This window comes from Mustela erminea, chromosome 17 (genome assembly GCF_009829155.1).
Source record: "Mustela erminea isolate mMusErm1 chromosome 17, mMusErm1.Pri, whole genome shotgun sequence".
NCBI lineage: Eukaryota > Metazoa > Chordata > Mammalia > Carnivora > Mustelidae > Mustela > Mustela erminea.
The window spans coordinates 69,770,923-70,045,469 of NC_045630.1; the positions used below are offsets into that span (position 1 = coordinate 69,770,923).

The following is a 274,547-nucleotide window of genomic DNA, read 5'->3' on the forward strand; positions in this document are numbered from 1 at the left end:
GTCCTGCCTTATGACCTGCTGGCTGCAGCTGTGTGAGCGCCTCTTCCTCCTTGAAGCCTCCCACCTGTGGCCCACCGGGTCTGTCTGGGCCTCCTCCTGTCTTCTTGCCCTAGGAACGCGGTGATGTCCGCCCACTGGGGAGGGGGGCTGTAGTGCTGCCTCAGGCTGGCTTCTGAGTGTCTTATCTGCATGGGTGTCCGACTGGCCACGCTCGCGCCTGGAGAACCCACTCCTGCCTGTCCCACACTGGGGCAGGGTACCCAGCGGGATGGAACCCGCAGATGTTTGAAACCTTGATGAGTTGAGAAGGGGGCACCGTCACCGGAGTCCTGGTCAGGAAGGTGGGTTCTCGCCTAGTTGTTGGGGAACCTCTTTCTTCCCTCTGCAGGGTGGCTAGGTCGTGGCCTCGGGGGGCCTGTGGCTCTGGGGGGCTCTGCTCGAGCAGCAGGCTTGCCCCGGGTCCTGAGGGGCCCTGCCAGTGGCCGGTCCCGGAGCTTTGTGGGGCTGGGGCAGGTGGCTGGCATCCTGCATGTCCAGATATCGGAGGGCTATAAATAAAACTAGCAAACCGTCAAATGAAATCATGTTCCAACCCCTTACTTTGGCAAATATGCTTTTATAATGACAAAAGTGGAAAATAACTAACTCAGAGTTGGCAGAATACTAAAACCGATTGCATTTCATTCTGATTCTGCGTGTCCGGCCGTGCTGCTACGGGCCAGAGACGACTGCACAGGTAAGAAAGGCACATACTCTTCAGTGAGGGTATGATGTTCCACAATGTTTGTTTTTCTTGTCCTTACTTTAGCAAAAAAAAAAAAAATCACGAATTATATTGATTTGGTCAAGATTTTACCTAATTTGTGTGCTGTTGCTAACAATGATCTAAAAGAGGAGGAAAGTACAAAGAAAAAGTACAGAATATGAAATTTTTCATTACAATGTAAATTGACGTAAATTTAAAAGTTGAAATTAATTTCCATATTTTTTTTTTTAAGATTTTATTTATTTATTTGACAGAGATCACAAGTAGGCAGAGAGAGAAGAGGAAGCAGGCTCCCTGGTGAGCAGAGCCTGATGCGGGGCTCGATCCCAGGACCCTGGGATCATGACCTGAGCCGAAGGCAGAGGCTTTAACCCACTGAGCCACCCAGGTGCCCCATTTTCCATATATTTTCAAAGAAATTCCTTTTCTTTTAAAATAGTCATTTACTAAATAAAAGGCAAAATAGTAGCTTAAGTGAATTAATGTAGGAAACTTAAAGCAAAAAACAGAAATTTTTTTTTCGAGAGGGAGGAAGGGTTAGGGCGCGAGCGAGGGGGGCTGTGGAGTTGGGGGAAGAGCCGAGGGAGAGATAAAGTCCAGCGGATGCCCTGCTGGGCCTGGAGACTGACGGGGGCCTCGATCTCAGGACCCTGAGGTCATGACCGGAGCCGAAATCAAGAGTCAGAGGCCTAACCTGTGGGGCCACCCAGGCGCCCCAAAGCAGAACTTTTTAATAAAGTTGGTGATTTTAAGTCTTATGAAAATTTATTTTTTTTCAGTTTTTTCATGTTTTATGAGAATTTAAATCCTGAGATGCTTTTATCAAAGTGAAATTACGGCAGTTCTGATTCTCAGCGCTCGTCTGGGGGCCCGTGCGAATCCGTCTCCGGTTTTACGCTTTTATACCAGACCCCTGTACTTACCACGAGTTTGAAGGTTTTACTGGTTTACGTAGAATGAGTGTGTGGGTGGTGTGTGGACAGAGAGAGACTCCCCAGGGGACTCGCCGCGGGGTCTACCTCCCGACCCTGAGGTCGTGAGCCCAGCGGAAACCCGAGGAGGCAGAGCTTTAAGTACAAATTTAGGAGCCCTAGGAATGTTGCGGCTGAGGCGATGGTCTTGCACGGTGGGGACTGACCAGAGGAGCAGCAGGACGGCCCTGGGCCGCAGGGGACCCTCCCAAGTCTGTCCCTGTGGCTTCCTCCCGCCCACGCTCCCCCCCACCCCCTAAGTCACAGGTCCCTCCGGGCTGGTGGAGAGCTGGCAGCCGGAAGAGGACACGGGCAGGTGGCCCGGCCGTGCCCCAGCGGGAGGGTGCCTGTGTGTCTGTGGTTAGCACAACTGCCGCATGACCGTGTACGCGTCACGTGCGGCTCCCCTTGACCATGGAGGCACGGCCTTGTTTCTGGGGTCTCGTCTGGTCACGTGTGAACACACAGGAGGCCCTCGCATCCCGGCTTAAATTTCTTGTTCAGGTTCTGTGGGACCTCCCCATCCACACACGTGGACCTTCCCCTAACCCCCCTCTGCTCCCATTCCGGGCCCTCCTGCCAGCACGACCTCACGTTGGCCTGTCCTATTTCCTGACGACGAAATAGGGCGCAGAAACGCAAACCATGTGCAAGTCCAAAGCTAGAAGGCAGAGCCCCCCACGCCGAGCCCCCCAGAAATCTCCATCACTTGAGATCGAGTGTCTTCTCTCCCAGAAGCTTATGTGCATACGAGCACACTATCACTTCTTTTCAAAAATAAAAATAGGGTGGAGGACGTTACGTTGGTCTTGGAACTGGTTCTTTCTCCTTTAAGGAAATGCGGTAGACATCTTTGCCTGAAAATGCAAACAGGTCGACCGCATTTTTCTGCATGTCCTTTGCCACCGCCCTGCAGTCAGGCCCCGTCATGCACATTTGGGTTCTCTCCAAGTCTGCAAACAGTGAGTGTCCTTGTGTACGTGTCTCTTCACACACTTGTGGGACTTTCCCTGTAGGATAAATTCCCGGAAGGGGAAACGCTGGGTCGGAGGACACAACCCCTGCCCATTTTACATAGACACGAACTTTCCCTCTACAAGCGTTGTATGTGTGCGCCTGTGTACTCCGTCGGGGACCGTCTTGGAGCGCAGGGCGGGGACTTAGGGCAGGTTTGTCCGGTCCTGGCCAGTCTTGCCCGCGGGTCCCGCTCCTGGCTCCCTCCACACCCAACGCTCTCCGTTTGGAAACTCATCACCCGCACTGAGATTTTTGTTCGCTGGTTTTTGAATTTTTTGTTATTTTTTAGAGAGGGAGGGGCTTGGTGGGCTGTTTGGGGAGCTGGAGCTGCGGGCATGGCAGGTGGGCTGGGAGGGGCGGCTCCGGGAGCACTGCCAGGCCCGGGGCCGCAGCCCCACCGAGGAGGACGCGGCTGTCATCCTGAGAGCGCCGGGAAGCCCTCTGGGGTCGCAGCACGACCAGATCTGCATTTTCAGAGGACTTCTCTGGGCTGGATGGGGGGCGGTTTAAGGGCACAAGGGTGGCCATGGGCCAGGTAGGGGCGAGGGGTGGGACTTAGACCTACCCCGAGGGGTAGGGGGTCGGAGGGCCCAGGTGTGAGCTGCGGGGAGGCGGGGTCAGCAGGACCAGGACACGCAGGTGCGCTGGCTCAGGTGCTGGTCTCTGCCGGAGGGGGAGGCTGGGCGGGGGACTGCATGGGGGAGCACACCGGAGCCCGTGGGGGACAGAACGTGAGCTCCACAAGGAGGGCCACGCACTATTCACCCCGACTCGGGCGTGGGGCCCTGCTCCGCCGGCTGAAAGCCTGGTGCGCCCGAGAGCCCCATGTGTTCCTGCCCAGCCGGCCTCCACCCCCGACGGGAGTGGAGAGGTGCAGGGGAGCCGTGGGCGTGGGGCTGGGGCTGGGGTCCTGGCCGGTCCTTGGCTCTTACCCCTGAGCCAGCCGTGGGCTGCCCCGCTGCGCTCTGCCCATGGACTTGGCACGATGTCCCCGCGCTAACCCGCGACGTCCCTGGACCTCCCTGCGGGCCCGGGGCTCTGTTCGCCGTCGTGGAGTCACAGTGCACGGAAGGCTCGGCTCACCCACCCGTTCGCCCGCCCGCGCAGGGCTCTGTGGAGGGCCGGGGGTGTCACGGAACAGGACGGGCTGGTCCTGCCCCTTGAGATCACTTCACGTGCGTCCAGGCCCCGCGCCACCTTCAGAGCCCGTGGACGCTGCCGCTGGCGCAGTCTCCTCCAGCTGTGCCCGCTGAAGCCGACCAGTGCCTGAGGATCGTGAATGGGCCTCGCTCCTGCGAAGGGGGCCTGGTGTCCCTCTTAAAAGCGCCAGGCGGAGAATGGGTAGCCTGCTCCACTGTTGGTGGGAATGCACGCTGGTGCAGCCACTCTGGGAAACAGCATGGACGTTCCTCCAAAAATTGAAAATAGAGCTACCGTACGACCCAGCAATAGCACTACTGGGTATTTACCCTAAAGATACAAACATAGTGATCCGAAGGGGCACGTGTACCCGAATGTTAACAGCAGCAACGTCCACAATAGCCAAACTATGGAAAGAACCTAGATGTCCATCAACAGATGAACGGATAAAGAAGATGTGGTGTATGTATACAATGGAATACTATGCAGCCACCAAAAGAAACGAAATCTTGCCATTTGCAGTGATGTGGATGGAACTAGAGGGTTTTATGCTGAGCAAAATAAGTCCATCAGAGAAATACAATTATCATATGATCTCCCTGATATGAGGAAATTGAGAGGCAGAGTTGGGGGTTTGAGGGGTCAGGAAGGAAAAAATGAAATAAGATGGGATCGGGAGGGAGACAAACCATAGGATAGTCTTTTTTTTTTTTTTTTGAGATTATTTTTATATTTATTTGACAGCGAGAGAGAGATCACAAGTAGGCAGAGAGAGAGGAGAAAGCAGGCTCCCCGCTGAGCAGAGAGCCCGATGCGGGGCTCGATCCCAGGACCCTGAGACCATGACCTGAGCCGAAGGCAGAGGCTTTAACCCACTGAACCACCCAGGCGCCCCCCATAAGACACTTAATGCCACAAAACAAACAGGTTTGGGGGGGGAGGGGAGTATGGAGAGGAGCATGGTTGGGTGATGGACATGGGGGAGGGTGTGTGCTCTGGTGCGTGCTGTGAAGTGTGTAAACCTGGCGATTCACAGACCTGTACCCCTGGGGATAATAATACATTATATGTTTATTAAAAAAATGCACCAGGCGGGTGGGATTATTGCCGATGTGTTGTCGTTTGCTCTTGATCATACTGACGTGCTGGTGACATGAGATCTCGTGGGTCCGCGGCCTCCTTTCGTGAAGGAAGCAAAGCATGAAATCTCAGGTCACACCCTCGCTGCAACAGCCCCAACACCCGTGTGTGGGCCCGGGACCTCCGCTGTGCGAGGAAGACGGGGCAGAGCGAGGACTGAAGTCTGCTACGCGTTAACCATACTCAGGTGGCTGGACTATACATGCCTTTTCTGCTTCTTTATTGTTTTCTGGTTGCACATTTTTTAAAAAAGATTTTTTTAAATTTATTTATTTGACAAGCAGAGATCACAAGTAGGCAGAGAGAGAGGAGGAAGCAGGCTCCCCGCTGAGCAGAGAGCCCGACTTGGGGCTCGATGCCAGGACCCCGAGATCCTGACCTGAGCCGAAGGCAGCGGCTTCACCCCCTGAGCCACCCAGCGCCCCGGTTGTTGCACATTTTTATAACGAGCGAGCGAGCATTACTATGAAAATTCAGAAAAGTAAATGAAACACTGAAACCATCGGTGTTCGCAGACCCGTGTAGATCAGAAGAGCGTTGCCCCGGTGTGAGCGGAGCTCGGTGAGCCCTGGAGCCTGTCGTGCCGCGCGTGGAGCGACACGCACTCCGATGCGTGAGGGGCTGGGTGAGCGCGCGGTCTTCGGTTCAGGAGCTCTGGGGTTCGGTTTAGTTCTGGACGCGTTGAGAAGCTCACAATCTAGTCAGGGAATCAGACTGACTTATTCACTGATTCATTAGTTCACGTGTGTGTATGGAGTTGCCGTCTGGCCCTGGCGTCCCACATGCCGGGGACCACAAACACGACCGTCCATTGCCACATGATGCTTGGCACCGGAGAAATGCAAAGCAAACCCACCGTGAGGGGGAGAGCCTGAACCGGGGGGGGGGGCAGCGGCGGAGGGAGAAGCGGGCTCCCTGGGGCTCGATCCCAGGGTCCTGAGAGTATGACCCGCGCCAAACGCAGATGCGTAACAGACGAGCCCCCAGGTGCCCCCACAAGAGACTCACTAACTGTAGAAAACAAACGGAGGGCTGCTGGGGGTGGTGGTGGCGGGATGAGCTAACTGGGGGATGGGCATGAAGGGGGGCATGGGGCGGGATGAGGACTGGCTGTTGGAAGCAACTTATGAGTTACTGATCTCTGTCTCGGAAGCCAATAATAAGATATACGGCAATTGATTGCATTTAAATAAAAAACCCCGATCCCACGTGAGAAGTGCCTTGGTGAGTGTCTCTGCAAAGTGTTGAGGCCCGTGGTAGAGGAAGCAGCTGACCCTGTTTGGGGCTGTGGGATCAGGGAAGGCCTCACGGAGGAGGCTTACTTGAACAGGGCTTTGAGGGATGAGTAGGAGTTCTCTAGGCAGCTTGTAGAGGGATAGAACTCAATGCTGCGCTGGGCATTATTTTTGGAGATGCCTACATGTGCTGTGAGGGAAGACGGGATGAGTGCACTGTTTGTGGAGTGGACCTCATGCCGGCCAGAGCACAGAGAAGAAGGGCCAAAGGTCTGAGTGCACAAGCTCCACTAACCCCATGCATCCTGGCTGCTTCCTCCCTCCCCCTAACTGAGAGTCACACGTGTTCAAGGACCCCTTGGCCCTTCCGTACTGTCTGGTCCAGGAACTGGAAACATCTGGATCCTGCTGGCCTGGAACAACAGTGTGTGACCCCTGGATTTCTGTCCTCTGCGGCAAAAAGGTGACCCCTGGCTGGAAGTTCCCACGGTGACTGTCAGTGTTAACAAGAGTCCCTGAGAGGTGGTGGTGGGGTGGCTGTGTGCCAAGCCCTGTGCTTCTTTCCCCTCATCTCACGACCAGCCCCCTCGGGGCCCCCTGTCCTCTGGCGTCGCCCCCCCCCCCCCGCCCCGTCCTCTGGTCTTCTCTGCCTGTCTGCTCCCGCGCTACTTCTGCCAGCGCTGCCCTGTCTTCCTCTGGCTCCTGGCACCTTTCTCTTTCTCCTCTCCTGCCTGTCTCTGGGTCACCTCCTCAGCCTTCCCCAACTTGCCCCTGAGGGCATGTGCAGAGGGCAGGCTTGGCGGGCGCCCTGGACGTGTCTGGCTTCCGCACAAGCAGCTCTCCTGCAGGGGCCTGGGTCTGCGGTGTGAGACACAGCGGCCTCGCACACCCCTGTGGGAGCCGGAGCGTCTGCAGACAGATTCGGTCGCTCTCCGGCGGGAAACTGAAGACCCCGGCGCCGTGCAGCCGCTCCCGGCCCCCGCGTGGTCTTCACCCTCGCCTCCCGCGCATCTGCGGGACACGTCTCTAATAAGAGTTCTTCCCCAAATCTCTCTGATGAGTGGGACATGTGTGTCTTCTAGATAAGCCCACTCCCGACGGGGCCAGCGGTTCTCACTGCCGTGCAAGCCAGCGCCTCCCCCCTCCTCGTCTGGGTCACGAGGACTCTGAGCTGGTGCGGTCCTTGTGGTGGACACTGGGGAGCCGCCTGTGGGAAGAACCTCATTTCTAAAAAGAAATCCAAGACGAGGGGGTCTCTTTATTGTTTCTGGACTTCGAAGGGCGGTGGAGTCCAGGGGCCTCACCCCTGGAGAGGCCGCAGCGTCCTGTGATCATGAGGGAGTGGCCGGCGTGCTGAGGACAGTGGGGCCGAGTCGTGCCTCCGAATGAATGGCTCCCGGAACGGTCTGCCCCTCGAGTGCTTCGTGCGGGGTAATGAGTGTCCTTGTGTTTAAACCCTCTCAAGTTGGGTTTTCCTAGATGCAGATGTGGACAGAAGGTCCCAGACAGGCCCGCCGTGTTCCAGGGAAGCAGGAGTTCACAGGTGGAGGGCTGCGGTGGGGAAATGAGCTGTGGAATCCAGTGGGTCCCCTGGTCCACTGGAGCACCAGGCTCGCCGTCCCGTGCTGCGACAAGTCATGGACGGGTCCCTCAGCCTCTCTGAGCTGAAGCGTCCTTGGCTCCAAGTGTCAGGAGCCCCCAGAAACTCAGCAGTGGTCTGTCCCCTTCCCCCAACCGTGCGTTTTCCTTTCTGCTATTTTTTATTTTTTTTTATTTTTTATTTTTTATTTTTATTTTTATTTTTATTTTTAAAGATTTTATTTATTTATTTAACAGAGAGAGATCACAAGTAGGCAGAGAGGCAGGCAGAGAGAGAGAGGAGGAAGCAGGCTCCCTGCTGAGCAGAGAGCCCGATGCGGGACTCGATCCCGGGACCCCGAGATCATGACCTGAGCCAAAGGCAGCGGCTTAACCCACTGAGCCACCCAGGCGCCCTCTGCTATTTTTTAAAAAGGGACCAAGAGGGGCCAGGCACAGAGAGCTCTTTAAGGACACTTCAGCGCTGGGAAACGTTTCCTGCAGAGGCTGAGTCCCTTTCCCACCGTGGCTCCCAGTGCAAACCAGGGCTCTGGCGCCAGCAGCAGCTCTGAGGGGAGGCGGAGACGCCCGTTCGCGGTTCTCCATGGTGACGGGGGCCGTGGATGGGTGGAGACAGCTTTGAGTCACCGGCTTCTGCCGCCCCCACCATCGCTTCCCTGGGGCGGCTAACAAACGGCCACGTGGACGCGCGTCTCTCTTCCCTCTTCTGGGGCATCGCGCGGCAAAGCCGCTTCCAAATGGCCAAGGCCGGGGTGATGGCAGAGAAGCAAGGGCTCCACCGGTCCCCTGGCCAGGAGCGGCCGGGACCTGCCGGCCAGAGCGTGGCCTTGGGGCTGGGCTCCGCGGACCCTGGGTCAGTCTGGCCGCACTGCCTCCCGGCTCTGTTAAGAGGTCAAGGATGGGAAGGTACGGGGTCCTCCGGTGGGAATGGGCGCCAGAGACGCGGCTCCCTACCCCGCAGGTGGGCACAGCTAATGTCACGAATGCTCTAGGGCCTTTCCCTGAGCTGCTGTGTGTCCCTTGGGAACAAGGCACCTGCGCCCTCCCTCTCCTGAGTGGAGGCAGGACCGGGAATGCAGGCGCCAGTGGAGTCCAGAGCCTGGGGCTCCTGATCCAGGCCGCGGAGGCTCTCCTCACCCACTGACGCGCCTCTCCCTCCCGGAAGACGGTGGAGAAGCGGGAGAGAAGGGAAGGAACGTTCGCCGGGGCCGTGATGGTGGCTCCCCGCGCGCCGCCTCGTGCCGACAGCGCGTCTTTCCAGGGAGAGCCGGTCCAGCCCTGTGGAGGTGACCCCGGCTGCTTGCTTGTGTCTGGCAATCGATTCTGGACAATTCCTGCCTTGGTGCCGATAACACACAAATCAGTTTCCTGCAGCCCCAGACCTGGGGTCAGATCTCTCTGGATCTCTTGTGAACTCATCCTTTCTACCCCCGAAGGCCATCAGCCAAGATCGCGGGTCTGACGGCACTCGGCCTTGGTGAGGACCTGCAGACGTGCCCCTGGGGGAGCCAGGGTCGGGGGAGCCGCTCTGGGAAGGTTTCGGGGCTACCTTTCTTCTTCCCCTTCCCGGGCGTCCTGGCGGGTCCAGAAGCTTCTCTGATGGAAGTGGAGGCACCGGCCTTGCGAGCGCTCCGGGGCTTCCTCACGCCTGCTTCATCGCTACGTTTGCAGGAGGCAAAGGGCCTTGTGCCAAGAAAAGAGGCTCGGCCCTCCCGGAGGCCCCCAACGGCCGCAGGGAACCCGCATAACATCTGCTCTGGAAACACTTTCGGAAGCGAGCAGAGGAGGCGAACGCTCCTGGGCTGTAGGGACTCACTCCCCGTCAGAGTAAGGGCAGCTGCTGGGCATATTCTGAGACGGAGCCTCGGCCCATCCCCGTCCTGAAGCGGGACTTTCAAACGCCGGCAGGAGCAGGAACACAGCCAAGACGAGGGTGCTGGCTGTGAGGGGCCGAAGCTCAGGTGTTAAGTCTTGGGCAAGGCCACGGCCTCTCTGGGTCCCGGTGGCTCCTCACACGAGGGGGTCAACGAGAAGTGCCATGTGGAGGGTCACGGGGTCCCGAGCGCGGGCTGGATCTGGTTCTGAGCTGCAGAGTCCAGGTCTGGTGACAGGGTGACGGAGGGAGTGTCCCCCTGCTGCCCACACCCCCCTCCTCCTCGTCCGGTGACAGGCAGCCTGGACATCCCCAGGAAACACGTTCTGTCTTCCACTCACCCTCCAGCATCTCGGGGGGCCATGAGCAGATTCCCTGGGTGGGGGGCAGGGCTGGGTCTGGAAGGCCCCTCGCACTCACCGGGTCCCGTTACCCCCCACCCCACCGCTTGCTTGCTTTCCGTGCCTGAGCCCTCCCGACGGTTCCAGCGGCCGCCGCCCTGGTCAGATGCTCTCCGTGGCGTCAGGAAGTCTCAGGTCCAGCTGTGGTTCTGTCCAAAGGCGGTTCCTTTGCCCCCAGTAAACACCAGGCCGCAAGGGCCGGGGTCCTCCTGTCCGTACAGGACCCTCCACTCTCCAGCCCCAACACTTGTGACACAGACTGTCCTTGAGTGTCCTCGTGTCCGGGACAGGCGGTGCTTGTGCTCTTCCTGAGCGTGGGCTGGAGTTCTGCTCCTTACAAAGTCCGTGTTGGGGCGAGTCGGTGCTAGTGAGTGGGCCTAGCGGGCTGCCTTGCATCTGGGGTCTGGGGGCCTCCGGGGCCCTCTTTGCAAGGTTTGCTCTGGGACATCTGTGACAGTCTGGAGGGGGAACGGCTCTCTGTTTCGCTTCCCTGTATCTTATGGCAGGAATACAAACAGGAGAGTGATAAATGCGGGGATTTGGCAAGATCCTCGACCCCAGCCTCCGCCTGTCTGTACACGCACATACATGTGTGTCCGTACGTGTGCTCTGGAGTTTGGATGTGCCCTTACCTGCATCTGTGTCCATCTCCAGGGCCTTTTGGGATGGCGACGGGCTTCCCCGGTCTGTCCACGTTCTTCCTCTGGGGTTAATGCACACGGGGAGGGGGTTTGGATGGTGGTCAGGGTGAGGCAAAGCTACCTCTGTCCTCGTGGCTGCACCTGCGTGAGAAGGTCGCCGCAGCCACTGTGCATGCGTTCAACGCTTACAGGGCCCAGCATGCTTCCCCAGAGGCCCTTTCTTGAAAGGTCCCTTGTGGCTACCGGGACCCTGCAGGGGGAGGCCAGCCGCGCCCAGTGGCACGTGCGTGGCCTTTGGGTCAACACTGTGAAAGGAGGCTCCGCTTTGGACCATCCTGTCCAGTTGGAGTAGAGTCTGTGGACGGGTGGTGTCCTGGTCCAGGTGAGCTGGGCTGGTGTGCGGTGGGCAGCGGTGGGACCTTTCAGGGTGGACAGCCCAGCGGCTCCGCCAGAACTCCTGGAGGATGTGCAGGGAGTAGCTCCTGGCCTTGGGGCAGAGACGGCAGCGGACGCAGCGTGCTCAGGGCACACGGTGGAAGCTGAGTCCTCAGGTCCTTGTGGGGGGGAAGCCAGCCGTGCGGTGGCCATCGGGGGCCCCCTCCTCTGCGAGGGAAAAGAAGGGGTCGCGTGGCAGGTGCAGCCCGGAGCCCCTCCCACGGGGCCGCGGAGGGGCCCGGAGTCCTGCTGGGAATCTCCCCGAGCCCCCGCCGCTCTTCTGCCCGGGCGAGGGGCTGGCGAGGGGCTCCGGAAGCCGCGGCGGCTGCCCCCACCCCCTCCCCGCCGCCGGACCTCCACGCGCCCTCCCTCCGCTCCGCACTCCTGCCCGAGCGGTGCCCGCCGGCCGACCCGTCGCGTCGGACGCGGAGACCCTCGGGCTTTGCCTCGGCTCCGCCGCCCCGCGCAGGGCGAGTCGGTGCTGCATTTCGGGCGACTCCCGCCTGGCCGCGCCGCTTCGCTCAGCCCCTGCGACCCGCTTCTCCCGCCGCCGCCGGCCGGACCCGGGACTCCGGGCTCGGGCCGCGCGGGCTGCGGACCACCCCCGAGGAGGGACAGTGTCCGCAGCGGCCCCGGGGCTCCCACCGCACCGCGGGCGCGGGCCGGGCAGGGAGGCGAGCGGGGGGTCTGCCCTTTCGCATTATTCGCGACGAAGTGCGGGGCGCGGGGGCCGGCGGGCGGGGCGCGGGGGGGGTGCAGGGCGGGGGGCGGGGTTCTCCGGCCTCGTCCCGCCGCACCCGGGGTGGCCGCGGGGCTGATCTGGGCTAGGGTGACCCTTGGAAGTGTTCCCCCGGCTGGATCCTGGCACCAGCCGAGCCCCGGGCCCCGCGGAAGGAGGCGGAAAGTGTGGGCGGGCGGCTGGGTCTGGGGTCTCGGCGCCGCCCGGGGCTCCGGAGAGCGCGGCCGCGCGCGCCCGCCACCAGCAGAGGGCGCCACAGTCCTCGCGAACCCGCCCGGGCGGCCGGGCCCAGGTGGGGGCGGCGCGGCCGGGCCCCGGGGGCGGCGCGCGGCCGGGCGAGGCTCTCCTCTCGGAGCGGAGCGGAGCTGGGCCGTGAGACCCCCGGCCGCGCGGCAGGCTGGCGCCCACGGCGCGGGCTGGCTGGTTCCGGGGGCTCCGGCCCTCCCTGACCACTGCGGGGTGGTCAGCAGGGGTTGCCACGCTCGCTGCCTCCCTCTGTGCACCTGCGGGGGTGGGGCTGGCCGAGCTCAGGGGCGCGCTCTGGGTCTGTGAAACTGCTGGAGGCGATTTTTCTCTCTGAGCTTTTTGGGGGGGGGGGCGGGAGCCCACTCTACACCAGGCGCCGCTCCAGGCCCTGGGGATTCCGTGCTGAACCGAACGGACGCAAATCCCGCCCCTCCCCCGCCCTTGAGGCTGCATCTCCGCTGGGTGAGCAGAGCGGAGTGGGGCTGGCCGTGGGCCACCTGGCGAACCCAGGGCGGGCTGGCGACCTGCTCTCTCTGCGCACTCAGTGCCGGGTATGCGGGCCTTTGCCCCTTACCAGACTCCAGGGAGGAGGCCCAGCCGCTGAGCCCTGGCTGGGCAGGGACCTACGTGGGTCTTCCCTCAGCTTCCAGAAGCCCACAAGGTCCTCACCCTGACCCAGGTCCCGTGGGCAGCATTTCCTGGTTTGCAAATTAAGGGCACCCCTACTAGCTCCGGGTGGGCCTGGCAGAACCTCACAGTGAGGAAGGGTTGCGTACCCAGTTCCCACGCTTTCTTTCCCACGCACTATCAGCACCTTGCATTTGACCCTTGACCTGTCAAGTAAATGAACATGACATCCGGACTGACACATGCGGACAGAACCGCAAGTTTTCACAGCAGGAGAAGCCCTAAAAAGTATCTTGACTTTCCCAGACCAGTTGTGGAAGGAGGCGTGGACGGGCCCAGCTCCGTTGGCTCTGAGGGGCGCACCCACCTGCCTGTGGGTCGTCGGCAGGAACCAGAGGTGCCAGGCTTCCAGCCTAGGTGGTGCCTGGTGGCCCCACTCTGTCCTCAGGACGCACCCCACGCAGGGACAGCCTCACCAGCCTCTGCCAGATGGGCCCCCGCAGAGCTGCTCTGAAGCCTCCCCGGCTCTTCTGTCCAAGGGAGGGTCACGGAAGCTGAGCAGGGGAAGAGGCCCAGCCTTGGTGGTGGCGGGAGTAGGGGGACCCATGAGCAGGCAGACCTTCTGGCTTCGGGCTGGGCGTCTTGCCTCCTCTGAGAACAAGCCTCAGCTGGGTTTGCTCCTCTGTAGAAGGGGAATATGGGGCTGACCACTCTGGCTGGCTGAAGTCACACTCGCACACAGAGCCCGCCCCCACCCCCTGCAGGTGTGCACAGAGCCCACCCCCCATCCCCACCCCTACCCCCGCAGGTGCGCCAGGGGGTGGGCTGTGAGGCTGTGTGTCCCCATTATTGTCAGGCCCAGGCAAGGTTCCCGTTCTCCTTCACGCAAGCATCTCCTTCCGTCCATGTGCACGCTGGAGGGGCCTCAGCTCCCACAGGCGGCGGGGAGTTGCTGGGGCCGCCGTGGCTCCCTCACTCAGCCCGGCCTGGGGAAGGGTGGGTGGGCCTCAGAGGGGAGAGGCCTCCCCCAGGCTCTGATCACTTGGGGACTCAGACAGAAGAAGCACTGACAGGGGACTTTGCTGACCAGTGGGAAGGGGTGAGCCACATGTCTGGGGCCAGAGGGTGCCGAGCTCTCGCATCTCACGGCTTCAGTGTGCGGTCTGGGTGCGGGGTGTGGGGTGCGGTGCCATGTGTATGCGTGCGTTACAATTTGTGCCGTAAGCTTCGGTCACCCAGGGGCTCGTGGTGCAAATTAAAACACGCAGAGAAAAGACATGAGCACAGAGAACTCTAATGCAAGGCAGGAGGTGAAAAGTGTCTCCAGAAAGACAGGAGGAAAGTGTGAAGGGAATTCAGAAGAGGGAGATGGTGTCACACTGGGGGAAAGAACGAGGAGGCAGGGCCAAGAGGGCTTCGAGCGCTCGCCTTCAAGTCCGGTAGGACTGCATGCGGGGGTCAGGGAACGGCGGTCCTGGCAGCACAAGCGGGAAAAGTGGGAGTCAGGGGTCAGGGGGATTCAGGTTCAAATTTACGACTCACTGGTGACCCAAATGAGTCACTTAAATCTTTCTAAAATTTAGTTTACGGGTGAGAGCGTAAAGCATAGAGAGTAGATTTTGGTCTGCCTTTCAGGGCTGCTGGGGGTGGAGATGGGGTATTTTATGAGAAGATGCTGGGCAAACACTGGAATTCTTTTATTAGTAAAGCATTAATGGGGCGCCTGGGTGGTTCAGCTGGTTGGGGAGCTGGTTGGGCATCTGATCCTTGGTTTTGGCTCTGGTTGTGATCTGAGCCCTGAGGTCGCGCCTCACACTGGGCTCTGTGCTCAGTGGGGAGTCTGCTTGGGATTCTCTCCCTCTCTCTTCCCCTCCCTGTGCTTTCTCTCTCTCTTTCTGAAATAAATGAATAAATCTAAAAAAAAATCATTAATTGAGGGACGCCTGGGTGGCTCAGTGGGTTAAGCCTCTGCCTTCAGCTCGGGTCGTGATCTCAGGGTCCTGGGATCGAGCCCCACATCGGGCTGTTTGCTCAGCGGGGAGCCTGCTTCCCCCTCACTCTCTGCCTGCCTCTCTGCCTACTTGTGATCTCTTTGTCAAACAAATAAAATCTTAAAAAAATTGTTAATTGACCTAGTGACAAAGCTTCATAGTAATGACTGAGCCTGAATGGGCTAATGAGCTGTTCAGTTCAGAGCTGTCCCCAGGGTCTGAGGGAGGGCGTGGCTGACTTTATGATATTGTCTGTCCCTGGAAGGTTGAGGATATCCTTTAAATACACAACCCACTACTATCTAGCACTATATCTGAACTCTGTCCATCCCCCCACGCGCCCGCCCGTCCACATGGCCGTCAGCCAGCCACCCGCTCTTCACTTATCTAGCCATCCAGGAAACCTTTAATGAATACATCCATGGCCAGGCACCTGGCTTAGTTCTGGGGATACAGAAAAAACATGAGACCCTTCTCTGTGCTCCTCGAGTTCACCGTCTACTGGGAAAGATAGCCGTATAAACCACAAGTCGTTATTTTTCTTAAACCTATTTTCGGTCAGTTCTACTAATTAATTTTTTTTAATTGGAGTAACAATTTCCACAGATCACAGACTCTGGGACTTTAAGGTTAGTGATCACAGGTCTGGTCTCTTCTATTTCATTCATTTTACTGATGAGGAAACCGTGGCCATTATTTGTTGTGGGAAGTACTACAACTTCCTTTTCTTAGCCTGCACGTGACCTCTCCTGGGTTTTGATCTCAGTTCAGCTCAGTTAATCTGTATTAAGCATCTATTATGGATGGGCAAGAGCGGCCGATCCAGTGCTGGAGAAGACCTCATGCCTGTCCTCAAGAAGGTCACAGTCGAGCGGGAGAAGGACACACAAGGAGGGAACAGCTGGGCCGCTTGGGAAAGACAGGGACACAGGTGAGAACAGGGTGCGTAGATGGGGACGGAGGGCGTCTGGTCGGACTCGAGGAGCTCAGGGAGCCCTCCTAGAAGGAGGCCCTGTGAGTCGTCTCTTGAAGGGCAAAAGCGCTGTTCCCGATGAGGGCGTCGGGAAGGGCATGCCGGGCAGAAGGGCACAGAGCTTGCTGGAGGAGCTGGAAGGAGGTGGTGCTGCGGGGTGAAGAGGGACGTGGGAGGGGGGAAGTGCAGGGGACGGCGGGGACAAGTGGCAGCAGGCAGGTGTGCCGCTGGAGGCCACCGCCCATCTCTTCCTCACTGGGTTTCCGGAGCACCCTCACTCCCGTTCCCGCGCTCCCTGAGCTCGGAAGCCCCACTGTGCCCGCTTGCCTGCGTCTTTATACGGACACACACCGTCTGTCCTTCTCTGCTCTATTGTGCCTGACAGATACTGCTTTTTTTTTCTTTAACAAATGGAAAGTTTGTGGCAAGCCTGCATCGAGCAAGTCTATCGGTGCTGCTTTTCCAACAGGATTTGCTCCCTCTGTGTCTCTGTGTCATGTTTTGGCCATTTTTGCAATATTTCAAGCTTTCTCATTATTCTATTTGTTATGATGACCTGTGACGAGTGACTATGACTTGCCGAAGGCTCGGGTGATGGTTATCACTTTTTAGCAATAAGCTATTTTGGGGGAAGATTTTAAGTAACCTCTACCTCCAAGGTGGGGCTTGAACGTACAACCGTAAGATGGAGAGTTTCATGTTTTTCCGCCTGAGTCGGCCAGATGCCCAGCAATGGAGTATGTTCCGTTTGAGGTAAATATCTTGGTTTTTCAGACATCATGAGTTTTCACACTTAAGAGACTACATATCATGTAAACATAACTTTTATGTGCACTGGGGGTCCAAAAATCCTCTCTGGCTTGCTTTTTTTGCAATGCTCGCTTATTGCAGTGGTCTGGGACGGAGCCCATGAGGACTCTTGAGGGGGTCCTGGAGACCAAAGTGGCCTAAAGTGTTTGAAGGAAGAGCCCATCGCTCAAGGTGTGGTTCAAGACCCACCGCCTCCACGAAGCCGCTGCTGATGCCCTCCTGCCTTCAGGGAACTCTGCTGTCTGGACCACACATGGGGATCTCCGCTGTGGTTACCACCCCGTGGGAGTGTAGCTCGCCTCCGTCGTGAGCCCACAAGCCCCCGAGGGCTGACTACGTGAGTCGTACGGTACAGCTTACTTTCATAAATATCAGTAAGACTGAATACTACTGGTAAGGATTTCAGGGTGGATGGAAAGTGCTGGAGTCTTCGGGTTGGACAGATCTGAATTTAAGCCCGGCTCCGCCACGAGTTCTAGTTAGTCACTGTAGGCAAGTTTTAAAACCTGCCTAATTAATGCCTCGCTGTCCTCATCTGTAAAGTGGTTGATGGCTCCACCTCTTGGGTTCTGAAGACATGGTTATGGCTGGGAGCTCGGGGAGGTGCCGGGGCTTCCCGACCAGGAGGGTTTGGACAGGCAGCGGTGGACAGCGAGAAGAGCTGGCCAGGACGGAAGACCTGATGTGGTCGGTCCCCGGGGCTGAGCAGCCGCCGGCGCCGTCTGGTGGGATGGCCCGCTCATGCCGACCCGCGTCGAATCCTCCACACCCCGTGGCAGGGCTCTCATTTCGTCGAGCAGGACGCCGAAGATTAGGAGGGCGTCCGCCTGCCTGTGATCCCGTGGCCATGATGTGGCAGCGAGGACTCCAGCCCAGGCCCTCAAGCTCTGCTCTCGCCAGTCCAACAGGGCGGCTGCGTGGATGGCTTCTTCGTCTCAGTGTCGAGCTCCAGCCCACTTCCCAATGAGTCCGCTGTCCATCTTTGGCTCTGAACGCTTGCCCCCCCCCCCCCCCCCCGCCCCGGCTGTCCCTCACCCCCTGACAGCAGGACACACTCTCACGGTCCCTGTTTGGATCCAAGAGGCACATCCAGTAGAGCCAGAGGCAGGAGGCTGGCCCAGAAAGGTCAGCTGAGGCAAAAGGCCGGTCACGGTGGTGGAGTGGGCCCAGACCTGGAGTCTGTCTCTGAAAATTGATTTTTTTCACAGCCCAGATGCTGTATCTGGGACTGAGAACCAATACTAACAGCATGTTCTGTTACTAACAACATAGTAATGGTAATTTATTAGGAAATCATTAAGCCTGTGTGTGATTTGGAGCCTTGAACCGAACAGGTGCTTGCTCTGTTTGGGCATGGGGGGAGGGGAAAGGGGGAGGGCAGAGTATACTGGAGGGCGGGTGGGCTCTGGAGGGCCTGCACCGTGGGGAAGACAGGGGAGGTGGCAAGCTCGCGTCTGACCCTGGCTTGATGACTGGAGGGGCAGTGGGGGGCGCAGGAGGAGGAACACCTCGCTGGCAATGATAACAGGGATCAGGGTCATTGTGTGTGATTGTGACTATTCAGGCTTCTGGGGCTGTGACAGAGTACAAGTAATATTTAGTTCTTAGTCATCGAGGCCAGTAGGGGCCTGGAGAGGTGAGCCCCGCATGATGGGGTCCTCTGGCCTATTTGTGGGGGCTCCGCCCACTTGCTGTCACTGTTCCAGGGAGCAGCTCTAGCGACCCGCTGTGTGTGTGAGCGCGTGTGCGGGTGTGTGCGTGTGTGCGTACAGGGGCTTGCGGGTCAGTGCGTGTGTACCTACGGACACGTGTGCCTCTGTGTGTGTGGGCGACTCTCCTACTCTTTCCTCTTCCCAGTCAGGGAAGCCGCTGGACAGAGGAGTCCTTCCCCCTCCTAAAACCCCAGCTGTGCCTGGGGACTCCCATAATGACCCCTTCCTGGCTGATCCCTGAGTCCGCCGCGGTTAGGAGTGGGAATGCGTTCACCTGGTTCCATGTCTTCGGAACTCCCTTTGCACACAGCGGGCGCTTAATAAATACTCGGTGATGGCTCTGAGCCCGGGAAGCCAGCCGCTGTCCCCAGCTCTGACTCTCAGGGCCCCGCGGGGGGCAGGTGGGGGGCACTTCGGGCCTGACCCTCTGCTGACCCCAGGCCCCAGGAGCCGGCCCCTCCGCTGGGCCTGCTTCGGGAGGCCGGTTCTTCGTGCACGGCCGCTCTCGGTGCTCCCGCAGCGTCGCCGGCCGCGCGTCCTGGCGGGAAGGCCTGGGAGAGGGAACCGAGTGGCGCGTCACGCCCGCCCGGGTTCGTTCCCAGCGGGGCGCGGTGCCAGGCGACCTCTCCGTGCTCGCGTGGCTGTCCCTTCGGCTCTCGCGCGTGGAAGGACGATGACATCACTCGCGCGGAGCGGACGCGACGGCTGGGCACGACCAAGGCGCGCCCTGCACACTCACTGCGGCGTCCCGAAGGCGAGCGCCCGCCCCTGCGGCCGGGACGCGACCCCGGAGTAGCCGCTCCGCGCGTCTGCGCCCCGGGTGCGCGCTGGGAGCGCCAGGCCCAGCCCCGGGCGCTCGGGGTCCACCTGCCGCGCCCGCCGCGCGCCTTCCTGCCGGCCGCCCCCGCTCAGGGCACGCGGCTCCCCCCGTCGCGAGGCCCCGCGCCGCCTCTCAGCGCCCCGCGGGCGCGCACGTCCCTGTGGCCGCGGCCCGCGGGCTCCGGCCGCACCTGTCGCAGGAAGAAGGGCCGGCCCGGGGCGGGGGCGGCGGCGGGAACTACAGCTCCCAGCCCTCGCCGCGCGGCCCGGGGAGGGGGCCGCGGGCGGCAGGCCCCGCCTCCGGGGAGGGGCCCGCGCGGGGGCGGAGCCAGGAGGCGGGCGGGCGGGGGGGGGACGCGAGCCGAGCCAATGAGCGCCGCGGCCACGAAGTGGGCTTGGCTTGCCGAGCAGCGCCGGCCGCAGGAGGGGAGCAAAGCTGTTGAGCCCGCGAGGAGTGAGGCTGAGCCTGGCCCTGCGCGCTCCCCGAGGGCCACCTCCGGAGCCGGAGTTCCTTCTCCGCTGCTTCCCGCTCCAGGCCCCTCCTGCCCAGGGCAATGCATCCTTGAGTGGCGGCGTCTGGACCCCAGGCAGCCCCAGAGGACCGAAGCCAAAGAAAGAAGACGGGGGCCAAGACGCCCGGTGGGGGCTTGGATGCCTGGCTTTCTCTGAGGCCGTCTTCGGAGCGAGGGTGGCTTTGGGGTGGGGGCTTGTGCTGCAGGGAATCCAGCCAGGCCCCAAGATGGACACTTCTGGGCACTTCCATGACTCGGGGGTGGGGGACCTGGATGAAGACCCCAAGTGTCCCTGTCCATCGTCCGGGGACGAGCAGCAGCCGCCGCAGCCGGCAGCAGCCCCCCAGCAGCCCCCGGGACCCCTGGCGCCGCCTCAGCCCGCTCAGCTCCAGCAGCCGCCGCCGCCACCACCACCACATCCCTTGTCTCTGCTCGCCCAACTCCAGAGCCAGCCCGTCCAGCCCGGCCTGCTGCACTCCTCTCCCACGACGCTCAGGGGCCCCCCTTCGGCCAACTCCACCGCCGCCCTCCACCCTTCCTCCAGGCAGGGCAGCCAGCTCAATCTCAATGACCACTTGCTTGGCCACTCTCCAAGCTCCACAGCCACAAGTGGGCCTGCTGGAGGCGGCCGGCACCGGCAGGCCAGCCCCCTGGTGCACCGGCGGGACAGCAACCCCTTCACGGAGATCGCCATGAGCTCCTGCAAGTACAGCGGTGGGGTCATGAAGCCCCTCAGCCGGCTCAGCGCCTCCCGGAGGAACCTCATCGAGGCCGAGCCTGAAGGCCAGCCCCTCCAGCTCTTCAGCCCCAGCAACCCCCCCGAGATCGTCATCTCGTCCCGGGAGGACAACCGTGCCCACCAGACCCTGCTCCACCACCCCAACGCCACCCACAACCACCAGCACACCGGCACCACCCCCAGCAGCGCCACCTTCCCCAAAGCCAACAAGCGGAAAACCCAGAACATTGGCTATAAGCTGGGACACAGGAGGGCCCTGTTTGAAAAGAGGAAGCGGCTCAGTGACTATGCTCTGATTTTTGGGATGTTTGGAATTGTTGTTATGGTGATAGAGACCGAGCTCTCTTGGGGTTTGTACTCAAAGGTAGGGGCTGCGATTTCTCTTTATACCTTGAACAAAAGGGATATGTAGGTAGCAACAGAGAGAGAGAGAGAGAGATTGATGGAGGGGCGAGGCGGTGGTGGGAGAGGCGTTTGCTCAATTATATGGAACACGCGAACTTCCCATGGTTTTCCTTCTGAATCCCGGGAGAATTCATTCCTCGCTTTCTTGGGGGGGCTCCCCGCACACTGCCTGCTGCAGACTGTTAGGGAGGAGGAAGGACTCGCTTCTGAGACGTCGTTTTCGTCCCGGTTCCCTCGTACCGAGCAGAGCCCAGCGGCGTAACGCACCAATTAATTACCCTCTGCCTTGATGTGCCTGCCGGTTCCCCCTCTGCTCCCTGCCCTGCTCCATTTTCCCGAGGATAGAAGAGAAATAAATGTCTGGGTGGGGGGCGGGGACTTCTTCCTCTCCCTTCTCGCTCTGGCTTCTCCCTCTCTTCCCAAGTTTCTCTTTCCCCCCTTGTCCCTGACAGACTTCGGGCTAGATGGCAGAGCACCGGGGACCCAGGTCCCTTGGGGCAGGGGTGAAAAGGGGCAGAAGGACCCCCCCCCCAAGTCCTTTCCCTCAGGAAAGAGCCCTCAGCAGAGGCCGTTGCCTGTAAACAGCCGGCAAACCGGCTACAGGTGTCCCCAGCAGAGCAGGTGGGCGCCGCCTTGGCCTTGGCCCCGGGGAGCGCCTCTCCTTCAGATGGGCTGACAGGGCTTCCCCGAGCCCCGGGATCCGTGAGGCGGGGTGTGTGCACACCCGGCTGAGGCGCGCGGCTCAGAAATCACGGCCTCCAGGGGCGTGGGGGAGGGAGGCAGGTGGGTTTCCGCCAGGGCTCTGCCTGCTGGGGGCCCTGCTGTGCCGGCAGGCCGGAGGGCTTGGGGCGCCGGGCACTCGGGGGGCAAGTGGATTTCTTCCCGCTGTCCCCCTCACCCCCAGTGTGTCGTGGGGGAGGGCGTGTGTGCGTGCTTGCTTGTCCCTTGGATTTCTCTTATTGGTCATTTGGGCAGGGGGAGGCTGGGAGGGGTTCAGCTGTCGGAGGTTTCAAACAGAGCTCAGTTCAGGCTGGGCACAGCTGCTGCGGGGTTGCCACATTCCTCGTCGAAGCCCGGCCGCAGAGCCTGGGAGGTGCCGATCGGATTTCCCTCCTTCCCAGCCTCTCTCTCCCACAGGCACGGGCAGACCTGTCAGGCCACCTGAGTAGCCAGCACCAAGACGTCCTCGCACGCGGAGGGTCCCCCAGGGGCACGCTGCGGGGGGCGGGGGCTGCCCCAGTGGAGGGCGGCCCCTGGAAGCTGCCTGCATCCGAATAGTGCAAGGGTCGGAGCCCCTCGGAGAGCAGGAGTGAGTGGGGTTTCCCCGGGAATAGCAGCTCACTTAGTCATCCCGGAGCGGGCCTCTGAGCTGCTGCTCTCTCTCGGGGCTGCCTCTCCTGCGGGTGCTTGGGGGGGGGGGCGGGGAGGGGCTGCCGCCCTCGGCACTGCCCTGCCTACCCCCAGCCCCCCGTGGGGGCCGGGAGCCCTCCCTGAGGGAGACTGACGAAGGCCCAAGGGCAGGGGGGTGAGGGCAGAGGCAAAACCAGCCTCCCAGCCCCCCCCCCCGAGCTCTTAAGGGAATGGCTCTCGGCCTGGGGCACGTTGGTCTTCATGCCGTGGGGGGGCGGGTTTGCTGCCGGCAGGGGAGGGTCTGGAGCGGGCGCCTCCCTGAACGAGTGCCCGGGGAAAGGGCCTCACCCAGAGCCGGGGAAACCAGACTCTGGCGTGAAGGAGGGGGGAGGCGGGCCCAGGGGGCTGGGGCTCACCCGGTTCTAAGCTGCTGGCCATCACGGCCGTGTGCGGGGCTGGGACCGCCTGCCCTAGCGGAGTGCCCTGAGACAGTGTGGGCTGTGACCAGCAGGGCTCACGGGAACTACTGCCTTGCTCCCCAGCCTTCCCGTCTGCCCCTCTGTACACGGAGTCAATCTGGGACACGCGTTTTCAGGGTGCCTCCCGGGTCAGGCCGCGTGGACGCAGGATGCGAAAGGCGGCGAACCCTCGGCGCTCCCAGTCACGAACAGGATCTTTGTAAAGAGCCCAGGTGACGTCTGGGTCCCAGCCCGCTGCTCCCAGGGCTGTGATCTTGGACGAGCCACCGGGTAACTTCTGCGAGCGCGCCTCCCCAGCTGGCAACGGGACGGCTCCCACACGGGCCGTTGTCACTGTTATTAATAGTGGCGACGAGGGCGGCGTCTTTGGGCCCAGCTCTGGCTGCAGAGCTGAGTCTCCCCAGGCTGGAGCTCTCCCTCGGCCGTGGCGTGAGAAGTTGTGTCCTGTCAGGGAGAAGTTGTGAGAAGGGGCCAGGTCTTCTGTCTGCAGACGGCTCTAATCATGGCTCTGTTGCAGGGGATGGTACGTGTGTCCCCCGCCTCCCCGGCCTGTCACAGGCTCCACGTGGCCACAGGGCTCGGGTCAGGACAGAGGGCCGCGCGGCTGTCTGGCGGGCCCAGGGCTGGGCTGGGCAGCTGTGTCTGGAGCCGGAGAGCTCCAGGCGTCTGTCGGCTTTCCTGACCAGTGCGGCCGTCACACGGAGGGTGGCGCTTCCCACTCAGAGGCCCTTGGGAGAGGGACACGCGTCTTCACCGAGCGACGGGAGGCCGCTGGCCTGCGCGGGAGCTGCTGCTTGCCGGGGCTCTCTGTTTCCTTCCTCGGGGCTGCGTCCCCGGCGGATATCGGCTGCCGGGAGGAATTTGCCACGTGGCCCGGCGCCCTTGAGAAGGAGCAGGGCCTGCCTGGAGCGTGTTCCGAGGTCGTGGGGAAGGGGCCCCGTGTGAGGAGGTGAACTGGCCTTCCCGCAAGCCCCAGCTGACGGCGGGGAGCGGGCCAGGCCCAGAGATCCTGCTGGGAACTCTGAGTGATTTGAGCTCTGCTGCGTCTGTGCCAGTCGGAGTTCAGGCGCCGTGTCTTCGGGGCGTCCTGTGACCTTCCCGAGCTGGCGGGAGGCCTCGAACTCCCTGCTGTGCTCTGTCAGCTGGTTGGACGGAGAGCCGGGGCCAGGCCCTCTCCTCCCCGGGCCGTGCACCCCCTGCCCCAGCCTGCTTCTTGCTGTGGCTCGGCTGTGCCTCTGTCCAGCTGGCAAGTCCCGGGGGCCTGGTTCTCAGGGACCTCTGGGCTCAGGCGGCAGGGCCACCTCAGGGGAGGCCAGGAAATGCTGGTGCAGCGAGGCAGCTTGCCGTGTCCCCTGTTCGTGTCCAACCCCCAACCAGCCCCGGGCTCACCATCCAACTGGGTCTCACCTCCTCGGCCGAGCGGTCCTCTGCCTGGTCCTGCTGCTGGGCTTGCCCAGGCTGTGGGGCGGGGGGTGGGGCAGTGGGACCGTGCTCCCCAGATTGCCCTGTCCCCCGCCCCTGTGCCTGGCTCTCTGTCCTTCACAACACCTCGGGGCCCCCCCGGGAAAGGGCAGGTCCCTCTGCATGCCCAGGGGAGCTAGGTCTCCTGGACATTTACTGTTCAAAGAAAATGGGGTGCCTTAGGGCCAACATGTTGTGTGTCTTTGCTGACCTCACAGAGGTCAGGGAGTCCACACTCAGCCTCTAGCCAGAATGACTGAGTAGGTTTGCAGGTCCCAGGTCTCTGAGCCCCCGCCTTCCCCAGCCATGTGTTTGGTTCCCCCAAAGACCTTGCGTGCCAAAGGGCAGAGCAACAGGCCGGCTTGGCTGGGAGCACAGCCTGCACCTGCCAGGCCCAGGAGCCCCTTGGGATAGGCGGGTGGCTGTCAGGGAAGCCTGGCCCTTGGGAGGAGACGCCTCTGTGGTCTCGGGAATGTTGGCATCTGAAGGGGACAGACCCCTCCCCACCCCGAGTGGTGTCTGCAGGACAGGGCTGTGGGAGGTGGGAGGGTCTGAGCCCAGGCACAGGTTTTCCTCTGAGGTTGTGCTGACTGTCTGCCCGGGGAGGGCAGGAGCAGCTCTGAGAATATGGAAACGAGGTTCTGCCCCTGCCCAGGGTGGTGGCGACACTATTTACAGCCTTTGTGGCGGGCCCACTAATGAGTCAAACGTTTGTGACCACAGTGGGGACCGGGGTGGCGCGCACCTGTCCGTGGTGCGTCATCATGCCGTCTGTAGCCATCTGGGGAGGCTTTGGGGTGCTCACCGACACCCCTCCCTCCCGGCGGCGTCCCCTGCGCCCGGGCCTGGTGCTGTCGCTGGGTGAGGGTCTGTGGCACGGGCTTGCTGGGAAGCTGGCGGCCACCTCGCATGTCCCTTCCTGAGCTTTTGGGGGGGTCACAAGGCTGGACCAGGGTCCAGAGATCCGCTCTGAAACACAGAAGGTAAAGACACCTGAGCGGGAAGGAGCTGGTGTCCCCTGCACCAAGCGGCCGCGGCCTGCTGTTTGTGGCTGGTCCCGCGGCACCCTGGGGGACACCGCGGGTGACAGAGTGTGGCTGTGAGGGGCGTCTCGGCCAGTTTTTCTTTATTTTAAATCCCTGAACGGGAGAGCGAGAGACCGGGAAGGCAGCTACTCCTTTCTAAATGGCGAGGGAGGGTGACACCGTTCTCAGGGGCGCGGCCTGCTGAGCTGGAGGGCCCGGGCGGGTCTGAGGCGCTGCCCTGGAGCCCCGCGGCTGCCGGAGGGCTGGGGGCCAGCAGGGCCTGCAGGCGCCCCCGAGGCAGTGGGGGGCTCCTGAGTCCTAGCGGTGGGCGTGGCCACGGCCCCGTCCCCTGGCCCTGTGGTCCCCAGGCCCGGCTGCCGTGTGAGCCCGTGGGGTGCTGCGATGAGCACCCAGGCCTGTTCCCTTGCCGGCTGCTGCTGGAGAAGCTGCTCGTCCCTGCGGGGAGAGGCAGTCAAGGCTGAGGGGCTGCAGCGCCGTGACACGGAGCACTGGGCGGGGACGAAAGTTTCAGGGGAGGCAGGGACCTGGGGGGCACCCGTGTGGGGCCCTGGGGCAGCGTGGGTCTGGGCTGAGATGCGCGCAGGCCCACGTCCCACGGGGAGGCCTGCGGGTTCTGCCCTGGGGCCATGCCGGCCAGGCGGGGCTGGGGAAGGCGCAGGGCTCACCCGGGAACAGGAGCCCCCCCCGCCAAGGCCCCCAGCCCCGCCGTGGGCGGCTCTCCCTCCCCAGCACAGGTGGCCGGGCGCCTGCCGGGGCGACCTACCGGGCTCCACAGGTTGTGTGTGTGGCACGCCGTACCTCTGTGCCGGTGTTCCTCACGCCCCCGGCGGCCCTGGGGTCACTATTGACAGCGGCAGGCAGAAAACCGGGCTGCAGAGTGGGTTGTGGTCTGCGCCCGGGGCCCCTGAGCGGGGGCGATGGTTCTGGAGCCAGAGGCCAGGTTTCCAGCGCCTGCTTGTCTCCCTGTCCCCAGCCCTGCCACCGATCTCAGTGAGGGACTCGAGTGAGGGAACCGCTACAGGCTTCTCTGTCCCTGCGCTGGGGTTTCCCTCTCCAGCCTCCGGGCCCAGTTTCGTCCTTCCCTGGCACGAGGCTGTGTTTGGCTCTGTTCGCAACAGTGTTCAGGAAAGGCCCGTCTGCTCCCCCTCTTGCTTCCGACTCGCTTAGTGGCCATTGTCAGGACCCTTGGCCTCTCTGGGCCTCTGTTTCTTGGACTCAAGCATGAGGGCAGGGTTCTCCACCCACCTTCCAGCCCTTTCTGGTCTCAGTGCGTTTGCTCCGCTGCAAAGACCACAGCCTACTGTCCTCAACTTCTGTCGTCGGGGGCCAGGTTTGCACCCCGGTGCACCCATCCAGGCTGACCTCCGTGTCCGCTGGTGGCATTGGGGGTGCTGAGGAATGAGGCAGCACTTCAGGGTACTGGAGAGGCTCCCTGTGGACAGCGGGTGGTCCCCAGGATGAACTGGGCAGAGTGGAGGGAAGGGGGCTGGAGCCATCCTGCTGGGGCAGGGTACAGGGCGGGGAGGTAGGACAGGGACGCATGGGGACTTCCTGGGGCCAGGTGGCACCTGGAGCTTCTCTGCAGGGAGCAGCAGGGCAAGGGCACCGGGCGATGTAGTACTTCACTGACACCTGCAGTCGGCGGGAGCTCCGTGTCCGCACCGAAGACCTGAGGCTTTTCTCCGAGCTGGTGGCCCTGGCAGAGCCGGGCTACGGTGGCGGTCAAGGGCTTGGGCTCTGGGTTGGAGTTCGTGGCCTCTGATGGTGGGTCTCCAGGGAGCTTCCTGAGTTTGAAGCCCATCTGTCCCGTGTTCGGAGGGACTCCCAGCCCCCGCCTGCCGGTAGTGCCTGACGTGGAGTCAGGCACACACTGAGCCCTGCCCCCTGTGACTGCTGCGTCGACGAGCCTGGTGCCTAGAAGCTGCTCCTGTGAACCCGCAGGCTCCTGGAGGGCGCGGGGGTGGGCGGGGCACCCGTCACCCTCTGCACCATCAGCCACAGACGCGGGCTCTGGAGGAGGCGAGCATGCGCGGCCTGTGCCCCCTTCTCCTCCTTGGGTGACAGGCCACCCGTCGTGTTTCTGGACGGGTCCCCCTGGGTGCATCTGCACGAGCGAGGGGAGGCAGGATGTTTCTTCCACCTGGAAGGTGGAGCTGCGGTGGCCTGGCCTGGGCTTCTGGAGCCTTCCTGCCTCAGGGGATCCAGTTGTCCTGACCCACAGTCAGCAATCCGTGGCCTGGGCACAGCTAAGTGGGTGTGTCCGTGCAAACGGGACAGGTGGAGAGAACAAAAATAAGGCCATGGAGTCAGGCCAGAGCCTCCGAGTCCGGGAGGAAGGTCAGGGGACGCGCGATGACCGATGACCGAGGGCGGAGCAGAACGAGACGGGGTGCGTGGGACGCGCTGGGGAGGGACGGAGGGTGGCGGGGGGCCCACGAGGAGGCCGTCCTGGCACAGAAGCGGGGGGCCGAGGAGACACGGGGGCTTCCTCGCAGGTCTTAAGACGACAGGCTTTCGGGAGACTCGGGACAGGGAGTGCGGGGCTGCGGGAAGCGAGAGGACCGGCCTCTTCCCGGCTCCTGGCTGTGGGCCGCTGCTGGCTCCCCCCGCCGGGCATGCCAGGGCGCCAGGAGCCCCCCGGTGCGGGGGGGCATGCCGGGGGTCAGGGCCTGCCCTGTGAGGGGGACAGTTTTTGGGTTTTTTTTCCTTCCATGAGGGCCGCCTGGCCGCGAGGTAATGAGAGCCGGATTCCGAGCAGAGCCGTGGGGCCCTGGATGCGAGCCGCGCGGACGGCGTGAGGAATTCGCAGACTGGCGTCTGCTGCGTTCGAGTCAGCTCGGCGGGCATTTTCCTAAGGGACAGGCGTGATGTCAGCGTCAGATGGGCAGGAAAGCTGTGTTCCAGGCCCCTCCCGAGGGGCTGAGCCCCCACCGCACACCCCCGGGGAGCGCAGGGCCCGGCCTGCCAGCCGCGTCTCCGCGAACCGTGGTTTGCCGTTGGGCACTTACCGACTGGGACCCCCGCAGAAGTGGGGCCCGCCAGGGGCGGGGAAGGAGCCCGCTGGGCAGCGGGGGTCTGGTCTGACCCAGGCCCTCACCGCTGGGGGCCGTCAGGCCGGTGACGCCGGGTCCCCAAGCCTCGCTCTCCCGCTCGTGCGTGGAGGGAACGGCCTGCAGCAGCCGGGCGAGGGGCTCGTGGCTCCGGGGGCCGCACACCCCAGCTGCTGCCGCGCGGAGGCCTTCCTAGCGCCTTTGCCGGGCTTGGCACCTGCCGGCGTCCGCACGGGGATTTTGCAGAACTTTTCTCCTTTTAAAGAAGATTCCCGATTTTAACAGCCATTTCATCTCTCTTCTGGCTTCCCCGGGGTCGGGTGCTGGCTTGCTGGGCTGGGGGCCCGTGTGGCTCCCGTGCGTGGGCGCGTGTGGGAACGTGGGAACCGCTGACTTCGGCGATGTTGCCTCCCCCCGGGAGGAGGGCTGGGCTGAGCATGTCACTGTGCATCAGGCTCACGGTGGATGGGCTGAGGCCTGAGGGGGAGCAGGGGGCACAGCTGGCCAGGGGTGGATTCATACCTCTAAGCCGGTGGCCGAGTTCTGCAGACCCGCAGGGGTGAGGAAGGCAGGGCGGGCCATCCGCTTTACAGATCTCAAGGCCCAGAGAAGTGACTAGTCCAAGGCCACTCAGCATCGCAGGGCACAAGGGTGCAGGGGGTCTAAGTCGTAGTCCCGCCGAACTCCTGCAGGCGGCCGGCCCTGCTCGTGGCTCCGGGAGCGCACAGGTCCGCGCCGTTGAGGACTTGGTCAGCGTCAGGGTCTCGTCAGCAAGGTGGCCGCTGTCGGCCGCCTCTTCCTGAAACAGCTCCGGCTCTCGACACCGGCCCGGGGTCCGACCCTGACTGTACGATTTATCCGCGTGGCCCTGGGCAGTGGCCTCCTTGTCTGGAAAGTGGGACCATCATTCCTTCTGCTGAGGGGGCGATGGGGGACTCCGCGTGGCACGGACCAGGCCCTGGGGGCTCCTTGGCCCACATGGGTCTCCAAGGCTCGGCTTTTCTTCCCAGAGTCCAGTGGCCATGGGATTCCAGGGGACCTTTCAGCTGGTCCCGTGACTCTGGCCCCCACCCCGCCTGCTCTGGGCTGGACCGGGTGTGGGCACTGCCGGATGCCTCCCCTGCTGTGGTGGGTCTGGTGGTGCCGTGCTGGGTGGGGAGCGTTGGGCGCAGGAAACCAGGCCGGGCAGCGCTGTCCGATGGCGAGGGGAGGACCCCCTGGACCGAGGTGGCTTGGGCAGGGCCCAGGGCCGCTGCAGGGTGGAGGTGGGGCGGGGAGAGCCGCCCCTGTGGTGGGCTGGGTCGCGTCTGATGCCCCCGGCCTCAGCAGCTCAGGAGAACACGTTGCTCTCATAGAACAGAAGACTCCACCCTAGAAACGGCTCCCACGTGCGTCGCATTCAGGAAGGAAAACAGGGGCAGAGCGGGGAGGGGCGGGACACACCGAGACTCTTCTGTACGCCTCGTCTCCTCAGTCCCCACGATGGTCCCGATGGACAGACGACCCAGCTGAGCTCAGGGAACTTCCCAGAGCCACAGCCAAGAAGGAGCCGGCCCGTGATCTAAACCCGGAGTGCCCTTGGTGCCTGTGCTCTGTGTGGCCGCTTCCGGGCCTCAGCCCTTTCAAGCCCCAAAGCCATTTTCTCCTCCTAGGCGTCCACCCCGCCCACTGCACCCTATTACCCCGGCCCCCTCCTGGCCCTACCAGCCTCGCCCAGAGCTTCAGTGGGTGATTGGAGCTTGGTGGGAGGGAGGGCTGTCGACCGACAGGTTTGTTGACGCGCCGGGAACCCCGAGATGCTGGAGTACGAGCTGCGCTCCGGGGCTGAGGTCCCCCACGGAAGAGGGCGACAGGGACCAGGTGTCCTGCTTGGCTTTGGGGCCCAACACTTGCTGAGGCCTGGGCTCGCAGGCTGGTTGGGGAGGGACAGAAGCAGGTGCACGCGGCCTGGATCTGACCCCCAGCCTGAGGCTAGGTCTCCCACGTGGCCTCTCCCCCGCGGCCCCCATGTCCCTCCACATCTGTCATGCACCTGGGCCGTCTCCCAGATGGCTCTGCGGGTCCCACTCCCCGGGAGAGCCTGGCCTCGGGGGGGGCACAGCAGATCTGGCTTTGAACCCTGTGTCTGTCGCTTATGCGTGTGCGACGTGGGGCGAGTTGCCTTCATGCTTGTCTTCTGTCTCCTTGGGGGTTAATTGCGGCCCCACGTCTGGGGCAGTGTGGGGGTTAAACGGGACCCCACTGTGGGCAGAGCATGTGACGTGGTTGTTGGCCTGTGCTAAGCACCAGCAGAGATGTGGGTGCCGACGCAGGCCTTGGGCTGGGTTTGGGAGGCCTGGCTTCTGGCTTCTGGCCTCAGTTTTGTCATCTGGAAAATGGGAGAAGTGAGGTTGTGTACAGAACAGCTCCTCCAGGAGGGAGGTGAGGGCCAGATGGGGTCAGGAAGTGAGTTGGGGGGAGATGGCGGGGCGAGGTTTAGCCCCCAGTCCTGGGAGCAAAGCCTGCCAGATCACTGTGGCTGAGTGGGTTTTGTCACTCTTGGGAAACAGCTGAGAGAGACAGGCCCTTCTGGCCAGCCTCCCTCCCCACGGCCTGCTTCCCTGCAGGCCGGCCCTTGGCTCGAGGCCTGCTCCCTCCCGAGCTCTCCTAGCAGCAGGGATTTAATTACTATAATGCAAGTAGCCATGGCTGGAGGCCTTTTGGTGGCAGGGAAACAGATTTGTCTTCTCACTGGGAGAATAAAAATCGGTGGGAAGGAGAGGAAATGTACCTTCCCCAGTAGTGCCCACGGCGGCTTTCCTGGGGGTGTGGGGCAGGGCGGCATCTGAGGCAAGGACCTCGCTACTTGCTTTTACCTTCCCTGGTGAGACTGCACCTGGCTGCCTCTGTTTCCCCAGTGATCCCGGTAGCATCTCCACCAGCACCTACTGTGTGCCCGCCCTCCCCAGAGGAATCTTCAGCACCTACTGTGTGCCCGCCCTCCCCGGAGGAATCTCCAGCACCTACTGTGTGCCCGCCCTCCCCAGAGGAATCTCCAGCACCTACTGTGTGCCCGCCCTCCCCAGAGGAATCTCCAGCACCTACTGTGTGCCCGCCCTCCCCAGAGGAATCTCCAGCACCTACTGTGTGCCTGCCCTCCCCAGAGGAATCTCCAGCACCTACTGTGTGTCCGCCCTCCCCGGAGGAATCTCCAGCACCTACTGTGTGCCCGCCCTCCCCAGAGGAATCTCCAGCACCTACTGTGTGCCTGCCCTCCCCAGAGGAATCTCCAGCACCTACTGTGTGTCCGCCCTCCCCAGAGGAATCTCCGGCTACCGTTTGTTGAATGTCTAGCATGTGCCCGTTCCCCTGCAGGGATGGTGGAAAAAAACCACAGCCAGACGGAAGCCATGGCCTCCGGGAGCACCCGGGTCATGGCTAAAACGGACGCTGAACTCTGACACAGGCGCCCTGCTGGGAGGTGTTGAACGCGATCAAGGAAAGCAAAGCTAGAGGGGAAGGCACGGGAGAGTCGGGATTCTGAGCCGGTGTCCGAGAAGGCCTCCCCCAGGGGACGTCTGAGTGAGGGTCTTCCGGAGGTGAGGAAGCAGGACGGGGGGCCGGGAAGGCTGGGTGGGCCGGCTGCCCGCTAGCCTGCGCAGCTTCAGCCCTGCGGACGGGATGCCCAGCGCTGCCCAGGAGCCTGTTCACGTGGAACGGAAGAGAAACGGGAAGTCCCTGTCCGCGCTCCTTCTTACCGAACCCAGCAGAGCAGAGACCGCCGTTGCGACGAGTCACGAGTGGAGGGGACTGTGGACTGTTCGCCGCACTCTGTGCTTCATCTGAGTCTTTGAAGTGCAGCGTGTGCCCCCAGGACCTGCCCGCCGTCGGACCCTGACCCGGCCGTGGAATCCCAGATCCGTACTGGGGCTCAGAACTGACAGTGAGAGAAGTGGCCTCACACGCCCAAGCTGTTGCAAGTATATCTAAACGTTTTCCAATAAAAACATGGACTTCCAGTTTTTAAAAAGGATTTATTCATTTTAGAGAGAGAAGGAACGTGAGTGGGAAAGGGACAGAGAGAATCCCAAGCAGACATCCCACGGAGCACGGAGCCCAAGGTCACGACCTGAGCCAAAACCAAGAGTCAGATGCTTAACCGACTGGCACCCGACGGGTCCCCTATGATCAATATATTTTTTTAGATTTTATTTATTTATTTGAGAGAGAGAGCACACGAGTGGGGCAGAAGGCAGAGGGAGAGGGAGAAGCAGACTCCCCACTGAGCAGGGAGCCCGACGTGGGCTCGATCCCAGGACCCTGAGATCATGACGCGAGCCGAAGGCAGAGGCTCAACCCACTGAGCCCCCAGGCGCCCCCCAAACATCAGTTTTTAAATGTCCATGCTAGACATGAAATATATTTTAAAATCCTGCTGTAGTAGCTGCGTGGCATGGCCCAGTGGTCACATGGCCAAGGTCCACTGTGTTGGATGGTGGGGTCTCAGGGCTGCGAGGGTCTGCAAGGCCGACTCCCCAAGGGACGAGGGCCTGGGGGTGCATGGGGGGGCGCTGCAGTCTCCGTGGCGTGAGGTGAGGCAGACCGAGGCCTCTGAGTGGCATCACGAGGTCTGACTCACATTTTAACAGGACCCTCTGGCTGCTGAGTTGGGAACAGACAGGGGGTGGGGAAAAAGGAGCCCCAGTCCGGCAACCGGTGAGGGCCGTGGGGCCTGGCAGGCGGGCACAGGCTGACGGTGAGGTGTGCTGGGACCCTGGGAGTCCCGGGGTGGAGGTCATCCCTGGCCGGCTATGGGCTGCTCTGGTGCTGGGAGGGGGGCAGAGAAAGGAGGAGTCGGGAGGTCACCCAGCAAATGCAAGGATGGGGTGTCCGTGTGCCGGCATGGGGGCCGGGGAGAGACGGTGTTGGGGGAAGATTCCGGGGTTGGACTGAGGTCGAGGTGTGTCCGTGCGCAGCACGTGCCCCAGAGACAGTGGGAGGTCGGAGAGCAGGGCCCGGGGTGGGGGGCTCTGTCTGGGTCCCTGCCATGACGGCTGGCTCCCCACCCGTTCCCAAAAACCGTCTGTGGCACCCCGGGCCACGTTTAAGAACATTCACCTGCGTTCCCTCCAGCCCCACCACGCGCCCTCCTCGGAGGCCCCAGAGGACTTTCTGGGTCAGAGCCACATTTCAAGTCATGTTTTCCTGCTCTCGGCCGACCCCAGGTCCGTCTGGCGCGTCAGGAGGGTCCTCCGTGGCTGAGAGGTCCACTGGGAGGCCTGACTTCACACGCGCTCTCGGAAACAAGACGCACGTCCACGGGTCCGCATGTCTGACTTTCCCGCGCATCCACTCGTGGGCCTGGGGCAGGGGTGAGGGGAGGCGGCAGCATCTCCTCAGGACGGGCCCCACGCTCACCTGCCGTCCAGCCCAGTGTCCAGGGCTCTGGGGGGCTTGCGGGGAGCTGTCCCACCTGGCCCCTCACTGCCGGGAGGGGAGTCGGGAAGGGGACCACGAGTGGCCCTGAAGGCCTTCTCCATCGCCTGCCAATGCTGGGCCCTGGGCCTGGAGGGTGAGGTCTAGACCTGCCGGCCACAGGCGCTCTGTGGGGCAGACCCGGACTCTGGGCCTCGCTGGCTGGGGGACTCTGGTGGCTCGATGTTTGAGTCCGTTTGCCCGCTGGTGCAGGGCGGCTGGTGCCTGCCTTGGCGCGTGCTGAAGCCGTGTTGATGCGGGGTCCCCGCTAGGGACTAGATGCCTGGTGAGCACTGGCTCTGGGCACCTGCGCGTTCCCGTCCTCCTGCCCTGGCCAGGCCTGCACTGCCCCAAGGGAGGGGGTGGGGCGCGGCGCAGGAGGCCGTCTGCTCTGGCACAAGACAGGGAAGAGAGAACAGGGGGACCCGTCCTCCCCCTGTGATGCCCAGGACCCAACTCTGGGCCTCTAGATCAGGGCTTCTCAACTGGGGCAGTCTGCTTCCCCGAGGGGCACTCAACACTGTCAGCCAGCATCTCTGGTTGTCACAGTAGGAGAGGGATGTTGCTAGTGGGGCGGGGCCGGGGGTGCGGCCGAGAGTCACCAGGCCCCAAACGTCGCCCAGGTTGGGAGACCCTGCTTTGGGCGACACACACTCACAGGTTCTCGGGGTGAGTGAGAACCGCTCACGTCTTATGGGGGGCAGCGCGGCTCCCTAACCCAGTGCCCTAACCCGGCGCCCTGACCCTACGCCCCCGGCCTCGCTCACAGGCGGCCCTTGTGGCCATGGGCTCTGGGCCAGCAGCTGGAGGCCCAGGTCAAGGCTGGATTCTGCAGGGCATTTCCTTGTTCCTAGTGGCTGCGTCTGCCTCCCTGCAGGTCGGCTCTGGTCCGTCATCGGGACCGTGGTGTCTCCAGGGCCACTCAGGGCAGGAGGCGGGGGGGGTGGGTGGGGTGGGCATGGGGACAGTCACCCCAGCCCTAAGGGGACTGCTGGGGAGGGGAGCCCAGGACCCCCTCTGCCCCTGCCAGGCCACACGGCCTCCTCCCAGACCCGTGCATCGGGCCCCTTGTTTGGTGTTTCCTTAAACTGGCGGAACTGGTCCTTGTTCCTGCGCCGTGTGAGTGGGAGACAGAGCGGGGTGAGCGGGAGGTTTTCCTGGCAGGGGAGAGACATCGGAGTGCACCAGCCTGGGCACTGCCAGGATCCTTCTCGGGGGAGTGGGCCAGGATTCCCCAGGGGCTGCCGCAGGAAATCCGTGTTTGCTCGGAGCCCTGGGGACAGACAGGACCCACCGTGGGGAAGGGTCTCCACCTCCTGGGCGGACTTCTGCAGATGCCCCTTCTATGATGGGCACCAGCCTCAGAGTCGCTGGGGGGCACGGAGGCAGACAGCTCGTGGTTGGGGGGTGGCCGGCTCCCGGGGTGGGCCTCCTGGAGCAGGCGCAGCAGCGTGTTGAGGGCACACCTGGGACTCCTGGTGTCTGGAGCTTCTCAGGCCTCGCAGGGCGCGCTGGGCTGGGAGGGATGGTGAGGCTTTGTGAGGCCAAGGGGAGAGCGTTCCAAGCTGCAGGGACAGCCTGGCCGGGGCCCAGTGCGGACAGTGCCAGGTGTTCTCAGGGAGGGACGGAGGAGACAGGCTTTCCTGGAAGTGCTGGGCACCAGAGACTGGAAAAGGGCCCAGAAGCCGGTCACGGGCCCAGAGTCGGCACTCAGGTCTGAGGGCACGGAGCGTGGTGGGAGGCGCTGGAGGCGGGCGGTGTGGTCAAGCCACAGTAGGGGCGGCTCGTGGGGGGAACAGGGCGTCTGGCGGGATGGGGCTGGCGCCGTTTGCGGGGAGAGGTGAGGGGAGGCTCACGTGTGGGGCTTGGCGTCTCCGCGCCCCGGGGGCCAGGCTGTATGTGAGGCTGGAGGCCTGCTCTGCTCTGCTCGGAGCCTGGGCCCCCCTGGAGCCCAGAGCTGTGAGACCCCCCCATCCCGAGCTGCCGTCCCTGGGCTTGGGGCCCCACCCGACGCTCAGGAGGTGGGGCGCGGCCTCTCCTGCCTGGGAGGCGTCCTGGCGTCCGGCCGCCCGGAGCTGTGTGTGGGGCCCAGGGTTAGGCACCTGCACAGGGGGCTTGTGTGAACGCTTCAGGTAAGGGCACAGGCGGGCTGTCCTTCACTCAACAAATGGCCAAGAGGGGGTTTGGGGTCGATGACCTGGGCAGAAGCCTGGGTTCTCCAAAGGGCAGCATCTCCCATGCAGCAGGCACGTTGGCCCCGTGAGGCGAGGGCTGTGGTCCCCCCACTGGGCCGGGCCAGGGGGTCCGGGTGAATGTCCGTATGGGAATGAAGGGTGGCCGGGCGGGGAGTGTGTGGGGACCCCCGGGCCAAGCGTGGGCTCTACCTGCCATTCCCAGGATGGCTTTGACCTCGGGGTCTGCCTCAGTGTCCCCACGTGTACAGGCAGGGGTGAGGACAGCACTGGGTCTGTGGAGCTTGCCTCACGGTGCCACGGTGGGTCCAGATGGCCACAGGCGTCGGGGACGGACAGAGCTCTTCATTCACACGCACCTCTCCTGCCATAAGGGCAGCAAGCAGCAGGGCAGAGTCGCCCCTGAGGGCGGTCTTGGGGGTGTTGCGCAGGGAGGCGGAGTGCGAGGGGCCCGGGCACCGGCCGGCGGGGGCAGACACGAGGGACGTTGTCTGCGCAGAGTGGGGAAAAGTAGGTACAACCGAGGACGGGTACAGGTGAGTTGGCCTCTGGCTTGAGCCGCGGCCACTGTCCTGAGCCCCGTCAGTGATGACCTTCGCCCGTGTGGTGCGGAGGTCCTGCGGCCCCCAGTCCCCAGAAGCTCTGAGGTCCGTCCCATCGTCACGTGGGGAGGGGGACTTCCCAGGGAGCCTTCAGGACGGCAGCAGCTGGGGGCCTGGGGCCTAGAGACCCCCCGCAGGGAAGAGGGAACAGGGCAGGATAGGGGGGAGGCATGCGGGCCGTGGCTGCAGAGGCCTTGCCAGGCCCTTTGGAGGTGGGCACAGAGAGGGTGTGTCTCCCCGCCCTGCGGGACCGGCCCTTGGGGGTCGAGAAGAAAGCCCCCGGCCGGGGACCGGCAGGCTGCCCCTTGCCCCGCCGGGGGGCGGGGACGCAGGAGCCGGGCTGGACCCGAGGTTCTCCTCCTCCCGTGGGTAACGAGCCCAGGAGCATCAAAGCGAGCTTTTCCCGGCTTTCTTTGCCGTGATTTAAACCGGGTTGTGGGAGGCCCACGTGGAAGGATTGTGGAGCGTCTCTGTCTAGACTGGAAAGGCCCGGACGAGGGCGACAGTGGCCCCAGGACTGGCTGAGGTCCGGGGGCCCAGACGGTGAGCTTGGCCTCTTTCCCGCCGGAGGCTCGGAGGGCTCCGGCGCAGGGTGAGGTCGGGTCTGCTCTGGACCAGACACCTCCGGCCGTGCGGCGCCCGAAGCAGACGTGTGCATCAGACCGGACTCCGGGCACCTGCATGGACAGGCCCTGCGGGGAAGAGGGGGCCCTTGGGGCCGGGGGGCAAGCTGCCCCCTTCCAGATCTGCTCCCCAGGGCAGGTGCATCTGGTTCCATCTGGAGCCCGCGTGGACCCAGGCAGGTGGGCTCCGTGGCTCTCGGCGCCGAGAGCTCAGGCCCTTCCCGGAGGTGCCCACGGCAGGGTTGGCGGGATGTGGGCGCCTGGGCGGGGCTTCCTCGGGGTCACGTCCACTGAACCACAGGGCTAACTGCCAGAAGGGCGGTGTTGAGAAGGATTCTGAGGGGCAGTGTGAGCTTCATGGGGACACTGCTGCGATGGACGCGTGATGTCGTCCTGGGGCATGGGGAGGGGGCGCCCGTTCTCTCTGGGCCAGCCACTGTGCCCTCCCCGCTGGCCTGCTGACCCCCAGCCACCGTTCCTGCCCAGATGACCTTCCCTGGGAGTCCCCAGGGCACGGCATCCCCATCCCAGTGTCCGTGTGCCCCGGGTGCTGGGGCCAGTGCGGGCGAGAGCCCCTCACTCACTCCCCGGCTGTTCTCTGGCACCTCTGCGCATTGCCTCCCAGGGTCTCAGCCTCTGTGGCCAAGCAGCCCACCTTCTGCGTGTCCCTCCTGGCCCCTGGGGCCCTGGTCCACCTGAATACTGAGGGGAGGCGGGGGGCACGTGAGTTCCGATGCCTGGGGGTGGGCGAGCAGCTTCTTGTTCTGGACAAGGGGAGCGTCTGCGTGGAGGCTGCAGGGGTGAGCCCGGCCGGGGAGGGGGCGTCCAGCTCCTGGGAAGGCCGAGTGGCCTGTGCGGCTGCAGACGGGCTGGTGTCCCGCTCAGGTCCTCACAGAGCAGACGCCGCGCCCTGGGGGCCGGGGCTCACGCTGGGTGTGCGGACCGTGGAGACAAAACGGAGCTCATCGCTGTCATTTGCCGGCCCCCCCGCCCCCCGGCAGCGGCAGGCCCCGCGCCACCCCCCTGCCCCGCCCAAGCTGCTCAGTCCTGGCTCGCGGCACTTGGGGCAGCCCCACTGTGTGGGCCGCTGAGTGTGGGCTTGGGCCCGCTGTCGGCTGGTGGCCAGGCCTCCTGATCTTGACCCATTGCTGGCTTGGCTGACACAAGCCCAGACCCTTCTCTCTGGGCAGGTGGGCTCTGAGGCTCTCCGTGGGTCTTGGGGCCCCGCGGTGAAAACGGGTGGTGGGCGCGGTCAGCGGGATGTGTGAAGAGGGAGGTGTCCCCAGGAGCAAAGTCCCATGGGGAGTTAATTTTGGGAGGCCCAGGAAGGCTCATGGGGGTGGCCTGAATGGCCCCCGTGGGACCCAGTTGCCGTGTGGTACCTGGAAGAAGGCGGCGTGGGCTGCAGGTCAGTGGGTTGGGGCAGGCGAGGGTGATCCCAGGGGCTCGTCACCTTGCCCCCTCCTGGGCTCTGCTCCAGCCTGGCCAGGCCCCCCCCCCCCCGAGGCGGGGGGGGGGGTCTGTGGGTGCCCCTCTGCGTGTGGCCTCCGTTTGCCTGCGGGGGCGGGTGTGGTGTTCCTGGGCCCACGCAGACCCTAGAATGGGGGCTCTGAGGTTCAGAGGGGGACGCGATTGGCCCCAAGGCCCCCAGCCAGTGGCCAGCCGTGGGTTTCTGGGCTCAGCACCCCCGGGCGCGCCCCACATGCTCGTCCTGGTCTTCTCTAGAGCAGCGGCCGTGCGGACTCACACACGGGCACCTCTGAGTGTGACTCCCTCATCTCACCGCGCTCTCGGGGCCCTCTCGGGCCTCTGTAGTGGAGAGAACTGGAGTGGGGTTCTTGGAGGGGGCGGGGCAGGCCCAGCGCTGCCCACAGGGTCCCGGCCCCCGGGCTGCTTGGAGGGGTGCCGGGCGCGAGCACTGTGCCTGGTAGTTCAGACGCCCTGCGGGAGCCATCAGGGGCCCCATGCTGGACTCAGAGACGTGTGAGCCCGTGTGAGCCCGTGTGAGCCCGTGTGACTTCAGGCGAGTTCTCAGCTGCTCTGAGGGTCGGTTTCCTTATTAATGGGGGTGACAGTAGCACGCGCCTCCGTGGTACCAAATGCGGCTCCATTTTGGAGTCGCCGGTGGATCTTGAAGTGCACATGCCCGGCTTCCAGCCCTCCTGGTGGATGAGCCCAGGGCCACCTGGAAACTCCCCAGGGGACATGACGATTGGCAAAGTCTGTAGCGGCCACCACGGGTCTGGGGGTCGGAGGAGGGGGAGGGTCATTCGGTTGTCCGGCTCTGCTCAGTGTGGGGTCTGGAGGCACAGGAAGGGCTTGCCCTGAGGCCTGACCCTGGGGGCTCTCCTTGGCCCATCTTTACTCAGAAAGTCCCTCCTTAACCCTGGGGTCACTTAGCTGGGGTGCCCCCACAAGTCTCCTCCTGGTGGCTTTGGGGACGGGAGCGCTAGACCCCACGAGGTCCCAGGGAGGCAGAAGCCCAAGGTGCTGGCCTACAGTGCGCCTGGCCTGGGTGTGGTGGCCCGATCTCGGGGGCTCTGGGCAGGGTGTCTGTGGGGACGCAGCAGGGGAGGGGCTTGCGTGGAGGAGTGAGGGACCCCAGATCCCACAGGGGTCCCGGCCTGAGTGAGGGAGGAGGGGTTCCTGCCAGCCAGCCCCGGGTGGGGTGGGGGTCTTTCTCCTTCAGGCGGTTCCTTGTTCCTTGCCCTCTGAACCACGGAGATCGGATTTAGCAGATGGAGCCCAAGCGGGGAAGTGAGAAGGGGGTCCTTGGTCTCGTACCAGGTCCCTGCTCCGGGGAGGGGGCTGTGTAGCATCTGGCGAACCACAGACCACTTTTCTGCCTTCTCCTCCGTCCGCAAATCCTGCCCCGGCCAGTGCCTTTGACTCCTGTTCTTCTTGCCACCCCAAAACACAGGGAATCTTTTAATAGCACAGGCCCTTTGGATCTCTAACCAGGCAGTCACCAAATCCTACCCCAAGTGTACTCAGAATAGATGCTTTTAATAAAATATATTACCTTTAAGCCAGTGTAAACCCGTGAAATTTATACATTTCTTTTAGAGCATCTCTACAAATTTTACAATATTGAAATCACCACCCAGTGACCTTTTGGGAAACACTAGATAAATTACAAGAGACAAACAGAGAACAGGGAGGTCCGCTTTCTGGTGCTGCCCCTGCCTGGTTCTCAGGCTGAGCCTGGAGACCCCCGACTCCCCAAGCACCGTCCCCAGACTCTGGGCGGGCGCAGCTGTCCGCTCTGGATACGGCTCCCCGACTCCGTCGCTGTGCCTCTGCTCTCCACCCCCGAAACTAGTCCCCTGGTGGCTAGGGTCCCCGGAAATGCGCTCGGGAGGCCCGGACTGCTTTGGAAACACCCAGATGGTCTGCTGAGGGTCTGCCCCAGGCACACTGCAGGAGCCCCTCGGCCGTGACAGCCGAGCCTGGCTGAGCCCAGGGGCCCTGCTGTGTTCTCAGGGTTTCAGCCCGCCCACTCCGTGTGCTTCTCCTCCACCCACAGGTCAGGTCCTCTGCCCTCCTGCCCCTTGGGCACCTTTTTCCCTACCAGCTGGTGATGGTCGGGGGAAGCCCAGTGGGTGACCCCTCTTCCTAATTTGAGGGGGGAAAGCAGAATTTCGAAAGGAAATGGTCCATCAAACCGCGTCTCTGTGAGCCCCGAGGGGCCTTCCGGGGCCTCTCGGCTCTGCCCAAACACGGGAGCTGCTTCTCGTAATGCGGATGCACAGGCCGGGGACAGGGCAGGGGCGGGGTGTGACCTCACAGGCGACCGAGGCCCACCCGGCTGCTGTGCCATCACGGTCTGTGACCTGCCCCTCGGTCGGCTGAGGCACTGCCCGCGTCTCCCAGGCCCAGGTCTCCCGGGCCCCCCCCGCTGCGGTTTTCCCCGCACAGATACCTCCTCCCTTGAGCCCTGGTCATGGTGGCCGCTGCCACCCTTAGGCTCGGGGAGGGAGGGAGAGGAGAGGAAAATCGGGGGTTAGAGCGTCTCCTAACCTACCCAGGCCAGAGGCTGCTGGCCCTTCCGCAGGGGGAGCAGCTCTGTGAGGAAGGGAAGGAGACCTGTCCGAGCTGCCCACGGGCCACGCACGCCCTCGTTAATGAATTCCGCACACAGGAATGGAGTTTTTCGCTGAGCGAGGGGCGGGGGCACGAAGACCCCGTGAGAGGACGGACAGCGGGTCCCCGGGGCTCGTGGGGTCTGCCCCTCCACTCTTGCTCCCGGGGGGGACGCAGAGAGGAGGGGCCACGTGGGAGAGGGCGCTGCTGGGGGTCGCAGGCTCACAGCGGGGTCTTGAGGGCACCCGAGGAACGTGTGGGGCTGGAACGGGAAGGTCTGTGGTGTGAGTGAGGCCGGGGAGGGCAACAGGAGCCCCGTCACGCAGGGGCCTTGCTCAGGGGACCCACCAGGCGTGCAGGGCTCGGGCCTCCGGAGCGACCGTCCGGGTCTGGACCCAGCTGCTGGGTGACTTGGGCCCAGACCCCAGTGTGGACATTGTCCGTCCACCTCTGGCCACCTGAGCCGTGTCTGCTGGATGTCGCCGCGCACAGCTGGCGGCAGCTGGAGGGAGCAGGCAGAGTTCCCCAGGAAGGATGTGCCCTCTGACCCCCATGGCTCGCACTGCCTGGCCCTTTCCAGCCCGCGGAACGCCCTTCTGGCTCCCTCCAAGCCCAGGGCCCAGCTGGGCTTCTTCAGCGAGACCATCCGTCCGGCTGGGCGTCCCGGCTGCTGGCCCCTGGTGACACCAGCAGCTGGTCTGGGGAGGCGGCCCGGAAGCTGGGGCCACGTCATGTGTCTGGACGAGCCGTCCTGCCCCTGAGCTAATGGGTGAGGCTTTGCATGTTGCCCTCTGTGCTGGGGGCTCAGGGGCCCGGCGTCCGCTCCTGCCCGGGGCCCCAGCCCCTCGCCAGCGGTGCCGGGATGGCTGTGGGCGGGAGGTCAGGTTCTCGTCCAGGAGAACCGCTTCTCCCTCGGTCAGAGCTTCCCAGGGCGAGGAGCCGGGGTGGGGGCTGCCCCGGGTTCCGGTTTTCCTCGCCTGTGCTCACAGCTGTTACGTGTAAAGGCTTAAACAGCGTGTTCTAGGCAAGTGAGTATCCGTTGAGTCTGTGGGATGAGCAAAGTGTCGGTGGCTCCAGGCCGACCTCCCCCCAACGCCCGCCACCTCCTGCCAGTCCCACGTGCGCAGCCTGGATGGCCGGACCTGTGATGGGGTCGTTCCTCATGCTCTGCCCTCCTGTCACTTACTCGCTCGTCAAGTATTTACTGAGTATCAGGTCACGGGGACAGAACTAGGACAGCTCGGAGTCGGGGATGACCCCCCATGGGAGCCGAGGCGCTGCGGGGTCTCGGGGGCCCAGCACGGAGTGTGGTTCAGACCTGGAACTGCGAGCTGACAGTCGCCAACCCTGTCCCTGGGAAACAGGGGCACAGCGGTGGAGTGGCCGGGGCAAGGGGGCACGGCCGAGGGGACCCAGCCGGTGCCTGGACCGTCCTTGGTCCCTGCTATGGGTCCCAGCCACAGCCAGAGAGGACCCCTCAGAGGGACAGGCCCCGGGCGGGCTCGGCCCCACCCTGGCAGGCTGTGCCCAGGGCTGCTCCCACCCCCTGGTGGCACAGTTTCCCATCCGTAAACTGAGGCTTAGGGCTGGAGGAGGACCTCGGCCGTCTGCTCTGAGCCCACGTTCTGTGCCCAGCACAGGACACCGTCCATCTGGGGCAGGAGCTCCTCAAGCGAAGGTGCCCCCATCTCACACCGAGAAATTCCCCGAGGGGCTGCGGGCGTCCTGCTAGCTCCTCACTGGCCAGGCTCTCCCGGCTCAGCCCTGGGCGGAGGAGCTTGGGTCTCGTGTGGGTGCGTCCTGGTGTGGACATACTCTTTTTGGAGTTTCTGTCTTTGCTTTTCCTTCCTGTCAGTGAGGAAGGCTCCAGGTCCAGGACCGTCTGCGGGACAGACGCCTCGGCAGGCCCAGCGCCCGGTGCCCTCAGAAGCCATCCCCTCAGCCCGGGGCGGGCTGTCTGGCCACTGCAGCTCGAATGGCACGTCCCCGAGAACCCCCAGGCAGGCCGCATTCACGGGTCTGTGAAGAAGAGTGTTTGGGCAACACAGTGTTAGAAGATTTGGGGTCCCGAGCTGTGTGGCCCTGGGACACATGTCAGTTTTCCCATCTGTGAGCTGGGAATGGCTGTCCTTACATCCCAGAAGTCAACTAGAAAACCAGGCCCAAAAAATGCTTCGTAAGCAGGAAACCCTTCGCTGGTGTCTGGGACACAACCATCTAGTCGTGAACATGTCCTGATGTTCCACCATCGCCGCAAGTCCTCTGGGCTGAGAAGTTCTGGTCAGCGGGGAAGGCCCGCTAGGCCCGTGGTTGCCTACGACAGAGCCAACACGGGGAGGAGTGACAGACTGTCGTCGTGAAGGCGGGAGCAGCGACGCCGTGTCCACTAACGAGGCTTAATCCAGAATATGATGCTTGTCCACAAGCCTGGGGGCCGGGACCGTGGCAGAGGGGCTGCTCATGGCGGCCTGGAATGCCGCCGTGCCGCGGCTCAGGGCGGGCGTGGAAGCTGGGAGGCATGGGCCGCCGGGCCCTTAGGCCTCCCAGACCTGACAGAGGCTCCATGTCTGGGACGATGGTTCGATTCTCTGTCTGGACAGGGAGACTTCGGGGAGTAGCATGTTCGTGGCTACTATTCGTATTAATAATCATGCCAGGCAGCAGGTGCAAACTGTCCCCCCGCTGCCCACGGCTGCTGGGAGGCGTGGCCGTGCCATGCACAGACCGTGGGGTGCTCTCTGCCCACTCTTGGTCGGGAGAACTCCAGAGGGAAGAAAGGACTCTTCCTCTATGTCGGTGTGCTAAGGGTGAGGACGGAGCAGACGGTCCAGTTGTGGCCTGCGGTCTGGCTTCCCTGTGGTCAGCCCCACGCGGAGGCGGCCAGCGGGCTGGGGTCAAGGGCTCTGTGACCCGGCGGGGGAGAGCCGGCAGCTGTGGCTTCAGGCCAGTGGCTGCCAAGGGACCGCACGCACAGGGAGCAGGGGCCTCCGCACCCGAGGTTGGAATCAGGAGGCTCCTGCACTGCCCTTGGGAATCTCACCAGGTAGTGCAATCGCTCTGTGCCTCAGTTTCCCCATTTGTCAAGTGGGGAAGACAGCTCCTTGTTGTGAGGATTTGGTGAGATCCTATGTGGAAAGGGGGGACAATGAGTAGACTTGGGGTCTGGCAGGTCACGGGACTTGGGAGATCCTTGTGGAGTTTGCTCCTGCTGGCAGGGTCCCCAGAACAGCGCCTGCGGGAACCCTGGGCTCCTGCCGCAGAGTGGCTCTGCTGTGAGCCCACTCCGGGGGGGCGGTGAGCCCCTGCCAGGAGGTCGGGCTCGTCAAGTTCTTGCAGGACAGGAGCAGGTAAAATAAACGTGCCAAGGAACTGAGGTTCGCGACTCCCCTGGGTGTGGACACTGTCCTACCCGCGCTGCATGGGGCTGGGCCACATCCCAGGGACCCTCAGGCCAGGGACCCCAGGCAGAGCCTTGAAGCTCTGCACAGACAGGCACCCAGTCCGCCTCTTCTGGGCCCGCGGAGGAGCCAGCTCAGACAGGGGCAGGGGATGTGGCTCGCGGGAGGCCCGCTGCTGGAATGGGCGGCGCCTCTGGCCAAGGGTGGGCCAGAGTTTGGTGCCGGGTGGGAGAGGGGGCTTCGGGAAAGTGCCATGTGGCCTATTCACAGCCTGGGTTGGGTCTGCGTCGCTTCCTCGACATCGTCCAGCACCTGCAGACAACTGGGGGCCTGTGCCAGCGGCCACGAGGCCCGGAGCTGAGTTTCTGCAAAGCAGTTCTCCCGGTGCTGACCGGGGCCGGGGCCAGAGTACCCATTGTTCCATGCTGACTGTTTTTTTTCCCAGACCATTTCCCTTTGTTTGTGTTTAAGCTCTTCTATTTTTAAGCAAAAACAAGATGGAGAACGCACAGTAGGTCGGGGTTGTTCCCCCTGATTTGCTCTGAATTAACCACGGGAGAAGTGCCGCCCCCAGACCAGGCGGGGCCCCTTGGAGGGATGGCAGGGGGCTCAGATGGGGCCCGACGTCAGGCGGCCAGGACGGGACGGGGGGCAACGCTAGCCCAGCCTCAGAAGACTCAGGGCCAGATGAGCGTATTTTGCTACTGGTGTGTGGCCTGGAGCAGATCAGGAGAGAGCCCTTCTCTGCACCTCACTTCCTTGCTGAGTGGGAGAGTGGGGCTAGGTGACCTAGAGGGCCCCCTCCAGCTCAGTCTGTGCACCCGGGGTGGGACACTGCTGTGGGAGCGGGGAGGGGGTGCTGTCCTCAGCGTCCTGCTGCTGGCAGCCCGGCCGGGGGCACACAGGGGCGCACGGTGTGGGGGCGGAGTGCGGACAGGGCTGATTCTTACCTGGGACGCTCCGATCAGCCCCCAGAGACATCGTGCAGCCAGCCCCGCCGTGGTTTTCTCACCACGTGGGATTCCTGGGGATCTTGAGATTTTCAGCCCAAACATTGCCAGGCTCAGGGAACACTTTGCGCATGTGGCCGGGCTTGCCTCGGGCACCCGGCTGGGAGTGGGCAGTGGGGTCGTCGGATGAGGCCGGAAGTACCGAGATCCTAGCGTTGCTTCTGCCCCGGCCGGAGAGGTGGGACTGTGGGCAGAGGAGGGGAGGGAGGGACGGGGGTGGGCGGGGGTGGTCCGCAGCCCCCTGGCGTCTCCAAGACCAGCACGAGCTTTCCTCCCCCGGGGCGTAGCTTTCGTCTCAAGTCACTTGCATCTGAGGGCGAACTCCCCGGTTCGTGGCCATCGGCTGACCCAGGGCTCCCGCAGCTCTGTGAGCCGGGCTGCCCGTCCTGGGGCAGGTGGGAGGCGCTGGGCCAGGCTGGAGCCCCGTGTGTGCACACAACCTCCCGCAAGCGAAGTGATTTCCTTCCGTTTTATTGGTTTGGGTCCCGGTGGGCTTAAACAAGAGCACATGAAACGACTCTGAAGCCAGCCGTCGAGGAAGCGTGGTTATTTGTTCAAACATTCTAGAACACTTCAGAAGGCGGGGGCTTCTGCCAGCTGGAAGAACCGTGGGGGCACGGTCTTGGCAAGGGGAGCAGTGCTGTCTGTCCAGGGGTATGGGAAAGGAGGCAGTCCTCCCCAGGGTTCTGTCCCGCCTGGGGCAAAGCAAGGTCACGTGGTTCTCTGTGACTTGGGACCCTGAGGCTGTCGGGACTGACGCTCCCCAGAGCCTCAACTGGGATGCAGGTGTGCGTCAGCCCCCTCCGGAGAGGAGCAGTGGTGGGTGTGCACCTTGCACGGCGGGAGTGGGGGCGGTGCCCGCAGGCCAAGGGCTCTCACATTTCCCGGGCAGGGGCGGGCAGAAGACCGTCAGGAGTGTTTACTGGAGAAGGAGACGCAGCGGCCCGGGGAGAAACTGGGAGGTGATGTCCGAGACAGGGATCCGGCTGATGGAGAGTGTGAAAATTCAGCGTGGTTTTATTTTCAAAAGCAGAGAAGAGAGGGTGGGCAGGCTAGCACCCAGGTTCTAAGCCTTGTTTCGACCCCGGCTGGTGCTGCATGGGTGCTGAGCCAGCCTGTGCTCACTGCGTCCTCACACTGAGTGAAACCTGCGTGGCTGGCCGGTCTCCAAGGATGCCTCTGGACGTGGCGTTCTGTGCCTGGGGCAGGGTCCTGCTGATCCAGGACTCCGGTGCTGGTGTCTCCAATACTACTGTCAAAATGGGGCTTTGTTTGTTTCTTTACTGGGTGCAGAGCACCTGAGAAGACAGAATCCACGTCTTTGAGAAAGTCAGAGCCTTCCAAAGTAGTGATGGGGAGTGAGTTCCCTGTCCCTGGAGGTAATCAAGTAGACTGACCACATGCCAGGACTCTCACAGAGAGTCCTGTGTTATTTAACTTCATGGCTTTTGAGTTTCCTTTTTTAACAGGGTTTATTTATTCATTTATTTATTTAAGAGTTTGTTTATTTATTTGACACAGACACAGGGAGAGAGGGAACACAGGCAGGGGGAGTGGGAGAGGGAGAAGCAGGCTCCCAACGAGCAGGGAGCCGGATGCGGGGCTCGATCCCAGGACCCTGAGATCATGACCTGAGCCGAAGGCAGATGCGCAATGACGGAGGCCCCCAGGTGCCCCTTGAGCTTCCTTTTCACTCCAAGATTCTGGGGATCCACACACCTGGCTGGCAGTTTGTCCTGAGGCCTGGGGTGGTGCCCAGCTTTCTGGAATTGTCTTGTGCCTCTGGAGCAGCAGTTCCCATCCCTGTCCTGCATGTTAGAATCACTGAAGTTTTTCAGATGTCAGTACCCAGGAGTCAACTGCTCAGCCATGGCCCCAACATCCCTCAGTTCTAGAGCGGGCCTGGCTCCTGGGGCCCGGTGGCTTCTCTCGGGCCCCGCGCTGCCTGGAGAGCTTGGGGGATTGACCCCGGGTCTCACTCTGCCTTGGCGTGGAGGTCCCTCCTGGGGCTGTGGGGACGGACCCTTACACACCCACTGCCCAGCAAACATTTGTCGAGGGCTTCCCTTGGGGGCCAGCTGTCGGCTGCCTTCGGAAGGACCCCCCCCGTGCGGGGCCGGACCGGCACGAGGCAGGTGTGGGATGGAACGTTGCACTGACCCGCACGGAACCTTTGCCCGTGATGTGAGTGGGCAGGAAGGTGGACCATGGACCAGTGTGGGCTGGAGAACGCGCCCTGCCGGCCCCCGTCGGCTCAGACCTCACAGAGAAGACTGGCTCCCTCACTGGAGTCATGTCTGTGGCCTTGGGAGTGACCCGTCTGACTCAGGATTTTAGTCCCATCATCTCCCAAATGACCTTTTTCCTTCGTTGGGGCATCAGGCAGGGGAGAGCTGGGGCCGGGGGGGTCATCTCTTAACTGGTGTCTGGGCCGTCGTGCCGGCTTCACCAAGCGCCACGGTCCCTCTGCTCAGACCCGAATGTCCTTGTTCCTCAGCACCTGGTGTCCTCAGACGTCAAGCTCCATCTCCTTCTAGGGATGACTGAGTGGAGGCCACAGAGAAGTGCCCCAGGCCAACCTGACCTGGTGGGTGCTATTTTGGGACCGCGGCCCTCCCCACACTGGGCTAGCCCTGGCCATGCCTGTTGGGATGCGTCCCTCCCCCAGCCCTGACCTGAGGCTGCCCCTGGTCCGTCGTGCCGGAAGGGGACGGGAGGGCCGTGGTGAAATGAGGGGGCCTTGTCGGGGGGCAGGTGAGACAGGTCCATGCCACCAGGAAGGCAGGGCCTGGATCGTCCGCGGGCCAGACTCCGGCTCCCCCGGGGCCCTGCCTCCTCCTTGCTTGGGTGGCGAGTGAGGGAGTGGGCGTCCTGGGCCGGTCCAGAGACGCCCACTTGGAGGGTGGGCTGCTTGGAGGGTCCAGAGCAGGGGTCGCAGCACCTGGCTGTGTCTGCAAAGTCAGGACGCAAGTGGCTGTCTCCATTCAGAGTTAACACTTGGCTCGTCTTTGTTGACCTACGGTGTGCCTGGCGACACCCTAGGAGTGCATGAAGGGAGACCCCATCCTTCTGGGGCGCGCAGGCCAGCTCGCAGCGGTGGGCTGTTGGGCTCCTGTGGCCGTGGCTGTGGGCCACCCCACGGAGGTGCGCTCAGGGAGGATGTGGGGCACCAGTGGGCGGGTGGGTGTTCTGGGCACATCGCATCTGGGCCGGGAGCAGAGCTCCCTGAAACAGAGCCAGAATGCCCCAAGGACTGAGGACAGGGTGAGACGCTGTCTCCCGTTGGTTGCGGGTCCGGGCCCCGCTCCTGGCCCCCGCTCCTGGCCCCCGTCAGCTCACGGAGTCGCTGCTGGCATCTGGGCCGGAGGTGAGGGTGGCTGGCGCAGCCTCAGCTCTGTGCCCCTCGGGAACATCCCTCAGGTGCCCCAGACTCGGTGGGGGAGCGAGCCGGCTCAGAGCCTCTCCGTGGGGAAGGTGCTCTCAGCACTCCTCACTCACCTGCAGGGCGTAGGGTCAGGGTCAGGGTCAGGGTCAAGGGCCCCTTGTCACCGAGAGGGCCGCCTGCAGGCCTCTTCCGTCCCCCTGGGCTTCTTGCCTGTTTCTGAGCATCCTAGCCCGGCTTCTCTGGGCCCTCCCCACCTGCCCCGTCCCCGGCCTGGTGGGATCCCGGCTCAGCGGGTTGGGGTGGAGGGATGGGGAGCCCCTGGCGTTTTACAGGTGCCCGGCGCAGGGCCTGGCCATGGCTGAGCGCTCAGGAAACACTTGCAGGGTGGACGGAGGAGTGAAGGAATGTTTGGGCCCCGCAGACAGCCGGTGCGGGGGAGCGTCGTGGTGCCTGTCGCAGCCTCGAGTCGCTGTCCCGGGAGGTGCGCCGGGGCCGGACGGAGGGGCCTGAGCTTGGCCAGGAGCCCCGCGGGGCACCGCCATGAAGGACGGAGAGTGGGCAGAAGGAGAGGTCCTGGGGCAGGGGCGGGAGAGCCGAGGGAGGGGCAGGGGTGCAGAGCGCGGCACCCAGGAACCCAGGCTTCCTGCGCCCCAGGGCTGGTTTCGACGTGCGCCGCGTTCCGGAGCGTGTCTGACCGGGACAGCCGGTCCAGAGCTGGAGGTCACGCCGGCGCCGAGCGGCCGTCGGTTTACAGCCTCTCCGTGAGGCTGAGGGAAAGGTGACCTTCTAGACGAGAACCTTTCTGCAGCTACGGTTTCCGGGGTGGAGGGAGGCGTGCAGAGCTTCGTCCGGCACATGCCAGTGTTAGATGACGTCCCCCGCCCCGGGGTCCTGGCTGGTGACAGAAACCACGGGGCGACCACCGACGCAGGAACACGCACGCACGCTTGGGGGGCGTCTGCTCGGCTGGGGGGTCCCCTGCACGCTCTTCCCTTGGTGAGCCTCAGGTCCGTCCCCCGGGACTCCAATTTTCGCTTGTTTTCAAGTGTCGCAAACAGTCAAACACATTTAGGACTCCAGCGTCTCTGGGAAGATCTGCCGTCGCCACTACCATCGTGCCCCGTGTTTGGAGGCCACGAGGCTGGGCAGAGACGGGGGACACACAGTCCCCCACCCTCCGCAGTGCCGTGGGCCAGCCGGAGTCCTCGGCAAAAGGTCACAGCGTGTGGAGGGCTCGCCGGTGGGTAGGGGCCCCCCACGGGAAGGCGGCGCCCCTCCCCCCGAAGTCTCGTCTGAAGCCCCGATGGGTGGCCGATGGGTGGCTGTCATCAGTCTCCGTGAGGACGGCGGAGCGGTCTCGGGCAGCGGGGAGGACCGGTCTGTGGAAAGTCCGGTCGATGGCTGAAATCTGGGCTAGTTGTGTGACCTTGGCGAAGTCACCTTGTCTCCTGACTCTCGACACAACGGAGATGTCATGGCCTGGTCTGTGGGGGCACCCGGCGCGCGGTGGGCGGAGGGCAAAGTTCCAGAAGCACTCGTCAAGCCCCTGTTGTGCGCGGCGCTCTCGGGGCGGCAGGCTCCCCCCGGCTGGCTGCAGGGTGGCTCGCGACGGCCCGTGCGCCCCGACGCTCTGTATCGTGCGATGCTGTAGTCTCAGTCGTTTTCAGGTTAAAAAAAGTGAAACAATTAAAAATAAGGGGAAGGACCATCTATGCGGCTTTGGTGTCAGGGTTTTTCACCGGGTATCACAGGCTTTTCCTCTTCACGTACTCTTGACAGAAATGGTTTTAAGTGGCTACCTGGTGGCCCATCGCTGGCCACTCTCGAATGTACGTGACCACTCTGACAGCGCTGGGCATTTAAGAATAAATGGCTTTTAAAAGGATTCATCTGCAGGGATGTTTCTCCGTGTTCCTCTGTGCTGGGGTCACCGCTCCGTCGTCAAGAGCCCCGAGACGCCGAGGAGAGGGCTGGCACTCGTGGGGACCCCCTCCCAGCCTAGCAGCCCCTCGGCCCGTCTGGTGGGAGCCTGTGGGGCAAAGCGAGTGGCCGGTGCCCTATGGGGTGGGCGCAGCTGACTTGCCCACGACTGCCCCCCAAGAACGGTATCGATTTCAAGCTTCGCTCAAGTTGAGGCAGCAAAGACAAGACAGAAATTCCACGTTTTAGCAACTGGACCACATTTCTAGTCCAGCCAGACTTTGGCATGTTTTCCAGCTACTAAAAAGTGTTGAGAGTTTATTTTTCATGGACACGTGGCAGAGAATGCCGGGGTCTGCAGGGAGGAGAGGGTCCCGCGGCTCCGGGACAAAGCTCGTCCCCCGTGGGGCTGGAGCTGACCAGAACCAAGGAGCGGGTGGAAGGCGCCTCGCATGTGAGGGCTTTGAGTTCTAGAACAAAAGGAAGAGGCCCAGAGGGGCGGTCCTCTAAAAATGATGGGAATAGACTCGGATTCAGATTTTAGTTCATTTCTGCCAAAAGAAATAAATTAGATGTTGAAATGTGCAGCTGATCCCGAGGCCTTCCCAGGGGAGGCGTGACGCTCCCCAGAAGCCTTCTGAGCCCTTGGAGGGAGAAGCTCAGGCCGTTTCCGGCTCACGAGCAGGCAGAGCTGGCCCCGTTGTCCCTGTCGGGATGATCGCCTCGTCCCGAAGCGGCCGGGTCAGGGCTGTGTTCAGCCCTCAGTAGGTCGGACCTCGAGGCTTGGGTGGTGTTTCCAGCACCCAGTCCTGCTCTCAGAGATGGGAACCCTCCCCAGGGCGTCCTGAGGCCCTGTCCATGTGTGTGCACAGAGCCAGCGGCCGCCAGCTCTGCACTGCGGTGTGGACCACAGAGCCTCCGTGGAAGCTGGCTGAGGTGTAGACGGTCCTCGGGGCAGTGTGGATGGAGGGCTCCTGGTTGGGGAGCCTGCGCGGCGCCCAGACTGGGGCCTGTGCAAGACCAGATCGGCGGAAGCTTCCGGCTGATCACCCCCTAGTCCCGCAGGGCTCCAGCAGTGAGAAGGGCTGAACCGTCCGAGGGAGGAGGCAGGAGGGAAGGCACGGTTGCGTTCATTCTCCTCGGGTCCCCAGCACAAAGCGGGGCCCAGCCAGCCACTGTACCAGATGCCTGCAGGGGGGCGACAGACCCAGGGAGAGCTTCCTGCTGTCTCGGCCTGCGGGGGGTGGGCTGGGGAGCACGGGGCCACCGCGGGTCCGGGGCCTCTCCGACCCCCGAGCTTGCCCAGCTGGACGCCACCACCTAACCCTGCAGACCCGAGCCGCTGTCCCTCTGCCTTTGAGCGCGTCCAGGGTGGTCTGTCCCCTCCGGCCGTGGTGCCCTCCCCAGCCCTGTGGGGCCTCACTTGGCCGTTCACCGTCTCCTAGCTGGGAGACGCCTCCACGACCAGGGCTGCCCTTCGGATCTGCTCCCGTGGGTCCCACCTCGCTCCCGCTTGTTTCTCATTGCAAAAGGGCCGGGAGTCTGAGGGCAGGGCTCTGGGTGCGAGTCAGAAACCTTGGCTTTGAGCCCGGGCCCAAGCCACTCACCCCTGGAGCCGCCTCCTGTAACGTCCAGTTGGGACAGAGGCCAAAGGCCATTGTGAGCACGGATGAGAGCAGCCATGTGCCGCCGCCTTGCACAGCAGAAGCTGCCTCGTAGAGCCGCTGGCCGCGGGCGCGGGGCCGTTGCTGCCAGGCTGCGCGTCTCAGGACTGAGCCCTCGGACCTGCTGCCTGGCCCACCGGCTGCTCTGCTCAGGTGGTGTCCCCATCTTCCCGGGGGACCGGGGTCGTCCCTACCTCCTGGCTTCCCAATGTCCAGCAGGGCGCTGCGCCCCAGCCTGGCCAGCTGACCCTGCTGGGCACAGGTCTGGAGACTTTACATCTCCAAACATGCCTTGTTCTTCCCAGCGGCCCTGGGAGGCAGGGTCTCACGTTACCCCCAACCGACACAGGGGACCGTTGGGGCAGAGCGAGGAGGAGCGGACAGCGTGAGGTCACACAGCTGGCAAGGGGCCGTGTCCGAGCCTGTGTGGCCCGGCGCTGGAAGAGGCAGTGAACACAGGGGCCCACCCCGGCCTGCCCCACCCCCTGCAGGGAGACCCGTCTTGGCTCCCCAGCAGCCCCTCTGCCACCCGTGCCTCCCTCCCTGCTCCTGACCTCACCTGGTGGGGAGAACACCTGCAGGACATTCTAATTCACGCGGACACCCCGCGTGGTCAGAGCCGGAAGGAGCCCAGGAGTCCTCTGGTTCAGGCTCAGAGGGGAGGGAGGCCCAGGCTGGCCCAGAGACTGACTCCCTGACTGTGAAAAGCAGGGCAAGCAGGAGTCATGATCGCACGACTTAGGCGCACCGAGGCAGACTTCCAAACGCCTGCGAACTGAGCCCCAGGAATGGAAACAGGCTTGAGGCTGGGAGGGGGGATGCTCATCCCGAGGGACCCCTGGGCCGGGCCCCTGAGCCCCTCTCCCTTTGCAGAGCCCCGTGGCTGGCTCCTTCCTGACTGTCCTAATTCTCTTTCCGTTTCTCCCGCAGGACTCCATGTTTTCGTTGGCCCTGAAATGCCTTATCAGTCTGTCCACCGTCATCCTCCTGGGCCTGATCATTGCCTACCACACGCGGGAGGTCCAGGTACGTGCCGCCTCCCCCCGCCCCGAGGGCGTCGGGACATCAGGGCCCTTCCCTTCCAGGTTGGACCCTCACGAGAGAGGGAACTGGGGTTGCCCTGGGCCTTCAGAACGCTTGTGACGGCATCTTCATTTGGGGATCCCAGAGGCAAACATGGCCTCAGATCTGGGAGGCTGCCCCGGTCAGGACCCTCACCAGGCAGTGTGAGAGCCCCGTACTTTTTCTGTCTCTTGCCGGACAGTTCCAGGGCTTGAACCACCAACCTCCCGACCCGACCGAGTCAACCCCATCCCATGTCCCCATACACGCACACACACGCATGTGCACACGTGCACGGCCCCAGATTCCAGCAGCACTCTGCGTGTCTCAGTGGTGTGGCCTTTATGCCGCTGGACCCTGAAGGCTGGGGGGATGTCGCTTTCTCAGTGGAATGCGAGTCTGATGTGGGTAAGGGGCCGCTGTTTCTCACTGCTCAGAAGTGACTCGGCCCCCAGAGAAGTACCGGTTGGGCCTCTGGGTGCACATCCAGGCCGGAGACAGGCAGCCTCTCTGGGCCGGCGCCGGAGGCAGGACTGAGGAAATCTGCAGCAACTTCTCAGGACCCCGGCCCCCGCCGCCAGGCCCCTCCGCTGCAGGCTGGGTCGTTCTAGAACTCCAGATGCTTTTCCTCTCATGCATGGGAGTCTGGACAGGATCCCCGTCCCAGGGCTGGGGGAGCGCCGCCAGCTCCACATCTGGGCTGCGGGCGACAGACGGACAAAGACCAGAGCTCACCGTCAGAAAACCTGGGCTGAGTCCCGGCTGGGACCTCGTCCCACAGCGAGTCCTTGGCCAGCCATGACCTTTCTCCGTCTGTCTGGAACACCTTTTGCAGAGGACAGGACAAGGAGTGCTCTGTGAGCCGGAAACGCCATGCAAATCTCGTCCCTGTTGTTGTGGGGCTTCTCAGATGGGGCCGGCTGCTCGGGCAGATGCTCTCAGAGGTGTCCGTGGCCCCGGGTTGGCTGGCCGGGCTCCCGGCTGTGGATGACCCGAGGACACAGGTCTGGAAGCCGCACCTCTCCGGGCTCACAGGCGCTCAGACAGAACGTGTGCACTAGGGCTGCGTCTGCACACCACCACGGTCTGTCAGGGGCTCGGAGCTGCGTGGAGCTGGGGGCCTTTGACCCTGACCGCTGTCCAGTCAGCCCCCCGCAGAGGCCACAACAGGCCGGAGGGCCCAGGTTCTCCCCTGGCCCAAACCAGCTGTGGGGCCCAGGGATTCCCTTGACCCCTCTGAACCGCGTTGTCATCTGGAGGGAGGCCATTTGCTACCTATCGACCTGGCCTGTGTGGCAGGTATCACCCAGGCCCAAGAGGAAAGCCAGAATCCCGGAGCTCAACGGGGACCCCCGCTTGAGGGAGGGGGGCGGGGAGCAGGCAGCAGCCTCTGCCCTACGCTGCGGTTCCCACTCCAGACGCCCCATCCTCTGATTCCTGTGGGGTCTGTGTTCCCAGCTCGGGCTGCAGCCACGGCCTCAGCGCTGGCCCAGCCCAGCCCGGCCCAGGGCCCACGGCTCACTCGGCGCCCTCTCCGCTTTGCCCAAATTACGGGCAGTAGGGGGACGCTGTTCTGGGCACTTATTTCGGCCTGGACCTCACAGTTTGGAGAAACAAATTGAAACCGGTGGCACTGAGTCCTGGCTCGGACACCTCGGCCTGCATGACCTGGGTTCAGTGACAGCTTCTTGGGCCTCAGTTTCCCCATGTGAGGTATGGGTGTACCCTTACCCACTTTGCTGGACCCTGAGGGGGGTACCAGTGGAGTCCAGGGTAGGTGTTTATGAACTGGAAGCTGCTGGTCTTCCTGTGACCTCTTTCTGTGCCCCCCCCCAGGTGGATGACCCTCCCCCCTGCGGCCCCGCCTCGGCCCGGATTGCCTGGGCTCTCAGCCGCCAGAGCTGTGCCCCGTGGTCCCGGGCCCACCCGCCAGGTCACAAGGGGAGTCACCAGTCCCTGGCTCCCTCTGTCCCCTTGCCTTTCCAGTGAAATGATTTGTGCGTGGGGCTGGACCTTCTCGTGCCCGAGGGACGCGGGCGGGTTTGGGTCCCGGCAGTCGGCACGGAGGCAGCCGGCTCCTGCGGGCTCCCGAGGACGCACCCTGCCCGACCACACTGCAGTTGCCTGTCTGGGTCTTTCTCCCCAGACTTAGGGATGGTGATGTCACGAGTCTTTGCCTGTCCAGGGGCCCATGGTGGCTGACAGAGCAGGGGTCTGTGGCGTCTGAGTGAAAGGGCCCTAGATTCCGAGCACGTGGGACTCTTCCTCGGCCTGTGGTCTTGGGCTTCGGTGTCCCCATCTGTTAAACGGGACCCTAAGCGTCCTCCTTCTGTATTGCTCTGGTTTAGGTCTGGGCGCAGCAGCCGCTGGGGGAGGGCAGCGCTGGGAACACTGCAGGGGTGAGGCAGTGCGGGGAGGCCTCTGGGCCACAGGAAGCAGGGCGTGTGGCCCGGCTCCTCAGAGGGGCAGGGCTAGGGGCCTGTGTGAAGGGCGCCCACCACGTCCGTTGGCCGCACCAGCTGCGGGGGACGTGGCTCGGACACATGACCCTGTGGGCACGGCCCGCCCTGCCCTGGACATTCGCATCCGGACCTGGCCCTGGCGCGTGGGAGGCTGGGGTGCCTCCTGGACTCGTTCCCCTCCTGTCAGTCCGGATGGCTTGTGTCTTCGAGGGAGAATTCTGGAACCGGGTAGCTCTTAACCCAACTCTGGCTCCCTGTCATGGAGCCTCGGGCTTGGAAGGCCCACCGAGGGGGCTCTCTGCTGGCGAAGGGTGGCTCTCCGTGATGGGCCGCGCGGGTTCTTGGAAAGTCTGCTCTCCACCGGGGGGAAGAGGGCCTTGCGGGAACATCTGTTCGGCCCCGAGCAGGGGGAGTGGGGGCCTGGGGCTCCCACAGGGCAGCTCTGTCGTTGGAAGACGGCTGCCCCATTTCTCCTCAGGTTCTTCTGCTTGGCTTTCGGGGGCAGGGAGCGTTCAGAGCCTCAGGCATCTGTAACCTCAGGCCAGGAAAGATGTGCACACATGAAAACAAGGCGTTTCATTTATTTACCAAAACTCCGACAATAGCGCTCTCCCTGGGGGAGCCCCGGCCGGTCCGGCATCACCCCCCAGCCCCCCGCAGCGCCTGTCCCCGCCCTGGGGCTGCAGCGCTGCCGTTAGAGGCCACTGGCGCCCACGCACCAGACTCCTTCTTGTCCCCGCTCTCGCACTGGCCTCCCACGCAGTGGGGTCCACGCTGTGCCGCATCTGGCACAGGAGCCCAGTGTCGGCGCTGGGAACCCCGCAATCACCTTTGCTCCCGAAGTCGTGACCGCCCTTGAGCGAAGCCATGGCTCCCGCTACGGTCTCTGGCTCCACCCGGAAGGCAGGCGGAGGGTCGCAGGGAATGGGGACAGTGGGGCAGCCGGGTGTGGGTTCAATCAGGCTCTTTGTCACATTGTCGTGTCTCTGGTGGCCTTAAGGGAGTTACTTAACCCCTCTTAGCTGATTTCCTTTCTGCAAAATGGGGCTGATAATAGTGTCCACAACGAAGGGTTGTCGTGTGTTAGAGTTTGTGCAAAACAAACCAAGGCCTGGAGAGGGAAACAGCAGCGCGCCCCGCTGTCTCCAGGACAAGGTCGTCGGCGAGAGGACGTGGATCCAGGGAGGACGGAGCCCCAGCGGGAAGCTGTGTGCCCCGCTTGGTGATGACCTAACCCGGCAAGACGAGAGCCAGGGCAGGAAGGACTGTGCATGAGGAGTCGAGCAGAGAAACTGCCCAGACTTGGTCACCGGCTGGGATGGAGGTGCTGTCTGCAGCGGGGGAGGAGTCTTCCTGCGGCTCAGGTAGCTCAGGGGCTGGCAGTGCCATTCAGACTGAAGCCCCAGGAGGAGCCAGGAGCTGGAGGTGGGCGTGATCACCAGGTCTGTTTGCGGAGTCTGAGGTCTGGCAGGGGAGGGCAGGGAGGAACACAGCTGTCTCCAGGCCTGGGCTGCAGAGGCCCCCAGTGCGGGGAGCGGGGGCGGTGCTTGAGAGGAGGGACACGGCAGACCCCCCGAGGAGAAGGAACCGTCAGGGAGGCCCGAGGAGACCCGGAGGTCGAGGAGGTCGAGTTGCTGGGGACATGGGTCATGGGCTTTGGGCCGGGGCAGGGTCCCTGTGCCCCTCCTCCACTGGGCAGGGCAGTCGCAGGGCAGTGGCGGAGTGAGACGAGTCTCGGAGCTAACTTGTTGGGTTGCAGGAAGCCGGAGTGGCAGCTGGACGCACTGCTAAGGGACGGGTGTCTGGTCCGCTTCTACAGGGACTGCGTGTGTCGGTCCGCTGCCAGGAAGGGGCCAGTCGGGACGGGAGGAAATGATGGGCAGCGTTCTGGTCCAGGAGCCGGCAGGGGTCGGGGGCTTGCTCTCGTGGGGAGGAGCCTGCAGGAAGGGGGGTGGGAGAAGCTGAGTGGGGGGGGCTTTCCGCCCCGGGGAGGAGGTGCCCCGGCTGGGAGTCTGGGGCCGGGGTGGGGGGCAGCTCCCCCATTCTGGAGGGAGGGGCAGAGCCTTGGTGAAGCCACAGGGCGGGAAGCTGCAGGGCCCAGAGCAGGGGCAGAAAATTCACGCGTCCAGCCCGGCGTGCGCTGGAGCCTCAGAGGCGGTTACTCTGCCCGTGGTTGCGGGTCCCGTCCGAAGTCCAAGGACTGAGGCCGCCACTCTTGCTTGGGGGTGCGATCTCCTCCAGACCTTCCAGAGGCTTCTAGCCTGCTTTGGACCCGAGGAACACAAGGACGGGGGCGAGATGGGGCCTCCAGCTGCTGGGTCGGGACACAGACCTGTGCGGTGGGACACTTGGGATCTGGCAAGTGTGTCTCAGCGGGTGTTTCCATTAAATGCCAGTAAGCTCTCGGCTTCAAATTGTAGGACATACATTATGTTCAAGAGAATGTCCCCTCACAGAGGAGCTCGCCTCCCGTGGCGTGTCAGGACCACAGGCCTGAGCGCCCTCCTGTGTGTGTCACAGGCCGTGCAGGGACACCGCCCTCTGGGCTGCGGGAGGCCTTCCTGGCCCAGATGCTTCGAGGCCCCATGCAGGATGAGTTGGTGGTATCTCCCGCTGGGGAACAGGAGGACAGTCCAGGCGAAGTCTGGCTCCAGACCCTCACCCTCACTCTCTCGGTGGAAGAAGGCCCCCCCTGAACTCACCCCCAACTCCCAGGACTACCTGGTCAGATGCTGGGAATCCAGAAATAATTCAGGCCATTCCCTGCCTTTGGAGGCCGCTTGTCCTAGACCTTGACACACAGGGACCAGCCTAAGAAGTGCCATCACATGAGATATGTGTGACTCTGTGTGGTCACAGAGGGCAAGGTCGCAGGGAGATGAGGCTTTGGGTGAGTCCCATGTTCATCGGGAGCAGAGACCGGCCTGGAGCATTCAGGGCAGCGGCAAACGAAGAGAAGGGAGGCATGTCTGTCCTCCAGGGGACACGGCGGGCGCCTAACCACAGTGCGTTGTGGTCTCTGTCCTCGAAGGCCTCTGGGGGACATTTCCTAGGGGTGGGTGTCTCTGGCTGGCTGGCTGATGGATTTCACTTGCCTTCACTGGCTCCAAGATGGGCCAGTGGCCCAGGCACTCCCTGAGACTCCGAGACCTCCAGGACTGCCCCCCGCCACCCTGGACCGTGGGTGAGGAGCTAGGTTGTCGCTGGCTCCGACCCCTCCGTCAAGTGTCGCCCCGTTTAGTGCCGGCACCCGCTCCCTGCGGTGAGTCCGTGCAGAGGGGACGACGTGACTCACTGTTGTGTCCCGGAGCCGGAGCGCCTCCCAGAGCAGGTGTCCAGTGAGAACAAGGAAAGGAATGAGGGTAGGCAGGCGGACGCCTCCCCCTCATCCAGGAGAGCCAGGAGCCTCTGTGTGGCCAACTGGCCCCGTGGCCACAGCCCTGTTCTGGCCTCTGCGGCTGCGTGGCTCGGGGCCTGGGTCTGTGAGCCCGCCAGCCCTGTGGGGCGTCCTTCCCAACCACCGTCACTGGTCCCTCCTCAACCCTGTGCCGCCGGCCACTGATTGCCATGGTGACCACACTGGCCTGGCAGTCTCCATGTGACATTTTAGGTTTATTTGCTAAATCTTTAAACCTTTGGGTTTAACCCTTCCTGCCCCAAAGAGGGCTTCCCTGCCCTGTGGCCCTCCCGGAGCCCACGGGGCCCGCCTGTGTTGTCTCAGACACCGCTACTGACTTTCTGTCATGTCACCTAGAAATGTTGCTCTGTCTCGGTGCCTCAACAGGGCGCGTGCAGTGTCTGTCAGCAGGTTCGAAACTGTGGCCCTGGCAGAGCTTCGGTGACTCCAGCAGAGGCCTCTCGCCGGCTCCTCCAGAAGCTTCCTTAGCTCCGGGAACCCTCGTGGGGCCCTGACGAGGCCCCTCGTGGGGCCCTCCGGGAGCCTGACACGGAGGGGGTGTCCTCTGCCTTTGAACCCTCGTGGGGCCCTGTCTCTGTGTGGGGCTATCCGGGTGGCCTTGCCCTTCTCCGGCCCCCCTGGCCTCTGTCCAGGAAGGGAGCTAACTCTCGCCCGAACAGCCTCCAACCTGAGACGGGGAACATCGCAGACCGTTCTTTGGCTCGAACATCTTAGAGTCTGAAGGGACTCCTGGTACGTCTCTTACAACTAGGAACCGGCCCGACATCTAAAAGCTTTTAGGACAATTAGAGTCAGTGACCGGCCTCCCTTCCCAGTGCCAACTCCCGGTCGCCTTCTCTGAGGATGGACGTCCAATTGCCCAAGGCCCCGGGGCCCAGTGCCCAGCGACACGGCACATTTCGTGTCCCTGTGGGCCTGTGTGGGCCGCCCTTTCCCAGGGTTAATCTGTCCCATTTAGTGTCATCATTGCTACTGTCATTGCTACTGGGCCCCCAAGGTTCCCTGGCCTGTGTCTTCTTCTAGCTGCCCCGTGGCTGTCCCTGCTGTGCTGGTCACTGCGTGGGACATCGTGGGGATGCCATGATTCTAAAGACAGCCAGCTCTCCGTGGATTGGGGGAGTGTCTCGTGTTCTGGACGGTTGTCATGCCGTTGGACCGCCGAGAAGATTGTGAGTGTTCTAGTGTCCCCAGAAAAAAGATGGTAAAATCACCACTGGTCGAATTCTCCAACACCCAGTCATTGGAGAAGACGAGCCGGGCCTGGTTTATCTCTGAATTAAAGAAGTCAGGACAGCTGAGTCGAGCAGAGCCCTCTTGCCCTGACCGTGGTACAGACACCGGCCTGGGGGGTGGTGGTGGGGTGCCAGGGCTGTGGTCCGTGGCCCCATCGTGAGTCTGTCCCTTCAGCATGTGGTGAACCACACAGAACACAACCTCCGACATTTTTACAGAGTGGACAGCCTCGTCCGTGAGTCCCGCACACGACGGTGCAGCTGACCCCGCCGTCCACCCCCAGAGCTGGCTTTGTCTTTTCCTATGTAACCTTACGCCACCATGGCCCATGGGCGTGGGCGCCCCCCCAAGGCCCCCGCTCCCACCAGCTTGGCGTGCGCAGACATGAACCTGCCTCCCCTGTCCCCACTCACGGCCCTGCCGTGCCCTGACCCCCAGGTTAGATCGGGAAAGTGGTTTGTAATGTCACAGATGCCTGTGGCGTCCCCTCTGCTTGCTGATCTCGTGTGTGCCGGCTGTGCCCCTGGGACCGCAGGAAGGCCTCCTCACGGTGCCGGGAGGTGGGTTCTGTTACCGTCCCTGGGTGGGGGAAGCCACCTGAGGCCTAGAGGCGAGCGACAGGCCCCGCGTTCTGTGGCGGGGAGGGGGAGGGCCGGAGCCGGGTCAGCCCTGCCCAGCCCTGTGAAGCCTCAGCGCCTCGGGGACAGAGCTCCAGCCATGGACCGTGTCTCCTGTCTCCGCTCCCACAGGGCCCAAAGGCAGCCCGGAATTTGGGCTGAGCCAGGAGGACTGTCCAAAAATGGGCACAGGTCACCATGGCAGAGCCCAGGTGGATGGTGACCAGAATAGACCAGGCAGCAGCTCCTTGTCCCTCTGCCCCGGCCGCCCCTCGAGCAGGGACCCCAGCCTCTGCTCAGCTCCACGGGTCCCCTCTGCCTGTTAGAAGCCCCTTCCTTCTAGTTTCCCTGGGGTCCTCCCCTTGGGTCCAAGGCCAGCCGCAAGAGGAGGCCGGGCATGTTCAGGACAGCAGTAGCTGTGTGACTTGGGGCCTGGCGTGCCGTCCGATGCACCCCTGCCACGATGCAGCCTTCCTGGCTGGCTGGCCAGGCCCCCTCCTGGCTCTTGTTCTTCCCTGCCCTGCCTTCCCAGGGCCCGAGAGCCGAGGCCTGCCTGGAGTGCAGCTGGCCTTCCCCTTAGACGCTGAGCCTCAGCCTGTCGGTGGCCTGGGCTGGGGACCAGGCTTCAGTGGCTTCCTCTTTCCCCCCCGTACCTCCTTGTCCTTCTGGCTGTCCTGTGGTAAGGGTCAGCAGCCTCACCCGCTAGCCTCCCCGGTTGGACTTGCCAGGGTCTTCTCCTCCCCAGATGAAACGTCCCCGACCTCCCCGGCATGGTTCGCAGCAGCCCTGTCTGCCTTGCCCCCCTGCTCCCCGCTCAGCCCACTTGGTCTGCACCTGCCAAGGCCTGCGAGCCGGTCAGTACGGAGCGCCATGCACCTGCTTTCGTGCTCTGTTCCCGCAGCCAAGGACAGTCGGCTCCCTTGCCTTGCTTCCAGCTTGGTTGTGAGCTCGGAATCTCGTGCTTATGAAAACGCGCCTGTCGCAGAGCTGCCAGGCCACCGGCTCCGCGTCCCTGACCCCGGCTCCCACCCTTGCTTGCATAGCTGGCGTTTTGGGGGAAAACTCGTCTTTGGTTTGCCTGTTCGGCAGCCCCCCACTTGCTCAGCTTGTCCGTCTCGCCTGTCCGGGTCCTGTCTGTGTGCTGGGGGTCCTCCTGCGCTTGACATGATCGTTTCATCCAAACCGTGGATAGAAACCTGGGGCCAGAAACGGCATCTGGGGAGAGACTCTTCCTGTCAGTGGGTTAGAGACAGGAGGAATGGACAGACAGGAATTCAAGGATTTGCGGATCTTTCTTGTCCCAAGCGTTTTGTGGCCTCTGCTTCGGCTGTGGCTTTGTGCTCCCCGCAAGCCCACCCTCCCAGAAGAAGATCTGCTCTGCATTCCCGGAGCCACACTCCCTGCCGGGGAGGAGCTGTGAGCCGTGGGGTGGCCACCGCCGCCGGTGGACCCGCCTGCCTGCAGGATAGGGTCAGCACCGCGCCGCCCCAACGAGGCTTCACAACACCATGTTTCCACGACAGTCCCGAAGCCGCTCCCGGCCACAGCCACCAGCCCGGCATGACTGCTGACCTGTGGTCTGCAGGCCGCAGCCCCACGCCGGCATCCGCGGCCGGCCACGGCACGGCCACCCGTTCTGACCGGGCGCAGGGCGGCCGCGGTCACTGGGCTGGGCTCTGCGAGGCCGCTCCGAGGGGCTGTGTTCGGCGTCGCCTCCTCGGGCCCCGCCCTGCCCTGGCCTCAGTTCCCACCTTCGTGCAGCTGGGGCGAGGCTCCTCCTGGCCCTCTCTGTTGCCTCTTGCTGGAATGTGCTAGAAACCTTGTTGGTTTGAGAGCAAAGAGAAATGATCACCACTGTGTGTGGAACTGGGGGAGGGGGTGGGCAGGGCACTGTTTGTCTTCCTGCTGCTGTTAGAAATAGCAACCGTCGTCTGCCGCCTGGAGGCCCGGACAAAAGGTGATTACTTCATTTGATTCTGAGCTATTGAAGGTCTGTTCTGAGCCGGGCACTGCAGGGACAGTAAGGTCCCTGCCCTAAACGGGCTTGGGATCGAACGGGGAGATAAGGCTCGAGTCCCACCACCGCCTTGGCCCGAGCGCTGGGGTGACGCAGGCGGCAGGTGTGGTGGGCACGGCACGGACCCCCGGGTGCCGGGCAGGCCGGTTGGGATGGGCCTCCAGGGCTGGGCAGAGCTCCTGGGCTCAGGTGGGACGAGGGGGCTTTAGGGAAGGGGTGTGCTCGGGCAGGGGTAGAGCAGGGAGTGGGGGACGGATGCCACACGGCCGTGGTGAGAAGGGGGGGCTCGGGGGCTGGCGAGCAGACTGGGGGCAGCCCGTCACCCACACGTAGAGAGGCACAGCCCCGTCCGCCAGAAGGGGCTCAGGGCTGGGGAAGCTCATGCCCAGCCACACAAGCACAGCGTTTTTGGGTGACTGGGAGGCCTCACTCGCAATGCTGAGACCCGTGGGGATGGGAAGAGACCCCAGCCCCAAGCCAGCACCAGTGCCGACCCACAGCCCAGCACAGGTCAGAGGAAGTGGTGACGGGTCTCCCTCCTTGGGAGGTCATTAGGGAGACAGAGGCAGATCCCCGGCACCCTCTGGCTCCCCAGTGAGAGCCCCGGGAAGCACATCTGCCGGCCCCAGGGTCCCCCCGGCAGCTCAGGACCTCACTGGGAGTCGGGGCCTCTCGGAGCCTGTGCCGTCGGATCCTTGCAGATGTGGCGCGGGAACGGAGCAGGTGGGGCTTTACCAGAGGCTCAGGGGTTTTACAGTTTTGCTCTTCCCTGAGAATACACCGTTCCATGCGGCCTGGAGACCGAGTGGCCCAAGGCAGGGTGCCTGCGTCCTTGTGTTGTCCGCGGCGCTCCAACCATAGGCTTGGGGAGGCGTGCTGGCCACAAGGCCACTCTCCCACAGCGTGGCGGGTTGGGCTCCTTTCCGCGCGGGGTCAGTGACCTCACCCAGCCTGGTGCGGGGGTTTCTCAGTTTGTCAGGGACGGCTTGTCTAGAGCCGCTGCTGTGAGCAAGGACCACCGGGGCCTGCTGCCGCGGCTCCTGCCGCTGGGGCCGGCTGCCAGGACACAGGTTTCCTGTCCTTCCTCCCCTCTGAGCTCCTGTGGGCGCCATCCACACCTGCCTACTTCCGGTGCCGCCCTGTCCTGCGGCTCTACTGGCTGGTGCGCTCCAGCCTTGCCCCCCTGTCCCATCTGAGCACGTGGTGTCTGTCGCCGTGGGCTGGCTTCGTGCGTGTGGCTTTCAAGTCGAACTGACAGGGCTGAGCCGTGCAGCCAGCACCGCCTGGCTCTGGAAACAGGACCAGGGGGACGCTGAGGGCAGGGTCACGCAGCAGAGGACATTCTGATCTGGGTCTCCCTTCAGGGTAAACGTAGTTCCCGGGGCCGGTGCCACATTCCCGTGTGGTGGGAGCTGTCCAGGTGGCAGCGCGGGTTCGCGTGGTCTGTCACCTGCCCAGGCCGCGCAGGGGCCACAGAGAGCCCGAGGCGTCTGACCTCGCGCAGGTGCTAGGAAGCTGCCCGCCTGGTCTCCCGAGGACGGGCCAGGCCCCCCGCCTGCTCAGGGCTGATGCATCCCGCTCTGGAGCTGGGGTGCGGAGAGGGGGCAGCCCCCCAGAGGCGGCCACGGGAGACGTGGTGACGGCAGCTAACTGTTCCCAGGCCGTGTTTGCAGACTTCATCTCGTTTAACCTTGACACGGCCTCCGGCTTCTCCGCGCACATCTGTGGTCCGTCTCCTGCAGCTGCTGGGACAAATTATTATTCATTTAGTGGCTGAAAACAACACACATTTATTGTCACAAGGTTCTGGAGGTCCGGAGTCCTGAATGGGTCTCGCTGGACTAAACCTGAGCGGTCACCCGGCGGCAAGCTTCTCGGACTCTGGGGTGCTCCGTCCCTTTGCCTGTCCCCACTCCCAGAAGCTGGCGTCTTCCTCCGTTCTCCCCTTGGTTCTCAGGCACTGACCCCTCCTGCCTCTTGCGGCGGGACCATCACGCTGTGCCCCCGGGGAGCCAGGGTTCAGCCACCCTGCTCTACCGGCACCGAATCACGGCACTACCCCCGCATGTCCGCAGTCCTCTTTGCTTGTAGGTGAACATATTCATAGGTTCTGGGGGTTAGGATGTGGGAACATATTCATAGGTTCTGGGGGTTAGGATGTGGGAACATATTCATAGGTTCTGGGGGTTAGGATGTGGGCGTCCAGGGGGCCACTGTCCCCCCCACTTACAGATGAGGACTCTGCATTAGATGGCCCGTCCCGAGTCGCGAGCCTGGAGCTGCCGTCTGCAGCCACACGGCCTGAGACCCGCCAGCTCTCACCGAGGTGCCCCAGAAAACCAGGGGCAGCTCATTCCCCCAGGACGGGCCTGAATGGTGGGGGTGGGGGGGCTGGAGGGAGTTTAAGCGGTTGGAGTCTCCACACGGACGGATCCCGGCAGGACAGCCGCTGCTCTGGCGAGTCACCCGTGCAGGCTCTGGACCAGGGGTCCTCACGTTTGGCTGGATCACTCAGCAATCACCCTTTACTTAATTTTATTTTTTGTGAGGATTTATTTATCTAGAGCGAGGCTGTGCGACGGAGGGAGAGGCAGAGGCAGAGAAAGTCCCAAGCAGACCCCCCTTGAGCGGGGAGACCCATATGGGGCCTGACCCTATGACCTATGACCTATGACCACGGAGGGCCGGGGCTTCAGCTCCCGAGCCATCCGGGTACCTCCAGCACCACCTTTACAACAGCGCTGCAGCCCACGTCCCTCCGAGACCTAATTGCTCCCGGGAGGCACTGGGCATAGGCTTCCCGGGCTGCACAGGGGATTCTATTTTTTATTTTTTAAAGATTTTTAATGTTTTCATTCGAGACAGAGACAGGGATAGAGAGGCAGCAGGAGAAGCAGACTCCTCGCTGAGCTGGGCGCCCGACATGGGGCTCAACCCCGGGTCTTCGGTCATAACCTGAGCCAAAGGCAGACGCTCGGTGACTGAGCCCCCAGGTCCCCCTCCAGGTGACTCTAGACGGAGCAGGATGTGGGTCGCGGCTCCGAGCCGGTCCATGGCCTGCCTGCACCACAGCCGCAGTCTCATGACCGTGGGGACAGTCCGTCTTGCCCCAGACGGAGCTCATGGCCCTTGTCCTGTGTGGCCGTGTCTCCCGCTTTCCCCCTCAGAAATGGCCATGCACGGAGGCCCCCGGAGTGGGCCTGTTTGCCTCCTGCACCTGTCAGACCCTTGTCAGGGCTGTCCACGGGGCTGACTTGTATTAATTTCCCCTTTGCATGTTATATTTCTCTGAAGGGTTTCTCCTAGAAAATACAATAAACTGGTTTTTAAGACGTCCTCACTGATGTGGAAATTTGGACTTCGAAGCTGACAGCCAGGAAAGAATTCTTGAGACATCTTTGGTGCAGAAAGGTGGTTTTATTGAAGCAGGGGGACAGGCCCATGGACGGGCGATTTGCGCCGGGGCCGTGAGGAGCGGCCCATTATGTACTTCCAAGCTGGGAAGGGGTTAGGGAGAGGGTCCGCCTCCCAGGGGTTTCCAGGATGCCGAGGGGGCTGGCTCTTGTCGGGAAAGGTCATTTATACTGTTCAGTAAAACTCAGTCGTGAGGTCCCTCAGATGGGTCTCCGTGGGTCCTGTGCTCGGAGGAGGAATCGCCCACGTGTATCTCGGCAGTCGGGGCGGGGGAGGGACGCGGGGGGTGGGGAGCGGTAAAGGAGGTTTCCAGAGGAATCTCGGGTATGTTACCGCGGACTTAAGGGTCCGGGCAGTTGGGCTAAGGTTGCCTTTGCCCTCAGCAAAGTCCAGCACAAGGCAGCTGAGTCCCTGGAGGAAGGTCACTCTGCCTGTTTCACAGCCTTGGCGGCGGGCGCTGAGATTTTCTGTCCCGCCTGCTCGGGGGGAGAGGCAGCGTGTGGGGTCTGACTGCAGTCGGGCTCCGGAGCCCGGCCGAGGCGTGGGTCCCAGCGTGCCAGCTCCTGCCCGTGACCTTGGGGTGAGGGGCCGCCTCTCTCGGCGGCCTCACCTTCGGGACAGGGACCGTCACGGTGCCCGGGGGGTGGGGCCGCCGGGACCGTGGAAGCAGGATGAGGGCGTCGGGCGCCCGGCAGGACGGTGAGTCTCGCTCTCATCCCTCCTCTCGGCTGAGCGCCGCTGGACCCCCACTCCCAGTTGCCTCCTCGGTGCCAGGACGAGGCCGGGGCTGGTGGGCTCCCCGCCCCGAACAGCGCGTGGTCTCGGGAGGGAGTGAGGGGTGCTGAGGCGGGGAAGGGGGGACACGTGGGCACCTAAGTGCAGCGTGGTGGTTCGGCTCTGGACCCAGAACTCTCCTGGGGTCATAAAGAGGGGGACGCCCGTGCTGTGGGGACCCAGGGACCGTGGAGGAGAAGGTGTGTCCCGAAGCGCAAATGAAACCCTAACTGGTTCCCCGTCCGCTTGCCGGGCGCATTCTGCAGCGGTGGGTTCGGGGAAGTGGGCTGCGCCCGCTGGCCACTGGAGTCCGGGGCCTCCACTGGGCAAGGGGCAGTTGCAGCAAAGAGCAGACAGGGCAGTGGCCCGTGGCGCCGCCGGGGACAGGGACGGCCACACCCGTGGCGCGTTCGGTGGCAGTGAGGTTCCTGGGAGGCCGCTTGAGGGAGGTGTCCCTCTGTCCCCCCTGACCCCGCGGACCCCGTGCTTGGCGTCGGCCCACACGGCCAGCAGCGGCAGCACATCTGCCAGCTGTGGGAGCAGCTGCCGCCGCTGCTGGCCGTGCTCGCCGCTGGCGTGCTTCCCAGCCCGCTGGCTCGGACACGTCTAACAGGACTCAACACCGCTTGGGTTCAAGCTGTGAAACGCGCCCTGAGAAGGAAGCGGCTGTCGGCCCCGGAGGCCGGGGGTGGGGAGGACGCTGGATGGGGCTGCGGGGCTCCTGGTCTTAAAGAAAATCCGCTGGGTGTGGAGGGACAGGAGCAGGTGCGGTGCTTCCGAGGGCCATCGTGGGAACCAGTAAAGACGGCAGCTTGCTCCCAACGTGACAGGCGTCGCGTCTGACCTGCAGCTCCCAGGGTCTCGCTGTCAGAAACGTCCAGATGCCTGACTGTTCACCTGCAGCCCTGACCTGGCCTGTCGCCACACGCCGGCAGGTCCTGGGCCTGTTTGCCGTCCCCAGCCTCCAGCCCCGCACTGTGCCTGGCAGGTGCACACTGATGTCCCCTCTTCTTCTGGCCAGAGCTTCTGGGAGTCTGCGCAAGGAAGGGGAGCCCCAGGGCACTTCAGAACAAGGTCACAGGGCCCCGCCTGAGACCAAGGCCCAGTCCCACAGCTGGGGCCAAGGCCGGGCGACCCAGGGCTCCGTGCCCCAGTGAGGCGTCCTTGGTGTGGCCCTGGGGAGCCGAGCGGCTCCGCACCTGCCGTGTGCAGCAGGAAGGGCCCTCGCAGACAGGGGCAGGCTCTCCTGACCGGCAGCGGGGTTGCTCCCAGGAGGGAGGCCGCCTCCCCGTCTCCGCGGGACCACCAGAAGAGGGAGCAGCAGGGGTGGCGGGGCTGTGGCTGGAGTCCTCCCGCGGGCACACGGGCAGAAGGGGATTCCTCAGGTCAAATCAGAGGCCCGGCTCCTGCTGGAGGGCTTCCGTCGGTTTTCTCGGTCACCATTCAGGTGCTGTCTTGCCTCCTGTGCTGGGGTTATAAGTACTCGTCCGCCGCCGGCAGTCTCCTGGAAGTACCTTTGGTGACGTCTAGGTGAAGCCCCTTCCCCAAGCCTGGACGGCGGGCCCTGTGGCCACTCACCACAGACCGGCTCTTACCGCCCGGTCCCCGTGATTCCGAGCCCCCCTCCTCCCAGCCAGAGCGAGGCCCCCACCCCTGTGGCAACCGGGCCAGGCCGGGCTGAGCAGCCGGGGGCTCGGGAGGGGGGAGGCCAGGTTGGATGCTCTGGGGGGCCCTGGCCCAGCCTGTGACAGGAGCGGCCAAGGCTGTCGGCTCGTCCCAGCAGTGCCCGCAGGCGGCTGGGCAGGTGCGGTCCTGGAAGCCGCGAGGGGCAGGGGCAAAGGCTGGGCTCTGCTCTACTCCCTGCTCTGAAGGGAGCCCCCCTCACCCCCGCAGAGGCTGCCCTGGGGCAGAGGACTTAGGTCACTCCTCATGCAGTGGGGGAGCGTCATCTGGGCTTCGCTCCAGGGAGCCTCCACCTGGGGTCCTGCGTGGGGTCGGGGGCTGGAGCCGCTGTGCGTCCGGCGCCCCCCGGCCCCCGCGTTTGCTCCGGTGCGTTCGCAGGCAAGTGCACTTAAAAATAAGTCACGGAAGGGACATTTGTTTGAAGCGTGAGAGATGTCCCTCAGAAAGCGGTTTTGTTCTCCCGTATAGAAGACAAGAAATAGCTCCCTGGTCAAAGGACGTTTCTGGTCAGCTCTGCGTTCCGGGGCGGGCACGGCGCCCTCCGTCCTTTCGGCTGGGCCCGGGAGAGGAATGACTGAGCTCTCCAGAGCCCCCCGGGCCAGGCTTTCTCATTGGTCCATTTCCCTCCCGTGAATGGGCCCCCCAGAAGCCACACAGAGATTGCCCGTAGTGTCGTGGGCAGAACAGAATGGAAAGTGGCTCTGGGGGTGTCTCGGGATGGTAAGTGCCCCGTGCTGACACTTCGTTTCAGGACACAAAGGGCCCCCGCTCCCTTTCTCCCGGGAGGAGTGGCTTTCTGTCGTCAGGGACAGTGAGGGAGGAAGCAGGGCTGAGAGGCCTGACAGACAGCCCCGGGGGCGTGGGGGGTCTTCCCGCCCCTCATCCTGGATTCGCCCAGAGTCTCCAGCGAAGGAGGCTGAGTCCTCCTGCCAGCTTGGGGGACACAGTCCGTGTAGCAAGTGTCTCTGGGGGAGGCCTGGCATCTAGGGAAGGAGTTCCTGCTTCCTGGGCCGGGGGAGACTCCTGCTCCCACTGCCCAGCCCCAGAGTTGATACCCGGGAGGGGGTGCCCGCGCTGGTCTGGGAAGGGCTTTCCCTGGGGCTCCTGCATCCTGACCGGTTGTGACAAGCCCGACCCGAGCTCACCCTGTGAGCTCACATCAAACCTTAGCGTTGGCCTCCAGGTGAGGGTTTGGGCCAGAAAAGGGCCCAAACCAGCGCTGGCTCCCCTGTCCGGGCCCTGGGGTAGAGCCGCGGCTCTGTGAGGACAGGGAGGCCACCATGTGTACCAGCATCGGCAGGGGGCCTGGCCCCGTGGGGATCCGATGGGCACTGACCCACAGGGAGCCGGAGGCTGGACGGAAGCAGCGCTCACCGCTGCTTCTCGGGCAGGGCTGTGGCCTGGTCTGCTGGGCGGGCTCAGGAGCGCCCGGAGAGACAGGCTTTCCTCTTATTTCAGAGTGAGCTGGGTGGGCGGCTCTGTAAGAGCGCAGCCGATGGTCTGGTTGGGGGTGCAGACCCCAGATACCCCAGCACTCGGAGCCAGTTCAAACCCAGCTGCACAGGGTTTCTGGGGACCTTCCCGGGGGTCCTGCCCTCGGCTGCCTGGGGCAGGTCGGGAGAGGCTTGCTGTCAGCCCTGGGCTCCCTGTCCCCAGGGCACCTGGGTGCTCTGGAGGGGCCCCGGGGGCTTGCCAGTCCCTCCTCTGACCAGCTGGTCCACAGGGGCTGTCCACATTGGGGCCTGACCAGGATGGGACAAATGCCTGGCCCCACTGGGCATTCACCCAGGGAGGAGCAGTGACCTTGAGCCTTTGACCCTGTCTCAGAACGGGCCAGGCCGTCTGCTGACAGAGCTCAGACCGGAGAGCCCTCGCCTCTTCCCAGTCCCATTGCATGGGACTCACCTGCCCCCATGGGCGGAGTCCACGGGTGCCCTGTGTGTGTGAGACCGCAGGCTAGTGGGACAGAGACACCGGCTCCGGGGCTCACGGACTTCAGCACCCCGTCTGCTCGGCCTTGGGGAGTTGAGGGGGCGGGGAGGGGGACCCCGGGGTTTGCGCTCAGGCTCTGCCCCTTCCTACCTCAATGGCCTCAGGCTCCTTGGACCCCCACTGCGGCACCTCCCCCGCTGGCCCCTCCCCCTCTCCCTCGCGGGGCCTGGGGCTGGAGCTGCTGGCCCCTGGAAGGTGTGCAGGCAGGTCCCACTCCCGGACTGGCCGAGGCTTCGTGCCTTGATTTTCACTTGGAGTGAACCCTGAGGACCAGGCAGGAGGCTGGCGGCTGGCGTCTGGCCCACCGCGGTCTTCAGCCGAGCCGGGGAGGCGTCCTGGCAAAGGCTCGGCCTTAGTTCCTGCTCTGTCGCTCGCTGCTCCTGGGGATCGCCAGTGCCCCCCACCTGGGAATGGGGCAGTGACACCCCCAGCTGGATCCTTGCCGGCTTGTTTCCCCCCTCCCCTCCCCCCTCCCCCTCCCCCCTCCCCCCTCCCCCTCCCCCTCCCGTCCCCCTCCCTCCTCCTCCCCTCCCCCTCCCCCCTCCCCCCTCCCCCTCCCCTCCCTTCCCCTCCCCCCTCCCCCCCTCCCCACTTCCTCAGCTCCTCCCTTCCTTCCTGGGATTTCCAGCCACTTCCAAGGCTGGTAAGACTCTGCCAGGTCTGATGCCAGGCGGCCAGGCCGATGGGGCAGGGGAGTGGGGCTGGGGGCGGCTGCTAGCCGTTCACACGCCCACCTCCCCTGCCGCAGTGGTACTTGGGCCTCCTGCGTCTCTTACACGGTGGTTGTGGAGCTGAGGGTCACACGTGGGCTCCGGTACCGGCGTGGCTTTTTACCGTGGTCCTGTCTGGCCCAGAGTCCATGCGGAGCCAGAGAATCCTGGAGAGGGCCTCAGCGGCCGTCTTCTGATCACCCTCCTCGCCGAACGGGGGAGACTGAGGCCTCTGGGGGAGGCCACTCACCCAAGTCCACACAGTGAGACACAGACTTGTTCCAGGCCAGACCTGGGTTTCTGCTCCAAATGCTCAGCCGTCTGGGTGTCCTGGTTTCCTGGTGTCCAGGAGTCCAGATGTCCAGGAGTCTGGGTGTCCAGGTACCCGGGTGTCCAGGTGTCCAGGGCCTCTGGGTGTCTGGGCGTCTGGGTCGGACTGACCACCATGCCCTTGGCACCCGCCACAAGCCGGCACTGTGCCCTGTTCAGGTCACTCAGCACAAATATAAAGGACGCTGCTCATTTCTGGGCACTGGGGCTACAGCCGTGACATGACAGATCCCAGAGCTTCCTGCCTGAGGGGAGGGACAGGGACAGGCTCTCGTGTGAGTCAGGTGAGCCACTGCAAATTCCCACAAGGACAGTGGACAGAACTGGGCAGTGATGGGTGGCGTCAGGGTGGGCGCCCCGGAGAACCTCCTTTCCCGGGCCCGGCCGTGCTGCCGCTTCAGAGCCTGAGGCTCGGAGTCTCCAGATCACACAGCTGGTTCCTAGAGGAGCCGGACTGGCGCCCTGCTCGGCCAGTCTCCAGGGTCCCACTTCTCCCCATCCCTGTCCTCGACAGTCCCCGGGAATCAGCACTACCCTGCCCCAGCATGCGTGGTCACGTGGTGACCATCGGAGCACTGAGCGTCCCCACGGCGAAGCCATCTCTGCCTCCCGTCCTCGGGGAAGGGGTGAGGTGGGCACGCCGGGGCCTCCCTTCCTCCTCTCGGGACTGGCCCCAGGGGTTGGGGGTGGCCCTGTCCGAAGAGCAGCTGCTCGGGGCCACCCCGGGCTCCTCAGGAAGCGGAGTGGCTCGCGGGGCCGTGCACGGTGGGATGACACGCCGGACCCCGACTCCCAGTGGCCGTTGCCATTTCCCGGTTCGGTCACTGTTTGGGCTCCTCCGGCTTCATGTGTAAAGCGTTTCGTTCATCACGGAAGCCGGCCACAGTCAGAGGAGCCGCAGCCGCCCCGCATGCCCCCACGTCCCGCCCTTGTTGACGGGCGTCGGGAGCAGGTGCACGCCCGGCGGTCAGCATGGCGTCCGCGGACCCGAGGGCCGCGTTCCCCGCCCTCCCGGCGCCCAGCCTCAGCCCCTGAGGAGCCCACCACTTTACGGACATGACGGTTCCTGAAACACGACTCTCTCCCACACAGCCAGTGTGTCCCTCGCTCCCAGGGAGCCTTTGTGGACGGGAGGACCGTAGCCCGGGCGCACACGCCCCTCAGGGTTTCGCTCCGGTGGGAGTTCTGTGTAAACACCTCTGTGTGCACGAGCGTGCTGCCCAGGGTTGGCGCGGGGCCGGCAGGCGGGGACAGAGACGTGGGGGAGGCCAGCTCTGCCCTCCGCCTGCCCGCACACGGGGGAGGGACGATGCTTGACTGTGATTCAGGGGGGATGGACAGACAGTGAAGAGCCCTGGAGACCAGAATTCAGGTTTGGGGGGAAGAGCCAAGAATTTGGGTACGAGGCGGAGACCCGTGGGCCCTGGAGAGTTTGGTTGCTGTCTGGTGTTGCCGAGCATGTATATCCTGGGACAGGTCACCTCTCGCTGCGGCATTCACGGTCCCACCTCCCCACACCGGCCTCACGCGGCTTGTTCGGGGAGTCTCTGGCCGGCCCCCCACCTCCTGGCCCTCCCTCAGGGCCTCACCCCACCTCCAGTGCTGCTGAGGAATCCAAGAGACACACACGCCTGTCCTTGTCTGAACCTTCAGCTCCTGCAGCGAGGCGTCCGCTCCCCGCCAGGTCCGACGTTGCACCTGTGCTGGCGCCCAGCCCCCAGCTCCCTGCACCTGCCTCCAGGCCTTGGCTCGGGCCACCCCTCCCCACCATTGCCCCCTACAGCTCCCACTCCAGCCTCCCCTGTCCAGGCGGAGAGCCCCCCAGCCTGGTGCACACAGAGCTACCTCGGGGATAACGGACTCCTTGTTGGTGTGACAGTCATCTCCGGGGGGCTCTTGGGGCTCTCCGGGCTCCCGCATCCCTGAACCCACCCCCGCCATGCCTTATCCAGCGGATGAGAGAATTATCTACCACTTGCGCGGTCCTTCGACGTCAGCTGGGGAGGTCCCGACGCTGAGCTCCAACCTCAGAGAAGCTCTTTATAGCGTGGCCAGCGGGCAGGGCTGCGTCGTCGCTGTCCCTGGAGTGGGACCCTGCTGTGCGCTCTTTCTTACGTGTTCTTGTGCATTCAGAAAGGGCTTTCTGTCGGGTGCTCAGCCCGAGGCAGCCAGGATCCTTCTCGGAGGTCAGTTGGGTGGATGAGACCCGCACAGGGAGGCCGGGGCCTCCAGATCACAGAGGTGCCCTGATGTCCGAGCCTCTGTGACCAGCAGCTGCATGGAGGGGCCCTGACCCACAGGGAGCCTGCGGAGAGGGAGGGCCGACCTTGGGGGCCCGCAGGCCCCCGAGCAGACAGATGACAGGTCCTCATCTGCACAACAGAGAGCCCAGAGCAGAACCACGGCTCTGTCTGCAGCTCTGGGGACAAGGCCTCCTGTACATCCTTGGTGGGCAGCAGCGGGCCCCCCAGGGCTGAGCTGGGGGTCAGGTGCAGGCTGGCCTGGTAACCGGGGTCTCTGGCAGCCCTTGACTGAGGCAGCGAAGTCACTGCTCTGAGCCATCTTACGAGTAATTTATGCGGGAATTTTGTCTTCTCCTGTGCCCCACCCCAAACATCTTGGGTCATGGTTCCCAAGCTCTTGAATAAGTTACGAGACTTAATACTGATCGATGCTTCCTTTCTTCGTTATAAGGATCGTTCAGGACTCACTGAAACTGCGGGCTTTAGCAGCTACCGTTAATGGTAATCCTTCCCTGTGGCTTATGCCTTTCAAACGGGGTCTGTCGGCTGCCGCCCTCCTGGGCTGCCTTTCTGGTCCCACGCCCCCACAGGCCTCCCCCGCACTCCGCGTGTGAACTTGGTCGCGTCACCCCTCTAAGGAGCAGGCGCCCGGCCCTCCGGCCGTGGGGCAGGTGCGCGGTTACCCAGGCCCGGGCCTCGGCTGTGGGCGGAGACAGTGAGGCCCTTGCCAGCCGGAAGAGCTCTGTGGTTTTGCAGCTCCGCTCCCCGTTCCCTGGTTTGCACGTCTGCCACCTCGCTTGGCACGTGGTTCACTGCGGCGTTTAACAGCCCTTGTTTCTGGATTAAACTGTCCGTACCCCCTTGGAACGGGCAGACCAGCTTCATGGTGCTCTAGCCGAGTGCGTTCCTGTGTGGGGTGGTTTGGGGTTGGGGCCTCCTGCTCCTTCGTCAGAGCCAAGGGCCCCGCTCCGGAACCGCCCTTGACCTGGCTGGGCACGCAGGAGGTGAGGACGTCTCTGGAGACGTGCCGCAGGAGGGGACTGTGCACAGAGGCTTTCAGTTTTGCCAACATCTTCAGGGACAGAAATGCCTCACAACTTCCCCTGGATCAGAGGGGAGGAAAGGTCCCTCCGTCCGAACAGACTGCAAAGGACTTTCTTTCCCAGGTGGACGGGTCAGGATTCTATTTAGAAAACCCTTCCCTGGGGGGAGTTTCTCTAATGTGCTTCCCTCCCCTCCCGCAGCAAGGTTTGGCCATCTCTGGAGCCAGAATCGCTCTTGCCGTAGTGAGCGCCTCTTAGGGACCAGTTACGCTGGAATAAAGGATGGTTATAACAAAACATGCAAATTTCCTTTCCTTTTAAAGAGAGCTGGGTCTCCTGGATGTCACCAGAGTAAGCTCATCTGTTGGTTATTGTGGTTCTGGGATTGTAATCGGGAAGGAGGCTTGCAGGGATCCCTGTGAAACTCTTCCGTGCTCTGTGTGGGGAGGGCAGGTCCTGCCGGTTTCCTGCGGAACATTCTGGTTCCTGTTGTTAGCCTGTGTTTATAGACGGGGCTCCACGAAGAGCCCCCTCCTCCTGTGGCCGGATGAAAGGCCGTTTCACCCAACAGCCTGGTAAGGGAGGAGGATCTGGCTCTAAAAGCAAGGCTGACCCCCGGCAGAGGGACCCCCCGTAGCAACACCGGGGAGCTCCCTTTCCGGATCCCCAGAGTGGAGACAGGACTTTTGCTCCTCTGCCCACGGCCCTCCTCAGGCGGCCACCGCCCTGCGTGGCTTCCTTCTGCTGCCGCTTGGAGGTCCCTGCGATCCTGTCCCCTGCGCCCCCCGCCCCCCACCCCGGCCCCGCGGAACGGTGCTTTCATGGACGGGGTGCTCTTAGCCGGGCTGGCAGTTTTCCGAGGCACTGGCACGGTGCCCGGAGGAGCGAGTCCTGCAGCAGGTCTGTCCCTCCTGCTGGGTTCCCGCAAACAGCAGAGCAGTTTGAAAACCCTCAGGTAGCTTGTAACCATTCGTTTGGCAATGGGGGACACAATTGCCACAAATCCGTGTGCGTTCAGCCACGGGAGAGGCTCACTTCGCTCTCAAGCTACTTGCAAACTCCCGGTCCGAGCGCTGGTCGCTTCTGGACCGTCCCGGGAAGGACGGGCATCTGCTGTCCCTCCGGCCTAATCCGTCCGGCCGCCTCCCCCGGGCCCAGGGCTTCGGTTCTGTCTTGACGCCTGGGGTGGCTGTTTCCTCAGCAGGCTGGGGGCTTCTGGAAGAGCCAGCACCACCCCCAGAGGCCACGGGAAGACGGCTGGGGAGCCCCCGTCTCACCCGCCACAGGAAGGGACAGAGGTGACCCCCCTCTGCCCGGACTCTCTTTAAGGTTGCAATAAAATACGCGACAGGACATCCACCATGTCGCCCGCTTCAAGGGCTCACGTCAGGGCACCCAACACGCTCCCGCCGTCGGCCTCCAGAACCCGTCGCCACGCGGGCCTGAAACCCCGTCCCGCCGGGCCTGGACCCTCTGTCCCTCCTGCCCCCGCCCTGCGGCCACCCCTGCTCTGTCTCTGCGGGGCTGGGGACGCGACGGGCCTCCTGCATCGCGCAGGCTCCTTCTGACGGTGATGGGTTATTTCGGGCGCTGCGACGTCCTTGACGCTCGTGCCTGTTGTAGCGAAGCTAGAAGGTGCCTCCTCCTCAGGCGATGGTCCCATGGCGACCTCTGCCGCACTCTGCGGCTCCTGTCACCCATGGGTAATGGCACTGGGGCGACTGTTTCCGCCTTCGGTGATGGTGACTGAGACCGGGGCACAGGGAGCCCAGGGGTGCAAACCCCTCTGAGATTCTGCTTTCCAGACGGGGCGTCCCTCACCCGGTGCCTCCGAGCTCCCAGGGAGGCTCGCTGCCGGCGGCACATCATGCGGGAGGGCAGGTCAGAGCCCGCCTCACGCTTTCTTGGGGCCAGAGGGCTCGTCTAGAAGGTAACAATGGCACCTGCTTCCACCCCCCGAGACACTGCACACCCGGAGCCCTCCAGCAGCGGGCGCAGGGGAGGGCAGGAGCGGGGCGCAGGGGTGGGCGCAGAGGCACGGGTGCCAGTCCGCCACGTCTGTCCTCGCCGCGCCCTTTACCCCCCGGGGGACCTTTGGCAGCTCGCTGGCTGTTCAGAGGCTCAGCCATCCTTGGGTGTAGGATGGCCACAGCCCCCCGGGGTGGCTACGAGAGTCGCGCTCACGGAGCAGGGATTTAGAAGCTGCAATGGGCTGAATGAGGGCCCCCAGGTACCCGGGCACAGTCCCTGGAGTCGCGAGTCTCACCTTCCACGGCAAAAGGGACTGAGCAGGTCCCGCTCAGATCTCGACACGGGGGGTAATGCTGGATTTTCCGGGTGGCCCTGACCGTGGCCACACGTGTCCTTATGGAAGCGCGTCAGAGAGGAAGCGTGAGGTGTGGGAACTCACCGGGAAGCCAGCGGCGGGAGGGGCAGGAAAGGGCGCGGGGCCCCGGCAGGAGCCAGCCCTGCCCACGCACTGGGCTTCGGTCCAGCGCGGCTGATGTCAGACTTCTGGCCTCCGACAACGCGAGAGCAGAGCTCGTGTGGTTTCACGTCACGGGTTTTGTGCAGACGTGTTAGGGCGGCCGCAGAAGGCTGGCGCACACGGACTCTGGAGCCAGATGGCGGGGCCTGGGCTGGCTTCCTCCCTGCCCAGCTGCGTGACCTTGGGTGACCATGGGCGAGTCACTAACTCACCCTGCCTCTGCCTCCTCATCTTTAAACTTGATAATCATAGGGCCCCACTTCGGGGTGTTTCGGGGACTGAAGGAGTCTGTCCTTGTGGGTGAGACCTGTGCCTGCCACCTGGTGAGGGCGGCGGGCTGTTTGTTCCGGAATCTCCTCCACAGCCCCGGGATGTGGCTGCTGACGGGAGCCGGCGCCCCAGGCTGCCGCAGCCTGGTCCCCACTCCAGGGTGCCCCTGCTGAGGGAGGCGTGGGTGTGCGGCTGTCCGGGGCCACGGAAGAGCGGGTCCCTGGTCTCAGGAGACACCCCTGCACCCCACACTTCCAAGTGTGCCTTGAAACAGGAGCAAGAGTCCGGTGGAAAACGACCTCCCTGAGGCCAGCGGGTTCCTTTTCCTTAGGGTTTCTCAGAACCTTTAATATGCAAACAAGCCCAGTGAACTTCCAGGAGACATTTCCAAACAGGGACCCTAGTGGCTCCTTTTCCTGGGTAACACCCAGCAGAAGCCCCTTCAGAGCAAGTCAGGAAGCCGGGCAGCCCCGGAGGTGGGCGGAGGGAGGAAGGGCCACAGGAGAGGGTGTGGCAGAGTCCTGTTGGCTTGACCTGCCAACGGTCTAGAAAAGACCGCCTCGGCTAGTGTCTCTACCCAACCCGCAGACAGAAAGGGTATGGGCAGACCCCTGTCTTCAGGACCCGGGGCCAGCACCCAAGCCCCCAGCTCTGGGTCCCTACCATCCCCAGCTCTTGCATTGCCCTGAGGACTCTCCGGGGTCACATCAGCCCTCAGGCAGGAGCCCCGCCAGCCTCCCCCGCCCCAGGGCTTCTAGCCCCGCCCCCGGTAGAGGCAGCTGTGCTCTGCCCACCGGAGGACAGCTGGGGAAGGGGCGTGCAGCTGGGGCTGCAGGCTCAGGTGGAGAATTCGGGGTCCTGGACATCTGAAGGGCAGCCTCCGAGGTGGGCGGGCACGGCTCCGTAGCCTGGAGGAGTTCGGAGCGCGGCCTTCTATTTGGGAGACTGGGAGCAGGAGCCCCAGGGGTCCACGCCGAGCAAACAGCAGCTGCCTTCCGCCCTCCGCTCGCCGCCCGGCTGCTGCTCCTCCTTGCTTAATGCCTGCAGATGTCCAAGCTCCCAGCCGGGCGGGACGTATGTCCTCGTCCCCACCACACCCCACGGGGTCCGGCGCTAGGCCTGCACGTGGTGGCCAAGTCCCCTGTGAGGCTTCACCCCCAGCAGCCCCCTTGGTGACTGTGGCTCCTGGGCCTGTCCCCGCCCCTCCCTCCTGAATGCAGGGACAGCGGAGTGAGATGGTGCCCCCTTCCCCCAGGAGCCCAGGCCTCTGGCCACGCTGGGCAGGCGGTCTGCAGCGACCGTGGCCTTCCCTGCCTGCGTGAATGTTCGTAAGCGGAGCCTGGAGGGAGTGTTTGTGGAATCCCTTTCGGGGGGGGGGGAGCTAGGCTATGCCCAGTGATGACATTGGCCCGGGGGCGGCCTGTTGAGGGGAGCCTGGCTTTGTTCCTAGCCTCCTGGGCTCAAAGCTCTCTGTGGAAGGCTCGGGAGAGCCGTGTCCCTCCAACAACGACCACGGAACGTCCCCGTGGGGCTCAGCTGGTGGCGTTCCCGGGATAGTTTTTCAGAAAAAATACTTCATTGGGTTTCCAGGATTACAAAAGCAACATGAGTGCGTTTTCACACGAGTGTGCTCTTGCTGTTGCAGGGAGTAGCCAGCCACTGCCCTGGTCTTAACTGCGTCCTCGGCGTGCCCGTGGGGACCAGATGGCCCAAGGGTGTGCACTGCTTTGCTGTGTGTCTTTGTGCATGGACAGGCACGGCTTTGGCTTCTGCGCGGTGCTGTTCGCTTTTTTTTTTTTTTTTAAGATTTTATTTATTTATTTGACAGACGGAGATCACAAGTAGACAGAGAGGCAGGCAGAGAGAGAGGGGGAAGCAGGTTCCCCACTGAGCAGAGAGCCCGATGCGGGGCTCGATCCCAGGACCTGAGATCATGACCTGAGTGGAAGGCAGACACTTAGCGACTGAGCCACCCAGGTGCCCCCTGTTTGCTGTTTTTTAAAAAAGAGGATCCCACCACACGGCAGTTTTCACTCTTCAGGCGATATTGTATCACGAGTATTTTGGAAGTCGACACCCCGAGGTCCAGGCCTTTCTTAAAACCAGCAGCTGTGAGTCCCACACGGAGCTCCGTGGCTTATCCAGCGGCTTCCCTCTGATGCGTGTTCCGTTGTTTCCACGCTGGCTTTCTTCTTCTTCTTTCCTTTAATTATTAGCAGTTGTTATTAGTAATTCTCTTTTAAATACTCTGGTAGCTTTAGCTTGGGCATACGTTGCGAGAGACGATTCTGCCTCGGACAATCACAGAAATGGTGAGCAATTAAAATGTTTTTGTTTTTTTTTAAATAGTCACAGTGAATCGTCTTAAGACCTTAACCTGTCCCACTCTCAGAGAATCTGCCACCATTTGCACGGTCCCTGGGACGGCAGGTTTCTGGAGCCTGGGCGCCCGCCGTGGCCCTGCCCCGCCCCGAGTTCTCCTGTCCTCCAGGAGCCTGGTGGGAGCCCAGGCAGCAGGGCCAGGCCTCTGGTGCGGCGGCTCCGGTGGGGACCAGCTCTTTTAATAGATGAGAGCACGGACTGTGTGGTTCAAGTCCTGCCTCCACCCCTACTGGCTGCGCGGTCTTGGGCATGACAGGCCTGTAAATGGGAGGCCGCGGCAAGGACCGAGATGGACTTGGGTCAAGCCCAGCCGCCCCCTCCGCCCGGCAGGACGGCCCCCTGAGCGGCGGGCTCAGCGGTTCCCAAGCCGACGGGCATGTCAGTCAGTTGGCGGACAGAAATTCCCACCACCCGAACGTCTGGTCCCGACCTGGTTCCTCAGCTCCCCCAGCTGCTGAAAGATCCAGAAGCTTCTTTGTTTTTAGCAAACACGGTGCCTGTGGTGAGCAGGACCGGTGAGGGCACTGCCTCTCCACACGCTCGGCCGGACAGGTTCCCGCGGCAAAAGCAAATGGAAACGATCAGAAGCCCGTATGGAAAACGGTGCTTCTCACCCCAGACGCCGCGGTGCTCAGGAACCTTCTCGCCCCCTGACTTGCCAGAGGCACCCGCTGCCTGGGCTGCGTGGCAAACCCCAGGGGCCACCCCCCAAGACCCCTGACAGGGCCCGGCGTGGGACATAGGGCTTGGGGTTGTCCACACCCGCTGTGGGGCCCAGATCTGCAACTTGTGAACTGTGCGGCTCGAACGAGTTACTTCATCGCCCGCAGCCTCAGCTTCCCTATCTGTATAATGGGAATGATGACACCCATCCCCGAGCCCTGTCAGGGCTAAATGAGGGAGTGTCCAAGTGCAGGGGGTTGTAGCCCATGGTGTCCAGTGGGACGGGGATGGGGACGGCCAGCCCCCCGCTGCTCCTCCCCCCCATATCCCGGAGCTAGGGTGAGCACTCCGGGCCTTCCTGGCTGCTCTCTGAGCCCATCCGTGGCGGCCTGGGACAGGGGGCTGGGGGAGTCCCGGGGGCGCATCTGACTCTGCCTGTGAAAGGAGAGACTTTGATCTGCGTCCTCAGGGGCGAGAGGGCTCCCCGGGGAGGATGGTGACGGGGGGCACTGCTCACACGGAGCTCAGAGGGACGGGAGTTCTGCGATCATGAGTGACCAGGGTTGGCTGGAAGGAGGTGCCACGTGGGGCCACGTGGGGAAGGTCCCCTTTGCCACGTACACCTGGGAGGTTGGCTTGGGTCCTGACCACTCTGGGGAGCCCCCGAAAGGCTCTCCCAGAAGGGCAGAGCCTCAGCCTGGCCTGCCTTTCCCATCATCTTCTCTCGCAGCGGTGGCGGTGGACGGGCCCAGGCCGCGGCCGCGCTGACCCAGGGCCGGGCCGCTCGCTCTTGCTTCACGAGGAGTTGGGCGAACTCCCACCCCACGCAAGGATGTTCCTGGTGTCTCTCCAAACGTCTCTGGGGACTCTTGGGGACTTCCGTTTTTCTCTCGGCAGCTCCTTGGGTACCAGACTCCTGCTCCCGCTGAATTCCGCAGCCCGTCCTGCACGTGGGGACCCCTGTGGGCACCGGCACCTCCTGGGTTCTTCCCCACAGGACAGGCACGACCAACCACACGAACCCCTGACCCTTCCTGCCCCGGGCAGTGACAGCTGCTCCTGAGTGGCCCCGACCTCCCACCCGGCCCCCACGGTGCTCCTCAGCCACCGCTGACCCTCTCCTCCTGACCCCCCACCCTGGCTCTCCTGTTCACTTCCGGGGCAGGTGACGTAAGCCCAGAGGAGGTCTGTTCCGAACCCCTGCAGGTGTGCCTCCAAGGAATCCTCTGCATCAGCAAACATGCTGGTGGGCCGGGGGGCTCCTAACAAAGATGGTCTCTTCCCACCGGGGCCTCCACGCCATCCGATCTGCACCCAGGAGGGGCTGAGCGCGGTCAAGGAAGGGGACAGGAGCGTGTCTTGTGGAAATGCAAGCCCCTGTCCTAGCTCCCCAGCAGGAGACCAGTCTGGCCGGCCGGTCACCACGGGGCAGGTGTGGGGGGGCTTCCAGAGTGCGGCAGATCCTGGCCTCTTGTGTACTGACCCTGCGCTCAGGGAAGTTTCTTCTGAAAGAAGTGGCCTTGAACTTTCTTTATAAGAAACAAAGTAGAACCCAAACCAGCTGGTCCCTAACCTAGAGGGCTCTGCCTGGTAGGTGGGCAGCTGACGGGGGGCGGGGGGGCCCTGGGGGGCGGGTTCGGCCTCCGTGGCCTTTACTTTCTGCCCCCGCTCGATGGGCACGCTGCTGCTTCCTTACAGGAGACGGCGAGGCTGTGAATGACAGCCTGTGTGGACTCAGCGGTCGCAGCCTGTGGTTGGGCTCCTGGGTGACGTGAGCACACGGGAACGTCGCTAGGGGCTGCACTGGGTCCTCTCGGATCCCCATGCCGGAGCCCTAACCCTCAATACCACTGTGTTTGGAGTTAGGGTCTGCGGGAGGTCATTAAGGTTAATTGAGGTCTTAAGAATGGCTTAGCAGATGGGACTGACTCAGAAGAGGAGCCAGGGAGAAGCAGTGTCTGCTCGGCCTTGGCCGCGTGTGGGAAGGGGCACTGGCCAGAGTGTGGCTGTGCTGTCCCTCTGATCTGAGACCCCTGGCCTGTGGGGCCATGACAGAGCCGCTCGGCCATGTAGCAGGCCTGGTGTGGTGCCCTGTTATGGCCACCTGGGCTGACTACCACACTCACAGATTCCACCCATGGGCAGTCTGTGTTCAGGGGTAGGCCTGGTGGGCATGGGCTGGCGGCCTTCCCGCCCCCGGAGACAACTCCCCCGTGGCTTCTGGGCCCCCATCTGATGCTGCCCTGGCTTATTTCCCACATTGGCCTTCTTTCTTTCTTCTCTCAAACTCTCTCAGCCCCGCCGTGCCCCAGGGCCTTTGCACCTACTGTCCCTGCCTGGGATGTATGTCTTTGCAGGCTCACCTCTCACAGGTGTACTCCTCAGGGAGCTGCCCTGGGCGGCCTGCTGGGGACGACACTCCTGCAGCCTGGCCGCTCTCATCGCCTCTGCCCTTAGTCTCCTGGGACCTGGCATGGCACCCTGAAGTGCAGTGTTTACATGTTTATTATCTGTTTTGTCTCCACCGGAACATAAACTCCCTAAGGAAAGAGGCCGTGTCTACTTGTTCCCACTCTATCCCTAGAGCCAGGCATGGAGGCGGTCACATAAGAGGGACAGCCCATGCTGAATGAGTGAAGGAATGAGTGAGCCGGCCGATGTACTGGTCTGGGCCAGCGTCATGCCCGAGCATCAGCTTCTCGTGACTTAGACCCAAAGCACCTTGATGTCCAGCCCCATGCCTTATCCCTCCCTGCAGCCAGAGGCCAGCTGGTCCCACCATGGATCTCCAACAGAAAGGCTGTCAGAGGTGTATGGGGCCACCATGGCAGGCCAGAGAGGCTGGTGAATGGTTGGCTTCCTACGCTCTCTCTACCCTCGTGGAACAGCTCTGAGTTTATCCGTTCCCCATACCGGGCGCCTGTGAGAAGCCCCATTAGAAGACACAACTCCACAGCTAGGAGAAAACAGAAGGTCACCCACGGACCCACCCTTCCGCGCTTCCGATGGGGAGTCTGAGGACCAGAGAGGGACAGGGACTTGCCCACACGTGGACGGTCAGTGACAAAATGCCGTCCCCAGTGGTGTCACGGCCAGGGATCAAGGAATTCTTGTGATGTGCGTGAGACATGCTTTCTCAAATGCCACCACTGACTTTCATTCTCTGACAGTGGGGAACAGGAAAGGGTGTATGGTCACCCTGGTCCCCAGCAGTCCCAAACCAACCTCAGGCTCAGAAGTCCCTGTGGCTCTCGTGTGTGCCGCGGGAGCCCGTGGGCTGACTCTGCCAGGCTGAGAGCTCCCAGGGGACCCAGGGCACAGCACTTTCCGACGGGGAGGGTTTCTTGGAAAGACGCAGAGCTGGCGAGCGCACCCCAACCCGCTGAGGGTCTCCATGGCGGGGGAGTCATCAGACTTTCCCGGCAGCCCACGTACGTGCCGGCCTCCTTCAGAGGTCCGTTGAACACCTCTGCTTTCCCCTTCCTCTCTTTCTTCAGCAGCAACGTGGCACCTTCACGGACTGGGGATTTTGTGTTAACCATCCCTGCAAACCCAGACGTGCGTTTCAACCCTGGCAATCAGAGCTTGTCCTTGGGGAAACCTAATTAGATATTACAGGACTTGCGATGTTTCCATGGAAACTCCCATTGTGATAGTGTATGTGTATAATATATGCTCCAGGATTAAAAAATGTATATGTATGTAATATAATATATAAATAATTCCTGGATTTTAAGAAAACATTTAATTTTTTTGCTTTTTTTCCACATATATATATATTTTAAATGATGAAAATCTTCCCTGGAGGTTTTCTCCCGCAGAGAGAGAACAGCAGAGAACACAAAAGGCCTTTCCACGTCCTCTCCTTTAATTTAAAAAAATTCCTAGTTGCATGAGAATTAAAGTTTTTCAGGTTAGTCAGAAAATGTCTGAGCAGGATCTCCCCTAACAGCCGAGAACATTCCGATGAAAGGTGTTGCTTATATAAAGAGCCTGAAAGGCCTCAGGCTTTCAAAATAGCACAGGGAAGCAGGCAAATCCAGTGAATCAACTCCAAACTCACTTTGCCTAAAAGGAAAAACCCCAAAAGGCTGGTTTCCCGTGTGGGAAGGGCAGGCGCTCTGCCGTCAGGGTGATGGGGGGTGGGGGGAAGCTCCAGGGAGGGTCGCGCCTGCCTGTCCTGGCCCGATCGCCGACCCCCGAGGGCTCGAGCTGCGCGCACCTGTCCTGAGGGGACCAGCTGGCCCTGGGCGGGGGCTGGTTCTGGGGACCGAGGCAGCACGCCCACTGCTGGACAACGGCAGGGCCACCGGCGAGGGACCCGCTCTCTGCCGTGAGCCTCAGCTCCAACCTGAGGGTTTCTGGAGAATTCGTAAATAACGGAAGTCGGAGCTTTTCCGTACCTCGGACGGGCCGTTCAACGGGAGAGCGCTACGCGGACCCCTTTGCTCCTTGCCACTCCTCAGCTAACCCCCAGATTTGCCGGCAAGACTCGGCGTTCCTGAACGCGCTGCAGGTTTCCCCCGTGCACACCGAAAATTCTGTCTTGCCTTTGTACTGGACTCTGTCTGCGGCTGACTTGCTCACGGGGGAGGAGCACTTTGCAGGCGAAGGGGCGACGCGGGGTGGGGTCAGGCGCAGGCCTGTGAGATAGCGTGTCCCCAGGACGGGGCAGGGGTGGGGGGAGCTGGCACGCCCTTGTCACTGTCCCGTCCCCAGACCGTAGCTCCGTGATGGCAGCCAGACTGTCCTGCCCGGACTGGGGAGCATGCAGGGGCAGGAGGGGCCAGCGCCGTGACACGCTGGACGGAAGGGGGGCACTCTTCCCACACGCCTGCTCCCTAAGTGCACGAGCCAGTGTGGTGTGTTCCTTTTGCGGCATAAGAAGGCATCCCCAGATGGTGTCTTGAGACGACCCTCAATCCGTCATGATCTGAGGGTCGGCGATCTGGCCTGGTCTCCCCGGGGTCACGCGGCTGGTGTGGGAGGCAGGCGGGGGCGACGGGGAAAACAAGGTGTCCAAAGCAGGCTCCACGGCACGGACCCTTCCTGACCCCCGCTATATGCCAAAGCCAGGCACGTGGCCGGTTCCGATCGCAGGGGCCGAGGGAGGAGAGGCAAGTGCTGTGTGAAGGAGCGGGCCAGCGGGCCAGCGGGCCGGGGCCGCCTGCACACGTGCGTGCGAGCGGGATCCCAGCCCTGCCTCGCCCCAGAAGCTTCCTGGGCGCGCCCTCGCCCTGCCTCTCATGCCAGAGCTACGTGAGGTCACCAGCTGGTTCCGGGACAAGGGTCGGACTTGTGTTTAAGTCCCTACCGTGTCCCCACCGTGTCCCCCTGTGTCCTCACCTGGTCGGTTCTTTTCTATTGAGGAATAATCGACACATAAAACTGTAGATGTAGCAATCTGGAGTGACCGCCACAGTCCAGTCACAGACACCCGTCCCCACACCACTGCCTCCTTGGTGGGGAGAGCACGGGACAGCCCCTTCCTTAGCTCACCTCCAGGGTCCCCGACTCAGGAGAGCCTGACTCACAGGGCTTCACGCTGCCACGGATGGACGGGCGTTCAGTGGCGAGCATACTCTGAACTTTGGAGATGGGTCTTTTCCCCAGCCGGGGACATGTGAATGGCCCTCGGTCACAGTGCGTGGCGGCCGCTGGGGCTAGGTGTGGGCACGCGGGTGGGCACTCTGTCTCCGCACAGCCGAGGGCTCGTCCCTTCCCCGGCGGCGTTCCCAGGGCGGGAGGCAGCCCGCGCTCCAGTGTAGAGTGTGCTTCGTGGGTGACGCTGCAGGCCGCGGCCGGCACTGGGGTTCTGAGCTCGGTCAGGGTCGGCCAGGCTGAGCCGCCAGGTGGGGCCGGTCAGGGACCCCGCTGCAAGTCCAGGAGCGCCGACCGTCGGCTCTTGCCAACTGTTCTCTAGAATGGAGTCGAGCTGACTTGGTTCTCCCTTCTCTCTAGTCCAAGCTTTGCGAAGGGACACATGGTACCTTTCTGTCATGTTAAATCCCCGTCCCACAGCTCTGGGGGTGACCCTCACAGGCCGGAAAGCCTGAGGCAAGGGCGCCATCCGCGGCAGGAGAGGCCCGGGCCTGCGGGCCTGCCCTGCGCCCTGCTCCCTCCGGCCGGCCAGACCCAGTGGGCTGAGATCGCTCCTGGAGGCTTAGGAGGAGGAAAGTCCCAGCAACAGGGACCGTGGGGCAGCCCCCACCCCGGGAAACCAGTGTTTGAGGAACCACGGTAGGAGGAAACCCACTGGTCAGCGTGGGCCTCGGAGGTGGCTTCTCCGTGACTGCCCAGTGCTGAGCTCTCCAGGGCTCCCTGGCGCCCCTGCCCCAGGCCAGGCCCCCACTTCCCCTCGGCGTGCTTCCACCATTCTCAAACGGGGTGCTGCGGAACCCTGGCTGTGTGGCTGGGACCACACCTCAGGGGAGGACGGTCCTTTGCTGGACCTGCTTCCCCCTTCCTCTCTCCCCACTGGGCCAGCGCTCTCAAGAGCCCTGTTCCGGAGTAGCTCCAGAACTTCCTAAGGCTTTATTTAGTCCGGCTGGAGCACCCCCTGGGAAAGGAGGTGCCCAGCCCGTGGCTAAGGTGAACCCTTAGGTACTTCCTTGGTCACAGGCTTAGGAATGAGTTTTCCACAGGAATTTCCATCCTGGGTGGTCGACAAGGGGCCCAGGCCATCTGTCCTCTTTTTCACATAACATAGTCGTCCTGCTATATACCGCTTAGTTACTGAAATCCTGTGCCTGCCCACAGTGCGCCCGCTGCCCTCCTGGGGGCTGGAGAAGGAGAACATGCGCCAGGAGTAGGTCCTGTCGCCAGAGAGCTCACGAGCCCCTGGACACACAGGAGGGAGGCGCCGAGCCAGACGGTCTTCAGAGGAGACGGCATCTTGGGGACCGTCTGGCCGGCGCCTCCCTCCTCAGAGGAGGAGACTGAGCCCAAGAGAGGGGCGCTCACCCCGTGGGCTCCGCCAGTAAGCCGCTGTCCCCCAGACACTAAACACGCGTCCACCCAACACCTGCTCCAAGTGCAGAACGGGGCTGGGGACTGGCGGTCCCAGGGAACAAGAGGACACGGCCCCTGTCCCTCGGGAGGCCTGTGCTGGTGGCTCCCAGTCCGGGAGACCCTTCAGTCCATTGGGGAGCTCCAACAAAAATCCCAGTACTGGTGCCTCCCACTCAGAGATCCGATCTGAGTGTTTCCCCAAACTCTCCCAGTGGTTCTAGCATCCCAGGGAGAGCCAGACAAGAAGCAAGTGCACCCCGAGCTGTGCTGTGTGTCAGGGACTGGCAGGAAGCTGAGTGAGAACACAGTGTGTAGGGGACCGCCAGGTCGAGAGGCGGGGTCTGCCCCGGGACTCCAGAGGTCATAAGGGGGTCCTCGTGTGGGACAGCAGTGCAGTCTCCTGGGCCACATCGGCTACCCTGCAGACCCCAGCACCCTGGCCTGGTGCCCCAGCTGGCAGAGGCTGTCCGTGGCCAGCTCCATCCCCCAGCCCACCCCAGCACCCCCCCACCCCGTGTTGATGAGTGTCCCTGGTCCATTCTGAGAGTGGCTGGTGAAGCACATTTCCTCATGTCGTCTGCACTGCTGGCCCCAATGCTTGTCCCACAAGGTCGGCAGGCTTGAAAGGAAGAGCTCCGTGGTGGAGAGATAGAAACGGGCTCAGAGCGGCGTGCAGCCCGCTGAAGGTGGCGCAGCTAAGAACCAGACATGGAGCCCTCCTTGTGGCTCGCCCGCTGTGCCCCACGGCCCCCCACCCTCCTCCTGCACCAGGAAACCGAAGCCGGCAGAGCACGCGCGAGAGGCAGGGGTGTCCGTGCCCCCAGACCAGCCCCTTCCTGGCAAGCTGGGCAGAGCCGTGATGTGCTCTCTCAGAACACGGCGGGCTGCAGTCTCGCTCCCCATCGGGGAGTCACAGAGGTTCCTGTCTACGGGGAACCCGGTTACTATAGTAACCCGATGCAGTTCTTTATTATAGGATGGATGGTTTTCATTTCCTGTTTGAACAGTGTGGCCAGCAGTCACATTGCCATGGCTTGGCCCGTTGGTGGCAGTTAGGAGCAGAGGGGACCCACTGAGCAGCCATTGAGGGCTTTTCTGTGTCTGCAGATGGTGGAAAGCTATGTCTGCAAGGCTTCCCCCAACCCCCGGCTCAGCGGCACTGGGCAAGGCGGGAGGGCTGTGCTGGCGGGGTGCTGGGCTGAGTACCTCTCCCGCTATAGGTCACACCTTCCTCATGAGCCCCGCTGAGCCCCGCTGGTCCCACAGTGCCTTCTAGTTCCCCTTGTGGAATAGCTCAGCGCTGTTCTGGTTAGCCTGGACTGTCGGGTGGACCTCTGTGAGGCCTGGGCCTGCCCCGTGTGGGCCCCGTCATCGGGCAGTGGCGGCCACACAGCACAGGCTCACCCTCATGGCATGGCCGCAGGGGTCTCAGCTGCCAGGAGGGCGAGGGCCGTCTGTCGGCCCCGAGCGCGTCCACCTGTGGTGCTAACGGCAGTCAGGGTGAGGGCTTCCGGGACTCCAGGCGGGCTGCTGACCCCCATGCACACGGCCCCAGGGCCGCGTCACAGTGCCGGCCCGTGGCGGGGCGGCCCCGGCACAGCGAGGTTCGCTGACATACCCAGTCACAGCGCTCGTTGTCGTTGGGGTGGGGATCCTTCCCTGGCAGTGTGGCTCCAGGGGGACTCCAGGCCTCACGGGGGACCGTGGCGGCTGGGGCCCCTTCTCCGAAGCCCCTCGGGGGTTTGTGGGTAGGAAGCATGACTCGTTCATTTCCACACCCCCTCCAGGGCCGGGCAGGGGCCAGTTTGAGCGAGACCCGCAGCTCTTCGGCACTTTCTGGAAGAGCTGTTTCAGGGCACGGGCGGGGGAAGCGGTCTGGAGAGGCCTGCAGGCCCCAGCGCACAGGCGGGCCCCCCAGAGCGCCCCCAGACAAGCCGCTGCCCCTCTAACGGCCCTGTGCTCCCGCCAGCTCTTCGTGATAGACAACGGCGCGGACGACTGGCGCATCGCCATGACCTACGAGCGGATCCTGCACATCAGCCTGGAGATGCTGGTGTGCGCCATCCACCCCATCCCCGGCGAGTACAAGTTCTTCTGGACAGCCCGCCTGGCCTTCTCCTACGCGCCGTCGCGGGCGGAGGCCGACGTGGACATCATCCTGTCCATCCCCATGTTCCTGCGCCTCTACCTGATCGCGCGGGTCATGCTGCTGCACAGCAAGCTCTTCACCGACGCCTCGTCCCGCAGCATCGGCGCGCTCAACAAGATCAACTTCAACACGCGCTTCGTCATGAAGACGCTCATGACCATCTGCCCCGGCACCGTGCTGCTGGTCTTCAGCATCTCGCTCTGGATCATCGCCGCCTGGACCGTGCGCGTCTGCGAAAGGTAGGCGCGCGCTCCCGGGGGCTGGGGGCGGGGTCGCGCGCTCCTGCGGGCTGGGGTGCACACGCACACGCACAGGCTGGAGGATCAGCAGGTTCCCCCGCGCCAGGGGAGGGGGAGGGGGGGTGCGTCCAGGTGAGCGGGGAGCCGGGCGCAGTCCAGGCCTCTGCAAACCGCGGGGCACTCGCGCTCTGTGTCGTCGCTGGCTCTTTCTCACCACGACACTTGCTAATTCTGCATCATCCGTCCCCTCACCAGCATCTTCAAGCCTTCGGCAAGGCCTACAGTAAGGAATCTGGTTTAGTTTGTTTAGTCCAGGTAGCCTCACAAGTATTCACCCCAAAACCCTTTTCACTGGGCGCTATTGAGGGGTGGGTCCCCAGCGTGGGGTCCACACAGCAGCGGCATCGGTATCATTGGGAACTTGTCGGGACGTAGAGGTCAGGCGTCATCGCAGAGCTACTGAGTAGAATTTGCTAACAAGGTCATCTGGTGATCGCGCGGAACTAAAATTTTGAGAAGCGCGATGCGGCTAGAGCACAGTCTGGGAAACACCACTTCAGGAGCTGGTGCCGGGCAAGTGGAGGACGTGGCCCGTGGAGACCCACGCCCGCCGCGGAGAGCCGGCCCTTGAACTGCCCTCCCTGAGCCTCGGGGCCCAGACGAGGTGACTCCTGTCCCTCTCCAGCCAGCCCTGGGTATTCATTCTAATCTGATTTCCCATGTGGAGTCTGAACACATCTGTTAGAAACCTGGATTCTCTCCCTAAGTTGCTGTGAGGCCTCGGGCAAGTCCCTGAACCCATCTGGGGCTCAGGGTCCTTGTTCTGAAATGAGGATCGCTCAGAAGGAAGGAGGAGGCGTCCGCTTGACAGGAGTGACTTTGATCACGTGGGGAGGCCGGGCAAGACCCCGGGCGGTTTGCACGGACCCGGCAGCGCCCCTCGGTCTGCTGGTGGCTGTGCGGCCAGTCTTCCAGCACCAGCGGCCCAGCAGAGACGAAGAGAGAGAGGGCTGAGGAGAGTTAGCCGAGAACTTCTCACGTGTGTGTGTGTCGAGCCAGATCCCCCCTGTTTGGAGATGTTCTGTTTGCAGGTAAATGTCCAGCAGACACAGATCAAGAGGGGTCCCTTTGCAGCCACAAGGACCCCGACGCAGAATAGGGTGGTCCCTGCGAGCCGGTGCAGGGTGGGGACACACTTCTTGTGTGCAAAGGCCCGGACACTCGTGCTGGCCTCCTCCTCGGAACCCCGCCTGTGGCAGCCGAGCCCACAGCATCTGCTCTTGGCGGGGGGGTTGTTGGGAGGACTTCATGAGCCTTTCCCGGGTGAAACCTGGTGCTTGGATTCCAGCCTGAAATCCCTTGATGTACTCCGGGCTGAGCAGTATTGTGCCGGTCACTGTTCCTCTCTGGATCCCGGCTCTGTCCCTGCAAGCTGGGGTCGTGGTTCCCACCTTCCAGGCTCTGTTGCTGGAAAGAAGCGAGGGAGTGTGTGGGCCTGGCCGCTGCGCGGCGGTGAGAGTGGAAATCAGCCGTGGTGCCGGGGGGCTTGTAGCGACCGTCAGGAACTCTGCGGCTCTTTGTGGACGGAACCAGCTGGTCCTTCCACAGGCAGGGCCCCGCCTCGCTGTTCTGCTTTCTGGTCGACAGGAGCTGAGTCTTCCGACAACCATGATCGAATCTGCAAATCCCTCAGGGTGTTTGGAATCTCCCGCGGCTCACTTGCGCCCACTTGGCGTCGACGCTCCGCCGCTGTCTGGGTGAGCCCAGGCGCTGAGCGCAAAGTGTCTGCGAGTATGTGTCGTTGTTTACTGAACCCGCCACAAGGTGCGGACCATTTTTTACCCCAAAACAAGCACGCTTCCAAGTGTGTAGTTTGCAAAGCGCTCCGCTGCCTTTCATTTGGCGTTGACCGGCCCGCCAAGGCCTCTGAGCGGACGCCGGGTTGCCGCTCCCCGCAGCCCATCGCGCCGCTGCCCACAGTCCCAGCAGAGCCCGAGAGTCAACGAGCAAATCCCCATCCTCATGCCGGTCCCCCGTGTCCTGTGGAAAGGCCCTTCGACCAAACGGCTTCCGTCCCGGCGGACCCCGAGGACGTCACAGCCTCGGTGGGTGTCATTGTCCCGCCAGTCCTGGGTGGCGGCCTTCTGAGGGTCCCCTCTATTGCCGTCCGTGGGGCAGACGTAGAGGCGCCGTGACTGTGTCCTCCTTAGAGCTGTGGAGACACAAGCAGAGGCCCCAGGCCGCAGGGTCAGGAAGCGCGGAGTCAGTTCAACCTGGAGCCCGTTTCTCTCCCACCCCCGGCGGACGCTGGAACTCACAGGGTCGCTGTGGCCTGGACTCTCCGGGGGGCTCCCCAGCCAGTGAGTCTCACGGCCGCTAGGGCTGGCGCTTGGACCCAGGCCTCTGCTGTCTGGGCCCTTAATGGCTGTCTTTGGTGCTGCCTCCGTGGTAAATTCACACACGGCTGCCGTGCCCCCCCGCCCCCGCGCCCCGCATGCTCACTCTGGACCACGGGCCTTCCTGCAGGGGCTGGTGATGGCCGGGACCCTCCCTGGAACCACCCTGGCTGAAGGGTGCAGCCTCGGCCAGGTCAAGAACGGAGTCCGGGGCCACGGGCATCCAGGCCCGGTCCCTTGTGAGTGTGAAGGCCCAGTCCCCGGCCCCTCACCTCCTGTAGGACAGTCCCTGCAGGGCCTTCCTGGCTCCGGGGCCGCCGAAGGGTCGCCCCAGGCCCTCTCTGGCTGCTTGGCACTCCACCGTTCCCTCCGCCACCCCCCCTCCGGGACCCCCAGGGGCTGAGCTGAGAGCCGCCCAGTAAAGCTCCCGCGTGAGACTCTCAGGAGTGTGGCCTCCAGACCTGTGAAACGTGTGTAAGTAAGCGTGGTTCCTGAGGTTCAGGGAAGCACTTCTGCTACTGTGACCAAGCAGTTTCCTTTAGAATCCAGCGGGGAGGGTCCCTGTCCTTTCCCGGCACCCAGTACAGGGTGGGGGGCAGAGACCTCGACACAGGAGCCACTTGAGCACAGACTGGACAGAAACTGGATGCAGGGCTGCTCCTGGGGGACGGCAGGCCGGGCAGGGGGCGATGCGGGCCCCCTGGATGTGGCTTGGCGGACCCGAGGAAGGCTTTGGCACCCACGGTGGCACAGAGGGTGAGTGACCTGCACAGGCCCACCTAGCAGCACAACGGGTTCTAGAACATTCCCGCCTGCTGATTCCCAGAGCTCGCTCCCGTGCCGGCGCCCTTCGCCAGCCTGGACTCCTCTCCGGTTGTGTACGCGCTTCTGAAGTTGCTATGGAGATCCCTCTCCAGAGGGAGGCATTTTAAAAGGCGTTTCTCATATCTTAGGTTGGCTTTTACGTGACAGTAAAGGCTTTTCACGTTTCCTCCTGAGGAAGGAGAGGGAGTGAGCGATCACGCAGTGCGTCTGCTCCGGGGAGGGCCGGGCAGCGCAGGCTCGATTCCGGAGCCCAGAGCGGTTTCCATCCCGCGCTGCGGGCCTGCCCCTTGGCCCTCCGCGTTCTCGGGGATTCTCCTGGTCGCATGCCCGCCTCCCACGGGCCTCCCAGGGCCCATCCGAGGAAGCCCCTCATTAACCCTGGTCACGCGCGGCAGGCTGGCTGCAGAGAGCCCTGTCCCCAGGCGGCGGGCGGGGGAAGTGGGCTTTCCTGCCGGCTCCCAGACAAGGCGTGTCTCCCCGCAGGCGGCAGAAAGGCCTCACGGCAAGCAGAGAACACATGCTGGCTCGTGATCCCAAGGCAGGTTTTGTAAAGCGCCTGCAGCCTGTTCAATGGGATGGCTTCAGACTCCGGCCCGCGGCTCCGAGCTCCGCACAAAGCCAGGCCGCCAGCAGGCCTCCGAGGTGACCGTGTGAATTTTCATCAATTTCCGCATATCGGTATTTTCATGAGAAACTGGGTTCTGGAGGCCCTGCCCCCGGAACCGGAGGAAACGGCGCCTGGCGCCTTCTTCCTCTTGCCCACAGCCACCTTTCCTGTTCCAGGATCAGCAGAGGCCTCCTTCCTCTCCCCTCGTGGCCCACGTCCCGAGCGACTGCCCCACTCTGGCCTGCGCCGCCCAGAGCCAGGAAGTGAGGAGAGCCCCCTCCTCTGGGTCTCCTCCCCACACCCGACCACCTCTGGCAGGGGGGCTCGACCCTAAGGAACAAATAGGGACGCAGTCTGCAGCAGGAGCCACGGTGTGGGGCCGACCCGAGCTCCCAGGCCGAGCCCACGTGGGTGGACAGAGCTGCGGGCAGGTCGCACGTGTGTCCTGGGCCCCTCTGGTCGGAGGCTCGGGCACACTGAGCTCCACTGGGGCGGTGGGAGGTCGTGACCAGAGCTTCTAGTCACAGTTACTGTTATTACAAAACTTAAGATTTAAAACAAACCCCCAAACAAGTGTTTATCTGGGAGCGAGAGCGCTGGGAGGGGGAAGGGCAGAGGGAGAGGGAGACGCGCAGCTTCCCCACCGAGTCTGGGGCCCCGGGAGCGGCTCTGTGAGGGGTCCCTCTCGCGACCCTGCGGCCGTGACCCAAGACGAAATCAAGAGTCGGGAGCTCAAGCGGCTGAGCGGCCCCGCGGGCGTCCCTCCGAACTGGGGCCCTCGTGCGTTTCACACGCGAGCGGACGGCAGCGCCAGCGGCCGGCACTGAGCACACACGGGGCAGGACGGCCGCGCTCAGCGTCCTCGTGCTAACAGGTGCGCATGGAGCCCGAAGCCTGCCGACCGCTGCTCTGGGGTCTCCCAGCACCCGCTGGTGAGGGCGGGGAAGGTACCCGGCACGCGGGGTGAAGCCTGCCCTCCAGCTGAAGGAAGGAGTCGTCAGTAGCCCTGGCGGCAGGGGCAGCCGTGGGTGCGGGTGCCAGGTCTGGGCAGGTCCCCCCTAATGGCGCACATGGTGAGTTCCCGGCAGAGCGTGGGGGAATCCGCCGCGGGACCCCAGGAACCAGGCCCATGAACTAAGGAAGAGGAGAGTGATGGCAGATGCGGGACAGTGCGTCATCCGGAGGGGCGGGGGGCCGGCAGTGCTGGAGGCTCTTCTGCCAGGGACGGACGACGGAGCGGAGCAGACATGAAAGCGAACCGTGTTGGTTCACAGAAGCACAGAGCTCCAGAAAACTAAAACTGTTTTAGCACAAAGAAGATTCACTTTGGCGGCACGGAGTGTTTTAGAATGTAGACTGCGGAGGACGCACTTAAAAGTTCTCTCCGAATGTAGAGCAGGACACAGGGAGGAGAGGTGGACGACAGGTCAGATCCGGAGACTCCGGAATCAAGGCTAAACCCGGGAATGAGACTTATTTGGAGGAAGAAACTGGGCTGATCAGATAACAGCATAATCAAAGACAAACACCCAGAAAACTTTTCTGGACCTGGCAGCCCGGGGTGGGGGGGGGTGATTAAGATTAGGCGGATAGAAACAGTGGTTCTCAGTCACACAGGGATGCAAAGCCACACCTAAACATCTCCTAATAGACTCTCTTTCTGGAAAATTTACTGAACCTAAAGGTTAAGCAAATCCTAGGACACAATAGGCAGCAGGAAGCAGACCTTCCTCAGGAGCCGAAGTTGCAGACATCAGTGTCACTCCTGTCGGAAAACAAGCACAAAACTTATCCAGAGAGTTTTGTGGGCTCAGAAGGTAAACGAGCTGCACGTTTTGGGGAACGGATCACAGTTAAGGTCTTCGTGCAATGGCGTGGAAGTAGGATGCGTGCACAGCACCGCAGCCAGGGAGGCGTGGGATCCAGGTCCGCCGGCCACCGCTGCAAAACCAAATTCTAACGTCAAACAAAATGTAGGCTCTGGAAAGAGCAGGTGTGTGATAAAAGGTTCCATAACAATTAGAGAGTTGCAAAGCCCCAGATTAAAAAGTTGGGAGAAGGCTAAGAAAGTTTAGTAAAAGTATGCTAAAATCGTCATGTCAGGTGTAAGAGAATGTTAAAAGCCTTATCGACTTTTTAAACCTACAGGCAACCAGCTAGAAGTTTTGAAGTGTGTGTGACAGCAGAGTAAGTAGCAGCACCAGCAAGCTTTATTTCACTCAACCTGCACCCCAGCTCCATGAGGTGGGGGGGCCGCTATGATCTCCACTTCCCGTGGGAGGGAACTGAGGCAGGGAGAGGTCAAAGCAGCACGCTGGGTCCCAGAGCTGGGGACTGACAGACCTGAGACCCCAGAACCCCTGCCCGAGAGCCCCAATTTTCCCTACCTTGAGAACGTGCACTGTCCACATCCCTGGGGGAGACAACCAATGGCAGAGACAGAAAGACAAAAGTGGGCGCCCGGGGGGGCTCAGTGGGTTGAGCTGCTGCCTTCGGCTCGGGGTCATGGTCTCGGGGTCCTGGGATCGAGTCCCGCATCGGGCTCTCTGCTCAGTGGGGAGCCTGCTTCCCTCTCTCTCTCTCTCTCTGCCTGCCTTTCTGTCTGCTTGTGATCTCTGTCAAATAAACAAATAAAATATTAAAAAAAAAGAAAGACAAAAGAAGTAGGAAAAATGCTAAAACACAGAAAACATGAAAGAAGATGAGAAAAAACAAACTTGGAATTTATAACAGTCGACATAATTGAGTTTTCCTCCCCTGTTAGAAGGCAGTGTCTCTCAGGATGGGATTGAAAGGCAAAATTTTATTTCATGCTGTTTACAGAAGAGGTTCCTAAAGTGGAAAGACCTAGAAAAATAAATGAATAGCAGAGATTTATTAGAGAAATACAAACGGCAATTGACTAGAAGTCCTTGTTTTAAACCAACTTGAATTCAAAGCAAAAAGCATTAAATGGCCTAGAAGAACCATTTAATATGGATAAAAAGTACCATACACAGTAAGCTGTGAGCTTTTACGCAAAAATAAGTAAGGAGCTCGAGACCTGAATTATTAACTGTTTTAATAATTGATAAATATTGAACTTTGTAGCCCATAAACAAATAATATATCTTCTTTTTAAGCATTCATGAAACATTTACAAAAAATCAATCAACTTCTTGGCCACACATTTCAAAATAATCAGAAAATACCTTCAGACATATTTTCCAGCCACAAGGCCATAAAAATTCAATTAAAAGGAAACTTTAGGGGACCTTTTAAAGCAATCTCCTTAGCTACACTTGTCCAAAAAAGAATTATTCAAAACCACTATTAAAGATGATTTTAAAAATTATAATGACTCTGGGTACCCAAACTCATAGTGTGACCTAAGTAGCACACACAGGAAAATAGTCTGGAAGTTCTTTATTTAAAAAAAGTCAGCATGGAGGGGCCTAGGTGGCTCAGTGGGTTAAAACCTCTGCCTTCGGCTCAGGTCATGGTCCCAGGGTCCTGGGATCGAGCCCCACATCGGGCTCTCTGCTCAGCAGGGAGCCTGCTTCCTCCTCTCTCTCTCTGCCTGCCTCTCTGTCTACTTGTGATCTCTCTCTCGCTGTCAAATAAATAAATAAAATCTTTTTTTTTAAAAAAGTCAGCATGAAAATAAATAAAATAAATTGAAACTCACTAGGAGAACAAAACTTTGGGAGAACAGATTATAAGACAGGAGTTAATAAAGTGAAAAACAGAATCCATACATCCAATGATATCAGCTTCCAATAAATTTAATCAAGAAAAAGCTATGGGACGCCTGGGTGGCTCAGTTGGTTAAGCGTCTGCCTTCGGCTCAGGTCATGATCCCAGGGTCCTGGGATCGAGTCCCGCATCGGGATCTGCTCAGTGGGGAGCCTGCTTCTCCCTCTGCCTGCTGCTCCCCTTGCTTGTGCACTCTCTCTGACAAGGAAATAAAAAATCTTAAAAAAAAAAAAAGCTAGAAAACACAAAATTAGGAATTTTAAGGGAGGGGTGAGTACTGATTCTGAGGATGTTTTAGTAAATGACAGCAGCTTCACTGTTTTGAGAGGGAAGACCCCTGAGGGGGACTTTGCTGGATGGTAAAATGTATTATAAAACTAGTCATTCAGTCCCTGGGGCATTACTGAAAAAATCAGTAAGAAGAGACGCAGGAGTCCTGATGGAAAGCCCCCAATTAGCCCTCCTGCGCACGCACCCAGCGACGAGCAGCAGATCCCGTGGAGAAGCCGTGGGTTCGCGGCAAACGTTCCCGGGGAGACTGAGGGTTAGAGACTTGGATGAAAAATCAGGTCCGAGCGGCCTGCCACCAGCTACGGACCAAAGTCCAGGGGGATTAGAGGCAGATGTGACCGCGGCCGCCCCCGCGAAGCCCGGAAAGCCCGACCGTTTCCTCCGTCCTGCGACGGGAAGGGACGCGGGGGGCCCGGGGGCCGCGCAGGAGGCGACGGTCGCTCGCGCCCGGGACCACTTTCCGTCCCGTCCTCCGGAGACACACGGGTTCCAAGAAAGCGAGCGTCACCGCAGGGAAAATGCGCGCAGCAAGCGCGGTGGCAGCGACTGTCCCCGCTGGGCGACCCGTCGGTTAAATAGAGACAAAAGGCCGCACGGACACGGGAGCCCTGGAAGCAGCGCGGCCGGCCTCGCGGGTCCCCGGGCCGCAGCGAGGACCACGAGCGGCCTCCGCTCCGGGCGGGACCCGGACGCACACGGGGCCGCTCGCGGGAGAAAGCGGCGGCTGCTGACCCCGCGGTCGCCCCTCCCGCAGGGGGCAGGCGGAGGGGCCGCCCCAGGACGACCGGCGCACCCGGACGCTCTTCCGCGGCGACCATCGAGGGACGCGGAGGCCCCTCGGCCCGCGCCCCGCCCGGGGCTGCAGAACCAGACGCCGAACCAGGGGCGGGATGTGGCCCGCGGGTCACTCGCGCCCACGGGACGCGCAGGTGGGAGCGCGCCCGTCGGAAGCCGGAGGCGGGACGGGCATGGACGGGGTTCGAGGCCGAGGACGCACGCGGACGGGGCATCGCCCAGTTCAAACCCGCACCGGACGCGCCCGCAAAGCTGGGAAACGCGGGGAAATGCTCGGAAACGCGCGTCCGCGGGATGTCACACGCGGCTCCCGCCGACGCTCCGCTGTTTCCTGAAAACGCTGGACTTCGCGGGCCCGCGTCCAGTCTTTAATGGAAAGAGGCGGCAGGTGCTTCTCCTCCCGCCGCAAAACCGCTGTCGGTCCCGCGCAGGACCCGCCCGTTCCGCCCGCAGAGCCTGGACAGCGAGGTCGCGGCGCGCGGGTTTCCTGGCAACGTTTCTCGGTCGGCGCCGCCCCCCCCACGTCCCGCCTGTCGGTCGGCGGCCCTGGCGGCCAGGGAGGCCTCCGTGAACCGGCGAGTCCTCTTCCCCGGGGGTGCGCGCTTGCCACCCCCCCACGGCGGGACGCGGGGCGTTCCTGGGAGGACCTAGAGCCCGTGTCCGCGCAGGTGGAGTCTGCGGGTGCGCCGTGACCCGACGCAAGGCTGCGGGGTCTTCAGCACCGGCCGGGGCCGGCTGGACACTCGCCAGTGTGGACGGGTGGTTCCGTGGTGACGAGCTGCTCCCGGGAGCGCGGACAGGTGGGGGCCGGAGGGCGGGGTCCGCAGGGCCGGGGCGGGGGGTGGGGGTGGGGGCCGGTTTCCGTGCGCTGCGGGATGCAGGGTGCGCGGTGAGGGGGCGCCTGCCCACCGCGGCTGGTCAGCAGGACTTGGGGCCCGGCCTCTGCTCTGGGGCTGCCTCCCTTTCCCGGCCCCAGCAGCCCACCTTCGGGCGTCAGGTGCTCGTGGGACGCTGCCCCATCTTTACTCCTCGACAGCCCACTTTCTCTCTTGCCTCTTCCCCGTGCGCAGTGACTTTGTGCTGACACTTAAGCGTGAAGTGGCTTTGTGGCCAGCGTATCTGTGCTTTTATATTAAATAACAGCAAGTTACTTGGGCGGTGGCGGATGGCAGCTCTCAGGAGAGTGAAGACCAGTCTGTAAAGTCAGCGGCCTGAAGCGTGGAGTTTGGAACGCCGGTGCAAAGTTGCCCATTTTTCCAGCCAATCCAATCCCCAAATCACTCCAGTCTGGGTCACACTACACCCTGGGTTTCCCTGACCTCTCTGCTGGGAAGGCTCAGGGGCTGTTTGAGGAAGCCAGCCTCCTCTGTCCGGCGGGAAGGACATGCAGGCCCCCACTCGCCGCGTCTCTGAGAGAGGAGGCCCTAGGGAGCTGGCCTGAATGGCCGTCGTCCCGATTCTGCCCGGAGTGGCCCACAGCTGGGCACACAGCTGGAGGGAAGCTGCAGGACTCTTACAGGGAGGCCTAAGGGCCTCCGGCTTCACTCTTACCCCCGGGGCCCGTGGAGGAGGCCACAGGACCACAAGGCCTCTGAGTGAGCGAAGGTCAGCAAAGGGAGGGCTTCCTGGAGGCCACGTCAGCCACGGCTCTGTGTGGGCTGGCATTAGTTAAGACAGGAAAACCGCATTCTGTCAGCTTTTCCACTTCGGGTTGTTCTGTCCCCGGTGACCCCACTGTGCCCTGCATCTCTAGGGCAGGCGCCCACCAGCAAGGGACCGGGCCTCAGCCACAGGCCTCCGAGCGTTCGGTGGCCCAGGATGGGTCAGTGTGCTCTCCCCACCACCCCCGCACCGCCACCCACCTGCTGTGGAGCCCTGTGGTCCGCCCCCCCACCGAATTCCCACCCCCGCCTCGGGGTGTGCTTTCATCCGATTTCCTCCTTCCATTCAATGCAGACGCCCCCATCCCCTGAGACTCGGCCACAGGCGCTCAGAGGCTGAGCTGGGAAGGAATCGGACAAGAGCACCTTCTACTCCAAACGGCACCTCCCTGCACACCCTCCCCTCTGCGGGCTCCCTCCTCATCCCGGCACCGCCTGAGCCACATCCAGCGAGAACCCACAAACCCTAACACCGGTCGCGCTGCTCTCCCAAGAGGCCCCTGGGAGCTGCCCACCAGCAAGGCCCCGCAGGCTGCCCAGTGCGCAGGCTGCCCAACGAAAGAAGGGGCACGAAGCCTGGGGAGCAAGACTCCTTTTGGAAATTTTAAACCCGCTTCAGCTGAGCCCACAGACAACAGTGTGAATGCATAGAGGCTGAGTCAGGGATGGATGTGGCCTGAACTTGGGGCAAAGGACAGTCTGGGTCCTGGTCGTACGTGTACTTAATGTGACCAGAGTCAGCTTCGACTGGACACGCCCTGGGACGGGGAGCTCACCACCTCCAAAGACAGCTCTGACCTACAAGTACCTTCCTAATGTTGGTTAAAATTAAACTCCTAGTGGTTTGTGACTTGGGTCTCAGCTGTTTTTTGCATCAACACAAAAGAAAGTCAAGCAACACAGGTTGGTGGTTAAACCATCCCCATCGGGGCAGATGTGGTCTTGGGCCTTGCTGGGGTGGGCTCTTAGTGGCGGGCAACCCTGTGGGTAAGCCAGCCTTAGGGCATCTGGGAAATGGGAGACCTTGCAGAAAGCCCCTCGCAGAGAGCACAGTGCTTAGCACGGTGTGACCCCTGAGGGAAGCAGGCTGGTGTCCCGTCTTCCACTGGGGCCTGAGATACCGAGAACCTGTCTAGTCTTCTTGAAATAAACGGTCCCTGCTCCTTGGACAGGTCCTCCCAGGGCTCGTTCCCATCAGACTGCTCTTTGCCCATCCTCCTGGGTCATCTGTGTCCCCGCCAAGTGGGGACCCCAGACTGAATCCAGTGACCCTCGTGTTAGGCAACCTCCCATCTTTTTTTAAAAGATTTTGTTTATTTGAGAGAGAGAATGAGCCAGGCAAGGGGAAGCAAAAGAGGGAGAAGCAGCCTCCACTGAGCAGGGAGCCTGATGCGGGGCTCGAACCCGGGACCCCAAGATCATGACCTGAGCTGAAGGCGGATGCTCGACCGACTGAGCCACCCAGGCGTCCCTTTATTCTTCCTTTAACGCAGTGTGAGAGCGGCCCATGGGAAGGGCCCAGGCCCCCAGAGCAGGCTCTCCGGGCTGGGAACTGCGGAGTGAGATCCAGGGTGGCACATCCCTGCTCAGGGCTTGCACTTTTGACAGCCCCGCTGCCTGGCGTGGCCCACCACGGGACAGGAGCCACGGGTGAGGTCAATGCCAGAAGGCTCTCGATGTCCAGATGCTCGTGTCCTGCTCCAGCTTTAGCAAGGGCTGGGGGTCTAGCCTGGGGGCCCACCTCTCTGCCTCGGCTCTTCCTTGGATAAATGCAATAGTTTATCCAGCCAACGGCCTGAGCACTGGGTGCCGAGCTCTCCTCCCCGGCTCTTGGGACCTTCCTTCCAGTTCGTCCTCCACCCGCTCTGTGTCCCTGAACTGGGCTTGCTATGTCTCGGCCACCCCCAGGAACATATCTATCCCCCCGCCCCAACACATGTGTGGCGCCTCCCAGGCCCGTCCCCTGAGCGGTGATGCTCTATTGTGGACGTTTGCTACATTGTAATGATATTAATCACAGTCCAGCCGCTCTCAAGGCACTGTGTCGGGGTTAAATACACTCAGAAAATAAGACAGGGCTCCTTCCTCATGGAGAGTCTATGGGGAAAACTGATAGAAACCAATAAGCGATTGCAGGTCTCTCCTGCGTACTGCAAAGGAGTTAAACACAAGGTCGCAATGACCTTTTTTGGTAAGTAGTGGGGTTGGAGAGTGAGCCTACTCAGCTGGGACCTCCCTGGAAAGTCATTCTAGGGAGGGTGTGTGTCCACTGGCACCTGAGGAGCCATTTATGGACCATGGGGGTGAGCTTTCCAAGAGGAGGGAATGGTATGTGCCAAGGCCCTGGGCTGGCGAAGACTGTAGAGTGTGGAGTCACCTGAAGGACAGGAAAAGGACCAGCATGTGGCTGCAGCAAGGCCTGGGCCACAGAGAGGGCGGGAGGCCCGTGGCGGTGGGGGTGGGGAACCGGGTGTGTTAAGGGGTTGTAGCCAAGGGCTCTGGGAGCTTCTGAAAATGCTTAGCTAGAAGGTCTGGCTCATTCTAAGAGTGGCACCTCTAGGCAGAAAACCCGCTGGGAAAGAGGCCCCGGGGAGAAGAGCTCCACGTGGTCGCGGCCCGGAGGGGAGGCAGGCGGGTGCTCCAGGACCTCCTGACTGTGTCACGGTGAATCACAGGCATTTTCTCATGTGCTGTCTCGGACTTCAAGTCTCCATTCAGAATCATCAGGCTGCCTCTAATTTCTCTCTGCTAGTCTGTGTTTGTCTTCTTTTTCTCAAGAGCTTCCTCAGTGCTAGCTTTTGGCAGCAAGGGCCAGGAAATCCAAAATAATAGAATTCTCTTTGTTATGCAGAAGAGGACTGGACAGGGTCAGTCAGAGCCCGTAGCGGTGCTCCAGAGCATCAGGGACCCGGGCTCCTTCTCTCCTGCGGCCCTGCCAGCCTTGGGTCATGGTTCTTCCTCAGAGCTCAAGAAGGCTGCAGGAGCTCCGGCCCTCTCCTCTACCGCCTACGCTGCCGGAGGGAGGAAGGGACGAAACCTGAGTGCTTTCTCTTTGAAGACGTTTCCTGGAAGTAACGTAGGTCATTTTCATTTGCCTTCACTGGTCAGTTGCCAGGATGGAAAATAGTCCGTGTCATGAACCACCGCTGCTCGCTCCTGGGCTCTTTTACTGCTGAAGACGGGGAGGAGGGCCCTTGGGCCGTTAGTATCTTGAAACCGTCCACCAGCCCTGCCCCCAGGCCGCGCTCCCTCCGGCTCTATTCAGGCGCTGAGCCCTGCGGTTCTTATTCTGTGATATCCGTGTGTAGCGTCTCCTCCCGCCCGTCCCTGAGCAGAGCTCGGCGGCCGCAGGCGGGACTGTCAGAGTAAGTGCTCGGGCTTCAGACCGTACTTCCCCGGGTAGGTCCTGTTACCCCCAGAAACTTCTGCTGCTCCCCCTCGGAGATGAGTCCACACCCCCCGCATCCGCCGCAGGCAGTCCGGCCGTCGTCCACCTTAACGAAACCGGCGTGGTTCCGTTTCGTAACGTTAGTGACACTCGCAGCAGCAGCTCGCGATGCTAAACGCACGGCTCCTTGTGTGCGGGACAGAAGGCGGCGGCCCCCGAGCCAGAAAGCTCAGACTCGCAGCTGGGCTTGACCGTGGACCTCGCTGTGGGGCCAGCGGGGCGAGGCACGTCCCCTCCGTTAACTAAGACAAGTGCCTGGGCCTGGAGCCGGATCCCGACAAGCAGGGTCGTTTCTGTCCCTGCTCTCATGCCTCCCACCTGCGGGTTGGAACTGCAGCGCCCCCCGCCCCAGAGGGTTATGAAGCGTGAAAGCTGGGGAGCCCGAAAACTCCAGGTCCCAGCGGCCCTGGAGGGGAGCAGAGTCCCCATTTCAGAGGTTAGGGCCTGGCAGCTCAACCAGGCTCCGTGACCCGTCCTGTCCCCCGACTTGCGGGGTGGTGGAGACCTGGGACCTTGGGGTCCTGAGGGCCTGTTGCACGGCTCTCGGGTGTCAGTAAAATTAGGGGCTTGTCTGCTGTGACCACGTTGGGGCCAGGGGAGAAAGAGCAGAATGTGAAAGGAAATGTAGGTTCTTTCTCAGTTTGGGCTGTGAAGTGGCTTTGGAGTTTGCGTGAGGGCACGCTCTCTGGGACCTGGGCGAGGGGAGGCTGGTGCTCCTGGAACGCTGGTTTCTCGTGGGAAGCCGCGTCCTGTTGGCAGGCCCGGGGAGCGTGGCCCGTCGCCTCGAGTGCCGCATGTCGGCTCCGGGGTGGGGTGTGCTGGAGACGGGCTGACATTTTTTGAGAACGTGTGTGTCAGAATTAATAGAGCAAACACTCACACTGTTGCACTTCCGGAGTTCATAAACGTGAGTGTAGTTAACCGGGTGGAGATTTATAATTATTTTGTCAAGCTTGACACACAAAACCGCCCCCACTTAGTTACCAGCATCCTTAATTTGTTTTGTTCCTGTTTATAATTTAAACCGTGGCTTTTATTTAGGGATAAATGTGTCTTGAGGCTTTTCATTAGTTTAGAAATTAGACGGTACCGTCCCGAGGTTGCCAGACTGCTCCTGTGGCCGCACCGGGCCAGCTTCAGGGCTACGGGGCTGGCGGGGGACGGAGACCCCCTTCACAGGTGCTGGCTCCTCACAGCCGGCAGCCTGTTCGAGGCCGGCTGGAAGCTTCCGTAGTGCTCTCTCTGGCCCGGAAGGAAGGACGGGCCCAGGGCCCTGCAGGGCCTTGCTCACCATTGTGTCCTCGTGCGAGATTCTCACTCTGTGGCTCTCCCCGGGCAGGAGGTGGGTGTGCAAGAGAGCGCCCTGCGGGAGGAGAGGAAGGAAGTACAGCTGTCCCTCTGTCACAGCTGGGGCCGGCTCCTGGGTCCTCCTGACCTCCCTCCGGGTCCCTTGGTGGCTGGGCAGCCACAACCTGGCCCTCCCTGACCCACTTGGGACTCCAAGGCTCCAGAGCCCAAGGCCATTCCAGCTAACAAGCGAACAAACCTGTGTTTGGTGACAAGGAGGACAGTGCCGACCCTCATTTGGGGACAGTTGTGTCTCCCGGAGAGTCTGTGGAGGGTCGGGCCATCGCCCAGGGTGCATGAATTAGAATCGCTGGCCATGTAGACACAGAAGCCGGTGGGCGGTGGGGGTTTGGCCGCAGGAACCATCCCCATCAGTAGCCCCGGGATCTGATCCCAAAATAACCAGATAGAGGAGGCCTTCTGTCTCCTCGTGGTCTCTGCTCCTTCCCAGCGAGGCAGCTTCTCCTGCTGCCGGCTCCGCGGGCGCCCGCCTCCGCGCTGCGTCCAGAGCAGGGTCAGAGGTCGGTTGGAGTTTCCCGGCTGGTTTGTTGCCCGGCAACGCAGGAGGAGCGGCTTTTGTGATCCTGTGCCCGGGCAAGGAGCGGGGCTGGGCGCCGGGAGGAAGGAGCCAGGGCCTTGGGGCCTCGCTGGGTGCGGGGAGGAGTGGGGGAGAGTGGCCCGGGCTGGCCTGAGGCTCAGCCTCTCCCGCCTTCCTGCAGGAAGCTGCTACGTTCAAGGGTGGAAGGTGTCGGAGAGGCCAGAGCCGCTCCAGGCCGCGCTGCAGCTCCGGGGCAGGGTGGGGGGCGCAGGATCAAGGCCACCCCACTGCGTTGACCCCTTACGGGATGGCAAAGGCCACCTGTCCCTGAAAACACCTGGCATCCGATGTGCGCTCTGTGCCCGGCTGCAAGCTCCCCAGAGCCTGGGCAGGAGGGGTTTGCGGGGGGCAGAGTGTGATCAAAGACCCCCCGACCGTAGAGCCGGAAGGGGCTGTGCAGCTCGCTCAGCTGCGTTCTCCCGTGTGACGGATGAGGACACCCGGGCCCAGAGGAGAGAAGTGAGCTGCCCAGAGCCCACAGAGAATCTGGGCCCCAGCCGGGGGTCTTTCTCCTAGGACCGACCACGGGCATACGTGGCAGGTGCCCCGGGCGGAAGGAGGCAGCGGGTGGCGAGGGTCCCTGGGCTTCCTCGCCCCTTCCAGCCCCCAGCTCTTCACCTGAAAGGAGTGAGGTTCGCCATGGGGGAGGTGACCCCAGGCCTTTGTGACTCGCAGGGACAGAGACGACCCAACAGGCAAAGCGCCTCTTGCCCAGGTCCTCCCCGTGAGTCCCTGTCTCTCCCTTCCTGAGACAGTCCTGGGGCTCTGGGCTAATGGGCCCCAGGAGAAGCCCATTCCGTGACATCTGTCACCGAGACTGCGGGGAGTCCGCGTCTTCCCTATGTGGCCCGTTAGCGGCGGGGCCAGGGGCCGCGGCTCTCCGTCCCGTGTGCCCGTGGACCGAGGCGGCGCCCTCACAGCCTGCAGCCCGGGGCCGCGGCCCCCTCAGTGCACAGGAGAGCAGACGGACGACCAGAGGGTCGTCCCCTCTGTTGCTGTGGGAGGGGAGGTGGGGCCCGCCCGGGGTCGGGTGCGTGCCCGCCGACTCCACTCCTCCAGTCCACTTGATTTCTGATGTGTTCCAGGACTTTCCATCTAATCGTGTCAGCCGAGGTCTGGGTGGTTTGGCTGAGGCACAGATGGGCTTGGACCGGCCCCTGAGACCCAGCCTCCCTCAGACTGGTCACTCTTGCAGCCAGAGCCCACCTCCAGAAGTCCAAGCACATGTGCCACCGGCGTGCCCTGGCTAGTGGAAAGAGGTTAGAGACAGCCACACTGCGCACGTCAGCAGCCGGCGGTCTGGAGAGTCCTGCAGCCCTGCCCCCTCCTCCTCTGGGTACCGGCTCTTCTCCATGACAGGGGAGGCCGTCCAGGCAGAGCTCCCACGCCCTGCCCTGGAAGCCCCACAGCTCTGGGCATCAGCAACAAGGCAATTTCTTCCCAGGGCACTTCTGCATGCTCTTCCTCTTTGTCCTTGGTCCCCGGGTGGGCCCCACCTCGCCTTCCACCGTGACACTGCCCACGCAAGACAGCAGCTCTGCGCCCTCCTCAACAGTTGCTCGCCTGGGGAGCTGCCTGCCTTTAATTCTCTTTGGGAAGCACAACTGAGAGGAGAAACACACCCTTTCTTTTGAGGCTCCAACCAGGACCACCGCCTACACAGCATTGCCCTCCAGGGGGCAGCGTTCACACTGAAGTCTCCATGAGTGGCACTCCTGGAGTTGCCCAGTGTGCAACCTGTCCTGCTGAACAGGGCAGCCCTGGCTCTGGCTTGCTCCCTCATGAGGCCGGCTCATTGCGATACAGATCCAGGATCAGGTACCCACAAAAGGCTGAGTCTCTCTGGTCTCTCCGGTCAACCTCTCTGGGCCTTCACTGCCTCCAAGGCCTGACACGGTTGAGGATGGGGCTGCGAAGTCAGCCGGAGCCCAGCTCACTCTTCGGCTCTGCCGTGGTAGGTGTTTGATTCTGTGCAAGTTCCCTGATACGACTGACCCTGAGTTTCCAATTCAAGAAAACAGGAAATGACGTTAGGAATCTCGTTATTGTGAAGATTCACCGAGATAACGCACGTAAAGGTTGGCCCGTGTTGCCCCTGGCCGGCAGCTGACAAGCAGTCGTGATTCTTATTGTCCTGTAACGCAGAGCTACATCTCCAGCCCTCCCCACCGCACAGAGAGGGTCCCAGAAATAAACTGAGATGAGAAACAGACCGTCTCCACAGTCTTGGAGGAGACGCTTTACAAGAGTCCGGGCCACTGGGATTCCTGTCTCTGTACGTGAAAAACTAAGAGCTTCCAAGTCAGTGACTGATGGTGGTTGGTCGTCGGGAAGATCCTCAGCCAGGAGCAAAACAGCTCGCGGGTGGCAGACCGGGTGGGCGGTGCCGAATGAAAACCAGGGGCAGCGCCGGCCAGAGAGAAAGCAGAGCCCGGAGAGGGGAGGGCGGTGAGACCGGGTTTCGCCTGGGCTGACGCGGGGCCAAGCAGAAGGGCGAGCCCGGAGAAGGCATCAGACCCATGGTGGGAGAGGACACGGAGGGACGGAGAGAGAGGGGGAGGGGGAAGGGGGCGCAGCAGAGGCTCCAGAAGGAACAGTGGATCTGGGGTGGGGGCACGGGGGACCCGCCACGCAGGCCCGAGGGGCTCACGGCTCAGGGGCTCTGCTCATGGGACCCCGGGCGGGTGGCTTGGAGAGCACCTCTTCATCCGCCTGCCTCTCCTCCACCTGGGGGTCTCCTCCCCACCTCCCCCTGCTCTTCCTGACCGGCCAGCATGCCCTGTTCTCAGAGAGTCCCCGCCAGGTGCTGCGGGCCGCTCCTGGGCACACCTGTCTCAAGTGAACTTGGCCTTTTTTGCTGTCGTGCTGCCTGGCGTCAGCCTCCCTCCCGGGACAGTGCGGTCCATGAGGCAGCGGCCAAGCCCGCGCGTCGCCCGGCTGGTCACAGCTGTCCACTGCAGGGGTGCGTCCGGCCAGCCCCAGACCCGCGCTGCCCGAGCCGGGCCACGACGGACTCTCAGCAGCCCCCGGGAGGGGCTCATGTCACAGACGAAAGGACGGAGGTGCGGACGGCCCGCGGCGTTGCCGGGGGACAGCTCACAGCCGGCGGGACGGGGTCACACCCCGCGTGCTCTTCCGCGCCACCTCCAAATGCCTCGGGAGGAACGCTTCCCGTGCTACAGCGCTTCTCCAAACACGCCGTTTTTCTCCGTTTTCATGCATTTTTATGAAACATTTCCAAATCGGGAAACATGGAAATATTTTTTAATAAGAAGAAAGAAAACATCGCACAGAGACACTGACTCAGCCGGGTTTGCCAGGCGAGCCATCCGGAGCTCCATCTCGGAGCCGCTCGGAGAGGTCGCCGCGCTCCTCTCGGTGATGAAAGCGGCCTGTGCGGTGAGGGCGCCGCCGTCCACCGGAGAAGCCGGGGAACTTCTCAGCAGAAGAAAGGGAGGCAGAGCCCAGGAAGAGGGCAGTGCCCACCGAGAGGAGCTGGACTTGGCGTCCCTGCTCAGGGGTCCCCTCGCGGCCTGTTGAGAGAGGCACCCAGAGGTGGGACGCCAGCCCGCCTGGCCTGCGTCTTCCACATTTGGCAAAAACCTACGGAGAAAACCGCCAGGGGACAGGTGCGTGTCCACGTATCTGCAAGGAAAGTCCACACCAAGCTACGTCGACAGAAGGGCAAGGGGCCACGTCTGCTGGGTGGGGAGTCGCAGCTGGCTGGTTGGCGACATCGTGCTTTTTGGTTGGGGGGGTGATTCTCCCCTTTCAAAACTAACTGGAGACCCTGCACCCACGCCGGCAGCTCTTGGGGCTGGAAGTAAGAGATTAGACTTGCCTTGGAAAGATCAGGGGCTATTGCCTTGATTACCAGGCAGAAGGAAGCATCACTCCTTTCCTAAATTCAAAGCCTGCTCTTCAGAACTAGGCCACTGGCTCTCGCGACAAAGCTGAGGTCACAGCGCTCACCCCGGCCTGGCACCCCAGCTGGTGGCCGAGCCGGCAGCCTGGGTCCCCGAGGCCGTTCATCTCACACTTCAAGATGTGTGTAGGGGAAATTGTTTTTAAGAAAAATGTGAGTTCACCTGCAGCCCAGCACGCGGCCCTCCAGCCACTCACCGCCCGGCTGACCCCCGCGTCGGGTTCTCCCACCCCATTAGTGGCTCCCAGAACCCCCTCGGGACTCCAGACTCGGCAGCGATTCCCCCGAAGCTGGGATCACACCCCCAGCCTTCTGAGGGCGTGCGCGGCTAGCGGAGGGGACTGGCGGCCTGGACAAAGGCAGGGGCAGGGCCAGGAGTGAAACCCAGGACTCACAAGAGCCCCTGGTGGGAGCCAGAGGGCCTGGCCCCTCCCATAGGGCCTGAGCAGGTGCCCATCACCTCCCCCCCCCCCCCCCCGGCCCCTGCTCACTGCCGCTGGAGCTCTTCTCCGGGACGCTGCTGTGACCACTCACTCTCCTGTGCTTGTCATGGCTTCAGGATAGAGTTGGGGCAAGAGGCCTGGGCCTGCTGGCCTGTGATGACGACACGGGATCCTTCATTCATTCATTCACTCAACCAACACTGACTGAGCGCTGGAAACACAGCAGCAAACCAAGTACCGAGCCAGGCTGATGTTCTAATGGGGGCCGGACAGTCAGTAAACACAGAACTAGCCCAGAGCTGTTGGGGGAGGGCGCCTTGGCGGGAGGGATGACGAGGAGGGTCTCTGGGTAAGAGCGGCGCAGGCGGGATGGGGGCGAGTTCCAGGGGAGGGTCTGTTTGGAGGAGCGCGAGTGGGAGGGGTCCCAGGGGAGGAGCCCGAGTGGGAGGGGCGAAGAGGCGGTGGTACTCGCGGGGAGGCAGAGTCCCACCGGGTGTGTGTCCATCTGAGGTTGGCCAAGCCCTTCCGCCCTGATTGCTCCCCACAGCCTCCTTACCCGGTCAGGGGAGACAGGACCCTCCGCGTCCCTAAAGAGGAAACGCTCCGAGACAGTGAAGTGCTTTATTCCAGGTCGCAAACCCGTTAGGACTGGGAGGGCAGGCGTTGGCTCCCGGTGCGCGCTGGCTCTGCTGCGGCAAGGCCGGGCTTGCACGAGGTGGTGGGGGTCGCCGACCGCCGCTCCGCTCAGCCAGCCCCAACAGTGCCTCTGGGCCTGTTGCACAGTTCTCCCCTTTTACCGACAGCAAAACTGAGGACAAGGTCATGCAGATACTAAGGGGCAAACCCAGATTCAAGCCTACACAGTCTGACCCTCCAGCCCCCGCATTCCGACCATGACACCGAACAGCCTGGGGTGTCCCACACCGTGCAGGCAGGGCGTGGACGGGGCCAACGCCAGGCGGGCCGGGGTTAGAGGCAAAGAGCTCACTGTGGCTGGGAGGGGCAGGCGAGGTTTGAGCTGGGTCTTGAAGCATCCCTTAGAAGGGTCAGCGAGGACAGGGGCCGGCATGGTGAGAGCAAGGAAAGGGGTTTGCTCAAGGTGAGCATGTGGCAGAAAGGGCTGAACAGGAGGCCAGAAAAAGGATCCAAGAAGGACGGTCAGACAGGAGGAAACCAGGACAGTCGGCTCCCGGCAGTGCCAAAGGAGTGGGGCTCTGAGAAGGGAGGCAGCCGTGGTATCAAAGCCCACCAGGAGGTCTAGGTGAGGATCCAAGGGGTCCCTATTACTGGGATTTTTGTTGGAGAACTTAAGTACAGGATCCACAGCTCTGGGGGCAGCTCCGACTGTGTGAAGCTGGACCATGAATGGAGGGTGAAGACAAGGTAGTGCACTTGGCTCGATCCCTGAAAGTCTCCAGCAAACAAACTAGACCCAGGATGAATGGCCGCGAAATCACCAAGATCCATGTGGAAAGTCAGGTCACAGCTACTGGCAAGGAGCTGAGTTCTCTTTAATGGCGAGAACGGACTCCAAGTCCAAGGAACCCGGCAGCCAACAGAACTTTACCTGCCGAAGAGAGATTCGCTGAAACGTGCTTCGCTGAATTTCTGAAGCAAGCATCGCTTTCCCACGGGGACAGGAAAAGCAACAAGCGGGCCACAGTCATTCCACAGATACTTACTGAGCACCTGTTCTGCTTTAGGCTCTGGGAAGGTGTGTAGAAAAGGCTACAGAGGGGAGTATGAAGGAACCACAGGGGCTGACGTGCAGGCTGATGGAACAGAAGAGAGAGCCCCGAAATTGTGTCGCTTCTGTGTAAAATCCACATGGCAGGGGTGGGGGTGGGGGTGGGGGGACACTGCTCGTCGTACGGGCCAAGGATGACTGGTTACCTGCTCGAGGGACAGGAAGGCATAGCCCTACCTCACACCGTACACAAAATTACTTAAAAACTTAAGTGTGAAAGGCAACATTTAGAAACATTTGAAAGTCTCGTATCGGCAGGCAGGCAAGTGTTTCTTTAAAAATAATACGTCAGTGGTTACGAGTGACCAGGATGATGGGTTCAGCCGCGGAAGAACTTAGAACGTCTATTCATCACATATACTACAAAGAAAATAAAAAGACAGGCACAAACTGGAAAAAGAATTTTCAACACAAAAACCGACAAAGTTCTTATCTAGAGTATAAAAAGGACTCTTAGAACCAATAAGAAAAAGAGACAAAAACAAAGCAAAGGAAAAATGGACAAAAGTCAGGAACGGTACTTCAGAGAAGAGAAGCAGTGCCCACCTGGGTGGGAAGGCCGCGGGGAGCGTGAGCTCAGGGACACGGAGCCCGGGCGGAGGAGAGAGCGCCGCGGACCCTTCCGTGGGCGGCCGGCGCGGGAGCTCGGCTGGCCACGCGTCTTCGTGTCTGTGCTTCATAAATGAATTTTACGTGATGCGCATTTTTGTTTTTTTCTCTTCGGCTTGGTTTTACGTCGGCTGTCACAGAAGTTCCTCGAGGTCGCGCTGCAGGGTCTGGGCTCTGTGCCCATTCCTCTCCCCTCGCCCCTCTCCAGAGGGAGTTCTCCGCAGCCTCCTGCTCAGCGCGGCCCCTGGTGACCGCCCTGTGTCTAAGTGACACGCGTGTGCTGCTGGTTTTCAAAACTTGTTTTGGTGCCATCGGTCGCTCCCCATGTGGGAGGTGCGGATGTGGCCCCCCTGCCCGCCCCTACCCCCAGGCCTCCTGCTGCTGCCGCCAGCCTTCCCTAACCCCGTTGGCCGTCACCTCCCACCACCGTGTGCCCGACTCCGTTCAAGCTGTGCCTTCCAGAGAGCGGGACGCCTGTCCTGCAGATCTCGTTTGCTCCTGGCGAAGCGCCGCGTCGGCGCACGTGCTCAGCGCCTTTCGTGCATTTGTCCCTAATTCAGCTCCACGTGCTGGCCGTGGTCCAGCCTGTTCTCAGGACTTTCAGGCATATTCAATTTTCTATCAATTTTGTCTTCTTGGAGAAAGGTCCCCCAGGTCCTCTGACCTGCTCGAGCCTGGCACTTGGCCGACATCCAAGGACCCCTGGGTCCCGTCCCCCTGGTTCCCATCTCCTTGGGCTCCTGTACCCCTGGGCCACTGCTCCTCTAGGCCCCTCCCCCTGGGCCCTCCCCTCCCTCGGTCCCTCCCTGCTGGCTCAGGAAGCCCCGCAGCACCTCTCCTTCCCCTGGTGTTCTGAAATTTCACGTGATGTGCCTCAGTGTGAGTCTTTTCATCCACTGCACTGGGGACAGGGGCCCTTGATCTAGAAACTTATGTCCTTTAGTTCTGGAGATTGTTGTTAATGATTTCTTTAATGTTACTTCTCTCTTCCTCCTCCTCTTTTCCAGTTCTCTTTCCGAAACCGTTATCATTCGAATTGGTAGATGGGTTTGCTGATACGCTCATGTTTTCTTCTCTGCCTTTTGGGAGACCCCTCCACTGACCCCCGGTCCTTCCAGAAAGACCCCCTTGTCCGGCGTCACCTCGCATCCCCTGGGGCCAGTGTTGTCTCTCTCGCAGTGTTGGTTCTGGACAGGGTCACACCATGCGCTGCTCCCTGCCAACGGTCTGCGCGGGATCCGGAGCCCGTTTCTTTGTTTAACTGACTCGGTCTTTGTCTTTCCCGTTAGAGACTCTGGGACCCCAAGTCTTCCAAGTGTCGCGTGATCGCCTGTCCCTATCATTTGTTTCGTAATATTAAAAAATGAAAAATGAGAAATTAACAACTATAATAACTATCCTCAAAAAGAAAGACACCTTTTCCTCCCTGGTCCTTAAAGAAAAAGATGGTTCTCTGAAAAATTGTCTGTTGAAGAAAATGGCATGACGCGAACGTGTGATTTGTGGCACGTGGAAACCACTGTAAAGTTGTCCATAGTTTTGGAAACAGCTTCTCCTCTCCGGCCCCTGCACCACAGCCCGTCGCCTCCCGCGCAGTGAGCCTCAAGCCTCTCTCCCCATGACGGGGACAGTGGGTGTCTTCGTGCCCACCCCTCAGAGGGGACAGCCCTCGGGTCTGAGAAGTGAGCAGTGAGGGGCATCCCCGAGAACCGCTTTATCCCCACGCTCACGATGACCGCCGGTGAGGTTGTGCGTGTGAACGAGAGAGAGGTTCCCGGGAAGGGATTCCGAGCGATCAAACAGTGAATGGGGCGTCAGGTGACGACAAGACGCCTGCCTGTTGCGGACGCCCCCTCTGAGCTCTTCTTTCTTTCTCTCGGAGGCCACTCACGTGGGGCCACTGAGCCCCAGGGACACTAGGTTAAGCCTCGGGTTTGCAAGGAGAGGGACACCGTGCAGACCGCGCGCAGCAGGACCAGGAACACCGGGCAGAGACGGGCTACGGATTCGTCCCGGAGCCGTGGTCGGCGGCCGCCTGGGTCCCCTGCGGTTCCCCGTCGCTTCTCGGGCACCTGCAGACGTTCCAGCAGGTCCGTGTGGGGCCCGCCCGCCATCACCACTGCTGCAGGCGGCTGGGACGAGCCTTCCCCGATACCCAGTGCCCCGTGTCCCTGCTGTGTCACGAATCGGCTCCTTCCTCCCCGTATCAGGCAGCTCTGCAAGCGCGGACGCCTGTTCGCTCCCCGGTCGGCACCCGCCTCCTCCGTCTCTCGGTAGATGCTTCCTGGACGGAGGCACCTGCCCTCGGCAGCGACTGGACGGCCCGCGTGCTGGGGCGGGCTCTGGGCGGGCGGCGGGGCGCTGCACAGGTGAGGCCCGGGGGGCCAGTCCTAGCAGCAGATGAGTTTGGTCACTTATCGCAGGCCGGAGCCCCTTGAAGGGGAACTGGGGCTTGAAGCCGGGTGAGCAGAGCCAACGGCCACAGGCTCACGTCCTCTCTGTCCTGTGCCCCAACCTTGCCGTCCGCAGACCTGACGGGAGACGTCTTCAGGACGAGCCGGTGACCCACATTTGTGTCCGTGTTGCGGGCTTGCCGCGTGGGGCTTTTCTACGTGCGCCCCCACAGTCTGCCTGCCCTGAGTCTGGCCGTGTCACAGACCCCGAAGCCCACCCCTCCCCCGGAGGATTCCACACGGCAGCTCGGTGCAGGCGCCAGAGTGGGGGTCTGCCCCCGCGCCCTCCCCGCCCCAGAGCAGCCCACAGGAACGGAAGGGACGGGCCGAGGGGAGGGGAGGGGTGGCCCCTGGCACGGGAGCAGGGCACCCTCTGACTTGGGCGTCCAGGTGGCAGCACCAGCCGGCACCACTCCTGCGGGGCGCGACAGGCACACACAGGAGGAGGCGGCAGCCAACCAGGGGAGGGCAGGTGGGCGTCCTGGAGACCAGGGCGTGCGTGCCCCGCGCGGACGGCTTCGAGGCTAATGCGCACATCTCTGCTTGCTGGTCCAGGCGTCGGGCTGGGGCTGGACATCCCGTCACCGGTGCTCGCCCCGGAGTCGGTGCGGGCTGGTGGGTGACGAAGGCTGTCACCTGTGCCTTCCACGGGCTTCGCACCTGCTGCCTCCCCTCTGTGGTGTGGGGTCGGGCGGATCCTGCTAGCAGACGTTCAGAGAAGGAATCCACCTTCACCTGCCCTGCCGCCCCGGGGCCAGCCCCGCCCACCTGCCACACGCAGGCCCAGCCCCTGCGGTCCCTCTGTCTGAGACCCCACCTCCCAGCTGCCTGGCAACCAGCCTCTATCTAGCCTGCCCAGCCTGCGGCTCGGCTCGCATCGAGGGCACTGCCCTTTCCTGCTGGAGAGGCGCCTTGCCCACCCGCTTCTGTGCATGTCTGCCTCCTCGCCAGCCCTCCCCGAGCTGCGAGCCCCAGGGGCAGGGGCTGTATCTGGACGGCAGCAGGGTCCCTGCACGGCAGCACTGGCGCGGAGCCTGGCACTCAGCGGGCTGGGTGTCTGGGGTGAGGGGAGCAGCGAAAGGACACCCCGGGCTGTGAACGGGGCAATACCGTTCCGGTGGGCGCCTCCCCAGGCGGGCAGCCCAGAGCCCCGTCCAGCTCCACAGGGAGAAGCCAGCACCCCCACAGACGGCCCAAGAGCCCCCACGGCGACAGCCTCCCTCTCCGCCCTGGGCAGGTGCCCCTTCTCCGGGACCCCTCAGCATTCTCACAGGAAACTGCTAGATGTGTTGGTGATTTATTTTTATTTTACAATCTCCCTGTTCTGGGGCCTGTGATTTCTGATCAGTCACGTCTACGCACACTCAGGCGGTCGCTAGGAAAAGAACTTTATTCCCGCATGATTTCATCCAGAGCTGTTTGAGCAGCGCTGAGAGGGCGTCTGCAGCACGGAGCACCTCTGGGGCAAGCTGGCAGTGGGCGGGGGGCCCGGCTGCGTCAGGCACTGGGTGGGCAGAGTGGTGGCGCCTTCAGTCCCCGGCACCCGCCATCTCCACCTTGGCACAGACCGGTTTCCTTCCTGGTCCGGGTGCGCCTGCAACCGTTACCCCGGGGCCTGCGGTTCCATCCACTGAGCCCTGTCTCTCCCTCGGCAGGTACCATGACCAGCAGGACGTGACCAGTAACTTCCTGGGCGCCATGTGGCTCATCTCCATCACATTCCTGTCCATCGGCTATGGGGACATGGTACCCCACACATACTGCGGGAAAGGCGTCTGTCTTCTCACCGGCATCATGGTGAGTGCCTCCCCCTTCCCAGCTCCCCCCCAGGCGCCCCCCCTGGCTCCCCCTTCCCCCGGCTCCCGCTCCCAGGGAGCTGCACAGACCAGAGCCTTCCTGGCAGCTCAGGGGGTCTGCTGGCAGGTTCCGCACGCTCACGCTGCACGGTGGGGAGGGCAGGTCTGCCTTCCTTTCCTAAAACAGGAACCCTCCCCCGTTCTGGATAGTTAATGGCCTCTTCAGGTCCCCCCCAAAACAGGCTGGGCAACACTGGCCTGCCTGACCCTGCACCCCCACCTGTGTAAGCTCCCCACAGTAAGCCTCAGGGCTTGCACTGGCCTGTCCCCCTTCTGCCCTAGGGCCCCACAGACTTAGGTCTGAGAAAGCTAAGCTGGACGTCCCGGCGGGGGTGCTGGGCAGGGCCCTGGGCCTGGAGCCGCTGGTAGAGCAGGGACGGAAGGCCTGCCCTGTGCTCCCGACGGGCTGCCTGGTGGTGAGGGTGAGCACCAGCGCCGTCTCCAGCGAGGAGCCACGGGCCGCCGCGCCTACCGCTTCTCCTGCGCCGACCCGATGACGCGAGGCTGGGCCTTGCTGTCTGTAGGGCAGCCACCCCCTGGGGACCCCGAGGCCCAGAGGAGAACGTCCGCGGTGAAGCCAGGGGTGGCTGGGGTGGGGTGTGGGGGCGCACGGGCCCTCCGCTCAGCTCTAGGTGCCCCGTGGGTGTCACAGTCCCCCCAGGGGAGCCCCTCCACAACCCGCACACTTGGGTGAAAGTCTTTGCTGTTGGTGCCCCTCAGGTTTTCCCTTGGGGAGGGAACCGTTCCTTTCCGCAGCAAAAAGGGCACTAAATTCTACCTGGGGGGCTTGCCCCCCACCCCACCCCTGCAGCCCGGGGCCCTTTTGGCACTGACCTCAGGGACAAGGCCGGAGTGTGGGCCTCTCAGAGCAGAGGAGGCCCTAGGGTCGGGGCCGGAGCAGGAGAGCCCAGCCCTGCCGGGACACAGCTGTGCCGTCTGCCCCCTGACGGCCCCGCACGAAGCCAGCGGGCTGGGTGCAGCGGCCGAGCGGTGGGCGGGGGGGGGGGGGGGGGCCGGGACGTCCTGGGTGAGTGGAAGGCCCCAGCACGAAGGCTTCCGTCCATCCGGAGCGTCAGGAGCGGCCTGTCTGCCAGGGCTCCAGCAGCCACCAGGATCCAGGCAATGACCCCTCCAGAAAGTCGTGAAATGCTGCCCCGAGGCCAAAGTCCGCCTGTCTCAGCGGCTCCCGGGCAGGCTCTGTGGCTGGGGCAGCCGGAGAGCGGATGAGCCCCGCGGAGAGCACGACCCCTCGGCTGGTAGCTGCACCCCGGATGTCTGCCCCATCTCTGGGCTCTGGGCCTGTGCTCTGACTGAGCCTCTGGCAGGCGGGACCAGCCCCACCCCTGCTCCCTGGGGCCGGGCCCAGCACGGGGTTTGCTCCCCCCGTGGCCGTGGCCGGGGCTGTTCTCCGGGCCTGAGCTGTGGCCACAGCGAGAGGGTGCACCCGGAGAGGCCTACCCCCTCCCGCGCTAAGAACACAGCACAGGCCCTTCATCTTCTCTTTTGCCTAAAATGCGCACCTCACCTCTCCGTGTTCAGGGGCCACGTGTTCACTGCCCGTGTTTCCCCCACAGCCGGTGCACGAGCCCCTCGGGGCGGCCCCAGTGAGGAACCTGTTGGCGCGTCTTCCTCCCTCATCTCTCTCTCTTTCTTTCAAGATTTTATCTGTTTCTTTGACAGAGAGAGGCGCAGTGAGAGGGAACACAAGCAGGGGGAGTGGGAGAGGGAGAAGCAGGCTTCCCGCCGAGCAGGGAGCCGGATGCGGGGCTCGATCCCAGGACCCCAGGTCCGTCACTTGAGCTGAAGGCAGCGCCCCTGGTGGCATTTTTCTCACAAACGCGGCTCTTCTCGCTGAGTCATTCTTGCCTGGGTTTCGGGGAGCTGCCCTCCCCCCGCCCCCTCCCCCGCCTCCCGCCGCCCCTCCGAAGCTCACAGCCAAGCCCGCACTCCAGGTAGGGCTCCCCGTGCGGTTGCCATGGACACCGCGGCCGGCTCGGCTGCCCGCGGGGAGGGAGGGATCTGTGTGCGGGGCTGTAAATAGTCTTAATCATGGTTTTCTCCGGCAGTCCCAGAAACGGTGTAATTATCAACCATTAGGCAGGGTTTGTGATCGTCTGAGCAACTTGACATTGTTGGCCCAGACCTGGTGTGTCCGAGGGGTTTCGGCCACAGAAGCTGATGGGTCAAAACGCGCATCTTTCCTTGAAGAATGTCATGACGGCGACAGAGAAAGCTGTCGATATTTCAGCCTCCAGAGCCAGACGTGGCCACACCCTCCGGCGGGCCGTGGAGGTTTTCCTGCTCCGCATCTGGGGGCTCATGCGGTCTCCAGGACCGCCTGCTGGGAGCCCCATGTCAGGACCGCTAAGCCGCACTTGCTCTACGGACCCTCCCTGCGCTGGGGACAAACAGACAGAGCTGCGGGCTGTGTGCGGGGGAGAGGGGGACCCGAGCCCCCGACCCGCTGCCCCCCACCGCGGCCTCGGGAGAGATGCTCTCTGGGCCGCACAGGGAACGTGGGGGCAGGTTCTGAGTCACTGTTTGGAGGCTCAGCAGGACGTGTCCTTCCAGGCAGGGTGAGAGACCAGCTTCTCCCTGAAACACCTGCTTTCAGACCAGTCCTCACGTGGAGCCTGTGGGAGAAACGGAATCCTGCGTGAAACCCAGGCTTCCGTCTGCAACTCGGCCCCGTCTGGGAGGCTGGAGAGGAGGGCGGACTGGTGGGGAGGACCCCGCCCGTCCTGGCCAGAGGAGACCCAGGAGCCCAGCTGCTGTGGACTGTGACTCAGGACTGGGCACATTTGCAGGCAAAAGTCCGAGTCATGGAAGTCACGCCAGCAGCTGCTCACCCTCCTCTGTCTCCCGCCGGCTGGCGGGGGCGCGCCAAGGCCTTTGTGCCCGGCTCCTACAGCCTCCCCAGGCCGGGACGCACCCTCCCCTCGGGGGTCCCCGCGACCCCGGGGGACACAGGTGACCAACAGACCACTTACAAGAGAGCGCAGGAGGAGGGGCCAGCTCCAGTAACGTGCCCAGCAGAGAGCCAAAATGGACATGACCTTCTTTTTTCTTTTTTGAAGACTTATTTATTTATTTTAGTGAAAGGGAAGCAGAGAGTCTCGAGCCGACTCCCCAGGGAGCGCGGAGCCCGGCTGGGGCTCGGTCTCGCCACCTGAGATCAGGACCTGAGCCGAAATCAAGCTGTTCAACCAGCAGAGCCGCCAGGCGCCCCTGGACCGCTACCCTCTGACTCAGCTCCGGCTTCCCTGTTCCTCCTGGCTCAACCCCGCCACCCAGCCTTTCCCTCCTCCGCGGCTCCAGCCCGGCTGGAGTGTCCCGGCCGGTGTCTGCTCCAGCTGGCTCCCTGTACCCTCCCTGCTCCCGTGTCCCCGTCTCTCTCACACACCGCGCAGAGGACCCGCAATCTGACTGCGGCCACTCACCGCTTGCTGGAGGTTGCCCGGGTCTGACCCCATCTTCGCAAGGAAATGACCAAGTGAGGCTTCATTACAGGCGACTTCTCAAATTACATCCAGCTGATGGATTTTCTTTTCTTTTCTTTTTTTTTTTTAAAGATTTTATTTATTTATCTGACAGAGAGAGATCACAAGCAGGCAGAGAGGCAGGCAGAGAGAGAGGAGGAAGCAGGCTCCCTGCTGAGCAGAGAGCCCGATGCGGGGCTCGATACCAGGACCCTGAGATCATGACCCGAGCCGAAGGCAGCGGCTTAACCTGCTGAGCCACCCAGGCGCCCCGCTGATGGATTTTCTAAAAGAAAAATGAAGTTGAGAGTATTCCTTGTATCTGTTCAGGTTAGACTTTACGGTTAAGAACCCAGTGCGCCCCAGAGAATTAGCCACGAGGGAGTCTTGGCATCTTTAAGTCGAAAGAAATTGAAAACGTAATCCTGTCCACCTCCCGTCTCCATGCAGAAATTTATCTTAGTCGTACAAAATAGGTGGTTCCTTCGTTAAAACACTGGCTTCCAGCTAGAGGCCCCCTGCACTCGCCGGCTGGGCTGGGAGCCACGGCGGGGGCCGGGGACCCTCTCCCGGACCCTGGAGGTCCAGGCTGGTGCGTGGCTGCTCGTTTGATGGGATCCCCAGTGCGGCGTGACGAGGGGGGCTCCTCCTTGGCGCCTCTGCCCCCCCGGCTTGTAGGGGCAACTGACGTGAGCTCTGCTTTCCTGGCCCCAGGGGAGGCGAAGGAGACGCCTCATTTTTAACAGTACGATGCGTCCCTCTGTCCGGGCTTGGAACTCCCCACGGAGGAGAGGGACCGTCCTCTGTCTGGTTGAGGGGAGTGGAGTGCTCACCTTCCCCCCGGAACAGGGCCTCTAAGCCACGTGCTGCTTTCGGAGGCCTACGTGACAGCTATGGCCCAGGCTGTCCAGTGTCCCCGTGCAGATCTCCTGAGAGTTGGGCATGGTTTTCCCGCAAGACACAAATGCCAGGAAACCCAGCCGTCCCCGAGCAAGCAAGGAGGCCGAGGGCCGAGAGGGGCTGCCGACACAGACGCTTTCCAGCTCGCTGTGCGGGCGGTGGGTGGTGGACCCCAGGACCGGGAAGCGGGAGACCATTCGGAGGGCTGGCCGAGGAGCTGCGGGAGGGCGCGCCCCCTTCAGCCAGAGCCCCGCGTGGCCGGCCAGCCCCGCCTGTGGCCACCCGCTCTCCTCCAGGGCAGAGCGTTTGAAAACATGCGTCTGGGTGGGTCGCTAAGCCCTTCTGGTAGACCGATGCCAGGTAGGCTGAGATCTGGTTGGCTGACGTCGGCGAGGCCAACGGGCTGGAAATGTCGTGGACGGAGCCCTTGCGTCCCGGGACCTCCAGGGGCTAAGTCAGGCTCACAGTAACCACAGTCCGAGTTTGGCCTCTAGACGGTCAGACTTTCCTCTCTTCCCATGACGGAGAGCAGAGCAGTCCCGGCCAGTGTGCAGGGCTGAGCAGGGGCAGGGCAGGGGCGAGGCCAGGGGCGAGGCATGGCAGTGGTGGGGTAGGGATGAAGTAGGGGCAGAGCAAGGTGAGGTCAGGGGCGCAGCAGGGGGAGGCAGGGAGAGGGCAGAGGCGGGGCAGGGGCGAGGCAGAGGTGACACAGGGCAGGACTGACTGCTGCCCCTGCAAAGGGCTGAGTGTGGGGGAGACCTCTGGGCCCTGAGCTCGCAGGCAGTGGGGTCCAGGGCGTGTGCTCGGCTCATATCTGGGGGCCGTCAGGCTAGTGCCCTGAGGGCCCGCAGAGGGGTTTCTGTGGGACCCCGTGTGCCCCGCAGGATGAGAACATGGCGGGGGGACGTCCTGAGGGCTGCAGCAGGCTCCCCCGAGCCAGGGTCTGGGCGGGAGCTGTGTGTTCCCACAGTGTCTGCGGCGAGTATCCTGGAAGGTCCCCGGGTCACAGCCAAGTGCGGAGCAAGCCCCGTCCCAGAGCTCACACACCCACACCAACCTGTTCCTGGGGGTGCGGTGTGGTGCGGTGTGGGGTACAGTGTTGGGTGCACGGCTGGAGCTCTGTCACCGGACTCTGGTATCAGCACGGCCTTCTGTCTTCCCGGCCCCTTTCTCTGGGGCCGGTGGTGGGCTTGGACGAGCAGGCCGGAGCCGGGGCTCGGTGTCGGGATCCTTTGCCCCGCACAGCCTTGCCCGGGAACGCCTGCTGTTTTCCATCCTCTAACCCTAAGTCCCCACCCGCCCCCGCTGCTAGCCGCTGCAGGGCTAGCCGAAGAGGGAGGTCAGCCCGGAGGCTCAGCTGGGAGCAGGGCAGGCTCCTCCTCGGCACGGCTGTCAGGGCCCGACCGGCCAGAGACCCCAAGCACCCCCACGCTCCTGGAAGCCCACGGCGGGCCCGCGGCGGGCGGGGGGCGCCGTCTTCTGCCTGCAGCCGCGCCCTCACGAGCTCTCCCGCTTCTGCCCCCGACAGGGTGCGGGCTGCACTGCCCTGGTGGTGGCCGTGGTGGCCCGCAAGCTGGAGCTCACGAAGGCCGAGAAGCACGTGCACAACTTCATGATGGACACGCAGCTCACCAAGCGGGTAAGTGGCACGCGCACCTCGTCTGGGCCTCTGGCCGTGGGGCAGGAGACGGGTCAGGGCCGCGCCTCTCAACGGGGCCGGGGCCCAGACCCCTGCGAACGGCTTCCACGCAAGGGGCGTGCCGTGCCGTGCCGTGTCGCCTTCTGGGCTGCGTCTCCCACCAAATCACCGCACGGTTTGGACCACCTGACAGTGGAATCGCACGTCTGGTGGCGTGTCCACCGCCTCCCCCGATGGCCGGGAACCAGTCACCCGGCGGGAGACGGCATTAGGAAGGGCCGTGGACTCTTGTCTTTCTTTTGTTTGGTTTTTAAGTGTATTTATTTAACTCCTCTCTACATCGAATGTGGGGCTCGAACTTGAGACCCCAAGATAAAGCGTCTCGTCCTCCTCTGACTGAGCCGGCCGGGACCGAGGGAGAGCGGAAGAGTGTTAAAACGATATTGTATCTAAATCCAATTGTTTTCTTAAAAAATCTTTAAAGACGCTCATCCCAGCAGAGCCCCCGTTTCTAAATGACGTTCATCGAAGTGTCCTCCGGTCCCCCTTGGGGGCTTCCGGGCAAAGCTTCTCCCTTGTGGTTGAGGACGCACAGGAGCAGGGTCGGGAGCTGAAAGTCTGCCACGGCTGGACTGTCCGAGAAGGGACGGAAACTGGTCCTTCCAGGGCAACAGCCAGACGAGCAGGGCAGGAGCCGTTCCGTAATGACTGGGTCGATGGAGGATTCTCTAGAGCTGCAGGCCGGACAGGTCAGCTAGACGATGTCGTGCAAAACTCCTCTTTCTGAGACGAGCGTCGGAGCCCGTGCGGGGGCTGGGCCGCTGCGGCCCGTCCTCCAGGCTCAGGACTGGAGTGTGAGGGGCCCCGGAGCGAGCAGGAGCCGGTCTGGGTTTTGAACGTCAGACAGGACACCGTGTGCGGCCGCCGTAGCCGGGAAAGCATCAGCAGCAGCGGAGTCGGAGGCCGAGCGAGAAGGGAGGCTTGGAGGCCAGCGCCATGGCCTCAGCCTCTGCGCTTCTCAGCAGAGCTCTCCGCGGGGCTGCGTGTCGGGTCTTCGGTTCCATGGATCGGATCCTTCGAGGGGGCTCCCAGCTGTGCAGAGGCCCGGGCCCCGGCCGACGTCCAGCCTGGTCCAGCCTGGTCGGCGGGCAGGCGCGTGCCCGGGGCACGGCGTGTCGGAGGTACAGCAGGAGCAAATGTCACATCCAGATGGCCCGGCGCGGGGCTGTTCCCGTGGCTTCCTCGTGGGCCTCACCCGGAAGCCGGTGGCCCAGCAGCTCCCTTCGGCCCCACAATACGCACACGCGTCCGGCTCGGCGTGGAGCAAGTTACCAGCCTGACTGGCCTCGCCGTGCAGGGGTGATGGCGGGGAGGCAGGGGTGTGAGCGGCCGCTTGTGCCCGTGGCACCTTCCTCAGAGCAGGGAGCCAGCGGCACGGTCGCGCCTCCTGGTCGGCTTCAGGACATCGGCGCTGCCGCGGTACCTCGTGCCGCCGGTGGTCCCTCCGTGTGTCGCCCCGCGGGTCGGACAGAGAGGGAACCCAGCCAAGGAGAGGCCACTCCCCCGCGGCGGGAAAGTGGACAGTCTGCCTGCGCCCGACTGCAGAAGGACCGCGCCGTGGTCGCTGATTCTTCTCCTTCAGGAGTAATTCTGTAAATCCTCCTCAAGGCCACTCGGCTTTGAAAAGTAGGGCTGAAAACCAAACAACACGTACGCGGGGCCCGTCCACCAGCGCCAGGCGCCTTTGAACTGAACCCGTCTCACTTTCCTGAGGACTCTTCAGTCCACTAAATGTCCCTTTAATGTCTAGAATCTTCTCCCGGGGAGGAGCCGGCACCGTGAAGGGGTGGCTGCCGCAGAGCCAGGGTTCTTGGAGCCGGCGGCACCGGCCGGCCTGAGGCTTCCAGAGGCTCCTTGCCGAAACCCTGCTGGAAGGAAGGTGCCGGTGAACTTGGCAAGCCCTGGCCTCTGCTCCCCGGGGCTGGCGGTGGCCCGGACGTAATCAGAAACCTTCTCAAGGGCGGGCCACCATGCGTCCCACAGATAAGAGCCTCCTACTACGACAAACACAGGCAAACCTAATTCTTCAAACACCTAAGCAAACAGAGAGAGAAGAGTTGTGACTTATTAGTCCTAAAAATACGCAGACGGTTCTAGCTTACGTGTCCTGCCAGGTTTGCTGTCCCAGCACCAGCCTCACGGTGGCCCCGAGAGTCACTCTTGTGTGGGCGAGGAGGGGGCAGGGCCGGGTGGGGCACCGGGGAGGAGCTCAGGTCCTGGTTCTCCCGAGCCCACCGCCCTCTCACCACTTGTGTAGCTGGTCGACTCGGCGGCAGTGAGATCCGGACTTAGTGCGACCAGACCTTCCCGTGGTGACCTCCCAGGGTCAGGGCCACTGCCATTCCCAGACTATCATTTCTGGCTGCCCTCCGGGCTGGTAGCTAGCAGGTAAAGGCCGCACGGAGAGGCTGTGAGAAGGGTTCCAGCTCCCCGCTTTCCCCCACATGAGCTGCGTGCGCCCGGGTCTCCGTTTTATGGAACTAACCACGCTCATCATCGGATCACCCGCTGGACACCACCCTCTGCTCCGGGGACACCCAGATGGGCACCAGGCAGTTCTTGCCCTCAGAGCCCACCCGCTCTTCTAACCAGCGGGCAGGCTGCCCACGGACGCGTGGCTTCCGCTGCGGCACAGACGGGAGATGTTCTGTTTGCCGTGTCGACTGTCCCCGCGGGACCTCGGGCAGGGCCACAGGTGCGCCGCTGGCCGAACACTGCGTGCCCTTCCCGTTGCCGTGGGGTTTCCTGAACGTTACTGATGTGCATTTCCCCACAAGGTCAATGAGTAGGACCAAAACCAAACTCCTGCCTTCCCTTTGCTCGTTCCTTCTCCTCACGCCCCTGGTCTCCAGGCCTGGGCACCCGACAGCACCTGGACTCTTCTCTGCCCTGGGCCCCGGGGCCGAGCAGCTCCCCGGCCTGCTTCCACCTCGCCGAGGCCGTTCCCGCACGCCGGCTGCTCCAGGCCCGCTGCCCGGCACACAGCTCTGTCCCTGGTGTCACTGCCTCCCCTGCCTGAGCCTCCCTGACCCCAGTCGTCCTGCTCTTTGCTCCCCTGCGGGCCCCTCTGAGGCTCCCAGACTCAGCGATGAGCAAGTCACCACCCTGTTCAGGACCTTAGTAACCCCCGGACCTACCGATTCACGCTAAAGGAACCTTTTCTTTGGTTACGAGCAGATGCAGAAGTTTTATCGCTATCCTGCTGAAGCGCCTTTTCTTCCAGCCGGATAATCCAACGGTTTTCTCCTCACGGGTCTTTTAAGAATTTATCAAGCAGTTGACAGATCAGCTATCCGTACTAACCCCCGGAAAGGGCCTGTAAAACACCTCGGTCACAGCGCCCTGTCCCAGACAGGTTTGGGACAGGCTGACTTTACGGAGAGGCCTGCAGACACAGCTGCTGAGCCAGAAGGAGTCCAGGGGACGAGGCTCGCAGCCGGACCCCAGCGGGGGCGGCCGGCACGTGGCCTCCAGCCCCAACCCCGTGGGTTTTCCAGGGCAGTGGGTTCCTGGGGACATGGCGTGGGGGTTGGGGTCCCAGGTCTGTGGGGGCGAAGAGCCCGTTGGCCGGCTCACCCGCAGAGCACCGTGCCGATGGCAGTGCACAGCGGAGCGCCGGCGGCCACCCTGCGCAGGGCCAGGAGCCCCAAACCCCACGTCCCACGGCAGAAGCACTGCCTTCCTGCCCCCCTCACTCCCGGCCCCAAGCTGCCGCCAGCCACGGGGCCCAGCCCAGTTCTGAGCCTGAGAGCAGCAAGCAGAGAAGCCTGAGAAGGGGCACAGGACAGGGCTGGGCGGGCTGGGGAGAAGGGGGGAGCGGAGCGGGGAAGGGAGGCCGCGGGAGGTCTCTGGGGTCAAGGCGAGCACACAGAGCAAGGCCCCTGCCCAGTCCTGTCCCTCACCAACGCCTTCAGTCGAGTGTTGAAGGACTGACCCGCAGGTTCTCGGACACGACGCTCAGCTTTCGGGTCACCTAAACCCGACCCAGGGGCTCCTTGAACCCACTTCTGTCACCCGCTTGCCAGGCCTGATCTGCGTCCTCTCCCTCCCCGGGGAGCTTTCTTCCCTGGAGCCTCATGGGGAGGTGTCCCTGAGGTTTCTGAAAGCGTCTCGTGTCCTCTGGCAACGGGGAAGGTGGCCTGAGTAAGCCGCGGGTCAGCAGCTCAGGGGACAGAGCACTTTCTCCGGCTGGGGTGGGCCGCGGGTCAGCAGCTCAGGGGACAGAGCACTTTCTCCGGCTGGGGTGGGCCGCGGGTCAGCAGCTCAGGGGACAGAGCACTTTCTCCGGCTGGCGTGCGGCGCGGGGAGGGCACCCGTGGCGCTGCCGGGAGTGGAAGAGCCTGCGGCCAGTCTCTGTGCGCAGAGGGTCCCCGTGCGGTCACTGCTGTGAGCTGTCTCTTCCCCCGAAGCTCTCGGTCGTGATACTACCTGACCCCAGAGGCCGCGGACGGCCTGGCCGGACGGTGAGCCCCGAGAGCCGAGTACCCCCGCCTCCGAGCGGGGTCTGCGTGCTCGGTGCTCCTGGCTGTGGGGAGGAGCCGAGTGGCAGGACAGGAGGGGGCGCAGCCCCGTGTGCGGGTTCTCTGGGGGCTGATGAGGCGCTGCACGCGGCCTGGGGTGCCGTCAGTGCTCCGTGTGGGCGACCGCTACCACCGCTCGTGCCGCCTCCCTGCGCCGGGCCCAGCCTTGCGTGAAGGTCCCCAAGCCCGCGCTCCGGCCGCCCTCAGAGGGGACACGCACTCGGTTCGGGTCTAGAACGCGTGCACCCCGGCAGGCAGTCAGCTCGCGTGAGTACGTGTTTGGGGAGCAGAAGAGCCGGCTCCCGTGTGCAGGCAGGACCACTGGACGGCAGCCAGCCTCCCTCAGCCCTGCCTGGCCCCTGGCCCCCCACCCCAGGAGCAGCTTGGGTGCCCCTGCCCGCCAGGAGCACTCAGAGGGTGCCCGGGCCCCCACAGGAGCTCAGCGGATCCCAGGAGGGACATGCGACCTCAGCTGCTCTTTCCCCGCTGATGGTCAAGGTCCTCAGCCGCAGGACTCGGCTGCGGCATTTCTGGTTGGTCGGTGGCGGGGGCTCGGTGCCCTTAGAAGCTTGTGTCCATTTGTCTCGTGGGCATTGATTCACTTAGCCCTGTGCCAGGCTGTTTGCTGTCAGTCAGCTTCAGAGTCCGCACCGAGGCTGTCCTTTAATGCTGCTTTCCCGAGCACACGGGCCTCCCGTTCCCGCCCACGATGCTGCCACCCGGCGGGCCGTGACCTGCTGGCCTCGCCCGGGCCGAAGAGTGCCGGGGGCCCGGGCGGCTCGCTCCATGACATGGCCCTGCGGGGGCCCCGAGGGGTGAAAGAAAAGGCTAACGTTTCTCTGGCTCCTTGATCCTGGGAAACAGGAAACGGTGCTGCGGAGAGAGGGCGTCTCGGCAGGTCACTCTTCAGAACGCGCCGGAACCTTCTGTTTGTCTCGGCCCCGGGCCCCTGTGGCCCCTGTGCGCGCCTCGCCGTCGGCCGGCCCTGTGACTCTGGCCCCGGCGACGGTCTCCGCCGCGCCCTCCTCCTGGCTGGACTCGGGGCTTGGTGACGCCGCCGGAGCCCGTGTGTGCTCGGTTCGGGTCAGTGCAGGCTTCGCGGCGTCTGTCTGCGTCTCGCTTTGCTTCTCCGTAAAACGGGGGTCGCCCCAGGGACTGGCGGGTTTGTGGGGAGCAACCCCCATGCGCGGGAGGCGCTCAGGCCTGCGCCCGGCCCGGCCCGCGTCCCTGTCCCTGCCTCCTGGGGGCCTCCCGCGCACCCGAGGGTGAGGCTCCGTCTGGCCCACCTGATAGGGTGAAGCCTTTGTTCAGTGACGGGAAGATCAGGGTGGACGCCGTGGCTCTGCCGCTCCAGCCGCTCCCCAGCAACCCCCGCGAGTGTCCACGGCCGCCCCCGGCGCTCCTGGCTCGGCCGGCCTCCCGGGCAGGATGCGGGGCAGCGGGGGCTCTGCCGTCGCCCTCGCCACCGAGACAGGCTTTTTCTCCCGTTTTTCTGTGACGCCTGCCCTGGAACCTAAGCACCCAGGAAAAGCGAAGAATTTACCCGTCAGGAGAAGCCGGCGGAGGTACGCAGTCTACAGAGAGAGCCGGGGCCATGGGGGGGCCTCCCACGCACCCCTCCCTTGTCCAGGAGGCTCCTGCGCACTCGGGGCCGGACAGACCCGCGTCCGCCACTCGCGGGGCGCTCCCTGTCTCTGGCGTCCGCTCCCCGCCACCTGCTTCCTTTCAGGCGAGGAAGCACCAGAAGTGGGCAATTAAGTCGTCGAAAACCATTTTCACAGTGGATTTTTACTGAACAAGAAAGCTGTGTTTAAGTCACTTAGACATTTCTGAGAAGACCGAGCTGTTCTTTCAAAAACATCCTTCAGCGCCAGGGAAAAATATAATCCAGCCGCAGTAATAAATTTTTAAAACGTACACACACAGAAGTGCTCGGCCTGGACAACGGTGCCTCCCAGGCCTTCCCCCACGCCTCCGCACCCTTGCAAGATCCCATCTGCTGTGTCGGTCGAAGGAGAAGCCCCGGGCTCCCCGGCTTCGTGAAGATCTTTCCTGGCTGCTGCCTCAGTTTCTCCCAGGCAGAGTGACGGACCCGCAGCCCCGGCCTGTGGGCCTGGCCCGTCTGCGTGGCTCACAGAAAGGGGAGCCTTTCCTCACAAAGACTTGTTTCCTCTTGCTCTTGTTACTGTCTGTGTTTGGATTAAAATTTTGTCCCCTGCCATCCGGATGTCGTCGACGCGTCCCCACTCCGGGGAGAGCCGGTGGCATCAGCGGTGTCCACGTCAACAGAGGACAGCCTCACAGGTCGGAGCGCGGGGTCGCCGCGCCCACAGAGGAGCCCGGCTTGGCAAGGACGCGCCGTTGGCTTCACAGCCAAGGATCTTCACTGATTTTCAGATGCTGCTTTGAAATGGTGTCAGTTTTAAGCCAATTACATTTACGTGTAAAATTACAGTGTAAATGTTTTTGTCCATTTGGAAAAGGACACGATGGGCTGGCAGAGGCCTCCCGCTCCATTTGTGGGAAAGGCATTTCCTCAAAGGGACCTTTTAAAATCTCCAGCTGATGGGAAAGCTGTTCAGTGTCTGAACCCCGGGAAGGCGCGGGCGGTAAGAGGAAATGTCAAGTGGAGCGTGGGGCTCTGCTCGCCCGCGGGGCGCCCGACCCCCGGGGCTGGGGGTGCGGGCTGGGGCCAGTCTGAAGTCATTAAGAAGGAAACAGCTCCGGCCTATCCACTGTGTCCAAGACGGGAGTCCTAGGAGATGAACCGTGACCCTCCTTTCCAAGAGTTCGTGAATCAGGAAAGGGAACCACAGATCTGGGCTAAACCGTGTCCTTATAAAGTAGACGGTCTCAGCCGCCGCCAGAGACAGAGTCCACGAAACCAGGAAACCACCTGCGACCCGCTTGCCTTATTTGTCTTCCCAGATCAAGAACGCAGCAGCCAACGTCCTCCGGGAAACGTGGCTCATCTACAAGCACACGAAGCTGCTGAAGAAGATCGACCACGCCAAAGTCAGGAAGCACCAGCGCAAGTTCCTGCAGGCCATCCACCAGTGAGTAGGCGGGGCGCCCGCCGCCCGTGCCCAGCACCTCCCGACCCGGGGCGCGGGGGAGACCTGTGCAGGGTCCCCGACAAGCCCTGGGGGCCGTGAGCTGCACCCAGATCGCTCTGCTTCTCCGTTTGCGGCGGCCGCAGCCGGAGCGCCCAGGCAGGATGCTATGGGGGGAAAAGGGTACGAGCCTGTGGGGACCCCCCTGACATGCCCTCGGGGGCACCTGCGGTTAACGCTCTCCAGAACAGAGGCCCTTGACTGTGGGGTGGAGGAGAGAGGAAGGCGGTCTGGGGCTTCAGGTGGCACCGAGCCAGGGAGATGGCCTGGTAGTAGTGGCGAGGACGGCAGTCACTGCCTGCAGACGAGACCCGCTTTCCTGGGGACCCGGGAAACCCGTGCCCAAAGCCCCACGACCGAGGCCCCGTGACCAAGACTGAAGCCCCGTGATTGAGTCCCCATGATTGTGACCAAAGCCCCGTGACTGACGTCCCGTGATCGAGGCCCCGTGATCAAGTCCCCATGATCGTAACTGAGGCCTCATGACTGTGACCGTGGGCCCGTGATTGTGACCGTGGCCCCTGGGAATCACGCTGCGTTCCAGAGGCAGGTGCACTGGTTCAGTTGCGGAATGTGTAGGTGAGGCTAAGCCGTCGTGGGCTGAGGGGTGCAGCACTCACGTCTCTTCCCCACAGACTGAGGAGCGTCAAGATGGAGCAGAGGAAGCTGAGCGACCAGGCCAACACGCTGGTGGACCTCTCCAAGGTGAGTGGCGGAGCCCGGAATGTGCCTGGGCTCTCAGCTCTCCCCGTGGCTGCCAGGACCCAGCCACGTCCCAGCTACGCGGTGCCGAGCAGCGAGAGCAAGGACAGCCCGTCCTTGGGCAGAGGAGTCCAGGGCTGGGTTCCTGCCGGGGGTTCTACTGCCGGGAAGCCCAGCCATGGTCACAGTGCGGCCACAGCTCTGCCCACACCCGTGGGCCTGTCCGCGCCCCTGGGTGGGTCTGTCCGTGCCCATGAGTCTATCTGTGCCCGAGTCTGCCCACGCCCATGGGTCTGTCTGTGCCTGTGGGTCTGTCTGTGCCCTTGGGTCTGTCCGTCTGTAGCCCCTCATCTCATGCTATACAGTGATGATGCCCCAAGAATGAGCTCGACTTGCAGGGAAGCAGCCTACCAGGCCCGCCTGGGGACACAGGGGCCACACTGCCCGGCACGTGGCGGTAACACCTGGCAGTTCATTTGCTGCTTCCTCTAATCCTTCCAGACCAGCTTTTCCGGCCCCTGGCTGGTGGTGGGGAGGGCATTACTTTACTTCTCAAGAGGCAGGTTCCCCCACGGTGAGCATAAAGGCCGGGTCAAACGCAAGAACCCTGGGAGCCCCAGGACTCAGCGCCCCATGGCCTTTCAGCCGTTCCGCAGTTCTGGTGCAAACCGGCCGTAAATCCCACGCGCTCCATAAAGAAGCCCGCCTCTCCTCTCGCAAACACGGCAACCAGGAACGGAAGACGCCCCGCGGGCTGAGCTGGGGCTGCTGCTCCCCCAGCACGGCCACTCCCCTCACAGCCTCTCTGTAAAGATTGTACTTCAAGTGTTCAGCCCAGGGCCAGGCTGGCGGAACATTCTGGCAACGTCAGTTGTCATCATGGAACCCGTTCCCTGGGTGACCCAGAGCTACTCTCTTGGGCAGCTTCGCAGCCTGTGGGAGGAGAGGCAGTTGCCGACCTCAGCCCACGTGCAGGCGCCTTGCTTGGTGACGGGCTCAGGCCCGAGCCAGGGCCTCCCCAGCTGGGCAGGGGGACTGCGGGCAGGGACGGCAGGGGACACTGGATGGTGGGTGGGAAGCACCCAAGTTCTCGGGTATCAGGAAGCACCAGAAGTAGGTTTACAAGGCATTTCTTAGAATGACAGAAGGAAGCCTCATTCCAGAGCCCCAGAGCGGTGGGCCAGACTCGAGGGGGGCCACGGAGAAGGGGCCACAGGCAATCCCCACATTGGGGGAGGGGCTCACCCTCTCTTTCCTCTCCTGTGCAAGAGCCTGCTTCAGGTCTGTCCCCTGCTGACCCCTCTGCACTGTGGCTTCTGTCTCCCGGCAGACACGGGAGCCCCGTCCAGAGAACTCCTGCTCTCGCTCTGGCCGCCGGTGAGGACACAGTGGCCTCCTGGTGGTCTTGGCTCTAAACTCTCAGAGATGAGGTGACTGGCCAGCCCGGTCACGGGTCCGCACTCAGGCCAGCCAGCGGCAGCCAGGAGGAGGGCCATGCAGGGCAACCCAGCCGTTCTGGCAGCGCGAGGCAGGAGTACTCAGCCTCCTGCACGCCCCAGACTTTCCCCCACAAGAAGCGGGCTCTCCCGCCTCCCCCCTCCCCTGGCAGGACACACTGTCGCTGATGTTCTCCTGGGAACATAGGCAAACCGACATCAAGCCTGCGTCGCGTCAGTACCTCTCACAGCACCTCCCAGAGACGCAGCCCCGGGAGCAGCGGGCTGGACGTCCTGGGAGCCGCGTGCCTCCGACGGCCGCCCTTGCACTTGCCAAGTCGGGCTCGGGGACCCACATGGCGACTGAAACCCCATCAGTAATCGGCAGTGAATTGCCTGGAAGAAGAGGTGTGTAGGGAAGGGCGAAGGGGGCCTCTGCAGGACTGCCGTGCGGACGGGCGAGTCCAGATGCAGGGCTGCCGTGGGGACGGGCGAGCCCAGATGCAGGGCTGCCGTGGGGACGGGGCGAGCCCAGATGCAGGGCTGCCGTGGGGACGGGGCGAGCCCAGATGCAGGGCTGCCGTGGGGACAGGCGAGCCCAGATGCAGGACTGCCGTGGGGACGGGGCGAGCCCAGATGCAGGGCTGCCGTGGGGACGGGCGAGCCCAGATGCAGGGCTGCCGTGGGGACGGGCGAGCCCATATGCAGGACTGCCGTGGGGACGGGGCGAGCCCAGATGCAGGACTGCCGTGGGGATGGGCGAGCCCAGATGCAGGACTGTCGTGGGGACGGGGCGAGCCCAGATGCAGGACTGTCGTGGGGACGGGGCGAGCCCAGATTTAGGGGCTTTGCCTCCACCCGCTCGTTCCCTCCCGGGGACTCACCCGGGCCCCTGGCTGCAGCTCAGTGTGTTTGGGTCCACGTGCCCCCTGCCCCCCACCCCGCACCTTGGCCCCAAGCAGCAGAGCAGGCGACATGGCCGTGTTCTGTCTGTGCTGTGTCCTCCGGGCCCACCACCTTCCCACCCCTGCTCCTCAGTCCTCGCTAGGTCAGGAAAACGGCATACGGGCTCGAGATGCCATTTTCGGGAGGGAACAGCGACCTCACAGGGCGGCAGTGCGGGCAGGACTTGGGTCTTTTCGGGCTGGCAGCAGTTTCTCTCACTGGAACGTAAACAGAATTCCTAGCATCTGAGGATCGAGGACCCAGTAAGACAGTGTCTGTGGGGACTGTGGTCAACGACACGGAGGTCTTGCAAGTGGTAGTTCTCATGATGAGCACTGACGAGGAGGCAGGATCCAAAGGGACAAAGTGGCCACCCTGAGGTCCAGCAGCCGAGACCCAGGGCCCAGGCCCCATGCAGGCACAGGAGGGAGTGGCCTAGATGTCCCTGGAGCCTCATGCGTCCGATGGCCGCCCTTGCACTTGCCGAGTCTGGTCTCCACCCGGGCGTCCTGCCCCAGCCCGGCTGCCTCCCTGCCACCTCTGTGGTGGCCCCGTCCCCACCCCTCTCCAGCCCTCGTGCTTTGTCACCTTCTTCTACTCTGCTTTTCCCTCTCACCTCCATCCCCCCCAACCCCGCGGCCGCGGCTTCAGAAGTCTTTGCATCTGGCTTGGAGTAACTTGGAGTTTCTGGCAAATAGGATCGCGATGTGACCGGCAGGGGACCCTCAGCCCTGAGGGCCACACTACCTGGGAGGGGGCGGGGGGCCCAGAGCAATGGCCTGCAGCCACTGGGAGTGGGAGACCCAGGGGCTGAGGGTTCGCAGGGCGGTCACTTGTTAGCTGGCAGGGAAGCATAGCCGTCACATAGGTGACTGCTCTCGGGGCTAATTATAACCAGAAAGTGGCCTGATGGGGGAGCCATCGGGCCACGGGACAGCCTTGGGGGTGCACCTGCGGGAGGTGACGGCCCTGGGGGCGTGCCCGCAGGAGGTACAGGTTGGAGCACAGGTGGCCCGGTTGCCACTGAAGGAGCCGATTCGAGGGGTGTGGGAGGGCTCAGTGGGGCTTTGTGCTGGGGCAGTTGGGGCTCCCAGATCTGTGGCCGGGCAGCCGGAGGGAACGGTGCCCGGGCCTGAGCCCCCTCTGTCAGCTCTGCTCTGAGCCAGTTTTATGACATAATTCTCAGAAGCCAAGTTCAGTGGATTCCTTCTAAGAGTCCTTTGTGTCTCAGCGCCCTGGGGGCTCCCCCACAGGCCCCTGCCCTCCCACAGGGTTCATCCCAGGCAGTCCCGGGTGGGGCCCCCAGGCTCTTCCTTCCTTCCCTCCGGCCACACAGTCTCCTTGGCAAATGCTGAGAAACCTTCTAGGTACCTGGGAATGGTTCGTGTTGTGACACGTCTGTCCCCATCAGTGGAATTCCTACATCGGCCGAGGGAGGGAGGGACCCGGACGTGCCTCCCTCGCTCACCCGTTTGTCCGAGGACCCCCTTCAGGGACAGCCCCCGCCCCCAGGCGTGCGTCTGTATGTTTGTGCGTCTCTTAGTTGAGCATCTCCCACGAGCCAGGTGCTGTTTTAGGCCCTTGAGACACATCAGTGACACGGCCAGCAAAGGCCGGTCCCCTGAAGGAGGGTCCCTCTCAGAGGGTGACGGCAGCCTAGCCCAGGTGCTGCAGAACCTGGAGGTTCTGTCGCTCGTGCAACAGAAGGTGGGAGAAAAGGGGGCAAGCTGAGCGGGTTAGCAGGATCGGGGTGGGGTGCCGTGTGGAGCAGGGCCAGGACTCGGGGAGACAGCAGTGAGGGGGCACGGTTACTGCTGGGCCCGTTCGAGAACGAAGGAGACAGGACAGGGCCGGGGGGTGGGGTGAACCGCAACAGACAGACAAAGGCCTCCGCCGGCCCACGGGAGCTCTGGGGGTGGACTGGCCCTTCAGGATATCCCAGATGGGAAGCAGACCTCTCGTGGCCCAGGCAGTCGGGGGCTGCGATCCCGCACGGCAGGTCCGTGTGTCTGCGGACCAGGCCGGCGGTGAGTCGCCGCGTCCGGCGTGTCTTCCGGCGTGTCTTCCGGCGGCCGTGCTGCCGACAGCCGACGGGCAATAGCGTCATGACCTGTGACGTTATTACTCCTGTTTTATAAGGAAGCCAAGGCTCAGTCTTGTCCTGGCCCACGGCAAGTCCCCGCGCCGTCCACCACCCAGCATGGCGCCCCCTGACTGCCAGGCTCCCGCAGCCTCTGAGCCGAGAGGTCGGTCCGCAAGGACGTGGGGACCGGCGAGACTTGCCCGTCTTCTTCCCCGGGGCGGCCGCCACCCCCCGCGCCCCTGCCCCGGGCTGCGTTCCCGCCTGCACTGCGGGTCTCCTTGTGGGCGGCCCGGGCCGCACGTGCTGGTGTGGACGCGGCTCCTGCTGTGATCTCGGCCCGTCCTTCCTCCAGCCGGGGCCGCCTGCGCTGACCGCGGTGTCCCGTCCCCCGTGTCCCCGTCCAGATGCAGAGCGTCATGTACGACCTGATCACGGAGCTCAACGACCGGAGCGAGGACCTGGAGAAGCAGATCGGCAGCCTGGAGGCCAAGCTGGAGCACCTGGCCGCCGGCTTCGGCTCCCTGCCCCTGGTCATCGCCGACGCCCTGCGCCAGCAGCAGCAGCTCCTGTCCGCCCTCGCCGAGGCCCGGGCCGGCCCCGCGGGCGCCACCCGCACGCCCCCGCCCTCCGACAGCCCCCTCGGGGTCAGCTCCACCTCCTTCCCGACCCCGTACACGAGCTCAAGCAGTTGCTAGATAACCCCCCTCCAGAAGCATTACCCATAGGTCTTAAGATGCAAATCAACTCTCTCCTGGTCACTTTGCCATCCAGGACCCACGGGACCAGGGACCGTCAAGAGGAGAGACCGAGCTAATGACCCGGCTCGTGTCCATTCAGCGTGCTTGGTTCGATATGCCTTGAAACCAGAAATCTAATCTCTGTTTAGGTGCCTCCGCTTGGGAGCAGGAAGAGGAAGTGGCAGGACCCGGCCCCAGGCGGCGCCCCGGCTGCAGGGCTGGGGCGGAACAGAAATCCACGCTCCATCTCAGGTCTCGGGGGAGGGCCGGGGGCGGGGCGGGTGCAGCAGGGCGGCCCACGGAGGAGCCCAGGACAGGGTCCCTCGGGGGTGGTGTCAGGCTTGGGCGGGGGTCCCTCACCACTGGGGTCCTGAGCACACCCCTCTCCACGCCATTTGTCTCAGAAAGCTTCTGGGCGACAAAAGGCAGGGAGAGCCCCACAACCTGCCACAACAGACGTGCTTTCCTCCCGTACTTTAACCAGTCATAAAACCCAATTTAGACTAAAAAAGAGAGAGAGAGAGAAATAAAAAGCCAGATTTTGCTGTGTGTCTACAAGTGTGTGCACGCACACCCCCTACACTCAACGCAGGCCTGGCCTGGCTTGAGCCCGACCCGAAGAGACGGGGACCTGACACCTTGTCCCGCACACAGCTGGCACCAGACGCATGTGGAGTTGGCTTGAATCCGAGTGTGGGTGCCTTCAGCTCAGGTAGTCTGCTGGCATCGGGCACATTCTGGGCTTCCCTGAAGATGGGGACCCCTTCAGACACGGCCCAGGCGCCCGGCCTGGACGCACACCAGCCTTGAGGGGTTTGAGACGAATGCCGGCCACCCTTGCCAGCTTCTGGAGAGAGAAGCAGCCTTCTGAAAATAACAGCCTGTGCCGAATTTTCTCGTTATATCCAAACAGCTGTGTTCCAGGGGAGCAGGTGACCGTGTCCATGTGGGGAGGGGGCGTGTAAACACAGGTGCAGCCCCGGGAGACCCCCTGGAGGTGGTGCGGGGCCTCCACTCAGCCTCACGCACCCGGCAGCGCTGCTCCTGCCCCAGGGGTTAGGAGCGTAGAGGGTCCAGTGCCTCCCTGAGAGCAGAGCCGGGACACGTGGTGGTGAGAGGCCCACGTGGCCCCTCCTCCTGACCCAAGACCCACTCCAAATGAGAGATTCTGGGAACCAGGGAGCTTGTAGGGAGGCTTGTGGGTTAGGGGAAGGGCCACAGATCTGTCAGCAGCCCGTTCCTCCTGTATTTTGTTCATCTTGGTGCAAAATGCATTCAAATTTGTCTCAAACTCCAAGAAACTTGAGAAACACCCTGGTCCAGCACTGTGACGGGTGTCGGGGGAGGCGTGTGGACGCCGTGTTTCACGTCTATACGTGACCGCTCGCCGCGTTCATGGGTCTCATCACTCTTCTCGTTGTGAGGGCTTCGCTGCAGCGGGTGGGGCTGGACGAGCCGGTGGAAACGTCACATCTGTTTCGGGGAAAGTACCAGGGTGTCCGCTGTGTGTGGTGCTTCTGGGGGCTTCGCCGGGCATGGGACACTGTCACATCCCTGACATCAGAGCTGGGCCAGGTCCTCTAGGGACGGGGGGTGGGGATCGCTAGGCTGCTACAGGTAGATGAGTCCGGAGCCCAGCTTCTACTCCCAGAAGATCTGGTCTCTTGCTAAACTTCCTCTTTTCTCTCTTTCCTGCTGTTGTCCCCGCATGGTCTTACCCTCATCTCGGTGACGCACGGGAGTGTTTCCATCGGCTGCTTTGCAGAGCCACACTCGCTGCTGGCTCTTGATTTTGTTACTTGTTCTTCTAATGATTGATTATCGGAAAGCTCCCCTCCTCTCTGTCCCAAGAATGGTGCTTCGTTCCAGTAACAGCACAGCCAAAACCGCACACCGATGATGTCCAGGCAGATGACATTAGCACACGGTGTCCTTGTGGCCAGAGTTCTGTCTCACAAGGTGGAGCCCGTGGCCGGCGGTACTGACCCACGGCCCTCCCCCGTGCCCCTCTGCTCGCCCTCTCCATCCCGCTGGAATCCCGTGTGTGACAGCACACATGTGTGTGCACATTCACATGTCTAGGGATTTAGTCTTGACCTCGAATGAATGACACGCAAAGGTCACCACCAGCCCCACCCAGATTGCTGTTGACCCGGGTCTGTGGAGGAATCTGTAAGCCCTCCTCCCCGCTGTCCCCCTCGGTGAAGCCTGAAGACCAGGCCAGCAGCCGTGGTGAAGGGGGGGCTGGACGCGTCGCCAGCAGCAGCGGCCCCGGCATCCCAGGAACACGTGGGCATCTGTAGCATGAGTTGGCCTGTTGGTAGCGCCATAGCTGGGTGTGGTCCATCTCCTTGGCGAAAGAACGATGATGGTGTCTGCTTCTTGACCTCGAGACGGTGACTGGGGGCTGCTCTTTGAACCCGTGTATCAGCTGCGTGTGCGGGAGTTCTCCGTCCTCCGGGAGCAAGGTCAATCCCGGTGACCTCAGCACTGATTGCCCGAAGTGTAGTCCCGCCAGGTGTCCGCCCCTTGGGTCACCTTTTGGCAAATCCCACTGTGCCTCAGCGTCACGGTCAGACGGGGAAAGGCGTCAGGTGCCTTCTGGTTCCTTATTTTCAAGTTCAGGGACAGAGGGCTACTGGATGATGAGGGTTTCATTAGCTACTCGAGAATCGGCTGTATGTAAGAACTATCCAGTACAATGACCTCTCTCTCACACTCAGCCGAGGGCGTTCCCACTCCTGTAAGGCTGCCCCGTCAGCAGAGCCCCACTGGGACCTTTCTGATACCTTAATGACAGGGAGAGAACCCTAATAGTCCCCAAAATGTCTGGACACTTGAATGAAAACCATAGAGCCACCCTCATCGCGTAAGCCATACTCGAGCCTCATGTACTGCGAAGTCAGGGACGCACTGTGATCCTTTAAGACCACGGGTCTCCGTGGCATTTTAGGACATGGCACCAGTTGGTAAATTATGCCAGACGAGGGACTCCCTCCTCCTTACACTGAAGTCCAAATACAAATCTGCACCTTTGGGTCAAAGGCCACCGCTGTCCCATCCTCATCAATAAATTGTCATAAAGTGTCTGAGCTGCCCTTGCCCTGTCCCTAATGTGCAGCTTCATGACGTCACCTCTCTCCAAATGCTTCATGAGATGCAGGGGCGTGGGGAGGCCCCAGGTCGCCACCGACTTCGGCCTCAGCAGGTGCCCGTGGCGCGGCAGCAGAGCTCGTACCCCGGGGGCCCGGGGAACGCAGGCGCCGGCAAACTGCCAGCGAGCACCTGCGGCTCTCGGCGTCTGTGAAAGGCCGAGAAGGACCAGCAGTGAAGAAATCATGACTTTAATATATTTGAGGATTTCCCCCTTAGATTCTCAGTGATTTCTGTGTGAGTGAAGGAAGGAAACAGGAAGAAAGAGAGAAAATCAGAGGAAGGAAGCTCTAAGGCCAGACCCACATCTTGGGCCAATTAACGTGACCACCTAGTGCCTCAGTTTCTCTGTGCGTAACAGGAAGACAAGAGTCACGGGCTTGGGGACGACGTACTCGGTAGATTTTAGGGGCGTCGATAGCAGCCGGGCTGTTCCTGTCCCGCCCCCTCTCGGGTGTAGCCTCTGAGGTGACAGAAAGTCATCAGTCGTGTCGGCTGCGCAGTGACTGGCACATGGGACCTCTGTCCCCGTTCGGGGGTCCCTCGAGCCACAGCGCACCCCAGATTAGGAACAGGAGGTGTTCCTCGCGCCACTGAGACGCTGGGAAGTCATTGCTCCGCCGCCGGCTCCCGCTCCTTGAGTCCCTGCTTGCAAACCCTCCGCTCCGTCCCCCGTCCACGCCGCCATTCTGCTTCCCTGAAAGTGGCGTCAGAGCAGAGCAAGGATCCGCTGGTGGCCGCCCCCGTGGGCTCGGGGCGGCACTGGGTTTGAGGACCGTAGACAGCCGTCTGGGGGGGTGCGCGTGGGGCAGCTCCCCCGTCGTCGGCCGCCCTGGCCACGCCCTGCACCCGATCCCTTCTTCCTCGGCCGCCGCCCGAGGAAGCACGACGTGGGAAAGGGGCCACTGACGCCACCAAGAAAGGGGTGTCCCCGGGCCTGCGGCGTGGCCTGCGGGCCCCTGGCCGTGGAATGTAGGCGAGCGCCCCTCATCCCGAAAGCTTCTGTCAGGGCGCGTGGCTAGACGGCCGGAGGAACCGCCGGACAGACAAGTCCCACGCAGATTCTGTCCCGAGAGATGGAGTAGTTTTATGGGCGCTCGGCGCGGCGTCTTGTAAACACCCTCAGAGAAAACCAGTCGCTCTGGGCTGTTTTTCCCACATCAGTGCTGGAAACGCCCAGACACGAACTGGATCCTTCTGAACAAAACCATTCACAACGCGTCCGCGGACAACGTCCGAATCCAGGTGCCAAGTGCCGGGCGGAGAGTCGTTTACGCGCCAAGATGCACATTCTGGAAGCTGCGTCTTGGGCCTGGACCATGCGCTGGAACAGAGGAAGTGCTGTGACCAGCCAAGCTGATGGAGGAAAAGCACAAAACTCAGCACCCACCTGTAGTCAGGATCCCCAAAGAAATGCTGAATTTATAGCCAAAAAAAAAAAAAAAAAAGAGAGAGAGAGAGAGAGAAAGAAATCAGTGACAAATCAAATACGGATCTGCCTGGAGCGGCCAGCTTCAGGGTCCGAGGAGGGACCGGGAATACATGACGCTCCCCAGCTGGGTCCCGCGGCACCGCCCAGGACCAGTCCACCTGCATCGGACATCTTCATGGCGCGACGACTCGCCGTGGTCCCAGCCCCGCGTCCCGCGCCGGGCGGAGGAGAGCAGGAGCGAGAGCGCGTCTCCGTGGCGAACTCGGGAACCGAAGCCGTCGTGGTCAGCACCGTGTGAGCTCCGATATGAATTTGCATCTTGCCTCTGTACTGCTTGCTATTTTTTAACGATAGGAGAAAGCATAACAGTTTATTTTAAATATGAAGTATATTGCTATATTATAAAATATATTGTAACTTTCAATGACCGTTCTGTACCCGCCTGGTCTGCAGCAGCCCAGGGTCGCTCGCTGCCCCCCGACTGTTTCTGAGTACATATCGCTGCGAGCGGCGGCCAGACGCCCAGACCCGGGGCTCAGCCTCCTGCGCAGCCGCGTCCTCATGCCCTCAGACCGGCCTAGTAGAGACAAAGGAACGTTGTTCCAAACTTAGAGGAATCGTGGTCCCTGAAACTCCACCAAGCCATTTCAGAGGGGATTTTAAAAGCCATGACTCCCTTAGGGGCTGCGCCAAGCCGGCCCGATCCACGAACGGGGTTCCCCGTGGAAATGCCAGGGTCCCCTCGCGCAAGTGACAGGAGCCTCAGAACCAGCTGCCTGGGCTGTCCTTTGGGAATGTCAGGATCGGGCATTAGGAAGCCTCGTTCCTGGGTGACACAAAGGACTCAAACTTCTAGGTGGCCTGTGCTGCTCTGCCAGATTCAGGGAGCGTCCCTCAGGCAGGGAAACCCCAGTGAGCCGCTGAGCTCCTCCCGGCTGGCCTGAGCCTGGAGGAAGCAGGCTTCCCCGTGCGCGGCCCCAAACCCCTACTGGGGAGCACAGCTCCTGGGGATGTGACGGAGGAAGCAGGACACCCCCAGCAAGACCCGGCACAGCGCTGGGCTTCCCTTCCTGCCCCCGGAGCGGTCAGGTAGCCAGAGGAAGGAAGCTGCTGCCGAGGCGCTGGCAGATCTGGGGGACACTCCCCACCGAGCGGCCCAGGAGCTCCGCGCACTCCGCGTCTCAGTGGCAGGTGAGACACGTGGAGAATTGCTCACGTCCCTCCTCTGAGGGACAGAGGGCCTATTTCCAGACGAAAGCAGGGTGTGTTTAGTGACAGAACAAGGGTTTTCTGGAATCCGTGTTGTTATCACTCTGGGCTGATACCGCCCCGGGTGGGGAAAGGGCACCGAGAAGCATCAGTGCCCCTGAGGCCGCGTCTCTTCCCTTCTCACACCGAACACGCACCCGGCTAGCGCGGCAGCACAGACAGCAGGTCTCTCCGGGGGAAGCCTGGGGTCCTGGCAAACTCTGCTGCCGGTTCCTCTGACGGAAAAGCACGCGAGCACCCAGCTTCAGGCAGCGTGCACGGCCAAGCTCACTTCCACACACGGTTTCTTCTTCGTGAGCAAAGTGCTCTGGGCATCTGCTACTCCCCGATTCCGGGGGGGGCTGGGTTCCATCGAAGCCATCAGAACTCCAGGGCACCTGTTTTGAGCAGGTCACTCGCTTGCTGGGTAATGGAAATTAGTTTATTCTCAATTTGATAACCAGCCGATGAATGTCCTGGTGGTAACTGATTTGTCTCCTAATCCTTTTCTGCTGCTAAATAGAACTGTCTCTTTTGGCTTTTTCTTCCAGCGCTTCTCAGACTAAGACTTTCATTTAGAGACAGCAAATATGTTCTGACCTCCCCCCTCGAAGTTATTATTCAGTCTAGATCACGAAAGCCAATGCAAATTCCTGCTCTGGGGAAAGCGACCCCTGGACGGTAATTCGGCTATGTGGCCACGCGCGGACCCTGGCTTTTCAAAGTGGGGTCTGCAGACCAGCAGCTGGGAACTCAGAAGGGCAAACCCTTGGGGCCCATGCCAGACCTGCTTAATCCAATCTGGCATTTTAACAAGATCCCCAAGTCATCTGTACAGACATTAAATATTGAAGCGCTCTGGCCTCACCACACAGCAACGGTAACTGGCATCATTAATAGCTGGGAAAGGAAACCATTTGCTCTTTGACCCTCATTTACAGAATTACTTGACAGAGGAAAGTCCTGTATAATCATAAGGATAAAAACAAATGCATCGTACAGTTCCATTCCAGGTCATATAACGTGCCTGGCGCGCCAAACGGGCAGCCTCTCCCCGGTCTGACTTTTGAAGGGCTTGCTTTGTAGGCTTGACGCACTTGGAAGTCCCTTTCCGGGTTTCTGCTTTTAGCCTACACGGGGAGGGCCATCGGAGTATCAGGCAGCCCCCAGGGCAGGTCCCTCTGGAAGCGTCCCCGGGCCGGGCTCCGCACAGTACTGAAAAGCTGTATCTGGGCTCCTTCCTTGAGCAAGTCAGCTCCCCCCGCCCCCGGGCCCTGCCCCGCGAGGCCTGTCCTCCCCAGAGGAAACCCAGCAAGAGAAGTTAGTCCCACCGTCTAGACACATTCCGAAGCTCTTTCCAAACCAGTTCTCCCAACCGTTACCCCAACCAGAGACACTCCAAGGTGAGCGAGGGAAAAGGTGGCTTGTGATACTAGCGCCGTCGTCGATATGTACCCAGAAACGGTTCTGTTCTGAACTAATGGCTTTAACCTGTTCATTGTAAAAAGTGCCTTGGACTTCGACCTAAGAGGTCAGTATAAATGTGTGTGTGTGACATATGTCGGCAAATCCTTACACGTTTGCCCGCACGTAGGTGCACACACGCACCCGCACATCCGTTCGCGATGTACACGCCCACAGACGCTTCGCGACATGTATCGCTACTCGCAGCCCCGTTTCCTTTGTCTGGTCCTGTGTCATTCGTTACGTGCCACCTTTACACAGAGAAGTTCTGTTCAGGACACTGATGTATTTTTTTGTTTGTTTTTTACTTTTTATTAAAAAGGTAAAAGATATTAAAAAAAAAAAAAAAAAAAGTCAAGCGCCTGAAGGTTTTGAATGGGATTGTGGTCGATTTTCTCGGGTCACCCCAGAGGAAGCTGATGTGTCCTTCGGAAAGCCCTTTCCTGTGGCAGTGACTTTCGCTTTCCCCTCGGCGGGACTTGATAAACACCAGTGGTTTCGGGGATCGGCCCTTCCGGTGCGGTTCACTCCGCGGTCTCCGTGGGCAGCAGCGACAGCGGCCAGAGCGGTGTCCACTCCACACGCACCCGCGTCCGAGGGGCGCGCTCTTCCCGCGCTGCGCTCGGCGTGGCCATTAGTGGACCGAACTGCCGGGCCGGGGTCCGACCGGGTCCAGATAATGTGCGCGCTCGGTGCCGGCTCCGGACGCCTGGGCAGCTCCTTCCTGCGTCGGGTGGGGACCGGCCCTGGAGGCGGGCAGAGGGACCCTAGGGAAGTGTCGAGCTCCGGCACCGTCTTCCTACAATGAACCGACCGACGGGACCGTCAGCTTCTCACCTTCGCCAGCGGCCCTGTCTTCCCGCAGCGGGACCGCTCCTAAGGGACCCGCCTCCCGGGTTAGAAGCCCCCAGGGAGGAGGGAGCGATGCCCCACTCGCAGTGGCGGTCAGAAGAGATCGCACAATGGAGAGGGGCCAGAAAGACAAAGGGTCTCTGTAGCCGCCCCCACAGATGTCCGCCCAGCTGTCTCCACAGATGCCCCACAGCCGCCCCCACAGGTGCCCCACAGCTGTCCCCACAGCCGTCCCCACAGGTGCCCCCACAGCCGCCCCCACAGATGCCCCCACAGCCGTCCCCACAGGTGCCCCACAGCCGCCCCCACAGCCGCCCCCACAGCCGTCCCCACAGGTGCCCCCACAGGTGCCCCCACAGCCGCCCCCACAGGTGCCCCCACAGCCGTCCCCACAGGTGTCCCCACAGCCGTCCCCACAGGTGCCCCCACAGCTGTCCCCACAGGTGCCCCCACAGCCGTCCCCACAGGTGCCCCACAGCCGCCCCCACAGCCGCCCCCACAGCCGTCCCCACAGCCGCCCCCACAGGTGCCCCCACAGCCGTCCCCACAGGTGTCCCCACAGCCGTCCCCACAGGTGCCCCCACAGGTGCCCCCACAGCCGCCCCCACAGCCGCCCCCACAGCCGTCCCCACAGGTGCCCCCACAGCCGCCCCCACAGCCGCCCCCGCAGTCGTTAGAGGCCACCCTGAGGCGGCGCGGATGCCCCTCCGGACTGTGCTGGGAGCCGAGCCGGGGAGACTCGTCAGGAGCCGCCGGGGCCGGCGTCGCGCTGCGCTGCGGGGCTGAGTCCGGGCCGCGCCACGTCCCCTCACGCTGAGGCCAAGGAGCGGGGCGCCGGGTCCCAGCAAACGCGGGCGCGATGGCCGCTAACCGGACCCGAGGGAGAGCCGCGCCCGACCTGCTTCCCGCCCCGGGACCCCGCGGCGCAACGAGTTTCCCGGGAGGCTCTCGAGGCCGGTGCCCACGGGCGGACCCGGGAGAGCAGCGCCCCCGGCAGCGACGCAGCCGCCCGCGGGCTTCCCGCTGAGAGCCGCGCGCCCGGCGCCTCCCCCTGCCGGAAGCGTCTGCGGACCCCGGCGTGCGCGCCCCCGACGCGCGCGCCCCCAGCGCCACGGCTGCGGAGGGCGGAGGCGGCGCGGCCCGGGCGTCGCGGGGAGCAGAGCCCTGAGCCCCCGCCTCGGAGGCCGAGCCCCGCCCCCAGCCCGGCCGGGGCCCCCGAGGTCCGCACGCCCGAGCCGGGGAGGAGCCCCGGGGCCAGGACTGGCTGCCGCGCGGGCTTCGGCGCGGCCTGTTCCTCAGTTTCCCCCGCGTGTCCTCCGTCCTGGCCCCGCGAGCTTTGCCGGCCCGGGAGCGGCGGGACGCGGCTGCCGGCGGTGCGGGGCGGGCTGCCCAGCGCCCGGCTTCCCCCCGCGCGGCCCGTCCGGGCTCAGGGCCCGCCCTGGACCGACACGGGGGCGCCCCGACATGTTCATGGGGCCGAAAGGGGAAGACGCCGAGCCGCAGGCGCCCCTCGGGCCGACGCAGGGGCCGGGCAGGTGCCTCTCCCCGCCGCACGCAGCCCCGGGGCAGGACGTCGTCGGCTCCGTGCGCGGGAAGCTGGGCCGCGGCGGACCCGCTCGACGGCGGCCCCGGGCGGGACGGCGCAGGCCCGCCCCCTGCTGGTCAGGCGGGACACGGCCGCGGCGGCCGGAGACCCCGCGGAGACCCCGCTGCTGGGGGGAGGGGAGCCCGAGGGCGCGGGTCCCACCCCTGGCCTTGCCGGGAGGCCTGGAGAGGAGTGATTTGCCCCAAACGCAGCGGAATCGGAACCGGGGCAGACGCTGCCCCGGCCAGTGGCCAGGCCACGGCGAGGACGCCCCGGGCCGCTGCGGAGCCGGGGCCGCCCCGCGCGTTCGCGGCCGTTTTCCGATGCACGCGCCTGCGGCCCGGGGGCTCGGAGCGGGCACTGGCGACCCCACAGCAGCCCCGCGGGGGAGGGGCGGCCCACGCGGTTACGGGCGTGACGCGGGTCTACCCAGCACCGCGGGCCGAGCGGCCGGGCCCGGGGCGTGAATGTTCACCCCGGGCGGTGCCGTCGGGAGTACAGGGAGGTCAGCCAGAGTCAGCGTACCCTGCTTTGGGTTTGGTCGTCCGGTTCCGTTCCGTTTCGGTGCCGGAGTCTGAGGTTTCGCTCGGTTGTTCGCAGGCGCAAGTCACACCCAGTAGCCTCCCGAGTGGGCTCGCGCCCAGCCTGGAGCCCGACGCGGGACTTGAGCTCTCAGCCCCCGCATGAGGACCCGGGCTCCGAGCGAGTCAGATGCGTAACCAACTGAGCCGTCCGGGCGCCTGGCGTCCCTTGAAACGCCGTCCTGTGCCCTGGAAAGCCAAAGGCTGGAGACGACGGTCATACGTTACCACCACCTACGGGCAGTGCCCTCTTGGGTCCAGCTTCTTTCCAAGCCTGCTTTGCCTCCCGCTCGCCAACCCCGCGCACCGGCAGGCACAATCCGGTGTTTCCTGGACCGCGTATTTACAGGGCGGGGCACCCACACCAGTCGCTGGCGGGAAATGCCAGGTCGGCCGGCCCTGGTGGCCCCTAGGCTGCGGCTCAAATGCTCTTTCTTCAGACACCCTCCACCTTCCACCTCTTGGGCGCAGAAGAGAGACGCGTACTTCTGCCTGGGCTTCAGAGTTTAGAAATCCTCCTGTTTGTGCTTGGGATTTCTTACCGACTCTCTTCTGAGGACCACGCTCTTACTGGACACACACATTTGGGAACACAGGACCCTGTTTGGTTTTGGTTCGAATGAGAAAAGTCTGGCCTCGAACACCAGCCGGAGGAGCTGACATCACAGTCCTCTCGTCCGAACGTGACGAGGGAAAGCCACAGAGACCTTCATTCGTTGCCCCCAGGGCCCCCGCGACCCCGGGGCTCCAGGCAGTAGCTAGTCACTGTCTTTAACTTGGTGAATCTCCCTTCCCCCACCTCCATGGTGCATTTGGGTGGGATCAGTCCTGGTTTTGGACCCAGGGTGGGCTTCTCCAGGCTCCAGCCAATCACTGTACCTCATCACCCTCACTGAGGGATGCACACAGGCCCCAGATCCAGCCAGCGTGGGCAAATGGGTCCCCGGGGCCAGGGCTGGGGCAGGCGCTCCTGGGAACAGAGCCGACCATGTGTATCACGAGGGGGTGGCAGGGGTGTCCGGAGCGTGAGGGTGAGCTAAAGCCACAGAAAGCAGAGCCAGGGAGCAGTGGGGACCTTGGGGACATCCCGGGGGCTGCTGACTGAATCTTCCAATCACCTGGGCCAGTCACTTTGCTTTAGAGCAAAGCCATGTGGAGGCGGATTTTTGGCCACAGTCCTCGGGCACAAGAAGCAGCCTCTGGGCACGGGTCCGATTTGCAGAGCAGTGACAGAAGGAGAGCTTAGGAGAGATGCCTTCTGTAATTCCCACATTGAAAACACACGGGGCAGGGCGCCTGGGGGGCTCAGTGGGTTAAAGCCTCTGCCTTTGGCTCAGGTCATGGTCTCAGGGTCCTGGGATCGAGTCCCGCATCGGGCTCTCTGCTCAGTGGGGAGCCTGCTTACCCCTCTCTCTCTGCCTGCCTCTCTGCCTACTTGAGATCTCTGTCCGTCAAATAAATAAATAAAATCTTTAAAAAAAATAAAAAAATAAAACACACGGGGCACCCGGCTGGTTCAGCTGGAGGCACCTGTGACTCTCGATCTCCGGGTCGTGGGTTCGAGCCCCACGCTGGGCATAGAGTTTACTTTAAACAAACAAACAAATTTAAAATACGAAAATTAAATCAGATAACAAGAAAACTGGGGATGTCAAAATGGACTCTGAGAGGCCCTTTAACCAGAAAGGTGGAGTGCGGGTGGTGGAGGACGGAGGAACTGTTGAAGTGAACCACCTGGTCTACGAGGAATGGCCAGCGCTGATGACAGGCCTCACGCCCTAGTATGTCACACCATCGCGCCACACGTCATGTCGTGTTGTGTCAGAGCTGGGACCAGGAGGACACTGAGAGTCTTCTCGGTGTGATTTGAAAGGAAGGTAAATATCGGTAACCTGAGGATTTGATAATAAAAATTACAGAGTAATAGAAAGAGTTTATATTGAAATAAAGTTACGGGGTGACTGGCTGGCTCAGTGGGTGCGGCATGAGACTCTTGACTTCAGAGTTGTGAGTTTGAGCCCCACGCCAGGTGTTAAGAGTACTTAAAAATGAAAATCTTAAAAAAAGAGAGACAAAAGAAAGTTTATGACTTTCAGATTACCAGACGTTGAAAAAATGAGGAAAAATCAAAAGAAGGAAGAAAAAACACACACCAAAAAAAGTGGAAAAAAGCAACAGGACAAAACAAAATGGAATAAACATAACCAAATATTTCCATCATCATCGTGAAAGTATTGAACTAGGTGCTCCAAGCAAAAGGGGAAGATTATCAGACCAAGCATCGTAAATTATTAAAATAAATGCTATTTACCAGGGACATATCTAAATCATAAGGAAAAATTTAAGGTACAAATTTTTTACACCAAGTATATTTTAACCAAAAGAAAGTGGGTAAAGCTATCTAAATGTCAGGGGAGAAATAACATTTAACGTAAAAAGCACAGAGTTCACCATGAAAATGTAACAATTTGAAATTTATATAATACATTTAATCCCTTTGCTTCAAAATACATGAAAAAACATCTATGGAAATACAGCAAAACACAGACAAACATAATAGGAAATTTTAACACATCTCTGAGTAAGTAGTAGATACACAGGAAAATCTGAAAGGACATAATTAATAACCTTAAAAGCTAGAGAACACACGTTTTCCTAGTACACGGACCATAAATGAAAACTAACCACTCGCAGGACTGGTACCAGGCAAACAGCACTCTGACTGCAAGGCGATACACACTAAAAACAGGAAAACAAAACTTCCTTTGGAAATTAAGAATCATAAGTAATTCCTAAATCAACGAATAAATCATAATGGAAAACTTAAAATATGTAAACTAGAAATTTAATGAAAATACATCTCAAAACGAGTTGAAAGCAATTTTAAGAAAAGCAGAATGGGGGGGCGCCTGGGTGGCTCAGTTGCTAAGTGTCTACCTTCGGCTCAGGTCATGATCTCAGGGTCCAGGGATCGAGTCCCGCATCGGGCTCTCTGCTCAGCGGGGAGCCTGCTTCCTCCTCTCTCTGCCTACTTGTGATCTCTGTCTGTCAAATAAATAAATAAAATCTTAAATTAAAAAGACTGCCCTCACAAAGCTCCAGTTATTAAGGTGACATGGTCTTTGAACAATGGGACACAAGAGAGCCTACAAACAGCCTCATCCATTTATGGAAACTTGACTTATTAGAGGACTGGCCTTGCAAATCAGCGGGGAAAACGGAGTTTTCAGTCAGCAGCATTGAAGCAATGATTATCTACATCCACACACAAAAATGAATTCCGGTTGGGTGAACAACATAAAAGTAAAGAAAATCTGTGACACTCGGAAGACAACGGAAATCATTGCTTAAACAAGCCCCAAACCCAGACCGTCGGGAGAATGACCGACAAGTCGGAACAAGAGTTCGTCTTACCCTTAACCCTTCCCTTCCATTTTCCCTCAAGCGCGAAGACGAGGCCCGAGCTGGGGGAGTCCGCGACCCCCGCGCACCGAATCCACGAGGCAACCAGCGGAAACGGGCCCGAGAACAGGAACGGGAATTTCACAAAAGAGGAATCAGGACAGGCCAGAGCCACGAAACGCTGGTCCGCTTAGCCGGTGACCAAGGACACGCAAGTGGGAGTCGCAGCTCGCGAGTCCACGCCCCCGGGGCGGACAGAAAACGCCTGAAGGAAAGCGCGGGGGCCGCGGCTGCGACAGGGCGGCTGCGTGGGAAGGAGCTGGGCCCGGCTGGGGAAGGCTGACGGCCGAGCACTGTTTGTAAGACGCAGGGATGCCGGGGAGCTGAGCTGAAGGACAGCAGAGGGGCGGACGAGGACCGTCCAGCGGCAGAAGCGGCCCAGGACGCGAGGGCAGAGCAGCCTTGCGGTGCGGAGTCGAGCACAGCTAACCCCGCGTGGCCACGGACTCGGGCGGTGCCCGGGAGCTCTCGGCCCCTGAACCTCTCCCAGGCTTCCGTCCGGGTAGGAAAGCCCGGGCGTGTGTGTCCTCGTCCGTCTTCAAGCACGCGGTGCGGCAGGTGACCCCCGCGGGCACCGCAAGCTGCCGAGAGGGGCGGCGACGCCGTGTCAGGTCAGCAGGTGCAGGGACCCGACGCGGGGACCACCACGGGGCCGCGGCACACCACTGCGGCGGGGTCTGGGACGGCAGGGCACAGAGGAGGCGCCCGTGAGTGACCTCCAGACTCCGCCGGTCGGGAGCAGAGCCTCGGTCGGCAGAGACCGTGGGGCCCGTGGCAGGGGGTCCTGCGCGCTGAGGCGAGAAGGAAGAAGCGCCCGCACGCCCTTCCCCGAGGAGCGAGAGCCCGGCTGGGCCCGAGTCCTGGCCCCACTGGTTGAGGTGACTTGGCGGCTTCCTGGCTCCTACTCTGCAGGAGAAGGAGCTCCGTGCCGCCGTGTCCCCGTCTCTAAAACGGGGGGGGGGGGGGGGTGGCAAGAGTGCTGTGGGGGGTGGCTGGCGGCGAAGACGGGACCTTTGACAGCTGGGGCCACCACGGCCGCAGGTACGGGCCTCGCTGTGTTTCCTGCACCCCGTGGAGCCTCCCCCAACCTTCCCGCTCGGCCCAGAAGGAGCGGACTCCTCCCCCGTAGCTTTCCCTCTTCGGAGGGACAACGGTGCCCTCCCCTCTGTCCCGCGCCTCACTCAGCAGAGTCACCAGCGCGAGGTCCAGAGGGCTGGGAGCCCCAGCAGGGCGTCCCCGCGGCCCCACATGGAGCGCGGGGCTCACACAGCTCACGGGACAGCCGTCCACAAACCACCCCCCGTCCCGAGGTTAACACGGGGGATCCCGGCCTCGAAAGCACAGCCCCGACAGTCATGCCGTCCCCGGGAAGTGGGGGGAGATGACAAATTGCCCCCAGCCTGCTCTCACAGCGCTCTGCCTGTCTCCTTCCCACAGGCGGGGATGCCCAGAGCCACATCCCCGGGCCAGCAGCCCCCGCAGCTCCGGGCTCGTCCCCAGCCGGTGAGTCAGGCTGTCCTCACCGCCCTCCATGGGGTCAAGGCCGGGCCCAGAGACTGGTGTCCCCCGCCCCTGTCACGCCTCCCTGCCCTGCTCGGCGAAAACACCTTCCTCCTGTTCCTTGAAGATGAAGTCAGCGAAATAACACTTCACAGTGCATCCAATTGTCAGCATTCTACTCCTGCTCTCACCAGACGCGCTGTGATGCTTGTGGCTAAGTCAATTTATAAATCGCTATTTCCTTTCCCTGCTATGCTCGTCTCCTTCAACAGGCCAAAGTTCTTGGAATCCAAAAGACAAGCTTCTAAATAAAGACCGTCTCCAGATCAAATCATGTCACCTCCCACAAGACAGTTCCCCAGGTGCTGTCCCCCGTCTGTGGGGAGCCCGACCCACTCCCCAGCCCCCCACCCCCCGTAGCTCCCTGGTCACACTTACACACACACACACACACAACTCAGGCCCGTGAGCTTGAGTTAGTTCCCATGGGTTTGCACGCTCCCTCCCCCTGGAGCGTCCTTACCTACGTTTGGCCAAGAAAACCCCGCCATATCCTTCCATGCCCACTTTTGGAGGCGCCCTGGTGGTTCAGTCGTTAAGCATCTGCCTTCAGCTCAGGTCATGATCCCCGAGTCCCCTGAGTCCTGCTCAGCAGGAGCCTGCTTCTCCCTCTCCCGCTCCCCCTGCTTGTGTTCCCTCTCTCGCTGTGGCTCTCTCTGTCACATAAATAAATATAATCTTAAAAACAAAAACCAAAAACGAGACCCACTTTTGGTCCACACATCCCTCACTCTGACGACAGCGACTCCCTTACGCCCGCCTGGTTCCTAGCCCGGATGTCCGGGTCTGCCGAGGGTTCTCCCAGGCTCACCTCCCTGGCTCTCGTCCCCGGCCTCCGGAGTCAGAACCTCCCAGGATTAGCACGAAGGGCCCCTCCTTCCCACGCCCCGCAGGTGGACGGCTGAGAAGCCACGTGGAGCAGCGAGGGAGACCCCGGCCATGGACGCGGACACTGGACTCGGGGCCGGCTGGGCAGCAGACCGGCTGGCTGGCCTTGGGCAGTCCGCTCAGCGTCTCTGGGCCTCCGGAAACAGGTGGTGGTGCCTGCCTCGTGGGGATGCTGTGAGTTCCCAGTGGCTGAGTGTAGGACACGCGCCTGGGACAGAGCGAGTGCTCAGTAAGGTTACGGCCCTGCGTCTCTCCGGCGCGCGCTTCCAGGAGACGCCACACGAGCCCGGAAAGGCCGGTGTTCCTGACCCCCGCTCGCCGCAGACGAAGCCGGCCGGGGCTCGCGCCCAGGTCCGCCAGACCTCAGAGTCCGTGTCTGCTCCACGAGAGCCACACTGGGCTTCGGTTTTGCGGCCAGGGGGTTGCGTGGAGACAGCCTTACCTGGGGGGGGGGGGTGCCTGACGCTGGGTGCCGAGTGACAGAAAGCCGGGTCCGTGTTGGGGCGTGTCTGCATCCCCAACGCCCAGCACGGTGAGCAAATATTGGCTGAAATACGACTTAGGCAAGGAAAGGCGGAGAGCAGGGTGAGAGAGAGGCGGCCGGGCCGGGGTGTTAGAGTCCTCGAGCCGCTCCCGAGGCCGGGGTCCTGCGGTGAGCCGCCCCCCGCCAGCAGCACACAGGTGGGACCCCCGCCCGCCTGACCCCTGTGACGATGCAGCGGCTTTTACAGACGAGAACGTGGAGGAGGATCGCTGTGGCTCCCGACCCACCTGACTTTCCTGCATTTTGTATCGTTTATATATTCTGTGTGTACCTCTGACTGGTTTTTATGAAGGTCTCATTGACCTACAGCATCGTACTCGGACGTGCTCAGCCCAGCGATTCCGTATTTGCATACCATGTGACCTAACACAAGTCCGCTGAACAGCTGTCTCCACACAGCTGCGATCTGGTTTCTTGGGATGAGGACTTTCCCGATGGGCTCTCTGAGCAGCTCGGTCGAAGGCAAGGCGCCGTTACCAGCCTTAGCCACGGCGCTGGCCGTCCCGCCCCCGGGGCTGCTTTGTTTTCTAACTGGGACTTTGTTTCCTTTGACTCTCCTTACCCGTCTCACTCACCCCAAAACCCCACCTCCGGTACCACCGATCTGTCCTCTGTGTCTCTGAGCTTGGGAGTTTGGGGTCCGGTTTTGTTCCGATTCCGTGGAGAAGCGAGACTATGTGGTCTGGTCTTTCTCTGACTTGCTTCACTCAGCGTGATGCCCGCAGGGCCTGTCCGTGGGGTCCAAACGGCAGGACTTCCTTCTTTTTAATATCTGAACGATACTGTACTGTGTCCCTCGGGCTTTCCTTACCCAGCCGTCCGTCCGTCAGTGGCCATGTAGGTTGTCTCTGCGCCCGGGCTGTTACCCGCAGAGCCGCAGTGAACACGGGGCCGCTGTCTTGTCTGGGCGACACCACCGTTTCCTCTGGGTGACGCCCCGAAGCGGAAGTACTGCATCATAGGGTAATCCTCCGCCCCCCAAGGGTTGATTTATTATTTTAGAGAGCGTGTGAGAGCTCAGGGGAAGGGGCAGAGGGAGAGAATCCCAAGCCGACTCCCCGCGGAGCGCAGAACCCCAGGCGGGGCTCGACCCACGACCCACGAATTCCCTGCCTCCACCTGGACCTGGAACCAGCCCCGGAGCCCCGCCTCCCCGAGCAGAGCCGCTGAGCTTGGGCTGCGGCTGACCAGGGACGGCGGGTGCTCAGTGGACAGGCGAAGAAAACCCGGAGCCAAGACCACTGGCCACTGTCGCAGCCCCCAAAAGCCACGGCTCCTGACCTCCAGACCAAGGAACATTTCCACGTGCTGTTTTTGCTTTGTCTAGTAAAGCTTCTCAGTTTACGATCTTGCTGTATGGCATTCTGTTCCTCCAAAGCCACCACGTTTCCCGTTTCTCGGCGAGCTCACAGTCCCCGGGAAGCCCAGTGCAGGCTGGGGGGCGGGGAGGTGATGCTCCTCCAGCAGAGGTGACTCTGCTGCTCTGGGGACGACACTGGGCGCAGACAGAGGCACTCATTTCCAAGTACTTAGTGGTGACTCTTTGCAAGGAGGAAGAGGAAACACTCAGAAACTTTCAGATCTGGGGCGGCTCTGGAAGTTCAGAACAAACAGGTTCTAACAACTGAGTTTCTCCCGGGAGACGGCTCGCCCAGGTAGCTGGTGAGACCCTCCTGCTGGGGGCTGGGCAGCCATGCAGCTCCCTCTCTAGAAGTCCCCAGTGGCCCGCCTCTGCCCTGCAGTGACTATTAACAAGCCCTCTTCGGCTGCGTTCGAAAGCCCAGGTGAGCCTGCTGGGTCTGGACCAGACAGGTGAGGCCTGACTCCGGAGCAGGCCCAGGAGCTACGCTGGAGCCTGGCCACAGGGAGGAGGCTGCGGTCTCCAGCCGGACGGGCAACCCCAGCCAAGGTCGCCTGTCTCCACCCTCTTCCTCCACGTCCCCGCCCTTCCCACAAATACTCAGAATAAAATCCATCCCTGCCTCTGAGAAATCAGGTTTCATTTTTTGTATAAAATCGGGGTTGGGGGCGGTTGGAGGCGAGTTGCTCCTGGTAAGAAAGAGAGACCAGGTTCTCGTGAGACAGGGGCCGACACACCAGGGCCTCAGCGGCTGGGGCCTGGAGCCGAGGCCTGAATGTGCTGACTCACTCCCGGAGAAAGCCGACCAGCTTTTAGTTTCTCATTTATTTCCACGGACAGACTGTGTCTTCTCTCTAGGCAAGCTAATGGATTTTATAATTACTTACTTGTGCCTTATTTTCATGTCCCATTCTAGCTTCAAAGTTGGAGTTTGGTGATTAAAATACCTATAACATCGATATTTTGTTTCCAAAGACATTTTAATTTGAAATGAGTAGCGCAGAGCCTCATGTCCCTTCACGCACCAGCGCACCTGCTGTGGGCTCCGGCCGCCCCCTCCCTCCCTCGAGCTCCAGAGACTGGCAGATCAACTGCTAGGGATAAGCTCTTACAAATTAACCCTAACCCTTTTTCCTAGAAATCAGTGCAGTGGACAGAGAGGGGGCTTGCCGTCGGGCGAAGCAGGGTCTGAGCCCAGCCCCCCTTAGCGGGGTGTGGCGTTAGGCGAGTGGTGAACCCTCTGTGCCCGTTTGCTCGTCTGCAAAACAGACACAGTAACACCGACGGCAAAGGGCCGCTGAGGCCCAAACGTGGCACACAGACCAGCGTCGGGGGCAGTGGGAACCCACTGAAAGGCACATTCTCAGGCCCCATCCCAGACCCACTGAGTCAGAAGTGCTGGGGACGGGTCAGCACCGTGAGACTGAACCAGTGCCCCGGGGACCGTGATGCCGGCTCACCCGCGACCAGCCCTGCTTTAAAGCACACGGCTCCGGTCATGATCCTGGGGTCCCGGGATCGAGTCCCGCATCGGGCTCCCTGCTCAGCGGAGCCTGCTTCTCCCTCTGCTCCTCCCCCTCTCGTGCTCTCTCTCTCATTCTCTCTCTTTCAAATAAATACATAAAATCTTTTTAAAAAATTAAAATAAAAACAAAGCGCACAGCATACAGCAAGTGCCCAGTCGCTGGACGACTCCTTCCTCTCCAGTAACACTCTGTCATCCAACGACGTGTGCGCGACGTGAGCTGCGGACTCCAGCCCGCTCGCTCAGCTTCAGCCCCTACAAACTCTAGCCCGGAGAGTCGCTCCGGAGTGGGTGCCACAGCCCAACGCCATCATGTCGTTCGCCCGAGAGCGGGGGCACGAGCGCGTGCACAGAGGACGCCGTGTGGCTTTACGGAGGCTCCTGCGCAGGAGTACTTCAGTCCTCTCCGTTTCAGGGAGAAACAGGGTGTTTCCCGACTCCGAGGCAGCCAGGCCCCTGGTGGGGAGGAAGCCTTGGCCAGATGCTGCCATCCTGTGGGCAGAAGCGAGACGGAGCCGTGACCGCCCGGCCGCGCACCCAGGGCTGCGGGGCCAGTCCCGTGCGTGGCCCGCACGGGACCCCCGAGGGGCAGGTGCTCACCGCCCGGCGCGGGAGAAGCAACTCACGGACAGGACCTACTCCCTAAGGGCGGCAGAGAATTTGCAGAACTACTACTCAAGTTTCGCAAAACAACAAATCACAGATTTTTAAAAATAAACTAAAAAATATTCAAGGCTTCGGTTTCTAATTAGTCTCCTACTGGAGCAGAGGCCGTGTGAGAAGCTGCTCTCGCTGGTGTCTGTTCGGGTTCCGCGGGAGCTTCCATTTTAACACGAAAGACCGTCCTCGGAGCACAGCGGTTCACTTAGGCTCTGCACGTGCCTAATTCAGCCCTTGAGATCAGAGAAAGGTACTTCTCTACCCGCCGAAACCGTCGCTGGAAAGAATGACGGAGCGTCAAGAGGATCTGGAGGCGCCTTGAACACCCCCGAGGCCAAATCTAGAAAAATCAGTGCATCAAAATAAGTAACAAAGGAGCAAATCACAACCCACTGAAAGACACAGGAAACACGAATCCAGGCTGATGTAAACCGTGCGCAAACGGGACGGTTTGAGGAAGGGCCGGCTGCGCCCGTAGCTTCCCGGTACCGTCCCCAGAAGGCCATTCCGCAGACGGGGAAACGCAGACCCACGCCGCGACCCAGCGGTCCCACTCCCGAGTCAGCGTGCGAGGCAGCATCAGCACGTCCGAGAGAAGCGCGCACTCGCGTGGCCGCGGCCGCCTCGTCCCCCACAGCCAAGGCGTGTGACGCCCCAAGCCCGGCGGAGCAGCCGAGCAGAAGGCGGCGCGCGTGCCCTGCAGCCGGAAAGCCGCGGACGCACTGGGGACGCCGAGCGCAGGGAGGTCGGGAGGGCCCCGTGTGGCGCGCCCTCCCCGTCTGTGGGACCTAGAACAGAAGCCGCGGGGGCAGAGAGTGCACGGGGGTCGCCAGGGGCGGGTTCGGGGAGACAAGATGCTGGTCCGAGGCCACCAAGTCTCGATTCTGCAGGACGAGCCCATCCTGGAGAGTGAAAGCAAATCTCAGGGCCACAGCTACTGGAAATCTCAGAGCGGCTCTGGTTTGTTTCTTTTCTTATTATTCCGCTATAGTTACCGCCATGTCATACTAGCCTCAGGTGCCCAACAGCCTCGACCGTTGCGTGTGGCAAGCATTTCACACCCTAACCCTGCATCAAGTTAGATCACATCAGGCAGCTGAAATACACACAAATTTTATTTGTTAATTATACTTCAGTAAAGCTGCGGTGGGGTAGGAAGAAAGTTAGAACCACAACAATAATCCAAAATAAAATGAAATGCCTCCCCCACAAAATATTACACGGAGGGAAAAAGCCTGGCAGACAGCCCCCAAGTCGGGCGAGGGGACCATACGTCAGCACAACGGGGCCAACCGGAGCCTTGTCCCGTGGGACCCCACCTCTGCCGAGCCTAACGCGACAGCAGCGAACCCGCAGGCACACGGCACACGGCACACGGCAGCCAGACACTCCGCACCGCGCTGAGGTCACCGCAGGCAAGCCAAGTGTGAAGGGAAGTCAGGAGATGGGAGACCTCAGGGCAGGATGTCGCTCTGCAGGTCCTCACAGCCGTGACGCGGGACCAGTGTCTGTGTCGGCGTCAGTTCTGACGACGCGGGGCTGATGGGCGGCGCTCGTCCTCGCGCAGAGGACAGATGCCGGAGTTCTGGGGCTCTTGGGGCATCAGGCTGACGACTTAGTCTCCGGTGGTTTGGGAAGGGGGGAGATGGTACTAGGAATGTTTCCCCAAGTTTGTGATTTTAAAATTAAAAGGTAAACTACTTTTTTAAAAAAAAGGAATGCCGGTTCTGGCGCCAGATTCCTGGGGTTGTCACCTGGCGTCTTAAGTAGTCGCGCGATCCTGGATCTGACTGAACTCTGGTCTTTGTTTTTGTATCTTCCCAAGAGTAGTACGGTAATACCTACTTTGTGGGGCTATTATAAGGATTACAAGAGAACAATAAATGTCGTATATAACAGAGTAACCAATTCATAACAGGCATCATTCAATTTATCACCCAGACTGGGATTCCTTTCAGAGTCCTTGATTCCTGAAGTCTCTGATGCCGATTCCTCAGAGAGATCATCAAAATGACCTGTTTCAGCAACGTTCAGTTGGTTGCTTACTGTGAGAAGTGGGACCACTACGTGGACAAGCCACTTCCTTGGTGTCGCCTCGGGAGGAGGCAGTCGCAGAAGCGTTGGGAGGGTTCGGAGGGCTGATTTCTGGGAGGGTGACTGGGATGACCGAGCCGGTGACGTAACACTTCAGGGGGTGAACGGGAGGCTACAGTTTTGAAGGGGGCTCGAGCAGTAGAGAGGCATCTGTTGAGCCAGATGAGTGATCGGCTGCTGGGAAAAGGGGCTCTGACCCTGACGACCCGCCGAGCAGTCCAGATTCGGCGAGACGGAGTCTCTAGAAATTCCTCCAACAAACAACAAAGCTATGTGCCCCCTTCATCTTCCTGGGCCTGACTTTCCTGGAGTTCAAGTCACGTTAATGCAGTCTTGGTTTTTAATCCTGTTAAACTACGTGGGGCCGTAGCTGGTCTCCATTTGGCTGGCCATTACCCAGATGTGGGGACAACAGGCATAAACCAGGATATGTGGTAACCCTACCTACCACGAGACAGATACCAAATCCACATAGCAAAGGGGTAATTATCCGCATTTGGCAGATGGAGGGAAGCTTCCTGGAGGGGATCAGAGCCGACGTCGGTTGTGGACAGTCAGCAGGAGCTCACCAGATGACAGACTGAAGGGGCGACAGGAAGAAGTGAGCCCAGTACAAAGAGCCCGGGCCTCCTGCGCAGCTAGACAGCTCTGCGGGGGGCGGTGGAGCAAAACGGGGAGGATCCTGGCCGCCTCACTGGGCAGTCCGGGCTCTTTCCCAACGACGATCGTGAACCACTGGAGAGTAGGAAGCGGGACGCGTGTCTACACAAGGACTTGGGCAAAGAGCTGCATCGCGGAAGACAGATTGCCAAGAAGCAACAGGGAAGAGGTGTTTCATTTGGGACGGACATGGGAGCGGAACTGGGTTCAGGGAGAGGGGACGGAAGAGACGTTAGCAGGGAGGGGACGCCCCGCCGAGGGGCCGCAGGGGGGCTGAGGAGAGGAAGGAGGGGTGTTGTTGGATTTGCAACTGATGTGCTAGGAGGTGCCCTATCCGGGAACACGGTTCATCCTTTTTTAAGAAATTATTTGATAACATGGTACCATTTTCTTCATAGAGAGCTTACACGTCTTTTGTCTGTTCCTACATGTAACACGTTGCTTTGCTATTACACACGGTACCTTGAAGCCTGAATTCCCTTTCCCAAGCGGATGGGGTGAAGGTGGCTATAACACAACAGCCTGTTTTATCATTGGGCCAAAGATCCGGCCATCTGGGACGCCAGTGTTTCAAGAGAGAACCACACAACCCGCGATGGCAGCCAAGGGGCCGAATAAGAAATGGAGGTTCCCCGGCTTCTTTCCTCGGAGACAGCAGGGCCACACGCAACCCCCACGCGCACCGGTGTCACCAGCTGCTTGGGAGCCCCGGCCAAACCTGCGAGGGGGTGAGGGGACGGCGGCGCCCCAAAAGGAGCAGCCCCTGAAAGGCTTCTCTCTGGGAGGCGGTGCTGCTTGTCAACTACTTACCAGTAGCAGTGGGCGAGGAGGGAAGCTTTGGCTCGCCCCGGGGTCCAAACCCACGCGGGAAACACATTACCCTTGGAGGCCCGAAACTGCGCATGTTCACATCCCAGTGCCTGGGTTTTGTGAATGCTGTTGTCGGTGCTGGTGGGGGTGGTGACCCAGGAAGTCACTACCGAATTTGCCGGAAGTGGTTAAGTCGTGGACAAGCGGAATTTTGGGAACTAAGGGCACAAGTTACAATGAAGGACTATTTCAGAAACTGCTTGGATGCTATGTGGTAAGGAGCAACGCTTTCATCTAGCACCTTTTCACTCCTAAAGTCCTTTCCTAGCTGTTACACCATGTGAGCCTCCCAACAACTCTCTGAAGTGAGCAAAAAAGATATTATTATCCTGGTTCTAGAGGTGTGGACACTGAGATCCTGGCGATTTCAGGACATGGCCAGGGCAGGTCCCAGAGGAGCACCCAGCAGAGCCGGTCAGAGGCTCTGAGGCCCCGGACACAGGGCTCTTTCCCCGTGCCTGTCACATAGGAATCTCCCCTCAGCTGAGCACAGTGACTTGCCAGACTGAAGAGTGAGCAGGAAGACTGCTGGGGTGGAAAATAATAAACCGAAGACGGATCGAAGTACAATTGTTATGCTAACCCAAGGGAGTGTTTTAACCCCATTCCTGAGAGTCGTAGGGGAGCTTACGGTAAGAGACACTCGGGACAGCTGACCCAGCCTGAGAGACATGAGTGCAAGGGTTTCCTCCCCTGCACTGCTGGGCGACAGCCTGCCCTGAGCAGGGACCTCAGCTCCCCCGCAAAGCCGCTTATACCTGCCCAGCTTGGGGGTGATGCTTTCTGAGCCAATGGAACCGTAAACAGGCCACACTTCCACTGGGTGGCATCATACATTCTTGGGCTGGGAAGACAGTGATCTAAAGTAGATTTTGCTTTCGTTAAATACGGCCTCAGACGTAGACGGGCTCTTCCGCGTGGTGACGACACTACTCCCGACAGAACACGGTTCTTCCTGGAACAACATGGACTGGAGGAATTTGGTGCCAACAGCCGAATTAGCTTCAAGCTTCATCCAAAAATACTTAAGACTCTCTAAGAAAAGTTGTGTTTTTTAACCATTGGGACATTACAAGAAATTGGATACAAAGACCACACTGAGAACTGGTTTAATCCTCCGTGGCAGAAGACAGGCGAGTGGGAGGGACCCTCTGAGTGACCCAGGGACCGCTGGCACTAGGGGAGTTCCCCTCAGGTCCTCGAAGCTGAAAGCTAGCGTTTCTTCTCCTGTTCTGCATTTTTATTTTTTCTGAAAGTGGGTTTTTTTTTTTTTTAACATAAGAGAATATCCTGTTTATAGATCAGTCTCCTCCTTACGAATTTCTCCCCTAGTAACTTGGAGTGGGAGTGACCCTAACTGCAGGCCTAGGGCTTACAGTTTAAGACATTTGCTCTACTTTAAAAAGAAAAAAATGTGAGGGGATATGTTTGGTTGGCCGACTGGTTAGACACTGGAGGCAGGTTTTAGTTTTTGAGACGAGTGACTAACTTGTTCTGGAACCGTAACCTGTTCCCGGAGATGCCTCACAGTCAATACAGAGCGCGCTCACCTCACCCTCGAAACGTTTTCACTATGTGTCGTTTGGCTTTAAAGGACCTTCTAGAAACTGTTTCAAAGAAAGCTTTATCTCAAGGTCAGTATTTCCTCCACTTCCAACTTTGCTTTGTTCCTGTCACGTTCAATGAAGACCAGTGGAACGCGGGTCCCAGGCAGCGGGTTCCAGGCCGCTTCTCCCTCGCTTGCCCCAGAGAAGGCCCCGGGCCTCCCAGGGCAGGGCTCCCCGCCCTCCCTCCCTCGCTCCCCCGGGGACTAGCTGACCTCTGGACAGGCCGACCTCACCACCATCCTCCTCCACAGCGGCAGCAGGGGAGCCTCCCAAGCCCCTCACAAGGTGGGGAAGCCGCCAGCGGCTGCGTGGGGGGCCAGGCCCACCCTGGGGCGGGCAGCAGCCCTGGCTGACCTTGGATGCCTCCCGGAAAGGGGGCTCTGTGGGCACCAAGGCACAGGGGACCCGCCACAGCAGACATTCAATTCCCTGCTTCTAAAGCATTTCTCCGGGTGGTGGGAGAAGTAAATCAAGTTTTTGTTTTTCTGTACAAACTCTCAGGGAAGACCACGTGTTGTAAACAAGGAAAGACAAGGGCGGTAGTTTCTGCTTCTAAGGCTAGAGCTGCACGGAGAGGAGGGTGGGGGTGGGGGGGGCATCAGCTGCAGCGCGGTCCTAGCACCGCCGAGGGAGGCGGCGAGAAACACAGCACAGGGGAAAGGGGCAGATTTGGACAGATCTGACCTCATTATAATTAAAAACATGCCAACAATGCATGACAGCACAGGCCGGGTTGCAAGGTGAGAGACAGACTGGAGAAAAGGTTTGTGTGCAGGAGGCAGATGGGTGCGCACCAGACCCCCACCTCGGCCGCTCACGGCACTGGGACGGCGGGGGAGACCGGCAGGGGGGCCGAGGTGAAACCCTGATGGAGAGTCTGTTGCAGAATTGGCAAGACCGTCAGAGCTCCCTCTTCCCCCAGGGCTGCCTCTCGCTCCCTAGCAGGGGCCTTGGGCTTTGGCCCCTGGTCTAGGGTCACCAGATCCAGCAGAGGCGAGAGCACCCGTTAGGAGGTTGGAAAGATACAGGGAGAGCTTCTGTTCTGAACAGGAAGACGCCTCGGCCCTCTCGCCCTGCTCGACTTCCAGAAAGCTAGCAACCAGGGTTGTGCCTCCAGGCAGGAAACTGGAAGATTCTTCACTGGGGGAATCTGAACAGGCTTAAGAGAGGGGGAAAGAATCCAAAGATACCGACACCAAGGGTTCTCCAGATCACCCTCTGAGGTTCTCAGTCTCAGGTGCACACTAGATCTCTAGGGACCTTTTGAAATTTCACAGCTCTGTCCCCTTTTCGGTGCTGGCTTTCTGTGCCTCCAGACCAATTTTTAAGGTCACAAATTTTCCCTCAAGCAGAGCTTTTCCTGCCTCCTACAAGCTTAGGTATTTTCAACATAGTTAGTTCGAAATACGCGATCCTCTCCGCTGTGACCGGATCACTCCGCCACATGTTCACACACGTGTCGGTCGACTTCTGAACATTTGGGGTATCTTAGTTTGTTGATTGTTGCTGATTACTAAACTAATTCTTCTGCGGCCAGAGGATATTCTTGGTTTGATCTCAATCACTCAACAGTGGCTGAGTTGCTTTATGGTCTAACATGTAGCCAACTCTGGCGAATGTTCTAGAATGTTCTAGTACTTGAAACACTTACCTGCTGTGCCTGGTCTTCAGTCCTCCGGTGAAGGAGAGGCTGGAGTCTCCCACCTCGATGAGCCACTTCTCTCTTTCTCCCGTTACTATCACTGTCTCTGTCATCTATACTCTGATGGTTTGTTCTTAGGTATTTATGAATTTTATACTGTTACATCTTCTTAATGAACTGACCTCATTATCATTTTGAAATATTCCTCTTCAGGGGTGCCTGGGCGGCTCAGTTGGTGAAGCATCTTTCTTTGGCTCAGGCTGTAACCTTAGGGTCCTGGGATCCAGCCCCGCATGGGGCTCTCTGCTCAGCAGGGAGCCTGCTTCTCCCTCTGCCTCCTGCTCCCTCTGCTTGTGCACTCTCTCTAGCTCTGTAGAATAAATAAATAAAATCTTCAAAAAAAAGGAATACTCCTCTGCATTTTCTTCTATCTTGCTCTTGACATTAAAATCTCCTTTATGCAATATTAGTGTTACTATATTTATTTCATATATGCTAATCAACAGTTAAACCCATTTATTACTAGTATCCTTCATGGCACTGTTCAGTTCTAGAGTTTCCATTTGGTTCTTTTTTACAGTCTCCTGTTCTCTCCTGAAATTGTCCACCTTATCATTTAATTTCCGGAACACAAGAATTAGTTATCGTAAGTCTACGTGTGTTGACTCTAGGACCTGCCTCTCCTGCGGGGCTCTCTCTTTATCCGGCTTCTCTCCAAGATTTGGGTAAGGTGCCACTGTTCTCTAGGTCAGTTTTTCATTAAGTGCTGGACCTAATAGACCAAAAAGGTTAGAGATCATTTGAAGCATTGGACTGTGTTCACCCAGAGAAGATTTACGGTTGTTTACAGAAGGGGTTAAGGTAGGGACAAACCACCTGAATAAGCCTAAGACTGAGGGCCGCCTGGGTGGCTCAGTCGGTCAAGCGTCTGCCTTCGGCGCAGGTCAGATCCCAGGGTCCTGGGATTGAGCCCCGCGTGGGGCGCCCTGCTCCGTGGGGAGCCTGCTTCTCCCTCTGCCGCTCGCCCTGCTCATGTTCTCTCTCTTGCTGTCTCTCTGTCAAATAAATAAATAAATATCTTTAAAGATAAAATAAACGTAAGATTGGGAGACTCAAGCTGGATTTGTCTTTGTGAGGGGAGGCTGTTTTGGTTCACTGTTCCTCCTGGGGTCCAACAGGAACCCTGGGATGCTTACCAGGACCCCTTCTCACCGAGGAGCCCTGGACCCCAGGTATCACCTCCCTGTGAAACTTCCAGAAGCTCTTCTCAGCTTCTCAGCTTCAACGCTGGAATCGGCTCACGTGGGGCCGAGCGTTGGTCTCCCTCCTGGGGACTCCCTTTCCTGCAGCATCTTAGCCACACGGGCTCTGCTGTCTTGGTAGTTTTCCATGCTTTCAGACAGACCTTCTAGAAATCCTTTACCCACCCTTTTAATTGTGCTTGACCTGATACACTCTGGTTTGAAATAGGTTTGCTGGATTTATCTACTCTCATCTACTTCAGTGAGTCTGAGAAAGGAAGCCCTTAAGGGCACCCAGAGGTATTTCTCGAACTTTCTCTCAAATGAAAAATTCTGCCAGTAATACCTCTGAGAACCCTCAGAAAATAAGAGAACACTCTGATCTGGTGCTCTCAGATGTCTTAACATATTTAGTAACGTTCCTGGAGGGCTGCTGAGAAAGGCCGTTTCAAAGGCTTTTCTTTGCCTTCATTTGGTCTCTCCCAAACGACCACAGCGAGAATGTCCGCGCCCGTGCACACTCCCGCAGCAGCCGGCAGCCGGCTTTCTCTACGCCTACCGACTCCCAACGCTAGGGGTTCGAACTCATGTTTATCCAACCTCAGATGACAGAAAAGAGTCACAAAAGTAAAACCACATTTACAGGAGCGCACATGAAGGGAATCCTCATTCGGTGAGAAATCATTATTTCCACATCTCTCTCTCTCTCTCTTTTTTATTTATTTGACAGAGAGAGAGAGAGAGAGATCACAAGTAGGCAGAGAGGCAGGCAGAGAGAGAGCAGGAAGCAGGCTCCCTGCTGAGCAAAGAACCCGATGCAGGGCTCGATCCAAGGACCCTGGGATCATGACCTGAGCCGAAGGCAGAGGCTTAACCCACTGAGCCACCCAGGCGCCCCTATTACCGCATCTCTTAAGGGGTTGGTGGTTTTCCCCGTAACTGTGTCTCCGCAACGCTGCTCCATCTTTTGAGAACAGTCTCCCTCTTCAGCTTTCTTCATGACCCCCCCCTCAGCCTCTTGGCCTCCGCATTCTCCAGAACCCGTACCCTGGGCTGCAGCCACTGGTCCCCGGCTGGGACCGTGCCGGCACAGACTCCAACCGCACTCATGCAGGCACACCCGACCTCCTCCTCCTGCCAGCACCTTTCCTGTCCCCCGCCCCGTGCCACCCCACTGATGCGGAGTCATCAGATGCCAACGGACACAAGTGTACATGGACACACGGACAACACAGGAGGGCGGGGCAGCTGACCCTCACGACAGAAGGAAAACAGGAGTCTGCCGCGAGGTTCCTCCGCTTCTTACCCAAGAGAGTTTACTGAGTGATTGAAGGTGTCTTCAAAGTACTCCCCAGGCAGACTTTCCTGAGACAGACTTCACATGGCTGCTTGGAGGCTGGTCCCGTGAGGCTGAGTCATCCCCGTGGCACTAAGTGGAGCTGGTCTGTGAGCGCACCTCACCGGCTCGACTTCCTTCCCTGTCCGAGAACCCAAACGGACGTCTGAGGATGAGAGATTTGTGGTGTTCAAAACAAAAGATAGACACGAACAATCGGACCACAGTCCTGTACTCGTCAGAAGGCGAGCACCGGCCCGAGAGCATCAGCCCTGCATCTGGAGACTTTAGACCTTGTTCAACTAAGATACACGGTAACTTTCAAGTATAGCCCAAAAAAAGACGTGGCATGATTCCAGATCTTAAGAAAGAAAAACACAGAATAGGAAAAAAGTTTCAAAAAGAACTCAGGGGCGCCTGGGGGGCTCAGTCAGCTAAGCACCGTGCCCTTGATTTCCGCTCTGGTCGTGACCTCAGTGTTGTGAGACTGAGTCCCACGTCAGGCTCTACGCCCAGCGAGGAATATACTTGAGCTTCTCTCCCTCTGCTCCCCCTCCATGCTCTCTCTCTAAAATAAATAAAGTTTAAAAAAAGAATTCAGTTAATCCAAAAATACTAATGCAAGAAAGAAAAAAAGCCAAAAACAAAATACATGGCACAAATAGAAATAAAAAAGGAAAATAGAATCAAAGACTAAATACATCAAAAATTACAATAAATATATGTGAACCAAAAGTTGAAAGTTACAAAACACAGAGTGTCAGGTAAGATTTTTCAAAAATCCGGCAATCTACGTAGGTACATCTAAAGCAAAAGAACTTAGAAAGGTTGAAAATAACAGCACCAAAATGGTATTCCAAGCAAATTTTCACTAGAAGAAAGTTGGTTTGGCCATATTAAGATGAGACAATATAAGACTTAAGATAAAGAGCATTAAAGAATTCAAAAGAGATAACTGTGTAATGACATAAGATTTAATTATCCCAAAATTATAACACAATTCTAAATATATAGGCACCTAATGAAATACGTTTAAAATATAGAGTATAAATTGATAAAAACTACAAGCAGAAACCGACAAATCTACCACCTTTATCTGTGGCCGGTGAGCCAAGCAGACAAAACTCAACAAATTTCAAAGAAGAGTATTACAAAAACTACATTCTGACCACAATGCAACTAGATAGAGTTAATTTAAAATTCCTAGAGATTGGGGTGCCTGGGTGGCTGTTTGTCAAGCATCTGCCTTCAGCTCAGGTCATGATCCTAAGAGCCTGGGATGAGCCCCACGTCAGGCTCCCTGCTCAGCAGGGAGTCTGCTTCTCCCTCTGCCTCTGCCCACCCCCCCATTTGCACACGAGTGCTCTCTCCCTGTCAAATAAATAAAATCTTTAAAAATAAGAAAAAATAAAATTTCCATAGATTTTGAAATTAAATAACATGCTTTTTAAATAATCTATGAGTCAAAGAAGAAACTATAATAAAAACTTACATTTTATGATTTAATGATAATGAAAACAGTATCTGTCAAAACTTGTGGGACGGGTGCCTGGTTGGCTCAGGTGGCAGAGCCCATGGTCATGAGTTCAAGCCCCATGCTGGGCACAGAGCATATTTAAACAAAGAAACAAAAACAAGAAAATGAAAAAACCACAAGGGATATGAAAAGTAGTGCTCCAAGGGAATCTTATTGCCTTAAATGCTTTTTATATAAGGGGAAAAGGCTAAAAATTAATCAACTAAGCACAAAAACTAAGCAGAAAACAAACAATAAACTCAAAGAAAGTGGAAGGAAGAGATAATTGTAAGGACAGAAACAGAAATAGAGAATGAAATAGAAAACCAAGATACAATAGAGAAAATCAACAAAGCCAAAAGTTGGTTCTGTGAAAAGGCCAATAAAAATAACCTCCACAATGATTTATCTAAGAAAAGAAATAACAGAAGATATAGATGAATAATTCATCAGTCCGTTTTCACTATAATGCGCTGTGGCAACTGACAAAACCCCAAATCTCATTTATTTTTTGCTACTGCATATTTCAACTACAGACCTATTGTCAGACTTTCCTCCACGCGCCCTCTCCGTCCTGGGACCCCCAGGCACAGACATGCCATCTTTGTGGGAGAGAGAAAGATCAAAAGGGCCAGGGCAATCACACAGGATATCTTTTCAGGTTTCTGCTCGGGTAGATGCCATCTGGACTCCAGTGACTGCAGGCTGGGCGGGTACACGAGGGGCCCCTCACACGACCGTAGGTGGGGATGTCTGGTCCTCTTCCAAGAAGGGGAGCCGGTATTGAGGGAACAGTAACACCGTCTACTACAAGCAATGCTGTAAGTGAAAGAGAAGAAATGAACCGCAAACACAGGAGAGACCGGAAGACAGCACTCCCAACGACGACATGCCAATAAACGTTCAACTTAGACGAAATGGGAAAATTCCTAGAAATACTACGACTTAAACCACTTCAAGGAGAAATAAGGTACCTAAGCACTCACAGACGTATTAACAGAATTACAGCATATTGTGAGATCTGCCCCCGGGGTGCTCACAGGGCTCAGCTGCCCCTGGGGCAGCTCTTGCGCTTGTGCTGGAGCTCCAGTCTGGGCTCAGAGTTTACTTTAACAATACAAATAAATACATGTCTTCCCATGAAGATAACGCCCATCCCTTACGGTTTTATACGTGAATTCTACCGAAAGTTGAAGGGAGAGAACATTCCCATCTTATTCAAATCCTTCCAGAGGACATATAAATAGAACACTCTTTGTATCATTCCTTGAGCCTTAAAACACAGATGAAGGCAAAATGAGAAAGGGAAATCACAAGCCCATGTTGTTCATTAATACAAACGCAAAAATCCTACACAGCATATAAGCTGAGCACAAAGGCATATAAGACTGGTCATACCTTATGGTCGAGTCGTTTATCCTAAGAATGCAAGGACAAGGTGCCCCGGTGGCTCAGTCGGTTAAGCATCTGCCTTTGGCTCAGGTCATGGTCCTAGGAGTCCTGGGGTCGAGCTGAGTGTGAGGCTCCCCGCTCCGCAGAGAGCCCGATTCTCCCTCTCCCTCCCCCCGCTCCTGCTTGCTTTCTCGTGCTCTCTCAAACACATAAAATCTTAAAAAAAAGAAAAATAAAAAAAGAATGCAAGGATAATTTAATAGTAGGAAGTCTATAAATGGCATTTACCATATTAATATATTAAAGGGTGAGAAAAATATGATCATCTCAATAGCCAAAGGAAAAATCTGATTAAATTCAATGTCCATTCAAAATAAAGAATTAAAAAAAAATAAAGAATTTTCAGTAAACTAAAAAAAAGAGGACCCTTCTTTCACAAAGGGGATTTACAAAAAGCCTCTAAAAATACTGCTCTAAATTTATGTACCCCAAAAACCTAAAAAATAATTCTAAATTTCCTTTTCAAAATTAGGATCAAATAAAGTGCCCAAGTCAAGAATGTCAAGAAGACATCACCATCTCTACGGACGTTACACTAGAGGTCCTAACCCAGTGTTATACTTTAAGGAAAATAAAAAGCAAAATGACTGGAACTGACATTATTTTCATACAATAATTGTTTATACAGAAAACCCCAATCAACAAATTATTAGAAAGAACAAATTACTAAAACCAATGGCAAACTGTTCTATCCAGCCACAATTTACAAAACTCCTACTTATTTCTACTTTATCTATAAACTATTACAAAGTGTCAATTTAAAGGATATCACTTACAATGGCAAAAAAAAAAAAAAAAAAACTATGAAGTATCTAGGAATAAACCCAACACAAAATGTGTAAGATCTGGAAACAGAAAACAATAAACCTTCACTTGGAAGACGTTCATGGAGACCAATAAAAAGATAGCTATCCCTTGTTTATGAATTTGAAGACTCAGAATCATAAAGACATGAATTCTACCCAAAATGATCTGTATATTCAATGCAACGTCAATTAAAATCCCAACAGGCCCAGTGCGTATGTCTGTGTGACTTGACAAGCTTGCTCTAAAATATGTATGGAAAAACACAGAACCAACAATAGCCCATTTATAAAATGAAGAATAAACTTAAAGAAGATTCGCCCTACTAAAGAATCAAGACCTTTTCTACAGCTATGGTAACTGAACAGTGTGGTGTGGACACTAAGTAAGCTATCTTACTTGTCCAGAGAACAGACTAAGCAGTTTAGAAACACAGCCGTCCATGAATGGAACGTTACTATATGACTGAGCTGACATGACAATTAGTTGGGAAAAGTGGGGCTAGTGAAAAAAATAAACCTGGCTGGGGGGTGGGGAGACATTTGTGTGTAGAAAGTAAAACCATCAATTAAATTCCAGAGAGCATAAGAATTCAAATGTCCAAAGCAAAAACTAAATATTTTTAGAAGAGTAAGTTAATATGTATTAGGATGGGGGAAAAAAACCCAGAATATTTATAAACTCAAAATTAATGACATGAATTTATCAAGATAGGAGGTGAAAAAACAAGGCACATATGAAAGAAACTTGCCACACATCTAACTAACCAAGATGTAGTATTCAGTACAATCCAGTTTAAAAAAAAAGGAGCAAAAGACATGAACTGGGTATCATAAAAGTGAGCCAAGGATGGCCTCTGCATATTGGCCCCCAGGTTACTCGTTTCTGTGCAGCACATTGGGGCCGGTAAGTTCAATGCCTGCCAGTAAGTACCAAGCGCAGATTTTTACACACCCGGTGTTTTAAACACGGCCCCAACCCGCAGACTTTTAGCCACCTGCGGCCGCTGGTCTGTCCTGCATACTTCTGGAAACTGCGACCAGCACCTGCTGGTCACAGGGTAAACCCCGTGGTTATGAGGCCACCACACTGAGGCTGCCCTTGGGAGCTTTCTGACCCAGAGACTTCCTGCTGGGCTGTGGCCCAAGGTCACCTAACCATCTGGGGACTTCCTTGCCCTCCTCCTCCTCTGGATGCCGGGGTCTCTGGATGCTCCAGCTCTGGGAGAGACGTCCCACGACAAGTCTGTCAAGGCCACCCAGAGAAAGCCCGCATGTGTTACTGCCATCTCGGGGCACATCTTCTTCCTTCACGCGCCCTGAAAGCCCCGCAGCCCGGACACTGTCACTTCGGCGAAGAAGATGCAGATGCCCAGAGAACACACCCAATGCGTCACCTCGGGGACGGCCTATCAGGCTGGGTGAGACACCATCTAACCCCCATCTCACTGCCCCAAAAACGAGAAGTCTGGAGCAGCCGGGAAGACAGGGACGTGGCAGAAGCGCAAGCCGGCACCGCCACTCGGAATAAAGAAGTGACACGACCACAGCACGTCCGACACGGACACGGCCCACCCGTGGCACCGCCGGGCATCACGCCCCGGAGCAGTGGCTGTGCAGGAGCGCCGAGAGGCCCTGTTCCCAACGGCAGCACCGTCGGAAACCGCGCAGACGTCCGGCCGCGGGCGAGCGGGTGAGAGACCGGGAAGAAATGCGAGGAACCATCTCGGGTGTGCGCGTCCGCGCCCCCACGGTCCCCATGAAGCCCAACGACGTAGCGGCAGGAGGTGCTCGCGCTCACGAGCGGGGCTGGGTCCCGGGAAGGCGGCCCCGGCGAGGCCCCTGACGGTGGAGCCCCGGACTCCGGCCGTCGCTCAGGTGGCGACGGCAGGACCTCGGGACGAGCCCCGCGGGGACTCTGCGGCGGGAACTCCGCGTGGAGCCGGGCTCCCCGTCTGTGCCGGCCGCGCCCCGAGGCCGAGCAGTGACCAGCGAGCACACGGAGCGCCGGGAGCAACGAGCCCGCTGTCCCCGCGGCGGGCACTTGCGGAGGCGGCCGGAGCGGAGCCGGACAGCCGCCTGCGAACGTCGGGGCGCGGACAGCGGCGAGCAGCCGCCCCGCCGCCCGGCCGCGGAAGCGGGGAAAGCGGCCGCGACGAGAGCGTCGCGCGAACCCGCGGCCGCGTCCCTGCTCGGAGCCCGGCGGGGCTCGGCGCGTGCGGTCGGACGGGGAGGCCCGGCGGACGGGGTGTCCAGCGACGCCTCCTGCCGGGGCAGCCGGGCCGCGGGGCGCCGGCGGAACGAGCCGTCCGAGCGCCCCGGCCCGGGGACGAGGCCCCTGTGCCACGGCTCTCCGGAGCCCGCGGGCCTCTCAGCGCGCCAGGCCCCGGCCCGAGCGCGTCGGGAGCGACCGCGGACTCCCCGGCCGCCTCCCCAGCCCCGCACCCGCGCCCCAGCGAGCCCCGACGGCAGCAGCAGCGACAGCCGCGCCGCCGCCGGACGGACAAAAGAGGCGGCGGTCACGTGGGGCCGCCCACGCCCGGCGCGCCGTGACGTCAGCACCCGGCGACCCGGCCATTGATTCCCGGCGGCGGCGGCGGCGGCGGCGGCGGCGGCGGCGGCGGCTACGTGGTGGGGCGGGCGGGGAGGGTCCGCGGCCGTGGCAGCCTCTGGGGTCGGGCCGTGGCCCGGAGGATCCGCGCAGCCGGTAAGGAGCTAGTTTCCTTCTCCGCACCCGCTTCCCCACCCGAGCCGCTGAGGGAGAGGGGCGCCGGGGGAGGGGTGCGTGCGCGTGCGTCCGGGCGCGTGCCCCGCGTGGGCGCGCCTGTGGGCCCGGGGGCGCGCGCGGGTGCTCGGGCGCGCGCGCCACCGGAGCCCGGCGGCTGGGCACCCCCGGCGCTGCTGCCCTGGGCGCGGACGGCGGCCGGACGCGGGGCTCCCGGGGCTGGTCCGGGGCCGCGCCGCCCCGCGCCTCCGCGCCGGGACCGCCTGCGCCCGCTCCGCAGCCCCGGGGCAGCCCGCGCGCCCTGCGTGCGTCCCGCGGGGGAAGGCGTGGGCGTCCGCCGCGGACCGCCCGCTGCGGGTCGCGGCCACCGCGCGGTGCCCCGGCCGGGCCGTGCTGCAGGAGGCCTGGTTGCGTCACCGCCCGGCCCTGCGCCCTGCGTCCGCTCGGCGGCTCCTCGGGCCGCGCCGGAGGGTAAGGCTGCCGCAGGCGCCGCGCGTGATGTCGGACGCGGGGGTCGCCTTTCCGCCCGGGTGCGGGTCCCTGGGCGCGGGGGAGCCCCCGCAGGCGCTGGGCCGAGGCGGGGAGGCTGGGTTGCCCGGCCCGCGGACCCGCGCGCGCAGGCCTGTGCTGCTGCCGGGGAGGGGGCCGGGGAGGTCACGGGCAGCGCCGGGCGCAGGGGCGTCGGGGCGGACGAGCGACGCTGCCGCTTCTCGCCTTGCCAGGGAGGGCGCGTTCCCATCGCCCCCGAGCCCCCGAGGTGCCTGCCTCGTTGTCGGAACCAGCAGTGGCGCGCTGTCTGGGAGGCGGAGGAGGAGGAGTGGAACCGGGCGTGGACTTGGGAGTCAGGTCTGCGGTTTGCCGTCGGTGTAACGTTCAGTGAGTTATTTAACTCCTCGGCCTTACCGACCAGATGAGGGTCGTTCCATCGACCTGGCACGGGTATTGTCAGAATTGGAGTGTCCAGCTGTGGCTGGTAAGGGCACGGGACGCAGACGCTTGAACTTGCCCTCGCTGAAGGCTGCCCGTGGGTACAGCCGATGGAGACGGGGGAACTTTCTGCCATTTGGGTCTTTGCTATTTTGCCAGATGTGATGAAGCCGACTTGGGGGGATGGTAGGCGGAGGAATCTCAAAATCCGTAATCTCTCCACTGAAGACCATAAAATTTTAGAACTGGAAAAGAACGAACGCCTCACTTAATTATAGCTTCTCTTTATTGAGCGCTTGCTACGTGCCTGACTCTGTACAGAACCCTTTACATCAGGGCGCCTGGGGGGCTCAGTTGGTTGAGCGTCTGCCCTTCAGCTCAGGTCACGATCCCAGGCTCCCAGGATCGAGTCCCACATCGGGCTTCCTGCTCAGTGGGGTCTGCTGCTCCCTCTGACCCTCCCCCTCTCATGGTTTCTCTCTCTCTCATTCTCTCTCAAATAAACAAAAAATAATAATAATTTTAAAAGAACACTTTACATCCACTGATTTAAAACCTTCCGCAACCCCGTGCAATAAATAAGCGTATTTCCACTGTTGAGATGCAGAAGTCTCGGCCAAAATCCCGGCCCTAGTCAGTGGCAGAACTGGAACTGGAATCCCAAGCTTCTCAGGCTTGACTAGCGTCCTAGCCACGTGAACCTGGGGTCACAGGACAAGGGAGGCACAGGCAGAGCTCAGAGGGCCAGTATTTGCTGAAAGAATAATATTTCAAATTGTTCAGTGATAAATTATCTTTTACATTGTACCTAGCAGTATCCAGACGTGAACCGAGATTTGGCCTTTTCACCCAGAGAAAAGGAAAGGCTCACGGGCACACAGTGCTGGGGCCGTGGGCACACAGTAGGTATTTGGTAATTACCTTCGGAAAGAATTAAAAAATCTCGAGGTATTGTTATTTCTGCCAGAACGAGACTCATTGCTTAATACACGAAGGTTCCTTAAGCTGTTGTTATACGATAACGGTGTTATATGAGCATCTTTCTTATTCACGGATTTAAAGATTAGAAGGTATATTTCAGACCAGACTGTTGTCATTACCTGTGACCAGCTGAGTTTTCAAACGTGCAAGCAGAGGGTCCGAGCCTTGGGCGTCTGTAGCGATCTCTCGAGGTCGCTACAAACCACACAGCAGTGTGTTTTGCTTTAACATCTGTTAGAATTGGACTGTAATGGGTCTAGCTGCCTGAATTAAGTTTTCTGGAGAACACTGGGTGATTGGTGTAGGGTAAAGAGTTCAAAATGTTAAGTTTGTGGCAACATTTATGACTTGGTCGAGACCTGTGGCTGGTGTGCGTCCATGTGGGACGGTAAGCTGGTTTCAAACAGAGGTGTCCTTGTGTCTGTGATCAGCTGTTCCGTGTTCTCCGAGGATGACTTAGGGCCCCGGAGTGGGTTATAGAAACGCACAGGTGTACGTTACTCATCCGTGTAGACTGTTACTTATACCCCGCACCCCCGCCCCGGACTTGTCATTGCTGCTTCTCTGCCCTCCCGGATGCCTCGGAGTCCCCCATCTCACTGTCTTTATCAAACTTAGTGGAACAAAGTCTCCCACAACCTGTTCCTGTGCCCCATCACCACCACGTACACAGCGAATCTCTTTCCGCAAAAAAAAAAAAAAAAAAGGGTCTGTCCGTCCAGTTGCGAATGGCAGAAACCAACCATAAACTGCTGACAAAAAAGAGTCCCCCAGCCACCTGTGGTCACGTAACTGGGAGACCCAGAGACGAGCTTCAGGTATGGCTAGATCTAAGGCTGAAGGAATGTCGGGAAGACCTTGCCCTGCCCTTTCTGTGTCTCGTTTTGGTTATTGCCTCATTTTCTCCTGCTGCTTTCTCTAGACATGCTGAAAACGCTGAGCCCCGGCAGCCCCAAGCCGGTGGCTGTAGGGTCCTCATCCGCGTCGTAGACTAATGACAGCGGCATCACTAGAGACAGGGATCCCGTGGCTGTTCAGGGCTGTGTCACAGGCCCAGTCCTATCCCTCCATCACCGCACGGGGTGACCACTGTGTGTGCGTGTGCACGCACACGCCCTTAGCCCGCCTCTCTGAGGCCCTTCCAAAGCCTTCTGACTGGAGCGAACTGCCCTGATTTTGTGTGTCCGTCGAGTTGTTGCCATGGTCGTGGCTCTGACCCTGAGCCTCCTAACCCTTCCCGTGTGGCAGCTGCAGCCGCCCTTCCCCCCCAGTTTCATCCGACTGACTGCCTCCCGGGAGCCGCCCGGGACCCCCATCAGTGAGTTAGGCCCCTTCTCTCCTGTTCGTGGGTAAACACCCGGACAGAGCCCTGCTGTAAAGCCGAGCACTCCCAGCCCGGGTTGGTGTTATTCCTCCTCTGAAAGTACGTGAACCAGCTGAGACCTGTGGTTTGTTTACTGCCCGTCTCTCCTGGTTGGAACATCAGCTTTGTGAAAGTAATGAGGAGAAGAATTTTGTTTCTCTAGGACCTAGGACAGTGCCTGCACATATTTGTGCTTAATAAATGTTTATTGAATGAATGAATGACGATCTGCCCACAGGGAGAAAACACTGATGTCATGTTGGCGAGGACTCCAGTCTGTATGACAGACCACGTTCTCACTGTGAATTCTGTAACCTGGTACCGCGGGCCCCCTGGAAAGGCAGAGGCACTCCCGAGGTCCCTGCGGACGCCAAGACTCAGGCCCCGCGGAGCAGCCACGTGGAAGTGCTTCCCTCCACGCTTAGCCCTTTCTGAACCGTGACGGTTTGTGTGTGGAGGTTCTTCCCATGGTTTGAGTCCATTTCCTGGGGCATTTATTTTTAAAACATTTATTTGAGCACCTACAGTGTACCAGGCACTGGTCTAAGCCTTTTACAAATAACTCATTCTTCAGCTGGAGTTTTGGGAATAAGGGTTATGAACTTTAAAACTTCTTTTTTCTTCTTAAATACCAAAACACTCAAGAAAGTCTAAAAAAATCCCAATTAGAGGGACTCCTGGCTAGCTGGGTCAGAGGAGCAAGCAACTTTTAATCTCGGGATGCAGGGGGCGGGGGGGATTCTAGCCCCATGTTGGGTGTAGAGATTACCTAAAATCTTTGAAAAAAAAAAAATCCCAATTAGAAAATTCCGTGAGCAGTGAGACCCCTCTGTGCAGCCCCTCTCACCCCCCAGAGGTGTGCGCCTCCTTCTCGGGGAGGAGTTAGTGCGGCCGTTGAAGAAGTGAAGTTAGATCTACGTACCCAGGTGTGTATACACGGTATGGACATAAGATCTCGCCATGTGTCTGGTCGTCTGGTTGTCACCCAAGTGCCTCCATGCTCTGCGTGCCCAGCCACACGCCTTCTCTCCCCTCCCGTGGCCTGGGTGCCTCCACTGCACCCACCAGTGGTCCCGGGGACACGGAGCCACCCAGCCAGGGGCGTGGGGGCGGCCATCAGGACAGGGTTGCTCGGGTGCTGGTCATCCTCTACGGGGAGGGCCCCGGGCCTCACAGAGCGCATCCGTCCTCCGGGGTTGCTGTGCCTTCCCCCAGGAACCTGTCCATGCCACAGCCACTCCTTTTGTTTCTTCTTTTAACACAGACCAGTAGTTCTGGTAGCGGTGGAGGTTTGGGGGAGGGGCTAGCGTGTGAGCCCATACTTAACCTGCACCCACCTGCTGCCGGGCGCAGAGCAGGCCAGGTCCTGACCCACTTCCAGAAAAGTGAGCCCCACGTCCTCTGCCACGCCCAGCGCTCCTGGTGCCTGTCCCCACCTGCCTACCGCAGGACTGGGCACTTCACCTAAAAAAGGAAAAGCTTCACTACATTGTCTGGCTTTAATTTGCATCTTCTGTTATAATTAAGTTTGAAATCTTTTTGCATGTGCTTACCATTTTTTTTCTATTTTTTAAATTTTCAGTTATTTCTCTATTCACCTAATTGCATTTAAGTTATTTTTTTTAAATAAATTACACAAATGCCCTAAAAAACCTGAATATTTGCTCATGATAAAACCAAACAACTTTATTTGCTGTGGATATTTTTCTAATTTGTTGTTTGCCATCTACTTTTGGCTTTTTCATTAAACATACAAAACGCATTTTTCATTATTCTGTAGACAAATACTGTACTTTTTGATTTCTTGCTTTGCTTGTAAGCTTTAAAATGTTTTTTCTTCATTCTGTATTCTAGTATCTTGTGTTTTGCTTTTTTATTACCTTAAAATGCTAATATTCAGTTTTTCTAATTTTAAAATATTTGATGAAAATATTGTGTAATGTCTTAAATAAAATCAGTTTGAATTAGATGAAGGTCTGTGCTTTATTTTATGTTACACTAGTGTATGTATCATATATTTTTCCATTTTAAAGTAACTTATTAACAAGTCAAAGCCTGTTGTATGCAGCTGAGGTTGAAACACATGTGTGGTTCTCAGAATTGTGTGTTCTTAGCTGCACAGGCAGCGTTTATCTGCGGCCGCCGGTCCGCTGTAAGAAGCTCTCGTCCCACCGGCAGCTCCTCGACGGGTGGCCAAGACGACGGGTTTAGCCCCTTCCAGTTCCTCATCCCACTCTTTCCCTAAAGCTCTTTTTCATGATGATATAATTATGTACCGTAGACCATAAATGTTCCAATGAATACTGACAAATACATACCCATTTAATCACCGTCCCGATGAGGAAAATAGAACATTTCCATCGCCCCAGAAAGGTCCTCCCTGCCCCTCCCTGGTCATCCCTGTCCCCAGAACTCTGCTGTCCCCACGGACTGGCTGTGCTGCTCTAAAACCTCACGTAAGTGGGATCCTACAACACGCACTGCTCTTGCCCTCTGCGTGACGCGCATCAGTGTCGCGCGCCATGGGACGGACCTTCGGTTTGTTTCCAGCTTACGGCCTTCAGGAGTAAAGCTCTGAATATTTTTTTCTTCATTTTTATTGAGGTATAAAGCACATACCATGAAATTTACGGTCTTAGCATTTTCAAGCGTACAGGGCAGTCACGTTACCCACATTCACACTGTGAAGCATCCAGAACTTCCTCTCTTGCAAATCTGAAACTCTACCCATTAGGCGGCGGCTCCCCCTCCGGGTCGTACCCCTGGCTCCGTGAGCGTCCTCATGCACGGCTCCTCGTGGCCGTGTCTTTGTGTCTTCCTCGGGAAGCGCCCGGCAGCGCGGGTGCTGGTTTGAGGGTGGTCGTGTGCTTCGCCTCGGGAGGAAGCGGCAGCCTCCGGAACGGTGACTCGGTTTCGGGTTGCCGCCGGCAGCATGTGAGAGTTCCAGTTGCTCCATGTCCTCACCCGGTTGAGAGACTGGGACTCTGTTCATTTTAGCTCTCCCGGCAGCGGGGGGTCTGGTGTCTGACGGTGCTACCGCATTGATGTTTTAATCGTGTGTTTCCACGGCTGCTTCCGTGACCAGGCTCTGAGCTTCGTAAGGGCGAGTTTCATGCCGTTTGTAGTTATCTTTTCATTCTTACTGACTCCCCCTATTTTGGGGGTGATAGATACTTTCTAACAGAAAACTTGAAAATTGTAGGAGACTAAGAAATGAGTGAAAGTCCTGGTAATCCAACCCGTCCATGCAGGTCGGCCTCTTTCACGCACGCGGTGCCGTGTGCTCTCACCATGGGCTCGTGGGTTCCGGCCTTGGTTGACTCGGCCCCTCCGCAGGGTCCCAGCCCGCCCGGCACTCTGTCATCTCGGGGCATCGCCTGGCTATGGCAAGGGACCTTTGCCACAAGAAACCCAGACAGCTTATTGTGTGTTCTTGGCCAAAACTGTCACGTGTCATTGCCAAGAAAAGCAGAATTGCTGAGAGAGGTCGTTGGACTCAGCACAGTCCGCCCTCTGGGTCTGGGGAGGGAGTCTGGCCTCGGGGAAGCGGGCTGTCTCCAGGAGGAAGGGTAACTGTGGGGCAGGTGGTCAGCAAGCCCTGCTCCTTCTGTATATTGTCTTCCGAAGCGAAAATTGTTCTGTTCACTTACTATGATTTAAACATTTGCCATGGTGTTAACTCTGTAAATACCACTTTTGTGTGTTGTAGAATCCATGGCTCTTCCAGAATCCACATGACCATGTCTCCAGCTGGAGACATTAAAGCTGTTTTCAGTTTTTTCCCTGTTGTAAACCATGCTATATAGCCAACATGACTTTTCATACTGTATTTCAAACTCTCTTCCCCAAGGTAGATTTTTAGGATTTTATTATTACGTTTATCAATCATGACTAGTAATGGAGTTATATTTTTTTCAGTAAGCTCCATGCCCAGTGTGGAGCCCAACATAGGGCTGGAACTCATGACCCTGAAATCAAAACCTGAGCAGAGACCAAGACTTGGACCTTCAACTGACTGAGCCACCCAGGTGCCCCTAAATTACATTATTATTAATAATTGTTGTTGACTATTAACTGAGGTTACGAACATTTGAGACATTTGACACACAGCGTCCAGCTGCCTTAAAAAACAGTGGACGCCTTCGCTGGTCCTACCACCGGTGTAGTCGAGAGTCTGCCTCTCCTCCTGCCTCCTTTCCTTCCCCCGCCTCGTTCTTTGATCCGGTCATTGGTGTGTGCTCGCCCCCCAGATGTTTGCGGAGCACCTTCCATTGCCAGAGCACTGAGCTGGGTCACGGGCGTATGAGGCTCGTGTGCTCAGGACAGACAGACATGAGTAATCAAACGATCGTGCAAACGTGTAGCTTTAAGTAGCAATAAAGACTACAAAGAAGACTCTCCTACAGTTATGGGAACTGTAAATTTTATGTGCCTTCTGCCCTCTGGCGTAGGGTCAGGGCTTGAGGAGAAAACAGTGTGTGACTTGGCTTTTTCAAGGCTGCAGGAGTGCTCTGCGGCCGTTGGACAAACAGAATGGAACGTGACTTTAGTGAAGTCTGATGAGCGGAGGTTTGGCGGGGAAGTAGGGCGCGCAGCACACCTTGGGACCTAGGACCCTTGGGACACCTAGGACCTTGGGCCTTTATTCAAAGACCGGTGGGTAGCTGTGACGGGTTCAAGGTCAGGAGATGGCGATGACCGGGTCATATTTGAGAACATTCTGGGTAGGGCCAGAGCGGATTCCTAGAGTCCAAGGCTAGATTGTGAAGGTTAGCATCGGGTCCCCAGCCAGCACTGAGTAATCTCATTTTGCATTGCCAATTTTGTGAATGGAGACATAGACCGTACTATGTCATTACTTATGTGTGTGGTTGAATGTTTTCCCAAGTGTTTCACAGGCTGTCATACTTGTGTGTGTGCGAGTGTCTTGTTACTGGCCGCGGTTCCAGCGGGGACAGCTCAGTGTCCTGGCCCAGGGCACCTACTTTGGAGCCAGAATGCCTGAGTCGGAATCCTGGCTCTGGGAGCTGCTGGCTGTATTACCTTGAGCAACCTCTGTGGCTTTGGTCTGCCTCAGTTTCCCCTTCTGCAGCATGGGGTCTGCAGTAGTGTCCCTCTCTCCCCGGTGACGGTGGGATGCAAGGCTGGAGCACGGTGCCGGCCCCGTGAGCTCTGCGTCTGTTCACGTGTGTGTTTATGAGCTTGGCCTTGCCTGTGTGTTGTAACAGTGGCTCCCTCCCTGGTTTTTCTAATACATTTTTAAACATGTCTTCCGACAACGCCACATTTTGGAGGACGGGACTTGTCTTCAGCGAACAGATGTCCTTCTTGCCGGTGTCTTCCGCTGCTGCGGCGCAAGTCGTGCGCGCTGACTTTGTTTCTTAGTGTTTCTATGTAAATACAGATAATCCTTTAATGCATTTGTAATTTATTCTGGCTTATTAATATAAGGCAAGGCTCTAAATAGATTTTTTCCCCCAAAAGCCAGCGAATCGGCTGAGCCCCACGTCTTGACACTCACTGCGGCTTTCGGCTTCCTTCCTGCTGCCCTGCCGTACCGTGGACCCGCACACACACTACGTCTGTTTAGGGAATGTGGTTCTGCTCTGTCCGTCTGTGACTCCGTTATTGTTCGATACCAGGACGGCCGTGAATTAATTAGTGTAACTCTCTTCTTTCCGGTCACTTGGTCAGATACGCTCCTAACTGCTCTAATCTCTTCAGAAATTGCAGTAAACCATTCTGCGTTCGGCTCTTGCTGGCGCCCAGAAACTGTCCTGCCGTCGCGTGTGGGGTGGGTGCGCCTTCTGTCTCAGACTTCTTCAGAAATTTATACTTCTCCCCACATAGGCTGCTCACGGCCCTTGAGATTATTACTGGATGTTCTCTGCCCCTTTTTAAAAAATGTTTTATTTGCTCTTAAAAAATACATTATTTTTGTCCTACATATTAGGAAGAAGTTGTGTTTTGTATAGTTTTCTTATATCCAGCCATATTCCTTGACTGCCCTTCGTCTCTAAAAGTTTTTCATTCTGCGATCAATTAGAGTTTTGATATTATCTGCGCATAATCTGTTGTGGTTTTTTTACTTTTATCTCATGTTTCTGTTTTCCATTATATGCTAGAATTTCTAAAACAATTTTGATACCATACTTCTTTCATTCCAAGACAGTTGAGCACAGAACACGCTACCGATTCAATAGTAGTTTTGGGGGGCTACCACATGAAATGTTCCACAGGTTGTAATTCACATTATAGTATCAGAAATGTTAGGGGTGCATCTCAGAACTGAAGAAATAAAATAACAGTAGTAATGGCAGCCCTCCGTATTTTCTCATTCTAGTGGGAATGCCTAACCAATTTTAGATATGATATTGGCTGTTGGTTTGTTGTTCTATTTTTTCAGATGAAACAAAGTATGCTAATTCTGCTGGATGGTTACGGGAAAGGTGCGCTGTTGGTTTAGCTAGCGAGTGGAGCTAGGGCTGCACACATCTTCTCTGACAGTGCACAACGTCCTCTCCGACAGCCAGTCCGTGTCTGCATTCTGCCCCGGGTGCCTTGGATCCGCAGATCCCTGGCTACAGGGCAAGGGCTCTGCTTGTTTTGCAGTGGGAGCTCCCAGACCATCCCTGACCATCAAGGAACGGATTCGTTCCCCAGAGCTGCGGGGCAAATCACCGCAGATCCGGCAGAGTTCCAGAGGCCAGAGATCCAAAATTTCTGCCACTGGGCCAAAGTCACGGTGTCCCAGGGCTCGCTCCCACCAGGGGCTCTCGGCGAGAACCCCTTCCAGTTTCTGGGTGCTGCCTATGTTGCTTGCCTTGTGTCTGCATCACTCCTGTCTGCAAGGTCAGCCTCCTCAACTTTCTGTCTACTCACCGGCTCCTACTCTGTGTAGCTGGTATGTTTGTGAACTTGTCAGTGCTGAAGAAAATGTTTTTAAAGACCTATGTTAGGAATAGCAAAAGCCTTTTTCATTCCCTTTTTGAATAACACTGTGGACACCTGGAAATGCTCTAGTTCAGGGTCCCGAAAGTGCGCTGAGTTCTGCGAGAGTCCCACAGCCTCCGTCCCTCCTCCCGTCCCCAGTGTCCTCCTCAGTCTCTGGCTCGACGGCAGCTGGGAGAGGAGACGGGCAGAGCACATTTCCTCTAAGACTGTTACGAAGACAGCATTAAAAACTGCTCAGTTAAGACTAGAGAGCTAAAAGAAAAAAGTAAAGTCAGCATATCATTTATTTAGTAAATTGGTCATTCAAGGAATTGGCCGCCTGGCAAACGGCTGTTCAGCAGTTGGCTATTGGGGACATCAGGCTACTCACCCGGGAACCGTGCAGGGCTGAGGGCAGAGGCTGAGCCTGCCTAGCCCCGGGCCGCACCTGCCCCTCTGCCTCCTGCAGACCATGGAGATGGGGCATTATGCCTGCAGGAAGCTGGGACTAAGCCCATCCACTCGCAGGCCGGGCCCCAGGGATGAAGAGAAGGCGAGAGAGAATGGGAGGTCCCCCCTTCGGACCCTGACTCCGAGGAGCCCCAGTCTGGGCCAGTAGCCAGACCAGCAAGCAGTCATGCGCCCTGTGCCTGGCGAGCCTCACATAGGAGAGGCAGATTAAGAGAGTTTGGACTTGATGCATAAAGTCATAAGAAGGTCATCTTTGGGGTTCTAGAAGACTAAATGTGTGTTGATGGCTTGAACTTCCGTGCGAAATATTTAGCACTAGCCTGGCAGCCAGTGTTCTTACATGGTTTGGCTATTGCTAACATTGTATCTTTCACGTATGGTAACACTTGCTCTCAGCTAAACGTTGGTAAATACCACTTTTCTTTCATTACTGGACACTTTTGATTGGGTACAGTGGGTTCCTGCTGTTGCAGGGGCTGTTGGAGACCTCTGTGTCTTAAGTCCTGGAGGCGTCTCTTACCATAGCTTCCGAGGCCAGTCTGGTGACCGAGCCCTGGCGTCAGCGCAGACACAGCTGCAGAGCGCGGCTCGGCGGTCGGGCAAGTCACCAGCCCGCGTGCGGGAAGCCTCATGGGCTGTCAGAGCAAGTGGGCTCGTTGCGGGGAGCCCCTGAGAGTGCCGAGGCGGTGTTCATGCGGCTGCTGCGGGAGCCGTTCCAGTGAAGCAATAAATCTAGTGACGAAGAACTGAGGGGGACTGACAGCAGAGGCGGGCAGTGCAGGCACGCCCCTAAGCTCTGCGATTTGCTTGTCATGGATTAAGTAAGAGTGAAGAACAGGACTTTATTGGGGCGCCCGGGTGGCTCTGTGGGTTTACCGTCTGCCTTCGGCACAGGTCATGATCCCGGGGTCCTGGGATTGAGCACCGCATCTCGGGCTCCCCGCTCAGCGGGGAACCTGCTTCTCCCTCTCCCTCTGCTGCTCCCCCTGCTTGTGCTCTCTCTCTGTCAAAGAAATAAATAAAACCTTAAAAAAAAAAAAGAACAGGAGTTTATTTTTGTATATGCCCTGTTCTGAAATGAGGCCTAGTAGTTAAAAGTAACTTAGTAATTTGTTACTTTTTAAATAAAATGTTGCGAGTTGAGTAGCAAACACTTGTAGGCAGTACCTTCTTGAGGCATCGCTGCTCTGAGCAAATATTGAAGGAGTTCGCAGGGGTCTGCTTTCCGGAAGGGACGTACATGGTTCCACTGGGCGTGGCCCGAACCCGTGTAAGGTCTGGCTGTAGGAGACGCCCGGGTCGGAGGACCGCTGTCAGTATGCACGCCGTCCTGTTATACGTGAGTAAATGAATCGTTTCAAAGCCAGACTAACGTTTATATTTAAAAGCAAAGATAACTGAGATTGGAAACTAAATAACGCAGAGTGAGGGGCTGTTGTGCACACACCGTATCCTGGGTGGTAACCCTGGGGTAGGCAGTTGCTGGCCAGGAGCTCTAGGTATACGCATGCAGGGGAACTCAGCAAGTGGACCCTCCTGGGCCCTGGAGGGGGGTGTTGCACGATCACGGTGCCTTTAGGCTCAGAGGAGGCACGGGAAAGTTCTGCATTGGTGAATTAACGGCAGAGGATTGCGGGCAGTTCATTCCCATTTTCTGATATTTTCTGCAAATGACATGTTACTTTGGGTTCTTTTTTTTTTTTAAGTGCTCCACATAGTTTGTTGAGTCCCTACATGAGAACAGGACAGAGGGTGACATCAGCACCTCACCACCGAGTGGGAGGCTGCAGGGTGGCGGTGGGGGGAGCCAGGTGCTGTCAGGGCAGAGGCTGGGAGCCCATGTCCTTACAGGCCCTCACTGACCCTCCGGAGTGCGTGTCCCCTTCTGCTGCAGCACTGCATCCCAAGTCAGGGCCAAAGGGACGCAGGTGGTGGTGGGGGCTGCGACTGAGGCTTTTCTAGACGAGCTTGTAGAAGGGCAGAGTCTGTGGGATTGTTTAGCCACAAGGCAGGAAAACAGACGTAAGACCTAACACGTTTTACTTACGTGGGAAGTGGAACCCAAGGAACAGGCTGGAAGGACAGTAGGGAGAGCTTGTGGCGATTTCTAACCTTTTCAGTGAAGTGTAGCACATCCTTGCAGAAGTGTGCATAAAGCACAAGTGTGCAACGTAGTGAACCGTGGGAACGGTAGCCAGCACCCACGTTAAGAACTAGAATGTCACCCACACCCGGAACATTCCTTCCGAGTCAGAGGCCCTCCTTCTTCCCTAGAGGTAGTCCCGTCCTGGCTTTGATGCAGTGCCTGCAACGGTCCCGCTGGTTTGGGACTTCCCGTAGTCCGGACCAGAGAGGACGCGTGTGACCTCCTCCCGCGCCCACTGTCATGTTTCGGTAATTACCCGGTAATCTTGCGTGTGGTAAAGCGCTGTCACGCCTGCTGCTGTAGAACATCCTGTCATCCCTTCTACAAGCCACCCTTCATCCGTTTTCCTTTTCACGGACTCTGGGATGCCTCCAGGCTGGGAGCTGTTAGGAATAAGGAACTGAGCTCCACGCACACGCAGCCACGTCCGGAGGTGGAATTGCTAAGAATTGCATGTGTTTCGTCACACCTTCCTCCGTAATGGTAAACCGGTTTCCTGTGGTGATCGGGAGTGTCCTGCCCCGAGCTCCCACCTGGTCTGTCCCCATGGTCAGGGATGGTCAAAGTGCCTGTCTGGGGGATGGGCAGTAAGTCTCTGGGCTTCTGAACATTTCCCCCAGGCAGTGAGAAGTATTGAGTGCTGTTTTGTAGGTTTGTTGATCTTTTCAGTTTCTTCCTTGGACGTTCCTGTTCTTTCTACCCAGGGTCTGTTGGTCAGCTAGCCAACCCTCTGAAGGGCACTGTCTGTGGGTTACACCTGTTCCTGCCTGGAGGAGAAACTCTTCGCGGCAGATACATAACCCAGTAATTCACAGCATTGCCACCGTTCTCAGCCGCCTTTCCCCACCAGGCTGGCAGCGGCGGGGGGGGGGGGGGGGGGGCACTGTCCCCAGTGCTTTCCACCTTCCGCAGCGCTCACTAGGTGCTTTGGGAAGTTCTCTTTGGTGACAAGTCATTTTTGGAGGATGGGGGTAGGTGCTGAGTCATGGAGAAGCACAAAATGAGGAATGGCCAAGGGCACCCCCCCCAGGCCAGAGTGGACTGAGGCTTCCCTGGAGGTGACATCTTGATCAAGCAGGGTTTGAAAGACTGTCTAATCAGGAGTGGAAGAAGTGCGTTCCAGGCCAAGGAATAAATGTGCAAAGGCCCAGCGGAGAAAGCGCACTGCGCTGGAAACGTGGAATCAGGATGCCACACGCTGGAAAGGGGGGATGGTGGAGAGAAGCCCTGCGGGAGCTCAGGCCAGGAAGGGCCACCTGGTGAACCTCACAGGCCGTGGGGAGGAAGGTGGGTGAAACACAGATGCGGTTCTCGGTTCTCGCTGGAGAGGGCTGGGGACGGCCTATCCCTGGGACTGATCTCTGGCACCAAGCAGAGCAACCGTGTAAGCCTCTCAGAAAAGCAGGTGCCTTTCCCTCTAGATAACAAGTTACCTCTTGGAAGTCAAGAAGGAGTGAGCCAGGGGGTGCTGCAGAGTGAGACCTGGATTTATAGCGCGGTTCAAGCCTCAGGTTCCACATCTGTCGTTTGGGAATCATGTCTACCTGGCGGAGCTGGGGCCATGGGGGAGGTGGTGCTTGGGAAGGGCTTAATCCCTGCCGGAGGAGCGGCCTGGACCCCGAGCGGTGTGGACCCTGAACTGAGCCCTGCCGTTGTCCGTTCTGGCTCGTTTCTCACACGCTGGCAATGTGCGTAAATGGTCCACAGTGGGGACTCGTCAACTGCAGAGACCTGCCCCCCGCCCCGCGACCGCCGGAGGCACCAGTGCTGGACCCGGAGGCAGAGGCCTGGGCCTCCGGCTGTTTCCGCGGGGCGGGGGCGCAGCGGCCCCTCGTGCCCCGGCGCAGGGCCCGGCCTGCACTTACGGCCGCTTTCCTGCGGACGCGCTGTCGGGGCCCGCCGCCCTGCGCGCGGGGCTTCGGGGCCGACGGCGGCCGCTGCCAGCCCCGCCCCGCGCACTGTCGAGGGAAGTCCTTCCGCAGAAACGAAAGCGAAATTGCAGCGGGGCCGTTTCCCCGCGGCCGCGCGCCTGTTTACCGCGCTTCGGGCGCCCGGCGTCTGCGCGGCGGGGGCGGAACCGCCCGGGGAGGTCGCGCCTGGGGGCGGGGGGCGGCCGGCACGGCCCAGGACATGCGTCGCGGACGCCATGGACCCCAGGCAGGTAAGCCGGCCGGGCCGCGCGCCCCTGACCCCGCGTGCGCTGGGGCTTCGGTCGGAGACTCGGTGCGCGGGGCGGTGCGTGTGCGCGGGGCGGTGCGCGCGCCGCGTTCCCGGAGGCCGCGTCCTGCCTGTTAACTCCGCGGAGCCCAGCCGCGCGGGGCCAGCGGCGCCGTGGGGGGAGGGGATGCGCCGCGGGGAGGGTCGGGGCGGCCCCTCGGCCTCTGCGAGGGCCCAGCGCTAGCGCCTCCCGGGAAGCAGGCTTCACTTCCCCGTCCCCTCTCTGCTGCCTTCCCACTTCCTTAAGGCTTCTGGGAAGCGAAAATTAGCCTCTCTTACCTTTAGGAGCAGGTTTGCGTGCGGCACAGCTGTCCCCATTGTTGCCAGGACCTGGCAAAGCCCAGACGCCCTTCGGCGGACCGCCCCAGGGGAAGGGGCTCCTGATGCCCCCGCGGAACTCCCCAGTCACTAGGCCAGGCCGGGAGGCTGCGCTCAAAAGACTGCGTACTCCTGGGTCCCTTTCCTCGATACTATGGGAAGAGCAGTTCTGGGGGCCCGGGAAGCAGATGGTGGCTGCCCGAGCCTGGGTGTGGGGGAAGGAGCAGACTGCAGAGCGCGGGAGAACTTGTCCGGGAGATGGAAATGTTGTGTGTCCTCGTGGGTGGTAGTAACAGGGCTGTACGTCGTGCTTTGAGTCCTTACAGTCAAAACTCACAGAGTGTGGGGCGCCTGGGCTGCTCAGTTGGTTAAGCAACTGCCTTCGGCTCAGGGCATGATCCTGGCGGTCTGGGTCGAGTCCCACGGTGGGCTCCCTGCTCAGCGGGGATCTGCTTCTCCCTCTGCCTCTCCCTCTTCTCATGCGCTCTCTCTCTCTCTCGCAAATAAATAAAATCTTTTAAAAAGACAACCTCACAGAGTACACAAAAAGGATAAACTTTATGTATGTAAGTTATACTTCCCTTCTCAAAAGTTACATATTTTTTTTTATTCTCCTCTTCCAAAGGATTGGGGGGCCCCTGGCCTGAAGAAAAAGCCTCACTTCACACATACCAATATATCACTCAGTGGAACCCATATGGTACTGGGGGGGGACGACTCAGCTCTGGATCCCAAGCGTAGGAGACTGGGTGAAAGTGAACAGGATGGGGCGTGGCCCTGAAGTGGCTTGGGATGTTGAGAGACTAGGAAGGGTCCCCACGGGCTGCTTCCCACGGGCTCCCTCTCACTCCCTTAAGTGGCTCTCCCTGGGGCTGTTCGCAAACCATGCTCTGGCTTCACTATTAGGAGACTTGTGGGTGAAGATAAAATTAATAATCTCCCTGCAGAGTTCCTTAACTATTCGAACAAATACACACCCATTCTTTCCTTCACACATGACTTTCCTTCCTTCCTGTCTCTGGGTTCGCACAGGTGCACGTAAGGGTGAGGCTTTTCCTTCTGTTTCCAGGACGAGCTTGGAGCCGACCTGTTCTTCAGCTTGCTTTTTTGTGGTTGTTAATTCAGCCTTGTGTCATTGCTAGATTTTCTCCAGGTGGATATGAATAGATCGTAACACATTGTTTAAAAAAAAAAAAACACACACTGCTGTTCTGTGGCATGAGTGTGTCATAATCTGTGGAGTTCCTCTTCTGTAGTTTTGCAGGTTTTAGGCAAGTAGCAGCAGTATACGTTTAGCTGGAAGCTGACTTTACCACTTTGCAAAGTAATTGTTCCACCAAGGTCCCTCCAACAGCTAGTGGGGAAATCCCTGAAGTCCCCATAATTCAGCGGGGAGCTGGGCACTCCCCTCTGTGCCCACATACACTTTGGTCCCTACCAGTGTAGTGGGGGCGGGGTAGCAGGAGGAACCACGAAGAGACAGAGACTGCTTGTTGCCGCGGTCACTGATTCAGCAAATGTTGGTTCAGGATCAGCTTGAGGGCAGGTGCTGTCTTCGGTGCTGGGAGCACAGAGATAACTGAGACACTGTCCTCGCCTCCTGGGGTTCACTGTGAAGTAGACTCTGTCCCCCCCCATTAGCACTTGATGGAAAATATCAGGAGTGAGTCCGTGAGCACCCTTTCTGGACACTCCGTCTTGGTAATCGCCTCGTGATACGCAGTGTGTAGGTGCCGGTCCAACAAACAAACACACACAACGGTGTGACCAGAGGTAAAGGAACGATATTGTAGGAGGTGAGAGGGAGGGGCTCGAGGAGAGGAAACACCCGTGGGCTGAGTCAGACGTCTCCAGAAGAAGGTGGTCTCTAAGGAGATCTCGAAGGAAAGGGTCAGACTTGTAATGGGGCCATAGAGAAGCTGTCCGGCCCACTGGACTGGAATGTACGGGTACAAAGATCAAGGCTTTGTGGCGGCCTGGTGAGAAGTAATTAGAGGCCCGAGCTGGAAAAAGACAACGTGTATGAGAAACTCTGGGGTGGGGGTGGACAAGGTAGAGCTTAGCCACCGCCTGCACGACGCAGGAGGTCAGGGAGGAAGGCAGGCGGCCGAGCTGGCTTGGGTCTCCGCCCTGCTTAACGGGGCGAACAGCGCCGGCCGCAGTCACGGGAGTAGCAGAACGGGCGGGGTTGAGGGAAAGGGTTCGTTTGGTTCAGAATATGTGCTCTTCGAGGTGGGGCAGGGTATCCAAGTGGACAGATCGTCTAGGCATTTGGAAGTTCAAGTCTTAGCTTTGCAAGGCAGTGGCTGGGGGAAATAGAGGAAGAGGTCGGAGCACTGTTTCTTAGGGCGCTGATTTATGTTGGCGGGGGATGGAGTCGACCTGGGGGAGGAGGGTGAGGCCCTCCACACATGTCCCTTTCCTCCACACACAAGGGACATGGGGGCACAGAAGAAAAGGCGGCGTGAGGGGCGTTTGTAAGGAAGAGCCTCTGTCCAGGGCGTGTTGGGGAACCTGAGTGAACCACCAAGCCGGGGAAACAGAATCCGAGTTCAGAGGAGGGCATGTCCCGTGTCCTTCTCCAGCACCTTGGGGAAGCCTCCGTGCGGGAGTGGGGGCAGGGCCCGCGGGCAGAGGAGGGAGCCGGCCGTGAGACCCGGGCTGAGTGGAGGCGTGTGTAGGGTCAGAATGAGGACGGCTTGGGGGCTGCTGACCCGCAGCCACAGCGGCCACTCGCGTAGGGGCTCCCCGGGAGTCCGAAGCGCAAGCAGGACATGCACAGGGAAGTTGCCATCGGGAAAGAGCAGGACTCAGCAAACTCGGCCCACGGACCCCAGGGCTCACGTGTCGTCCCTGCTCGGGGCCGCAGCTGCAGCCCCAGCCGGTCCTTTCCTGGGAGACTTTCAGGCTTCGAGGAGTGGGTGTCGCCCGAGCTAGCGGGACAGGGAGAATGAGCGAGGAGTGGACCTGCCACTCAGGCGGCCAGAGGAGGGAGGTGGTGGTGAGCGCTCGGGTCCCCAGGTCATGCCCGGGTGTGGGGGTGACGGCCACGGTTACTGAAGGTGGGCACAGCTGCCTGTGGTCGCTGGAGCTTTCAGGACCTTCAGTTGGAGGGCGGGGGGTGGACAAGCATGAGATGTTGTTGCTAGAGGTCGCCCCCCCAGGTCCCTTAAATACCTCCTGCCCCTCTCCCCGCTCCAGTGAGCCGCTCCGGGGACAGGATGAGCTCTGCCCTGGGTGGGGGCAGGGGTCACAGGTGCACAGTGTTCTGGGAGGTGACAGGTCAGGGCAGCCCGTGTCCTGGGGACAGGATCCTGAAGGACGGGGCTGGAAACCGCTCTGGAGAGGGCAGTGCAGGGACTTGGGGGGTGACTCCAAGGTGTCTAAGACACCAGACACCTGTGGGAGGCTGGGCGGTGTGAGCAGAAGTGCCCCGTGTCTCTTCCAAACCTGGCCACCACCCTGGGACGTGAAGACGGTGTGTCCTTCCTTCCCTGAGGAAATCACCCCCCCCCCCCACCTGCCCAAAACCAAATCCCGGGCTTCCCGGTGAGGCAGTGGCGAGCAGTAAACCTGTGAGGTTTGCACATGGGAAGGTGCGCCCCTCGTGGCCTTGGGGGGCTGAGCTCCAGGTCGTCCCATGCATGGGGGTTTGTTGTCCTGCCCGGGGCACGTCCTGGTCCAGGGCTCCCTGGGCATTTTGACGTCATCATTGTGGTTTTGTTTTTAAAACAAAATAACATTTATTTATTTGTTTTTATCTTAAAAGGGTACTCACTTTGCAAAGTGGAAGGATTTGTTTCAGCCCCCAGAATCCTGCCGAGGCAGGAGAGTGTGCAAGGCTCACGGGAGAGGCCCAGCTGCCACGGCCACCTCGGGTGCCCCCGACGGCTCCCCGTTCGGCCTCCCGCTCGCTTTGTTCTTTCGGGTGGTGGTCCCTAGGCAGTGCCGGCTGGGTCACACACCTACCTGTCCCCGGCCTCTCCGCCCCTCGGGAGGCAGGTGCGGCCCCCCAGGCAGAGAGAAGGGCCGGGCTAGGGGCCAGGGCCTAGTTCACATTGTCTTCCCTCTTCTTACTCTGCAGGGGTGTTCCCGGACCAGATCCTGCCCCCAGAGCCTGCAGGGGTGTTCCCGGACCACATCCTGCCCCCAGAGCCTCCGAGGCCATGAGCACAGCAGGCCCCGACAGCAGCAGCCAGGGCCTGGCTCGTCCCCGAATCTCTTCCGGCTCCAGCAAGTAGAGTTCCTCAAGGGGCTGCTGCCTGCAGCCCCCCTAACTGGAAAGCAGACGCCATCACTGCCACCGCTGGTCTCCGAACTCGGGCCGAGGTTTCCAGGACTGCCTGCCAGGAGCAGGGAGCTGGGGGCCTGGGGTGTCCCCGCAGGTGTGCCTCCCAGACATCAGGTGCTCCCGAGGGCGTGCCCACGCCCCCCCCAGCGCGGCCTCGCTCTGCCGTGGCGAGGTGTGGACAGGCTGTCCTCGCGCCTCCAGGAGCTTGGTATCCGCCAGGGCCAGGACGAGAGAGTGTCGGAGCTCGTCCTGCAGCAGCTTGGGGAAGGGACAGCCGCCACGGCCCATGATCTGGCTGGGAGGCTTGGAGTCCCGAAAAAGGAAGTCAATCGAGTTCTGTATTCTCTGGAGAAGAAGGGTCAGCTGTGTCGGGAGGCGGGAACGCCCCCTCTGTGGAGAGTCGCCGCTCAGGCCGGGAGCCGGCACAGCCCGGTAGCCAGCGCCCACGGCCGCAGCTGGGACGTGCCCACCTTGAACCCCGGTTTGGAAGCTGAAGCCGGAAGCTCCGAGCCTGGCTTGGAAGGTCCTCCCGAGCCTCTGGACATGGCCGAGATCAGGGAGAAGGTCTGTGACTTCCTATTCAACGTGTGTGGCGCCTCTGCCCTGAATGTGGCAAAGAACATCGGCCTCAGCAGGGCGCGGGACGTCAACGCCGTGCTCGTCGACCTGGAGCGGCAGGGCGACGTGTACCGGCTGGGCGCCACGCCCCCCGTGTGGCACCTGACCGACAAGAAGCGGGAGCGCGTCCAGATGAAGAGAAACGCGGCCGCCGTCCCCGATACCACAGGCGACGCGGGACCCCCCTCCCATCCCCCGGCTGCCCCGGATGCCTCCGACAGTGTCGCGGCCGCCGCGGTGCGGAACGGGCAGGAGCCGGTCCTGAAGCTGGAGAGCAGGCAGGAGGCGGCGCCGGAGCCGGTGAGGCCGAAGCCGCCGGCGCACGACAACGGCCCCACGAGGACAGGCTACGTGGACTTCGAGAACGGCCAGTGGGCCACGGACGACATCCCGGACGACCTGAACAGCATCCGCGCCGCGCCGGGCGAGTTCCGCGCCATCATGGAGATGCCCTCCTTCTACAGCCACGGCTGGCCGCGGTGCTCCCCCTACAAGAAGCTGACCGAGTGTCAGCTGAAGAACCCCATCAGCGGGCTGCTCGAGTACGCCCAGTTCGCCAGCCAGACCTGCGAGTTCAACCTGCTGGAGCAGAGCGGGCCACCACACGAGCCTCGGTGAGAGACCGCCGCCAGCCGCACCCGCACCCCTGCCAGGCAGCCTCGCCCCTCGCGGGGCCCCCGCCTCTTCCCTCGGTCTCTCTGTCTTGCGGGGAGCCAGGGGGTGGCTGACCCTCAGGCTGGAAGCAGCTTCCTCGAACCGGCTTCCGTGCTTCAGTGTCCTGCCTCCGAGGGCTGGAGGTGGTGGAGCCTGGACCCCACATCCATGCCGGGGTCCCTCCCTCCCTTCCCTAAGCTGAGTTCCCAGGACAGGCACAGAACAGGTGGGGTGGCCCGGGGCGCGCACACGGGAAGCAGGAGCAGGTCCCCGTGTGGCTCAGCTCCCCTGGGGACCAGGTCGTGTGAGCATCCACAGCTGCCCGCCTGTCCAAGGTGGGAGTTACGTGCCTCCTGACCTGTGCCGGCAGAAGGTTCCTTGCTCCACCAGCCAGCCAGGCCCCACACCGTAGGCCCCTGCAGGCTGCTGGACAGACTGGGGGAGACGGGGCGGGGGGGGGGGGGGCCTGCCCAGATGGGGCTGCTGAAGGCCAGAGGACGCATGCTGCCCCTGAGCGGGCCACTGGGGGCAGGAGAGAGTCCCCTTGCCCTCTAGGTTAGTGGGCTGGTGTCCAAGCGCGTGGCTTCCCCGCGGTGACGCTTGCTCCTTCTGTCCATCATCTTCACTTCATGACAGAGACAGCCGGCAGGAGCGCAGTCTAGATGGGGGGTGTGTGTCCGAAAGCCGGCAGGGCCAAGACTGCGCTGTGTCTGGGACAGAGGCCAGGAGGCGCCATGCCCTGTTTCCCTCCACTCCCCACCCCCAGAACTGGGGGAGAGCAGTAGGTTTTGTGGTTAACCTTTTTTTCGATTCCAGCTAGAAGAAACGTTGGTGCAACGTACAAATATTTCAGAATACCTAAGAAGTAAGAAGTTTGACCCATTTTTTTCAATGAAATTGCAGGTTGAGCAAATACCCGAATAGATTTGAAAACTTGAGCACAGGAGGTCCAGGTTAAGTCCAGAGGCCCAGAACCAAGGCTTTTTGGTCTTCTCTGTGACCAGGGGCTCTGGACAGATGGGCCCTAGGTGACTCAGACCCAACCGTAGGGCTCAGTCTCCAGGGAGTGGGGGCAGGGGCAGACCCGGGGCCAACAGGTGCCGTGAGTATGACGCTGGGCAGGCTCGGAGCTCTGTGCGTGTGAGGCCGTGCAGAAGGAGCTTTGCTGTCTGCAGGAGCCGCCCCGGCGGCAGCCAGTGGACCCGCCGCTCTAGAACAAAAGCTGCTGGTCGCTGCAGTGGTGGCTTTGGCTCACATTTTCTGTGCGTGCTCTCTCTTAACTCGTTGCTGAGAGATGGCGGGTCTCCCCGGAGCTGTGTTTGCTCTGATGAGCTCTGAGAGGAGTCCCTGGCTGCCGTGTTTCCAGAAGGTCGGGGCTGAGGCTCCAAAGGGACAGGAGCCCCCGTGCGTAGCAGGAGGGCCCCAGGGTGCAGGGCCCCGCGGGGAGGGCGGCAGGGACAACCAGGCCCGCACTCACTCATCTCCTCACGTTCAAGATTTAAATTCCAAGTCATCATTGGTGGCCGAGAATTCCCCCCGGCGGAAGCCGGCAGCAAGAAGGTGGCCAAGCAGGATGCGGCCCTCAGAGCCATGACCATCCTGCTCGAGGAGGCAAAAGCCAAGGACGGGGGACGACCAGAAGAGCCCTACGACTGCTCCACAGAGAAGGGGTCAGAGAAGGTAGGCATCTTGCCTTCTGGGGGCCCCGTGCTCTGCCCCTGCCTTGGCCCCACACCCCTGCCCCACGCCCAGCGCCCCTGCTTGCCCGCCTCCCAGTCACAGACCGCCAGACTGGAAAGCAGCCTCAGAGACGGCCCGAGTCCAGGCTCCGTCGCTGGCAGATGAGACGCGGGATGCAGGACGGCTTAGTGACGCGACCTTTGCTGCCACCTCCCTCAGCCCTCTCCCTCTGAGCCGTCAGCCCCTCATATGCGGTTGACCCCCTCACCGGTCTCCCCGCCGGGACGCAGCGGCCATGGTTTCTCAGCTGTTTCTCTCGTTTTCTCCAGTCGGCAGAGTCCCAGCCCAGCACCCCTTCCGCCGCAGCCTTGTTTTCGGGGAAGAACCCGGTCACCACCTTGCTGGAGTGTGTGCACAAGCTGGGGACCTCCTGCGAGTTCCGCCTCCTGTCCAGAGAAGGCCCCGCCCACGACCCTAAGTACATCTCTCGCGTCGGGCATCTCTGCCGGGCTTTCCCGGAGAGCCATAACGCCCTCCTCACCTTCCGAGGGGCAGCCGGTCGTCCCGCTGAGCCGTCGCGTCTTCCCCACGGGAAGCGGGGGAGCCGCGCGGTGTGCTCACCGCCGTGCCGTGGACAGCCTGGGATTAGGAACTCAGGGTGACGCGGGAACCAAGCGCTAGGGAGCCGCTTGGCCTGGCGGTAGCTGGTGGTGGGTCTGCAGACCTGGGTGTCCCCGGGGCTCTGCACACTCTGTATCCTGGAGGATGGCTCCCAGAGGAGGCCCCAGGGCCCTGACACGTAGGGCCACATGGGCCGAGGCGCGGAGAGGCCGTACCAGCTCAGAGGCCTGTCCGCAGAGGCGAGGGGTGCCGCTCTGACCCAGCTCCTCTGTGTCCTGCCAGGTTCCAGTACTGCGTGGCCATGGGAGCCCACACCTTCCCCACCGTGAGTGCCCCCAGCAAGAAGGTGGCCAAGCAGATGGCAGCCGAGGAAGCCATGAAGGCTCTGCACGGAGAAGCCACCAGCTCAGTACCTCTGGACACCCAGGTGGGCCATCGTGGCGACCCCGGGACCCCGCACTGCCCCGGCACCCCCTAGCCACCCCCATGCTCACAGTTCCTCCTTGTGCACTGACCCCCCTTCAGCCCGGGGACACGAGCACAGAGCCCTTCGATAACCTGCAGTCCGGGCTGCCCAGCAAGGTCCGGAGGATCGGCGAGCTCGTCCGGTACCTGAACACCAACCCCGTGGGTGGCCTGCTGGAGTACGCCCGCTCCCACGGCTTCGCAGCCGAGTTCAAGCTGGTCGACCAGTCCGGCCCTCCGCACGAGCCCAAGTGAGTGTCTCGGCCCCGCATGGCCGCGCGCCCAGAGGGGAGAGGACAGGCTGCCCCCAGGGCCACAGGGGCAGGCCGGCCTGAAGATCCCCATGGCTGACTAGAGAGTACAGTCACTCCTACAGCAGGTGTGCTCCGTTTTGATTATTTTTGATTAATGTTTTTAAAGGTTTTATTTATTTGACAGAAAGAGATCACAAGTAGGCAGAGAGGCAGGCAGAGAGAGAGGAGGAAGCAGGCTCCCTGCCGAGCAGAGAGCCCGATGCGGGGCTCGATCCCAGGACCCTGAGATCACGACCTGAGCCGAAGGCTCAGCATTTAATTTCATTTTTAAAGGAATACATACGGGTGTAGAAAATGATTCAGGCTCCTTGAGAAAGTATGCAGGGAAAGTCTCCTCAGGCTGGTAGCTTCCTTCCCCACAGTTACACATGACCAGCTTCTTTAGGACTTCTAGAAATTTACACGCATATATTACTTTTTCATTTTGTTTTTTAATCAAAAGTAAGTATAAATCCTATGCTCGCGCATCCGACTCCCCTCCTGAGCAGCGTGTCTTACACGTCGTCCCATGTCTCGGGCGCACACACCCGTCACAGTCCTTCTGTAGCTGCATGTTTCTGGACGTTTTCTAAATATTTTTTTTTTTTTTTTTTTTTTTTTTAATATAAGCTCAGCGCCAGGGGGCTTGTCACAAGCCCAAGACCGAGAGTCGCCGTGGCCCCGGCTGGCCGGGCAGCCCCGCAGCTGCGTATCCCGCAGCACAGGTGCTTCTGGGCTTACGGCTGTTTCATCGAGCAGGAGACACAAAGGTCTCTCCTGAAGCAGACGCCCGCACCCGTCGCCTGGGCTGGGAAAGAGGATGTTGCTGTTGCCGGCGCAGGCCTCACTTTGTGCGGGTGCGGAGCGGTCCTGCTGCCGGAGGCGGTCTTCGTGCTCTGCCTACTCGCGAGGGTGGTTCTGGGCCTGAACAGTTTTCGAGGGGTTCGCCCTTTGTGTAGGTCATATGTGCCTTAAAATGCAACGCAATAATCTTGTCCCCCCCACCTCGCGCCCGGACACACCCCCCGTGTCCTTCCAGACCGTCCTCCCCTAAACGCGAGCTGGGCCGGCGGGAAGCCCCTTCGTCACAGACACGCGTGTGCCCTGAGCGCTGCGGGCTGTTCATGCGTAACGGGCGACCTCGGTGAGGTGTCTGGGTCCCGCTCTGTTCTCTGTGTGAAGGTGCCCCATGGCTCCCCAGTGCACTGACCTGGGCTGTCCACCAGCCCCTGTGACCGGTGTGTGGTGACCGGTGTGTGGGTCACTTCCACACTCTCTGACACCCATGAATGACGTCTCCATGGGCATCTGAAATTTCGGTAGACGTTGCCGAACTTCCCCGCAGCGAGACTAGAGCGGTGGACGCTTCCATCAGCTGGGAAATGGCTCGCCCGTCATGCCCAGTGCGGAGGCAGGTACCCCCTGCAGTCCGGAAGGACACAGCTCGTTTGGGATTCCCTGCCCGGCCGGCGCTGGGTGCAGTCTTCACTTCTTGCCTTTCTTCGTAAAGGTAAAAATCCTCTTCAGATGTTTGGTTGGTAGAAATGGGTACTCACGTAGGTCTTCAGTAATGGGGGAGTGGCGTAACGTGAACTTTGGAAACGGGACATCTGAACCAAATTTTTACCTTTGCTGTTCTAAAACGTGAGAAATGGGGTCTTGGTGCCGTGCAAAGATTAGTCTGTGTCAAGATGTTATTATTTACCAAATAATAATAAGGGCAAAGCTCAGAGTCCTCTCCAGAGATTCCAGAAAGGTTTTTAATAAAATCCAACGTCCGTTCAGATTAAAAAGCCAAGCCGTTAATAAGTAGGCATGACCGCGTACCTCCTTAAGAGCGGGGTCACAGCGTAGCTCTGAAGTCAGCCGCCAGGCGTCCACTCCGTGTTGAACAGGGAGCTGTTTGCGGCAAGGTCGGGACACGGGGGTGCCCGGGTCCCCGTGCTTCTTGGCACGCCGGCTCCGCCAGCCCGTTGAGGACAGAGAAGGCCGGGAGAGGACGCTGCCGTCCGGCGCAGACCGGGCTCGTGCCCCTGAGCGCCCGCGAGCGGCGGGCGGGCACACCCGGGCGGGGGAGGCGGGAGAGCAGGGAAACCAGGGCAGACGCTTGCGGAGGAAGCGGTTTGCGGACGCGGGAGAGGAGCCTGTCGGCGGCGGCGGCTGAGCAGGTGGAAGACGCGCACACTCTGGGCAGGAAACGCCGGCTCCGGGGCCCTGTGATGAGGTAGAAAACCCGGGTTCATGACCGCGGCTGGGCCCAGACGAGTGGTTACGTTTCACGTGATCCTACTGGGGACGGGGTGCAACTGACTTCTTGGAGACCCGCAAGGCCTGATTCCCGGGTTCATACGAGAGTCTGTGTGGGGCACTTGGGTGGCCCAGTGGGTGAAGCGTCTGCCGTCAGCTCAGGTTCAGGATCCGAGGGTCCCAGGTCCCCTGCTCAGCGGAGTCTGCTTCTCCGTCTCCCTCTGCTGCTCCCCCTGCCTGTACGCGCTCTTTCTGACGAATAACTGAAGTGTTCGAAAAGGGAAAAGAAAAAAGAAAAAGAAAAATCTAGAATAGCCAGAAAGTTCTGAAGGACCTGCACGGCCCGTGGCCCGGGCCGGCTCTCACGGCAGACACGGGGAGGGGGCTGCCCACCGCGTCTCAGCAGGACATCACTGGCTCGGTGTTCTGGGTTTGAGCCCCGTGTTGGGTGTAGAGATTGCTTAAAAATAAAATCCTAAAAATATATACATAAATCATAACATCACAGGTAAAAGTGGGGATTTTCACTTGAGAACGTTGGAATGGCAAAGCCTTTCCATGAAAGAAAGTCCGGAAGACAGAGGTGCGGGTGTCAGGAGAATCGGGGTCTTAAAGGCCGTCTGAGAGTGAAACACGGGGGGCTGATTTCTTTACCAGGAGGGGCTCTTCCGCGGAGAGGCGCGGGAGCGAAGTGCACACGTGCTCAGTGTGCTCGCGCGTCCGTGAGGGGTCCTCCGAGCGTCACAGCGGGGAGTGGAGAGCAGCGCTTTCAGGGCGGGGGGCGTCCCCGGGAACCCTCCCGCACCCTGCACGGCAGCTCTGCTGTTTCAACGGACACCCCGAGCTGGTCTGCGGACTGGTGAATCGTGGGGCGCGCCCATCCCGGCACCGCGCACGGTGTGTGCCCACGGGCCGTGGAACTCCCGTGGGCACAGCGGGGGCTCAGGGAGGGCTGGGATGCAGGCACGGGGCCCGCTCTGCGAGAATGGAAAACTGGGCCAGTGTTTGCTTCTGGAGATGAGGGACGCTTCCTCCCCTTCCATACTTAACGCCGGGAACGATTACTTCTGCAGTAACCCAGTGCTCAGTTTTTGGTTTTTTTTGTAAATATTTACTTGACAGACAGAGATCACAAGTGGGCAGAGAGGCAGGCAGGGGAGGGGAGGGGGAAGCAGGTTCCCTGCTGAGCAGAGAGCCCGATGCGGGACTCGATCCCAGGACCCTGGGATCATGACCTGAGCCGAAGGCAGAGGCTTTAACCCACTGAGCCCCCCAGGCGCCCCCAGGTGGTTACAGGAGGGGAGCTAGCGACAGTGTCTTCCTTTGGATTTGTCTCCGTAGTAAGTGATGTTGACTCATTTCTTCACGTCCCTGTTATCTGTGTTTCTTGGAGATGAAACACCTGTTCGTGTCCTTGTCTGTCTTTTGGCTCTGACTTCCTCCCAGGAGAACGTGAGCCCGGTAAGAAGGACTCGAGGACACTGGCCCAGGGCACCCGGAGGGCCTCCTGGCCTGTGACGGGCACGCGGGCTCGCAGGGTCTGCCCTTGGTGCCTAGTGACCGTCCCGTGTCCCCAGCCTCGCCCTCACCCCTTCCTTCTGTCTGGCTCTCCCACTTGCGTGAAACTCTCCCTCGGACTTCCGGGACTCACGCAGGATTTAAGAACTTAACAGGAGTGAGGGGCGGGCGTGAAGACCCCCGGGGCTGCGGGCAGGGGTCTGCCTTAATGGCTCTGCGAGAGCAGAGTACTGCTTCCCTCCGTCTGCCCTTCTCGGTGACCGTATGTCAGCATCTCACTGCCGGAAGGCCCCAGCCGTGGGGGCCGAGACCTCCGCAGGACCCCGGGCTCCCCTCCAGCTTCCTGTCGCTTCGACTGGGCTGGACTCCGACCCTCCTGAAGGAGAGCTCTTGGGTTTCACCTCTTACGCTCTTTTCCTCTGATCCTTCCCGTCCCCGTGGGCGACCTCCCTGTCCCCCCCAGTAGCTCACACTAGTGGCCAGCGGAGGGTCCTCACGTCCGGCCCCGCCACCTCCCTCGAGGAGACCAGTCTCGGGCCCTGAGACGTCCTGCTCTCCGGCCTCCAGCGGCCCCCTCTCCACTACCCCCTCCTTTGTTCATTCGTCCAGAGAAGGTTTTTGGTCTCCGTTCTGTTTGGAGAGGGGCCAGATTGGAACCAGTGATGCCCTAGAGACACGTAGGGTCTCCCGTCTCGTGTGTGTTCGAAGGAGCTCGAGGTGCACAGTGAGTTGCAAGTCTGCTTGGCGTGGCCTGACGTCCTACGGACGGGTGCCGCGCCGCGGCCTGGGGACGGTTCAGAGAAAGCCGGAGTCTGGGCAGGGCCTGGTTCAGCGCAGTCCTGCGGTGGGAGAGGAGTGAACCTGCCAGGGCAGGAGGCCTGGCCCGTCCACACGGGCCACAGAAGGCCCCTAGGGACGCTCTCTTGCTCCCTGCTGCCCTCGGCCCTCTTTCCCCGCGTTTTCCCTGCTGGTTTGTCCTGACTTGTCTGTCCACTCTTCAGACCCCTTCCTTCTTATTCAGGCGAGACCCTCTTCTTACTCCCAGCCGACGCCCGTCTGCGGCGCTTCGTTGAGGAAGGGGCGGCGGCGCCAGGAGAGACTTCTCTTCCCGTTGCCTCACGGGCCTGCCTGCACCTGCTCTGCTGCGCAGGTGTCCCCACCCCCCCGCCCCGTGCCCCTCACCTCTGCACCTCCTCTCGTTTTCGGGGTCTTGGCTTCCTTAACTCGGTGTCCTCAGCGTGCCAGGAAAAGGCAAACCACAGGCCTCCTACGGTTACTAGGCATAGGGAGCGCAGCTGGTGGGGGTCCCGGCGTCCAACCCCCAGCCTGACCCCAGCCCGCGCCATGTTTGGTCCCCACGGACAGTGGCCGGCCGTTTGCCGTGTCCACAGCAGTTTGCTCACGGGATTGTGGAAGCCGGTGTTGGGCCGTCTCTCCAGCGGCGTCTGCTCACGGCATGTCTTTGGGCTCATTTCGGTGATTCTCACAATATCTAAAATTCTCTGTATTTAGCCATCTGTGATCTGTGGTTACGAGTCACTGGAAGCTCCGACGGTGGTTAGCATCTTTTGAGCAGTGAAGTGCTTTTTAATTAGGGGACGCGTGTTGTTTAGATCTAAGGCCGTTGCGCACCTGAGAGGCCCCGTAGAGTGTAACCCTAACTTCTGTTGCTCTGGAAAACCAGGAAGTCGGTTTTATCTCACTCGACTGCAATACTGGCTTTACTGTGCTGGGCCGGGACCCAGCCCACGACGGCCCCGAGGGGAGCCCATGTGTGTGTGCATGGTGTGTGTGTGTACAGAACTCATGTTCTTTTCAAAAGCGTGGAACAGACGTGAGATGCTCCTGAGTCTCGGGCAGGACCCCACTGCCTTCCGGCATCTCTCACGCCACGTCCCCTCCCCCTGGGCCTTCCATCACCCCCCCCCCGCGCCCGCGCCCAGCTACTGGCTGGCATGAGGGACATCGCAGCTCAGGAGCCCGGCCCCGAGCCTCTGTGGACTGGGGCACCTCATCGGGGCTCAGTGGCCCGGTGTGTCCCTCGGTTCTGGGGCCCCTCCGATCTCCGGCAAGGGGCTCAGGATGCCCGCACGAAGCATCGTGTCTCAGCCCGTCTCCCGCTGAGCAGAGTCAGGTTAGAGGTGAGCGTGCGGCGGGAGCAGACAGGTGGCATCTGTTTCTGCAGAGGCCCCCGCGCGAGTCCCAGGGCCCAGGCCGGGGAAGGGCTACCTGGCGGACGGCCGTCCAGTCGGGCGCTCGTCTTCATCCCCTGCTTCTCCTCCCAAAGGTTCGTTTACCAGGCGAAAGTTGGGGGTCGCTGGTTCCCAGCCGTCTGCGCGCACAGCAAGAAGCAGGGCAAGCAGGAAGCGGCAGATGCGGCCCTGCGCGTCCTGATTGGGGAGAGCGAGAAGGCCGAGCGCATGGGTTTCACAGAGGTAACCCCAGTGACAGGGGCCGGTCTCAGAAGAACTATGCTCCTCTCCAGGTCCCCAGAAGCACAGCCAAAGACAGTTAAGACGTCGACTCTTGGTGCTCTCTCTTTGTGGGGTCCTGCTGACTCCTCTCTGGGCGGACTTGGCGCTTAACTCGCCGTCCTGGGCCGTAGTCGGGGGCTGTGGCGGGGGCCCCGGCGGCACGCGGAGCCAGGCCCGCGCGCGAGAGCCCTGACGCAGCCTTGTGCCCACAGCTCCCGCTCAGCGGCAGCACCTTCCACGACCAGATCGCCATGCTGAGCCACCGCTGCTTCAACGCGCTCACCAACAGCTTCCAGCCCTCGCTGCTCGGCCGCAAGATCCTGGCCGCCGTCATCATGAAGAAAGCCTCCGACGACCTGGGGGTGGTGGTCAGCCTGGGCACAGGTCAGGGAGGCTCGCGGCCTAGGCCCGGTGGGGGGCGGGGGCGGGCTTGAGGCTCCATCCGTAGCCCCCCACAGACCGCCTCTGCACCCCCCACCCCGGGGCATCTAGGCCCCGGCCGTGATCTCAGGTCCCAGTCTCTGGGCGGTGGGATCCAGCCCCTGAGAGGTGGGCTTGGGCTCCACGTCAGCGGGGAGTCCCTTGTCCCTCCCCTGCCCCACCCCTGCCCAGACCCTACTTGCGCTCCCTCTCTCTCTCAAATAAGAAAAAAAGGAAAAGCCAAACAGCCTCTAGCCTGTTTGTCTTCATTTCCCGGGGAAGGATCACGCGTATCCCCGCCTTGCAGGGAACCGCTGCGTGAAGGGGGACTCGCTCAGCCTGAAGGGGGAGACGGTGAACGACTGCCACGCGGAGATCATCTCCCGGCGAGGCTTCATCAGGTGGGTGGGCCGGGGGCCGCGCAGGAGCCCGTCTCACGCCTGACCCCTCGGGGCTGGGGCCGCGCCGCTGCAGAGCCCGCTGTCCGCACCAGGCCCTCTTGGTCCTGTCGGGGCGCGGACGTCTTCCCCCTGTGTCTGGGGCCCGGGGAGCCCCTTGCCGGCCTGCCCTCCAGCTCACGTGTTCAGCAGGTCAGGGGCAGGAGTGAGACCGACCCGAGAAGACGGCTGGCCATCCGAGGTGTCCGGGCCTCGGGCAGAGGCCTCCCCCGACGGGGTCCGGGCCCCAGAGGCCACCGCGGTCCTAGCCACGGCTCCCCTTGTAGGTTCCTCTATAGCGAGCTGATGAAGTACAACCCCCAGACAGCAAAGGAGAGCATCTTCGAGCCTGCGAGGGGCGGAGAGAAGCTGCAGATAAAGAAGAGCGTGTCGTTCCATCTGTACATCAGGTCCGTGTGGTCTCTGCTGCCCCAGAGCCAGCCTGCCAGGCCCCGGGCTCGGGCATCCGAGTGCCGTCCCGGCCCAGGAGCCGTTCCCCGGGCCGCCCTTGACTCAGCGGCCTGCGGGAGGCTGCGGGAGGCTGCGGGAGGCTGCGGGAAAGGCCCCGGGGACTGGGGAGGCCCCGCACAGCTGGGCTTTCACGGACGCCCCTGTGCTGCAGCACGGCCCCGTGTGGGGACGGCGCCCTCTTCGACAAGTCCTGCAGCGACCGCGCCGTGGAGAGCTCCGACTCCCGTCACTACCCCGTCTTCGAGAACCCCAAACAGGGCAAGCTGCGCACCAAGGTGGAGAACGGTGAGTGGCGCGCCTGCGGGAAGGCTCCTGCTGGGAGGGGTGACCTGGGGACGGGGGTGCGGCGTAGAAGGCCAGAATTCCACTTGGCATCTGCAGTCAGAGAGCTGGGCAAGTCAGGTCGGAGGCGGAGTGCCCCCCTGGCTAGAGACAGAGGCGTGGGAGTCCCCTTCCCATCCCTGATCTTCCCGGCCGGGGGGCGAGGGGAGAAGGGACGTGGGACCGAGTCCGAGGAGTGACAGAGGTGGGCGCCAGGTGTGCAGCTGCGCAACTGCCTTCCGTCTGCCGGCCCCTCCTCCGGGGCCCTCGGTGGGGGGTGTCTCCTCATCCCCGCCCCCGCCCACTCAGGCCAGGTCACCTCCCTGCTCAAAACCCACAGAGCTGCCCAGGGCCCAGCAGCTCGCTCCAGGGTGCGTCCCCGGGAGAACAGGCGAGGGGTGAAAGCCACCCCAGTCTGGCCGCTGGCGAGTGACCCAAACAGGACCTGTCTGCATGGTGCGGTCGGCTCGGCCATGAGACGGGTGTGGCGCTGGCTCCTGTTAACAACACAGACGAGCCCCGAGAAAGCAGCCAGTCCCCAGAAGTCCTGTGTCTCGTGCCTCTGTTTGTGCAGAATGTCGGGAATACAGAGCAGGGCTTCCTGTGGAGACAAGAAGTGGATGTGTGGCTACCTGGGGCCTGGGCTGGGAGGGCTTGGTGCACGTGGGGATGCTGCTTTTGAGGGCAACGAAAGGTTCTAAACTGGACTATGGGGAGGGCTGCACCCCTGTGAACATACGAAAAACCATCGTGGCTTTAAATGGGTGAATTCAGTCTCAGTAGAGCTGTCACTGAAAACAGCCACACGGTTTCCCACCGCCCTTCACGCAGAAGCCAGGCCTGCGCACACGCAGGTGCCTCAAGCCCACTCGCTCTTCGTCAGTAACGCGGACAGCCCAGCCTCTTGCTGCCACCGGGCCTTTGCTTGTGCTGTTCTCAGTGTCTGAAACTGTCAAACTCAGCTGTTGCTTCTCTCTAGTGTCTTTGCTACCCTGGCAGTTCCGACCCTGGAGGCCCCTGCACTGTCCGCTGCCGGCCCTCCCCCCCCAGCTCCGAGCACTGTTCGGTTCAGTTCTGTCTGTACTGCTCTGCTTGCTTGCTGTGGGTCTGACCCTTCCAGCCCCACCCCCATGAACGTTCCAGGAGCACAAGGATTTGCTTCTGGTTCTGCTTCCGTTGTTCCTGCACGGAGTAGCCCAGCACTAGCCAGTGCAGTCCATGAAGACTGACCGCGCACAGCCTTGGCCCACGTGGGAGGCATGCGAAGGCCACGCCGGGGAGGGGCCTGACCCAGGGGCCCGCTTAGCTCTGACCTCCGTCCCTCCGCAGGGGAAGGCACGATCCCAGTGGAGTCCAGCGACATCGTGCCCACGTGGGACGGCATCCGGCTGGGGGAGCGGCTGCGCACCATGTCCTGCAGCGACAAGATCCTGCGCTGGAACGTGCTCGGCCTGCAGGGGGCACTGCTGACCCACTTCCTGCAGCCCGTGTACCTCAAGTCTGTGACGCTGGGTGAGGGGCTGCTGCTGCCCGCCGCCCCCTCCCCACTGCTGCTCCCGCCCGTGGTCCCCGTCCCATCCCCGCTGCTGCCCCTCCCCGGCCAAGAGTCCGTCCTGGCACACCTGAAGCCCGGAATGTGCCTGCGGCTCTGGGGCCATGTGCCCCCACGCAGCCACCGCCAGCCAGGCCTGCCACCGTGGTCCCCCCCACCTGCTCGCACTTCCGCGCCCCTGTGTGTCTCCGCCTCACAGCAGCGCCCACTGCAAGCTCCGGCACCCGCCTTTCCCACGCAGGTTACCTCTTCAGCCAAGGGCATCTGACCCGTGCCATCTGCTGCCGTGTGACGAGAGACGGGAGTGCCTTCGAGGACGGACTGCGGCCCCCCTTCATTGTCAACCACCCCAAGGTGCTGTAGCTCCTCCACTTTCTCTTGATGTTTGCTGTGGCCAGTGGGGGGGGGGGGTCCTCCCCGGTGTCCCAGGAGCTGGTCCTCTCGCCCTGTCGGACGCCGGGGGCTTTCTGTTTGGTCTGGGAACCGTCGGATTGAGCTGGGCTTAGTAGGACCAGACTCTGTGCCAAACAAGTCCTCGCCGAGAGGAAAGACCCCGAGTCAGGCCCCCTCTTGGGGCCCCGAGTCCCCGCGGCGGGACCTTCCGGAAGGTCTCCATCAGCCCCTGTCGCTCCCGGGACCTCTAGGTCGGCCGAGTCAGCGTGTACGACTCCAAACGGCAGTCGGGGAAGACCAAGGAGACGAGCGTCAACTGGTGCCTGGCGGACGGCTACGACCTGGAGATCCTGGACGGGACCCGCGGCACGGTGGACGGGTAAGACGCCGGCGTCTGCGGCGCGGCCCTGCCCGCACTCCCCGCCTTCTCGGCTCCCTGGGGAGTAATGAGCGGTTTCTGTTCCTCCAGGCCACGGAACGAATTGTCTCGGGTCTCCAAAAAGAACATTTTCCTCCTGTTTAAGAAGCTCTGCTCCTTCCGGTACCGCAGGGATCTGCTCAGACTGTCCTACGGTGAGGCCAAGAAAGCCGCCCGAGACTACGAGATCGCCAAGAACTACTTCAAGAAAAGCCTGAAGGACATGGGTTACGGGAACTGGATCAGCAAGCCTCAGGAGGAGAAGAACTTCTACCTCTGCCCCGTGTGAGGGGCCAGGGACGGGGGACACCGGCGGGCTGGAGCTTTCCTCGGCGTGTCTGTCTGGAGTCGTTCCGTTTCCTCTTTCTTTTCCTGGTGGAAGCGCTCCCGAGACCCCGGGAACTGTGGTGTCCCCGTGCCCTGCTTCTGCCAGGGGCCAGGCCCGCCCGCCCACCTGCCCCCTGCCGTCTCCACCGAGAGGGAGGCGCGCCGGCCCCTCTCGCCCACCACGTGAGCCCCCCCGCTCAGGCCCGCTTTGGTTTCTGCTTCCACCCCGTGTGTTTGCCGCACCCACGTCTCGGCCTCTGGGTCAGGCCGGGCCGCGTCGCGTCCGGTCAGGGCTGGAGGCCTCTGTCTCCCTCTGCCCTTTGGGATTCCCTCCTTATGATGGTTCCGTTTCTCCTTTCCTCCGCGAGAGCGAGCGGTGACTGTCATTCGGTGAACAGGTGTGAGAACAGGAGCTGACGAGCGCGCTCGGTTCATCGCCAGGCGGGGCCGTTGGGACCCGCAGGGGGCCCTCGGCGACCTTCGGGTCTTGCACTTTAGCCAGCGGGGGGCTGGGCGGCGGGGAGGGCCGGCCTCGGACGCGAGCCCACAGGAGCCCCGCAGGGTCACACCAGCCGCCCCGCCACGCAGACCGGCCTCGTGGGACCACCGCCCCCGCCGTCCTCCGGAAGCATTCCTGGGGGGTGTCCTGCTGGCGGGGACACAGACCCCAATCCCCGGCAGGGAGAGGTCCTGCACCGCGAGTCCCCTCTGCCCCGATAATCAGGCCTGAGGACGGGCGGAACAATCACGCCGGGCCAGGTCCCCGCGCCGCCCCCCCCTCATGACCGTGACACCAGGAGAATTAGCCGAATCATGGGCGTGTTAGTTTTTAAAAACTTCATAAATGTTGGTTCTTAACTGCTACAGAAAGCCTAGAAGTACACAGATTTTAAAATCAGATTTAGTTTTTCATTTACCCAAGACTTCTGTCTGCCGGTGAGCTCCAGAAGGGCAGGCCTCGGGCTGTCGGCGGTTGGGGGGTTTCTGCCGAGTTGACACCCGACCCCAGTTGAAACCACGTGAGGTGGAAGCTTGTCTACACCCCCGGCCAGCTCCCTGGAGCGCAGCTCGCCCACGCCAACCAGACCTGAGCCCGTCTCTAGTGACCCCTTGGTCCCTGCCACCGTCCAGGCCCGGCCCTCTGGTGACCGCCCCCCCCACCTCGCGCCCCACTCCCTGCTAACGAGGCAGCCCGTCTGGACCCGTCTCCCGCAGTACGTACCCGCACACTCACACTCCGTTCCTGTGGCCACTATTCCCTCTGTGCTTCTGACCAAAAATTGACCAAAATTTAAACAAAAAACCAAGTTTTTTAGAAGGCTACTAAAGAAGTCTGAGGAACAGCCAAGTGTCCCAAGGAGCTGGGCGGGACCCGGGGCCTGTGTTCGGGGGGCAGGGCCCGGCCCCCGGCGCGCCCCACCTCGAGGCGGCTGGAGGGTCTCGGACCGGGAGCCCCAGGGTCGGCCTCTGCTGCAGGAAGGGGGCCCGCGGTGCCCCCAGGACTGGAGGGACAGAGCCCCCCCCCCAGTGCTCTACTTTCTTGTCTGCTCTTTGTTTTTAGCAACCAGGACGCCCTTCTTCCTTTTTTTAAATGGTCTTTGTAGTTGATTTGTCCAAACTGTGGCTGTTGTGCATCCTCTGAATAATCACTTGTGAAACCGTCGCTGCTCGAAGCTACTTCCTTAACTCACACGAGTGACTGTGCAGGTCTGGGTCCTGGTGCGGCTCCAGGAGCGGGTGGGAAGGGCCCAGGCACGGACTCGGCGCGGGGGGGCTGCCCTGGGGTCCTCGATTCGGCTTTGATGTGTCCCTTGACAACCGTGACTAACCATATACATTCCTCGGAAATAAAGAGAATCTGAATTGTTAGGCCGTCTCCAGTCATGCCTTCCCAGGGGAGGGAACGGGGCAGAGGCGCTGTGGCCCTGCGGTTTCTGGGGACGGAGCCCTAGCCTGACACCTGGTCCTCGGGGCGGGAAAGCCAGCACATCCCACAGCACACGCAGCCCTCGTGCTCTGCGGGGGCGTCCGGCCCGGCCCCTGCCCCGAGCAGCAGGAGGTGCGTGTGCAGCGGGGGCTCGGGGGGCCCAGGAGCAGCCGGGCCGTGGTCCTGGGCAGGCGCTGGCATGTTCCCCGCGGGACTTGCACAGAGAACGCGCCCCACACACACACACTGCCCTTCCTGCCACAGTCTCTACCACATCCGTCCAACCTTTTTCGAAGCGCTGTCCTCCCCGAGGACACACAGTCCCTGTGAAGCCTCCTTCCCCATCCGTGACAGATGGGACAGCTGAGGCCAGGAGGGCCAGTGACGAGTTTGGGGGCACATTAAGGACCACAGCTGTGTGGGGGTGTCATTCGTGGTCCTCCGAGACCCAGGGCTGAGTCGGCTGGACGACTTCTGGAGACAGGGAAGGAGATGTCCCCCCGCAGGGACGTATGGGGACCCCTCCGGCTGCTCCTGCCCCCCACCCCCGCCGGAGGGAAACTGTACCCGTCTTCAGGACACAGCCCCCTTCACAACGACGGCGAACGCCAGCCCCCGTGCGGAGGAACGAGCCGTCTCCGTCGCCCACTCGGAGGGGCTGGGACACGGGTCTGCCTGCGGGGGTGTCGTCAGCTGGCACCGTCTGTCCCCATCACCCTGCCTTCCTTCAGAGGCCACAGCTGAGCGCCACTGCCGGGTTTGGGACCAGAGCAAACCAGGCTTCTGGGGACAGGTGTGGCCTTCACACAGACCACAACCTTGACTGCCCCATGCCCGCGCTGAGGAGACCCCGGCCGACCCTGCCTCTGGGGCCCTTATTTAAGAGCCCCCTGCGCCCCAGGAGCTATCTCTGGGCCTTTAGGCCATTTCTTTCCCATCGCTGAGTGCCCTTGTTCGGGACTGACCAGTCACGGTCCTGCTCTCTTCCCATCCTTGTGCTTCGTGCCTCGGAGCCTTGTTTCTCCAGCCCTGCACCTGCCCACGGTTCCCAGAGTGTGCAGAAACTGACCACCAGACAGAACAGAGAGACAAGACAGCTTGGGAAACAATTTTCTTTACGAGAATCTTGAATGCCTAAGGGGTCTGGCCTGAGGCGGGTTAGACCAGTGCAAATATTCCGGAAGCACAGAGAAGGGAGGCCAAGGCTAGTGTGTGGGGTCGAGGGCTCTGAGCGCGTGGGTGAGGCGTCCTAGCGACGGCTCCTAGACCTATAGTCCCTCAGGAGCCGTGTGACACTCACGCTCGGAAACATGCGGCCAATTCTCACTCCAGCCTGGCAAGTGACCGGCCGGCACCCGCTGGGCTGAGGGATGACCTGGCCATGGCCCCTAGAGGCAGAGGCTGAGAGGGAGTAGAGTGCGCTCTGGCCGGGGACCGACTCAGAGATGCCCCTTGCTTTCCCACAGCCTGTGTCATGGCCCAGCCGTGTAGATGGCTCAGCTGAGCGAGTCTCCTGTCGCCAGGGGCCCTTCCCTGCAGGCTGTCCCCGGGGCTGGGAGGAGACGGAAGTCGGGCCCAGATGCTGCCCAGAGCACCCCCTGCCTCTCCCCTTCCCAGGCACGGTCTTCCTCTGCAGGGCAGGGTGGCTGGGAGACCACCTTGGGTGCAGCTGTCCCGGCCACCAGGACACTGGTCTCCTGCTACGGCAGCCCCTAGCATCAGGGACGGGCGGCATGCGCTGCCCCGCTACTCGGGCAAGGTGGTTTGCAGATGGAGACGATGCCCGCCGCTTCCCCAGCCGCCCCTCCCAAGCCCCCCTCGCTCAGGCTCCCACTCCAGGGTCTGCACCGCCCTCTCCAGACGGGGCACGGATTCTCTGCAGAGCCGGCCCCCCACAGAAGGGCAGGGAGCTTCCCCAACAGCACCAAGGGAAGAGAAGGGACGACGCTTGTCCCAGGATTCCCGGCGTCCCCAGGGCTCGAACTGTCCCCACGCGGGGCATCACCTCGTCTGAGCGGTGGGCCGCCTCCCTCCGCCCCTGCCCTCTCCCTCCTGCTGCTGGCACGGTCCCCTGGGAGTGGAAGGCACCACCCCGAAGGCCCTGCCCAGCTCACCCGGTCCTGTGCGACCTTCTGTCCCGCGCGACCTTCTGTCCCCGTGTGACCTTCTGTTGCCTCAGCAGGCTCTGCCGCCCCCAGGTCACCAGCGGGAAGGAGCAAGGCCAGAGCAAGGGGCTTTCCTGAGTCGCAGCAACCCCCCTCCCCGCCTCCCTGGGGTCTCCTTACACGTCAGAGGCTCCGGGGGAGTGGGGAAACCGCCAGCGGGACTCCAGCACCCCCGGTGACAGCAGGCTCGAGTGCCGGGCAGGAAGCACTCCCAGCGGCCAGGCCACAGCGAGGCGCCCAGACAGCCAGGAGCCGGGCCTCGGGCTGGCACCCGACCCGCCAGATGGACGGTTCCTTTCCGGTTGCTCTTCAGGCTCCGGGACACTCCCCACCCCGGGACTCTGACCCAGCAGCGGCTCCAGCTTAATACAGGAAATTCTGTTTGCTGCCCAGGAAGAGGGGGACTCCGCAGGCCAAGACACCCACTCGGCCAGCTGGGGACACGCGCTGAGGCACACCTTGTCCAGCGGCTGGCGGGACATGCACAGCCAGGATGGGACAGGATCGGCCCCGAGGCCCTGCGGGCACACCAGTGTGGGGAAGAGCTCGGCCCGGGAACAGGATGCCGCTTCCCTGAAGGTGCTTGAGGGAACTACGGCCATCAGGCCTGACGAGTGGCCCCCGGAGAGCCCCCCGGGCCGCGCTCCTCCAGTGCCAGGTCCCCAGACCCGCAACGCTGCTGCTGGGGCTGGTTCTGCTCCAGGGAGAGGAAGAGGAGGGCTGTGCGAGGCTCTAAGGATGGTCAGGCGTCCCCCGCTCTGGCCGCTCCCACACTGCACACCCGGCCAAGGTCCGCCAAGAACAGACTAGGCTGCTTCCTCCTCGCTACTGTCCCCACTCGGGAGACGAGGCCGCCGACGCCCAGAAAAGCAACGGACTTGCTCGCGGCGGCTGAGCAAGCAGGTGTGAGCTGGGACTGGCATCCAGACTGAGACCGTCTGGTCCCGGGGCGGATGCGGTGCGTCCCCCCGAGCCCTCGGCACTGTCCCCAGCTCTGCCGCGCCCGCACAAGCAGGGCTCCAGCCGGGTTCCAGAGGACAGCGTGGTCTGTGTCAGCCGGCCCTCTGGCTGCGCTGGACAGACGGCCCCCTCGGGGACCGGCCACCTGCTGGCGCTGAGGACAGGCCGGGACCACAGAGCAGAGCTAGTCACGTGGCGGGAGTGGGGGCAGGACGCCCGTCAGAGGTCTGTCTCCTCGGCTAAGAGCCCAGAGTCCCCCGGCCGGACCCCGGGAGCAGCGTCAGGACACGGCCTCCACGAGCCCACGGGACAGAAGCAAAGGCTGTGTTTCTAGAGAGCCGGTGATGGTAGGGGGGTTTGGCCTAGGCCCAGCTCAGGTCTCGGGGGACAGCCAGGCAGTGCTGACTCCCTCCCGCTCGGCGCCCTCTGCTGTGGGCCGAGCCTGGAGCTGCGGAAAGCGAACACCTTCTCTTCTCTGACTCCAAAGCCCTGCTCCAGTCAAGTGGGGAACGGCCACCGGAGACCCTGCGTTTGTGCTGGAGGACTTGGCCCTTGGGCTCCAAACAGGGCACCGGAAGGCTCCAAACTCAGGGGTCCAATGCCCAGCCCGGCTGCCCCACCCGCCCCGAACAAGAAAGAAAGTGGGGGGACGTCCAGGGATGCAGGGACCTGGGGCTGGGCTCTGGAGCCCATAGAAGCAGGGGGCTGCAGGGCTGGGCTGGAGGGCCCCCAGGGGTCTGGCCACAGCACCAGGTAAGCCCTGGACAGACCCGCCAGCCCACGGGCCACGTACGTAGGGAGGGTAGGCCCGAGTCGGGTCTGGAGCTGCTGCGCCAGGGGCCCTGGGACTCTGCCCCGCCCCAGCCCCTCACGCTTCCCTCAGTGTGCGCGGCCCAACATCTCCACACCCCTGCCGTAGCCCACATGCCCGCCCAGCCCCACACCAACCTGGCTGGGGCCCTCCAGGGTTGGCTGTCTGCCGCGGGGGCGGGGAGGGGCTGCGGTAGGGGCGGGAGAGGCGGGTCTGCACCAGCAGCCCCCACCTGCGGCCCACTCGTCCCTCCTCCGCCTAAAACGACCAGACCAGTCGGGCACGGAGGGCGAGGCGGAGCGTGCAGCCGGCGGCCTCACTTGGAGCTGGGGGCCGGGCGGTCGGCCTGCAGGAAGCGGGCAGGGGAGTAGTTCTGGAAGAGGGGCTGCAGGAACATGCCGACTGTGCCGAAAACACAGACGAAGACGAAGATCCAGAGGAACAGGCGGTCGATCACCATGGCGACATACTTCCAGTCCTCACTCACCTGCACGGACACAAAGGCCGGTGTCAGTCACGTGGTGCTGGACGAGGGCGGGACGGGGACAAGCAGGTTTCACAACACACATGCACACACACGTACACACACACGCACACGTACACACACACGCACCTCACTCCTCTCCCTCCATGACCCCACAACTTTTCCAAAGCACGGCTCCAAACTTGCCTGCTTAGACGCCTCTGGTGGCCCCACGGCCTTCAGGGCCTCCCCAGAGTCCAAGTTCGGATCCAAGACCTGCCTGTGACAAACACGCGCCCTCCCACTCTCCGTCCTTTCCACCCTCTAACCCACACTTCTCTGCTTTCAAGTCTCTACGCCTTGGAGTTTCCTTTGGGTCTAGAATTCTGGTCTGCCCTTTCTCTGCCTGGTGAACTCCTACACATCCTCTAAAGCCCAAATCAAGTGTTACCTCTTCTCTGGAGTGATCTTTCCTGTTACTCCTGCTCAGAATAAACCACTGTCCTCTCTGGGCCCCCTCAGCAGGCGGCCACATGTCCATCACCGTGCTCTGACCGCACTGCATCGCCATGTCCATTTGCACACCTGCCACCCACCCCTACTCCAGCCAGCTGCGAGTTCCTAACGACAGGGACCTTACCGATTCACTTTGCAACCCCAACCTTTGCAACACAGTCAGTGCCAGTAAATGGGGGTCGGATGACTGAGCCAGCGGCTGGCTCGGCAGGCCCCTCCCTCCGGGACCACCTGGGGAATCCAGCCCGACAGCACTACCTCCAGCGCACAGGCCCCACAGGGGAGGACTGGCTCCCGGGTGGGACCAATCTGTCGGAAAGAGGATATGGTGTGGGTCTGACAGCTCTCATGGGGTCTGCCCCGCTCAGGCCGGAGTCGAGGCCTTTGCACACATTCGCCAGGGGCCGGGAAGGAGGCCGCTTGCACCTACATTGGGTCAGTCACTGAGGAAAGGACTTGTTCACACCGGTACCTACCGTGGGCCTGGCACCGGGCCAGGCACGGAGTTGTGAGCGGGAACCAACGCAGGCTGTGGTTTGCCATCCAGAAGCAAGAATAAGATAATTACCCTGCTAGATGCGGATAAGGAAACAAACACCTGAGACAGAGACCCCAGGGGGAAGACAACCTTTAGGGTGTGGTCTGGGATGGCCTCTTTTTTTTTTTTAAGATTTTGTCTATTTATTTGAAAGAGACAGAGATCACAAGCAGGTAGAGAGGCAGGCAGAGAGAGAGAGGAGGAAGCAGGCTCCCCGCAGAGCAGAGAGCCCGAAGCTGGTCTCAATCCCAGGACCCTGGGATCATGACCCGAGCCGAAGGCAGAGGCTTAACCCACTGAGCCACCCAGGCGCCCCTGGAATGGCCTCTTGAGGAAGGGACACGGAAGGTCACACTGGACCCTAAGAAGGCGCCAGCTGTGGCAGGAACAAAGTGAAGAAAGAAACAATCACACAAACCCACAGCAAGGTCCTCCCACCAGTCGGCACCCAGCCAAATGCTGATGCCGTGAAACACAAAGCGAAAACCTGTTCCAGACTGGAAAAAAAGAAAAGGACAACTGGATCCAACCTGGGACCCTGGACGGGGCAGAGGCGCTGCAATGGGCACCGAAGCTCGAGAAGTTTTGGGGTTTTTTGCTTTTTAAGATTTACTTATTTGAGAAAGACAGAGCGGGTGCACGGCAGGGGCGGGGGACAGAGGGAGAGAATCTCACGCCGACCCCAAGCTGCCACAGAGCCACATGTGGGGCTCCAACTCATGACCTTGACATCACGACCTGAGCCAAAACCAAGAGCTGAATGCTTAACCGACTGCACCACCCAAGTGCCCCAAAACCTGGAAAACCTTTCTTAAGATTTTACTTATTCATTTGAGAGAGAAGGAGCATGAGTAGGGAGTTAAGGGAGAGGGAGAAGCAGGCTCCCCACTGAGCCTGGGAGACCAACACGGGAATTCGATCCCAGGACCCTGAGATCATGACCTGAGCCAAAGGCAGACGCTTCACCATCTGAGACACCCCGGCGCCCCTGGAAAACTTGTAATGTGGATTTTATATCAGTTAAAGATGTTATATGGATGTTGAATTTCCTGGATTTGATCACTGATCCTGGATATGCAAGACAACATCCCTATTCTGGGGACAGACACACTGAAACATTCAGGATAAAGGGTCACGACCTCTGCACCCTGTGCCCACACCCGGGAGCAAATATTAACAGTAACAATATTTGAAAAAAATTATCTATTTGAGAGCGAGCGGGGGGAGGGAAGGGGGGGAAGGGGAGGGAAAGCATCTCAAGCAGATGGCCCGCTGAGCAGAGACCGGGGCGGGGTCCACCCCACAACCCTGACATCATGACCCGAGCCGACATCAAGAGTCGGACACTTAACCGACAGAGCCCCCAGGAGCCCCAGCAATAATAGCTTTTGAAAAGGGAAATGAGGGGCGCCTGGGTGGCTCAGTGGGTTAGGCCGCTGCCTTCGGCTCAGGTCATGATCTCAGGGTCCTGGGATCGAGCCCGGCATCGGGCTCTCTGCTCAGCAGGGAGCCTGCTTCCTTCTCTCTCTCTGCCTGGCTCTCTGCCTACTTGTGATCTCTCTGTCAAATAAATAAATAAAATCTTAAAAAAAAAAAAAAAGACTTTAGAAAAGGGAAATGAGACTGACGCGCGCACACATCCTGAGGCTCACAGGGCTTTGCTTGCTTAGACCAGACGGCGGGGGACCCAGTGACCTGAGCCAGGGAGGGCCGGCACAAGGTGAGGAGACAGCGTGGGTTTGGTCGGATGACAGAGCTGGCTCAGGAGACTCTGCCTGGGGCCAGGAAGAGCTGGGGAGGGGCCTGCCCGCGGCCAGGGGAGCAGCCTGGAGAGCTGGGGAGAAAAGAGAATCTCCTGAAGAGCGGGACGTGGGCGGTGGTGGAGGTGAGAGGGACAAGAGTCCAGAACCACTCCAGGTGTTTGGTCTGAACCCCTGGGTGGACGGTGGTGCCATTTACCTTCAGTCGGGGGGACTGCAGGGGAAGTCAGCCGGCGGTGGGGCTGTAGATGGAGCACTGCGGCGTGGACGTGCGAAGTCGAAGCTGCCAGTGCAGCGTCCACGTTTGCCACTGCACGGACCCCCGAGCACTGAGCACAGAGCAGGGACTACCCAAGCCCGGAGCCCCAAGAGGGCTGCGGCAGGGGGGGCGGGGGCGTCTCCCCGGGCCTGGTCCTGCCCTCCGCGCACCGACCTGTCCTTGGCGGAGCCCTGGCTCCGGACGCCCCCAGGTCTGCCGTCCCTGGAACGGACGCGCCAGGCTCTGAAGCCCCCAGCCCCACGGACGCGCCAGGCTCTGAAGCCCCCAGCCCCACCGCCGGCGGCAGCGCTGGAGCCGCCCTCCCTCACCCCTGGAAGGGAACAGGGCTGCATCCCGGCGGAAACCTGGCCTGTCGCCATGGCGACCACGGCCTCGCCTCAGCCTGGAGCGGCCGGTACGCCGGCCCGGGGCTCCGGCGTCCCCCGCTCCGCGGCACCGCCGCGGAAAGAGCGCGAGGAGGGGGTGCTCTGGGAGCCCCCCTCCGCCTCCACCTGTCCCTCTTCCAAAACGATCTCACCTGGCCGTCCCAAAGGCGCAGAAAGGGGGTGTGGACGTGCGCCTCTGCCCCCACCCACCTTCGACCGCCCCCAAATCCGCCCCTCGTGGGGCGCGCGAGGGACCCCCCCGCCCCGGAGCCCTTGGTGCCGGGAACTGGGACCACCAGCCACCAGCGCAGACTCGGGGGGAGGGGAGGGGGCCGCGGGGGTTGGGCCTCTCGGGGTCGTGGCCACTCCCAAAGCCGCCTCCGCCTCCCGCCGCCCCAGCCCCCGCGGCTCCGCCTCCTGGAAGCCCGCGGAGGCCACAGCGGCCGCGCCCCGCACTCGCGACAGCCTCGCGCGCCCCGCGCACTCACGCTCTGGTCGTCGTCCTCGCTGCGCACGTGGTCCGCGATGAAGCGCACGCCGTCCACCGCCGCGCGGAGGCCGCAGCCGCCCGCCCCCGGCCCGCCGCGCGCGGGCCCGGAATACGACTCCCCGGGGGCTTCCCGGAAGAGGAGGGCGCCCGCCTCGCGCTCGCGCTGGCGCCGCCGCAGACGCAGGCGCTGGCGGGCGCAGCGGTGGCGCGGCTGCTGCATGAAGAGCAGCGCGGGCAGCTTCTCCAGGAAGACGACCTTGACCCAGGGCGCCATGGTGTGCGTGCTGGGCGAGCGGTGGTGCACGTTGAGCACGCACACGCTGGTGACGATGGAGAAGGTGACGAGCACCATGGTGAACATGAGGTACTTGCCGACGAGCGGCACGTCCAGGGAGGTGGGCGGCACGATCTTGGAGATGAGCAGCAGGAAGACGGTGAGCGCCAGCAGCACGGAGATGCACAGCGTCATCTTCTCGCCGCAGTCGGACGGCAGGTAGAAGACCAGGACGGCCAGCGAGGTGATGAGCACGCACGGGATGATGAGGTTGATGGTGTAGAAGAGCGGCTTGCGGCGGATGACGAAGTCGTACGTGATGTCCACGTACGTGGAGTCGTCCGGGTTCTCGTTGCGCCGGCCGGGGAGCGCCACGATGTCCCACTCGCCGCTGGGGGTGAAGTCGTCCAGGCTGGCCACGTCACTCTTGAGCACCAGGTCGATCTCCGTGCGGTCGTAGGTCCACGAGCGGAACTTCATGGTGCAGTTCTGCTGGTCGAACGGGAAGTGCTTCACCTGGATCTTGCAGGCGCTCTTGTAGATGGCGGGCGGCAGCCAGAAGATGCTGCCGTCGTAGGAGACCACGGCGTTGGAATAGAAGGACACCTCGTACATGCCGTCAGCACTGCCGAGGGACGAGCAGGGTCAGCGCTGGTGACGCTGTTCCTGCGCCCCACCCGTCCACCCAGCGCTGAGCGGGAGGAGAGGAGAGCCAGGTCTGAGGGTAAGCATCCAGGAGCATGGAGAGGTGGGGCAGGAATTGCGCAAGAGGGGGAACTGGGTGAGTTGGCGGTCAGGAGGTCCCAGAGGCCTTTTGGAAGCAGAGGAGGGTGGGTGATGGGCACACCTGCTGCTTGTCATGCACTGTGCAAGCTGGTTGCTCCCCGAGGCTGGCGGAGAAGTTGGGAGAGCCACGGAGAGCCAGAGTAAGGAGCTCCAAGCAATGAGGGGGACAGGTGCAGCCGGAGCAGGAAAGGCACCCACTAGTGGTAGGGGATCTTGAAGGAGATGGGATTTTTGCAGGAAAGGGGATGGAACCCAGAGGAGACACTGGGGCCTCCAAGTTTTGATCCTGAACAATCCTCCAGGAAAGCCTATTCCTGAATCAACAGAGCCCTGGGGCTGTCAATCCTTGTCTGTATACCACTGCTGCTCCCAACAGTGGGACTCGGATTTGGAGGGGAGGAGACTGGCCATGGCCCAAATCACCCTGGAGTCCTTTGGGTTCTCCACATTACACCTCACTAATCTGGGTCTGTCTCCTGCATAGTGATTGTGTCTGTGCCAGCAAGAAGTCCCTTCTGCACCGCTGCATGAGCTCATTTACTTTCCCTAAGACCCCATCCCTCCCAGAGCACTCCTGTGGTCTCCTCCGGCCTTCCCACTGCTCCAAGGCCACCTACTTGTTGTACAGAACTACATCTGGGAGCCAGATGTGTTTGGACGGGAGTCGAACTTTCTTCATGTTGTCAAACTCCTCGGGCTTCCAGGTGAGCCGATAGTCCTCCCACTCCTGGGAACGGGAGAGAGGGAACCTTACAAAGCTGAGGCTCAGGGTCAAGGATGGGGGGGTGGTTCTGGCTTGAGGAGGCTTTGAACATCCATCCCCTCCCCACAGTGACTTCTCTGCCCAGCAGATGTGGCTGGCAAGATACTTTCTCATTTAAGAGGTATTAGAATCTACATTTTACCAATAAGAAAACGAATCTCGTAGAGATTAACATGGTCCGAGTCACAGCCGGTGAGTGGAAGCACCACGCTTCCGGGCCAGTTGTTCGGCTCTCCAGAGTCTGTACCTTTCTGCCTTTTTTGAGGAGATTGAAAGACGGGAAAGCACATGCAAAAAACCCAAGGAGGGAAAAGCAGACCAGGGGTGCGGACTGGGGCAGGACGAGCACTAACCTGGGTCAGCCAGACATTTGTGGTCATGATCTGCTCCCGCTCGTGCTACAGGAAGAAGAGAAGCTGTTGAGAAGGCCGCCCGGCCTGCAGGCCCGCCCCAGCCACCCACGATCCTTCCCATACCTCCCTGAACCGGGGGGCTCCAGAGAGGTAATTCTGGCTTTTCTGACCTCAGCAGCTGGGCAGAGTTTGGGACCTGCACTCACCACACTAATGAGCTGGGCCAGAGACACCATGAGCTGCACGGTCACTAGCTCAGAGCCATTGGCGGCCGGGCGGATGAGCTTGTTGTACCGGGAGGGGTCCAGGAGGTGTTCCACCAGGCGCTCCTCTGTATCTGTACCCCAGACTCCTGGGCAGGGGGGCGGGAGGCAGGATGGAGGAAGTAGGCAAGGAGGACCCACCTAGCATCCCATTCTCCTTAGGCAAGTGGGGCAACCAGGCCAAAACAGGAGCTTCCCACCACTCCCTCCCTAAGGATACAGCAAAATGCTTCAGTTATCCCATGAGGGCCCCGCAGAGAGAAATTCTTCTCTGAGATCATCAGCCAGGGAGACCAGACAGCCTCACACAGATGTGTCCAGACTAAAAGTCCACTCTATAAGGATTAGTGGAGACCCACTCTTCCTGCAAGCTCTCAGGCTGTGGTTTCAAAAGACTTGAGATTTCTTTTCCTTTTTTTTTTTTTTTTTTTTAAGATTTTGACAGAGACACAGCAGAGAGGGAACACAAGCACCGGGAGTGGGAGAGGGAGAAGCAAGCTCCTCGCCAAGCAGGGAGCCTGATGCGGGACCCTGGGATCATGACCCTAGCTGAAGGCAGACACTTAAACAACTGAGCACCCAGGTGCCCCTAGACTTGAGATTTCTTGTTTTCGTGGCTTCTCCTAAAAAGTCCCTGTAGTTCAAGGAGGGTTTGGGATGGTGGGGAAGGTGCCCCACCTCAGCTAGGTCCATCTCTGTACACAAGTAACGTTATGCACTTCCACTTGTGATATGGGCTGTGACCCCACTCCACACCCACCTTCACAGGCACTGGGTTGGAGTGGATGGCTGGGCTGCCTGTGCTGTGGATCTGAACACGTATCCAGCCCCAAATTCCACACATGGGGAGCCCACCTCCCGTCCCAAATTCCACACATGGGGAGCCCACCTCCCATGAGATGGCGTGCGGGTGTGGGAAGCTCGTTTAGCTGCACAAGCCCGTTGTACCCGCCCCTGCACAGACTCTCTCTCCTACGGCTCTGCACAGATGTACCCCCAGCCCTCAGAGCTCCTTCCTGGTGGTCCTCAGCCTGGCAGAGCACCTTCCCTTCCAAGCCTTCCCTCCCACCCTACAAGAGAGTTGAGAAGCCACTTTTCTCCCCTTCCTGTCTTGCCCCTGTGGAGTGGCCAGAATCGGGAGGCTACAATGTAGGACACAGGAAATGATGCCGAGGGAGGGTGCCCATCCAGGTAGAGTTCTGGAGATCATGTTTCACGGAAGTCAAATGGCATCCGGTCGCAGAGTGAGCCCTCCTGCCACCCCAGAAAGCCTGCGGAGACCCCCTCTCCCTTCCCTCCCCACGCCCACGCCCTCCCACCGCCATTGCCGGGATCGCGCTTGCTTCCTTGCATCGCCTACTCCTTCCGGGATGTCCTCATCCCTGCGCGGTCGCCCTGGCGTCCCCCTGCAGGCTCGTCCACCTCTGGGGGTCCCCCTTGCGGCCTGGAGCGGGGTCCTTACCCGCGCGCAGCCCGAGGAGGCCGAAGCCCAGCAGCAGCGCCGCGGGGCCGGAGCGCGGGGCCATGCCGCGGGCGGGGCGCTGTCCGCGGTGCTGAAGCCGCGCCCGCGCCGCCGGAGGGTCCTGCGCTCGCGGGGTGCGGCGCGGCGGGCGGCGGGCGGCGGGCGGCGGCGGGAGGGGGCCGGCTTCTCGCTCGCCCCGGCCGGAGCCGGCGGACGCGTTCCCGGCTGCTCTTCCAGGGAACACAACGCGGACGGGGAGAGGGAGGAGTCTCCGCCCCGGAGGCGGAAGCGCTGAAGCCCAGGAAAAAAGGGGGTCCCTGGGTGGGACGTTCGTTGCTCAGCGGGTCACCGGACGGGGGCGTCCTGGAGCCCCGAAGTTGGGGCAGGACCTGAAGGACTCTGAGAAGGGCGGGAAGAAGCCGAGCCAGTAAGACAAATAGGTCACGACCCGCTCAGCGCAGGGGGGCCGAGGGCTCGAATGTGGGGCGGGCGTCGGGAGCAGTTTCTGGGGCTCCCCCCTCCTTGCCCGCTCCTACCAGTCCGCATGCTCCCGCTTCCTTGGAAGGCTAGGACGCCGCTGGAGAAGGCCTTTTAGGCTTTTCCGGAAAGAGAGAGGGGCTGTGGGTTTGCTGTTTCTCCAAAGCAAACAGCTCTGGAGTCTGGAAACGGAATCGGTCACCTGTCCCCTTCTCTACCTCCACGGACTCCCCCGAAGGCCAACCTTCCTTCCCCGGGGAGGGGGTGGGGGGGAAGGGGGGCTGAAGAGAGGGCAGCCTCCGGCGCTGGAAGGGAAAGTGGCTCTGCCCCCTCCCTTCCACTCCAGTCTCTGGCTTCCGTGCAGCGAAGGGAGCAGGGGACCATTTCTCAGAGGCCCCGGAGCGAAGCTGACCCAGAGGAGAGCTCACATGAGCCAGAGGGTTCACGACTCAAGGACATCTTTGACCATGAAAGCCAATTAAGTCCTCCCTTCTCTCTTGGGTGGATTTTGTCACTTATAACCAAGACTCTTGACTCAAGCAGCCTTATCATCCGTCCAGGCTCCAAGTCCCTCGCTGCTTACTTACCTCATCTGGACCACTCCGCCCGGCCACGCTCCAGCTTCCAGTGAGGCCTTCCAGACCATAAACACTACCTACACTACCTGCCCCACCCCTGCCCCATCCCCTGCCCCATCCCCCACAGTCCGGGGAGTTTTAACATGCTGTTCCCTCGACTCTCTTGTCACCTGTTTCCCCTCAACTAGTCAACTTTGAACATTTGACAGAAATGTCCTTTCCTCAAGGAAGCTGTATCTGTCCAAGGACTAAGACAAGTGCTCTGCTGTTTGCAAACGGTGTCCAATGGCTGAAGGAACCACGCTAAAGCAGTGGTTGCCTCTGTGGCCAGGTCCTGAACCAGAACGGCGCCAGGCTTGTCATGAAGGCTCCACAAAGAAGGAAAGGGGCTAGTGTAGGCCTGACGTCTTCTACTGTGTATGGAAAAATTCCTTTTAAAGTTCGGCTAAACCTTCTTCAATACCCAGTATCATCACACTCATTTGGACAAGAATTATACTGTGGTTTAATTTAAGATTTAAGGAAATCAGGATATTTATTTTTCTTTAAAGTAAAATGTTACCGAGGTCATGGTTTCCAAGAAAAAGCTCCCTCCACCAGCCCATCACCTTGACACAACAAATGACTACTTTCCTGTACCAAGTATTAGCTGCTCTGTCCATAATGGCCCGTGTCCTTTATAACCCTTTCTTCTTATCAGCTAATACTTGATGCTTTAATCAGCTGTTGCCTTTTACTCTCAGTGATGGCTTACACATTGGCTTTACACTGCATGGTCTTTTATAAATTTTTGATTTTGAGTTTATTTTCATTACAAATATGCTCTATGTTTATTGTAAAAAAAATTAAATACATAAGTAATCCAAAATAAATAAATAAATCTAAGAAACTGCTATTTAAAAAAAAAAATAAAACTCAGCTAAAAGAAACATATTTAACACGTCCTCAGTTCCTGATATTGAAGGGCGAAAACAAGACAAGTACCAGAAAAGAAGTGGGTGGCCAGTGGTCCGTGATGCACGTGGCAGTGGGCACAGACCTGCACCACAGGCTCCAGGACCAATGCCTATGTGTAACGATCTCCTGAGAATTAAATCTTGGAAGCGAGGAAAGGCATGGAGAATAAAGCCTTAAAGAAAAGAGAAGAGGGAGCCTAGGTGGCTCAGTTGGTTGAATGACTGCCTTCAGCTCAGGTCATGATCCCGGAGTCCTGGGATCGAGTCCCGCATCGGGCTCCCGGCTCCGCAGGGAGTCTGCTTCTCTCTCTGACCTTCTCCTCGCTCATGCTCTCTCTCACTGTCTCTCTCTCTCTCTCAAATAAATAAATAAAACATTTAGGGGAGGGAAGAAAAGAGAAGAAATGTGTGCAAGCATTCCATTAAGACCCAGCTTCAACAGCCCGGATCGACGTTGGCTGAGTATCTGCTGCTTTTCAAGGATGTACAGGTGTTGAGGATACAGTGATCAAAGCACCCGGGCGATAAATAGGGCACAGTTTGTCGGCAAAGGCTCACTGCTCAGTGTGATGGGGATGTGGACAAGGTGCTACAAGGGGGGGAGAGTCGGAGTGCCCAAGCTTCTGCGGGAAATGCAGCCGAAACCAAGATTTCCGAGAGGAGGAAGTCGGCAAGACAAGGTGGCTTAAAGGTCTTTCAAAGTCCTCAACAAGAGGGCCAGGGAGCTGTGCACGAAGATGTACTTGGGACTCGGATTTTTCTCTTGGTGGATGCGGGGTGACTGAGGAAGGCTGTGAGTGTCCTCTTAAGAAAATCTCTCCAGGGCGCCTGGGTGGCTCAGTGGGTTAAGCCGCTGCCTTCGGCTCAGGTCATGATCTCGGGATCCTGGGATCGAGTCCCGCATCGGGCTCTCTGCTCGGCAGGGAGCCTGCTTCCCTCTCTCTCTCTGCCTGCCTCTCCATCTACTTGTGATTTCTCTCTGTCAAATAAATAAATAAAATCTTTAAAAAAAAAAAAAAGAAAATCTCTCCAAAGTGGCTTCTTATTTCAGGGCTGACGGACCAGCACCGAGGGTCCTGTGCTTGCTTGAAGCCCTGCGCTGCTTCCCTTGGTCTCTGTCTTCTCAGATTCCCCAGCTTTTGCTCCCAGTTTTTCATTTTAAGTAAAATATGAAATGCTTCATGAATTCGCAGGTGAGCCTTGCACAGGGGCCATGCGCATCTTCTGTGTATCGATCCAAATTCAGTCTATGTGCTGAGAAGCGAGCTCCCCTTCAAGCTTAATTCCGGCTCGGCAGAGGTCCTCTGAGTACAACCACTGGTGCCCAGGAGAGTGGGACCTCTCTCCCTCATGTCTCCCACACACAGTCCTCCCACCCCCACCGGAAAGAAAGGCAGTTAGGGAGAGAGAACGGGGCCAAAACCTTGCAGGGTGATGGACAGATCTAGAAGGGTCAGCCCTGAGGCAAAAAGGTGGGCAGTTCTGCAGGTGCACTCTCATTGTCTCTGATGGTAAGGAACTTTTTCTCTTGGGAGGCACTATAATTAATGCTGCTTTCCTTTATTTACTTTTTTTTTTTTAAGATTTTATTCATTTATTTGCCAGAGAAAGAGCACAAGCAGAGGGAGCAGGAGGCAGGGGGAGCAGCAGGCTCTCTGCTCAGCAAGAAGCCCAACACGGAGTTCGATCCCAGGACCTCAGGGTCATGACCTGAGCCTAAGGCAGATGCTTTACTGACTGAAACAACCAGGCATCTCAAATTACTTTAAATTTAAAAACTACTTAACTGTTAAAAACTATTACCAGAGTAATACATACTCATGAAAACCACCTGGAAAACACAAATTAGCAAAACAAAGTAAAAAAGATTCATGGTCCTACCTCCTAGAGGAAAAGACTGTTAACACACTTACCATATAAATATCTAATTTATACATTAAAAAGATATTTTTATTAAAAAATAAAATGATTTATTTATTAAGCACAAAACAACATCTACAGAGGATAGATATATATCTATATAGCAGATGCCTACATAGACAGGTGGGTCTCGTGTATCTCCAAACTTATGTGCACTCAGATATGGCACACAAAACACACATAAATTACAAGCGTACGACTGAATTTTCACAACATGAACACACCCTGCCTCTGCTGAGCGCAGGACCGTCCTGCCTACGCCCAGCCCTCCCCTTGCCTGCCCCTCCCCCAGCCCTTCTTCCCGGTCTCCTGCTTTGAGGCCCAGCAAACCCATCGAGCCCCACATCGGTTCTTTCAAACTGTCCTCGGTCTCCACCGAAGTAACTTCTTCACCTTCCTTTCTGGGAGTTAACCCTGACGGCTATCGCCCTTCAAGGCCCTGACCGCTGTGAGCCCGAGACCTGTGTTCGTCAGCTATTACAGTTGACTACATCTACCTGCCCTTCGCCCTTGACCCTGCGCTCCTGAGGGCGGGACCCAGCGAGTACCAGCGGTGGTGGCAGGAGCCTGCCCTGTGTGCCAGGAGTCACGGGCTCCCCAGGGCCTCTCCGGCTCCCGTGAGCAAGTGAAGGGAGAGGGCCGCTCCCTGCCGCCCGGACAGGGCATCTGCTCACTCTGAGAACACAAGCCCGTTTGCAGAAAACAGAAATCTCGACAATTCGTCCTCCATAGAGCAGCCAGAATGACTCTTCCCAACCCCCGTGTCCTGCCCTCTCCTTGCCCTGGACTCCCTGGACGCTGACCGGCGCTTCCCCAAAACTGCCGGTCTTCACCACGAGCGCCGCTCTCAGCGCTGCTCTCCTGTTTCCTCGCCCGATGCCCGCCCCCCCCCCCCCCCCCCGCCACACCCCTGCTGCAGGAGCAGAAGCCCAAGCACACAGGCCGCGCGTAACCCGCCGGGGCCGCTCTTCCTCGGTCCTCAAGGAACGCCCACGTCCGCGGACCGGCTTGCAGTGTCCGCCAGGCCGGAGGCGCTGCCCGCCTCAGCGGTGTCGATCCTTCTGGCCCTTCCTTCCCCCGCCTCGGCGGGCAGGGAGAGGTGAGGACGGGCCGGCTCTCCCCGACCTCCCAATCCGCGCTCAGCCTGGGGAGTCCACGGGCCTCCAGGACCACCTGTGCCCCCACCCAAGTGCACGGCCTTGTTTCCCTCACTCCTGCTTCCCTAGCGCCCGAGGGTCCACTCAGGGCCTGTACCCATCACCTCCGTCCACGTCTAACGCCTCTGCCCCCCACGTTTCAGCAGAACCCGGACAGGACTAGGCCCTCGGCTTCCACCCGAGGGCTCTCCAGCCTGAGAGCCACGACGCCCAGCACCGCGGCGGGGGAAGACCGTGCTCCCCGCTCCCTGATGGCTTTGAGTTTCCTCCCTGGGGAACCCGGAGTCTGGGCAACACGGTGCGAGTGTCTCGTTGGGCTGTTTTTTCCTATTAAAACCCTTTATATGATAAGGAATTCAGGGGCACATGGGTGGCTCAGTGGGTTAAGCCTCTGCCTTCCGCTCAGGTCATATCTCAGGGTCCTGGGATGGAGCCCCGCATCGGGCTCTCTGCTCAGCGGGGAGCCTGCTTCCTCCTCTCTCTCTGCCTGCCTCTCTGCCTACTCGTGATCTCTGTCAAATAAATAAATAAAGTCTTTAAAATATATATATACATATATATATGCAATTCAGCGGTGACCAGGTGCCTCAGCCGCTTACGGGTCTGACTCCTGGTTTTGGTTCAAGTCATGACCTCACTGCTGGATCCAGTTCTGCGCTGGGCTGAGCATGGAGCTTGCTTATAGGATTTTCTCTTCTCTCCCTCTGCCCCTCTCCCCTTGTCCACTCTCTCTAAAAATTTAAAAAAAAATTTTTTAACCATAAACAAATAAATATGGAATTCAGGATTTTCCAAATGGCTGCATCTGTGCGGCTTTCTTGGTTAAGGCCTGGCGTCCAGCTAGGTGAGACCCTCCTGAGAAAGCATCAGAGGGAGCCTGACGGAGGCCGAGCTGGGCAGAGGGTCACGGACCGGAGACAGGCCCGGCACGCCGCTTACCGGCCGCGCGCCTGGGCAGCCACTCCTTCCCCACCTGTAAATCGGGGGTACCGGCGCCTACCTAGCCAGGCTGTTGGGGGACCGGAAAGGCCCTGGCCCGGGAAGAGCTCGGGAAGTGGGATTCTTACCACAGCCTTTCACGCTACCGACCTGCACCCCCTGCACCCCCGGACACAAAGGGGACATGGAGCCCCCCTGGGCGCTCCCCCACGGAGACAAGTGGCCCGGATGGGCAGGACGCGTGTCCAGACGCCCCGAGCTCCACGTGCCCGCCGCCGCCGACCAGGAAACGAGGAGCCCGGGCCCGGGGTCCGCAGCCCGCCCCCGGCAGAGCGCAGCTCCTCTCAGCGCGGGGGGCAGCGGGTGGCCACCCGGCCGGCCGGCGCGCTGCGTGGCGGGCAGAGCTCTCCGGGCCCCGCCGCAGGCCAAGCCGGGGCCCCGGGGCGCAGGAGGCCGGCCGCGGGCCGCGGGCCTCGTGACAGCGCCCCCAGCGAGGGCCAGGGCCACTGCGAGGGGCCGCGGCCGCCGCCCAGGCCCCGCTGCGGTCGCTCAGGCCGGCGGAAGCGCCCAGGCCCCGAGGGAAGCCCACGCGGCCCCCAGGCTCGTCCCCGCCCGCGGGGCTCACGCGGCGGAGGGTCAGCGGCCGAGCACGCCGCGGTCGGCACGGACCGGACCCCGCCCCGGCGTCTCCGCTCATTCGCCCGCAGTCGCTCGGGGCGGGCGCAGCGCGCACCGCCGGCTCAGAGCCTCCGCGCAGGCGGGGAAACTGAGGCTCAGAGGGGGCGGGACGACCCCAAGGTCACGCGGCCGGCGGCCAGCGGGGCGGGGACCAGCCTGCAGGCGCCCCCGTGGCCGCCCCCGAGCGGTCGCCCCGCCGGCCGCCGCAGCCGCCACGCGGTCCCCACGGGCGCCGGGAGGCCCCCACGCGCGCGCAGGCTCGGGCGGGACACGCGCGCCGGGGCAGGAGGCGGGGTCCGCGCGGGGAGGGGGTGGGGGGCGCCTGGGCGCACGCGGCGCCCGGACACGTGACAGGGGAGCGCCGGCAGGGCCGACGGGAGCGCGCGCGCACGACGTGCGTAAGCACGCGCCCAGGCCGCGAAGGCGCCGGGCCCGAAGCCCCTAGGTCACGTGCGGAGGGCGGCGGGCGAGCGCCAGGGGGCGGGCGAGAGGGAGAGGTCACGTGAGGGAGGCCGGCGCCGCGCGGTCACGTGAGGGGCGGGGCGGGCCGCCGAAGCGGAGGGGGAGGGGCGCGCGGCTTCCGGCGGCTGGGGGCCGGCGAGCGGGGGGGCCCCGTCCCGGAGGCGGCGGCGGCGCCATCTTGGCGAAGGGGGGATCAGGAAGTGCGGACCGCGGCGGCGGCGGCGGCGGCGGCGGCGGCGGCGGAGCCCGAGCGGAGGCCGGAGGCTCCCGGCCCGCCGGCCCCGGAGCGGAGCGGAGCGGAGGATGCAGCAGCCGCAGCCGCAGGGGCAGCAGCAGCCGGGGCCGGGGCAGCAGCTGGGGGGCCAGGGGGCGGCGCCGGGGGCCGGGGGCGGCCCGGGGGGGGGCCCGGGGCCGGGGCCCTGCCTGAGGCGGGAGCTGAAGCTGCTCGAGTCCATCTTCCACCGCGGCCACGAGCGCTTCCGCATTGCCAGCGCCTGCCTGGACGAGCTGAGCTGCGAGTTCCTGCTGGCCGGGGCTGGAGGGGCCGGGGCGGGGGCCGCGCCCGGACCGCATCTGCCCCCGCGGGGGCCGGTGCCCGGGGATCCCGTCCGCATCCACTGCAACATCACGGTGAGGACCCCTCGGCGCGCCCGTGCGGGGCCCCTTGTCAGGGACTCGGGACCACCCCGCACAGCTTCGTGCTCTCCGAGGACCCGGGAGGCCCAGGGCCCCCCCCCACCACCCCGTCTCGGGGCTCGGCCCGGTCCCCGCGGGCTCCACTTGCTGCCGCCGCTGGAGGTTGGGTCGTGCGCCCGGAGTCGGCCACGGACCCTTGGTGGCGAGGGGCGCCCCGACATATGGCGCCTCGACTGGCCCCTTCCGCTCACCCGCATCCCGAGGGTCGTGATCTGGGCCCTCGCGACTTTGCCTTGCCGCCTGCGAAGGCCCCTTTCTTCCCCTGCTGTCATCGCGGGGCTCCAGGCCTCTGCCCTGAGCTCAGCCGCAGGGACCTCCCTGGCCTGGAGTCCCGCACGATTCAGGGATGCCCCCTGGTCGCTCCTACCTTTGACTTAGGCCGTTGCCACCTGTGGGATCCCTGCCCGGGCACCTCTCGGGAGACCCCCTTTGCTCTCCAAATATGACCAAGTGGAGATCTGCAGGTCGTGGACTTTTTTTTTTTTTTTTCCCCCTTTGGTTCCCCTTCTGTTCCAGCGTAACCTCCAACTCTCCTCCTCTTGCCTCAGCTGGTGGCAGATCTGCCACTCCGCTCCTGGGCCCTGGGGTATCTCCAGTTGCCCTGGGTGGTTGCCTTTCCTGGTGATGAGGTGGGAAGACCATCCCCTTGGTTCTGAGCGGTAACGGCCCCTTTTCTCCCCAGTGAACATCAGGCCGTCCTAGGCTTGCTCATCTAGGAGACACCCTACGTGTCCCCTGCCTGTGCACTCTCAGATGCCCCTGGAGGAGGGTCAGCGAGTGATAACCGGGGGAGGTTTTTCACTGCTCCACATGGGTTGATACTGGTTGATCTTATCTGCCGTGGTACTGTCCTTCCTGCCAGGGGCGCTAGGGAGCCAGGGGGCAGGTAGGCTGACTGCAGCCTGGAGTGGTCTGGGTACCAGGGGGTGTGATTGCAGTTTACGTGGTTCTTCTTTTCTGTCTCTCTCCCTCCATCAAACCAGGTCAAGGTGTATGGCAAGCCTGGGCCTGGGTTGGACGGTGCCCCACCAAAACGCGTGTCTCATTTCTTCCTTTCTCCACTTTTTTTGCACTGAAAAGTTGAGATTGAAGGATTGGTTGAAGACTTGATCATCTTTTTTGTGATCGGTTTTTCTAGCATCAAGAGTTAGCGCCGCGACGGGGCTAAGTCCCCCAGTAGAAAGTGGCTAGGTTTCCCTGATGTGGGTGGAAGCCCCAGGAGCTGACTTCTCTTCCTATATTGGACTTCAGCTTCTGGAGAGTAGGTTTGCCCCCTTCTAGCGGCCAGAGGCCATTGCCTGGCTCTGTGCTTGGAAGGAAGTTCCGTGAGGAGGTTCTCCAGCAGACTCCCCGTGGCCCCTGCAAGGGAGACTCAGCCTGACCTGGGCCTCTGGGTCTGGGCAGAGGGGGAGTCTGGTCAGGCTGCATCTGGCACCGTGGCTCAGGAATGCCGGGAATGCTCGCAGCGTAGGCTTCTTCCAGCCCGCCGTGTGGAGCCCTGCAGCCTGCGCCGGGCGGAGAGGGTGGCAGGCTCCCAGGGGAGCATGGGGAGCACCGGCCTTCCAGGGCGGCTGCTGGGGGTGACCCGGCTGGGGAAGAGTCTTCCTGCTGCTTTCTTCTAGGTTCGGGAGACGCGATCTAGTTTGCGTGTCTCCTTCCCCAGTTAAAGTGAAAGTGATCTGGAACCTTCGCTTTTTTCCACATTAGCGTGGCTGTGATGAGGGGACCCCTTCCTGAACGGACCCTGGGATTTGAGGAGCGGCGGGGCTGGAGGGCTCTGTGTGGGGAGTGGGAGCGCCCGCCTCGGCAGCAGCGCTGTGCACAGGAGACCCCCCCACTGTGGGCAGCGTGGCTGCGCGGTCTCCGAGAAGAGAGAAAAGCCTTCAGGCTTTTTGGAAAGGGCCCCCTCGGGGATGACCTCTGGTCTGGGCTTGGTTGGGAGGGTGTTCAGTTGGATACCGAACTTCTGTTGGGGGCAGGAGGGGCAGAGGGACGAGGAATGTTCTGGGGAGGAGGCAGGCAAACCGTAGCCCTTCCCAGGGTCCCCCGTCTCGACCACTGTCGCTGCTCTCTTCCCTCAGGAGTCCTACCCTGCTGTGCCCCCCATCTGGTCAGTGGAGTCCGATGACCCGAACTTGGCCGCCGTCTTGGAGAGGCTGGTGGACATCAAGAAAGGGAATACTCTGGTGAGATGCCAGGGTGCCAGGCGGGGGGCTCTTTCTTGTTGGGAGGCCCCTGTGACAGGGAGACGGACCTGGAAAGGGCACACCTGGGGGCAGACTCCTCAGGAAGTGCTCTCCGAACCTGGCGCGGGTCCCATGAAGGCCCCCCACAGCCACCCGCTCCCCAGGATTCAGAGAACTCGGTACCGCGGGGGTGGGGGGCCAGTTAGGAGCTCACGCGCGCCCTGTGCGGAGCGGGCGGGGACGGGCGTTTGACCCCATCCGCACGGTCGCGACCCCAGCTGCTGCAGCACCTGAAGAGGATCATCTCCGACCTGTGTAAGCTCTACAATCTCCCTCAGCACCCGGACGTGGAGATGCTGGACCAGCCCCTGCCGGCGGAGCAGGTGAGCGGCCCGGGGCGGCCCCGCGAGCACCCGCGCATGGACGCACACCTGCCCTGGCCCCAGACACGTACCGGGTCGTGGCTCTCGGTGCTCCGTCTCCCGGTGAGGCACTAGTGGCCTTGCCCGTCACGCCTGCCCACGGGCAGTGTCTTCAGGTTGAGAGGAAGGGGCAGCAGTGGGTAGCCACTGGGGACCCAGGCCCCTCGCTGAGAACCGACAGCGCGGCCTCAGTGTAGAGGCGAAAGGAGAGGTTTTTAGCCCCCTGGGCTGTGGCTGCCTTTCTGACCTGGCTGGTCGAGCGGTCGGGGTATGCGGGCAGGCACCCCAACGCCAGACCCGGGGCTCTGACCGCTGCCCCCCCCGCCCCCACAGTGCACGCAGGAGGACTTGTCTTCTGAAGACGAAGATGAGGAGATGCCTGAGGTAGGGGCGCCCCCCGGGCGGCGGCGGTGGGCAGCCCTTGCAGCTGGCCGTCCTGGCACCCACTGTTGACGCGCTGCGGTCTAGACTGGGGAGGACTAAGCACAGACTTGGGACCCGGAGGAGCAGCCAGTGTTGGAGGAAACAGGCCTGCCCCCATCCCCCGCGCCTTTGAGCCACGGGGTCAGCAGGACGGCTTCGGGGCCTTGCCGTGGGGCCCACATGCATCTGTGTCCTGCTGGGGAGCTTCGCCATGTCTCCCTGGGCTGAGGCTTTCTCGCCTGTGGGCCGGGACCGCAGCAGCTCCCGCGCGGGCCCCGCTGCTGTGCGTGGGGTGCGCCACGCAGTGGGTGGCAAGTGCGGAACCCCCTGACCCGGTCTCCGCAGTCACGGGCCGTTGCACAGTGGTCAGCAGCTGAGCTTCGGGGCCTGTGGAGCATCGGGTCGTAGCTCCGCTGTCGCCGTGGGCGCCGGGGAGCCTCCCTGGCCGCCGCCCTCTGGTCTGGGCAGGGGGGGCTGACGACTGCGCAGCGGTGTGGGGACGGGGAGAAGTGGCCGAGGACAGCAGCCGGCACGCGGCGGGCATTCTGGGGAGGGCGGCCGCTGGGGCGACAACGGGCTGGCAGTCACCACGTCCTGCTGGGTGAGCTGCTCGCTCCGTGGCCTTGGGGTCACAGCTTCTGCGCAAGGCGGGCAGCCTGTGTGTCTCCCCACCCGGAGCGAGGCGAGGGGCTCGTTCCATTGTTGACCTCACCTCCTCCCTCGTTACCGTGTCAGCAGCCTGGCCCAGGCCTCTCACCGGCAGGGCGGGCGGGAGACTTCTGACCCGATCTCGGTTGGAGCCGCAGCCCTGAGAACTCCCGGGAGCCCTAGGGACCCGGTGAGATGTGAGCTTCGAGTCACAGTGCCAGGCAGAGTCATTCTAGGACTCATGGAGGAACTGTCGTTGCCAAGGGAGGGTTTGAGGGACAGCTGCAGCAGGGTCCTTCTAGGGGGCGAGACGGCTGCGTCTCTGCCTGCCTCCCCGGGTCCTTAGTGGTTCTGCCGCCCGAGACCTTCAGATCGAGGAGGGAGTAGGGCTGGGACCCGCTCCAGCCGTGGAGGGTGCGGTGGTCCCCAGCCGGATGGACCCGCTGCTGTTCCGTCTCCCATGGCTCAGGACGCAACGGGACGGGACGGGACAGGGAGAAGGGCGGCCCCTGCACAACTTGTGCCGGTTCTTTTCCTTTCTACCGCCCTGCCCCACGCCGCTCCAGGACACGGAGGACCTGGATCACTATGAGATGAAGGAGGAGGAGCCAGCCGAGGGCAAGAAATCCGAAGACGACGGCATCGGGAAGGAAAACTTGGCCATCCTGGAGAAGATTAAGAAGAACCAGAGGCAAGATTACTTAAACGTACGTGCCTTCCCCGGGAGAGTGGGCTGGGGGGCTGCAGGGGCTGCGGCGGCCCCGTGCGGGCCGTGCGGGCCGTGCGGGCGCGCTCCAGCGCGTGCTCTCCCGTGCAGGGCGCGGTGTCCGGCTCGGTGCAGGCCACGGACCGGCTCATGAAGGAGCTCAGGGACATTTACCGCTCACAGAGTTTCAAAGGCGGTGAGTGTGCGTCCCAGGGCCCCCGAGAAGTGCTGGGGTACGCGGGGGCTGCGGGAGCTTCTCGGCCCACAAATCTGGCACCTCCGGTCCACGGCTCAGGTCATGTGCGTGTGCGCCTGGGGTGGACCTGGAGCCTCGGACCTCTGTTCTGTCGGCCTGGGAGGGGCTGCGTCCAGGCTTCCTGATGACGCCGTGGTCTTCCCTCTTCCAGGAAACTATGCAGTCGAACTCGTGAATGACAGTCTGTACGACTGGAACGTGAAACTCCTCAAGTGAGTGCGGGCGGGCAGCGGCCTGGGGGGACAGAGCCGTGTCGGGGCTCCCGGGCGGGGCCCAGCGTCTGAGCGCACACTCCTTGCTTCCCAGAGTCGACCAGGACAGCGCTTTGCACAACGATCTCCAGATCCTCAAAGAGAAGGAAGGAGCGGACTTCATTCTCCTCAACTTTTCCTTCAAAGTAAGACTTCCCTTGGCAGCCCCTGCATCGGCCGGGCACCGTCCTCGCCTCGGGCTGGCAGGCCTGGGGGCACGCCGCCCCCTGACAGCGTCTCCCTCTCGCTCGCAGGATAACTTCCCCTTCGACCCGCCGTTTGTCAGGGTTGTGTCTCCCGTTCTTTCCGGAGGGTGAGTGGCTCGGCGGGGGTGCGGGGGCACGAGGTGCAGGGCTGCGGCCGGCTGCAGCCGCCTGACGGACCCTCGTCTGCAGGTACGTTCTGGGCGGAGGTGCCATCTGCATGGAGCTCCTCACCAAACAGGTGAGCCGGGGCCCTGGCCGGGCCGGGCCTGCACCCGTTGGTGCCTCTGAAAAGCCTCCTGACCCGTCCTCTTCCCCCCGTCCCCAGGGTTGGAGCAGCGCCTACTCCATCGAGTCCGTGATCATGCAGATCTGCGCCACGCTGGTGAAGGGGAAGGCACGCGTGCAGTTCGGAGCCAACAAGGTGAGGATCCGGGCCGCGGGGCCGCTCACGCAGGCCCGGACCGCGGGGTGAGGCCTCCGGCTGGCGCCCTGCTGAGCGGGCCTGGGGGCAGGGGGCGCCGGGGTCCGCGGAGCGCCAGGCCGGGGGCAGGGGTCTCTGGCCCGCTGCGTTGATGGTGGCCTCCTGTCCTAGTCCCAGTACAGCCTGACGAGAGCACAGCAGTCCTACAAGTCCCTGGTGCAGATCCACGAGAAGAACGGTGAGCCGCGCCACGGCCCTGGGTCGCCGCCTCTTGCCAGAGAGCAAGAACCCCGTCTTTGGCTCCTGTGCCTTCACTCCCTGCGAGCGCCGCGCCCGCCCTGTCCTCCCGAGAGGGGCTGGCGGTGCTGCCTTCCACTCCCCCCGTTCCCAGAGGAGCAGCGCCTGCCCGTCCTTGGCAGGGCTCGGCGCTGCCCTCCGCCCGACCGCCTTTCCAGAAAGCTTGTGTTGCGGTGTCCTCTCACAGCGGGCAGGTTCCCAGTCCCCACGCTGGGAACCCTTGCTGGGATCTTCTCACCCATGACCCTGGAGGTGCCCTCGGGGACAGGGCTGGGAGGGCAGGCTCGGGCCTACACCCGGTGACTGTCCCCTGGCTTTTCTCTGCAGGCTGGTACACACCCCCCAAGGAAGATGGCTAAAGCCGGAGAACGTCCCTCCCTCCTCCCCAGGCGCCACTGGACCAGTTCCCTTTGAATGCTGTATTCGGACCTCGCGCCGCCTCTGTGGTCCCCTCCCTCGTTTTTCCTGGCCGTGATAGCTCTGCCCTGACGCAGGACAGCGATGGCTATTCTGAGCGCTAAGGAAAGCAGCAGACGCAGACCCGTTTCGAGTTCTCCGGACCGACTGACAGACCGACGACCACCGGGCTGGAACCCCTGCTCGCAGGCATTCTTCTGAAAGAGACTTTCGAGCCTCCTTCTGTTGCTGGAAACTCAGCCGTGCTCCAGACTAGAGCCTCCTTACCTATGCTATGGATTTTTAATTTATTTTCTCTTATTTCATGTACACTGCTTTTTTTGGTTACAGTGTATGACGGATGTGTATGGAAAATGTATCTTTGGGAAAACAATTACAGTTTGTTAATTTGAAGATGCTGGTCTTGACTCCTCTTTCTCTCTCTCCCACCTCCCGCCCCCTCCCCCGCTGTCTGGGCGGTGGGGGAGGGGCAGGGTCCGGCGGCTGCAGGAGAAGCTGCAGTTTGCGGCGGAGGCTTGCCCGGCTCGCCCCCAGGTTCCTCCCGGAGGCCCCCCTGGAGCGACCAGCACTTGTCCCCTCGGAACGCAGAGCCTGCCCGCCGAGCCACGACAGGGCAGGCTGCACGGACGCTTCACGCTCACGGCGACTGTTCCTACTAGTCACAGATGTTTCCAAATTTCTAAGCGAGTGAGGATGGAGTCTGGAGAGGCCGCTTCCGAGAATTGCTTCAAAATGAACGGCGGGGTGGGGGGATGCTCCCCGGCTCCCCGGCTCCCCCGCCTCGGACGGGCCTGCCCTGGCCCAGACTGACGGCTCGGACCTCTCCATCAGGCTCACACAGGAAGATGGGCAGAACTCCGAAGCAGGTTGGCTGGCCCGGAGAATTGGGGGTTCTTTGAAGCTGCTGGCCTGAGGTGGGTCCTGCTGGGAAGGTTCGCTCCAGGGGCTCATTCCGGGCCCCCGGGGCCTCACCCTGGCTCTGGGAACTGCTGGTCAGGGGAAGGGGGGGTGGGGAGGCTGTGCGGTGCTGTGTGGACCTGTGGGGGACACTGCCTGCCACCCAGCCCGTGAGCCTGCCCCTGGGCTGTCCGCCTGTGGGCTGGGGGCTGGGCCGAGCGAGGCCGGTGTAGGCTGGCGTGGGGGAGCCCGGGCTGAGGACCACGGGCCTGTGGGACACCAACACTGTCCTGCTTTGTCGGAGACCCTGGCCATTCCCTTCCCACTCCTGTTCCCTTGGGGACCGTAAGTGTCGCTGCTTCGGGCGCAGGGAGAGGCTGCCAGCTCTGCCCCGTGCTGCTCCTGCTCTGCCCACACCACCTGCCACAGGTGCTAATGCCCATGGAGGCCGAGATCAAGAGGGGCCCTGGGGGAAACACTCCATAGAGCTGGAATCTGGGTCTTGAGGCCTCTGTGGCTTTGTTCTGAACTTAAACCAGCCCTGGCTGGGATGTAGTTGGTGTTTTTAGTAATGTGTACTGTGAGCTGTTCTCTGTACAATGTATTTTGTAATGTATTTTCTCATCTACCAAAGGATGAAACAAATAAAATTATTTAAATAGTTTGGCTCTGATACAGTTTTTTTTTTACATTTATTTATTTAACTTATCACACCCAATGAGGGGCTCGAGCTCACGACCCCAAGACCCGGAGTCACACCCTCCACGGACAGAGCCAGCCGGCCGCCCCCTGACAACAACTGAAGGACCGGGGGGTCCGCGTCCACTGGCGTGAAGGGAGGCGCCCGCTCCCGGGAGCAGAGCACGGAGCGGGAGAGAACCCTCCACCTTTCCCATCAGACTTAACACTCCCCTCCATGACGACCCGCACGAGGGATTGTAACGATGCTGCTAAGCACAAGAAGCTTCGAAACACCCTGAATCAATGTTCTCTGCACTAGGAAGACCAAGGGGGACGATCCACGCGCCCCGGGTCGCCGCGTGACCCCTCAAGGCGGGGTTCGCAGCGGGCGGCAGCCTCTGACCCACCACAGCGGGTCTGCAGGAGGGGCTGGGAGGGCGGCTACACAGGAGCGACACCCCAACCCCTGAAACCTGCCATTGTTCATTCAGCAAGGTGACAGCTTGGTGCAAGGCTCCAGATTCTCGCCTGGAACGCCAGGAAAACCAAACGTGGGCCCCTCCGTTTTCCGGAATCTCAGGGCAACTTCTCGTCGTGCTCTGGGGGCACCCAGAAGAGACGTGGGGAGGACCCACAAGCTACCTCCAGCTCCGACCTCATGGAAGCTTCCTGGGTGTGGCACGGGCGCTCAGGCTGAGCCGGGAACCTGAGACGCTGGGAGACCAGCCCTGAGAGGTGAGCTGGGGGTCAAGGCCAAATGGGGGTCAAAGCAATCCCGGCACTGGTGGCCTTCTCACCTCAAGGCCTCAAGAGCACACTGTGCTTAAGGACAAGGGACACAGAATGGGATGGGGAAGGGGCGTGCTGACCATCAAGACGTGTGACTTGAAGAGAGAGTCTCCGTGGGAAGGAAGCCCCGCCCCCGCACCCCCCATGACCTCAGCTTGTCTCTCGGGGGACCTCCAGGTCAAGGTGTGCCCTTGGGCCCAGGTGACCTGCCCCAGAGCGCCCAGGGCCGGAGGGACCGACAACCTTAGATACGGGCAGTTGCCTCCAAGGTCCAAATACCAGGAAGCGTGGGGTGACCCAGCGAGAACTCCAAGTGTCTGCCCGGCACAGCAGGAAGGCTGGGTGGCTCCAGGTGAGGCCGCGGGGGAGAGGGGGGCAGCGGTGAACCCCGCAAGTCTGTGCCTGTCGCGGCGGGCTCCCCGGAGCGGGTGGGGGGGGGGGTTGGCCCCAGATGTGGGCGTGGTAGGGGCGGGCAGGAAGAGCCTATCAAAGGAGGCCTCACTGTTGCGCCTGCCCTCCTGGCAGGGATCCGGGACTGCACACCGCCTGTGGGGCCGCCTGGGGCCCCGGCCTGTGCTCACTTACTCGGTGCCGAGCGCCCCTGCTGGAGGCCCGAGGCTGGAAAGCAGAGAGGCCGGGGGCGAGTCGCTCCTCTGTGCGGGGGACGGGGCCAGGTGCCCTGCTCCGAGGCCTTCCCTTGCTCGGCCCCGCCGCGTGGCCCCCAACGTGGGGCCGCTTGAATGCACGGAACCGGCCCCACAGAGTCGGCCCTCAGCCCCGTCCGCAGCTGTAAGCTCCTGTCACTTTTCTGCACCTCGTTGTCCTCCCTGAGGGGGGAAATTGTCAGTCTGCCTGACCTCTCAGAGCCCCCTCAACCTCCACACCAGAGCTGAGAGCCCCTGGCCTGCGGCAGGCACCCCGGCCCCTCGGCCTGTCTGGGAGCTGCTGTTCAGGACCTGGGGCTCCTCCATGCGCCCCCCGCCCCAAGCAGTCAGGCGTCTGGCCGGAGCTCCTGGGCCCTGGCCGCTGCCGGGCACTCCCCATGCTAGGCCGCGGGGCCCTCTGCATGCAGTGACCCAAGATGACCTCTGGGGGGCACCCTGCTGCCGAGGCCCTGGCCCTCCCCTCGGTGCTTTGGGGAGGGGCCTTCCCTGTTCCTGCGTGCCCTCCCCCTGCCCTCCTAGCTCCCCCCACTCTCTCAACCCTTCCCGCCCCACCGAACCCCAGACAAAAGGCAGAGCAGAGCAGAGGCCGTGCCCTCTCAAGGACGTGAAAACGCCCCGTGGTTTCCAGATCCTAGTTTTCTTCCATAACGGATTCCTTTCCCAGGGAAACGGAGCAAAACTCAATGTACGTGACAGGAAAGTGGTGGAGCTCTGGCAGAAGGCGGGGGGCGGGGGGGGTGCTCCCCGCTCTGTACCACAGACCGCAGACTTCGGGCAGCACCTGAGCCCCGGGGCACAAAGCAAATGTGCAAGGGGCAGCTCCAAAAACTGGGAGAAGGGGAGACACTGAGAGGCACCCTGAGGCCTCTGCTGCCCCCTGCCGTCCCCTGCTGCCCCTCGGCTGCCCCTCGGCTGTCCTCTGCTGCCCCCTGCTGTCCCCTGCTGCCCCTCGCTGCTCCTCTGCTGTCCCCTGGCTGTCCTGCCAGGCTGAAGCCCACCAAGTCTCAGAAGGGTGGAGGTTCACTCCCTTTCTCCAGCACAATAGGCTGAGTCGGGGGCGGGGGGTGGGGGGTTGGCTCAGAAGTCGTCCATCCAGCCTGCACAGGAACCGCGCACGGAGGGGAGCCCACCGACCAAAGTCGCTGAGAATGACCACAGGCACCCACTGGGTCCAGTACCCAGCACCGGAGGAAGGAGAGGACGGTGCCGCCCCCGGGGTGGGCAGAGCACCCTCTACTGGACAGCCGGAAGGCAGGGCCTGGCGGAGCAGCTTCTCCCTTCTGGAGCACTAAGCGGCGGGATCTTGAGAGCGTTCGCTGCCAAGAACGCAGAGTTGGAAGGAGGGAGCAGAGAGGAGCGGCTCTGAGTCCAGGCTGCACGCCCAGGCCCCAGTCCTGCCAGGCCTGCCCCTGTCCCAGGCCGGCCGTCATCCCCCAGACGGCACCCTGCGGCACGGTCGCCCAGCTAGGGCTACACGGTGCTCCTGGGGCCCCGTGCAGAGTCTGCGGGGGCCACAAAGGCCACGGGCCTCACCCTCTGCACCACATCCCATGTCCATCCGTCTCTGGAGGCCGCCCAGAGCTGGTGCTGCAGATCTGCCCCATGGAACCGAGCCAAGGCCACAGCCGGGGACTGGCCTCTGTTGTCACCAGGCTCACCCAGGAAGGCCCCATGAGAAGACCCCGAGCCCATGCTTCGGTGGTCTGATAGCCCAGAAGAAGGGGGTCTGGGGGACAATGCTGGACACAAGCAGCCCCACCTCCCCGCCAACACCGCAGGGGGTGACCAGCTCAGGGTTCGGAAGCATCAGGAGCAGCGCAAGGAAGGAGCCTCTGGGGGGAGCAGGCGACGGAGGGGGGTCGAGCGCGGCAGGACAGTCACTGGGAGCAGGAGGGCCAGGCCCCAGCCCCAGCAGAGAGAGGGACAAGGGCCCTTGGTGACTGCCATGCTGGGGGCACAGGGCCAGGAGGGTGGGAAGGGGCGCGCTGGGCAGAAACGAGACACAGGGGGACTCTGAGCCGGCCACCGTGACCTGTGGGCTTCCGAAGGATGCGGGTGTGCCTGTTGCGTGACCCAGGACACAGGTCTCAGCCCCAGTCACTGCCCCCAGGGCTAAGCACCAGCCAAATCTCCCCTGGGGCTCTGCTGCGGGGGCGTCCCAGACCGGCCCCGGGCAGAACAGGGAACAGACGGGTTAAGTCTCCGTGAGTCCCAGCCTCACAGCCGGGGTCTGACCAAGGACTTCCGGAACACTCCCTGCCCCGCTTGCCAAGGACTGAGCCTCCTGTGCTGTGGCCTTTGTCCCGCTGTCCTGGCTGCACCTCTGAGAACCTCATCCACAGGAACCAGCAGAAGGCTGTCCTCCACGTCACGGGCTCCCCGAAGTCACGGGAGCGTTAGGAGTGAGCCGTGTGCAAGCTGGAGAGCAGACGCCGGAGTCCAGGAGGCTCCTGGGCCACCGCGTGACCGCCGCACCCCTGCCCCCGCCAGGCCCCGGCCCCACCCTCAGCGGTAGGAGAGCGCAGGTGGTGAAACTGGTCCTTCCGTCCGGCAGCCTACAGACCCCCACTGCGTGCAGACGCTTGGCCGGGTGGGTTTTCTGTAATGGAGAAAGCCTCCTAGAGCACAGACCCGTCCTACACGGAGGGGTCAACGTGGCACCAGCTGGAAGCGGGCTGGGCCAGGGAGAGCAGGAGCTGGAAAGACGTGTCCTGGGAACAGGGGGCGGCTCAGAATCTCACCGGTGGTCTGGGGAGTCCTTGGCCCAAAGCTTTCTCCAGAACCTAGAGCAAGAAAACGCATTGCTCGCCACCATGGTGTTTCGCTGGTTTGTACGGGGACTCACTCCAAGGAGCTCTGGAGACGGCACCGGCAGCCCCACCGCGGGACTAGGGCTGAGCCCCCTCCAGCCTCCCTCTGGGGGCTCCCACTCCCACGTCCCCTTTCTTGTCAGTGTCCTGAGCCAACCCAAGAAAGGCCATCCAGAAATGGGCAGGTGGGGAGGGCAGCCACTGCCAGGGGGCCCCCCAGGACTGGCAGCCACCTTAGTCCAGGAATGCTTGGCCTGGGAGGCCCGCCAGCCCCTCAGAGGGAGGAATGGGGCCGATAGTCATGCTGGAGGCCAGGCTGGAGCCCTGCCTCTCACGACGACGACGCCCCTGGCCTCCCCTGAGCCGTGTGGCTTCTCCACTGCTCTCGACCGAAAACCCCCCAGCCCTGGCTAAACCCGCAAATCCATCTGCCACACTGCCGCCACAATCCCGCCACGAAGCCCTAGACACTTACTTTCCTTCTGCCCCAGTGGACACTCCCCACCTGGTCCTCTCTCCTTGAACCCACCACATGCCGGACCCCCAGTGCAGTCAGAACCCGCAGGCCCACGTTGCAGGAACCCGGCCCCAGCCGTCTCCGGGACGGCACTGGAGCGTGGAGGGGCCCCCGCACGCACGCAGCGTGTCCGCCATGGGGCAGCTTCCTCCAGCTGCACAAACAGCGTCTGACCTGCCTGCTGGCTGAGGCCACCGTCCTGTCCCCCAGCTCCGTACTTCGCGGCCGCCAACCTGGGGCTCGCGTGCGTCTCTCTGCCCAGCACATCCTCCAGCACCAGCTGGCGCCCTCCCCGGCCCGGGCCAGGCAACAGCATCCGGACACTTCCCTGCTGCCCCAGAACCTGCACGGGCCCCCACCGCGGCCCCCCACAGACACACCAAACTCAGATCCCACTAGTCCCCGGACGGACGGACGGCCTCCGACCATCCCCACCGTGCTTACACGTAAAACCCAAGTCTCTGCTGGGACTCAGCAAGGCCCCTGTGGTCTGATCGTCCTTCCACAGACGTCCTCTGTGCCCGCCCTCCCCTGCCCCTGCTGTGCCCCACACTGGGGCCTCTGCAGGTGCTCCACCTGTCTGGAATGTTCTGGAATGTTCTTCCCCTGCTCTCCACAGAACTGACTCTGACCTATTGTCCAGACCTCCACAGAGATGCCACTTCTCACATATGCTGTCCTACGAGTCATCTAAAGAAGTGACCGCTTCCGCATCACATCACCTCCTCTTAATTCTGGCTAATACCTGCTACCCGACATTTCCTTATTTATTTACTGGTTTACCGCGCCGCTCTTCCCACGAGAGCGCAAGCATCTCCAGACTAGGAGTCCTGTCCTCTGACAATTACCTTGATCGCTGAGGGCGCCCGACGGCCCCGGACACTGTGTGGGGCGTGCTGGGCTCCGCGGACACAGAGCGCGGGGAGGATGAGACATGACCTAGGGCAAATTCTCCGTCCTCCGAGCCGGGTTTCCTCTGCTATAGCAGAAAGCCCACCGGAGCTGATGTGCGGATTTAGCCGGCTAGCGTCTGTGTGGGGCAGGACAGTCGTGGACGCTTTACATGTGGACGCAGGCTGGGGGTCAGTCCCGGCACGAGAGCCGACGGGCTCCCTCAGGCTGGGGGCAGGCCGGGGCACTTGCCGATGGACACCAGCTGCTGTCCCCAAACACGTCCAGGCAGCAGAGCCGGCGGGGCGGGGCTGGCAGGGGGAGGCCTCCACGCCCGCCAAGCGCCGCTGCCCGCCGGCGAGCCCCAGAGCCAGTCCCGCGGCCGCCCACTCGGAGCCTCGACGGCAGCCCAGCGGGGACGGCAGCCCAAGCCTGCCGCCTCCAGCCAAGAACATTAATCTCCTATGACCCCTCCAGATACCGGCCTCGGAACCCATTCACAGCCGTGACTCCGAGCTAGAAATTATTAATTCAGAAACACTTAAATCCAGTTTGGGTCTAATTATTATTCCCTAATGGCTTAAGAGATAAATATAACAATCCCATTTTGACAGTTTGTGAAATTAAGTTTCAGAAGAAAATCAGCGTAATTATCATCCGGCCAGCACAGCACATGGACCCGAGCAAGACCCCAAACTCAGGGGCTCTCTTCCCACGAGGTGGCCCTGGGAACTTCCGACACCAGGTCACCCCCCCACCAGCTGCCGCCCTGGCCCGCTAGGATTCCATTCTGCCGCCGTGGACGCCCAGTGGCGCTCGGGCCCCGGGCTCCCGACAGCCACCCACAGCCTCTTGACCGGTCGAGTGTTCGGAGGGACAGCCCTGCCCCAGAGACGCTGAGGAGTCTGAACCGTGCAGGAGAAGACGCAGGACAGCAAGGTCAGCGGCCAGAAGGCTCTAGGGCGGCAGGGGCCCATCCTATCCTGACACAGCCCAGGAACAGACCCTCCCGTCAGCCTGGGCAAGGGCACAGCCGAAGGCGACACCAAGCACGGCGGCAGCCCCCTGCAGCCTCCAAGTCCCCGGACCACCAGGCCCGGGACAGTGCTGCCCACTCTACAGGCCTGTCTGCCCTCGGGGACAGCACAGGAGGCCGCCTGCCCAACACATCCCTGGGGAAGTTTCCTATTTCCAGTGGTGACCCTCAACCTTTCTCTCCCTGTCAGCCAGGGAAGGACCCCGCATGTGCGAGATGCCAGACACAGGCCTCGCTTGTCCCCGGGGAACACACACTTAGTCACTCTGCACGTGTGCGTCCCAGACATGGCGAGGCACACGCTGTCACAGGCGCAGCACGATGTCAGGGGACCACAGGGTGATGGAGAAACTCAAGGCAGAGAGAAGGAACCGGGGGCACCCCGGGGGGCAGGGGGGTGACAGCAGAACACAGACCTGAATGAAGGGAGGAGGCGAACCCCGCAGACACGGGGAAGGGCCCCGGGGCCGACACAGCAGGTGCAGGCCCCCCGGCAGGGTCACGGGTCTTCCTGCTTTCACGCCGGCCCAACTCCATTCTTCGGGGCAGCTTTGAATCTGGTGAATGTGTCCTGAGTACGCGGTGGCACACCCCCAGGGCAGAACATCCCCCAGAATCCGCCTGGGGCCCCGGAGGGGGACGGCCGGACAGGCGGCGGACACAGCCTTCTGTGCGCGGCCGAAACCGTCTGTGCGTGGCTGGTGACCACGTCCCTGCGGTGATGGTTCTGTGTCCTCCACGCAGAGCAGACTTCAGGCGACGCACTGGCCTCACGTGTGGGTGCTGCCGCAGCGCTGGGGTCATCGCGGACGGGCTGGATCCAGCGGCCTGTCCCTGCCAGAACTTCCAGCCCCCCATTGTGACGGGACTGCGGAAAAGCCTGCTGAGGCCGTCACTGCCTGTCATGAGAATAAGAAAGTTGTAATATTTATAAAGTTGTCCTTATGTGTTTTTTTTTTTAAGATTTTATTTATTGATTGATTTGAGAGAGAGCAGGAGCAGGTGGGCGGGGCGGAGGGGGAAGCAGGCCCCCCGCTGAGCAGGGATCCCAACACCGGGCTCCGTCCCAGGGCCCCGGGATCACGACCTGGGCCGACGGCGGACGCCCAGCCCACGGGGGCACCCAGGCGGCCCGACCATGTTTGTTCTCGCGCAGACTTCTCCAGAACTGCTCCTTTCCTTCCTCCGCCCGCTTGGGTTTCCCGCGCTCTCAGGCAGCGCATCCCGACGCGTCCACTTCGCTCTGTGCAGACGCCACCCCGGCGCCCCACCCCAGCCCGCTCCGTCCAGCGCCGGGTGCCCCCTGAGCGCTCCGCACTTCGCTGGCCCCTCCGGCTCCCTGACCCCTCACTTCGGGGCTTCCTGGTTCTTGTTATTGGACACGACCCTCGATCACTTTTTGAGAACAAGTGTGTGGGTCACACATTCTTTGAGACCCTACCTTTCTGATCAAGTCCTAATCTTACCTTTATTTAATTTTAGTAATTTAAGAACAGATTTGGGTTTGGACATTCGGTTGGGCAAAATTCAGTGATACAACCCAATCCCGTACCCATTCGTGTGGATTCTCTGCAGCTGTCACCAACATTGTACAGTATTTCCATACTATGCCTTGGCGTAGCTTTTCATTTTACCATTTATTATCTTGGGTATTTGCCGCTGCTTTCAGTCTGAAAACTACCCTTCCCTTGGAGACTCGGGTCCTCGCCTGGTACTTCCTCCCCCGTGCTGACCTGCACGCCCCACGATGTGCACGCTGCCCACGCAAGCTGACCCTTTCAGTTCACTTTTCTCTTCTCTACAATTCTATTACAAAAATATTTCAATTGATAACAAAAATCAGTAATAATAAAACTTCACAAAACTGTCAAAAAACCACCATCTTAGGATTCTGGAGGTCAAGACTGGAAGCATACAGCACATTGCAACCCCTCGGTGAGAAGCATTAGGTCCGAATGTTTCAGCCTTGAACCTTCGGCTGACAGCCCCACCAGGTGGGCAAAGCCCTGCAAACCAGCAGCTTTGGGGAAGAGGGTGGAGAAACTTCACGAGTTTCACTAGTGGTGAGAACTAGCCTGTCCCTCGGAGGCCAGCGGCGAGGAGGGACGGCCTGGCCGCCTGCGGACGTGCCCGCAGCTCTCACACGTCCTGCTCTGAGAAATGCCCATTCCCGGCTCGTCCCGGCCATCCATCAGGTTGTTTCCTCTCCTCATCGATTTCAGGAGCTTTCATGGTGCTTTGTTTTTCTTTTTCCTTCTTTTTAAAACACAATCTAGATCTTAATCCAGAGGCCGAAATAAGTTTTGGTAAAGAATGAGAATGAAGGGGCGCCTGGGTGGCTCAGTGGGTTAAGCCTCTGCCTTCGGCTCAGGTCATGGTCTCAGGGTCCTGGGATCGATTCCCACATCGGGCTCTCTGCTCAGCAGGGAGTCTGCTTCCTCCTCTCTCTCTGCCTGCCTCTCTGCCTACTTGTGATCTCTGTCAAATAAATAAATAAAATATTAAAAAAAAAAAAGAATGAGAATGAATACTTGAGGCTTTGCAAACATATGGTCTCCACCATGGACTCAGCTCTGCCACCAATCAGCAGAGGAGACCCTGTGTAAATGGGTGAGACTGTTTTCCAATAAAACTTTATTTGTAGACATTGAAATCTGAATTTCATATAATTTTCATGTGTCATAAAACAATATTCTTTTGAAAAAATTTCCCCCAACCATTAATGTAAAAACCATTCTTAGCACTTCTACTCTGGGAAGATCCATTCCTTCTTCCATTCCTTCTCTTTATTAAATATAAATCAGGGGGGACGCCTGGGTGGCTCAGTTGGTTAAGCAGCTGCCTTCGGCTCAGGTCATCATCCCAGGATCCTGGGATCGAGTCCCGCATCGGGCTCTCTGCTCCACGGGGAGCCTGCTTCTCCCTCTGACTCTGCCTGCCTCTCTGCCTGTGCTCACTCTCGCTCTCTCTCTGACAAATAAATAAATAAAATCTTTAAAAATATATATATATATATATATATATATAAATCAGGGGCGCCTGGGTGTCTCAGTGGGTTACGCCTCTGCTTTCGGCTCGGGTCGTGATCTCGGGGTCCTGGGATCAAGCCCCGCATCGGGCTCTCTGCTCAGTGGGGAACCTGCTTCCCCCTCTCTCTCTCTGCCTGCCTCTCTGCCTACTTGTGATCTCTCTCTGTCAAATAAATAAAATCATTAATAAATAAATATAAATCAAACATAAGACAACTGTGACCTTGCAATCAAGGGACAACATGATGATGAATTCTGCTGGTTTTCTTCTCACCTCCTATATCCTAGACTTAGAATTGAAAAACCCACAAGCACCAACAGGCACAGGCCAAAAAAAGCCCCAACAAAAGTCTGTTCTCTCCAGCTAAAGGACTGGAAATGGGGAAACCTCACATGACAGAAAACTTTTCATTTATTTATTTATTTATTTATTTATTATGGGGGGGAGGGGCAGAGGAGGAAGGGGAGAACCCAAGCTGACTCCTCACTGGGAGTGGAACCCAACATGGGCTCGATCCCATGACCCTGAGGTCATCACCTGAGACAAAATCAAGAGTCAGATGCTTAACCCACTTGAGTCACCCAGATGCCCCCAACAACATTTCAAAGCAGCCATGATAATAAAATAATTCAACAATTACAAATACTCTTAAAACAAATGAAAAAATAAAAACCATCAGGAAAGAAACAGAAAGCCTCAGCAAAACAAAGGTATAAAAAAGTGGGGAAATTAGAATTTAAAAATACAATAACTGATATTTTTAAAAAGTACATAAACTCAACAATAGATTTGAGGGGGCAGGAAATATACAGTGACTAGAAGAGAGAACAGCAGAATTATATAATCTGAACAGCAGAAAGATTTTTAGAACCTACACATTCAGAAAGCTGTGGGAACCCAGAGCAGCATAAATTCAAAGAAATCCATGCCAAGACACATCATCATTAAACTTCTAAAATCCAAGGACCAAGAAAATATCTTGAAAGTGCACAGAGAAAAAAGACACCCTATATAAGAAAAATTATTTGAATGACAGTGGATTTCTCATCAGAAACCATGGAGGCCAAAAGAAGTGGCACACTATTTCTCAAGTGCTAAAAGAAAAGATTTGTATACCTAGTAAAAATATCTTCAGGAATGAAGGGGAAATTAAGGCATTCTCAAATGAAAGGAAACTAAGAATTTGTCACCAGCAGACCTACCCTAAAGAAAAAGGACAAAAGGGGGTGCCTGGGTGGCTCAGCGGGTTAAGCCGCTGCCTTCGGCTCAGGTCATGAATTCGGAGTCCTGGAATCGAGTCCCGCATCAGGCTCTCTGCTCAGCAGGGAGCCTGCTTCCTCCTCTCTCTCTGCCTGCCTCTCTGCCTGCTTGTGATCTCTCTCTCTCAAATAAATAAATAAAATCTTTAAAAAAAAAAAAAGAAAAAGGACAAAGGAACTTCTCTAAACAAAGAGGAAACGATAAAAGAAGGAACCTTGAAACATCAAAATAAGAAAAAACATGGTAGGGAAAAATATGGGTAAATACAATATGCTTTCCTTACTTCAAGTTTTCTGAATTATATTTGACAGTTGAAACAAAAGCTATAACACTGTCTGATATGGTTCAAAATAAACACAGAAATTTTTTTTAAAGATTTTATATTTTTTTATTGGACAGACAGATCACAAGTAGGCAGAGAGGCAGGCAGAGAGGGAGGGGGAAGCAGGCTCCCTGCTGAGCAGAGAGCCCGATGCGGGGCTCGATCCCAGGACCCTGGGATCACGACCTGAGCCGAAGGCAGAGGTTTTAACCCACTGAGCCACCCAGGTGCCCCAACACAGAAAAATTTTAAGACAATTACATTACAAGCAAGGAGAGTAAAGGGAAGTAAGGTTTCTATACTTCACTCAAATGAAGAAAGTCAACAGGAATAGACCATGCTAAGTTAAGTATTAATAATGTAACATATTCAATTTCAAGATTTGAAAACACTACAGATAAATCAAAATTGAATTATAAAAAATGTCCAAATAAACTACAGGAAAGCAGAGAAATAAAAAAACAGGAAACAAAAAATAAAATTCAAACTTGTACCTTACCCTATCAATAATGACATTAAATATAAATGGTCAAAAAAAAAAGTTTAAAGACACAGATTGTTAGTGTGGATTAGAAGTATGACCCAGGGGCACCTGGGTGGCTCAGTGGGTTAAGCCACTGCCTTCAGCTCAGGTCATGATCCCAGGGTCCTGGGATCGAGCCCCGCATCGGGCTCTCTGCTCAGCAGGGAGCCTGCTTCCCCCTCCCTCTCTGCCTGCCTCTCTGCCTACTTGTGATCTCTGTCTGTCAAATAAATAAATAAAATCTTAAAAAAAAAAAGTATGATCCAATGATATGTCTACCAAAACTCACTTCAGATACAACATATTTTAAAGTAAAAAGATAGGAAAATAAAATAAAATGATAGGAAAAGATATGTCATGCAAACATTAATCAAGGGAAAGAAAACATAGCTATGTTAGTATCAGATAAAACATACTTCACAGTAAAATCACTAAAATCACAGAGAGAGGATACTATATAACTATAATAGATCACCCCACCAAGAACACACGGCAACCCTAAATGTGTATGCTGCACATTTAGGAGAGCTACAAAGTATATGATGCAAAAACTAATTGAACTGAAAGAAGAAATACACAGATCCACAATTATAATCGAAGACTTTAACATCCCTCTCTCAACAACGCAGAACAGCTGCATAGAACAGGATACAGCAGGGGCTCCTGGGGGTTCAGCAGGTTAAAGCCGCTGCCTTCGGCTCAGGTTGTGATCCCGGGGTCCTGGGCTCTCCGCACTGGGCTCTCTGCTCAGCGGGGAGCCTGTCTCTCCTCTCTCTCTCTCTCTCTCTCTCTGCCTACTTGTGATCTCTGTTGTCAAATAAATAAATAAATAACTTTTTTTAAAAAATTAGAAAAGGATACAGAAGAACTCAATGATGCTATTAACCAGTGTGATCCAATCCAGGACACTCCGCGCAACAGCAGAACTTGAACCTCTTCAAGCACCCACAGAACATGAACCAAGAAAGCTCTATCCTGGGCCGTGAAATGAGTTACAATAAAAGAATCCAAGGCATATGTAGTATGCTGTCTAGCCACAGTAGAATTAAACCAGAAATCAACAGCAGAAAATATGTGGCAATTTCCAAATATCTGGAAACGAAGTAACACACTTCAAAACAACCCACAGAAGGAAGAAATTACAAGGAAAACTAGAAAATATTTTGAACTGAATGAAAATGAAAACACAACACAAAATGAGAAATAATATTAAGATTTACGGGATACAGGTAAAGCATCACCTAAAGAGAAATTCATAGCATCAAAAGCCTCTATTACAGGGGTGCCTGGGTGGCTCAGTGGGTTAAGCCTCTGCCTTCGGCTCGGGTCATGATCTCAGGGTCCTGGGATCGAGTCCCGCATCGGGCTCTCTGCTCAGTGGGGAGCCTGCTTCCTCCTCTCTCTCTCTCTCTGCCTGCCTCTCTGCCTACTTGTGATCTCTGTCCAATAAATAAATAAAATCTTAAAAAAAAGAAAGCCTCTATTACAAAATAAGGAGGTTTAGAAATTAATGACCTCAGCTTTGACCCTGAAGAAGAAACAAAGGAGGAGAAGCAGACAAAACCCAAGGAAAACAGAACAAAGGAAGCAAGTAACTAAGAAAAGCAGAAACCAATGAGATTGGAAACAGAAAAACAATAAAGAAAAATCAGTGAAACAAAGAACTGGCTGTTTGTAGAGTCAACAACATGAACAACACCCGGCTAGACTGGCTGAAAGAAGAAGAGAAAACACAAATCACCAACAGCAGGGACAGAACCGGACCGATGTCCTCCCAGACCCCACAGACACCAAAGACCTCTACACACGCAACTACACGTACCAATGTCAGACGCAAAGTTAGACAGCTTAGCAAGACGTAGCCCTTCCTCAAGGATTCACAACTGTCATAACTCACCCAATCTGAATCGGTCACTGGAATAGCCCCTTAACTGTTGAAGAAATTGAACTCATAATTAAAAGCCTTCCAAAAAAGAAATATCCAAGCCTGGGCAGTTTCACTAGAGAGTTCTACTAAACAATCTAGGAAAAATTAATATCAGTTCTACACAGTTCTTCTCAGGGGAGGAAACATTTCCCAATTCATTTTAGGTAGGTAGTACCACCATAATACTAAAACCAAAAACAGTACAAAACCAAAAAAACTATAGATCAATACCCTTCATGAAAAAAAAAAGCAAAAATCCTTAACAAAGTATTGGAATTAAAAATTATTAACCAAGAGAATTTAGCAATATATAAAAATAATTATACATCATGACCAAGTGGGGTTTATTTCAGGAATACAAAGCAGTTTCCATATTTGAAAAAGCAATCACTGTAGTCCACCATATTAACCAGCTGAAGAAGAGAAATCACATGATCGTATCACCCAATTCACAAAAAGCATTTGACAAAATTCAGCATCCATTATAGGTTGCATTATGTCCTCCCAAAAGGATACGTTGCAGCCCTAACCCGCAGGCACCTTGGAATGTGACCTTCACTGGAAAGAGTGTTTTGACAGACGTGATCAAGTTAAAACAAAGTCACTAGGGCAGGTCCTGATCCAGTATGACTGTGCCCTTCCGAAAAGAGGAAATGTGGACAGACACAGAGAGGGAAGACGACGTGAGGACAAATAGGATTCCACGTGGAACTGGACTAGAATGACGCCCCATAAACGAGGAGCCCTGAGACCGCTCCCAGGTGGCCTGGTGGCCGGCAGCCAGGGAGTGGGAAGGAATGACTCCCCCAGGGCTTCAGAGGGAACGGAGACTTGCTGACACCTTGATTTTGGACTTAGAACCGTGAGAATAAATTTCTGTTTTAAGCCACCCAGTTGGTGGGTTTTGTTTTGTTTTTTTTTTTAAGATTTATTTATTTGAGTGAAAGAGAGAGATTCACACAAGAGAGAGCACACGTAGCGGAAGGGGCACAGGGAGAGGGAGAAGCCAACTTCCCACCAAGCAGGGAGCCTCATGTGGGGCTCGATCCCAGGACCCTGGGATCATGACCTGAGCCAAAGGCAGACGCTCAATCGGCTGAGCCACCCAGGCGTCCCTCTCAGTAATTTTTTAATAGCAGTCCTAAGAAACTTATAAAACCCCCATTCATGACTTAAAACAAAATAAAACAAAAAAACCTCTGAAAAACAAGAATAGAGAATTTCTGCAACCTGATAAAGCACATCAACCGAAACTACAGCCGAGGCTCTCTTCCGTGGTGAGGGACGAGCTGCGCCCAGGAGAGATCGGGGCGCCCACGCTCACCACTCCCGTCCAACATAGAGCCCCGCGAGTGAGTCCACAGCAGAAGGCAGACAGATCAGAAAGGAAAACCTAACTCTGGCCCTATTTACCAGCGATGTGATTGTCAACATAGAGGAGCCGCCACACAGCGCCGGGGGCTAAGTCGGCTGAGGACCAACTCCTGATTTCTGCTCAAGTCACGGTCCTGAGATCAAGCCCCACGTTGGGCTCTGTGCTCAGCGGGGAGTCTGCTTCTCTCCTTCGCCCTCTACCCCTCACGCCCCAGCCCTAGAATAAGCAAACCTAGATAGAAAGGAAGGAAGGAAGGGAAACTGGCACGCAGGTTTAACACAATTCCTATCAAATTCCAGCCACATTTCTGTAGGCAGAGGACAAGGTCATTCTAAAAATTTATAGGCATAGACAAAGGAACTAGAACAGCCAAGGCAATTTTGAAAAAAAAAGAGTGGGAGGAATCAGTCTCCCCAGTTCCAACACTTTTCAAACAATCACAGCAACTGAACGTCGGTGGTTTTGCCGAAGGCGCAGCTCCGCAGGTCAGTGCGACGGGCAGACGCCCTCCCAGCTGTGCCGCTGGATTCGTGACGATGCTGGAAAACTTCACGGAGGAAATAGAATCAATCACAGCGCTAGAGCGGCTGGGCATCTAGAGACCACGGACAGACAGATGGACAGACAGACAGACGGAAAGGGGGGGAGGGGCAGAGGGAACGAGGGAGGGAGGAAGGCCCGCAGCGGGAGGAACCGACCCCAAGTTTCATGGCTTGTACCTAAATTAACTCAAAATGGATTGTGGACTCAAAAAAATATAAAACGATACAGCTTTAGAGAAAAATAACAGAATCTTTAGGATCTAGAGCTGACCAAAAAGTTCTTAGTTTTGCCAATGAAAGCGCCATTCATAATAGGAAAAAAGTGACTTGGACTTTATTAAAATAAAAACCTTTCATCTGTAAACTAACCAACCAACCAACCCTGTTAGGAGGATGAAAAATAAGCTACAGAGTGGGAGAGAAATATCTGAAAACCACCTACCCAACAAAGAATCCAGAACACGGGGGCACTTGGTTGGCTCAGTGGGTTAAAGCCTCTGCCTTTGGCTCAGGTCATGATCCCAGGGTCCTGGGATCGAGCCCGCATCGGGCTCTCTGCTCAGCGGGGAGCCTGCTTCCTCCTCTCTCTCTGTCTAATCTCCTCTGCCTACTTGTGATCTCTGTCTGTGAAAAAAATAAAAATAAAAAAATCTTGAAAAAAAAGAATCCAGAATATATAAATAAATATAAACATATTTATAAATATGTATGTTTATAAATATATATATTTATTAAAATAAATATAAATCCAGAATATATAACAAACTCTCAAAACTCAGCAACAGAACAGTCCGATTAGCAAGTGATCAGAAGAAGCAACCCCCAGCGGCACCAGGGCAACGCCGAGGAAGAGCGCCGGAAGGTATCACCGCACACCGTCCGAGCGGCCGAAATAAAACCCAGGGACAACAGCGACGGTGACACAGCCCTCATCCCAGCAGGGACGGAGAGCGCCGCGGCCACCCGAGCAGTTTGGCTGTTTCTTAAAAAAGTAAACACGCCACGACCATTAGCAAATACACTTCGGGGCATTTGCAGCAGAGAAACACACAAACTCGAAGCGAACGTTCACGGCAGCTTGTTTTGTAATAGCCCGAAGCTGGAAACCATCTGGACGCCCTTCAGTGGGGGGCATGGCCGGGAACTGGGGTCCGCCTGCACCGTGGACTGTGACCCTGCATTCAGCCGGAGTTATCGTTGCTTTTGCAACAACTGGGACGACTCTAAAAAAATGATGCGGAGTGAAAAGAGCCCGTCCCGAAAGGCCACATACTGTATGCCGTCATCCGTGTGCCATTCCTGACGTGACGATATTGGACAAACGGAGAGCAGATTAGTGCTGCCTGGGGTCGAGGTGGGGAAGGGGGCAGGAGAGAGGAGGGGTGTGCGTTTAGACGGGCAGCAGGGGGCAGCCCCGGGCTCGGGCCTGGTAACCTTCACTGTATCCACTCGGCGTCCTGCGGCTGATACTGTTGCACAGGATGTTACCGCTGGAAGGAACCGGTAAACTCTTTCTCTTTCCCTCTGTACTGTTTCTTACAACTGCGTGTGAATCTAGTGATCTAAAAAGAAGAAGAAGAAGAAGAAGAAGAAGAAGGAAGAAAGAAAGAAAGAAAGAGAGAGAGAGAGAGAGAGAAAGTGAAAAACTAAAAGGTTTACCCAAAAGAAAGAAAAGTCTTCCTAGCTTGCCACCATGTAAGGACTCGAACCGGCAGCGACGTCGGCAGACTTCCTCCCCTCCTCCACGGGTCATGCTTTCGCGAATATGTGCTCCCAGCTTTTGGCTTGAGTTTATCTTCCTCTATGTCACCCGTCAGAGGACCAGCTCCTCATTCTCATTCCCGAACCTTCTCTTCTTCAGCAACTCTTCACGCTTTAACAAATCTTAATCTACTCTGCGGCCACAGTCTTCTACGTTATTTTCTGAGAGTTTGAGAGTTTTGCCTTTCATATTAAGTCTCTAGTCAATCTAGCTTATTTTCATGCTGAAGTCAAGTAGGATATAATCTCTTGTTTTCTACTTGCCAACTCAGGTGTCCCCGCTCACCGGGCGCCTGCGACTCCGCGACAGTGAGAAGCGTCTGCTCTCCTGTGCGCGCCGGCCAGGCTCTCTGTTCTCTTTTACGGGTCCAACTCTCTATTCTAGGCTGATACCACATCTTCCTGTACGGCACGGCCTCCCATCTTCCTTTTCAGAAAGAAGCGTCTTTTTTTTTTAATATTTCGTTTGAGAGAGAGCAAGAGAGCATGAGCAGAGTGAGGGGCAGAGGGAGAAGCAGGCCCCCCACTGAGTGGGGAGCCCGACTCGGGACTCGATCCCAGGACCCTGAGATCATGACCTGAGCTGAGAAGGCGGACGCTCAGCCAACAGAGCCACCCAGAAGCCCCTCATATTAGTTTTGAAAACGATACACTTCAAGAGAAGTATGCATATTTCTTCTCAGTTTTCAAACTTATTACAGGATCTTACATTTTACCTGCTGGATCTGTAGTGAGGATCTCCTTTTTTTGTCCTTTTCTTCTCGGTTAGTCGTGCGGAAGTTTTTTCAATTTCCTTCATCTCTTCAAAGAATGAGCTTGTGGCTTCCGCGATCTCCATCCCACACCCGGCCTCGTGGGGTCTGATGCACATAGCTACAGTTCAGCATACAAAATTGTAAATTTTAGAAAAACTTTGCTTTCAAAATTTGTGTCTGTTGTCTATTTGGGTTTATTTTCACTTTTTATCTCCCTCTCCAATCCGCTCTCAGCTTCTGCCCCGCCGTCCCTCTCGGACAGACCCGTACCCCCGGACGCCGAGTTTGCCGGGGCTTTACATTCGGGCCGCGCTTTCTTCTGCGAGCCATGCGTTGTTGACTCCGGGTGTGTTTTTCCAAATGTGTGGCGTGGACGATAGAGGTAGACACGGATGAGAGTTCAGGTGCCAGGAATCTGTGGGACGGGGTGCCAGACAGGAAGGAGCCACAGAAAAGTCCCTGAAGTCTAGCGGCTCACCTCAGGTGAGGCCCTCGGGTCCTTAGCCAAACCCCAAGCGGCCCCTGTCCAGGGCAGGTCCTGCGAGGTCCCGCGGGGGAGGGCTGCTGTCGTGCTGGAGACACAATGCACTTCCAACCCAGCCCGAGTTGGGAGACCTTGGCTAGTGCCCTGAGATCCTCCCCTACAGGTCAGCCAGGTCAGCGGGGATGAGTGGGGAAGCTGCAGCCCGGCAGAGGTCAAGACCACGTGGCAAGGCAGTGTGCGTGTCTTCAGGCGCTCCGAGGGCCACTTTGGACCGGGCAGAGGGCTGGGGTTCGCCCGGCCCTAGGGAGTTACAGGTGTTTGGACTAAGGTGGTTACGACGGCACCTGAGCTAACAAGGCACTGAGCAGGTCAAGGGGGTCGAGTAGGGATGAAAGGGCGGGGGTGGCGGACTTGGACCCAGTGTATGTCGCCGCTGGCCTGGGGGCTCCAGAGCTGCTGCCCTAAGGGCCCAAGTCCCGCAAGTTCTCAGGCCATACCCCGGACATGCTCGTCTACATCTGCGGGGAACACCCAGGAGCTGACAGGCTGCTCTGCTGCTGCCCCAGTCTGGGGGAGGGGGAGGGGGAGTGGGGGGACACTGCACAGACGGTCCGCAGAGCCGCCAGCAGGCCCTGAGACACAGCCAGGGGCATGGGACGCTGGCTGAAGGGAGGGCAGGGGGCTGAAAGGGACAGTGGTCTACAAGATAAGGGCAGGTTGTCCACGGGGCCACTGAATGTGAGCGGCCGCAGAGGAGAGTGAGAACCTGCTCGAAGGGAAGAGCTGAGCCATGGGGAAGGCGGCTGCTACGACCAGACAGGCCAGCGAGGCCAACCTGACAGCCACCGTCCCTAAGCGCCAGACTTTAAAGAGAAAGGGAGAAACCGGTTTGGAAGAAGCCAGGCCACAGCTGACCACCGTCCTAGGTGGTGGCCCATGCCCCGCGGTGCCCCTCTGCAGCCTCACGGCCCGCACACCCTCTCCCGCCTGGCCAGGGCCCCAGCTGGCAGCCGGAGCCCGTGATGCCTCCCTCTCAAGCCTCCTTGCGTTTAAGACCCTGGGCGGCCGGTCTCTCCAACGGCACAGAAGCCGATCGCGGTCCCAGCTTCTGAGAGCATCTTGCGTGAGCACCGAGGCCCTTCCTCCTCCTCCGCCTCTGCCGTCCTCCCCGCCGGACCCTGAGACCATCCCGGAGTCCCCACCCAGCCGTGGGCTCCTTACCTTGTCACCCCCAACTCTGCCAACGCAGACCGCTAGTTGGTTGAGGTCACCCTGTGACTTCCTCGCAGACAAAGCCCTGCTGGGCCCTGACAGTCCCGGCTCTGGTGTGGGGTCCTCCGGGGTCAGGTCACCTCCACCTGCTACAGACAGGCCCGCCTCACCCGAGGGGAGCTGCCGGGGCTCGGAGAGCGGGGGGGCTCCCGGCTCTGTCCACAGAGGCAACCCCCCAGCCCCACCCCATGCAGTTCTGGCGCTGCTGGTCGTCCTGCCAGGAAAGACCTGACGGGACTCACACCAGCAGCCAGAACGAGGCCGCGCCGACTACAGACAGCCAGTGCTTGCTACCCGGAACAGCAAGGCCCTTCATTTCCATCACCCACGACCAACTGCCCGATGGCACCTCTGGTCCTTGCCGAAAAGACAGGCTTCCATTTAGGGAAAAATCCCGAGTTTTCGGTACCTGACCTGGCTCCTGTGAAAGGTCGCCCAGGTTCCCTCATTCCGCCGAGGCCCTGCCTTCTCCATGCGGGCCCAGACGACAGAGGGAGGACAGGAGCGAACGCGGAGTCCCCCGGCCACCGCACAGAGAGGCCTCCTGGCCAGGTCAGCCTCCTGGGGGAACTTCCCTTCGGGTTCACGTCGGCTTCCGTCCGGGGAAGGGCTTCCCGTCCATGAACAAGCGGAACGGCGAGCGCCACTTCCCGAGGGAGCCCGGACCTCCGAACGCGAAGCTGCGAAGGAAGAAGCGGGCAGGGGTGGGCGGCACCAGCCTGGCCGGCGGCCCAGGGTTCGCGCCTCAGGGGGGTCGGGGGGGGCGGCGGCAGAGGGGCCACTCCAGGGCCTTGAGCCAGCCACAGGGACATCCAGACCCCGGGCCGCCGGGCGTCGGGGCAGCAGCAGACAAGCCCTGACCGGCTGCCTATTCCCTGCGGCCGAGCTCTGGCTTCCTTCACACCGCACTCCCCGAAAGGTCAAAGCACCTTTACTGCTCTGAAAATGGGAAAGGGGAAGAGCGAATGGGTCGTTTTCTGGGGCCACCAAGGCAGGGGGAGGTCCTGGAAGAACACGGGGCGAGGACTTCCCCCAAAACAAACCCAGGTCTCCGGACCCCTGAGGCCAGGTTGTGCGGGCCAGATGGCGCGAGCTGCCGAGGAAGGCTCCTCGAGGTCCCCTGCCAAGCTGCGGTGGGGCAGCTGAGGGCGGGCCGAGGGGCCACCGGGGCGTCGGCAAACCGGCACAGAGGGAGGTGAGGAGGTGCGTCCCGAGGAAAGAAGGCACGGGCCGCCACGGCTCTGGCCGCGGCTCTAGAGGCTGTGGACCCCGAGGGGCCCAAGTGCCTCAGGAGCTTCCGCCGCCTTCCACATGGCAGCGTCTGCACAAGGACTCACGGCCGGTTGCTGAGCCCTCGGGTCCTCGGCCGGCTGGTGTGTAAGCACCTGAACTGGTGCTTACTGGGAATTCCCGCCTGCAATGTGGCCAGCAGAGACCCTAGCCCGGCCCTCCCAGGAGCGCAGCCGGCCAGCGGCCACACCGGCCACCCAGGCCACGCAGGGCTGACGGGCGGAGAGGGCAGTGCGCGAGGCTGACCCAGATGTGGAGGGAGAGGAGGTAGTCAGGACAGGCTCCCAGGAGGAGGCGGCTTGTAATGCAGGAGGAATGTGGGCTGAGTCCCTTTCAGCTCCAGGTGGGCGGGAGGCTGGTTTTAACGCGATTCGCTGTGGCTCCCCACCTTGGTTGCCCCCCTTGGCCACCCCAGCACACGCACAGGCCGCCCGCGGAGTGTCACCGAACAGCCGGGCCCAACCTGCACACAGGCCTGGCTCCCGGGAGCTGGCGGCTCGGCTCGGTGGGGACACAGCGCCGGTCTCCTGTGCTCTGGCGGGAAGGGGTGACGGGAGGGGAGGGAGGAAGCAGATGCCGCCTCTGGCCGGCTGCCCTCCCCACGTCCCTACTGCGCCCCTCCTGCCTCAACTGCCCAGGGCGTTGGCCGCCTGCCCGCTGGACTCTGCCCGGCTGCCCCTCGGCTGCGCGCGTCCCAGGTCCCCGATCCCACCACTTCCCACTCCGCACGCACCGCCCTCCCTGCTTTGACATAATGTCTACACCGCCCTGATGCCCTTTGAGGCTACACCCTATTTTTTCCTCTTCTGTGCCAAACTTGTAGAAAGGGCTGTCTCCGCCTGGTGGCCCGTTTCCTCTCAGCCCACTCCCTCCTGAGTCCAGCTTCTGTTCCCGCCCTCCCGAAAAGACTTTCCCGGGGTTCGAATGTCAAAGTGCCCTCGTGAGGCTTTTCCTGGACCTCCTCTGGGCTCCGCCCTGCACCCACCTTCCGACCGGCACGTTACAGTTGTAGATTTCCCCGTCATGATGAAAACCAATTTTCCCTAGAAAATTCCATTTTGGAAAAATATATATTTACGCCATCTTCTTTTAAAAGCAGCCTTTACCAATCTAAAATCACTCTGGTGGCTTAAGAAAATAGAAATGCATGATGTAGAACTCATTTCCCTCAGTCTTCATGTTTATGTCACATTTAAATTCAAATTTTCTAATTTGCTTTCCTTTTAAATATTTAATGTTTGTTACACACAAATTTATAAGCTGCTGCGCAACAAGCCGTTTGAGAGCAGGCGGTAGGGGTCCGACACCCACAGCTTACAACGCCCACGCACGTGCCTTATTCCAGCTTTAAGACCGGCCTGTGCGGCTCCCATCACGAACGTCCTTCCCCAGAAGTGTAAGGCTCAGAGAGGTTAAGCGACCTCCCTCAGATCCCACAGCGAATGCAGAGCAGGACCTGAATTCAGAGCTTCCAACTTCCAATCCCAGTCCTCTGTGTTCCACGACCACAGCGCCTCTCGTGAGGCTGCGCCATTATTAAATAAAACAGGAAACCAGCGTTTTTATTCCTTCTGTAGCCGGCGTCAGGAAACCACAGCCTTGGGCCAAGCCCAGCCCAGCAGCTTTCCGCGACACAGTCTCACAGGCGCAGTCACAGGCCGACGTCTCCTCACTGCGGCCGCGGAACGGGCTCAGGCCCGCGGGTCGGCAAGAGCCCCGCGGCCCGCCACACGCGAATGCTCGCCTCGGAGCCGTCGCGGAAAGCGCTGGGCAGGCCTGGCTCTGAGGCCGTGGCTCTCGCTGCTGCCTGCAAAGGAGACTCAGCGGAAAAGTTACCTCTTCACTCCTCTTTAAACTACGGTGCCTGGCCCGGCCCGGATGGACAGAGCAGAGCTCTGGGGCTGGTCTTGAAGCACTGGTGTTTTTCAAAAGCTCCCCAGACGGTTTTCATGTGCAGCCAAGGTCAAAACTACTGTTCCGTGGTGTCACGTACATTCAGGAAACTCTGGTTTCCAGGAGATGTGCTGGAGGGAGGCAGGAGGGAAGAACCGCCATCAGCACTACTCACCCCCCAAAAGAAAGCCCAAGGACACCTTTCCACCTGTGGAAACTAATGTCACCAGCGAGGTCAACCTGTCAGTCGATGCTGGTCACACCGACAGGACCACTAGGAGCTCCTCAAATCGGAAGGCAGGTCCCAACCGTAACATTTTTTCCTGCCCCGCAGTTTATTTTAAAAAAATTTCGGGGGTTGGGGCGCCTGGGTGGCTCAGTGGGTTAAGCCGCTGCCTTCGGCTCAGGTCATGATCTCAGGGTCCTGGGATCGAGTCCCGCATCGGGCTCTCTGCTCGTCAGGGAGCCTGCTTCCCTCTCTCTCTCTCTCTGCCTGCCTCTCCATCTACTTGTGATTTCTCTCTGTCAAATAAATAAATAAAATCTTTAAAAAAAAAAATAAAAAAATAAAAAAATTTCGGGGCGCCTGAGGGGCTCAGTCGGTTGGACGTCTGCCTTCGGCTCAGGCCGTGATCCCAATGGGTCCTGGGATCGAGTTCCCACCTGGCTCCCTGCTCAGTGGGGAGTCTGCTTCTCCCCCTGCTTGTGCTCTCTCTCTCAAATAAATAAATAGATAATCTCAATTTTTAAAAATTAAATCTTGATCTCAGCTCAGGTCATGATCTCAGGGTCACAAGATCGAGCCCCGAATCGGGCTCCGCGCTCAGCAGCAGGGAGTCGGCTGGGGATTCTCTCCCGCTGCCCCTCCCCTCCCTGCTCGAATGTTCTCTCTCTTATAAAAATAAATAAATACTTTTTCCTGGTTTTGTCCAAAAGTCGACTCACTGTATTTGGCTGTCATTTCTCTTCGTCTCTGAATCTACATCAGGTTTCTCCATGACAGTGACTCTGCTTCGAGACTGGGTCGCCATCCCATACAGAGCGCCGCAGCCCACTGGCGACATTTACCCCAATGTCCAGGGCCCCTCTTCCCGTGAGACTGGAGAGTAACCACACAGCTCTGGACACGGGTGATCTTTTGACTGCAAGACTGTACGGACGGTGTGATCTCAGCAACACGGCACCATTCCGCGGGGGGCTTGCACCTGGTCTCGCTTTGAGCAACACTAAGTTCATCAAGCAGGTTTGGAGGCGACAGCCTGGCCCCTCCTTGTGAAGCTGCCATCAGTATTTTACCTGGGTTCACCGTGCTCCGGCAGCTGCTCTCTGAAACACACATTCTGTTACGGCTCACAAGATGAGGGTTTTCTAACCCTTTGGTTTCTGCATTTATGAGCTAGAGTTTGGCTAAAAATAGCATTTGTGTTGGAAAAACAGGATCCTTATTTTTCCCTTATAATTACCAAGTTTCATATTAATACACTATTGTCTTCCCACTTCCCGTCACGTCCCGTGAACTTTATCTCTTCCCTTTCTTCAGGTGTCATTACAAATCACCACTTTGTTACCATCCCTGAGTTTTTGTTTTGTTTTGTTTTTTAATATTTATTTATTTGACAAACAAAGATCACAAGTAGGCAGAGAGGCAGGCAGAGAGAGAGAGAGGAGGAAGCCGGCTCCCTGCTGAGCAGAGAGCCCGATGCGGGGCTCCATCCCAGGACCCTGAGATCATGACCCGAGCCGAAGGCAGAGGCTTTAACCCACTGAACCTCCCAGGCGCCCCCCAGCCGTGAGTTTTAACCAGACACGGTCATTTGTATTTTCAGAGCTCAAGTGTCCTGTCTTCAGCTCGTGTGGCCTCCTCTGGGCTAATTCTTGAGTCTTTATTTTATCTGGAAACTTCCGAACATGTACAGGAAATAGTAAGACAAACCCTACATGCCCATCCTCAACGCGGCAATTCTCGTGGGCATCCCACGTTTGTCCACACTCCCCCAACCCCAGGCCTTCCTGAAACAAAGCCCCGGCCCCACACCACTTCCTGTGCCAATGTTTCGGTACCCAGCTCCGGGGAACAAGCATCCCGCCTCCCGTCCCTCCGGTGAAGCCCAGAGCTTTCTAGCTGTTGTGACAGCTCCAGGCCCCAAGTCAGCCATTTCTGTGAGAAGGCCCATCTCCTCGCGGGGGACACGGTGTTTCAGAGGGCACCAGCTGCGAGACAGAGACATCCGGAGGGTTTTAACCCATTTTGTATCATGTGTGCTCCCTGTATTCTCAGCCGGGAGAGACTCCGAAAACCAGGGAGGATAGGAAGCACACTCGTGGTTACCCGAGCAAGTGATGGGTTCCAAAGCTCAGTAAGAAGGCACAGTTTCCAGAAGCTGACTGGAGGACAGATGTCCAGATCAACGGAAGAGCCCAGAATAAGCTGCTGTGACGGTGCTCAATTTTGACCAGGTGCCAAGACAGTTCCATGAAAAAGGCAGAGGCAGCAGGATGTCCCTGTGTAGAAGAAAGCGGTTGGCCCCCACCTCACACCACACACAGGAGCAAATTCAGGAAAAAGTCGTAGGCCTAAATGTAAGTGCTAGGTCTATCAAAACGCTTGGGGAGCCTGGGGGGCTCGGTCGGTTGAGCATTAAGTCCTGCTTTCAGCTCAGGTCATGGTCTCAGGGTCATGAGATCGAGCCCTGCCTGGGGCTCCCCGGGGAGGCTGCGTGACGTTCTCTCTCTCCCCCTCTCCCCTCCCCCTGCTTGTGCTCACCGGCGTGCTCTCTCTCTAAAGTAAATAAAGTCTTTTAAAAAATACAACTACAGGGGCGCCTGGGTGGCTCAGTGGGTTAAAGCCTTCGGCTCAGGTCATGATCTCAGGGTCCTGGGACGGAGCCTCGCATCGGGCTCTCTGCTCAGCGGGGAGCCTGCTTCCTCCTCTCTCTCTCTGCCTGCCTCTCTGCCTACTTGTGATCTCTGTTTGTCAAATAAATAAATAAATATAATCTTAAAAAAAAAAAATTCCTCCATCTCTAAAGAAAAAGAACAAAGAAGAAGAACCTTGGTGATCTCGGGTTAGGCAATAGACTGTGGATAGGACGCCTGACGCACGAGCCCCTGAGGAAGACGCAGAAATGCCGGAATTCGTCAGAACGAAACAGTCTCGCGCCGCAGAGAGCCATGAAGGCTGTGAACACACAACCGGCGGGAAGGTCCGCGGCCGCGGGTCTGGTGAGAAACTTGCATCCTGAAGTCCACGAGCTCTCCCTAGTCGGTGATGAACAGACAAACCAGTGAGGCCCGAGCATAGGACTGAAGAGGCAGTTGTCTCCTGTCAGCAAGCAGAGAGGACGCTCTGTTGCTAAGAAAATGCAATTCCCGGGCTCCTGCAGGGCTCAGTCAAGCGTCTGCCTTCGGAGTCCTGGGATGGAGCACGTGTAGGGCATCCCTGCTCGGCAGGGAGCCTGCTTCTCCCTCTCCCTTTCCCTCTGCTGCTCCCCTGCTTGTGCGCACTCTCTCTCTCTCTGTTAAATAAACAAATAAAATCTTTAAAAATAAATAAATAAATAAAATCCTACTGCTTTGGGGGTGCCTGGCTGGCTCAGGTCGTGGAGTGTGAGACTCTTGATCTCAGGGTTGTGAGTTCGAGCCCTGCATGGGCTGCAGAGATGACTAAGATGAATAAGTAAAAGTAAAACAGTGCGGCTGCTCTGTGTCCGTCAGTCAGCAGCAAGCTCTGCAGGGAAGGCCGCTCCCTTCCTGTGAGGCAACAAAGACCACAGGTCCCCTAGGCCACCACGTGGGACTGCAAGGCCGAGCAAGGCCCGGGAGCCAGGTCTTGAACCAGGACGCCTGGAGGGGCCCCCACCCGGACACAGATGCCACAGGGGCTCCGTCCACTCTCACCGTCAGGTCACAGGTGGCCCCAGCCTGAGCAGAAGGGAGGAGGAAGCAGCCCAGCACTCAATCAGGTGCTAAGAGTCCCCCAACCCGCACCTTTGATTATGATGTCACTGATTAAAATGAATCACTTCGTGCTCTGTGCCGTGTCCCTCTTCGTCAGACGAAGACACGACAGGTCCATCTCCTCCTTGCCAGCCCACTGGTCATGTGGTTTGGGACTGGACAGGCATCAACCCTCGGCTGAGGATTCAAGCTCCGGCCACCTCATCCCCACGACGGAGACACCCGTCGCCCCAGGGCCGTCACAGGACTTCAGGAACAGCAGCGCAGCGACGGCCCGTCTCCGGGAACGGGCAGGACAGCACAGTGAGCGGCACCGGAGGAGCCGAGTATAGCCCAGCCGAGCGCTTGGCCACCAGGTGCCGAGACCAGCAAATTCTTGACACAGGTTCGGCCGGCAGCCGCGGCCCCGCGAAAGCTCCTGTCATCCTACCTCCCAGACTGAACTTGGGACTTGGGGGCGAGAATCAGGTTATTTGTCATAAGCAGGCAGAGCCCCTATAAAAGTAAAAATGCTCAAAAAGATGGCCACGGGCAGGCTAACTCGGGAGGTGACGCCGGTTTTCCCTCCTTCCGCACCTCGGACGCACTTACTACAAACCCCGGGCACTCGCGCTGCTCTGTGGTCGTTTCGGGTTCCGGGGCCTGGTCTCCCGCACAGACATAAGACCCGGGGGTCGAAGACCACAGCTGCACTGTTCTCCGAGGCACAGCCGACCCTCGGAACTGGGAACTGGTTCGCTCCAACACGAAACAGGGGCGTGTTTGGCTGAAACGCAACCCCCAGACCTGAGGCCGGGCCGTTGCACCCCACAAGGCCCCTCCGCCCAGAGCAACAGAGAGGGCGACCCCACCCAGCTTTATGCGGGACTGGGCGGGGTACGGGACCTTCGGCTCCAAACCGGCGGAGTCCAGGGCAGACGGGGGGGGGGGGGGGGGGGGGGGGGGGGGGGTGGATTTGTCAGCCTCGTCGCCAACCAGCGACAGCAGGTGCGTTGTCTCAAACAGCTTTTCAGTCTGGTGACATCAAGTTACTGGCCAGTTACTAATGAGCCGTATGGGGGCAACCAGCGAGGGCAGCGGCCCGCCGCTGAGCCCCACAGCCGAGCCCCGCACCCGTTCAGCCACCCACATGCGCTTCGCTCTTTCCCTGGGGCCTAAGAAGGGAAACAGCGTCTAGAGGCATCAGGCCAGGGGCTTTTGGAGGGTCAGAGTGTGCGGTAAGTGACACGCTTCAGTGGGAACACCCCCCAACAGTCCTCTCCTGGGAACAGTACCGCTATGCCGTGCTTGACCCCTTGGCAGACGCCTGGCTAAGTCGTGGGAGCAGCCGGGGGTCTGCTCTGGGGCCGCGGCAGGGGCCTGGTGCCACGGGAAATCAGCTGCTGATGGGGGCAGAAGCTGAAGATCCCACGTTTCAGGCCCGAACAGACAGAGTCCCAGTCCAGGATGTGAACGAGCTTCCATACCCCGAGCTTAGACCCTCCGTGAGCCTCTATGCCCCTTCCTCCTGCCAGACCAGATTCCGAGCCAGGAAGCCCCCCACTGAACGTTTCTGCGCCCATAGTTACAGCACATTTAGGGAAAGGCTGGGTGACCCCGGAGCTCCAGCACAGTGAGGCAGGTGTGGGAAAGCCAAGGTGTGGGGTGGAGAAAGGATTGCTGATCAACAAAGGAGGCACCGCCGGTGCTGTGGCTTCTTCCAGCAGGCTCTCCCCCAAAGCCGGTGGGACAAGCCAGGGCAATTCACCGTCTCATCAGTACTGCAGGGGTCCTGGCGCTGGCAGAAGAGCCCCCCTACAAAATGGCCCATGTCCTAACCTTTGGGAGATGCCACAGATGACGCGTTCAGTCCCACAGGACCGCCTCCCCACCTTCAGACAGCAGCTGCAAGCCCAGCTGGTCCCCTGCGCCTCTGGCTGACCGGGTGCAGACCGGAGGGTCCCACCACCCCCTCCGTGGGTGCAGGGGATTGGCTACAGCGACTCTCGGATGGCAGAGAAGCATTTTCCTTACTAGATGCTGGTTTATTGGGAAAGGACAGAACTCAGGAGGAGCAGGTGGAGAGACGCAGAGGCGGGTACGTGTGGGGAGGAGCGGAGAGCATCCGGCCCTCCGGGCGCCCCGGTCCCCCCGATTCCCCATGCGCCCACCAACAGGAAGCTCTCAGAGCCCCGTCTTTTGGGGTTTTTACGGAGGGTTCCTTACACAGGCATGACTGATAAAGTCATCGGCCACTGGTGAGGTGTTTGACCTCCAGCCCCTCCCCCCTCCCTGGAGCTGGGGGGGGCTCTGATCACAGGGCTGGGGCCCCAGCCACCAGCCTCCATCCTTAGGGGACCTACTGGCCTTCCCGCCACCTCATTAGCATAACAAAAGACAAATTTAGGGCTCTTATTACAGGAAATTCCATAGATTTTAGGAGCTCTGTGCCTGCAGGAGGAAGATGACCAAATATATATTTCTTACTATAAACCACAATATCACATCATGGATACGTTTGGTCAAATGACAAGCGGGAGTCGAGTCACTTACCAGCTGATCTGATCCGGTGGGCCTAGCGCGGTCACTGGGGCTAGAGGCTGACAGGTGCACGGTCCTGCCCCTCTGGAAGCCGGAAAGGCAAGGCCGTCACGACCATCGGTTTTCCCCGAGACCCATGTCAGAGTTCAGAACAACAGACGTGACACTTGAGCTGCTGAAACTACTAAAAAGAGGTTATTTGCTACGGCAGCAAGTGGAAACCGGTGAGCAGCTCTGATACCACAGTCCGCTGGGCACGGCGGCCAGGCGGCCCACGGAACCACCGAACCGCGGAACCGTGGAACCGCAGACCCGGGCCTTTGGACTTAGCTGCAGCTCGGGGCCCAGCCCCCACGCCTGGCCTCGGGAATCCGACCTCCCACGCCAGAAGTCCCGAGGGCCTGAGAGACTGTGCGGGAAGCACCTGCCGCAGGTCAGAGCAGTTGCTGGGAGTCTGTGGACTCCGCAGGCACGCTCCTGTGGCCTTGGGGCGGACGGTTTCCCCATCTGACAGCTGGAAATGGCAAACCTCAAGGACAGCACACAATCTGCTCATGACTCTAAGAGCCTGAGGTAACAGGGTCTGTGACTGTAGAGACTAGGTCCTTTTCCTATAGAGAACAAGGCTAAGTCATTTTTAAGGTTTTATTTTTAATTAGGAGAAACATGAATTAAAACATTAAATTTTGAAAGAAAACAGTAATTCCTGTAAATCGCTCCCAGCCGTGGGAGAAAGTGCAGGCTTGGCGGCAACCGCATGGAAACAGAGCCCTGGGTCCTTAAAGCAAGCAGGAGATGTGGGTACAGGTGGACAGAGAGGTTCACGACAGAACCGGGGCTGCGGCGTGAGGACCAGCTTCCAAGTCATCCCCGGACAAGCCTGTGGGCGGCAAGAGGGCTGGCATCCACCCCGCCCAAGCAAAGGCACCCTAAACTTTTCAGAGAGGCCTTTAAAGGTCTGCAGGGGCTTCTCTAAGCTGTGAACCCTAGTGGTCTCATACAATCCTCATGGAAACTCAGAGCTAAGCGACACTGCTCCCGGGGCCGGTGAGGCCTTGGAGTTCGGAGATGATGGCCTGGCAACGGGCCCAAGATCAGGCCATCTCTGCTCAGCCTCAGAGAAGCCTGTGTTTGAATCTAGGTCTTAGAACCTCAAAGTTGTGAGTTTCCGTTCCATTGCTTGGTCGGGAGCAGCACCCTATTTGTGTTTCCAGAAAGACAAAGAATTTACAAAGAACTTATGCAACGCAATAAAAAGACAATGAACTATTTAAAAAGTGGGTAAACGGGGCGCCCAGGTGGTGTAGTCAGTTGAGCAGTCGACTCTTGGTTGGTCTGGACTCAGGTCATGATCTCAGTCCTGGGAGCCCTGGCGGGGAGCCCAGCTCTGTGCCCAGTCTGCTTGACTGTGTCCCTCTGGGGCGCCTGCCGGGGCTCAGGGGGTTAAGCGTCTGCCTTGGGCTCAGATCCTGATCCTGAGTCCTGAGCCCGAGTCCGGCTCCCTGCTCAGGGAGAGGCTGCCTCTCCCCTCCGCTCTGTGCTGTCATTCTCTCTCTCTCTGTGTCTCTCAAATGAATAAAATGTTAAAAACAAACAAAATCCATGATGCTAAGGAAAAGATGCCAGACACAAAAGGCCATGGACTCTGCGGTTCCCCTTACACGAAGAGTCCAGAACAGACAAAGTTGTAGAGACAGAAAGTAGATTAGCGGCTGCGGATGATTTTTAATGAGCACAAGGTTTCCTTCTGGGGTGGCGGGAATGTTCCAAAATTAGAATGTACCGGCTGAGCCTCATATACTAAATACCTCTGAGCTCTACGCTCAGAGCAGGTGAGTTTTATGGTGCGTCAATTATATCTAAGTAAAGCTTTTTTTAAAAAGTCAAGATTGTTTCCAAGAAGGGCTGTAAGCAAGCGTTCCTTCCGCCACCGCCTGTCACAGGGCACGGCCGGCGCACACGGAGAAGCGGGACCACCAGCGCCCGCGGCTCGGACGGAGCACGTCAAGCCCCGCAGAGCGTTTAGATTTTTTAAGCTACAAAAATCCGTAATGGCTTCGCCACGGGAGGGCGGTTGCAGAGGCCTCTTCAAGGTCAAGTGCCCCCAGCTCCCCAGAGGGCCGGTCTCTGGGGTCCGCTCCCACCCACCGTCCCCACCCGGACATTCGCAGACGCACCAGACCTCGAGCTTGCGGCTGCCCCGGGGGCAACCGCGCGCCCCGCCGCCCCGGGGTGGGCTTCCCTAGCGGCCTCCCAGCGCCCCGGTCCCTCCGCCCTGGCCCGCAGCCTGCGGCCTGGAACCGCCGCGCCCTACCTGCCCGGGCAGCGCGCATCCACCTGCCGCAGCCTCGCCGAGCCCCGCGCCCGGGCTGCGCGCTCCGCCTCCTGGCGGCCTGCGGGGGCGGGGGGCGCCGGAAGGGAGGGGGTCGGCACCCGCGCGGGGAGCGCCCCTCTCCGTAGCCCGCACCCCCGGGCCGGCCGGCCGCCGCGAGCGCGGGAGAGGACGCGGCGCGCCGGGCTCGCGGCGAAGCTGGAGACCGCTCGGCGAGGGCGCGGGGCGCTGCGCGACCGCGGGGGCCCCGGGCCGGCCGGTGCGGCTGCCGCTGGTCTCCGCCCCCCACCCCGCCCCCGCCCCGCGCCCAGGGCGGAGGCGCCGACCCCGGCGGATCTGGGCGGGAGGCGCCAGCCGCCGAGGGAGGGGCGCGCCGAGGGTGGGCGGCTCGCCGTCGGTCCCGGTCCGTCGCGGCGCCGTCCCGTGTCTCCCCGGCGAGGGTGGGCAGGGCTGTCCCGCTTCGGGGGGAAGAGCAGGGACGCCCCGCGCCCGCCGCCCCGCAGAGCCCGGCCCCGGGCCCCACCCCGCCGAGCTGCGCGCGGGCCGGCCGGGGACGCGAAGCAGCCCCGGGGAATGAGGCGGCCGCAGCCCCTGGCGCCCCTCCGCGTGTGCGCCGCGTCCCTCGCCCGCCTGCCCCGCGGGCCCCCCCCATGGCGGCCCGGTGGTTCAAGGAGTTCCCGCTGAACCTGAAGACGGCGTCTGAGCGCGCCCGGCCCGGTGGCGGCGGCGGCCGACTGCGCAAGAACTCGGAGGCGGGCGGCGCCGGGCAGGCCCCGGCCAAGGGCCGCAAGAACTCGGCGGCCGAGCTGGGGAGCGGCAGGGCCGGCGTCGGCGCCCCCAGGGACAGCCGGCCGCCCCGGGACAGCCTGCAGGGCCTGATCCAGGCCGCGGCGGGCAAGAGCCGCAAGAACTCGCGGGCCGCGGAAGACGAGCCGCCCCGGGGCGCGGCCAGGAGCGCGGGCTGCGGCACCTACATCAGCAGGCTCATCAAGGTGGACACTCAGGAGAAGAACGGCAGGGGCTCCAGCAGCAGCAGCAGCAGCAGCAGCTCTTCCTCCGCGTCCTCCTCCCCCGCCTCGCTGGGCCCCGAACTGGACAAGGGCAGGACCGGGAAGCAGCCGGACACGGTGAGCATGCAGCCGCCTGGGGCCGCCGGTCGGAGGGGTCCGGCCAGGAGCGAGCCGGGCGCACCTGCTCAGCCTTGGGCTTCTCTGCGCGGTGGGGAAGGGGAGGGTGGGCCTCCCTCCGACATGTGGCGACAGTTAAGGGACCATTTCACGTCGTTACATTTGATGATTTTTTGTTGTTTTTCATCTTGGAAAATCTTTACTCTGAGTGTGTAAAGTGGGGACTTTCGGGAAATGTACCATGCATTTAATTTTGTTAGCCCTTTAGAAGAGTAAGTGAGTGAGACGTTCCTGCTTTGTGAAACTTGACCTCCTTATGAATGCGGTTTATTTTAATTTGAAATCCAGGGGGATTGCAAAGCCAGATCTGTGTATACGTTTATGCTTCTTGAGCAGAAGGGAAGCATGGATTTCAGAGCCTTGGGGACTAGGTGGAGGGCACACACCCGGCCCCTCCCTGCTAGTGTGGGAGTCCAGGCATGGTTGCCCCGGCCGGTGCCCCCTCGCCAAGGCACCAGCAGCTCACATCCCATCCGTGAACGTCTGCTGGGCAGCAGCACGAGGAGAAGCCGTGCCGGGCTCCATGGGCTGCAGTGGGTACGGAATGGGACACACAAGTGCCCTGAAGGAAATCACAGAGCAGGAGAGAAGGTGATCCCTGCCTCTTATGGCCCAGAGGTTTTCTGGGCACCGTCTAGTGTGAGGCACTTGAGAAAAGCAGCGTGACTCTGGGAGGAGGCCCACTCCACCCTTAGAGAGATGAGCTGGGTTTTGTTTGCTTGGTTTCTTTTTTCTAAGATTTTATTTACTCATTTGAAAGAGACGTCACGAGTCGGGTGGAGGGGCCGGAGGCAGGGAGAAGCAGGGAGCCCGATGCAGGATCCTGGGACCCTGACCGGGACCGTGACCCGGACCGTGACCTGACCCGAAAGCAGACGCTCAGTGACCGAGCCCCCAGGCGTCCATGAGTGCTTGTTTTTTAAATTCACTCTTCTGGGTGAACAATGGGAGAGAAGAGCTCAGACGGAGCTCCCAGGCCCCGGCCCAGGCCGTCCCTGCCTGTCGTGGGAATTCCAACTTTCTGTCGCTCGGGCCCCCCCACACCGTCTCCCTGTGTGCCGTGGGGAGCCCGCGGCACCCGCCATGTGTGTCTGCACCGGGCCCTTCTGCTCGCCCCCCTCGTCCATCGCACCCGGACTGACGGCACACCTGTGCCATGCTGGACCCAGCCGCGGGGCGGGGGACGAGCCATGGCCCAGCTCGCCCAGATACTAGCCGTGGTCTCCCTGACTGACTCCGACGACACGGATCAGGCTGAGTGCCGCGCCTGGCATTCCTGTCTGTCCTGGGAGTGCGGCTCCCGAGGGGGGCCCGGCGGCCGGCAGTGAGAACGGAGCTGGGGGTGCTCTGCGGCGGCTGCTGGGGCATCCCTTGTGGAGGTCCGCCCTTCCTCAGGCTGTCTCCTCCCGGGCAGGCTGCCATCCCCCTGTGTCTCTCTGTTCATTTTTTTCCTGCTGGCGCTGCTGATGCTTCTCTGCTTCTCCGGAACTCTCTGGAGACCCGAGCCGGACCGGGCGCTTCCTCCCTTGAGTCTGGTTCCCCTTTCTTTGCTCGTTGGCTCTTACCCCATCTCCCTCTTCATCTGGAGTAAAGAGTGTATATTATGGGGGCACACTGCTGTCCGGCAAGTGTGTGCTTTCTGTCCCCATACAGTTCCCACAAAACTGTCGCCCCGAGAAGAGCCTGTCGGGCTCAGCCATGGGGCCTCCCTTGTCGCCCAGCAGCCGCCGAGCAGAACCGACCAGACACACCACCGCTCGGGCCCCTTTCTCTTCTGGAAGACTCGATGCTTTCTGCCACGGATACTGACCAGAACTCTGACTGTAGCCGGGGAGCTCCGGAACCCAGAACCCCCCAGTCCTGTCTGGGGCTATCCCTTACCCTTCTGAAGCCCTTCCCTCCGAGGGGGTTGCAGATCCCCGGAGGACCAGAGGCAGCCGGTGTCTTCCGGTGACCCCTGACGGTGTCTCAGCAGTGCCAGTGGACGCCCAGTGTCACAGGGGCACGGACCGACTTAGGCCCGTGTGGCCCTCCAGGTTGGCCTTAGAAAGATCAACCTCCCAGGGAAGGGGCTGGAGTGTTGATTTCGTTCTGCTCTGCAGTGATCGCCACCCTCCACGCCCACTACCCGTCCTGCCACAGGGACCCCCACACCCCGAACGCACTGCCGGGCAGTGCTGGGGAATGGGCAAGAGTGTGGTGAACCGTTGCCAGTCGGTGACGCCGCCGAGACAGATGAGAAGTTTGTCCCCTGGTAACGTGGATGGTAACGTGAGCCCGAGCGAACACTCCAGAACCGGGGGGACCGCGACTTCGAGTCAGAGATGATTCGTAGCCATTCTGACACCGTGGCCGTCCGGGTGTGCTAACCCTGGCCGCTCCCCTCTCCGGTTCTTTCAAGGTCATCATTTTGGAAGACTATGCTGACCCTTATGACGCCAAACGGACGAAAGGCCAAAGGGACGCAGAGAGGGCAGGAGAGAATGACGGCTACATGGAACCCTACGATGCGCAGCAAATGATAACAGGTGAGTGCGAGGGGCGCGGGGGGAGGGGCGTGAGGGGGCGGAGCCTCAGGCGCTGGCGGGGGCGGTCCTGACCGCACATGTGTGGGGAAGAAATGACCGCCTGAATCAGGCCATGCTGACTGGAAGAAACAAATCAGTCCCAAAGCAGGATCACAATACCCAGTGAACTTCCTTTCTGGTTCTGTATCCTTCGGTGTGAGAATCTGCAGGATCTTCAATGTTTTCCTAATTCTGTGTGAAATGACGCTTGTGAGTTTGCGGACATGACCTTCAGGGTGGAGACTGGTCATGTGCATTTCTCGGCTGCTTTGAAAGCTTTAACATTGGTAAGGGGGAGTCGTGAATCTCTAGCTGGGGGCTTCACGTGGTCGGCAGGTGTGCCCACGACGAGATCCTCTGTTACCGTGCAAGGAGCTCTATGGTACCAGAGCAAAAGCAGGAGCGGCTGCCCTGGTCCGAGCCAGCCTGGGCCCCGCACGCCGCCTAAAACCAAAGTCCGCAGATGCTGGGACCTTTCAAGTTGGAACAGTTCTAAGGCGAGCAAAGTGCTCGCTCTATGGTTTTTAGTGTCCAGATTTCCCCTTTTATTCGTAATTCTCTTAAGTTTGTATAAACGATACTTAAAAGTATCATGAACTAAGTTACTTAGATTTATTTGGGAAACTTAGAGTAATATATTCACCCAATTTTTTTTAATGTTCTTTAATCCATAATGAAAAAATGTGTTTCTGAGCACTGACCCACGGCACCCCTGTCCGTGCCTGGGGAGGGACTCGGCCACACGTTCCGGACTCTCCCCTGTTTGGAAACAGATTGAAAAGCCGTCAGGCACAGGCCCCGCGGGCTTGGTCTCAGAGGAGGCGAGCACAGGGGACTCAGCATCCTGGAAGGTCAGGACAGGCTTCAGAATGAACATGAGCTACAGCAGGAAAGGGGCGCCGTGTCCTGCTTCCCTGCGCACAGAGATAAGGCTGGGGAGGGTGTACCCTGGCCAGGCTGTGACCCTGAAGGTCACTGGACTGTGACCTCTAACGAAATCTGTGAATGAAAGGAAGTGAAAATGAACTTAGTCAAAAACTATCAGAGGCTTGTGAGGAGCAGGGGGAAAGTTTTACTTTTACCTAAAGTTGAAGAAAAAGATATTCTTAAAGATAAGT

The 274,547-nt window shown here is 60.5% G+C and overlaps 7 protein-coding genes and 1 non-coding gene across 18 annotated transcripts in view; 4 read left to right on the forward strand and 4 right to left on the reverse strand.

The window, feature by feature from the left end:
• Positions 1–19,538: 19,538 nt before the first annotated feature.
• On the forward strand, positions 19,539–144,635 carry KCNN3 (potassium calcium-activated channel subfamily N member 3). Of its 6 annotated transcripts, none has more exons than XM_032318168.1 (9): positions 19,539–20,750; positions 53,439–53,534; positions 90,290–90,708; positions 117,244–117,385; positions 123,352–123,462; positions 130,971–131,098; positions 131,791–131,860; positions 136,726–136,965; positions 137,208–144,635. In XM_032318168.1, the coding sequence occupies exons 1-9, from the start codon at positions 19,875–19,877 to the stop codon at positions 137,430–137,432; spliced, it is 2,307 nt and encodes a 768-aa protein (XP_032174059.1). In that variant the 5' UTR covers positions 19,539–19,874; the 3' UTR covers positions 137,433–144,635. The 6 variants fall into 6 exon arrangements, with proteins under 6 accessions (XP_032174059.1, XP_032174058.1, XP_032174063.1 ...); XM_032318172.1 differs by lacking the exon at positions 19,539–20,750 and adding an exon at positions 34,278–34,300; XM_032318170.1 differs by lacking the exon at positions 19,539–20,750 and adding an exon at positions 41,791–42,159.
• Positions 144,636–164,823: 20,188 nt separating this feature from the next.
• LOC116575973 (collagen alpha-1(I) chain-like) lies at positions 164,824–174,244 on the reverse strand. Its single transcript, XM_032317588.1, has 7 exons — positions 174,222–174,244; positions 174,033–174,114; positions 173,418–173,948; positions 172,169–173,308; positions 168,877–169,157; positions 166,793–166,988; positions 164,824–165,017 (listed from the first exon to the last, which is right to left on the reverse strand). The coding sequence occupies exons 1-4, from the start codon at positions 174,242–174,244 to the stop codon at positions 172,391–172,393; spliced, it is 1,554 nt and encodes a 517-aa protein (XP_032173479.1). The 3' UTR covers positions 164,824–165,017; positions 166,793–166,988; positions 168,877–169,157; positions 172,169–172,390.
• Positions 173,193–209,294, forward strand: ADAR (adenosine deaminase RNA specific). 5 transcript variants are annotated; one of them, XM_032319337.1, is made up of 15 exons: positions 173,193–173,300; positions 192,798–194,197; positions 195,734–195,917; positions 196,247–196,395; positions 196,821–196,965; positions 197,064–197,254; positions 203,349–203,571; positions 203,748–203,919; positions 204,263–204,356; positions 204,680–204,802; positions 205,015–205,148; positions 206,514–206,696; positions 206,978–207,090; positions 207,381–207,508; positions 207,599–209,294. In XM_032319337.1, exons 2-15 carry the CDS (start codon positions 193,509–193,511, stop codon positions 207,834–207,836), a joined length of 2,766 nt encoding a protein of 921 aa, XP_032175228.1. In that variant the 5' UTR covers positions 173,193–173,300; positions 192,798–193,508; the 3' UTR covers positions 207,837–209,294. The 5 variants fall into 5 exon arrangements, with proteins under 5 accessions (XP_032175228.1, XP_032175227.1, XP_032175226.1 ...); XM_032319336.1 differs by lacking the exon at positions 173,193–173,300 and adding an exon at positions 173,663–173,789; XM_032319332.1 differs by lacking the exon at positions 173,193–173,300 and adding an exon at positions 188,149–188,300.
• A 1,603-nt stretch (positions 209,295–210,897) lies between these two features.
• CHRNB2 (cholinergic receptor nicotinic beta 2 subunit) lies at positions 210,898–222,454 on the reverse strand. Of its 2 annotated transcripts, none has more exons than XM_032319338.1 (6): positions 222,051–222,447; positions 220,532–220,677; positions 220,326–220,370; positions 219,827–219,936; positions 218,148–219,048; positions 210,898–214,224 (listed from the first exon to the last, which is right to left on the reverse strand). In XM_032319338.1, exons 1-6 carry the CDS (start codon positions 222,112–222,114, stop codon positions 214,054–214,056), a joined length of 1,437 nt encoding a protein of 478 aa, XP_032175229.1. In that variant the 5' UTR covers positions 222,115–222,447; the 3' UTR covers positions 210,898–214,053. The 2 variants fall into 2 exon arrangements, with proteins under 2 accessions (XP_032175229.1, XP_032175230.1); XM_032319339.1 differs by lacking the exon at positions 210,898–214,224 and adding an exon at positions 214,237–215,025 and having other exon boundaries at positions 222,051–222,454.
• Positions 222,455–225,224: 2,770 nt separating this feature from the next.
• LOC116576870 lies at positions 225,225–225,330 on the reverse strand. The gene has a single exon (XR_004280329.1). It is a non-coding gene; the product is annotated as a U6 spliceosomal RNA (small nuclear RNA).
• Positions 225,331–229,348: 4,018 nt separating this feature from the next.
• Positions 229,349–237,706, forward strand: UBE2Q1 (ubiquitin conjugating enzyme E2 Q1). Its single transcript, XM_032319390.1, has 13 exons — positions 229,349–229,847; positions 231,995–232,099; positions 232,378–232,482; positions 232,855–232,905; positions 234,159–234,299; positions 234,410–234,494; positions 234,706–234,766; positions 234,861–234,951; positions 235,060–235,118; positions 235,201–235,249; positions 235,337–235,432; positions 235,604–235,670; positions 236,057–237,706. Exons 1-13 carry the CDS (start codon positions 229,521–229,523, stop codon positions 236,086–236,088), a joined length of 1,269 nt encoding a protein of 422 aa, XP_032175281.1. The 5' UTR covers positions 229,349–229,520; the 3' UTR covers positions 236,089–237,706.
• A 2,375-nt stretch (positions 237,707–240,081) lies between these two features.
• On the reverse strand, positions 240,082–256,326 carry LOC116576806. Its single transcript, XM_032319391.1, has 5 exons — positions 256,132–256,326; positions 255,889–256,045; positions 254,846–254,973; positions 244,849–245,331; positions 240,082–241,961 (listed from the first exon to the last, which is right to left on the reverse strand). Exons 2-5 carry the CDS (start codon positions 256,041–256,043, stop codon positions 241,828–241,830), a joined length of 900 nt encoding a protein of 299 aa, XP_032175282.1. The 5' UTR covers positions 256,044–256,045; positions 256,132–256,326; the 3' UTR covers positions 240,082–241,827.
• Positions 256,327–270,022: 13,696 nt separating this feature from the next.
• Positions 270,023–274,547, forward strand: part of SHE (Src homology 2 domain containing E) — a 14,759-nt gene continuing 10,234 nt past the window's right edge. The window contains exons 1-2 of the mRNA XM_032319388.1: positions 270,023–270,802; positions 273,264–273,390. Coding sequence (XP_032175279.1) covers positions 270,326–270,802; positions 273,264–273,390 — 604 coding nt within the window. The 5' untranslated portion in view covers positions 270,023–270,325. The remainder of the gene's footprint in view (positions 270,803–273,263; positions 273,391–274,547) is intronic.

Excerpts from the sequence above, each read along its gene's own strand:
- KCNN3 (XM_032318168.1), top strand. The coding sequence starts at position 19,875 with ATGGACACTTCTGGGCACTTCCATGACTCGGGGGTGGGGGACCTGGAT. Across the intron at positions 20,751-53,438 it reads CTTGGGGTTTGTACTCAAAG|GACTCCATGTTTTCGTTGGC; the intron begins GTAGGGGCTGCG and ends TTTCTCCCGCAG. Across the intron at positions 90,709-117,243 it reads ACCGTGCGCGTCTGCGAAAG|GTACCATGACCAGCAGGACG; the intron begins GTAGGCGCGCGC and ends CTCCCTCGGCAG.
- LOC116575973 (XM_032317588.1), bottom strand. The coding sequence starts at position 174,244 with ATGGAACGACCCTCATCTGGTCG. Across the intron at positions 174,115-174,221 it reads GAACGACCCTCATCTGGTCG|ACAGCGCGCCACTGCTGGTT; the intron begins GTAAGGCCGAGG and ends TCCGCCTCCCAG. Across the intron at positions 173,309-173,417 it reads GCGCGCCCCCGGGCCCACAG|CTCCTTACCGGCTGCGCGGA; the intron begins GCGCGCCCACGC and ends GAAGGAAACTAG.
- ADAR (XM_032319332.1), top strand. Across the intron at positions 195,918-196,246 it reads CAGAGAAGGGGTCAGAGAAG|TCGGCAGAGTCCCAGCCCAG; the intron begins GTAGGCATCTTG and ends CGTTTTCTCCAG. Across the intron at positions 203,572-203,747 it reads CAGAAGCACAGCCAAAGACA|CTCCCGCTCAGCGGCAGCAC; the intron begins GTTAAGACGTCG and ends TTGTGCCCACAG.
- CHRNB2 (XM_032319338.1), bottom strand. The coding sequence starts at position 222,114 with ATGGCCCCGCGCTCCGGCCCCGCGGCGCTGCTGCTGGGCTTCGGCCTC. Across the intron at positions 220,678-222,050 it reads CCTCCTCGGGCTGCGCGCGG|GAGTCTGGGGTACAGATACA; the intron begins GTAAGGACCCCG and ends CCCCCTGCCCAG. Across the intron at positions 214,225-218,147 it reads GCGAGGACGACGACCAGAGC|GTGAGTGAGGACTGGAAGTA; the intron begins GTGAGTGCGCGG and ends GTGTCCGTGCAG.
- UBE2Q1 (XM_032319390.1), top strand. The coding sequence starts at position 229,521 with ATGCAGCAGCCGCAGCCGCAGGGGCAGCAGCAGCCGGGGCCGGGGCAG. Across the intron at positions 232,483-232,854 it reads AGCCCCTGCCGGCGGAGCAG|TGCACGCAGGAGGACTTGTC; the intron begins GTGAGCGGCCCG and ends CCGCCCCCACAG. Across the intron at positions 234,495-234,705 it reads CTCACAGAGTTTCAAAGGCG|GAAACTATGCAGTCGAACTC; the intron begins GTGAGTGTGCGT and ends TCCCTCTTCCAG.
- LOC116576806 (XM_032319391.1), bottom strand. The coding sequence starts at position 256,043 with ATGTGCATCAGACCCCACGAGGCCGGGTGTGGGATGGAGATCGCGGAA. Across the intron at positions 254,974-255,888 it reads CCTCACTACAGATCCAGCAG|ATCACTAGATTCACACGCAG; the intron begins GTAAAATGTAAG and ends TCTTCTTTTTAG. Across the intron at positions 241,962-244,848 it reads CGCCTCCTCCCTTCATTCAG|GTTCTGGAGAAAGCTTTGGG; the intron begins GTCTGTGTTCTG and ends TTCTTGCTCTAG.